General features: G+C 45.5%; 11 protein-coding genes and 1 long non-coding RNA gene across 26 annotated transcripts in view; 9 read left to right on the forward strand and 3 right to left on the reverse strand.

Moving 5' to 3' along the window:
- The first annotated feature begins 5,370 nt into the window (after window positions 1–5,370).
- LOC138827469 (carbonic anhydrase 14) lies at window positions 5,371–13,747 on the forward strand. Of its 2 annotated transcripts, none has more exons than XM_070022989.1 (12): window positions 5,371–6,049; window positions 8,892–8,912; window positions 9,521–9,542; window positions 9,782–9,961; window positions 10,496–10,638; window positions 10,850–10,945; window positions 11,126–11,192; window positions 11,311–11,468; window positions 11,558–11,678; window positions 11,896–11,916; window positions 12,034–12,118; window positions 13,132–13,747. In XM_070022989.1, the coding sequence occupies exons 1-12, from the start codon at window positions 6,044–6,046 to the stop codon at window positions 13,196–13,198; spliced, it is 987 nt and encodes a 328-aa protein (XP_069879090.1). In that variant the 5' UTR covers window positions 5,371–6,043; the 3' UTR covers window positions 13,199–13,747. The 2 variants fall into 2 exon arrangements, with proteins under 2 accessions (XP_069879090.1, XP_069879089.1); XM_070022988.1 differs by lacking the exon at window positions 9,521–9,542 and having other exon boundaries at window positions 5,372–5,642; window positions 5,934–6,049.
- Window positions 13,748–14,096: 349 nt separating this feature from the next.
- LOC138827470 (gamma-secretase subunit APH-1A) lies at window positions 14,097–17,913 on the reverse strand. The gene is made up of 7 exons (XM_070022990.1): window positions 17,574–17,913; window positions 16,824–16,994; window positions 16,612–16,685; window positions 16,261–16,383; window positions 15,980–16,107; window positions 15,232–15,355; window positions 14,097–14,893 (listed from the first exon to the last, which is right to left on the reverse strand). Exons 1-7 carry the CDS (start codon window positions 17,684–17,686, stop codon window positions 14,829–14,831), a joined length of 798 nt encoding a protein of 265 aa, XP_069879091.1. The 5' UTR covers window positions 17,687–17,913; the 3' UTR covers window positions 14,097–14,828.
- An 804-nt stretch (window positions 17,914–18,717) lies between these two features.
- Window positions 18,718–29,754, forward strand: LOC138827471 (uncharacterized protein C1orf54-like). 5 transcript variants are annotated; one of them, XM_070022993.1, is made up of 7 exons: window positions 18,719–18,741; window positions 20,045–20,109; window positions 21,314–21,397; window positions 24,134–24,192; window positions 24,750–24,863; window positions 28,662–28,763; window positions 29,471–29,754. In XM_070022993.1, the coding sequence occupies exons 2-6, from the start codon at window positions 20,064–20,066 to the stop codon at window positions 28,758–28,760; spliced, it is 402 nt and encodes a 133-aa protein (XP_069879094.1). In that variant the 5' UTR covers window positions 18,719–18,741; window positions 20,045–20,063; the 3' UTR covers window positions 28,761–28,763; window positions 29,471–29,754. The 5 variants fall into 5 exon arrangements, with proteins under 5 accessions (XP_069879097.1, XP_069879094.1, XP_069879096.1 ...); XM_070022995.1 differs by having other exon boundaries at window positions 28,665–28,763; window positions 29,460–29,754; XM_070022991.1 differs by having other exon boundaries at window positions 18,720–18,741; window positions 29,460–29,754.
- A 1,481-nt stretch (window positions 29,755–31,235) lies between these two features.
- Window positions 31,236–36,874, forward strand: LOC138827472 (circadian-associated transcriptional repressor-like). Its single transcript, XM_070022997.1, has 6 exons — window positions 31,236–31,753; window positions 32,284–32,703; window positions 32,840–32,915; window positions 33,331–33,409; window positions 33,528–33,642; window positions 36,230–36,874. The coding sequence occupies exons 2-6, from the start codon at window positions 32,341–32,343 to the stop codon at window positions 36,755–36,757; spliced, it is 1,161 nt and encodes a 386-aa protein (XP_069879098.1). The 5' UTR covers window positions 31,236–31,753; window positions 32,284–32,340; the 3' UTR covers window positions 36,758–36,874.
- A 6,235-nt stretch (window positions 36,875–43,109) lies between these two features.
- On the forward strand, window positions 43,110–62,760 carry LOC138827473 (small ribosomal subunit protein bS21m). Of its 2 annotated transcripts, none has more exons than XM_070022998.1 (3): window positions 43,110–43,202; window positions 44,043–44,157; window positions 62,008–62,760. In XM_070022998.1, exons 2-3 carry the CDS (start codon window positions 44,075–44,077, stop codon window positions 62,186–62,188), a joined length of 264 nt encoding a protein of 87 aa, XP_069879099.1. In that variant the 5' UTR covers window positions 43,110–43,202; window positions 44,043–44,074; the 3' UTR covers window positions 62,189–62,760. The 2 variants fall into 2 exon arrangements, with proteins under 2 accessions (XP_069879099.1, XP_069879100.1); XM_070022999.1 differs by having other exon boundaries at window positions 43,110–43,198.
- Window positions 62,761–69,003: 6,243 nt separating this feature from the next.
- LOC138827474 (U4/U6 small nuclear ribonucleoprotein Prp3) lies at window positions 69,004–103,094 on the forward strand. Of its 2 annotated transcripts, XM_070023000.1 has the most exons (16): window positions 69,004–69,091; window positions 73,081–73,281; window positions 74,038–74,168; window positions 76,432–76,578; window positions 79,335–79,418; window positions 79,578–79,798; window positions 81,911–82,217; window positions 82,781–82,947; window positions 84,159–84,238; window positions 88,981–89,124; window positions 91,170–91,269; window positions 91,442–91,555; window positions 92,809–92,927; window positions 93,142–93,225; window positions 96,340–96,401; window positions 102,734–103,094. In XM_070023000.1, exons 2-16 carry the CDS (start codon window positions 73,137–73,139, stop codon window positions 102,878–102,880), a joined length of 2,052 nt encoding a protein of 683 aa, XP_069879101.1. In that variant the 5' UTR covers window positions 69,004–69,091; window positions 73,081–73,136; the 3' UTR covers window positions 102,881–103,094. The 2 variants fall into 2 exon arrangements, with proteins under 2 accessions (XP_069879101.1, XP_069879102.1); XM_070023001.1 differs by lacking the exons at window positions 69,004–69,091; window positions 73,081–73,281 and adding an exon at window positions 75,392–75,487 and having other exon boundaries at window positions 74,084–74,168.
- Window positions 103,095–109,909: 6,815 nt separating this feature from the next.
- On the forward strand, window positions 109,910–181,313 carry LOC138827475 (regulation of nuclear pre-mRNA domain-containing protein 2). Of its 4 annotated transcripts, none has more exons than XM_070023002.1 (12): window positions 109,910–110,100; window positions 110,664–111,180; window positions 140,832–140,961; window positions 149,145–149,245; window positions 150,179–150,256; window positions 151,500–151,552; window positions 154,168–154,294; window positions 156,681–156,856; window positions 164,855–165,137; window positions 166,870–167,127; window positions 170,190–170,390; window positions 174,816–181,313. In XM_070023002.1, exons 2-12 carry the CDS (start codon window positions 110,976–110,978, stop codon window positions 177,578–177,580), a joined length of 4,377 nt encoding a protein of 1,458 aa, XP_069879103.1. In that variant the 5' UTR covers window positions 109,910–110,100; window positions 110,664–110,975; the 3' UTR covers window positions 177,581–181,313. The 4 variants fall into 4 exon arrangements, with proteins under 4 accessions (XP_069879103.1, XP_069879107.1, XP_069879108.1 ...); XM_070023006.1 differs by lacking the exon at window positions 109,910–110,100 and having other exon boundaries at window positions 110,322–111,180; window positions 174,816–175,997; window positions 176,138–176,328; XM_070023007.1 differs by lacking the exons at window positions 109,910–110,100; window positions 150,179–150,256 and having other exon boundaries at window positions 110,322–111,180; window positions 174,816–175,997; window positions 176,138–176,328.
- A 6,984-nt stretch (window positions 181,314–188,297) lies between these two features.
- On the forward strand, window positions 188,298–205,375 carry LOC138827476 (threonine--tRNA ligase, mitochondrial). 2 transcript variants are annotated; one of them, XM_070023009.1, is made up of 18 exons: window positions 188,298–188,405; window positions 188,682–188,878; window positions 189,227–189,350; window positions 191,050–191,174; window positions 193,256–193,373; window positions 193,480–193,544; window positions 193,761–193,839; window positions 196,015–196,161; window positions 196,339–196,437; window positions 196,842–197,059; window positions 197,955–198,117; window positions 198,351–198,488; window positions 198,620–198,697; window positions 202,381–202,481; window positions 202,675–202,776; window positions 202,949–203,021; window positions 203,479–203,593; window positions 204,944–205,375. In XM_070023009.1, the coding sequence occupies exons 1-18, from the start codon at window positions 188,334–188,336 to the stop codon at window positions 205,090–205,092; spliced, it is 2,163 nt and encodes a 720-aa protein (XP_069879110.1). In that variant the 5' UTR covers window positions 188,298–188,333; the 3' UTR covers window positions 205,093–205,375. The 2 variants fall into 2 exon arrangements, with proteins under 2 accessions (XP_069879110.1, XP_069879109.1); XM_070023008.1 differs by having other exon boundaries at window positions 188,299–188,414.
- LOC138827477 (uncharacterized) lies at window positions 193,368–196,116 on the reverse strand. The gene is made up of 3 exons (XR_011372101.1): window positions 195,978–196,116; window positions 193,674–193,872; window positions 193,368–193,552 (listed from the first exon to the last, which is right to left on the reverse strand). It is a non-coding gene; the product is annotated as an uncharacterized lncRNA (long non-coding RNA).
- An 879-nt stretch (window positions 205,376–206,254) lies between the features above and the next one.
- On the forward strand, window positions 206,255–212,143 carry LOC138827478 (extracellular matrix protein 1-like). Its single transcript, XM_070023010.1, has 10 exons — window positions 206,255–206,457; window positions 207,781–207,843; window positions 207,932–208,033; window positions 208,170–208,250; window positions 208,345–208,425; window positions 209,204–209,532; window positions 209,716–210,090; window positions 210,636–210,856; window positions 211,043–211,130; window positions 211,818–212,143. Exons 1-10 carry the CDS (start codon window positions 206,388–206,390, stop codon window positions 212,046–212,048), a joined length of 1,641 nt encoding a protein of 546 aa, XP_069879111.1. The 5' UTR covers window positions 206,255–206,387; the 3' UTR covers window positions 212,049–212,143.
- A 24,628-nt stretch (window positions 212,144–236,771) lies between these two features.
- LOC138827479 (ADAMTS-like protein 4) lies at window positions 236,772–261,545 on the forward strand. 3 transcript variants are annotated; one of them, XM_070023013.1, is made up of 20 exons: window positions 236,772–236,923; window positions 247,818–247,900; window positions 248,821–248,928; window positions 251,036–251,121; window positions 251,277–251,334; window positions 251,901–252,241; window positions 252,356–253,019; window positions 253,241–253,343; window positions 254,572–254,708; window positions 255,000–255,204; window positions 255,447–255,619; window positions 255,781–255,892; window positions 255,981–256,166; window positions 256,316–256,445; window positions 256,750–256,954; window positions 259,272–259,448; window positions 259,723–259,929; window positions 260,018–260,197; window positions 260,495–260,639; window positions 260,776–261,545. In XM_070023013.1, exons 4-20 carry the CDS (start codon window positions 251,105–251,107, stop codon window positions 260,910–260,912), a joined length of 3,177 nt encoding a protein of 1,058 aa, XP_069879114.1. In that variant the 5' UTR covers window positions 236,772–236,923; window positions 247,818–247,900; window positions 248,821–248,928; window positions 251,036–251,104; the 3' UTR covers window positions 260,913–261,545. The 3 variants fall into 3 exon arrangements, with proteins under 3 accessions (XP_069879114.1, XP_069879112.1, XP_069879115.1); XM_070023011.1 differs by lacking the exons at window positions 236,772–236,923; window positions 247,818–247,900 and adding an exon at window positions 248,305–248,389; XM_070023014.1 differs by lacking the exons at window positions 236,772–236,923; window positions 247,818–247,900 and adding an exon at window positions 248,515–248,722.
- A 5,450-nt stretch (window positions 261,546–266,995) lies between these two features.
- The window catches only part of LOC138827480 (induced myeloid leukemia cell differentiation protein Mcl-1 homolog), a 17,128-nt gene continuing 4,623 nt past the window's right edge, over window positions 266,996–279,500 (reverse strand). Inside the window, exon 3 of one of the 2 annotated variants that reach the window (XM_070023016.1) lies at window positions 266,996–268,863. In XM_070023016.1, the coding sequence (XP_069879117.1) occupies window positions 268,756–268,863 (108 nt within the window). In that variant the 3' untranslated portion in view covers window positions 266,996–268,755. Of the gene's footprint in view, window positions 268,864–278,521 lie in introns of those variants that run through there. The other variant, XM_070023015.1, reaches the window with a different exon arrangement.

The following is a 279,500-nucleotide window of genomic DNA, read 5'->3' on the forward strand; positions in this document are numbered from 1 at the left end:
TTGCTTAGTATGTTCATCCCAGGGTTCCATCCCAGCACACAGGAAAGAAAAGAGAGGGGGTGGGGGAGACATGGGAGAAGAAAAGAAAAGGAAGAAGGTTGAGACAGAAAGAGGATGAGAGAAAGAAGTTGTTTTAAGAAGGTGTAATAGGGATGGGAGTTTGGCTTAGTGGTAGAGTGCTTGGCTAGCATGCATGAAGCCCTGGGTTCTATTCCCCAGTACCACATACACAGAAAAAGCCAGAAGTGGTGCTGTGTCTCAAGTGGCAGAGTGCTAGCATTGAGCAAAAAGAAGCTCTGAGACAGTGCTCAGGCCCAGAGGTCAAGCCCTAGGACTAGCAAAAAAAAAAAAAAAGAAGGTGGAATAGGCAGAATGATAGAGGGATGAGTTTGATACATTGAATGCATGTACAGAAATAAAACCTCGTTCTTGTACAACTACTCTATGCTAAGCAAAAATTAAAAATGTTTCTCACATTGAAGGGAAGTGACAGGAATAATGTGTTTTTTTTTTTTTTCTGGGGTTGGTGGTATACAACCTTCATCTGAGTTAGACAAATGGTAGAAAAGAAAAATGAAGTAGAAAATACAGGTGGAATGAGGAGCAATCACAATTTCAGAACACCAAGATAACCTTTGCCCTCCCTTGACCAGAAAAAGTACTTCACAAAGGATATGAAGAAGGATCTTTTGGTGTCATTCTCAGAAACAATGAAATATGGGTCTGCCTTCCTTGAATTGACAACTGTTAGCTTTTGGTCTATGAAAGAACACAGTTAAATCGCCACGATTATGTTGCCAGCCTGTGAGAAAGATTGCTGATAGGTAATATAGGGCTCACCACTAGTAATTCCTCATTTCCACCTTGGTTCTCCTAACGCTGCTGCACCTCTTTTATATCTTGTCACCATTCTATTCTAGAATAGATTGCCTCCCTTAGAGATTTATTTCTAGGTCATGCCATGGGCAGCACCTGTCACTACGTAATATGTGTTTGTAAACTAGAGACTTCTCTTCAAAGTCACTTCCTACAGGGCGTAACGGCAAAGCCTGGGGGCCCTTATAGTCTAAAATTCTATGAAATACCAGAGGCAGAAGCAATGGTTTCAATGACTAGACACATTCACTTAATCTAAAAGTTTTTTGTTTTGTTTTGTTTTGTTTTGGTCTGGTCGTGGGGCCTGAACTCTGGGCCTGGGCGCTGTCCCTCAGCTCTTCAGCTCAAGATTAGCACTCTACCACTTGAGCCACAGTGCCACTTCTGGCTTTTTCTTTTTGCTTATGTGGTGCTGAGGAATCGAACCCAGGGCCTCGTGCATTCAAGGCAAACGCTCTACCACTGAGCCACCTTCCCAGTATTTATGCACTCACTGTTCAACACATGGAATAAATGACTGACACAGAACCACACCTTTTCTTTTCTTTTCTTTTTCTATTCCTTTCTTTCTTTCTTTCTTTCTTTTTTGCTAGCACTCTACCACAGTGCCACTTCCAATTTTAGAATGCAGAATCACTCCTTTTTAATTCAATAAGTTGCAATATTTCAAAACACAAACTTTGATTTGTGCATGTGTGCTGGCCCTGGGGCTTGAACTCGGGGCTTTGAGAATTGTCCCTTAGCTCTTCACTCAACAGTGGTGCTCTACCACTTGAGCTGCCCCACTTCCAGTTTTTTTGGTGGTTAATTGGAGATGAGTCTCTTGGACTTTTCTGCTTGAGCTGACTTTGAACCATGATCCTGAGATCTCAGCTTTCTGAGTTGCTAAGATTACAGGTGTGAGCCATCAGCACTCAGCTCAAACCACAGACCTGTACCTGTCTTCAATCTACAAGATTCTCATACTGCATCTACTGCACACTAGGAACTAAAAAGCTGAAGAAAAAAAAAGGGATTGGAAGTGCAATTCAGCTGAGAGAATACTAGCCAATGAGTGAAAGCAGAAGGTACTGATCCAAAGAAATCTGACCTACCTACTCCCCCAATGTCCCTCCCCCTAATTACTTTGAAATTCCTGCACACTTTTGTGATTAAGAGGTTTCAATACTAAAATGTTAGAAGAAAAACATGCCATATTGAATGTGATTATGAAGTGGCGCTGTAGCTCAAGTGGTAGAGCACTCGCCTTGAGTTGAAGAGCTGAGGGACAACGCCCAGGCCCAGAGTTCAAGCCCCACGACTGACAAAAAAAACAAAACAAAAACTATATTGAATGGGATTATGAAGTTAGAATATCTCTGGGTCTAGCTTAGCTCTGTTAATCAGGTTTTCTAGAAAGTCTAATTCTATCTAATTCTGTTTCCTCACTGATTATTTCTTCCCAGCAATTAGTCGCCAACCACCTGTACTGCTTGCATAGTAAGTTCCTCTATAACCATTCCTGCTTCTTTTTTTTTTTAACTATTGTTGTCATTTTATTTTGCCTTTCTCTTTTTTTTTTTTTTTTGGGGTCCGGTCGTGAGGCCTGAACTCTGGGCCTGGGCGCTGTCCCTCAGCTCTTCAGCTCAAGGCTAGCGCTCTACCACTTGAGCCACAGCACCACTTCCAGCTTTTTTCTTTTTGCTTATGTGGTGCTGAGGAATCGAACCTAGGGCCTCAGGCATGCAAGGCAAGCGTTCTACCACTGAGCCACCTTCCCAGCCCTTGCCTTTCTCTTTTACTGAACTGCCATATGTCCCACCACACAAACCCCAGAGAGGTAGTGGGTTTGTGTAATGCTTTAAACTTGTGAGCTTAAATATCTGTACTAATCAGGGCTGGGGATGTGGCTTAGTGGTAGAGTGCTTGCCTAGCATGCATGAAGCCCTGGGTTCTATTCCTCAGTATCACATAAACAGAAACGCTGGAAGTGGCACTGTGACTCGTAGTATCCTTGAGCACAGAGAGGCTCAGGGACAGTGCCCAGGCCTGAGTTTCAAGCTCCAAGATTGGCAAACAAAAAAATCTGAATCAATAGATATAATTTAAATATCTAGGTCTTTTAAGAAAAGTAAAGAACAACAACAAAAAGCCTCATCAACGATAGCACTCTGTGTTCTGACGTTCACCTTCCACTGTAAGTTGGAAGGACAGGAGATGGCGCCAGAGGCAGTGGAATGTGTTGATTCTTGTAGGTGAGGAAAGAGCAAAAGGGAGAAAGGCAAAACTAAACCAAAGATGCCAGAGTTTCAATAGAAATGGGAGAGGGAGGGCTGGGAAGGTGGCTCAGTGGTAGAGTGCTTGCCTTGCATGCATGAGGCCCTGGGTTCGATTCCCCAGCACCACATAAGCAAAAAAGGAAAAAAGCCGGAAGTGGCGCTGTGGCTCAAGTGGTAGAGCACTAGCCTTGAGCTGAAGAGCTGAGGGACAGCGCCCAGGCCCAGAGTTCAGGCCCACAACTGGACCCAAAAAAAAAGCCAAAAAAAAAAAGAAATGGGAGAGGGAAAGGTGGATGTGATCACTTACAAATAAACATATTAGGGCACCCTTGCCTCTACCCCAAATCAGCAAGACTGAAAAGCCAAAAGTGAAATGTGCACAGTAAAGCCAAAGATCAGAATAGAGTCAATCCTGCAGCACAATGCTAGCCTCTTCTCTCTCTCTTCTACAAACCCCTTTGTCCATTAGGGAGCTCGAGAACCCCCAGAGACTGCTCATCCCAGAGTGGGAAGTATTGCCTTTATGAAAGCAGTGTTCAACTGTGTAGGCAAAACCCAAGCCTACCAGCAGTGAGTATTTCCCAGGAGGAACCACACACACAAAATATTTTAAATTAAATTTTTAATTCACAGACAAGCCAGCAGGTGGCGCCTGGAATGACACACTAACCTGCCTTGGAAAGCTAAATCTCAGACACTCCAGGGGAACTCTGTCCTGACAGAGGTCATTCCGTCCAGATCTCTTCTTTCCTGCCATGGAAAGGGGGTCTCTGCTTGCCTTTTTTTTTGTTCTCCCCTTCCCTCTCTGTGTTAACCACTGTGATTCCAAAGATGTCTTGTTAGTTTACCCTATCTACCTTTCATTCTTCCTAGATGGGATGGATGGGGCTTTGGGAGGAGCCTCACAAACAGAAAACTTCTCTCTAGGTGAAAAATAATTTGGAGGGTGATAAGAGTAAAAAAGGAAATGGCGTCTGCCAAACAGGCTTGCTCTGCAGAACTATCACAGGGAACAGCAAGGCTGGGGGGGAGCTCCTGTCTCTGCAGGAGCTGATGACCCAGCACATGCATTATTCTGTTCATTTCGCTTTTAGCCCGCTCCCTTATTTAGCTTCTGCTCTTTGTTTAGGACTATTTATTGCTACCTGGGAGGAGCAAGGAGGTCAGAGGGAGAAAAGCAAATGGGCTCATCCTCCCTCCCAGCTGGTGATGGCACTGAAGGGTATGGAGGAGAAAAAGGTTTCAGGTTTCAATGTCCAGCTTGACATTATCTGTGTTTTTCACATTCTCTAATGAGGGATTTAGGATGTACATTCCAATCGGGATTTCCAGTCCCGTGGGAGAGAACACACATAAGCCCACATTCCTGAGACTCCAAGACTCTCTGCTCCACTGGCCCAGCTCCATGGTGGCAGGTTTCACGCAGTCTGGCTGGTCCTGCTTTGACCTTTTGTTGGGCAACAGGGAATGGCCTGAGCCCTTCTTCCACAAGGGATTCTCTCTAATCATTCTCTCTTTCTTTAGAGTCTACCTTTTTTTTTCTTTCCTTTTCTTTTTCTTTTTTTTCTGATTGAAGGTAGTGATTGTTTCCATAGTCTGCCCATCTTTCCTGCCGGGGCCTCTCTGCAAAGGGTCAGTGTCCTCTTCAGTGACAAAAGCCGCCCTAGATCTGAGCTCCCAAGGGAGGGAGGTGGCTGGATCTGGCAGTTAGAGCCGCTGTCTCTCCATGGTGCTGTGGGAGCCCCTCCCCCGCTGGGCATACAAATGGGCTTTATACAGCAAACAAAACCACCCCCCCACACACACTTCTTCCAGGCCACACAGGCACGTGGACTTGGTCTTCACCGTGGGAAGGGGGTGGCACAGGAGACAGACAGAGCTCAAGACAAGTTCTGCCCCTGCCTCATTTCTCTGACTCCACAACCCAAGTTTTACACCCTGATTTCCCAACTATTCCACTTGCACCCTGAGTCTCCAGCTCCTTCTGATCTTCTTATCTCTTCATTCTGGACTCTTCCAATTTCCAGGCAGCTCAGGGGCTGCCAGGGTGTGGAAACAGGTTCCCCACCAGCTGTCCACACCACCCAGGGAGGAGAAGCCAAGCAGGCAAATGAGAACACAGTGTCCTCGTGAAGAGGGGGGGGGGAATTGGGCCCCAAAGCCCCCCTTCCTTACCCCGGCCTGCTGCAGGAGACACCCATCTGAGCACTAGTGAATAACAGAAGGAAGAGCTCACCCCCAGCTGGGCTCCTGAGTCAGGGCCAGGGCTCCAGTGAGACTCGCGCGCTCAGGCTCTGCACGGGGGCCATCCTGCATGCCTAATCGGCTATTTAAGGAGCTGCACGCCAGCAATCCAGGCACCTTCCCCTCCCCACTTACATTCGGCCAGAGCCACCTTAAAAGCAGGAGGCAATTGCGAAGTCGCTGGCCAGCAAGTGGAGTGGAGACGGCAGAGGGAGATAAAGAGAGAGGCGGCAAGAGAGTTATCCTGGGACCCAGAAATCCTTGGTACCTAGAAATCCTTGGTACTCCATTGGGAACCAAGTCCCATTGGAAGTCTGCAGAAAGAAGAGATTAAAAAGACATACTTAACTCCAGGAAGCCCTCTCTCCCTCTCTCCCTCTCCCTCTCCCTCTCCCTCTCTCTCTCTCTCTCTCTCTCTCTCTCTCTCTCTCTCTCTCTCTCTCTCTCTCTCTCTCCCTCTCTCTCTCTCTCTCTCTCTCTCTCTCTCTCTCTCTCTCTCTCTCTCTCTCTCTCTCTCCCCCCCCCCCAATCATCACTCTCCTCCACTTTCCCTAGTCCTCTAGTCCCCAAAGTCCTGGAGCCCTGGTTCACCGCGCCCTAGCCTCTTGGATATACCATGTTGTTCTTCACCCTCCTGTTAGAGGTGATTTGGACCCTGGCTGCAGATGGGGGTAGGTACAACTGGATGTTTGTGTGTTGCTCTGAGCTAATGTCCACATGTCACCATTGTGCTGAGTTGGGGGAAAGGGGAGGAGTGGAAAGAAAGCCTAGCTCAAGTGTTGGGGGGGGCGGTGGGGAGTATAAATATCACTCCTTAATTTATCTTTCCAATCCAGCTGATATTGGGGATGGAAGAGAACTGTGGGAGAGGGCAGTGAATACACACCCAAGTTCAGGAATTTCTTTACAGGCTACAGATTCTCTCCTGAGCTCCTCTTTCTCCAACGTGCTAGTCCCAGGCAGCCTTCCTAGCCTTCTTTATTTGTGAACTCTGCTGTTGAGAGAGACAAAGAGAATTGGGGGAGGGGGGGAAAGCATGCCTACGTGACCTGCCCAACTCAGTCCCCCGGTCTCCAAATGATCATCTGATCACTTCACTGCTGGCTAGCTGGCTGTCCGCCGCTTGAGTTTGCAGTAGTAGGAATAATAGCCAATATTTGTTTGGTATTTTATAGTTTACAAAAGACTGTGAGGGTCTCCCAGGTGATACGGAGAGACTGGGGAGAGAGAATGGGCCAACTTGTGTGCCCTAGGAGTATCTCCAGGGACCTCATTTTTGTGTTTTTCATGCCTAGTACAGTATCCAGCACACAGTAGGTGTGTAATTAAGGTTTGTTGGAAGAATAAGGTGAGGAGGCTATCTAGAAAACAAAATGAGATCCAGGCACCAGTGGCTTATGCCTGTAATCTTAGCTACTTGGGAGGCTGGGATCTGAGGATCGTGGTTCAAAACCAACCCAGACAAGGAAGTCCATGAGACCCTTATTTCCAATTAACCACCAAAAAGCCAGTATCTAAAGTGGTAGAGTGCTAGCCTTGAGCATAAAAGCTCAGGGTCAGCATCCAGGGTTCAAGCCCCAGGACTGGCAAGATAAAAAGAAAACAAAATGAGAATGTAAGAGAAGAAAGAAAAAAAGTAGTAAGGAAAGAGGAGAAAAGGATATAGACTCAGCATGGCAGATTTGATGGCAGTAAAAGGACACCTTCAGAGAGCCAGGAAATTCTAGTTATTGGGGTGTCCTTCAGGCCATCTCCTGCCCTCCCTAGGGCTGCTTTACAGTTACCTGAATTAGGGAATGGATGGTGGAATAGTCTTAAGAATTAGATCCAAAACCGGGAGCCGGTGCCTCATGCCTGTAATCCTAGCTACTCAGAAGGCTAAGATCTGAGGGTCGCAGTTCAAAGCCAGCCAGGGCAAGAAAGTCCTTATCTCCAATAAACCACCAGAAAACTGGAAGTGGCACTGGGGCTCAAGTGGTACAGCAGTAGCCTTGAGCTGAAGAGCTAAGGGACAGTGCCCAGGCCCAGGCCCAAAGCTCAAGCCCTACAACCAACAACAACAATAACAACGAAAGAATGAGATCCAAGACATCTTGCAAGTCTGAAAAATTGAAGGGTAATTGTAAAGAGAGAAAAAAAGAAATTTGGAATTTTTCTCTCCAGTTTCTAGCAGTTTAATATTGCAACGAAAGACCTCCCTTTTAAGCTTAAAGCACTTTGGCCCTGGGTAGGGGCTGGACCAATAGACACCCCCCAGCCCCCACCCCCCAGCCTTTCCTCAGGAGACGGGACTGCACTGCGAGCCTGGCATGTGACCCAGCTGGCAGCTCTCCTTTCTACACACAATGCTTCACTTTCATCCTGTCCCTGCCAGTCTGGCTGCCTGAGCCCACCCACCACCCTGAACCTAGTGTAGACCCTGCCCTGACTCCCGCCCTTCCTTAGTCCTCTAGAATGTGGGTAGCAGAGGCTCCTGGTGGTAGGGAACTTCCTCTACACTGTGGAAACAGAAAGGAGGGATTTAATTTATAGTTCAGAGCCTTCATTCATGCAATGCTTCAAGGCGAAAGAATAATTCCTCCCTTTTTTTAGTCCCTGTCCTGGAAGTCCTCTTGTCCTCACCCCCGCCCCACCCCACTTCAATCTTTTAAGTGTTAGATTGATTTGGCCCAGGCTGTAGAAAAGTAAGGGCTGTATCAGTTGCACTGGACATTGACCAAAATGAACTAAGCAACTCAATGGCAGTGATGGGAGGGAGGGAACAAGTGGGAAAAAGGGAACAGCTGATGCTATGCAAAACAAGAGAAATGTACATACCACCCAATGTGGAATAACTATTGCAAAGCTCATAGAACTCATGTTTTTTTTTTGGGGGGGTCCAGTCGTGGGGCCTGAACTCTAGGTCTGGGCGCTGTCCCTCAGCTCTTTAGCTCAAGGCTAGAGCTTGAGTCACAGCACCACTTCCAGGTTTTTTCTTTTTTGCTTATGTGGTGCTGAGGAATCGAAACCAGTGCCTCATGCATGCAAGGCAAGCGCTCTACCACTGAGCCAACTTCCCAGCCCAGAACTCATGTTATAGACCATGATAGACAATTTGCCCCATGAAAGTTAGAATGTGTTTGTGACTTTAACTAAGCATCACTATCCCACAATACTGTGAAATTTGGGGAATTATATAACCGCTTAATCGCAATAAAAAAATTGCAAAAAAAAAAAAAAAGTAAGGGCTGGACTGACTGCACTCTTGGATCCAGGTTAATTTTAGTCTCCAAGCTTTATCTCTTTCATTCCTCCTCCCCTTTACTCAGCAAGCACAAGCACAGCCTAGCTGGTGATTTTTAAATGCACACACACACACACACCCCAACCTTTCCACTGGGGTATCCAGTTTCAGGGCTTCCTTTGGGAAGTATAGGAGCAGTGGGAGGAGGAATGAAGGGGGGAGGGGGAGAGTGGAGGCCAGGGCTCTGCCTTTAGGCTGTTGGCTATAACCCAAACCATTCTGCCTTGCAGGTCACCACTGGGCATATGAAGGTGAGAGCCGAACTCTGGCCACTCTGGGACCTCCTCACCTGCTAGGAAGACTTGTCCCTGAGGAAAGGAAAGAGATTTCCTTGAGCTTCACCACTAGCCCTTTTCTTCCCTTTCTCTCTGCACCCTGCCCTGGGTTTTACATAGATGACTCCCAGACCTTGTTCTAATCATTAAATCCCACCTCCTCCTGATTCAGCAGAAAGGCCAGTCGAGTCCCTAGTAAAGCGTGTGGGAGTTGGATTGGAAAGGACCTGAGCATAGCTGCTGTTTTGGCATTCTCTATCCTAGCCAGTCCTGTCCCCAACCTACCTCTGAAACTGGACTGAGCATAAAGTCAGGGGTGACGAGGCTGTAGTCTGTGAGCCTGGGGAAAGGAGATCTCAATGCCTTTGAACTTCTGCTTAATGACTTTGCTGAAATGCAGTCTACTTTGAGAGCAAGAACTGAATGCCAAAAAGTCAAGATCTTTGGACCACCTGATAGGGGGCCCCGAGGAGATTCCATCTCTCTAGGATCATTTATTTCCCCTCATTTTATTACTCCTCCTCTCTAATCCTACCTCTCTGGGTACTCAAGCTTTCTATCCATCTCCTCTTCCCCTCATTCAGCTTTCTTGTCCTCACACTGTAGGTAAGTAAAGAGCCATCCCTTCCTCGATGATCAGGGTAGTTGGGAAGCCATTCCTGCCTCTGGGAACTACAGCATGAAGTTTAAGCAGGGAGGGACTCCTGCCTCACTCAGCCTTTCCTAACTGGGTGAAGTGCATTTCTACCTTCACACATTAGTGGGTTGGGGGGGGCGGGGAGCAGGGTGTTGAAGGGAGGGCTAGGGCTGGAGGGCAGACAGATGTCTGTGGTGACCTCCACCAGGCCCACATGGTCAGGACCACTGGCCAGTCTCTTATCCGGAGTGTGGAAGCAACGCCCAGTCCCCCATTGACATCCAGACAGACAGTGTGACATTTGACCCCACGTTACCTGCTCTGCAACCCTATGGATATGACCAGCCTGGCACTGAGGCTTTGGACCTGCACAATAATGGCCACACAGGTAAAAGCCCTGGCACCAAGGAGGTGGAGGGTCCATTTGAAATCTTAGAGGAGTCATAGAAAACCTTCTCACAACTTGTGAATTCTCACAAAGTTCTACCCATTGGAGATAGAAGGATGGTGATCAAGTTCCCATAGCCAGGGTGGGAACGGAATGTTCTTTGCCATCACTGAAAAGAGGGGATTGATAGTAGAGAAACACTGGCCTATGGGAAGAACTGGGTGATTTTTGGGGGGGGGGGTCCGGTCATGGGGCGGAACTCTGGGCCTGGGCGCTGTCCCTCAGCTCTTCAGCTCAAGGCTGACACTCTACCACTTGAGCCACAGCGCCACTTCCGGCTTTTTTCTTTTTGCTTTATGTGGTGCTGAGGAATCGAACCCAGGGCCTCATGCATGCAAGGCAAGCGCTCTACCACTGAGCCACCTTCCCAGCCCTAGAACTGGGTGATTTTGAGGAAGATGGAAGTGGTGCTAACTTTACAGGTGGGAATGGCCCACATTCCTCCACCAATCAGGTTTTGTTCTTTCCTTGTAGTTCAGCTCTCTCTGCCCCCTACTTTGTATTTGGGTGGACTGCCCCGAAAATATGTAGCTGCCCAGCTCCACCTGCACTGGGGTCAGAAAGGATTGCCCGGGGGATCAGAACACCAGATCAACAGTGAAGCCACAGCTGCAGAGGTACCGGAAATGAACGTGAACTAGGAGACGTAGAAGACGCAGGGATGGCTGGTCCTGAGGGAAGGATACACACACTGGGGAAAGGCACCTTAGAGGATGAGGCTAAAATCTGGGGGACAGATTTAGGACATGCCACGGGTTGAGATGATGAATAGGGCCTTGGAGGAAGTGAGGAAACATTCAATGACTCAGTTCCTTCTCCCTCCCCCAGCTCCACATCGTGCATTACGACTCTGATTCCTTTGGCAGCTTGAGTGAGGCTGCCCAGAAGCCTCAAGGCCTGGCTGTCCTAGGTATCCTAATTGAGGTCAGTGGTCCCCAACCCCTTCCACGTCTTTCTGTCTGCTGCTTCTGCATCTCTTAGGTCTATTCTGTTGCTGGCCTCTCATTCAAGGCAGACAGCCAAACAACCCTAAGCATTTACACACAAATGTCTTACATGAAACATGGGCTCATTCCTCACTCCCTGCCTTTCCTTTTCTTCCAGATGGGTGAGACTGAGAATCCAGCTTATGAACACATTCTGAGTCACTTGCATGAAATTAGACATAAAGGTGAGCTCTAAAAATCTACACAAGGAAACTTCAAAACCTGACCCAAAAAGCTTTGGGAAGAAGCAATGAGCAAGGGTTTCACTTCAGAGGAAGATGAGTCCTAGTCTGTTCTCTCCAGATCAGAAGACGGCAGTGCCTCCCTTCAGGCTGGGAGAGCTGCTCCCCCCACAGCTAGAGCAGTTCTTCCGTTACAATGGCTCGCTCACAACTCCCCCCTGCTACCAGAGTGTCCTCTGGACAGTCTTCCATCGAAGGGCCCAGATCTCAGTGGAGCAGGTGAGTCGTAGAGAGGTAAAGGAAGAGACATTGTTGTAACTTCAGGGTCTTTGCCATGCCTCCAAAGTGACTTTTCTTGTCTTCCCCAGCTGGAAAGGCTTCAGGAGACATTATTCTCCACAGAGGAAGAGTCCTCTGAGCCCCTCGTGAAGAACTACCGAGCTCCTCAGCCTCTTAATCAACGAACAGTTTTTGCTTCTTTCACCCAAGGTGACCATGCAGGGCCCAGAAGGGATGGAAAACCAAAGAACTAAAAGCAGGGACTATGGGGGCCCTGGGAAGGTAAAAGCTAAGAGGGTAGGGGTTCTGGGAACCATACTCCAAGCCGTGGGTACCCAGCTGATTTTCCAAAAGTATAGAATCGGTGTGCTGCTCCCAAAGGGCCATGATCTGAAGCTTCACTGACCCAATTGCTTCACCCCTACAGTGGAATCCTTGTATACCACAGGTAAGAAAGCCCCACCCAGGAGCTGGGTGAGGAGCAGGGTTGATCCTCATCAAGTTGGGGAGGGCTCAGTTATCTATCAGTCTCAGGATGATACCATCCATCTTTGTATCCCTCCAGGTGAAATGGTGAGCCTAGGCGTAGGAATCTTGGTTGGCTGTCTCTGCCTTCTGCTGGCTGTTTATTTCATTGCTCGAAAGATTCGGTGAGATCCTACTTTCTATTCATGCAGTAATTGTCTATGAAAAAGCATTGTCTATGAAAAAGCATTCTCTATGTCAAAGAAGTTTGTTTGCATGTAAAAAAAGAACAATGAAATCTGCTGAAATTGTGGACAGGACAAAGGAGAGTAAAATTTTAAAGAACAGTACTCTGTAAATTAAAAAAAAAAAAAAGCCAGGTGCTGGTGTCTCAGCTGGTGGCCTAGCTACAAAGGAGGCTAAGAAGTGAGGATCATGGTTTGAATCCAACCCAGGCTGGAAAATCTGTGAAACTATCTCCAATAAACTATTCAGAAAAAGCCAGAAGTGGGGGCTGGGAAGGTGGCTTAGTGGTAGAGCGCTTGCCTTGCATGCGTGAGGCCCTGGGTTCGATTCCTCAGCACCACATAAGCAAAAAGAAAAAAAGCCAGAAGTGGCGCTGTGGCTCAAGTGGTAGAGTGCTAGCCTTGAGCTGAAGAGCCCAGGACAGTGCCCAGGCCCAGAGTTCAGGCCCCATGACCGAAAAAAAAAAAAAGAAAAAGCCCAGAAGTGGTACTGTGGCTCAAGTGCTTGAGTGCTAACCTTGAGCACAAAGAGGCTGTCACGCCCAGGTTCTGAGTTCAAGCCCAGAATCAGAAAAAAATAAAATAAAAGAGCTGGGCGCTGGTGGCTCACGCTTGTAATCCTAGCTACTAAGGAGGCTGAGATCTGAGGATCACGGTTCAAAGCCAGCCCAGGCAAGAATGTCCATGAAACTCTTTATCTCCAATAAACTACCAGAAAACCAGAAGTGGCGCTATGGCTCAAATGGTAGAGTGCTAGCCTAGAGCGGAAGAGCTGAGGGACAACGCCCCGGTCCAAAGTTCAAGCCCCACAAATGACAAAAAAAAATAGCTATCCTAATGGATATGAATGTTAAAAGACTTTTGAAATATTCGATTATTTTCCTAAAAAGGACAAATTCTCATATTCCACCTTTAATCTGTTTCTCTGAGGACACTAATCACTCTCATTTCAGGAAGAAGAGGTTAGGAAACAGGAAGAGTGTGGTCTTCACCTCGGCCCGTGCTGCCGCGGAAGCATAGACTCCCTCTCAGACACCGTGGATGCCTTCTCTGCACCACTATCAGGGAGCTTCTACAATGGGGTGCAGAGACTGGTCAGAAAACACTGCTAGGAGTAGTAGGCAGATACCCATCCCTCTTTTGGACATTGCCCCACAGTGAGGTAAGGACCTCAGTTCTTCAAGGAAGAAAAGCCAAGTCTTGAGCCTCTCAGTGCACAGGGGAGGAGGTCAAGAGATCCCTGTGTATTCATATAGAAGGCAAATTGTATTTAGTTATGAGAAGTGAGGATATGTCCCACAGGTCCTTTACCCCTCACTTTTATGCCCTTTCCCCAGTTAATATAGGATCTCTCTTTAGAGATAAGGCTGCTATTGGGATTTTGTGTGTGTGTGTGTGTGTGTGTGTGTGTGTGTGTGTGTGTGTGTGTGTGTGTGTGTGTGTGTGTGTGTGTGTGTGTGTGTGTGTGTGTGTGTGTGTGTGTGTGTGTGTGTGTGTGTGTGTGTGTGTGTGTGTGTGTGTGTGTGTGTGTGTGTGCTCAATATATCTGGATATTTGGAAATTAAAGTCTCTGACCTCAATTCTAGCTTAGCCTATCATTTGGGGTTTTAAAGGTGTAGGTGTTCCCACACAGAAAGATTACTTCATGGGATCGAGATGGACAAAGGATAGGAAAAGCAGCCTGAGTGATTAATTCCTTTTATGCCACCATTGGAAGGGAGGATTTACTTCTGGTTAAATACTTATCCCTAAGTTTCTACACATTAAACCACCAGCCCAGATTTCTGCTATTACACCACAACTGTGCTTAGAGACCCGTGGTTGCCATGTTAGGAAGGAGGCTGGACAAGTGATGTAGGAGGGCATAAATTTCCATTAGTATGTGATCCCCTGCCTTAAAAGCCAAGTTCCCCCACAATTATAAAGTCCTTTTTATTAGTCAAAATCACAATCACCTTGATTAAAAGGATGGGACACGCCACCCTCAGCAGAAAATGATACAGTTTATATAGAAAACCTCCCCATCCCTCCCATACCCCAATTTAAAAACTAGAAAAAAATCTGCCCCTCTGCCCTGCAATGGATGTCATGGTAGACTGACTCCTCCAGCGGTACTGCGGCTCTGGAGGGGGCCAGCTCCTCACAGCCCCCTCCACTTCACCTTGGGGAGAGGAGGGATGCTGGTGGTCAACGAGGTCAAAACCATTAGTTCCAGTAATACCAGTTCCCAAACATGCACTTCCTTCCTTTCCCTACCCCAGGCTGGGGACCAAGGGTGAAAAGGATAGAAATGAGCCCAGCCATGAGGAAGAATTTGCGGGAAAATAGAGCCCAAAGAGGTTAGAAGAGTTCCCTCCCCACACTTGAAAAGAAAAGAAAAGAAAAGGCAGTTTGGGGTCTTTATCACACTGAAAAAAATGGTTCCTTTCAGACCTGAGAAAATGACCAAGATATCTAGTCTGGGGAAAGAGTACTGGAAAACTCAGAGCTCATCTAACCCTTGAGCCTCCATTAATTTCAGCTCCAAGGCAATAGCTAAACTAGGTCCCTTTTCTTGGCAACCTGCACTGTCCAGAGCTAGAGATGAAGCAATACAGAGCGAGGAGATCAGGAGGGCACCCCAGGCCCAGGGGTCCCCCCCCAGGTTCCCTCAGTCCTCGGGTGGGATGCGCAGGGCAGAATACACCATCACCCGACTGTCCTCCTGCCGTCGGCCTGCAGAGGGGAAGGTGGGTGAGTCATGGGCAGGGTGAGAGTAGACCACTGACACATGGGGAGTCCTGGACAACAAAGGGGTTCCCAGGTGGTCGGGATAAGTCCAGACTCAAACCCACCAGTCACTGACTGGCTGAACCCAGACTGGTGTTGGTAAAGCTTAGAGACCGAAGGTCACAAATGGACAAAGCAAAACAAAACCCGGAAAGTGGTAGGACAGATCAACAAGGAGGTGGAGGAGATGGGAAATGGACCTGGGCTAGGGCTGGGTTCAGTCATGGGCAGTGGACAAGCAGGTGGGATCTGTCAGGCGATCAGTCCAGGTAGTCAGTCCTTACACGAAAGGCTGCGCTGAATACTTCGGAGGGACCCTCCAGCTGTGATGAAGGCCCAGAGCCCCATGGAAACAGTGACTGCATAGATGGGCAGCAGGCTAGCCTCATACCAAGGGTTCAGGAATGTCTGGGAATGAGGGTAGAAAACAGGTTAGATTCTCCCCCCACCTAATCCCCGTATTCTTTTTGTGCCTCTGATCCAAACCTGCCCCAGGTACCTCAAATTTCTATCCTTACCTTCAGAACACTAATGTCTTGAGGAAAAGGAGATTTTTTTTTTTTTTTTTTTTTGGTGGGGCCTGGGGCCTGAACTCGGGGCCTGGTTGCTGTCCCTCAGCTCTTCAGTTCAAGGATAGCATTCTACCACCTGAGCCACAGTGCCACTTCCGGCTTTTTCTGCTTATGTGATGCTGAGGAATGGAACCCAGGGCCTCATGCATGTGAGGCAAGCACTCTACCACTGAGCCACCTTCCCACACCAAGGGGATTTTTTTTTTTTAATTTTCAGTTCCCTCAGTGGTTTTTGTCACTTCCACTCACCTAAGGCCCTCTGGGTTACAGCCTGATTAGTCCATTCCAACTCCTCCCCAGAGGATCCCTAGAGCTGGCAGCATACCTGATGTAGAACTAACAAACTTTTAAAAGACTCACCTCCTGCCTCTACCCCAAGTTAAGAAGCGTGGACACACCACCACATCCCACTCACCATTAAATGTTTGTTCCCTAACGCAGGCCCTTATCTCCAACTCACCAGTCCTGATGTCAGTAGGTGACTCCCAACCACCAGGCCCAAAGCCCAGTACCGTCTCCTCTCACAGGCATCAAAGAACACAACTCCCCAAAACATATGGAGCAGGATAATGGCTGCTGTCAGAAAGGCTGCAAGGAAGGAGATGGGGATGAGATATATCCCTGATCTTCTCCCAGCCTCCTGAGATGTTGAGCCAAAGACATCTCCCAAGGAAAGTCAATAAATCAGATTAGGGCCAGGGATGGATAGGGCATGAAGGCAACATTGGAAGTGAGCCTTACCTGAAGTCAGGAAGTAATAGGGAGAATCTCCATGGATCCCAACCACACCTGGCCCAAGTGCATCAGCCAAAATATTGATAACAGAGAAGACACCACTGATGATACCGAAGGACAGACCAGAAACTGGGGGGGAGGGAGGGTCTCATCAATGTCAGAGATCAATACAAATTCATTACCAGCGACCCCTACCCCTCCCCAGCAAATTTTCTCCCACATCTACTCTCCCTCCAGACCACTTCTCCTTGGAAGAAAAAGCAGCCACTTAGAATACATGAATATTTTGAGATTTCCCAAAGGGAGGGTGAGGGTGACCAACTCCCTCCTCAGGTCCCTCTCCCTTCCTTGGCTTACCATAGGCCATTTGGCGGATGGAGATGGGTGATCTTCCATCCTCACTCAGCGAAGCTAACCCCTCATCTGCCTTCCTGAGGTGGGGTAGGGGAAACATAAGGGAGGTAGGGATGCTCCTGTCCCCCTAGAATCCTCCCTTGGTGTCTTTCTTTCCAAACCACCACCCTGGGGCTGCCCACTTCCCATAGTCCAAACCATCCCATGGTCCTTACTTAAGCAGCTTGTAGTAGGCAAAGCGGAACACCTCCTGTAGAAGAACAGACACAGCAGCACCAAAAATCAGGAGGCCATACTGGAGCCGAGCATCTGACCGGTCTGTCACATGGACCAAGATGAACCACACCACAGAGGCCAGGAGCAAGGAGACCAGCCAGAAAAATGCCCTGGGAAACAGACAAGGGCAATGAGACAGGCAAGGATGGTGCCAGCCAGAGTCATCAAAGGAGGAGTCGGGTCAAGACTGCAGCATCAAAAGTAGAAGTTAGATTTCCGGATTGTCAGAGAAACAAGGACCAGGACAGAGAGTATCTCTAACAAGGTTTTCATCTTTAGGAATCTGAATGCGGTGGGAAGGGAAGGGATAGGGATCTATCAGCGTGGACACGCAAAGGCGAGGGATCCATTCCTGAATCCTCCAGGGCTCCCGACTCGGGTGACCGAGGTCAGCCCAGCCCACTCACAAGGCCCTCGGCCTTGGGCCTCCACAGACGTCGCGGGGAGCACTAGGGGAGGAATCCGTGCGCTTCCTGGAAGGCGTAAACCAACTGCAGGAAAGGGCAAATCACTCGGCCCCGGATCCCGATCCTGGCCAGCCTTCACCGATTTATCTCCCCCGGCTCAGGCTCCCACGTTCGTCCCAGTGACTCCAGCCCTTTCCGTGTCTCTCGCTCGCTCGCTCGCTCGCTCGCTCGCTCGCTCTGTTCGTCGTCACTCCCCCACCTCGGCACGAACCTCCTACTCACCCCGCGACCAGGATGATTACACGAAGCGGATCCCCAGCCACAGTGATCAAGAAAAGCGCGAAAGCTGGGCCAAACGCGACGAAAGTGCACCCGAAAAACACCGCAGCCCCCATGGCTGGGCAGCTGGGGGCGGGATGGAGCCCCCGGCAGGAGAGACCAGTGGGAGGAGCGCGCCAGCTGGGGAGCCGCGTGGGGCGGAGACGCAGCCCCAGGAGGGGCGCGGCGCAATGTCACCCCCGGACCCCGGGGAAGGGGAAGGGGGGGCGCTGAAACCCCAGATGAAGGTCCGCCGGACCTCTACGGAAGCCGAGGAGGAGACAATTCCCGGCCGCAGCCCCATGGCCACCTCCCATCTAATCCCCACCCCCGGAAGGCCAATGGAGACTCCGTGGGGGCGGGGCTACACCGGAGGGGGCGGGGATACACGACCTGCCGGGAGTTGTAGTCTCCAGGTCTTCTGAGCCCTGGACTGGGTCGTGGGAGGGGCTCCAGCTCGTTAAAGGGAGTGGGCTGATACTGCGCCTAGTTAGACCACTGATTCCAGAGATGCTATCGTTATTATATGGGGAAGGGTGGCAGCAATCCTACCTCTCCTGGAAGGGCTACAGAAAGGGGAAGATCCTGTTGAATCTAAGGGACAAATAAAAAGAGATTACAGGATAGGGGGTGCAGGGAGATAGGGACGGGTATTGTTCTTACTTGAATAAGAGGAAATGAGCTAGAGCTGCTACCTAAGTATGAAAGTTAAAGAGACTTAAAAGAAGAAACTCTTTTTATAGGCTAGTATAGGAAACATGGAATACAAGAGTGTCTCCAGTGAAGCCTTTATCTGTACTCTGGAATAATTGAATTAGAGAGAAGCAACAGGAACCTGGAGAGAAATGTTAGGAAGATGTTTAGAAAAAATTCAGGAATTAAAAAGCAATTCGAGTGATGGGAAAATGACACATATTGTTCCCCTCCCCCCAGTTCTTTTTATGTCATACTTCCTTTATTTATTTTCTGAAAAATGAACTGCAGTAGTGTCTTTTCCTCTGGCGGAGCAGATTTTATATTAGAATAACAGGAAGTTAAAGTAGTAGAGGAGGGTATGGTTACTTCATTTGAATGTGGAGAAATTGGTCCATATCGAGATGCCTAGGACAGAAAAGTGAGAGAATCTGGAATAGTAAGTAAATCAAAATTAAAAAAAAAAAAAACAAGACAAACTAGAAATTGTTTGAATAGAACTAGACTTCCTGAAAGTGATTTATGATCCAATGAGTATATGTACATTCATATAGGTATTTTCTACCTTTTTACAGGAAATTCTGGAAAGGATCTGATAAATCAATTTTCACCAAGCAGATCTTTCCCCAGACAGTGCTGGCCAGTGCTCAAAACTCCAGTGTGATCTGCTTCTTAGCTCAGCAGGCAGAGTCAAGGGAAGTAGAGAAAAGACAACTCATGTTTCTCTCCTTTTAGCTGTTAGCAGAGAAGCTAACAGCTGCAGAGAGCAGGCTCTAAACTTTGTTCATGAGTGGCTCCGCAGAGACTTGCATAGTGCTTTGCTCACTGTACATGTTGAGCAGGCATTTATTTGTTCTACATATGTGTGTGTGTTCTTTTCATATTCTCTTGCCTGTGAGCTGAATGGCTTAGCTGACTGTTCCTAGCACACTGAGCCTAGCACGTATGTTACTATTTTTAAGTTGAGTTGAATTGAATGAAAAAAAAAAAAACTGTAAGCCTAAAGGAAAAGCTAAATCGTTGAAAATGGGAGATGGGGATTGGCACCTGTCAATGGGGAAGATACTATTAGCTTCCTCTTCTTTCCTGGGTCCAGGAAGTTGAGAAGGTGTGTTAAGGACAGCACTGACCACAAAGGAAGTAACTAGCCTTGGCAGATTTTTACCAGCAGCAACACAGTAGGTGCTTTGCAAGTCACACAGTGATGGGCCTCCTGTCTTGATCCTCTGCCAAGATGGGCAGAGAAGGGGGGCTTTTCGGTCAAGAACAAATGCTCACCCCTTCCTCTGTAGATTTCCATCAGGTTGAAAGAGACTATGTGTAAGCCTTAGAAAGCCAGGCAATCCTGGATAGTGATGGTAAGTTAAGGATAGTAAGAGGAAGAATGAGCTTTTTTGTATTTTTTTTTTTCCAGGACTGAGAAAGAACAAGAAAAGCTGGGGAAAGACTAGGCTTCTTGGTTGACTTCGGTAGCAGCTTTAGGAGCCCTGAATATATCTAATCTAGAGTTTGGAGAGCTGTCCAAGAACAAGTTTCCATCAGAACTGACTTTGCCTCTCTCAATCCAGGCAGTTCTGGCAAAGGAGAACCAGTAGTAACCAATGTTCTTGTCAGCAAGTAGGCGGAGAATTCTGGTCCCAAGAGAAAATAAGGGCTGAAGCTCCCTCCCAGATTTAGAGAGGCAGAAGAGGCGGGGTAAGTTTGGTGGGAAACTGTGTAATTTCCTCTTTTTACTTTCACAGCGATAATTCCAAGTCCAGAATGGATGTCCTCTTTGTAGCCATCCTTGCGGTGCCACTTATCTTGGGTAAGTCTACATCTTTCCCGGAGCTTTGGAGCCAGATTTCCTACCATAAGTGGGATGGCAAAGAACAAAATGTTAAGGAGACTCATTGGGAAGTGCATTCCAGTGTATGGAGTAGAAAGTAGAGCTTTCTCATCTGTGCCAGAGCTCAGATTGGGGGCAGAACAGAGATATCAAAGAGAAAGCCAGGAAACTGGAAGTAAAACAGAGTCCTCCTGTCAAAGAAGCGAAGACTCAGGGAAGATGGAGCCCCAAAGGGAAGACCTGGACTCAATTTTCCGTTACAGGAAAGTTGAAAAAGAGAGAGACCAGCATGAGAATGACAGAAAAGATGGACTTTTGGAAGTTGGGACAATCTGAAACTAGTGAGGGAAGACAGGGTATCTCCTGTCCCAGAGAGTTGGAGGGAAAAAATGTATTAGTAGAGACAGAGTTGTGGGTTGGACTATAACATAGTGGAAAAACTGGTTGTCTTCAGGGACAGGGTCCCAAGAGTAGCTTGGCTCCTTCCCTCCTTTGTTTTCCAGTCTGCCAGGTGTCTCCCATTGTTTTCCTTTCCTCTAGATTCTTATGTCATTAACTAGGGGTTGGAGGGAGAACATTCAAGAAGCTCAGAGAAGTGCTTAGCAGGAAACCTGAAATTTCAGATTCAATCGTCAAAGCTACAATATTTTTAGTTTTGGCAGGGAAGAAAAATTAATGGTGATGTTTCATGGAGTTCAGCTGACTCATTTTAAGAAAATGGATGTTAAGAGGCTTGTTCACTGCTGGTTACCCATGAAGCTAGGAGGACTAAATTCCAAATCTAAAAGCCTGAGAATGTGAGTTATTTATGAAAGACACTGATAAGAGAGGCTCCCTTACAAATATAATCAATTCTGAAGCACACTGAATAAAAAGTTCTTACTTTCCGTTTCTGTCTTCTTCCTACATTTTTTTTTAAGGTTCAGCTCTCCCTCTGGGTTTTTATTGTATATAAAGGGACTTGTTTTCTGTTCAAGGAGTTTCTGGATTGAAAGATCACAAAGTAGCTGGCCTAATTCTAAATAGGGAGCCCAGGATTTTGGGACCTACGGAGGCTGAGAGATAATATGACCCTTGGAGGCAAGACAGAAAGAAGGAAAACTAGTAGAGCTAGAATCAACTTCACATGTCCTTGTTTTCCAGCCTATCCCTTGATTTATAATCCTTGCTCCCTTCCCCATAGGACAAGAATATGAAGATGAAGAAGGACTGGAAGAGATTGAGTATTATCAGGTGATCTATTATTACACAGTCACTCCTAATTATGGTGAGTATGTGAAAAGCTCTGAGCTTTAGTGGGTGGAGACTTTGGAAATATTTAGTTCTGAGATTACCCTTCATTTTAAACTTTCAAGAGTCATGCGATAGTCACGCCTGTAATCCTAGCTACTGAGGAGGCTGAGATCTGAGGATCTCAGTTCAAAGCCAGCTCAGGCAAGAAAATCCATGAAACTCTTATCTCCAGTAAACCACTAGAAAATCGGAAGTGGTGCTGTGGCTCAAGTGGTAGAGAGCTAGCCTTGAGCTGAAGAGCTGAGAGACCATGCCCAGTCCCAGAGTTCAAGTCCAACAAAGAACAAAATAAAATTTTTTTTTAAAAGTCATGATATTATTACTCAAGCTAGTGATTTTTTTATTTTTAAGTTCTGGAGTTTGGGTCTGGGAAGGTGGTTCAGTGGTAGGGTGCTTGCTTTGCATGCATAATGCCCTGGGTTCAATTCCTCAGCACCACATAAGCAGGAAAAGCCGGAAGTGGCGCTGTGGCTCAAGTGGTAGAACACTAGCCTTGAGCTGAAGAGCTGAGGGACAGCATCCAGGCCCAGAGTTCAGGCCCCACAATCGACAAAAAAAATAAAAAATAAAAAAGGTCTGGAGTTTGAACCCAGGGCCTTGCATGTACTTAGCAAATGCTCTGTCACTTGTGCCATGTACCCAGACCTGTAATTTTTTTTTGAGGTACTAAGGAATAAACTCAGGGCTTCAAGCTTACTAGGCAGGTGCTGTACCACTTGAGCCACAGTTCCACTCACTTTTTGTCTTTGGTCCTGGGGCCTGAATTCAGGACCTAGAAGCTGTCCTTGAGCTTTTTTGCTCATGGCTAGCACTCTACTACTTGAGCCACAGCTCCAGTCCTAGCTTTTTAGGTGGTTAATTGAAGACAAGAATCTCATGGACTTTCTTCACCTGGGCTAGCTAGCTTCAAACTACAATCCTCCGAGTTCAGCCTCCCGAGTAGCTAAGATTATAGGCATGCGCCTCCAGTGCCTGGCTGCTTGGGTTATTTTTAAGATAGGGTCTTGCTTTTTCTTGGGGGGGTGGTCCGGTTGTGGGGCCTGAACTTTGGACCTGGGTGCTGTTCCTCAGCTCTTCAGCTCAAGGCTAGTGCTCTACCACTTGAGCCACAATGCTACTTCCAGCTTTTTTCTTTTTTGCTTATGTGGTGCTGAGGAATTGAACCCAGGGCCTCATGCATGCAAGACAAGCACTCTACCACTGAGCCACCTTCCCAGCCCCAGGGTCTTGCTTTATGCTTGTTTTCCTTGTATCATTGGGGATGACAGGTATGTGCCATTGTACCCAACTCTTGTTTGAGGTATGCCCTGACTGGCCTTAAACCCCCTATTTTCACTTCTCAAGTAGGTAGGATTCTAGGCTTGCCCCATTTAGACTCAAACTCAAGATCCGCCTGCCTCCACTTCCTGAATAGCTAGGATTACAGGTATATGCCACTATACTTGGCTAACCTAGTTTTTCTGTTTTCTTTGGTCAGTCATGAGGCTTGAACTCAGCCTGCGTGCTGTCCCTGAGCCTCTTTGTGCTCAAGGCTAGTGCTTTCCCACTTGAGCCACACCACCACTTCTGCTTTTTGAGTGGTTAATTGGAGATAAGAATCTCAAGGGGACTTTTCTGCTTGAGCTGGCTTTGAGCCGCAATCCTCAGCTCTCAGCCTTCTGAGTACCTAGGATTATAGGTGTGTGCCACCAGCACCCAGCAAACCTAGTGACTTTTTAATTCTATGTAAAATGGGCTGGGAATGTGGCTTATTAGTAGAGTGCTTGCCTAGCATGCATGAAGCCTTGGGTTCGATTCCTCAGTACTACATACACAGAAATAGCCAGAAGGGAACTGGGAAGGTGGCTCAGTGGTAGAGCGCTTGCCTTGCATGCCAGAGGCCCTGGGTTCGATTCCTCAGCACCACATAAGCAAAAAGAAAAAAGCCGGAAGTGGCACTGTGGCTCAAGTGGTAGCTCACTAACCTTGAGCTGAAGAGCTGAGGGACAGCGCCCAGGCCCAGAGTTCAGGCCCCACGACTGGACCCCCCCCCCCAAAAAAAAAGAAAGAAATAGCCAGAAGTAACACTTTGGCTCAAGTAGTACAGTGCTAGCCTTGAGCAAAAGAAGTTCAGGGACAGTGTCCAGACACAGGACAAGAAAGAAAGAAAGAAAGAAAGAAAGAAAGAAAGAAAGAAAGAAAGAAAGAAAGAAAGAAAGAAAGAAAGAAAGAAAGAAAGAAAGAAAGAAAGAAAGAAAGAAAGAAAGAAAGAGAGAAACTTAAAAAAATGGTTACTAATTTTGGAAAATTTCCGGTTTGTAAATTATTTTATGTACCAGGTTAAAAATATAAATATAATGGGCTGGGAAGGTGACTCAGTGGTAGAGCACTTGCCTTGCAAGCATGAGTCCCTCAGCACCACAAAAACAGAAGAGGCTGGAAGTGGCACTGTGGCTCAAGTGGTAGAACGTTAGCCTGGAGCTGAAGAGTACCCAGGCCCAGAGTTCACGCCCCACAACCAACAACAACAACAATATATATATATATATATATATATATATATATATATATATATATGATATGTTTTATATAAATACATACACATTCACAAAATTAATTAGAAGTGGATTATACCAATAAATTTTACACCTTAAGTAATTGGATCATTCTGAGCATTTTCTTCACATTCCCTTTATCTTTTGCTACAACTGATTATTTTTTCCCTCCCTAGATGACTTTGGTGCAAATTTTACCATTGACTACTCTATGTTTGAGTCGGAGGACAAGTTGGTGAGTGACCTCTAAATTTAAGAGGGGCAGAATAAGTAATATCAAAATAAAAGGAAGAAAGAAAGAAAGAAAGAAAGAAAGAAAGAAAGAAAGAAAGAAAGAAAGAAGGAAAGAAAGAAAGAAAGAAGGAAGAAAGGAAGGAAAGGAAAGGAAAGAAAGAAAGAAAGAAAGAAAGAAAGAAAGAAAGAAAGAAAGAAAGAGGACAATGTTGAACTGTAACTGATTAACAAAAAATAAAAGTGAGTAAGTGGGAAAATACCTAGGAAATGAGTCCCAAAATAGACTTGTTAGCCATGCCTGGGAAGCAGAAGGAAGCCAGAACCAATAGGTTCACTAATATACTAAGAAAGAGGGGCAGGCAAGGGTCTTGTCAGATGTAAGCACAAAGCAGGGCAAATCCCTAAGCTTGAGTCTTTGCAGGAATGAGTGGGGGAATAGGCTGTTAGTGCAGGCAGAGATAGTGAAGGGGAGAACTCTCAACAGAGAGTCTGTGGGAATGTTGGCATGTTGGATAGTGATGATAATTGTGTTGTTTCCCAATTCTCTTCTGAGGGCAGGATAGGTTGGATAAAGAGGTAACAACACAAACAGCAGAGACGACCATTAGTCTTGAAACAGAACAAGCCAACTACCAGAAGCCTGTCACCACAAAACCAATAACAACAGAACCAGTGAGTTGAATGGAGATGAGCATGGAACCCCCAAAAGATCCTAGGGCTGGTAACATAGAGTAGACAGAGAACTGAAATACCAGGCTTTGGTGGAGAGAAGAGCCAAAGTTAATATACCACAATGCAGGTGTTCATCTGAACTTGGCCTTCACATCTCTTACAGAACTCTCTTACTCTGTATATAAAACAATGGGAAGATTTGTAGTTAACTTTCAGTTCAGTAAAATTCAATGTGTATGTAATTTATGCTTAAGGCTTCTAAGGATGCTGATGCCGATGCAAAAGAAATCTAGGAGGTTGTTACTGCCAAGGAGTTTTAAAAAATATTTACATTTATGAAGTACTTAGAACAAAATGAAAAGGTATGTTACCATGTTAAACTACATATAAGTTTGGGTACATATGATACAGGCAAGTATCTTAGCCAGTGTTGGACAGACAGTGTAGAATAATCTCAAAGGTTTTAGGAAGTGAGCCATACCTTGAGCCATACTTCACTTAAGCCACACCTCTACTTCTAATTCTTTTTTTTTTTTTTGTCAGTCATGGGGCTTGAACTCTGGGCCTGGGCACTGTCCCTCAGCTCTGGCTCTTTTCTTTTCTTTCTTTCTTTTTGAGTAGTTAATTGGAGATGGGAGTCTCATGGACTTTTCCTGTCCAAGCTGGCTTTGAACTGTAATCCTCAGATCTCAGCCTCCTGAGTAGCTAGAATTACAGTCATGAACCACCACAGTCCAATGTGATTGTGGTTTAGATACTACTTGAAGAATAAGTCATCTTTTGGTTGGTAAAAAGCTATGAAAGCAATTAGGAGATAATTACAAATTAAAGATAGGTAGAAGGGAGTGAGTAGAACAAGAATAATGTGTTTAATGAATAGGGCAAGATTGAAGAAAAAAGTCTATAGAGGGGAGCAGTAGAAATTAAAATAGAACTTTTGACTATATCATGATTTCTAGGCCAACTAGAACTACCTAGTAAGAGCTGGGCACTGGTGGCTCACACCTGTAATCCTAGCTACTCAGCAGGCTGAGATCTGAGGATCATGGTTCAAAGCTAGCTCAGGCAGGAAAGGCCGTGAGACTCTTATCTCCAATTAACTACCAGAAAACAGGAAGTGGTGCTTAGGCTTAAGTGGTAGAGGGCTCACCTTGAGCTGAAGAGCTCAGGAATAGCACCCAGGCCCAGAGTTCAAGCCCCACAACAACAACAACAACAAAAAGTGTAAGACTCTATAAGCAAACTTAGTAATATCACATGTGGTAAGATGGGCTAAATTATAGTCTGAAATATCAGAGTAAAGTTTGGATTTATAAGCAATAGGGAACTTAATTACATCTTTCAGCATAGTAAAGCCACAATGAAGTGCATTTGAGGAAAACAAAAAACCTCTTTATCTGTTTGGATGTAAGATGCAATTTAGTAGCTGAATGCTGATGGTTCATGCCTATAATGTAGCTACTCTAGAGGCTCATGAGTTGAAACCAGACCAGGCAGAAATGTTCATGAGACTCTTATCTCCAATTAACCACTAAAAAACTGGAAGTGGTGCTGTGGTTCAAGTGGTAGAGTGCTGGCCTTGAGCTGAAGTGCTGAGGGACAGCACCCAGGCCCAGAGTTCAAGCCTCACAACTGACCCCCCAAAAAATCAGGAAGTTGTAGAGCCCTAGCCTTGAACAAAAAAGCTCAGCCCTGAATTCAAACCCCAGGATGGGCACAGACACACATAAAATGCAATGTAGTAGAGAGAGATTCACGAGACTTTTATTGTTCCAGGGATAATCTGTTAAAGTCTCAGACTAAGGAAATAACATTATGAATTGAGAGGAGTAAAATAAGAACTAATTTTTGCTTTGATTCAGTGACAATTCATATGAGGAATAGGAGAGAGTTAATATAACTTATAGGTTTTAAACATGTTTGGGAAGATGGCTGACAAACTATAGGAGACCAGAGTGGTTTAGAAGAGAAGTTATAAATTTGGCATTGACCAAGATGAATTTGTGTTGACAGCCCTATAAGGATATCCTAAAGTCAGCAGAACTAGGTCAGGTAGAGTTCCAAGTGCAAAGGCACAGTTACGAAAGAAATGAGCTCAACAGAAGCAGTACACACAGATCAAAAGGTCATTAAAACCTCAGCCTGTCATTCATAAGAGGAGGAAGGGTCAACCAAGGAAGTTAAGGAGGATTGATAGGAAAGGGAGGCAGTTTGTACTATAGGAACTAGAAGAGAAACTTGGGATAAAAAAATCAAAAGCTTGGGGCTGGGAAGGTGGCTCAGTGGTAGAGCGCTTGCCTTGCATGCATGAGGCCCTGGGTTCGATTCCTCAGCACCACATAAGAAAAAAGAAAAAAGCCGGAAGTGGCGCTGTGGCTCAAGTGGTAGAGCACTAGCCTTGAGCTGAAGAGCTGAGGGACAGTGCCCAGGCCAGAGTTCAGGCCCCACGACTGGACCAAAAAAAAAAAAAAAAATCAAAAGCTCCAAAGTGTCAAAGGATTAGTTTTAATAGAATGATTAGAGAAGGTTAGATTTTGTGGAATTAAAAAACAAACAAGCCAGTTGAGGTAGCACATGCCTATAATGCCAGGCACTTGAAAGGTGGAGACTAGAGTATTTCAAGTTCAAAATCTCATTATACTATTTCATAAAAACAGAGGCTAATATGTGGAAATTGCCCAATGAAATCCCCTTATATAACTAATATGTGCTAAAAGGGAGGTGGGAACTGGAAATTAGTTCAATGGTAAAGTGCTTACTTAGCATGTAGATGGCCCTGTGTTCCATTTGGTGCCACAAAACAAAACAAAATACGGAGAACATGAGTACACTGAGGGAATAGAGACAAGTGGAGACAAACCATCTGAAAAACGTAATATGAAAAAAGAATAGAGCCAGGCACCAGTGGCTCACACCTGTAATCCCAGCTACTCAAGAAGCTGAGATCTGAGGATCGTAGTTCCAAGCCAGCTTGGGCAGGAAAGTCCATGAGACTCTTTTTTTTTTTTGGGGGGGGGGGAATGATCCGGTTGTGGGGCCTGAACTCGGCCTGGGCGCTGTCCCTCAGCTCTTCAGTTCAAGGCTAACGCTCTACCACTTGAGGCACAGTGCCACTTCCAGCTTTTTTCATTTTCTTTTTGCTTATGTGGTGCTGAGGAGTCGAACCCAGGGCCTCATGCATGCAAGGCAAGCGCTCTACCACTGAGCCACCTTCCCAGCCCCCATGAGACTCTTATCTCCAATAAATCACCAGAAAACCAGAAGTGCTGCTCAAGGAGTAGAGCATTCACCTTGAGCTGAAGAGCTCAGGGATGGTGCCCAGGCCCAGAGTTTAAGCCCAATGACTGACAATAATAAAAAAGAATAGCAATGGCTGAACAACAGGACTAAAGAGCATCTGGCATATACTTGGAACACAGATGGGAGGAGCCAGCAGGAATGGAAAGCTTAAGTCTGCCAATAGGGACAGATTTATATTTTTATAGTATGTAGGTGGTTTCCGGTAGATTGTAGGGAACAGGAACTTGTGGATAGGAACCATGACTTGTTCTTACTCATATGCATCATATACCTAGCATATTGTCACACTCATTTTTTTAAAAAATTAGACATGATTGAATTTAGTTAAGGGTATTGAATTGACATCTCTATAGTGATGGGAAGGAGGGCTGGATCTTTCTTCTGGAACTAGAGTAAAGAAAGACAGGCTTAATGTAAAGAGGTGGCTATCCTTTTGGAGGGGGAGTGGGAACCGGTAGGATAACCCTGGATTATTTTGGGGGGATGTCTGTATTTTAGCAGAGTCCAGACTTGAATGATGCTGTATCTAGTCTGCAGAGTCCTGTTTCCTTTCTCCTGTCCTGGGCCCTCCTACAGGGGGGGATGTATTTCATGTAGAAGGTAAGATACAGCCACTAGCCTTGGGGGAGTCTGAAGTAATTCTTACCAGTTATCTTTGGCTAGCATTTCCAGCCTGGTTATTTCTCAGCTGCTTAATAAGAAGAATCACATTTAGGGAGAGAAAAACACCTCTTTATTATCTAGTCTTAAAGAAGTTTGGGAAATATGAGGAAACTCAGTAGTTTTTCTGAATTAAGAAGACTTCAGGACCTCCTAAAGCAGAGCAAGTGGAATAGAGGAGCTGCTCCAGGCTTCCAGTATGCCTTGAGAAATCAGAGGTGGTTCTATTCTGGCTGGGTTTGAAGGCATGGCGGGTGTCAGAAAGCAAAATAGGCAGGTCATGTAACATGGTGGAGTAAGGAGTCAAAGTTCAGAGTCAGGAGTGGGTGTAGGTTCCTTATCTCATGAGAGAGACTGTAGGGGAAAGGAGTCAAGAGGAAGCTGTAATATATGGAATGAAAGTTGGGAGTCTACTTAACTATAAAACAAAAGACATTTAGCTAGAGGAGAAAGGAGGAATGGAGGGGACAGATCTTTCTCAAGAATTAAAACATGGGAAGGTAGAATTAAAACATAATCTACAGAATATGAAATCTGTGAAGTATTTGCATAGAATTGGGAACCACAGAAGAGCTTCATGGATTCCTGATCTGTTTCCATTATTTCTCCCCTCCCCCCCTCCCCACTCTCTTTCAGTGCCCTTTTAGGTGAGAAAAAGCTGCTTTGACTCTTTGGATGAAGCTTTAGCAAGAAGTTGGAAATTTTTTTTTTTTTTTTTTGTCAGTCATGGGGCCTGAACTCTGGGCCTGGGTGCTGTCTCTCAGAATTTCAGCTCAAGACTAGTGCTCTACCACTAGAGCCACAGTGCTACTTCTGGATTTTTCTGCTTCTGTGGTGCTGAGGAATCAAACCCAGGGCCTCATGCATGCAAGGCAAAAACACTCTACCACTGAGCCACCTTCCCAGCCCCAGAAAATAAATTTTTAAAAAAATGAAATAACTTCATTACTATCTATTTCTTCATGAGTGTCTACGCTAAAGTCACAACACTAAAGAGATCTCCAGGACTTGGGGGCAGGAAGGGGAGATTAGAAAGGGAATTAGGCAATAATAGATGAGAGGAAATTATGGGCTGGGGATAAACCTAGAATTTTGTACCGATTTGTAGAACACCCACAGAAAACAAGCCTATTCTAGTCATTCAACTCTCTTTAATTCTATTTTATTTATTTCTTTATACGGTATTGAGATTATATGTTGGGGAAAACTAGAGATTTATAGACCTTTTTATAAAATAAATACATCACTAAACATGGAAAATGTTAGGTATTAGAAAATACTTAAAATGATTCACGCATATTCTCATTTACTACTCATATCCTCGTCCAACAACGCACCTTTTGTATACAGTCATTATGATAAGCACATACTTAAAAATTTTTTTAATTCTTTTTTTTTTTTTTTGTCGGTCGTGGGGCTTGAACTCTGGGCCTGGGCGCTGTCCCTCAGCTCTTCAGCTCAAGGCGAGCGCTCTACCACTTGAGCTACAGCGCCACTTCCGGTTTTCTGGTGGTTTATTGGAGATAGGAGTCTCACGGTCTCTCCTGCCCGGGCTGGCTTTGAACCGCGATCCTCAGATCTCAGCCTCCTGAGTAGCTAGGATGACAGGCGTGAGCCACCAGCGCCCGGCTAATTTTTTTAATTCTTAAGTATACGGTAGACCCTAATCAAAATTAGGCTGCCCTCTAGTGGCCTGTTCCGTGTCATCTGGTCAACCGGTCTACACTAGCCGAGGATCCTGCATTCTTTTCTCCCCGTCGTTCTCTTCAAACACTGCCACCGACAACGAACAGTTAACATCTCCGATATTGTTTGAGACTTCCCAAATTTTAGTCTCGCCTTCTTCCTTCAAACTCCTTGGAATCTTCTACAGGAGCAAATAAGGAACTGAAGCAGGACAAAGCCGTAACTTCGTTGATCAAGGGATCTTACCCTCCTCTGACTCCCTGTGCTCAGAGTCTGAGAATTCAGGGTCTGAAAAGCCCCGGCCGAAGGGTCAAGAACAACCGAGTTCGGCTTTGACCTCTAGCGTCTTGGCGGGCTGGCATCAGCGCTGGTAACGTGCGTGGCAGGTTATGTAAGACCAGGGCTGGAGGAGCCGCCCCAGCGGGAGCCCGGGAGAGGACGTGGTGTTCTCGGCCGCCGTCCCCACCCTTCTCACCCGGCAGGGCAAGAGGCACCCAACTTGGACGAGAGGAAGGGAGGGTGAAACAGAGACCGGGGGAGTCACGAGGGCTGGGCCGCCGAGAGCAGGAGCGGGACACACCGTGTCTCACGTCCATGCTCTCTCACACGTTGCAGACACAAGTCGCTGACGGTTTCCACGTGTGGCGCTCGTGAGCGGAGGCGCGCGGTGGCGGGGGGGGGGGGGGGGGGGAGGCAGAAACCCCGAGGGGTGGAACCGGAGATCCCACGTCCGGAGGCACGCGCCTCCAGTCGTGCGGCCTTTCTCTCCAGCCTGACGCCTCCCAAGCATCACCAGTCTATTTAAGGCCATGGGTTCCGCCTTGTTCCTCCTTTCTCTCCTTTTTTTTCCCCTTCACTCTTTTTGCAATCCTCCTCTCCCGCCCCCCCGCCCCCCCTTCCCCAACATCACCGGGTCCTCTCCCGGAGCCGCATGTAGGGGCGGAGCACGGAATGCTTTCCTTCCAGCCAATCACCACCTTGCTGCTTCTCTATTGGCCGAGCCCCTGTGCGCTACAGCAAATGGCTTGTGAATTTCTGTATGGAGAGTCAAGTGTTACCGGCTAAGCAACCAATGAAAGCGCGAGATCTGTATACGCAGGAGGAGGCACGTGCGGGACCGCACGTGTCTGGGAGGGGGTAGGGGCGGGACCCACGGAGAGTGAGGCGGAGGTGGGTAGACTAGACTGAAGAGTCTGACTGAGAAGCCGCCGGAGACAGAGCCTGACCTGAGCTGATCGATACAGGTAAGGAGACCCGGGGGACAAATAGACATTGGGGAGGGCTGCACCCAGAGAGAGTGGGTTTGGAAGAGTACACACAGATTTTAGTTTTAGGAGGGATTGCATCACCTGGCCGGGCGCGAATCGGAGGTACCAGAGCGGAGATCTTGATCCTGAGAGATTGGAAAAGGGGCAGCCAGGCCAGTAAGGGTAGGGGCGGTTCCCGTAGGAATACTAGGTAGGTGCCGGTGTAGAGGTTTGCCACTAGCTGGTGGTATGATCTGGGCAACAGCCGAGGGAAACTGGGCAAATGGGAAGGTGTCAATTCAGGTATTTACTCTGAACCAAAGGAAAAAACATCAGACGCTTTTTGTCATGCCAAGAGCTTCTCTGCAGAAGCTAGAGAGTCAGTACCAGGTGTGTGTGTGTGTGTGTGTGTGTGTGTGTGTGTGTGTGTGTGTTATGGGTAGAGGTGGGTGCAATATACCCTGTCTCCCAGTCCATTGTCAAATCCTAACACTTTGATTTCAACCTCCCCTCGCTTTGCTCTTCAGTTGCAGGTTCGGATCTTTGGGTACTACAGGAGCTGCTCTCCAGCCCCTTCTGGACCTATGGATTCCCCATCTAGCATTTCTTCTTATTCCTCCTCCTCTCTCTCTCCTTTTTCCACCTCCCCAGTGAACAGTGACTTTGGCTTCCCCTCCGATAGTGAGAGGGAGGACAAGGGAGTCCTGGGGCCCCGGCCAGACACTTTTGGGCAGAGGGGAGGGTCCCGGCCCAGTCCGGGACCTATCCGATTCAGGCATCGAACCAAGGTTTCCAGGAGCCAACATACAGCATCTCACCTGGAACAGCAAGGCTTGGCTTCTCCTATGTCAGGATCTGGGGTCAAAAGATCAAGACCTGGTGAATTGGAGACCAGTCAGAATACCCAAAGTTGTACCACAGAGGGAGACCTTCTCTTTGCTCAGAAGGTAAGACAAAGCAGTAAAAGGAGACCCTTGGCTGCAGTGCTTAAACACCTAATTGGGTGATCAAGACCTAAGAATCATTACTCCTGGAGTAGGCAATCCTTGCTGTTGTCAGAACCTTTGTGCTGTTTCTCTGCAGTGTAAAGAGCTCCAAGGATTCATTCGCCCTCTTACGGACCTACTGAATGGGCTGAAGATGGGCCGCTATGAAAGAGGTAATTATTTGATTAATTGTATTTTTCCGGGCTCCTACCCAAGGGCCTCTACCCTTGTCTCTGTATGTCTATTTTTGCCAGTTTTCCATCTTTGTAGATATATTTCTGTCTTTTTCAAATCTCTCTCTTCCTCTCCCCTCTCTCTCCTTCTCTCTTTCTGTCTCCTGAACTAAGGGTTTGAAGTCAAGGCCTTATACTTACTAAGCTAGCACCTTATCACTTGAATGCACCTTCAGCCTGCAAGAAGTAGCTGGGGGTAGGGGGAGATGATTTTAAGTCTTGAGAGCTAGGATTTTTCTTTTTGTTGCTTTGGTATCTTCTTTAGGTGAATCAGTTTCAGTACTCTCTGTCCTTCTTTAACTGACCATTTTGGATTGCAAACCTTACGCCTTTTTTTTTTCTCTTCCTCACCCAGGATTGAGCAGTTTCCAGCAGAGTGTGGCAATGGACAGGATCCAGCGTATTGTGGGTGTTTTGCAGAAGCCTCAGATGGGGTAAGTCTCCCTAGTTCTTTACTCAGTACCTCATTAAAAGGAAAGCTGTAAAATCTAGGGTTTGTTTCTTTTCTTTTCTTCCACACTGAATGACTTTCTTAAAATGTTCTTTTCATAGGGAGCGTTATCTTGGAACCCTGCTACAAGTAGAAGGGATGTTAAAGACTTGGTTTCCTCATATAGCTGTCCAGAAGTCATCACTGAGAAGCAGCAGGCACCAATTTGAAAAGCAGGTAACAATTTGAAAACTAGAGGCAGTGGTAAAAGAATAATCCAGTACTGGGATAGCATACAGAAAGGTGATTCTCCCTCCATTTTCTCTGGATGTTTTTCACAAGTTTCTTTGAGGAAAGGAAGGACATGCCCAAGTTTCCTGAATTGTCTTGATTTCTAGATTTGTTTTTGTTTTGTCTGCATGTTTGTTGTTGTTCTGTTTGGATGCCTGGGCACACATCCACAAAGTTTAATCCTATCCTTCATGTAGCTTATCTGCTTTCTGCCTAGAGAAAGCTTTTTATCTGTCCAAATGATTCCTGAAGGAAGATGCCTCAGCTTTTTTTCTGTTGCCCCTTTTCCTCTGTCCATCTTTTCACTCCTGTCCAAGTATCTCTACTGGGTTTCAAGGAATGGTCATAAGAGATAAATCACTAGGAGTGAGGGAGAAGACATCCATGAGACATGTACAGGGAGGAGCATCAGATAGATTCCTTTTTTTTGGGGGGGGGGGTCTGGTCGTGGGGCCTGAACTCTGGGCCTGGGTGCTGTCCCTCAGCTCTTCAGCTCAAGGCTAGCGCTCTACCACTTGAGCCACAGCGCCACTTCCAGCTTTTTTCTTTTTTTGTGTATGTGGTGCTGAGGAATCGAACCCAGGGCCTGAGGCATGCAAGGCAAGCGCTCTACCACTGAGCCACCTTCCTAGCCCTGGATAGATTCTTATACCTGATTTTTAGGTGACCTGTTTTCTGTGCCATCAAATAATAGGGTATTGACATAGAATTAAGTAAATGGGGAAAGGAGGGAGCTTCTGGAACATAATAACCTATCCTTTGGTCAACCACACTTATTAATGCTGTGAAAGTAACTGGTTAAAAAATAAGCAGCAATGGGCTGGGAAGGTAGCTCAGTGGTAGAGTGCTTGCCTTGCATGCATGAGGCCCTGGGTTTGATTCCTCAGTACCACATAAGCAGAAAAAGCTGGAAGTGGAGCTGTGGCTCAAGCGGTAGAGCACTAGCCTTGAGCTGAAGAGCTGAGGGACAGCGCCCAGGCCCAGAGTTCAGGCACCATGACTGGCAAAAAATAAAAAATAAAAATAAGCAGCAAGATCTTGCCTATGGGTTAGTTTATACTTGTGTTAGTTTATACTTGATACTAAAGGCTGGTAGAACACTTATATGAGACCCTGGGTTCATTCCCAGCATGGCCAGAAAAAAAAAATTAAAACCAGTATTTAAGAGGCCAAGGCAGTAGGATCACATTTTGAGGTTAGCCTGAATTGCATAGCACGTGCCAAGCCAGTTTGAAGTACATAGTGAGGCCCTAGCTTAAAAAAAAAAAAAAAAACATAGAAAATAAGAACTTAAACTATAGCCAGGCATCATGGTGGTATACTCCTGTAATCCATGCGCTCAGGAGGCTGAGGCAGGAGATTCTCAAATTTAAGGCTAGTTTGGGCTACATAATAAGACCCTGTCTCAAAAACAAATAATTTGTTTTAACTTTTCTTTGGTCTTTTCTTTTTTGGTACTGGGGATCAAGCCCAGGACATTATATTTGCTGGGCAAGCACTTTGCCACTGAGCTATAGCCCAGCCAGAAAACTAAGAATTTAAAATACAGAAATTGAGAAATGATTATTTCAATTCAAAATAGACTTCTCTGGGTAGGGTTGTTGCTCATTGTGAGAATATGTACCCAGTATATATAAGACTCCTGAGATTGATTCCTTAGCACCATTAATTTTTAAAAACTACAAAAAATGATTTTAAGGAAATTCAAAATTAATTACCTCATAAACAGAACCTATAGAGTTTTCTTTTCTTTTTTTCTGCTTCTTCTTCTCCCCCCATCCCCCCCCCCACCCCCGTCCTGGGGCTTGAACTCTGGGCCTGGGTTCTGTCTCTGAGCTTTTGTGCTCAAGGCTAGGACTCTACCACTTGAGCCACACCTCCACTTCTGAATTTTCTGGGTAGTTAGTGGAGATAAGAGTCTCACAGACTTAGCCGGGTGCCAGTGGCTCACACCTGTAATCCTAGCTACTTAGGAGGCTGAGATCTGAGGATTGCAGTTCAAAGCCAGCCCCGACAGGAAAATCCAAGAGACTCTTATCTCCAATAAATGACCAGAAAACCAGAAGTGCTCCTGTGGCTCAAATGGTAGAGCACTCCTCTTGAGCTGAAGAGCGCAGGGATGTACCCAGCCCAGGGTCCAAGCCCCATGACAAAAAAAAAAAAAAAATCTCATGGACTTCCTTGCCCTGGCTGGCTTTGAACTATGATTCTCAGATCTCAGCATCCTTAATAACCAGGATAACAAGCAGAACCCATCATCACCCAGCAGGGTTTTATTTCTTAATATTCAGTGCCTAATATGGTACATGGCACATAGTAGGCCCTCAACTGCTTGTTGAATATGTGATATTACTAGACTAAAAGTTTTTACTTAATTATACTCTGGTAAGAACATATCTGTTACACAAAACAAGGTATATTTGCATTGCAAACTGAATTCCCAAGGAAAGCAAGGGTTTGAGAAGTTAGGTGGAGCTAATATGAAAGTTTTTAAATGTTTTTATTTTCATTCCCCCCCCCCCCCCCGATCTAGCATTTTCCCAGCCATCACAGAGATTCAGCTGCTTCTTCTCCTGTACCTCCCGTGGAGAAGATGGGTCAGACACAGCTAGGACATTTCATTTTGAAACCAAAGCAGCCTTGGCAGGTTACGGAATGGCCAGCTATGAACCTCACCTGGATTCACACCACTCCAATTTGTAATCCCCCTCTTAGTTCCCCAGGTACCATCTCCTTTAGCCATGGTCCCTTAGACAGTGGAACCAGCATTGGTGTCATCCTTTTCCTCCAACATGGAATGCAGCCATTCACCTACTCGGCTCCAACCACACCAGTTCCATCTACTACAGTGCCTCCTGTTGTTCCTGGTGATCTTAAGAAACTATCTGGAGAGGGGCCTCGTTGTCACAGCTTGCCAGTAACTCTGTCATCAGATTGGAACTGCACCCTCTCACCTCCTGGTCCACCCACCATAGCCAGGGAGATGACTATGGGACACCTAGAGGAGCAGACGAGAAGCTCTCTGCCAATTGCTCCCAAGGCTCATCTCCTCAACCCCTAACCCAGGCTATATACCTGTCCCATGTGATTATGTAAATATGTATTTTTTACTTTTAATGTATTTGTGTTGAGGGAAGAGAAATTCTTTCTGATTAAAGAGCTGTATTTTTTTTTTTTTTACTCAACCACTTTGTGATTAGAAACTTTTTGTCTCAAATATCCATCTTTATTTCTCTGAGCTGCAGAAAAGATGGGGTGGGAGCTGGGAAGGTGGCTCAGTGGTAGAGCACTTGCCTTGCATGCATGAGGCCCTGGGTTCAATTCCTCAGCCCCACCTAAGCAGGAAAAAAAAAAGCAGGAAGCGGCACTGTGGCTCAAGTGGTAGAGCGCTAGCCTTGAGCTGAAGAGCTGAGGGACAGCACCCAGGCCCAGAGTTCATGCCCCAGGACTGGACCCCCCCCCCAAAAAAAAAAAAAGAAAAGAAAAGATGGAGTGGGAATGTTTGTGAACATGAGTTCCACCAAGTTATCAAGTTTTGATGGAACACCATGGGTCCTATGGGAGAAGTAAAGAGACTCTTGCTGTCGTTTTTTTCTAGTGAAGACCTTTGGGATGGTTACAAGATTGAATTGATTTTTTTTTTTTTCAGATTCAGGCTAGTACCTTCCCTTTTTCTTTTTTTGTCAATTGTGAGGCTTAAATTCTGGGCCTGGGCGCTGTCTCAGTGCTCTTCAGCTCAAGGCTAGCACTTTACCACTTGAGCCACAGCACTACTTCTGGTTTTCTGGTGGTCTATTGGAGATAAGAGTTTCACAGACTTTCCTGCCCAGGCTGGCTTTGAACTGCAATCCCCAAATCTCAGCCTCCTGAGTAGCTAGGATTACAGGCATGAGCCACCAGTGCCCGGCTTAGCACCTTTCCTTTTGTGTCTTTCCCATGTAATCTTCTAGCTGGCCCAGACTAACAGGTTCTTCTGCTCAGAGATAGCTCTTTGCTTTGATGAGTGCTGTTGATATTTATGGGTAAATGAGTGTGTAACTTGCTGCTGCTAGAGGAAGGGCACAAAAGCTGAAACAGCCGGTTTTGAAGAGGGTAGTGGGGTACTCTAACTAGAATTGTCAGTTGGGTGGATGGGGATCCTTTCAGACAATGGATCACATCTTTATTCAAAGGTGCATCAGCTAGATGGACACTAGACTAAGGAAAGCAGCCCAGCATTCTGAGGATGCAAAAATGAAGTCCATGAATGTATCTGTTTCTACCCTTCTCTGTGTATTACTCTCTTTTTTTATTTGTCCTAGTTTCTACCAAAACCATTTCCTCTCCCATCCTAAGCCTTTGCAGTGTTATCAGACTATTCTGTCATCTTAGTCATTGCTTACTGGCTCCTTAGTGTATTTCTCACAGCTCGTCAGACATCTTTCTCCCAGTTCTCACGTCCTCTGTTGTCAGTGAATAATTGCCTCCTTGTACTTCAGAAAATATGACCTCCTTTCTGAAGAAAACTTTTTATTTGTGCTTTTTTTGTATTGGGGCTTGAATTTAGAGCATCATCTCTTACTTACCTTTTTCTCACAGGCCTGGTGTTCTACCACTTGAGCAATAACTCCAGTCTAGCACTTTGCTGGGTATTTTAGAGTGAATTTTTCTTTCTGGGCTGGCTTTGAATGGTGATCCTCCAGGTCTCAGGCTTTTAAGTGAGCCACAGACACTGGGCCTCTCTCTATTTGTGCTTTTGATTGTTGTTCACTTGTGAAACTTGAACCATCTATCCCCATTTTATCTTACATTTTATTTTCTATTTGTTCTCTATAATAATTTCCTTTACAAGTGCAATCAGGAGCTGGGAATGTGGCTTAGTGATAGAATGCTTGCCTAGCATACATGAAGCCCTAGATTTGATTCCTCAGTACCACATAAGCAGAAAAAGCTGGAAGTGGTGCTGTGGCTCAAGTGGTAGAGTGCTAACCTTGAGCAAAAAAAGGCTCAGGGACAGTACCCAGGCCCGGAATCCAAGCCCCAGGACTGGGGGAGGGAGGGAACAGGTGCAATCAAATGTCACATTTTGGACAACATCTCCTGAACCTGATTATCTTTTCTCTTTGCTCCATAATTTTTTTTAATGCTCAGTAATGGGGATCAAACCCTATGTCTCATGTATGCTAGTCCAATGCTCTTCCACCTAGTGACATCCCCAGCCCGCCCCGCCCTATAATTCCTGACAGAGTAGTCTTTCTGGTTCCTTTCTACCACTTGGCCCTGAACCTCATTGCAGCCTAACTGCCATTGCTTTCACTTGGTTACACTTTCCAAAGTCATTAGTAGCCCTCAGAATCAGTATTACAATGTAGCTTTCTCCCTAATCAACACCTAACTCAGCTGTCCTTTACAAAGTCTATGAACTTCATGTTTTCTGTATCATTTGACACTTGATGCTGCTGACTGAAACTGTCCTCCCTTGGATCCCATGACAGCACTCTATCCTAATTCTCCTCTTACCTAACTGGCAACCATTTCTAGGCCTCTTAATGGTCTCACTCTGCCTACTCCAGAGTGTAGGTGTTCCCCCAGGCACAGGCCTTGGTCTTTCTCTATGATTGTATTCTTCCACATAAAGGTTTCATTTTCTACTGTGGCTTTAATTACACCCTCAACTTAGATGACTGCTAAACTTTCATCTCCTGTCTCACCTTTCACCTGAGAGGATACTGAATGGATACATCTCTGCTGGGAATATTTATTTATATATCGCTGACACAAGCTGACACAAAACTTTCTGAGCCAGGTGCTGGTGTCTCATGCCTGTAATCCTAGATACTCAGTAGGCTGAGATCTGAGGATTGCAGTTCAAAGCCAGCCCAGGCAGGAAAGTCTGTGAGGCTCTTATCTCTAATTAACCACTTAAAAAGCAGAAATGAAGCTGTAGCTCAAAGTGGTAGAGTGCTAGCCTTGAGCACAAAAGTTAGGGACAGCACCTAGGCACTGATTTCAAGCCCCACAACTGACAAAAAACATGTCAGTGAAAAGCAAGATACACTTTTTTGTATCTAAAACTCAAATCAACTCTTATTGGTAAGTGAGTAAACTTACATGATGTATATAGCATGTGGCCCACAACTCTTAGTTTCCAGTCTTGAGCTTTTTCCAGTGATAGCCAATACAATTTTCCTTTCTACTTATCTTCTATTTTCACAGTCTCTTTTTTTTTTTTGTCGGTCATGGATCTTTAATTCTGGGCCTGGGTGCGGTCCCTGAGCTCTTCAGCTCAAGGGGAGTACTCTACCACTTGAACCATAGGACCACTTTTGGTTTTCAGGTGGTTAATTGAAGATAAGTCTCATGGACTTTCCCGACTTTCCTGCCACGATCTTCAGGTCTCAACCTCCTGAGTAGCTAGAATTATAGGTGCAAGCCACCAGTGCCCGGCTGGAGTGTTTCTTTTTTTAAAAAAAATTGTTTTTTATTGTGAAAATACTGTACAGAGGGATTACAATCACATGAGCAAGGTAATGAGTACATTTCTTTTTTTTTTTTTTTTTTTTGGTCCAGTTGTGGGGCCTGAACTCTGGGCCTGGGCGTTGTCCCTCAGCTCCTCAGCTCAAGGCTAGTGCTCTACCACTTGAGTCATAGCGCCACTTCCAGCTTTTTTCTTTTTGCTTATGTGGTGCTGAGGAATCGAACCCAGGGCCTCATGCATGCAAGGCAAGCGCTCTACCACTGAGCCACCTTCCCAGCCCGGTAATGAGTACATTTCTTATCAAGCATTGTTGCTTCCTCCTTTGTTTTTCCCCTATGGAGTGTTTCTTAATATCCATCTCTTCCTATATATTCTGTGTGTGTGTAAGTTTAGACTATTGTTATAGCCATAGACTTTCTTATCTCCACATATTTCACACTGGTAAACAGATTAATTTTCATAAAACAGAGGTTTGCACATCACTCTCTATTCACAACCTTTCCAGCTTCCTAAGGCTATGAGAAGTCATCCAAAATCTTTAGTCTAGGACTCTATTCTCCCTCTCTTCCCTTGAGTGACCTTTCACTCCCTTACTACCAATACTGTAAGCCTTTGTGTTTCAAAACTTGGTTCATGAGGCTGGGAAGGTGGCTCAGTGGTAGAGTGCTTGCTTTGCATGCATGAGGCCCTGGGTTTGATTCCTCAACACCACATAAGCAGAAAAAGCTGGAAGTGGTGCTGTGGCTCAAGTGGTAGAGCCCTAGCCTTGAGCTGAAGAGCTGAGGGACAGCGCCCAGGCCCAGAGTTCAGGCACCATGACTGGCAAAAAGAAAAAAAAAAAAAATTGGTTCACATTGTTCAAATGCACAGCATTTTCTTCTATTATCTAACCCTACCCTTCATTCAGTAATTAATTCAGGTCCCTCCCCTCCTATTGTTTCTGTTAAACATACTATATAGACTTAGTCTTTGGCCTTTTACTATATCAAATAGTATTATATACATAAAACACATAAGCTGGGTGCTGGTGGCCCACACCTGTAATCCTAGCTACTCAGGAGGGTGAGATCTGAGGATTATGGTTCAAAGCCAGCCCGGGCAGGAAAATCTGTGAATCTCTTATCTCCAATAAACACCCAGAAAACCAGAAGTGGTGCCATGGCTCAAGTGGTAGAGCACTAGCCTTGAGCTGAAGAGTTAAGGGACAGCACCCAAGCCCAGAGTTCAAGCCCCATGACAGCCAAAAACAAGCAAGCAAAACCAAAAAAAGCCACATAATAAAGAGTTTGGTATAATATAGGCTCTCAAAGAAAGTACTGGGCCTATACTTTTCTAAGTATCTTTATATTCTATAGCATTTGGTTCCCATAACAAATTTTGCAAGATTGACCGGGCAAATACCAGTATCAATATGAGGAACAGAGTATAAACCTGGCAAGAGCTGGGCACCGGTGGTGGCTCATGCCTGTAATCCTAGCTACTCAGGAGGATGAGATCTGAGGATTGCGGTTCAAAGCCAGCCCGGGCAGGAAAGTCCTTGAGACTCTTATCTCCAATATCTCCAATAAACCACTAGAAAACCAGAAATGGCACTGTGGCTCAAGTGGTAGAGTGCTCACCTTGAGCTGAAGAATGCAGGGACAGCACCCAAGCCTAGAGCTCAAGCCCCACAACCGACCAAAAAAAAAAAAAAAAAGAAACCTGGCAAGGATCAGATAGTATATATTTTAGACTTTAACTGTCTATCTTTGTTTCCACTACACAATTCTGCTATTGTAGGCCAAAATATCCATATTTAATAAACTGAGCATGACCTTGTTCCAGTATTTTTATTTACAAAAACAGGGGAAAAAAAAAACAGGGATCGACCTGCAGGTAGTAGTTTTCAGACCCCAGTTTAAGTGCTTATTCAAGGTCATATAACTGATGACTATCAGAATTGGGTACACTTCCTGCTTCTAATCCAGTGCCTTTCCATCACATTAAGTTGCTGTCCATACAATTTCTTTTGCATTTATTACATGCTACCCTGTCTTACTATTTATATTTTATGTCTACATACTGTTTTCTAGTGGTGCAAGAGGCGGCAGATTAGTGCCAACAGTACCTGGCACAGAAGAGGCATTCAAATTTCTTGATAAGCATAATGATGTCACAGATAGCTCTATTTTTGGCTCTTTGGATCTGGTTTACAATGAGGCAACCTTAATTTTTTTTGTGTGTTCCTATTACCATAACTTGATGAGGATGCACCTGTGTATTCTAGAGGAGGTACATTTCCTGGTAGCTATGAGATCTGAACTTACCTGGAAGATAATGGTAAATAGATGTGTATAGGTCACATACCAATAAAGTTTGTCTAAACAGTGTGGAAGAATTTTTGTTGTTGTTGTTGTTGTTGTTAAAGATATGTCTATCAGTTCTTACTAGAAGGCAAATGGCCAAGCTGACATAAAAATCCTGCAGCTATTTCCCATGACTTTTAGTGATTTCACCCTATTTAGTGAAATGGCTAGGAAAATGATGTCATAGAGAATTCGCTCATTTCAAATGCTTAGTTTTTAGGCAGATGAGGGAGGTGGGCCTGTTTTTCACTTGTGGGGGTGGGGGGAAGGCAGACCTGTGACCTTCACTAAGAGAAAACAGGAAGTGTGCTGCGGAAGCCTGGCACGTTTCATTGTCCTTCCAGAAAAAGAAATTCAATCTGGATGGGGATTTAGGAGCTAATGGGATTTAGGGGTTATGGAACCAGACTAAGCTCCCAGGCGCGGGGGCTGCCACTCCAAAGGAAAATGGAGAACTTGAATGAACGGGCACGTCGCTTGTTCAGGGGACCAGCCGCCGACCTGAACCCGGCGAGAGCGTTGCCATGGTTACTACGCAGTTTGTGGCTGGTTGGGGTTTTGTGATAGCGCGGCGCGGGGGATTCCGTAGTTTCCGCTTCCGGTTGCGAGGCCGCTCGGGTCGGCTGCGTCCGCGGAGTCCTCAGGGTGCTGTCAGGCAGGGCCCGTGCTGGGGCTGGGAAGGCCAGGGCGCTGCGAGTGGGTGGGTAAGTTTGCGTGCTGTTGTCCCTCCACGCAAGACCGACAGATCCCTTTTCCGACTCGCAGCCCAAAGCTTCCTGGGGCGGAGAACGGTGTCTGGGGACACCCTGCTGCTCCAGCCTCCGGCCGGCCGCTCGAGTAGCGGTGACACCTGCCACCGCCTCGCTTCTTCCATACGTAGGGTTTGTGCTAACAGAGAACGAGAAAACCTTTCTTTCTTTCTTTTCTTTCTTTTCTTTTCGTTTCTTTCTTTTCTTTTCTTTCTTTTCTTTCTTTTCTTTTCTTTCTTTTCTTTTCTTTCTTTTCTTTCTTTCTTCTGTCATGGGGCTTGAACTCTGGGCCTGGGCGCTGTCCCTCAGCTCTTCAGCTCAAGGCGAGCGCTCTACCACTTGAGCTACAGCACCACTTCCCGTTTTCTGGTGGTTTAGTGGAGAAAGAGTTTCACAGCCTTTCCTGCCCGAGCTGGCTTTGAACCATAATCCTTAGATCTCAGCCTCCTGAGTAGCTAGGATTACAGGTGTGAGCCACCGGCGCTCTCTCTCTCTCTCTCTCTCTCTCTCTCTCTCTCTCTCTCTCTCTCTCTCTCTCTCTCTCTCTCTCTCTCTCTCTCCTTTTCTTTCCTTTTTTTTTTCGTGGCAGTACTGGGGCTTGCGTTCAAGGCCACGATCTTGCTAGGCCGGTGCTCCAGCATTGAGCCAGGTCTCCAGTCCCAAGGGAATCAGTAGATGCTTTGTGTGAACTTTCTAAAAGATGACAAAGCATACGTTTCATTTCCAGATGTCCAGTAAAATGAACAGTAGTTTGTGTTTCCTTACCCGTGCTTTGTTCTCTACATCATCACGTAGGTCTTGCAGCGTGAAGACTTAAATCCAAGGTGATGGCAAAACATCTGAAATTCATTGCCAGGACTGTGATGGTACAGGAAGGAAATGTGGAAGCTGCATACAGGACGCTTAACAGGTAACCAACTGGTAAAGAATCGGAAGCATGGGCTGGGAAGGTGGCTCAGTGGTAGAGTGCTTGCCTTGCATGCATGAGGCCCTGGGTTCCATTCCTCAGCACCACATAATCAGGGGAAAAAAGCCGGAAGTGGTACTATGGCTCAAGTGGTAGAGTGCTAGCCTTGATCTGAAGAGCTGAGGGACAGCGCCCAGGCCCAGAGTTCAGGCCCCATGACCGACAAAAAAAAAAAAAAAAGAATCAGAATCATGACCAGATCCAACTCTCAGATGTATCCTGGTTTATTTCCTTCTTTCCTTGGAATAGATTGGGCTCAAACCACTGTTAAGTCACTTGAATCTTATCAGCCCCTTAGTTTCTTTCTTTCTTTTTCTTTTTCTTGTGTTGGTCCTAGAGCTTGAACTAAGGGCCTAGGAACTGTCCCTGAGCTTCCTTCGGCTAAAGACTAGTGCTCTACCACTTGAGCCAGAGCTCCACTTCAGGCTTTTAAGAAGTTTATTGGAGGTAAGAGTCTTACAGACTTTCCTGCCTGAGCTGGCTTTGAATCCTGATCCTCAGATCTCAGCCTCCTGAGCAGCTAGGATTACAGGTGTGAGCCATCAGTGCTCAACTAACAAAGTTGTTTTTTAGATTAAAAACTACAGGCTTACACCTGTAATCCTAGCTACTCAGGAGGCTGAGATATAGTTTGAAGCCAGCCTCAGTAAGAAATACTGTGAGACTTTTATCTCCAATAAACTACCAAAAAGCCAGAAGTGGAACTCTGAGTCAAGTGGTAGAGTACTAGCATTGAATGAAAAAGCTCAGGGACAGTACCCAAGCCCTGAGTTCAAGCCCCAGGACCTGCACAAAGAAAAGAATATTTTCCCCCAAAACGTAGCTTTATAACACTTATGCAGGGAGCATTCATCATCCTTTTAATGAAAACCTTGACTTTTATTCAAGACTTACAATATAGCCCTTAGTGTAATCAAGATGTAAAGTCCTAGCGAAACAGAAACATAGTATATGGTAAGTGGTTGAGGAAGGGTTTGCTGTGGAACAAAAGCTGATGGAAAAAAATAAAAGCTGATGGGATTTTGGAGAAACAAGCAGATGGGAAGTAATTACAGATTACAGGGTACTTCCCTGCATAAGTGAAAATACATAAATGGAAACAAACTGGCTAATGTGGAGCTGCGGTATGGAAAGGTTTTTGAATGCCAGGCTATGAGGTATAGAGATAGCCCTAATTATGTCTTACCGCTCTTAATTTCTCAAGCTCCATATTCCTTAGCCTTCTTCCCTTACCAATAATAAGGATTCTAGCCAGGCGCCGGTGGCTCACATCTGTAATCCTAGCTACTCAGGAGGCTGAGATCTGAGGATCTTGGTTCAAAGCCAGCCTGGGCAGGAAAGACCATGAGACTCTTATCTCCAATAAACCGCTCAGAAAACCAGAAGTGGTACTGTGGTTCAGCTGAAGAGCTCAGGGACAGCGTCCAGGCCCAGAGTTCAAGCTCATGACCAACAAAAAATAAATAAATAAAATAAGGATTCTGATGCTTGGTTTTGGGCATGCCTCTTTCGTCAGTCATTGTCTCACTTTAGTGTGGAGCAGGAATTGAAGACACAAACTGTTGAGTTATCAAAGAATTGTATGTAGGAAGGAGATTATATGAGGGGCTAGGAAAGTGGCTCAGTGGTAGAGTGCTTGCCTGGCATACATGAGGCCCTGGGTTTAATTCCTCAGCACCACAAAAGCAGAAAAAGCCAGAAGTGGTGGGGCTGGGAAAGTGGCTCAGTGGTAGAGCGCTTGCCTTGCATGCCTGAGGCCCTGAGATCGATTCCTCAGCACCACATAAGCAAAAAGAAAAAAGCCGGAAGTGGCACTGTGGCTCAAGTGGTAGAGCGCTAGCCTTGAGCTGAAGAGCTGAGGGACAGCGCCCAGGCCCAGAGTTCAGGCCCACGACCGGACTCAAAAAAACAAAACAAAACAAAAAAAACAAAAAAAAAAGAAAAAGCCAGAAGTGGCACTGTGGCTCAAGTGGTAGAGAGCTCAAGGACAGCGCCCAGGCCCAGAATTTAGGCCTCATGACTGACCCCCTTCCCCCCCCAAAAAAAAAAAAGATTATGTGAGCTGGCCCTCAGGTCTTCAATGATGTTGTAACTATTTCACAAAAAAGGAAAGCCTACTAATTAAACTGTTTTGTGGGTCACACAAATTGAGTGATGTGGAGGAACACAAAACACACCTTTTTTGGGGGAGGGGTTGTAGTTTGCTGCATATTGAACCCAGGTCTTTTTTTTTTTTTTTTTGTCGGTCGTGGGGCTTGAACTCTGGGCCTGGGCGCTGTCCCTCAGCTCTTCAGCTCAAGGCGAGTGCTCTACCACTTGAGCTACAGCGCCACTTCCGGTTTTCTGGTGGTGTATTGGAGATAGGAGTCTCACGGTCTCTCCTGCCCGGGCTGGCTTTGAACCGCGATCCTCAGATCTCAGCCTCCTGAGTAGCTAGGATTACAGGCGTGAGCCACCAGCGCCCGGCTGAACCCAGGTCTTTACAAGTGCTGTATCACTAAACTACATCTCCAGCCTTTCAAAATACATCTTGTTTTATTTTGTTTTAAGACAGAGTCTTCTTTTTTTTTTTTTTTTTTTCAAATTTTTTATTGTGATTAAGTGGTTACATAATTTCCCAAATTTCACAGTATTGTGGGGTAGTGATGCTCAGTTAAAGTCCCAAACACATTCTAACTTTCCTGAAGCAAATTGTCTATCGCGATCTATAACATTTATGAGTTCTATGAGCTTTGTGATACAGTTATTTCTTCCACATTGGGTGGTATGTACATTTCTTCTGTTTTGTATAGCATCAGCTCTGTTCCCTCTTTCCATTTGTTCCCTCCCTCCCATCACTGCCATTGAGTTGCTTAGTTCATTTTGGTCAGTGTCCAGTACTGCTGATGGGTCCCGCTGTTATATGTAAAATTTTCCCTTTCCCTCTAGTTCTGTGAAGACAGAGTCTTCTTATATTGCCCAGATTGGCCTAGTAATCCACCAGCGCCCGGCTCCTGAATTTCTTTTGCTCAAGGTTAGCACTCTATCACTTGAGTCACAGTGTCACTTCTGGCTTTTTTGTTTGTTTGTTTGTTTATGTGGTACTGAGGAATCGAATCCAGGGTTTCAGGTAAGCACTCTACCACTAAGCCACATTCCCACACTAAGCCACATTCCCAGCCAAGCACACATCTTTTTTTTCTTTTTAATTTTATTTTTTTGTGAACATACTGTACAGAGGGGTTACAATTACATGGGCAGGATAATGCATACATTTCTTACCAAGGATTGCAGCCTCCTCCTTTGTTTACCCTTCACATCCCTTCCCAGCCTCTTCCCCCCCCCCCCCCCCCACAGCACACATCTTTTTATATTAGCAGCTTTTTTTTTTTTTTTTTTTTTTTTTTGGTAGGTCATCTGGCTTGAACTCTGGGCCTGGGTGCTGTCCCTGAATTCTTCAGCTCCAGGCTAGCACTCTACCACTTGAGCCACAGGGCTACTTCTGGTTTTTAGGTAGTTAATTAGAGATAAGAATCTCATAGGTTTACTGCCCACGCTGGCTTTGAACCATGATCCTTAGATCTGAGCCTCCTGAATAGCTAGGATACAGGCTTGCGCCACCAGGACCTGGCTCTAGATTTTTTTTTTTGGGGGGGGGGTGTTCAGTCGTGGGGCCTGAACTCTGGGCCTGGGCACTGTCCCTCAGCTCTTCAGCTCAAGGCTAGCACACTACCACTTGAGCCATAGCAACACTTCCGGCTTTTTTTTTCTGCTTATGTGGTGCTGAGGAATCAAACCCCAGGGCCTCATGCATGCAAGGTTAAGTGCTCTACCACTGAGCCACCTTCTCAGCCCTCTAGATTATTTCTTATTTGCTTGTTTTGTTGGAAATGGGGGGTGGGGGATAAAGAAACCTATTGCAGTTTTTTTCCAATTAGAATACTTGTTTGAATAATAGGTATGGTAGTGAATGCTTGTAATCCCAGCTACTCAGGAAGAAGAGATGGAAAGATGAGGATCCAGGCCAGTTTGGGCAAAAAGCTGAGACTTCATCCCAACAAACTAATCTATTGTTGTGGTGCACCCCTGACCTCCCAGCTGCTGGGGAACACATAGGTCAGAGGAAGATCACAGTCTAAGGGCAGCCTGAGCAAAAACATGAGAAACTACTTGAAAAATAAGTAAAGCAAAATGGGCTAGGTGCGTGGCTCAAGTGATAAAGAGCCTATTTAGGAAGTAAGAGCCCTGGAGTTCAAAACCCTAGTACTGCTAAAATAAATAAATAAATAAATAAAAATACCTAATTTCAGACTAGCTGTGCCACTTACTAGCCTCCTGATCTCTGGTAGGCAAATTGTGTCTCTCTGCCTCAGTTTCTTCATGTGTAAAATGGAGCTTATTAATAGTACCTACCTCATGATAGACCTAAAACAGTGTTTGGTTCATATTTAGTATTATATGTTAGCTCTTACCCCAATTAGGTTTTTTGTTTTTGTTTTTGTTTTTGTTTTATTTTTTGGGTCCGGTCGTGGGGCCTGAACTCTGGGCCTGGGCGCTGTCCCTCAGCTCTTCAGCTCAAGGCTAGTGCACTACCACTTGAGCCACAACGCCACTTCTGGCTTTTTTCTTTTTTTTGCTTATGTGGTGCTGAGGAATTGAACCCAGGGCCTCATGCATGCAAGGCAAGCACTCTTACCACTGAGCCACCTTCCCAGCCTTTTACTCCAATTTAGAAGTCATTGTAATGAAATTTTTACCTTCTTAGTATTTGTTTTATGGATTTTTTTTTTTGGTTGGTCGTAGGGCTTGAACTCTGGGCCTGGGTGCTGTCCCTCAGCTCTTCAGTTCAAGGCGAGCGCTCTACCACTTGAGCTACAGTGCCACTTCCATGTTTTATGGATTGTTAATTGGAGAGATTGAGATTTTAGCTATTTTTCTTGACTATCAGATTGTGCCTAAGATAGCTTAAGACAAAAACAATGATAAAATAATTAATAAACTTTATTCTGACATGCAAATCAGTTTACTATTCATATCAGAATTAATTTTCTTTTTTTTTTCTTTTAAAGTCTGCTGTAAGGTTTTGTGCATTTTTCAGCTCTGGAACCATCAGTGACATATCGTAAAGCAGGCAGACATCTGAAGGAAGTTAAAAGTCCAGAAGAATATTGTTGTTCAGTTGCTTTGTAGTTCAGAGGCAATAGGGCTCCAGTATCAGACAAACGATTCGGAATTCTGTGAAGACATGGGAAAATTCAGACACACCGGGCAGATCCCAGTTTGTGCAAGGAAGTGATCCTCACCCAGGAAAACCAGATTGTTGGAGTTCTCAGCATTACATTCCTCTACAGAGTCCTCTGAGCCGGGGCTAGGCGTTTTCACTCCTATGTGCACTATACACTCACATCCCTGGAGGTCAGCAGAGCCCAAGCTATAGCCTTTGCCTTCTCGTCCTGTTCTCTTCTGGGTCCTTTCTTCAGGTAACATTTTTTTTTAATTTTTTTTTTTTGGTCCGGTTGTGGGGCCTGAACTCTGGGCCTGGGCGCTGTCCCTCAGCTCTTCAGCTCAAGACTAGCACTCTACCACTTGAGCCACAGCGCCACTTCCGGCTTTTTTCTTTTTGCTTATGTGGTGCTGAGGAATCGAACCCAGGGCCTTAAGCATACAAGGCGAGTGCTCTACCACTGAGCCACCTTCCCAGCCCACTTCAGGTAACATATATGCAATTGGCCAGGTTGTAAAATTCTAGCTGCTCAAGCTGGGCGCTGGTGGCTCACGCCTGTAATCCTAGCTACTCAGGAGGCTGAGATCTGAGGATCGCGGTTCAAAGCCAGCCCGGGCAGGAGTGACCGTGAGACTCCTATCTCCAATAAACCACCAGAAAACCGGAAGTGGCGCTGTAGCTCAAGTGGTAGAGCGCTCGCCTTGAGCTGAAGAGCTGAAGGACAGCGCCCAGGCCCAGAGTTCAAGCCCCACAACCGACAAAAAAAAAATTCTAGCTGCTCAATCCACTTCTGGGTTTGCCTGGAATAAATTTTCATTCTTTTTTTTTTTTTTTCTGAGACTCAGACTCAAACTCAGTATCTGCTGTTTTTGCTCATTGACTGGCACTGTACCACCTGAGCCTCATCTCCAACCCTGAATTTTCTTACAGATTGTGATACTTTGCAGGCAAGTCCTCACTTGTTTAGCCTATTGCTGACCTCCTTTAAAATACTAGCATTCATAACTGGGCACAGGTGGATCATGCCTGTAATCCTAGCTACTCAGGAGGCTGAGAACTCTGCGGATCATGGTTCAAAGCCAACCTAACCAGGAAAGTCTGTGAAACTCTCCCACTTAAACCACCAAAAAGCCAGAAGTGGAACTGTGGCTCAAGTGGTAGAGCAAAAAAGTGGTCTTGAGCAAAAAAGCTTAGGGATAGTACCCTGCCCCTGAGTTCAAGCCCCAGGAACCACAAATAAATAACAGCATTCATTCCTTCTTTATGCATTTTGCATAATGGGATGAATCCACATTTCTGCTTTCAAGAATTAAAGAACCAAAGAAGTAAAGCATTTCTAATATCCTGTCTGAAGGAGTATATTGTCCCTTCATTGTCGCCATTTCTAAAGGAAGTGTAAGGCCAACTCTCCTGAGTGGCTTCTGTTTTTTGTTTTTTTTTTTTTGTTTGGGTTTTTTTTTTAACTGTATTTTTTTTGTCTTTTCTTTTTTGGTACTGGGGATCGAACCCAGGACGTTGCACTTGCTAGGCAAGCGCTTTGCAACTGAGCTACATCCCAGCCCTTGTTTTTTTTTTTGAGTCCGGTCATGGGGCCTGAACTCTGGACCTGGGTGCTGTCCCTCAGCTCTTCAGCTCAAGCCTAGCACTCTACCACTTGAGCCATGGCACCACTTCCAGCTTTTTTTTTCTTTTTGCTTATGTGGTGCTGAGGAATCGAACCCAGGGCCTCATGCATGCAAGGCAAGCGCTCTGCCACTGAGCCACCTTCCCAGCCCCTGAGTGGCTTCTTTTACTTGAGATTGTTCTGATTAATGTAGAGCCAGACCTATAACTCTGCCAGTTATAAGTTTCCTATTTAGCCACTATCTTTTTTGCTCAATTAATACTAGGTTCTTGGTTTTCTGGTATATTTTTTTTCCTTTATTATTTTTCATTTTTATCTAAAACCCTGATCCTTAGGTGCAAGTAGGTACTGGGTGAGGGACAGATAAATTAATGGCAAAAATTAGAAGCATATGTGAGTAACTTCTGCCACCTTGTACTATCTCAAACCTTCTTCTGAAGAATCTTTTCAAATCTACTTGTACTCTCCTCCCTCCTTTTTTTTCACTACTAGGGCTTAAACTCATGCTTGTTCTGTTTTCTTGCTTACAGCTTGCACTCTTACCACTTGAACCATGCCTCCAGCCTGGCATTTTGCTGATTGGTTTGGAGGTGGGATCTCACTGACTTTTTGCCCAGGCTGGCCTCAAATCTTGGTCCACCAGGTCTTAGCTTCCTGAGTAGCTAGGATTACAGGTGTCAGCCACAGGGCACCCAATCATGGCTCCTTTTTTTTTTAAACAGCTATTTCACACTTCTTTAAATTTTTTCTTTTTAGTAATGATTGGCAGTTTACACCTACTTTTATCCTGGGTGGAAGTGTTAATTTTAGTCAGAAGCTGCAGGAGTCTAGTTCATGTGATACCTTGCAGTTTCCAACCTGGCTACTTATTAGAACCACCTGGGCAAACTAGAAAAGAAAAATTGTTTGTTTTATGCTGGTCCTGAGCGTGAACTCAGGGCCTGGGCATTGTTGCTAAATTTTGAGCCACAGCTCAATTTCCAACTTTTTTTGGTGGTTGGCTGGAAATAAGAATATCACACACTTTCCTGCCCAGGTTAGTTTTGAACCACCATCCTCAGATGCTGCTCAGCCTACTGAGTAGCCAGGGTTGCAGGCATGAACCACTGCCACCCAGCTGCTGCTTTTTTTTTTTTTTTTTTTAACCGGTCTTGGGGCTTGAACTCAGGGCCTGGGCACTGTGCCTGATCTTTTGCTCACTTGAGCAACAGCACCTCTTCTGTTTTTTTTCCGTTTATATGGTACTGCAGAATCCAACCCAGGGCTTTGTGCATGCAAAGGAAGTACTCTACCAATAAGCCATATTTTCATTCATTGCCACTGCATTATGGGTCAGTAACCCCACCCTCATAAAATTGGTGCACTGGGAGAGAGTATGAACCTCAGTGATAGAAAGAATAGCTTGTGCCAAGGCCCAGGGCTTCATCCCTAGCACCACAAAAAAGAAGTGGACAGATGGAAATGGTGGGTTGTCCAGACGGATGTTTGAAATGTATCTAATGCTTGGTACCCTTTTCAGTACCCTAGTTAAGAAGTATAAAGTACGTTTTCTCACTTTAGGGATAAAACACCAGGGACCAGGGGAGTTGTAGGTTCTGGGGGAGAAAGGTTCCATTAAGAAAAGAAGCTGTGGGGGGTGGGAATGTGGCTTAGTGGTAGAGTGCTTGCCTAGCATGCATGAAGCCCTGGGTTCATTTCCTCAGTACCACATACACAGAAAAAGTACTCTTTTCCTGGCTTACGTAACTGTAACTCCTCTATCATTTGTAACGACAAAAAATTAATTTTTTTAAATGAAAAAGAGGGGCTGGGAAGGTGGCTCAGTGGTAGAGTGCTTGCCTTGCATGCATGAGGCCCTCGGTTCGATTCCTCAGCACCACATAAGCAGAAAGCCGGAAGTGGTGCTGAGGCTCAAGTGGTAGAGTGCTAGTCTACAGCTGAAGAGCTGAGGGACAGCAGGCAGGCCCAGAGTTCAGGCCCCATGACCGACAAAAAAAAAAAAAAAAAAAAAAAGGAAAAGAGGCTGGGCATTGATAGCTGTTCAAGAAGCTAAGATCTGAGAATTGAGGATCAGAGCCAGCTTGAACAAGGATCTTATTTCCAATTAACCAGCAAAAAACCAGACTAGAGGCTTGGCTCAAGTGGTATAGCACCAGCCTTGAGCAAAAAAGCTACATGTGCACAAAATCCTGAGTTCAAACCCCATTCCCAATGAGAGGAAGAAGATTAGAATGGAGAGGGAGAGGTGAATGAACTTTTATGAGATAGAAGAGGGATGATTAGAAAAATAAACTTAGGGGCTGGGAAGGTGGCTCAGTGGTAGAGTGACTGCCTTGCATGCATGAGGCACTGGGTTCGATTTCTCAGCACTACATAAACAGAAAAAGCCAGAAGAAAGAAAGATGGAAAAAGAAAGAAAGAGAGAGAAAGAGAAAAAAAGAACGAAAGAATGAAAGAAACTTAGAAATTTAGGTCCAGAGACTCAAAGCCTGAGGTTTAATCTCTTAGGCTTCCTTTATGAATTTGGAAAACTGGAACTTTGTTCCTGGGATTGCCTTGGAAACAAGTGCAAGAGTATATTGGATAAAAAAATAATAATAAATAAAAACTAGCTTACAGTGAGTGTTAATCTTTAGGAAGGATACTTTTGTTGTTGTTGTTGGTCATGGGGGCTGAACTCTGGGCCTGGGCGCTGTCCCTCAGCTCTTCAGCTCAAGGCTAGCACCCTACCACTTGAGCCACAGCACCACTTCCAGCTTTTTTCTGCTTATGGGTGCTGAGGAATTGAACCGAGGGCCTCATGCATGCAAGGCAAGCACTCTACCACTGAGCCAACTTCCCAGCCAGGATATTTATTTTTTTCATTTTGATTCACCCTTTAGACATTTGTATTTTTAGGATAAAAAGATTCTTTTTTATTTTTTCTTTTTCTTTTTTGGTCAGTCATGGGGCTTGAACTCTGGGCCTGGGCACTGTCCCTGAGCTCTTCAGCTCAAGGCTAGCACTCTACCACTTGAGACACAGCGCCACTTCCAGTTTTCTGGTGGTTTATTAGAGATAAAGAGTCTCAGGGACTTTCCTGCTGAGGCTGGCTTTGAACCGTGAAGCTCAGATCTCAGCCTCTTGAGTAGCTAGGATTACAGGCGTGAGCCACCAGTGCCCTGCTGATAAAAATATTTTTAAGAGAAGAGAAGAAGAAAGCTGCAATGTGTTCCTTTTTTAAATCCTGGAGTGTTGGGTAAATTGTACTTTAAATTGTATTTTAGCCTCAATGGGAAACAGTGAACAAACAATGCTCCTAGAATACTCTTCTAGGCAAAGACTTACAATATGCACATGTGAGTGACCAATTCTTTAGTGTCTTAGTCTTCTTTCTTCCTACCTGCTAAATAAATAGTATTTTCTGACCAATACACTTTACCACTTTAGTGTCATCTCTGGCCACCTTTCCTATGTACCCTGCTGGTATCCCAAGCTTCTCTTTACCTCTTTCAGCTTTCTAATAGTAATTTAAAAATAAATTGCTCGTTCTGTGCCCTAATTACAACAGGTTAGGAGAGTTAGTGAGAAGAGACAGGAGGTTAAACCTTTACCATGTTTGGCGCATAGAGGGAGTCTTATAAAGGAAACAGCCTGTGACTGCCCAGTGAGATGCCACAAAATGCCTGTTATATAACCAGGGGCCCTCATTGGTGCCCTGAGATGAGGAGATAGAGAGTGTGGGTTGTTAGGAAGTCCTGTGTTGATTGGCTGGCACCCAAACAAGGAAAGGCAGGCAAGTACCCTGGAAGCATGCCTGGTTGACCCCCTTTACTCCTGGTGGGCCAGCTTCTGGGCCCATTGAGTCCTTGTGCACACGTTGGTCCTGACGTAGGCTGGCTACAATGACATGTGAGTCTGCCACCCCCGGCTTTCCCCTCAGGCAGCTTGGCAACCTTTTACATAATCAGTTGAATTTCACTAAAACTGGCAGCTGGTTTCTCCTTCTTGTTAGGTTGCCAGGCACCAGAACTCCAGGCTGATCTGTTTACACTGTGTTCCTGGTCTGCTAGTCCTTGAACTACCTTTGGGTCCGGTCGTGAGGCCTGAACTCTGGGCCTGGGCGCTGTCCCTCAGCTCTTCAGCTCAAGGCTAGCGCTCTACCACTTGAGCCACAGAGCCACTTCCGGCTTTTTTTTTTTTCTTTTTGCTTATGTGGTGCTGAGAATCGAACCCAGGGCCTCAGGCATGTGAGGCAAGCGCTCAACCACTGAGCCACCTTCCCAGCCCCTTGAACTACCTTTGGAAGCAGAAGCATTGTTATAAACACCCTCACTGTTTACTTTTTCTCTTCCCCTCACAGGTGGGGATTGAACCCAGGACTTTGTACATACTGCACTAATGTTCTACCACTGAACTGTATAGTCCCCCAGTTCTTGAGTTCTACAAAAACTCTTCTGCATCCATTTTTGAAATGAAGTCAAATGGATAACTTTACTCCAGGGACTCATTTGAAGTTACTGTATGATTTTTAGGGTGACTAGATGGTCCAGGGAAATAGAATCCCTCATCTGGCATCTTGATATTTATCAGTCTGTATGTTTGGTAGTTAGAACCACCCAGGGACAGTATTTTCCGACCCTGTCATTTTGGTCTTTCCTACCTCTTCCTCTGTCCTTAAGTTCTTTTTATTTTATTTTTTTTTTTTTCTTGCCGTTTTTGTTTCACAGCATAGGAATTTACTTAGTAAAATGACCAACTCTGTTTTAAACACTCTTTCAAAACGAATAAAGTATTGTAGTATTTAAATTCAGTTGCTGTATTTTTAATTTTAGACTTTGCTCTTGTGATAGCTTTCATTTTAATTTTTTTTTTTTTTCAGTCATGGCTCTTGAACTCTGGGCCTGGGCAGTGTCCCTCAGCTATTCAGCTCAAGGCTAGCGCTCTACCACTTGAGCCACAGTACCACTTCTGGTTTTCTCAGTGGTTTATTGGAGATAAGAGTCTCACAGACTTTCCTTCCTAAGCTGGCTTTGAACCAGGATCCTCAGATCTTAGCCTGCAGAGTAGCTAGGATTATAGGCATGAGCCACTGGCGCCAGGTTTCCTTTCACTCTAATTTTAAATTATCATTCCAATAGGCTCTTCGTAGGTGATAAATTTATTTATTTATTTATTATTTTGGTGTCTGTCCTGGGCCTTGAACTTAGGGTCTGGGCACTGTCCTTGATCTTTTTTGCTCAAGACTAGTGCTCTATCACTTGAGCCACAGCTCTGCTTCCAGCTTGTTGGTGATTAATTGGAGACAAGAGTTTCACCAGCTTTGCAGCCTGGGCCAGCTGGAGCTTATACTGGTGGTGCTCAAATTTGTCTGCATATTGGAATAAGTTGGAAAAAGGGAGGGAAAGAAAGAAAGAAAAAAGAAAGAAAGAAAAGAAAGGAAGGAAGGGAGAGAAAAGAAAGGGAGAGAAAAGAAAGATAAAAGGAAGGAAAGAGAAACTTGCTATGTCCCTTTTTCTTCCTTTGTACCCTGTGATTTAAGGTCTATGGTGTGATCTAGAAATTTTCAAGATTCCCCAGGTGATTGTAATGTACAGATAAGTCTGGGAATCATAGGCTTATAGTGGTCTGTGTGATCTGATTTATGTTTTAGGACAATAATTGATGTAGAAAAAGAATAGAAATAGGGCAACCTACTTACTCTTCAGATTTCAAATAACGTGCATTAGGAAGCCTTCATGATACTCTCATTCTCAAATTCAAGTTAAATGCCTCAGCTGTGTGCTTTTATAGCAGTGTTTCTCTATATATCTCTCTTACAGTATTATAATTTTTGCAGAATAAATGTGGCAATGAAACATTGTTTTCTGTAGAGTTAGAGATGATTAGAAATAGTAGACTATAGTTAAAATTGGGACTACAGAGATAAGGGTATCAGCAGTGTCTGGGTCTCTTGTTCTCAATGTCTGGGTCTCTTGTTCTCAATGTCTGGGTCTCTTGTTCTCAATGTCTGGGTCTCTTGTTCTCAATCATGGCTCTACATTAGAGTCATCTGGAAAATTTAAAAACAGTACCAGTGCATGGCCTGACTCTAGACAAAGTCAAGAGCTAGGCCATCAGTACCTTATAAAAACTCTAGATGACTTCGTTGTACGTCAGGGTTTAAGTCCTCTGGCAAAGGTTAAAGGAATCCTGGAACCAGAATGGAGGAAGTTTACAGTTAGAATCAGGAAAGATAACATTAATGAGTCAGGTGAAGAGAAAAGGTTACCTTTCATGGCCTGAGATACTATATATGTTTTTTTTTTTTAAGTTGTGGGGCTTGAACTCTGGGCCTGGGCACTGCCCCTCAGCTCTTCAGCTCAAGGCTAGCGCTATACCACTTGAGCCACAGCACCACTTCCCGTTTTCTGATCATTTATTGGAGATAAGAGTCTCATGGACTTTCCTGCGCAGGCTGTCTTTGAACTTCGATTCTCAGATCTCAGCCTCCTGAGTAGCTAAGATTATAGGTGTGAGCCACCAGCACCCAGCTGATATTGCTATATTTCTAACAAAACTTGTACTGATTTGCTTCTCCTACTTTTGGGAATTGATAGCAATTCTCTTGTTTCCATCTCCTTGCCACTAAACAAATACAAATATAACTTCCTAGTATTGTACAAATTATTCTTTAGGTGGGCCTCAGGCATATCTGGTCATTTACAGGAGACTAGTACTACCACTTAAGCTATGCCTTTAGTTGGGGGGGAAGAAGGGGGAAAGCAGTTGGGGATTTAACCCATGACCTTGTATATGTTGGGCATTCTACAACTGAACTACAACCTCCAGCTCCAGCTTCTCTTTTTTTTTTTTTTTTGGGGGGGTCCAGTCATGGGGCCTGAACTCTGGGCCTGGGCGCTGTCCCTCAGCTCTTCAGCTCAAGGCTAGGGCTCTACCACTTGAGCTACAGTACCACTTCCAGCTTTTTTTTGTTTTTGCTTATGTGGTGCTGGAATCGAACCCAGGGCCTCAGGCATGCAAGGCAAGCGCTCTACCACTGAGCCACCTTCCCAGCCCCCAGCTTCTCATTTTTTTATATTAAACAGTAAGAGACTGGGAAAGGAGCTTACCGGACAGTGTTTCCCATGCCTATTCACACTTGTAATTTACCTAAAGCCCAGTTCTTTTCAAGTTCATGACCAATCTGTTGTTACCTTGGACTTTGTAGTACAACAAAGGCAGTGAATGGAGTTTCCCACTGTGCAGAAATAGCTGGTGGTTTTTCTTGTTTTTATTTCCTTCATCCATTTTCCTCCAATTATAATGACTAGGTCTCCAACTCCTTATCTCCAGTTGTGTTTGACTTACTTTTTGCATAGAAAGAAGAGATAGGGTAAGAGTGAACATGTAAACAGTGCCTAGAATAGAGGGCAACCTAGTAGGTACCTTGACTTCCTCAGGAACAAATGATAAGTAGTGAATCAGGACCAAAATAATGACAAATTGTAGATTGGAGTCAGAGCTCTCAGGAGCCTAGAGATTAGTTCGGTTATATAATAGGTACAATATACAATAGATACAATATCTTAGCTTAATTAGAACAAAGAGATGAGTTTGAATTGGGGAAGTTATTAATACAGTGTGAAAAGCTGCATTGCAAGGAATTGGATAGACAGGGAAGAAGCAGGTTCTAGATCTATTTCATAGACATTGAGGGTAATATTAATAGAACGTAGTGCCTGGTGCTGGTGGCTCAGCTGAGTGCTGGTGGCTCAAGCCTGGCTACGCAGGAAGCTGAGATCTGAGGATCTTGGTTCAAAGCCAGCCTGGGCAAGGAAAGTCCAAGAGACTTTTATCTCCAGTTAACCACAAGAAAACCGGAAGTGGCGCGTGGCTCAAGTAGTAGAGCACTCACCTTGACCTGAAGAGCTCAAGGACAGAGCCCAGGCCCAGAGTTTTTTTTTTTTTTTTTTTTTTTTTTTTTTTTTTTTTTTTGTCGGTCGTGGGGCTTGAACTCTGGGCCTGGGCGCTGTCCCTCAGCTCTTCAGCTCAAGGCGAGCACTCTACCACTTGAGCTACAGCGCCACTTCCGGTTTTCTGGTGATTTATTGGAGATAGGAGTCTCATGGTCTCTCCTGCCCGGGACGGCCCAGGCCCAGAGTTTAAGCCTCACAACTGAAAAAAAAAAAAAGAGCATAGCTTTTGGCTTAAGGGATTTTCAGCTTAATGAGGGACACATTTATTAAATAGCTAGTAGAATAACAATGAAATAATTGCTGAATAAGAGTATAATAAATTATTATTTTTAAGAGGAGAAGGGTAAGCTGGGTGCTATAGTTCATTCCTGTAATCCTAGCAATTCAGAAGGTTGAGATCTGAGGGTTGCAGTTTGAAGCCAAGCCAAGCAGGAAACTCTATGAGGCTCTTATCTCTAACCACCGGAAGTGGAGTGGTGACTTAGGAGATAGAGCACTAGCCTTGAGCAGAGAAGCTCAGGCACAGTGTTCAGACCCTGAGTTCAAGACTGGCACCAAAAGAGAAAAGAGAGAAGAGCTGAAGGGTGTGACTCAGTGGTAGAGTGCCTGCTTAGTATATGTGAAACCCTGCATTCAATTCCAAGCCCTTCCTTTACCCCTACCACAAATGAGAAGAAGAAAAACTTTTGAAGTAACTAGGCTTCCCATCAAAATTGAGAAAAATTCTAGTAGTGGGGAAGGTAGGAGTTGGGGTGGCATTTTTGCCTGAGGCTACCACATTAGTGTTAACATTTCAGAGTACCTAGGGGTAGTAGTTTACACCTGTAATCCTAACTACTCAGAAAGCTGAGATTTGAGGAACATGGTTCAAAGCCAGTCTGGGCAGTAAAGACCATGAGACTTTTTTTTTTTTTTTTTGGTCGGTCGTGGGGCTTAAACTCTGGGCTTAGGCGCTGTCCCTCAGCTCTTCAGCTCAAGGCGAATGCTCTACCACTTCAGCCACAGTGCCACTTCTGGTTTTCTAGTGGTTTATTGGAGATAAGAGTCTCACCTTGCCCAGGCTGGCTTTGAACTGTGATCCTCAGATCTCAGCCTCCTGAGTAGCTAGGATTACAGGCGTGAGCCACCGATGCCTGGCCCATGAGACTCTTTATGTCCAATAAACTACTCAGAAAAAGCTGGAAATGGTACTATAGCTCAAGTGGTAGAGCGCTAGTCTTTTTTTTTTTTTTTTTTTTGTCGGTCGTGAGGCTTGAACTCTGGGCCTGGGCGTTGTCCCTCAGCTCTTCAGCTCAAGGTGAGTGCTCTACCACTTGAGCTACAGCGCCACTTCCGGTTTTCTGGTGGTTTATTGGAGATAGGAGTCTCACGGTCTTTCTTGCCCGGGATGGCTTTGAACCGCGATCCTTAGATCTCAGCCTCCTGAGTAGCTAGGATTACAGGCGTGAGCCACCAGCGCCCGGCTAGAGCGCTAGTCTTGAGCACAAAGAGGCTCAGAGATAGCACATAGGCCCTGAGTTCAAACCTCAGGACCAGCACAGGGGAAAAAAACTGATAGTTAGATACATGCCTATAAGTCCTGATACTCTGTAAGGTGAAGCAAGAGGATCATAAGTTCAGGTCTAACCTGAGGAACTTAGTGGGACCCTGTCTTAAAATAAATTAAAAGGAGGGCTGGGAAAGTGGCTCAGTGGTAGAGCGCTTGCTTTGCATGCCTGAGGTCCTGGGTTCGATTCCTCAGCACCACATAAGCAAAAAGAAAAAAAGATGGAAGTAGCGCTGTGGCTCAAGTGGTAGAGCGCTCGCCTTGAGCTGAAGAGCTAAGCAGCTGAAGAGCTGAAGGACAGCACCCAGGCCCAGAGTTCAGGCCCCACGACCAGACCCTAAATAAATAAGTTAATTAATTAAATTAAAAGGGGACCAGGTGCCAGTGGCTTATGCCCCGTAATCCTAGCTACTGAGGAGACTGAGATCTGAGGATTGAGGTTCAGTACCAGCCCAGGTAGGAATGTCTATGAGACTTATCTCCAGTTAACCACCAAAAAGCCAGAAGTAGAGCTGTGGCTCAGGTGTGAGAGTACAGAGATTATAGGCAAGGCATGCAACATCACACCTGACTTGGAATCAGCTCTAATGAGTTTTTGGTGGTCATTCTTTTTTTTTTTTTTTAATCATTCATGGAGGTTGAACTCGTCTTGGGTGCTGTCCCTGCGTTCTTCAGCTCAAGGCACACACTCTACCATTTGAGCTACAGCACCACTTCCAGTTTTCTAGTGCTTTATTGGAGATGAGTCTCACAGACTTTCCTGCCATGCTGGCTTTGAACCGTGATCCTCAGAGCTCAGCCTCCTGAGTAGCTAGGATTACAGGCACGAGGTATCGGCGCCCAGCTGGTGGTTGTTATTGTTGGATTTTTGTTTTTTTGTCAGTAATGGGGCTTGAACTCAGGGCCTGGGTGCTATCCCTGAGTTTTTTTTACTCAAGTTTAGCACTCTGCTACTCTGAGCCACAGCTCCACTTCTGGTTTTCTCATAGTTTATTGGAGATTAGAGTCTCATAGACCTCCCTGCCCAGGCTGGCTTTGAACCACAGTCCTCAGATCTCAGTTTCCTGAGTGGCTAGGATTAAAGGTATGAGCCACCAAAGCCCAACACTTTTTTTTTTTTTTAATTACAAATGACTAATCCCATTAGATGTTTCTAAAATGCCTCCTTGATTGAATATTACTGCCATAGGAAGTTACTGTTTTTGTGAAACTGTGTCATATCCCTCAGGTTTGTTACAGTAGAGAAAGTTTGAGAATACAGGCTTGGCTGAAACCTCTTCAAGAGCAAGATCCATATAATTGCTTAATTTCTCCACAAATTCTTACTAAGACCCATATAAATAGGCAGTTAATATTGTATTGGCACCATTGTACACTGTGATTTTTTTACAAACACCAATTGTTTTGGACAATTGAGTTTCTGTTTGTGAAACTGAAATAGTAATGAGTCAAGCTTTTAACTTCATGGCCTGTCTTTACACAGAATCCTCACAATGGATGGGCTCATAGAGGACATCAAGCGAAGACGATATTATGAGAAGCCTTGTCGCCGCCGACAACGGGAAAGCTACGAGACCTGCCGGAGGATTTACAACATGGAAATGGCTCGGAAAATCAACTTCTTGATGCGAAAGAATAGGGCAGATCCATGGCAGGGTTGCTGAGCCTGTGGGTAGGAAGCCTACATCTACTTGGTGCCTCCATCCCTTTTCTTTCTCCAGCCTCACTTTTTGTTACCTTTCTCTACAATAAACTCAATCATGTGTATGCAAGAAGGCCTGGGTGTATAGAAACAATCCCATTAAGCAACAAAGGACCCTCATTTTTATTAAGAAAAATAGTCCAGAAGTAGTCCTCGAGTAGAAAGGGGGTTGCTAAGGGCTAGGGGAGTATGAAGGTGGAAGTTACTGTTCAGTGGATACAGAGCTTGAGTTGATGAAGATAAAAAAAGTCTGAAGATAAACCGGAAGTGGTGCTGTAGCTCAAGTGGTAAAGCGCTCGACTTGAGCTGAAGAGCTGAGGGACAGCGCTCAGGCCCAGAGTTCAGGCCCATGACAGACAGAAAAAAAAAAAAAAGTCTGAAGTGATGGCTACAGAAAAATGTGAATGTATGTAATGACACTTATCTGTACACTTACTTAAATCAGTAAATTTTATGACTATTACAACTTAAAAACATTTTAAGCCTAGAAGACAAGAGGAAAATTTCCAAAATATATGTAGCTATACAACTACATATGTGTGTAAGTGTGTTTCTATTTATTTCTCCTAAAATACCAAACCACCAGACTAGAGTGCCTGGATCCTTTTCAGAGGAATCTTTAAGATGCATCTAACACTGTTCACTCCTGCTTTTGGTCTTTCCTTTAATTCTCCTAACGGAGACAAAGGGAAAGCTAACAGAGAAGAAATAATAAGTAAATGGTTGTAAAGCAATAGATGCACGATAGGAGTTAAGATGAAGACCAGAAATACCCTGGAGACCTAGAGCTGTGGTTCTCAGGGTTCTCAGATCAGCATCAGTATCACAGAAGAAACTTACCTTAGGTCTTCTGAATTGGAAATTAGGATTGAGGTCCAGTGATCTGTTTTACCAAGCCTGCTAGAGTTTGAGAGCTGGTGCCGAGTATGTACAAAGAGCTAAGGGGAAACTGCCACCACATTACCCCTTTCCAGCAGACAGCATCTGAGTAAGTTGGTTCAAACACTGTGAGGAAACCAGGTGCTCTGCTTTCTCCCCTGATATCTGCTTCCACTGCTCTTGGTCCCCAGATAGCAGTGCTGCCAGGATTAGGAGAATTGGTACCATCTCAGCAGGACAACCCAGAGAGGAAGTGAGGATGACCAGCCCACCTGTCATTAAGGGTGCAGCCATCTCAGCATATTAATGGAAATAAACAGCAGTTGGCCAGACCTTGCATTTAAAGTTATGTTCAAGCTCACATCTCTAATCCTAGCTACTTAGGAGGTTGCGATCTGAGGACAGTGATCAAAGCCAACCTAAGCAGAAAAGTCTGTCTGTGAGATTCATTTCCAATTAACCACAAGAAAACTAGAAGTGGAACTGGGCACCAGTGGCTCACGCCTGTAATCCTAGCTATTCAGGAGGCTGAGGCATGAGGATCAAGGTTCAAAGCCAGGCTGGGCAGGAAAGTCTATGAGACCCTTATCTTCAATAAACTACTCAGAAAACCAGAAGTGGCTCAACTGGTAGAGTGCTAGCCTTGAGTAGAAAAGTTTAAGGACAGGGCCCAGGCCCTGAGTTCAAGGCCCACAACTAACAAAATAAAGTAGTGTTCAAACATTGCCCTCTTGTGGAGTAACAGTGGTTTCAGATTTTTAGCTTCCTTTTTTTTTTTTTTTCTTTAGATATTTTTGCTAGGTAATCATAGCCCAAGTTCCTTATTGGCCCTGAGACCCTCCTGCCTTAGCCTACTGAATTCTGCAATTACAGATGTTTACCACCACATCTGGCACCTTTTATTTATTTTTGTCGAGCATGGGGCTTGAACTCGGCCTGGGCATTGTTCCTCAGCTCTTCAGCTCAAGGGTAGCACTCTACCACTTGAGCCACAGCGCCACTTCCAGTTTTCTGAGTGGTTTATTGGAGATAAAGAGTCTCATGGGGGCTGGGAAGGTGGCTCAGTGGTAGAGCGCTTGCCTTGCTTGCATGAGGCCCTGGGTTCGATTCCTCAGCACCACATAAGCATAAAAGAAAAAAGCTGGAAGTGGCACTGTGGCTCAAGTGGTAGAGCGCTAGCCTTGAGCAGAGGAGCTGAGGGACAGCACCCAGGCCCAGAGTTCAGGCCCCATGACCCCCCCAAAAAAAAGTCTCATGGGTGGGGCGTCAGTTCAAAGCCAGCCCGAGCAGGAAAGTCCATGAGACTCTTTTCTCCAATAAACCACTGGAAAACTGGAAGTGGTGAACTCTTCAGCTCAAGGTGAGTGTTCTACCACTTGAGCTACTGCATCACTTCTGTTTTTTCTGGTGGTTGAGGTAAGAGTCTCATGGACTTCCCTGCCCAGGCTGGCTTTGAACTGTGATCCTCAGATCTCATCCTCCTGAGTAGCTAGGATTACAGCGTGAGCCACCACTTGGTTACATTTTTACAACCTAATATTAACTTCTGAATCACCTTTTAAGGTTGGAACTTAGCCCAGTGGAAGCATAATTGCTCCTTATGTGCACACCCCAATTGAAATCTCCAGCACTGCCCCACCCAAAAAAAATGTTTAAAAAGCAATAGAGGAGCTGGAAAATATAGTTCAAAGTTGGTAGAATAAACCAGGCAAAAAGAAGTTATAAACCAGTGGTGTGGCAGAGTGACATGTGACTCATCCCCAACAACACAGGGAAGGACAAGTAAGTTTGCAGCCCAGGCACTTGAGTATAAATGGAGACTAACTAAAAACAAAGGGGCTAGTAGTGTGGCTTAGGTGATACAGCTCTAGCTTATTAAGTTCCATGTCTTAGGTTCAAATCTAGTTTTCCCAGACCAAAAAACTACTGAATCACTTTTCAGTCTTTACTCTTTAGTGCCTCACTTTTGGATGATTTTCTATCAAGTGTCCTTTGCCGCAGTAGCATGTTTGTAGAAGCAGAACCAGGCCTCTTACTTGACAATATTTCCTGGGGCTGAAGTTGCTTCTGAGCTCTCTTAAAAATACTTAGCCAGGCGACAGTGGCTCACACTTATAATCCCAGCTGCTCGGGAGGCTGAGATCTGAGGATTGCAGTTCAAAGCCAGCCCAGTTAGGAAAGTCTGAGACTCATATCCAACTAATCACCAGAAAACCGGAAGTGGCACAGTGGCTCAAGTGGGAGAGCACTAGCCTTGATCTGCAGAGCTGAGGGACACCACCTGGGCCCAGAGTTCAAGTCTCATGGCTGGGAAAAAAAAAAACAAAACAAAACTTAAGGGTTACCCAGTTGGCAGTGGCCCATTCCTGTAATCCTAAATACTCAAGGTTGAGAGTTGATGATCATGGTTTGAAGCTTGCTGGGCAGGGAAGCATAAGACATCTCAAATTAACCACCAAAAAGCTGGAAATGGGGGCTGGGAAGATGGCTCAGTGGTAGAGTGCTTTCCTTGAGGCGTTGGGTTCGATTCCTCAACAGCACATAAGCAGAAAAAGCCGGAAGTGGCACTGTGGCTTAAGTAGTAGAGCACAAGCCATGAGCTGAAGAGCTGAGGGACAGCACCCAGGCCCAGAGTTCAGGCCCCACAACTGACTTAATTAATTAATTAATTTCTCCATCCTGATAATTGTTCATGCAGTGAACAAGGATGGGTCTTAGCAGATAGTTAAGATGCAGAAGACATGACATGGTGGTTTAATGAGGACGGGCTCCCTCCACTGGGTTCAGAGCAAGAGTGGCTTGCATTTGTTCAGTTACCAGGTGGGTAGATAAATACATCCTATTCTTATCCTGGGAACAAGTGAAATAGCTAGCAGTTCATTGATGTGCCTCTGATATCCCTGTTCCCATCATAATTTAAAGATCTTATACTTCTGTGAATAGATACCCTTTCAATACCAAGACTACATTTACTTTGACATCATACATTTCAAAAGTACAAGTATGAAATAAGAGTATATGTTAACTGAAAATACAAAGGACTAACGCTATATACTAAAAGTAAAGGAAATAGGGAACTATGTATTAAACATAGGTGATTGACAAGAAAGGAAAATGTTGGCACTTCTATGTCAGTTTACATATGTAATTTTTTGCTTTGTCAAAAAGATCTGGATTCAGCGCTGGGAAGGTAGCTCAGTGGTAGAGTGCTTGTTTTGCATGCATGAGGCCCTGGGTTCGATTCCTTAGCACCACATAAGCAGAAAAAGCCAGAAGTGGCCCTGTGGCTCAAGTGGTAGAGTGCTGGCCTTGAGCTGAAGAGCTCAGGGACAGCACCCAAGCCAAGAGTTCAAGCCCCACGACCAACAGGAAAAAAAAAATCTTGATTCAGTCATGATATTAGCAAGTTATTTAATGCTGCTTGTTACACAGAGAGAAATGAGGATAATGGTATCTACAGGTCTATGGTGATTGATAAATTATTAAATAATTGTGTCAAGCATTTAGCATTGAATCTGGCACACAGAACCAACATCAGTATTTAATAATTGCTAAATCAATCTTTGTGCATCAGCTTTACCAGTAGCTGGGACTACAGATGTGTATCACCCTGTATTCTCATTTTATAATGAGAAATTTTATAATGGGGAAACAATCAGTAAAATTAATTATTTGGGCAGTGGTGAGTCATATCTGTACCCTAGCTACTCAAGAGGTGAGATCCAGAGAATTAAGGTTTGAAACCAGCCCTGGCAGAAAAGTCCATCAGACTCCATCTCCAAAATAGCAAGCACTGCTAGGTGCCAATAGCTTACGCCTGTAATCCTAGGTACTCAAGGTGTTGAGATTTAAGGATCATAGTTTGAAGCCAGCCCCAGAAGAAAAGTCTGTGAGACTCGAATCTCCAATAAGTGGTACTGTAACATTAGTGGTGGAGCACTAGCCTTGAGCACAAAGAGGTTCAGGTACAGTGCCCAGGCCCTGAGTTCAAGCCCCAGGACTGGCAAAAAAAGGAAGGGGGTTGAAGGTGTGGCTAAAATGGTAGAGTACCAGTCAAGTAAGCAAACTACGCAAACTTATGACTGTGAATTCAAACTCCAGTACTGAAAAAAAAAATTTTTTTTGATGGAATCATGTGTAGGTAATAACTGGGAGAGTAAAAGATTAGTCCCTAGAGGAAAAAAAAAATTCCCTATAGGCAATTGAACCCTAGCTTTTAAAAGCACTGAATAGGCTGGGAAGGTGGCTCAGTGGTAGAGCACTTGCCTTGCATGCCAGAGGCCCTGGGTTCAATTCCTCAGTATCACATAAGAAAAAAGTCAGAAGTGGCGCTATGGGTCAAGTGGTAGAGCACTAGCCTTGAGCTGAAGAGCTGAGGGACAGCACCCAGGCCCAGAGTTCAGGCCCCATGACCAGACTCCCCCCGCCCCCCCCCCCCAAAAAAAAAAGCACTGAACAAAAAATATGTATAACATTCCTACAGATTTGGAACTCATTTACTTCTTCAACTGATTTTTTTTTTTTTTTTTTTTTTTTTGGTCTGTCATGGGGCTTGAACTCTGGGCATGGGCCAGAGTTTTTGGAAGTACTGGGGTTTAAACCTCTGGCCACCCTAGAATACAATTCTCCAATTTAGGCTTCCCACCATATCTGGGATGACAAGCGTGACCCACTGCCCTCAGCCATTGGTTGAAATGGGACCTCTCGAACTTTTTGCTTGGCCTCAAACTTTGCTTCTCCCAATGTCTGCCTGCCAGGTGGCTAAGATCCACTGGCACTCTGTTTAAAGGCTTTGTCTGAATATTTTCTAAAACGTTGATATTAAGTGCTATTGGTAGCAACCTGAGGCATGAATAAGTTGAGCAACATGTTATCAAGTTCTGCCAACTTGTTAACTCAAACCTTGTAGCTCTCCGAGTGAAGAGCAATACAATCAAAACGCTACAAGCTAAAAACCTTCAAGTGTTTGTCATATTAAATAAACAGTAGCAGTCAGTCAGGACTGCAAGACTTAATGCGCTAAAGGAAGAGTAGTAATCTGCGTGCTCACCAGAGGTAAAGGAATAGTATATACCTTGTGGTGCATGTTATTCTGGCAAATGCAAAGCCAACACATACTCTTCTATGTGTTTTGTCCTTTTTTTCTGGGTGATCTCTGGCACCATTGTTATGGAGAAAGGTGAAGGAGGGATGGCTAATGCTCGTGATCACTGCTAAGTTTATTTTCTACAGAAAGGCCGTGTTTGAGTACGAATGAGGAAGCTCAGTTTTTACTTGTAGCATAGTTTTAGCCCACTTCCTTTTGTGTGTGTGTCGGCTGTGGGACTTGAACTCAGGGCTTGAGCGCTGTTTTTTTGTTCTTTTGTTCAAAGCTAACCCTCGACCACTTTGAGCCACTGCGCCACTTCTGCTTTTTGAGTGACTAATTGGAAATAAAAGAGTCTCACGAGGACTTTTCTGCCCCGGCTCGCTTCGAACCCGGAAACTCAGATCTCAGCTTCCAGAGTAGCTAAGATTGAAGGCGTGGTGCCCAATTTACCCTCAGGCATCACTGGGGTTTGATCTCGGGGCCTCCAGCTTGCTAGGCAGGAGTTCTACCCCCTAAGCCCTACCTCTAGCCCTGCGCACTTTTTCTTGCCACAGCCCCATCTCTGCTGCAGGCGACCATGACTTTCAACTAACCTAGTTATTAGATTTGGATGGGAAAACCTCCAGCCCGCGAGCAGTGGGAAGGCGGACGGGGAGGGGAGGAGCGGGAGGGTGGGGGTGGAGGAATGATTTAGGCTATCATACGCATGCGCCAGGCCACAGGGAACGTGGTAACTGCGGCTGCGCGAATGGGCGGCCCGGCCTCCCCTGATCACGTGTTGGGGGACCGCGGCGTGGCGCGACGGTGGCGGTAGCGACGGCCGGCCGTAGGGCGGTCTGAAGGTTTCCGGTTCCGGTGTAACGTTCGGGCTCCGTCTCAGGGGCTGAAGTTTGTGAGGTGAGTAGTGTCCCCGGGCCCAGCAGGGTTATCCTTCGGTCCAAGCCACGGAGGCCCGGGCTCAATCCAAAGGGGGCACCCGGGCGGGAGCGTTCCGCGGGGAGGAGGCCGAGAGAAGTACGGGGTTCTGCGAGGGGAGTTAGAATGAGGCAAAGGGCGGGGGCGGGAAGGGGACAGGGTGGGGCATTTGGGGAAGGCTTAATGGGGTGGAAGGGGCAACTGGAAGGAGTCAGGAATCGGATGGGAGCTCCAGAGTAAGGAATTCCTGAGCGAAGCCTCCATCCTGCTACCTGCTCATTCAGAGGAGAGCTTTCTGCCCTTCGCACCCCAGCTCCCCACCGCCAGACAGTTACTGTCGAGAAATTGACAAGTGGCCAAGCTAGTTACTGTTTGCAACTTTTTTTGGTTCACTGACTGTTTAGTTTGCACAGCTTTTTGTAGAAGGTTGTGTCCAACGGAGTACATGTGGTGTGACAGTACTTAGGCACACTTTCCAGCTTGGACAATCATGGTACTTGTTGTATTGTTTTCCGTTTCAAAATGCTTCCACTTTTTCTAGCCTGTGATTCAGTTCTAGTGGAAATGAAGCCTCATTAGTAAGGCGAGGGTTCTTGTCTGTTTTGTTCTACTGCTGTGCAGCGCCTAGTAAGCACTCTTCTTGACACTTAAAAGTTACTTAAATATTGAATTACAATGTAGATAATAAGGCAGATGTCCTTATTTACTAAGATGAGTAAAGAGAGGCTCTGAGGAATTAAGTCACCTAAGGGGTTGTAAATGGTGTGGCTCATTGTCCTGATGAATGAGCTTATTTTTGTACATTCTAGTGCTGAGTGGTCTACAACTCCCATTGTGGTGCTTACATATGCATCTTTTTTTTTTTGGTCCAGTCGTGGGGCCTGAACTCTGGGCCTGGGCGCTGTCCCTCAGCTCTTCAAGCTCAAGGCTAGCGCTCTACCACTTGAGCCACAGCGCCACTTCCGGCTTTTTTCTTTTTGCTTATGTGGTGCTGAGGAATCGAACCCAGGGTCTCAGGCATGCAAGGCAAGCTCTCTACCACTGAGCCACCTTCCCAGCCCCCTACATATGCTTCTTTTTAACAATGTATATTATATTGAGTATGCAGTAATTGATAGACTTTACTGCCATTACATGATGGTATAACAGCCACCATAGATCATCCATATCACTTGTCACTAAGGCACAGAATCTTTCCATCATAATTTCATGACTTTAATCTGCCAGCTTTATTTACCAAATTATTAAATCAACTATTGGACAATAGATCTTCTAGGAAGTTACTTGCCAAGAAGGTAGATGTTAATCAGACTGTCTTTTAGAAGAAAAAAAATGTCTTAACACATTTTGAACAATTGATACCCAGATCTACTATGATGCCTGGCAATATTAAGAAGAGGTTAGCTGGGAAATTGAGGTCAGTATAGTTTATTGACTATCATAAAGCCATATGTAGAAAACAAAAAAAAAATGAGTTTTCTCAGCCCATAAAACGATTTAACATTTAGGGAGGAATGAAATGTAAATATGAATAATGTTGAAACTTTATAGTAATTTGAATTAAATGATAAAATGTTTTCTCTGCTGAGCTAAAAAAATAGAAGAATAAAAGAGAAAAAAAGGAAAGAGTGAGATCCAAAACATACAGTGTGTGTGTGAGACAGAGAGAGAGAGAGAGAGAGAGAGAGAGAGAGAGCACGCATGAGTGAGCATGGGTCCTGGTGTTTGAAATCAGAACCTGGGTGCTGTCCCTTAGCTTCTTTCAGTCAACATAGTGCTCAAGCCACAGCTCCACTTCTGGATTTTTTGTAGCTTCCTGTAGGTAAGAATCTCATAGACTTTCTTGCCTGGGCTGGCTTGAACCATGATCCTCAGATCTCAGTCTCCTGAATTTGCTAGGATTACAGGTGTGAGCCACTAGCAACTAGTTGTGGAGTTATTTTTTTGTTTGTTTGTTTGTTTTTGTTTTAGTTTAGTGTTTACTCTTGGTTGAGTCAGCTGAGAGACTCAGTAAAATATGTAGCATAACCTGTGTGTAGAATTCCCACTGCCATGAATAAATAGAGAATAAATAGAGAAATTTAACAGAACATTCTTGATTGTAAGATTTAGTACAGGATGACTGGTTCAGGTAAAGACTCCTTAATTTATGTCCCTTAGGAGAAGGGAAACCAACAGGTCAAGCCTGGATTAGTGTTAATACTTGCCTAGAAGAAAAAGGAATAGGCTGGGCACCAGTGGCTCACGCCTGTAATCCTAGCTACTAAGGAGGCTGAGATCTGAAGATCTCGGTCCAAAGCCAGCCCGGGCAAGAAAGTGCATGAGACTCTTATCTCCAATAAACCACCAGAAAACGTGAAGTGGCACTGTAGCTCAAGTGGTAAAGTGCTCGCCTTGAGCTGAAGAGCTGAGGGACAGTGCCCAGGCCCAGAGTTCAAGCCCCACAACTTGCGGGGGGGGGGGGGGGGGAGGAATAGAAAAACTGATCTCTGGGGCTGGGAAGGTGGCTCAGTGGTAAAGTGCTTGCCTTGCATGCATGAGGCCCTGGGTTCGATTCCCCAGCACCACATAAGGAAAAAGAAAAAAAGCCGGAAGTGGTGCTGTGGCTCAACTGGTAGAGCGCTAGCCTTGAGCTGAAGTGCTGAGGGACAGCGCCCAGGCCCAGAGTTCAGGCCCCATGACCGGAACCCCCCCCCCAAAAAAAAAAAAAAAAGAAAAACGGATCTCTGACAGGGCTTATTTAGTTAATTTATGTAGTGCTGGGGATGGAACCTTGGATCTTGTTCATACTAGGCAGACACACTACCATTGAGCTCATTACCCAGCCCTTAAGATCTATTTTAAACCTAGAACTCATTTCTCATACTAGGTTTTCCCAAGATTTTGGTTATTCCTCTGATGTCATTGATACTTACAGAGTTAGCATTAAAAGTCAGGTGGAGAACTAAAGCTTAGTCGTGGAGTGCTTGCCTAGCATGCATGAAGCCCTGGGTTCAATTCCTCAGTACCACATAAACAGAAAAAGCTAGAAGTGGGGCTGGGAAGGTGGCTCAGTGGTAGAGTACTTGCCTTGCATGCCTGAGGCCCTGGGTTCGATTCCTCAGCACCACATAAGCAAAAAGAAAAAAGCCGGAAGTGGCGCTGTGGCTCAAGTGGTAGAGCGCTAGCCTTGAGCTGAAGAGCTGAGGGACAGCGCCCAGGCCCAGAGTTCAGGCCCCACAACCGGACCCAAAAAAAAAGAAAAAGCCAGAAGTGGCTCTGTTGCTCAAGTGGTAGAGTGCTAGCCTTTAGCAAAAGAATCTCAGAGGCAGTTTCCAGACCCTGAGTTTAAGCCCCAGGGGTGGGGAGTGGGGTCAAATGAAGCTGGGCATGGTGGTGAATATCTGTAACTAACTATAAAAATCAGAGCATAGAAAAAAAAAAATCAGAGCATAGGCAGGAGGGACAAGAGTTGGCATACAAGCTGGGCGCTGGTGGCTCACACCTGTAACCTAGCTACTCAGGAGGCTGAGATCTGAGAATCCCACTTCAAAGCCAGCCTGGGGCAGGAAAGGCCGTGAAACTCTTATCTCCACTAAAACCACCAGAAAACTGGAAGTAGTGCTGTGGTTCAAGTGGTAGAGTTCTAGCCTTGAGCTGAAGAGCTGAGGGACAGTGCCCAGGCTCAGAGTTCAAGCCCCATGACTGACCAAAAAAGAAAAAAGAGTTGGAGTACATCCTGGGTTACATAGTGAGACCCTGTCTTAAAAAATAAATAAATAAAAGGACTTGTTTTCCTCTTCTTTGAAGCAGTTCTTAGGGAAAGTATTTTTCTTCAAATTAAGTAGAAAAAGTTGCCTTAGGATTGACATTTACAATAGAGTTGGGAAGGTATTCCTGAATTCCTGACATATTAACTATGGCCCTAGATCCCCTTAGTTCTTTTGTTTTTGGTTTTTTGTTTTCTGTTTTCTAACTTAACTCTTTCCTAGTTTCTTTTAAGGTGTGTTGAGTCCCATTTGAGTTACTGTTTGCCTTTTCCTGAAAAATGGCACTGTCTAAGAGGGAGCTGGATGAGCTGAAACCATGGATAGAAAAGACAGTGAAGAGAGTGCTGGGTTTCTCAGAGCCCACTGTGGTAACAGCAGCGTTGAACTGTGTGGGGAAGGGCATGGACAAGAAGAAGGCAGCTGGTATGTACCTCTCTGACTCTTTTGACGTAGTATATAGGATAACCCTTAAACATTACTTTGAACTTGTCCAAATCCTTCCTACTAGGAGCATCTAAAGAAAAGTCAAGACACACTTTATTTTGTATCTTTTATTATCATGAAAATAGATTAAATAACTAGATTTTTCTCTTACTTTGTATCATTCTACTTTTCTTATTCTTTGTCAAATTTGTAGCATATTTTGCATCTCAGACTGAGTCCCTTCTGCTATCATACTGAGTCACCTGAGTTAGATTTAATACTGAAGTCAAATGTGGATATTCAGATTCTGACTGATGTCTCATTATATGGAAGTCTTTATGAGATACATTAAAAAGGTCCTACAACTTGCTATTTGAGAAAGTCTGGAGTGATTATTTATCATAAATTTTTATGCCTATGTATACTTTTTGTTTGTTTTTGTGTGGTTTTGTTTGGTGCTGAGAATGGAACTTTATACCTTGCACATATTAGGCAAGTGCTTTACTACTGAGCTATACTCTAAGCCCGTATCTTAAAGTTAGATGCTCATATTACATAGCTTTCTATAGCAATAACACGTCCTACTCCATAGAAATTGTAATTCTGTTGTTACACATACCACATGGTCATTCAGTATAGCACATTTTAAGAACATTAACATTATTTCTGTCCTTCCTGTGTTGGTGACTTACATATCTAATATATATTATTACCTTTTCAGTTTTACCACCTCTTTTTTTTTTTTTCTTCTCTCAGACCATCTGAAACCTTTCCTTGATGATTCTACTCTCCGATTTGTGGACAAATTGTTTGAGGCTGTAGAGGAAGGCCGAAGTTCTAGGCATTCCAAGTCCAGCAGTGACAGGAGCAGAAAACGAGAGCTAAAGGTAGGTTACTGTTTACCATCTAATGAGCTCAGGAATATTTGATAAAATTGCTGACCTTCTTTGGCTCACACTTCAATATTCATTAGTAGCATACCTAATGTTAAAAAGAGGTCCTTAGATATTAAAGTAGAAAAGGTAGTTATATTATCACTGTTTTGTAACAATGAACTACCTGAGTTCATTTGAAATATTCCTAAGAAACAATTGACAGCTTTGTCATTTTTTTCATATATAGTTAGGAGTTTTGGTTCTCATGTTTTCCCAGGTCTCTCTTTATCTTCCATTACTACTATCTATAAATTCATTGCTCTAAAATTCGATACCTTTGATTTATTTTAAGCCTAATAAGGTGCTTCAGAATGTGACTCCACTGCTACTTGACTGTAGAGCTTATTGATGCTCCTTCATAGAGATTTTTCTGCAGTGTACTTATAGATAAGATATCTAAAACTAACTATATTTTTCATATGTTGAGAGCCTACCGTTTGTTATGTAGTATATTATGGGTCATCTGGTCCCATTAGTGGGGTACCTAAAAGAATCAGTATCCCCTTTACTACATTCTATGGTTGCTGATTGGTCATGGCCTTTTTAAATGTTAGTAGAGTAGCTTATCTTTCTGATCTCATTTCCCTAAATTAGCTAGTTTCTCTTAAAAATTTCTCTTCTCTCTTAAAAAAATGTTTCTGTACTCCTATCAAACCCTCCAAAAGTCTTTTCCTATGTTGGCTATCCCATTGCTTTTCCTAAGACACAAAGAGTGGATAATAAATGTCTGCTTGGTCCCCTGGCCTGGCTGTAGAACCAAGAACAATAGAAATTTCTATGCCTTCTGGTTTTAAGTGATAGTCCCTTACCTTAAGAGAATTTGCAGTATACAAAGTTAGGAATGCAATAAAATAGTCACAAATTACAAAAATAGCAGTTTTATGTAAGTTTTAGGGTTAATTATAGTTTCAGATTTATATTGAATTTTGTTATATTTAGTCCACAGTATATACAGACTGATACATACAGTGAGAATTATGTTACAATAGGGTATGCCACTGTGAAAGTGCTGATGCCATGCTCTAAATGAAGTGACTACATTGGGTGGGATAAATAAAAGTAGTTTCTTAAAGAAGGAATCTAGATAGCCATGGGATATGGGTCCCGTTTTTGGTCCATTCAAGTCCCCACTCCACACAATATATTATGGGAGAGTCCTTTTTCTTGAACTGTAGGAGTTCCAGGAAGCGCTCGCCCCTGGCCGAGGATATGTCCTTGCAAAACACGAGCCCTCCTAGTGAAGAGGGGATGTCACCCAAAGCCTACCACCGGTGTGTACATTTGCTTTTTCCCATTGTCCCTTCCAGTTGGCCACTCTTGGTCCTATTAAATTCATCTTGCAAATTAGTCAACATATTTGAGTTCCCATTATATGATAAGAACAAACTGTTATTGGGGAATACTAAAAAAGAAAGAGAAAGCCCCTGTCCTGGAAAAGTTTAGACTCAAGTTAGAGCTGGGCACCATGGCTCATGCCTGTAATCCTAGCCACTCAGGAGGCTGAGATCTGAGGATCACAGTTTGAAGCCAGCCCAAGCAGGAAAGCCCATGAGACTCTTATTTTCAGTTAACCAGCAGAATGCCAGTAATGGAGCTATGGCTCAAGTGGTAGAGTGCTAGCCTTGAGCAGAAAAGCTTAGGGACAGCACCCATGCCTTGAGTTCACGCCCCAGGACTAGCACTAAATAAATAAATAAAAATAAACTCTAGTTGGAATAACATTACTACCATTGAAAGACCTAACACTTAGCAAACAGAGTATCAACAGTGTAATTTAGCCTAATATGAACCAAGCTTTTAAGTGCTAAGAGGATATGAAGCAAAAGTTTGATCAGAGTGGGATGAGTTTATAATGAGGAAAAGTGCCTGGAGGAGGTGAGTTTTAGGCAGGATGGAACAGGGGTTGTGGAAAAGTTAAGAAAGAACATTACAAATGTGGGCAATAGCTTTGCAAAGAGGTTGAGATAGGATGTTCTTGTAGGAACACCTATAAGAACATGGGGTTTGCTTGACTGGAGTAGGAGGATGATGAAGTTGAGTGAAATGGTCCACTTGGTGGAGAGTCTAGAAAACCCTGCCTCCTACAAGTAGTTATTTGCAAGATTGCATCATATTCCCCTAGGAAAAGCCTTAAAGTGCTGGTAGGTGTTAGGATGATTCTTTCTTCTCCCCATGGGGAGGGATACAACTCTTCTTTCATCTTGGGCTCCCTTAGGAGGTGTTTGGTGATGACTCTGAGATCTCCAAGGAATCATCAGGAGTAAAGAAACGACGAATACCCCGTTTTGAGGAGGTAGAAGAAGAGCCAGAGGTGATTCCTGGGCCTCCATCAGAAAGCCCTGGCATGTTGACTAAACTCCAGGTTAGTTAATAGACATTGGAAGCAAAGTGCATTGAAGCAAAGGATTTTATGGGTCCATACTTCTGTGATCTGGACTTGAATTAGTGTTTATTTGGGGAGATTTTATTTCCTGCTTTATATTTTAAGCATTCTTTGATTTAACTAAGATTATTCTAGTTATGGATTATTGAAACTCCGTTTACTAAGCACCTACTATTAACTGTGTATATACATTGGTTACCCAGTTACCTACATCATTTGTCATTGGAAAAATTAAGTGATCAGCACTCATCTTGATAAGAGACATGAAGAATCTTCAAATGTGCAAAATAGGTTGAAGAATCTTCAAATGTGCAAAATAGGTGTAATCCACTTACAAGTAATTTCAAGTGGAGATGGGAAATTAGCTAAATAGTTAATATTAGCCTACCATGCCCTGGGTTTGAACCCAAACATAAAAAAAAAAAGTGAAGTGTATATTTTAACACTACATAAGTAATAAATCATGTATCTTTTAAAAATTGGAGAATAGGGCTGGGAAGGTGGCTCAGTGGTAGAGCGCTTGCCTTGCATGCATGAGGCCCTGGGTTCGATTCCTCAGCACCACATAAGCAAAAAGAAAAAAAGCCGGAAGTGGCGCTGTGGCTCAAGTGGTAGAGCGCTAGCCTTGAGCTGAAGAGCTGAGGGACAGCACCCAGGCCCAGAGTTCAGGCCCCACGACTGGACCAAAAAAAAGAACAACAAAAACTGGAGAATAGCCAAGTGCTGGTGGATCATGCCTGTAATCCTAGCTACTCAGGAGGCTGAGATCTGAAGATCATGCTTCAAAGCCTGCCCAGGCAGGAAACTGTAAGACTCTTTTTTTTTTTTTAGTCTGGCTTTGGGGCCTGAACTCTGGGCCTGGGCCCTGTCCCTCAGCTCTTCAAGTGAAAGCTAGCCCTCTACCACTTGAGCCACAGTGCCTCTTCCGGCTTTTTTTTTTGCTGCTTATGTGGTGCTGAGGAATGGAACCCAGGGCCTCATGCACGCAAGGCAAGCATTCTACCACTGAGCCACCTTCCCAGCCCCTCTGTAAGACTCTTATCTCCAATAAGCCACTCAGAAAACGAAGTAGCGCTTTGGCTCAAGTGGTAGAGTGCTCACCTTGAGCTGAAGAGCTGAAGGACAGCACCCAGGCCCAGAGTTCAAGCCCCATGACTGACAAAAAAAAAAAAAAAATTGGAGAATAGTTGGGCACTGCTGATGTGCATGTATAATCCTAGCTACTCAGGAGACTGGGACTGGGATCTGAGGATTGCAGTTTAACGCCATTCTAGGGGAAAAGGTCCTAGAGATTCTTGTCTCCGATTAACCACCAAAAACCAGCACAAAAAAGGAAAAGAAACTGATTTATTTTAGATGCCAGTCCTAGAGTTTGAACTTAAGGCCTGGGTGCTAGGTGCTGTCCCAGAGCTTTTTTTTTTTTTTTTTTTGCTTTTTAAAAAAAAAAAAATGCTGGTTCTGGAACTTGAATTCAGGGCCTGGGTACTATCCCTTTTCCCTGAGCATTTTTGCTCAAGGATAGTGCTTTCCCATTTAAGCCACAGGTCCACTTCTGGCCTTTTGTTAGTTAATTGGAAATAAAGGTTTCATGGGCTTTCCTTCCTGGCTGGCTTTGAACCATGATCTTCAGATCTCTGCCTTCTCAGTAGCTAGAATTACAGGTGTTACTCACCAGTGTGCTCAACATGATTTTTTTTTTTTTTTTTTTTGTCGGTTGTGGGGCTTGAACTCTGGGCTTGGGTGCCATCCCTCAGCTCTTTAGCTCAAGGTGAGCACTCTACCACCTGAGCCACAGCACCACTTCGGTTTTCTGGTGGTTTATTGGAGATACGAGTCTCATGGACATTCCTGCCCGTGCTGGCTTTGAACTGTGATCCTCAGATCTCAGCTTGCTGAGTAGCTAGGATTACATGCATGAGCCACCGGTGCCCAGCTCAACATGATTTTTTAAAATTTAATATAATTGAGGTGTTGTTAGGCTTATATGCACCACTTAAATGTTCACAATAGGAAGATAGATTAATGCAGGGAGTAAGTCTGCTTAAGGAACATTAGGTACACATAGAAACGTGTCAAAATGAACTCTTTTTGTATTGATGCTAATAAAAATAGAACCACGACACACACACAAGAAAACATACTTAAGGAGAAATTAGATGAATAAGTATGACTTCTCTATCAGGAAAACAAAAATGAATTTTCCTAGTAACCTTTTATATTCTTGTGAGTTTGAGATATTACACAGGTAGTAAGTAGCACAGATAAGAGGAATACTTAGGGGACTGGGAAGGTAGCTCAGTGGTACAGTGCTTGTCTCACATGCACACCCTGGGTTCAATTCCTCAGCACCACATAAACAGAAAAAGCCGGAAGTGGCGCTGTGGCTCAAGTGGAAGAGTACTAGCCTTGAGCTGAAGAGCTGAGGGACAGTGTCCAGACCCAGAGTTCAAGCCCCACCACCGACCAAAGGGGAAAAAAAAGAAAAAAAAGATGAATACTTAGGTTTATCTGAGTCATAATCTTGCTCTAGGAAGAAAGAGTTGTAATATTGCAGTTTGACAATGAAAACTTACCTTTACTCAATTTTCTAGCCTATGGTAGGTAGGTACAATATGGTAGGGACATTTGAGGAACATTTTTGGTTTCTAGACCCAAATGCATTTTGGTTATAGGAACCTGTATGGGAGAAATAATATGGAGAAATTTAACTTTCAATTTTTTCCTCTGGAGAGCAGATCAAACAGATGATGGAGGCTGCAACACGACAAATTGAGGAGAGGAAAAAACAGTTGAGCTTCATTAGCCCTCCGACACCTCAGGTATTATGTCCTTGTTACTCTGAAAATAATAGTCTTTAGCACAAAATTTTGTACCATCCATTCAACTGAGAGTTCAGAGGGTCATACCCCATAGTCATCTACCATATGAGAGTGTGCGTATCTCAGCCCCTCTGATTTCTTTTGTTCTCTGTCCCATAGCCAAAGACAACTTCTTCCTCCCAGCCAGAGCGACTTCCAATTGGCAATACTATTCAACCATCCCAGGCTGCCACTTTTATGAATGATGCTATTGAAAAGGCAAGGAAAGCTGCTGAACTACAAGCCCGAATCCAAGCTCAGCTGGCACTGAAGCCAGGACTAATCGGCAATGCCAACATGGTGGGCCTTGCTAATCTCCATGCCATGGGCATTGCTCCACCGTGAGTACTTCCTGGAATCCCTTGTCGCTTCTCAGGCTTGAGAAGCAGTAAATAGCCCTAAATACTATTGAACTTCATTTTCCATTGAACTTAAAATAATTTCTTAAGGTTTCATATTTTGTACATATGATCTGCAAATACCAATTGACTTTTTTGGCTTTGTTATAAGGTGTATTATCTTTTTGTAATTGGTAGAATTGAAATAAAAATTATTTATCTAGTATTGGGACTTGGAATAGAATCAGACTGTGAGTTTCTAACTCAGAGCTTTTGCCATTAAGCAACATTGAGTGAGACCAAATCTATGAGTTTTCTACAACTAGGCAAAGATATTAAGTTTGAGTTTTAGTATTTCATTGGTCTGTAATATAACCAATGAATTTTGTGTGGGCTAGAGATATAGTTCAGTAAGAGAGCACTTACCTATCTTGCATTAAGCCCTGGATTTGAGTCACATACATATACACACACAAAATTCAGAAGAAACATAAGATTACAAAGTCTTTTCAATATAATTTAAAAATTAATTTCATTTGGTGCGCTATATTCAAATGTCCTGTTTGTTTTCTTCTCCTTTTATTATTTTGAACTCAGGGCCTTACTGTACCACTTGAGCCATTCCTCAAACCCTGTTATTTTATTTTTTTTGTCAGTCATGGGGCCTGAACTCTGGGCCTGGGTGCTGTCCCTCAACTCTTCAGCTCAAGGCTAGCGCTCTACCACTTGAGCCACAGCACCACTTCTGGCCTTTTCTGCTTATGTGGTACTGAGGAATTGAACCCAGGGCCTTATGCATGCAAGACAAGCACTCTAACCACTTAGCCACCTTCCTAGCCCAAACCCTATTATTTTTTCAGACTGAATCTCACACTTTTTGCCTTAACTGGACTCAGACTAAGACTATGATCCTGTACCTGTGGCCTTCTTTGTGGCTACAACAGTAGGTGTTTGCCCAACTTATTTATCCATAGAGGACTTGATAAGTAGCCTGCGTTTTGTCTACTGAAATTAAACTACAGTCCTCTCCAGGCACTGGTGGCTTGCACCTGTAATCCTAGCTACTCAGGAGGCTGAGATCTGAGGATCACAGTTCAAAGCCAGCCTGGGCAGGAAAGTATGTGAGACTCTTATCTCCAATAAACCACCAGAAAACTGAAAGTGACACTGTGGCTCAAGTGGTAGAATGCCAGCCTTGAGCTGAAGAGCTGAGGGATGGTGCCCAAGCCCAGAATTCAAGTCCCACGACAGACAAAAAAAATTTAAAATAAGGTACAGTCAGTTCTTTTACCTCTGTTTCCCTTGTAGCCAGGATTGTGGGCATAAGCCCATGATTAAGTGGTTGATTTCTATTTAATTTTATTATTATTGCCAGTCCTAGGGCTTGAACTCAGGACCTGGGCCCTATCCCTGAGCTGCTTTTGCTCAAGGCTAGTTTTCTACCACTTGAGCCATAGCAGCACTTCTGACTTTTTCTTTTGATGTGGTACAGAGGAATAGAACCCGTAGCTTCATGCATGCTAGGCAAACATTCTACCATTAGGCCACATTCCCAGCCCAATTTTTTTTTTTTTTTTTTTTTTTTTTTTTTTTTTTTTTTTTTTGTCGGTCGTGGGGCTTGAACTCTGGGCCTGGGGGCTGTCCCTCAGCTCAAGGCAAGCGCTCTACCACTTGAGCTACAGCGCCACTTCCGGTTTTCTGGTGGTTTATTGGAGATAGGAGTCTCACGGTCTCTCCTGCCTGGGCTGGCTTTGAACCTCGATCCTCAGATCTGAGCCTCCTGAGTAGCTAGGATTACAGGCGTGAGCCACCAGCGCCCGGCTACCAGCCCAATTTTTTAAAATTCTTTGTGGATTTAGTTTTGTAGCGCTTAGGTCACACTCACTGCCTGGCACATGGTGGCAACTTTTCTATCACTATATCTCAAGCTTCAGTTTGATGTTTTTACCCTTAATCTTATATTAAAAAAAGAAATTATTATTTTAGTGTTTTTAATCAAGATTTTATACTTCACAGATGAGGTTTTACTACCTAAAATTATGTTTTGTTTTATATTCTGTTTGTTTTTGGCTTTAATATTCTATGGGATTTACTTTTTTGTTGGCTGTTTTTCAGGAAGGTAGAGTTAAAAGATCAAACTAAACCTACACCACTGATCCTAGATGAGCAAGGTCGAACTGTAGATGCCACAGGCAAGGAGATTGAACTAACTCATCGCATGCCTACTCTGAAAGCCAATATTCGTGCTGTGAAGAGGGAACAATTCAAGCAACAGCTAAAAGAAAAGCCATCAGAAGACATGGAGTCCAATACCTTTTTTGACCCCCGAGTCTCAATCGCCCCCTCACAGCGCCAGAGACGTACTTTTAAATTTCATGACAAGGGCAAATTTGAAAAGATTGCTCAACGATTACGAACAAAGGTATCTGACTTAGCATATATTTGAGAATTTTAAGTAGGAAGCTGACAGAAAAATATGGCTAATTCAAGGTTCCCTGTTTTGAGGAATTAATTTAAAGCAATGGCTAAATTTTTTAAACTATTTTTGTAATATGATTTTCAGCTATTTCTAATTACTGCCTACCTAGATGGAAATAAATGAAGTTTAAAATGTTCATGTAAAACTTACAGTGGAGAGAAACAATTCAGAGCCCTTGAGTGAGAGAGAAGCCTGTCTAGTGTTAAAATTCACTGCAGCCAATCCATCATCTGGAAAGTTCACTTGACTGTATTCTGTTAGTTTTGTCTGTAATTCCATTTCTGCATATCTAATCTAGGCACGCACTACAGGGTAAAGGAGAGGAGTGGGTTTGATATATGTGTATATACCAAGTAAGGGATAAAATAAAACAATGGCTCTTTTTCTAAACTTTGAGAAATTATGAATGCTACGTTAGCTAAGAAATTTCAACAAGGGCACTTCAAAGTTTAGGATTATACCACTTTTCTGTGGCAGCAACTTGTCTTGGTTTATCTTGCTTTTAGGCTCAACTGGAGAAGCTACAGGCAGAGATTTCACAGGCTGCTCGAAAAACAGGCATTCATACTTCAACTAGGCTTGCCCTCATTGCTCCTAAAAAGGAACTAAAGGAAGGAGATATCCCTGAAATTGAGTGGTGGGACTCTTACATAATCCCCAATGGCTTTGACCTGTGAGTTTGTTGTTATCTTTTTGTGTGTGTGCCAATCCTAGTGTTTGAACTCAGGGCCTGAGCTCTGCCCTGAGCTTTTGTGCTCAAGGCTATTACTTTACCACTTGAGCCATAGCCATTTGTAGTTTTTTTGTGGTTAATTGGAGCTAAGAATCTAAGACTTTTCCTGCCTGATCTGGCTTCCAACCAAGGTCCTCAGATTTTAGCCTCCTGAGTAGTTAGGATTTTAAGCATGCAGCACTGGCACCTGGCTCAATACTTTTCTGTGTGTGTGCTGGTCTTACAGCTTGAACTCAGGGCCTGGGCACTGTCCCTGAGCCTTTGTACTCAAAGCAAGCACTCTATCACTTGAACCACAGTTCTACTTCCAGCTTTTTGCTACTTAATTGGAGATAAGAGTCTGACAGACTGGGCTGGGACGGTGGCTCAGTGGTAGAGCGCTTGCCTTGCATGCCTGAGGCCCTGGGTTCGATTCCTCAGCACCACATAAGCAAAAAGAAAAAAAAAATCCGGAAGTGGTGCTGTGGCTCAAGTGGTAGAGCGCTAGCCTTAAGCTGAAGAGCTGAGGGACAGCACCCAGGCCCAGAGTTCAGGCCCCATGACCGGACCCCCCCCCCAAAAAAAGAGTCTGACAGACTTTCCAGCCCAGGCTGGCTTTGAACCTTGATCCTCAGATCTCAGCTTAAGTAACAGTCTGTGCCACCAATGCCTACCTTGCTAATAACTTTTTTTGTGTATGTGTGTGGGTCCTGCATCTCGAACTCAGGGCCTATGTGCTGTCCCTGAGCTAGCACTCTTTAACCACTTTAACCAAAGCTCCCCTTCTTAGTACTTTACTGACGATAAGGGTTTCACAGACTTTCCAGCCCAGGCTGGCTTAGAACTCTGACCCTCAGATCTCACTGAGCCTCCTGAGTAGCTAGGATTACAGGCATAAGCCACTTTTCCACGGATTTGTTGTTACTACTGAGAGACTATGGTATCTTTCAGGAGTGTTAGAATAGAAAAAAGATTGAAGATGACTTGTGTAGTGAATGGAGCTAGTCTTAATAGGACCTTATTTTCCTAAAAATTAAATAGCAGCTAAATACATGTTAGAGATAAGTACTAAAAGCTCTGTATAGAGAATGAATTTTCTCATGTCTCAAGGCTCCTTTCTCAGCATCATCTCTATCCATATATCTTGTTTTTTCTTCTTCCTCCAATTTTAGTACAGAGGAAAATCCCAAGAGAGAAGATTATTTTGGAATCACAAATCTTGTTGAACATCCCGCCCAACTCAATCCTCCAGGTAATACATAAATTGCTCAATGAAGACACTAGAGCAGAATTAGCAATAAATCTTCACACAGTAATGGACGTGTCTATCTGTGCTGTGCAGTGCTATGAGCATGATCCACGTGTGATCAAGCACTCAAAAACTGAATTGTACTAGTGAAGTTTAGACCTTGAGTTTTTCATTTTATTCAATCTTAATTAGTTTAAATGATACATTGACTAGTGACTATTGAATATGCAACATTGACAGTACTGAGGCTTCAATTAAAATACTAAGGCTTTTTAGACAGCTTCACTTATGTGTATTACGAGCTGGGCTTTTGCCAACTCCAACTCCAGTCTTGTACAGTACACTTAATTCCTGCCCAAATATAGGTTTTGTTTTTAGTATTTCTTTGTGGGTTTTTGTTTGTTTGTCTTGCTCAGCTTTGGGGCTTGAACTCTGGGCTTGGGGGCTGTCCCTCAGCTCTTCAGCTCAAGGCAAGTGCTCTAGACCACTTGAGCCATAGTTCCACTTCTGGTATTCTAGTGGTTTATGGGAAATAAGAGTCTCATGGACTTTCCTGCCCAGGTTGGCGTTGAACTGTGATCCTTAGATCTCAGCCTCCTGAGTAGCTAGGATTACAGGCTTGAGCCATCGGTGCCTGTCTTGTGGCTTAAAAAATTAGCTGTTTGTCTTGAGACATGATGCATTGAGAATTGAGAATACTTAAAACATTGAGAATTTTCCCTACATATATAGATAATAACTGATAACACTGTCTTTTAAGTGTTGTATGGATCATAGCCAGTTGCTAGTGAGTCATACCTAGCTACCCAGGAGGCTAAGATCCAGAAGATTAAGCTTCAAAGCCAACCTAGGCAGAAAAGTTTGTGAAGCTGTCTATAGAAATAACCGGAAAACAAAAACAAAAACTGGACTTTGCTTGTGCTGGCTTCAAACCATGATTCTCAGATCTCAGCCTCTTGAATAGCTAGGATTATAGACACAAGCTACCAGTGCCCAGCAACACTTGAGGTGTTTTTTTTTGGGGGGGGGGCGGGTTTCTTTTGGTTGTGGAGCTTGAACTCTTGGCCTGGGCACTGTCCTTCAGCTCTTCAGATCAAGGCCAGTGCTCTACTACTTGAGCCACAGCACCACTTCTGGCTTTTCCTGATTAAGTGGTGCTAAGGAATCAAACCCAGGGCTTCATGCATGCAAGGCAAGCATCCTACCACTGAGCCACCTTCTCAGCCCATACTTAAGGTGTTTTCGTTGTTGTTGTTGGGTTTTTTGTTTGTTTGTTTTTCTTTTTGTCAGTCGTGGGGCTTGAACTCTGGCCTGGGCACTGTCCCTCAGCTCTTCAGCTCAAGGCTAGCACTCTACCACTAGAGCTCCAGAGCCACTTCCTGTTTTCTGGTGGTTTATTGGAGATAAGAGTTTCACAGCCTTTCTTGCTCGGGCTGGCTTTGAACCGTGATCCTCAGATCTCAGCCTCCTGAGTAGCTAGGATTACAGGCATGAGCCACCAGCGCCCGGCTTGTTGTTTTTAGGGGGTGCCAGTCCCAGGGTTTGCACTCAGGACTTGGGCAATATCCTTGAGCTTTTTTTCTCCCCCTCAAGGTTAGCATTTTATCACTTGAGTCATAGCTACACTTCTACCTTTTTTGGTGATAAATTGGAGAGAAGAGTCTCACAGAAGCCCATGCAAATAGCTCATGTCTATAATCCTAGCTACTCAGGAAGCTGAGATCTGAGGATCATGGTTCAAAGCCAGTCCAGGCAAGAAAATTTATAAGACTCTTATTGCTAGTTAACCACCAGAAAACCATAAGTGGTACTGTGGCTCAAAGTGGTAGACTGTTAGCCTTGAGCAAAAAAGCTCTAGGACAGCCCCCAAGCCCTGAGTTCAAGTGAGACCTACCCCCCAAAAAAAAAAAATCTCACAGACTTTCTTACCCAAGTTGACTCTGAACTGCGATCATCAGATCTAAGTGACCTGAGTAACTAGGATTACAAGTGTGAGCCACTTGTGCCTAGCAACTTGAGCATTTTTAACCTAAAAACTTGAAATACATGCCAGGCACTGACATCATTGGTATGAATCATTAGAAGAATGTGGGGTTTGTCTGTTTTTAACTATTGATTGAACCTTCTTGAGAGTCTGGAGGATTTTTTTCATTTCCTATGACTAAATGTAGGCTAACAAAATGGCTCAAATGGTAAAGGGTTTTCTAACAAGTGCAAGGCCCTGAATTCAAACTCCAGTACCACCTAAGAAAAAAAAAAAATCAAGGGGCTGGGAAGGTGGCTCAGTGGTAGAGTGCTTGCCTTGCATGCATGAGGCCCTGGGTTCGATTCCACAGCACCACATAAGAAAAAAGAAAAAAGCCGGAAGTGGCGCTATGGCTCAAGTGGTAGAGCGCTAGCCTTGAGCTGAAGAGCTGAGGGACAGCGTCCAGGCCCAGAGTTCAGGTCCCATGACTGGACCCAAAAAAAAAAAAAAATCAAGTAGGCCAGTGCTTTTCAAAATCATATTCCATGGGAACATCAAAATATAAGGGATGACATAGTAGAACTTTAGATACCTTCACCTACCCCAATCCTTACCCAAAGTAACTAAAGCAGTAGTAATCATGTTTTTTATATTTGCGCATTGTTTTTGATGAGTTTTACTACTTAATCAACTGAGAAAAGTACTTACGAAAGATAAAAATATGCCTCTTTTAATGTTTAAGCAAGGACTTAGTATAACAAGTCAAAGTGGGGAGAAATGGAGAAGAGAGAAACATTTACTATTACCTATGCAGAAAGTGAGAGTTAAAGACTGGAGACTAGGGCTGGGAAGGTGGCTCAGTGGTAGAGCGCTTGCCTTGCATGCATGAGGCCCTGGGTTCGATTCCTCAGCACCACATAAACAAAAAGAAAAAAAGCCGGAGTGGCGCTATGGCTCAAGTGGTAGAGTGCTAGCCTTGAGCTGAAGACTCAAGACTAACCAGGTGCAAGTGACTGACACCTAGAATCCTAGCTACTCTAGAGGCTGAGATCTGGGAATCTTGCTCAAAGCCAAAGAAGCAGGAAAGTCATTGAGATTTTTTTTTTTTTTCCCTTGGTCATGGGGCCTCAACCCTGGGCCTGGGCACTGTCCCTCAGCTCTTTAGATCAAGGCTAGTGTTCTACCACTTGAGCCACAGCACCACTTCCAGCTTTTTGCTTTTTTCTGCTTATGTGGTGCTGAGGAATCAAACCCAGGGCCTCCTGCATGCAAGGCAAGCACTCTACCACTGAGCCACCTTCCTAGCCCCTATCAGTGAGAGTCTTATCTCCAATTAACCACCAAAAAAGCCAGAAGAGGAGTGTGGCTCTAGTGGTGGTGTGCTAGCCTTGAGCAAAAAAGCTCCAGGACAATACCTGGGTCCTGAGTTGAATCCCAGGACTGGCAATTTTTTTTTTTTGTTGGTCGTGGGGCTTGAACTCTGGGCCTGAGCGCTGTCCCTCAGCTCTTCAGCTCAAGTCGAGCGCTCTACCACTTGAGCTACAGCGCCACTTCTGGTTTTCTGGTGGTTTATTGGAGATAGGAGTCTCACGGTCTCTCCTGCCCGTGCTGGCTTTGAACCGCGATCCTCAGATCTCAGCCTCCTGAGTAGCTAGGATTACAGGCGTGAGCCACCAGCGCCCAGCTGGCAAATGTTTTTTTAAAAATCAATTTTATCTTTTTATTTTTTATTTTTATTTTTTTGGTTGTGGGACTTGAACTCTGGTCCTGGGCTCTGTCCTTCAGCTCTTCAACTCAGGGCAAGACTCTACCACTTGATTCACAGTGTCACTTAGGGTTTTCTGAGTGGTTTATTGGAGATAAGAGTCTCAGACTTTCCTGCCTGGGCTGGCTTTGAACCTTGATCCTCAGATCTCAGCCTCCTGAGGATTACAGGCATTAGCTTCCAATGCCTGGCTAATATTTTTTGTTTGTTTATTTTTTTGCCAGTGTTGGGGCTTATACTCTGGGCCTAGGCACTGTTCCTGAACTTCTTTTGCTAAAGGCTAGTGCTCTACCACTTGAACCACAGTACCACTTCCAGCTTTTTCTCCTTGAACCTCGGCACTACTTCCAGCTTTTTCTGAGTAGTTTATTGGAGATAACAGTCTCACAGACTTTTCCTGTCCTAGCTGGCTTCAAATTGATCCTCAGAACTCAGCCTCCAGAGTAACTAGAATTATAGGCATGAGCCACAGCTTTAAAACAACAGTTAAAAGGGCTGAGAAGGTGTTTTAGTGGTAGAGTATTTGCCGTGCATGCATGAGGCCCTGGGTTCAATTCCTCAGTACCACATAACCAGAAAAAGCCAGATGTGGGGCTGGGAAGGTGGCTCAGTGGTAGAGCACTTGCCTTGCATGCATGAGGCCCTGGGTTCGATTCCTCAGCACCACATAAGCAAAAAGAAAAAAGCCGGAAGTGGCGCTGTGGCTCAAGTGGTATAGCACTAGCTTTGAGCTGAAGAGCTGAGGGACAGCGCTTAGGCCCAGAGTTCAGGCCCTACGACCAGATCCAAAAAGAAAAAAGAAAAAGCCAGAAGTAGAGCTGTGGCTCAAGTGGTAGGGTCCTAGCCTTGAGCTGAAGAGCTGAGGGACAACACCTGGGCCCAGAGTACAGGCCCCAGGACCGACAAAAAAATAAAAATAAGTAACTAAAACAACAGTTATTTTTTTAATGCTGCTGATATCCACCTAAGCCCCTCTAATATTCTACTGGTTTGGTACACTCATTTCTCTGACAGTTGACAATGATACACCAGTTACTCTGGGAGTATATCTTACCAAGAAGGAACAGAAGAAACTTCGGAGACAAACAAGGAGGGAAGCACAGAAGGAACTACAGGAGAAAGTTAGGCTAGGCCTGATGCCTCCTCCAGAGCCCAAAGGTACACTTTTTTAGTTGGCACTGCTATTAAAAGTTTATCTGTCAAGTTTTATCTTTTTAGTTTTAGAAGGATTTTAACAGTCATCTGAGTGTTTTCTGTTTCTCAGTTATTTGCATGATTTATTGTGGATGTCACTTAAGGCTTATTTTTCAGAATTATTAGTTGTACAGTCTAGGAATGTGGCTTAGTGATAGAGTGCTTGCCTAGCATTCATGAAGCCCTGGGTTCAATTCCTCAGTACCATAAACAGAAAAAGCCAGAAGTGGTGCTGTGGCTCAAGTGGTAGAGTGCTAGCCTTGAGCAAAAGAAGCTCTCAGGACAGTGCCTGAGAGTTCAAGCCCTAGGACTGGGGGGAAAAAAAGAATTATCAGTTGTATAGTGCTCTGATTTTCCTGGAGTGGTGCTAGTCTTGAAATTCATGAAAATAGAAATTGCAATATTTGCGGAGTTATTATTCTTAACATTTCAAATTTTAAAATGAAAAATAGAGAGTTGGTATGGAAGCTCACACAAGAGGATATCAAGTTCAAGACCATCTGGGTTTTATAGCAAGAAGGCCTGGGAAGGTGGATCAGTGGTAGAGTGCTTGCCTTGCATTCAATGAAGCCTTGGATTCAATTCCTCAGCACCATTTAGCAGAAAAAGCCAGAAGTGGTGCTGTGGCTCAAGTGGTAGGGTGCTAGCCTTGAGCTGAAGAGCTGAGGGACAGTGCCCAGGCCCAGAGTTCAGGCCTCACGACCAGCAAACACACACACACAGACATACACACAGACACACGGGCTGGGAATATGGCTTTGTGCTAGAGTGCACACACACACAGACACACACATGCACATGGGCTGGGAATATGGCTGTGTGCTAGAGTGCTTGCCTAGCATGCATGAGCCCTGGGTTTGATTCCTCAGTAGCGTATAAACAGGAAAAGCTGGAAGTGGCGCTATGGCTCTCAGGTGGTAAGAGTGCTAACCTTGAGCAAAAGAAACTCAGGCAGTGCCCAGCCCTAGGACTGTAAAAAAAAAAGTAAAAATAAAAACGCAGAAAGAGCTAGGCACTGATGGCTCACACCTGTAATCCAGCTACTAAAGAGGCTTAGGTCTGAGAATCATGATTTGAAGCCAGCCTGGGCAAGAAAGTCAATGAAACTCTGATCTTGAGTTAACTTCCAAAAAGCCAGAAGTATGGCTGTGACTCAAGTGGTAGAGCACTAGCATTGAGCAGAAAAGTTCAGGGATAGCTCCCAAGCCTTGAGTTCAAGCCCCAGGACCAGTAATAATTAAAAAAACAACAACAACAAAACACCAAGAAACTTAAACTCAGGGCCTAGGCATTGTCCCTAGGCTTTTTTTGCACTTGCACACACACAAATAAAAATGAAACAACATACAGAGCTGCTATGATGAAACACCTATAATCCTAGCACTTGGTATACTAAGGCAGGAACATTGAAAATATGAGACCTAAGTTGGCTATATCAGAAGACCTTGTCTCACTAAAAGAAAAAAATAGTACATTAAAAACTTACCCTGGGGGGATGGGAAGATGGCTCAGTGGTAGAGCGCTTGCCTTACATGCATGAGGCCCTGGGTTCGATTCCTCAGCACCACCTAAGCAGAAAAAGCCGGAAGTGGGGCTGACGCTCAAGTGGTAGAGTGTTAGCTGGGTTCAATTCCTCAGCACCACATAAGCAGAAAAAGCCAGAAGTGGCACTGTGGCTTAAGTAGTAGAACGCTAGCCTTGATCTGAAGAGCTGAGGGACAGTGCTCAGGCCCAAAGTTCAGGCCCCACAACCGACCAAAAAAAAAAAAAATGTACTCACTACCTTATGAATGTAACTGTAGCCCCTCTGTACATCATCTTGACAATAAAATTAAATTTTTAAAAAATGAGTCCATTGGAGTGGTATTTGCAAGGTAGGAGTTATTAGAGGAAGTAAGTTTTCAGCAGAGCTTTTAAATACGTAAACAATAGCAAATGGTGGACAAAACAGGTCTTCCCAGCCAGAGGAATAACTTAGACGATTGATCTCTGTCCTCTCTCCACTGCAGTGAGAATTTCTAATTTGATGCGAGTATTAGGAACAGAAGCTGTTCAAGACCCTACGAAGGTAGAAGCCCATGTTAGAGCTCAGATGGCAAAAAGACAGAAGTAAGTGCCATGGGGTTGGGTGGAAAACCCGGGCAAGTGCATTTTCCAAAGTGTTTTGGGGGGTCCATATTTGGAGGGGGGGGAGAGTCCTCTGTTGCTCTCTCTTTCCCTTAGCCCTGCCTCTGATCTTCAATGCCTTTCTCACTTGTGGATGTCCTTCCTGTCACGACAGAGCGCATGAAGAGGCCAACGCTGCCCGGAAACTTACAGCAGAACAGAGAAAGGTCAAGAAAATTAAAAAGCTTAAAGAAGACATTTCACAGGGGGTACATATATCTGTATATAGGTAGGTGTCCACAGTAGGCCAACTTTCCCCTTAGAAAAACAAATACTTTCCAAGTGCTTGAGACAGATTCATTATAGCCTAAAAGCATAACCAACAGTAGTCCCTGTTGTCAAGAAATAACATTCCTTAATCAGTGGGGAGTAAGTCTATATTATAGTGGTGAGAGTTGGGTTTTTTTGTTCATTTGTGTTTTTTTTTTTTTTTTTTTTTGTCAGTCCTAGGGCTTGAACTCAGAGCCTGGGCACTGTCCCTAAGCTTCTTTTGCTCAAGGCTAGCACTCTACCACTTGAACCACAGTTCCACTTCTGGCTTGTTCTATTTATGTGATACTAGGTAATCAAACCCAGGGCTTCATGCATGCTAGACAAGCACTCTACCACTAAGCCACATTCCCAGCCCCTGTGGTGAGAGTTAAAGACTTCATTTTTATGACTATCCAGTTCTCTCTCAAGTCATCTTTGCTAACCAGTAAATAGTGTTTGTTCAGAAAAATAAACTAATGAATGTACTCACTCAAGTCACATTGTTAACAATTATCCTTTGTGAAGTAATTTATACAGAAAGCATTAAAAATGTTTTCACCAGTAATCATAGCCTTATCTGATGAATTGCAGTGTTCCTTTTATCCTCATTCCAAAATGCATTTTTACAGTGAAAATAGTTTTCTACTTTTGTACTGATTGAATATTTTTGTTTTATTCTTTTAGTTGAATTGATGTGTATCTTTTATGTTTTAAATGTGCTTATTTCTAATACTAGTTCATTATCATAGAAGTGGCACATTAGTCCAAAACTAATGAGTACTTATTAAGTCTTAAGTTTGTAACATGAGAGAAATCCACTTACTGAAAAAGTATCCTTCCTTTTCTCTGATCTCTTAGGACCACTCTGTAATTAATTACTGTTGATAGTTTTTCAGGTCTCCATCTAGAAAACTTTTATGCATACATGACATCTACATTACAGGTACCTAGAGGCCACAGGATTTATATTACACTGTCAGGAACAGTCTGAGGAACAATGAGTTTATAAATATTTTTGGATGATATAAATGCCTCTCCTTTATTCCTGCTATTTGTTGTAAAGTATATAGTTATACACTTTAAAGACAATAAGAAAGTGAAAATATTTGCTCCAGAAGCCTTTGCTTTTAGAGAAAGAATCATTTTGGATTCATCTTGTTAATTTGCTATTCCATTTAGGCAGCTACTGATGCTAAGACTGAAGACATAACTAAACTTTCCCTCCTCCAGAGTTCGAAATTTGAGCAACCCAGCCAAGAAGTTCAAGATTGAGGCCAATGCTGGGCAACTGTACCTGACAGGGGTGGTGGTACTGCACAAGGATGTCAACGTGGTAGTAGTGGAAGGGGGTGAGTCTGAAAAAAATTGAGAGAGTATTTTAAAGCCATACTTGGATGTAATATACTGGCCCTCTTATTTCTGTGTTTATTGGAGTGAAAGGCTACATGGTAGCTCCTGGGATGGCTCCAACTACCACATTAACGTCTGAGCATTAGATGAGCTCAGAGGTTCCTTCCACCTGATCATCTTAACAGCTCTGGCAAAATTCTTCTCTGTTTCCAGGCCCCAAGGCTCAGAAGAAATTTAAACGCCTCATGCTGCATCGGATAAAGTGGGATGAACAGACATCTAACACGAAGGGAGATGGTGAATGGGGGTTAGAGGGGATTAGGTGGCAGAGCTGTGGGAGGTTGAGGTGGAACATCTGCCTGCTCATTGTCTTCACTTCCTGTAACATTCTTGTTAATACTAAATAATGTTCAGTAACTTTTGAATGACACATTCAAATATAAACCTGCTAGACATTCATACACAATTTTGTGTTTCATGTGCGTATTTATTGAGCATATGCGTAAGTTCAAAAATTATTCTTCCTGTCCTTGAAGGCTTTTCTGACAGCTAGTTTCTCTGTCTTGGATGTGGATGCTGGTTATATGTGTTACTTTGCACAAATTTAGTAAGCTATGCATTTGTGTTTCCTTCTATTATTCTGATAAAAAAAAAGTTCTTTAAAGTATTAAGATATAAAAACATATTTTAGACAAAAACCTTTATTTGATTAGGAAAAGATACTGTGACAAAAGTACTTGCCTATTACACACAAAGTCCTGGTTCTAATCCCTAGTGCTGCAAAAAAGAAAATAAAGAGAGAATACTTCTTTTCATTATATTTCCGACCTTTATCTTTTTGTTATTGTTTTGGTTTACTTGCTTGTAGTGCTGGGAATTAATCCCAGGATTTCCTGCTTACTAGGCAAGTGCTCTACCACAGTTCCACTATCAGTTTTTGAGTGGTTAATCGGAGATAGTTTCTCACAGGACTTTTCTGCCTGGGTTGGCTTTGAATTATGATCCTCAGATCCTTAGCTCTCAGCCTCCTGGTTTGGTAGAATTAAAGGCATAACCACCAGTGCCAAACATCCTCCATGTTTTTATCTTTTTGTTTTGTTCTCTGGCTTGGGGTTTGAGCTTAGGATCTTAGATGTGCTCTCAGGTAATGCTGTGGCACTTGAATAATGCCTCCAGCCCTGTTTTTTTTTTCCCTTTCTTTGTGCTGGTCATGGTGCTTGAACTCATGGTGCACTGTCCCTTAGATTTTTTACTCAAGGCCAGTGATCTACCTACCACTTAAGCCATAGTTCAACTTCCAACTTTTTCCTGGTTAATTGGAGATAAGAGTCTCCTGGAGTTTCCTGCCTAGGTTGGTTTTGAGCTGTAATTCTCAGATCCCAGCCTACTGAGTAGCTGGGATTATAGATGTGAGCCATTAGTGCCCAGTATCCTTAATCTTATTTGTATGTGTATGTGTGTGTGTGGACACATACGTGTACTTATTTGTGCCTGTGTTTGATATTCTGTAGATCATCATATTTCCATCAATGTTCATTCTTCCCATCTTTTGTTGTTATTGTTTTCTGTTTTGTTTTGTTTTGGGGTTTTTTTTTAGTGGTGGGGCTTGAACTCTAGGCCTGGGTGCTGTCCCTCAGCTCTTCAGCTCAAGGCCAGCACTCTACCACTTGGGTCACAGCACCACTTAGGGTTTTCTGGTAGTTTATTGGAGATAGAGTTTCATGGGCTTTCCTGCCCGGGCTGGCTTTGAACTGTGAACCTCAGATCTCAGCCTCCTGAGTAGCTAAGATTATAGGTGTGAGCCACCAGCACCCGTCTCCATCTGTTTTTTTTGTTGTTGTTGTTGTTGATGTTGTTTGGTTGGTTTGTATTTTCTCAGTTCTGGGGAATTGAAAACAGGGTTTTGTACTTGGTAGGCAAGTGCTCTACCACATGAGCCTCATCTTTGGTCCTTTTGCTTTTAGGTTTTCAGTTAGGGTCTCATTTCTTGTCTTTTCTTGGACTTAGATTGTCCTATCTCCCAGTAACTGGGCTTGCCACTACAACTGGTCTGCATTTTCCCCATCTTTGACAGCATGAATTAGCTTTTTGTTGTTGGTGGTAGTGGTGGTCATAGGGCTTGAACTCTGGGCCTGGGTGCTGTCCCTCAGCTCTTCAGCTCAAGGCTAGCTCTCTAGCGCTTGGGCTACAGTTTTCTGGTTTTCTGGTGGTTTATTGAAGATAAGAGGCCTTTCCTGCCTGGGCTGGCTTTGAACTGTGATCTTCAGATCTCAGCCTTCTGAGTAGCTAGGATTACAGGCATGAGCCACTGGCACCTGGCTATAAATTAGCATTTAATATCCTCAGAGAAACTTATTGGAGATTTTTTTTTTCAAGATTACTTCTTGCTGTTTTTCCCAGGCTGGGTGTCAGCTCATTGATTCCAACAATCCTCTCACATTAGTTTGCCCTGGAGCTACGATTACAAACACATAGCACTATATTCCACTCAACCTTACATTTCTTTTTTTTTTTTTTTTTTCCTTTTGGTGGGTCATGGGGCTTGAACTCTGGGCCTGGGCGTTGTCCCTCAGCTCTTTAGCTCAAGAAGAACACTCTACCACTTGAGCCACAGCACCACTTAGGTTTTCTGAGTGGTTTATTGGAGATAAGAGTCTCAGTGACTTTTCTGCCCAGGCTGACTTTGAACGTAATCCTTAGATCTCAGGCTTCTGAGTAGCTAGGATTACAGGCGTGAGCCACCAGCACTGGCTTCAGCCTTACACTTCTTTCTTTTTTTTTAATGTTTTTTATTTTGAAAATACTGTACAGAGGGGTTACAATTACATGAGTAAGGTAAGGAGTACATTTCTTATCAAGCATTATAGCTTCCTCTGTTTTTCTCCTACCATCCCTTCCCTTCCACCTCCTCAACTATGTTCCCCCTTCCCCCCACTCCCAGCCTTACATTTCTTGACTTTACCTAACTGTGGCCCTCTTGTACTTACTGTCCTTAAAGTACTTAAGGTATACTTTTTTACTGTAACTGACACATACTTTTTTTGTTTGGCAAATGTTAAAGACATTTATACTTGGTTTATTCACCCTCCACCATTATCCTTGAGATTATTTTTATCATGTTAGCATCTGTAGCCTGGCTCACCAAATATCTCTCAAAAATTTTTTATTATTGACTGCTTGTCTTTAGTTCCTTATTCTAAGTATATAGCCCAGCTATACTGAACATAGTAGATAGACATAGTAGTAAATGTTGAATTAAAATCCTTCCCTATTTGGAGCTTCCAGTCTAATATAGAAAATAAAGATTAGCAGAAAAGAATATTTGTAATTCTAACATATGGGAAAAGGTGGCAATATGTGTAAGTATTTGAGTGGACTTGAATACTGATTTAGCTATATTGTCTTTTCCAGATGATGAAGAGTCTGATGAGGAAGCTGTGAAGAAAATTAACAAATGTGTATTAGTTTGGGAGGTAAGTGACAATCTTTAACTATTCACCACCTATAATCTTAACTACTTAAGAGGCTGAGATTGAGGATCTCAGTTTGAAGCCAACCCTAGACAGCCAGATTTGAGAGCTTTTATTTAACTAGCAAAAAGCCAGAAGTGGATGTGTGGCTCAAGTGGTAGAGTGCCGGCCCTGAAAGAGAAAGCTAAATGATAGTGAGAGGCTCAGTACTGGCACAGACAGACTGACAGAAAGACAGAAAAATAGAATATTGTGAAAGGGTAAGGCTAGGGATAGCTCAGTGGTAGAGTACATGCCTACCTGGGTTTGATCCTTAGTACCTGAAAGAAAAACAAGTAGGAAAGCCAGGTGCTAGTGTCTCAGGCCTGTGATCCTAGCTACTTAAGAGGCTGAGATCTGAAGATCATGGTACAAAGCTAGCCTGGGCAAGAAAGTCTGTGAGACACTTAACTCCAATAAACTACTGAGAAAAAGCAGAAGTAGAGCTATGGTTCACGTGGTAGAGCCCTACCCTTGAGGACAAAGAGGCTCAGGGACAGCACCAGGCCTTGAGTTCAAGCCCCAGGACCAGCAAAAAACAAAACAAAAAAAAAGTGAGAGGCTAGGAGACAGTCCTGCTTTTATTAGTTACAATCTGAGTAAAACACTTAGGTCAAATAGTGTTGTCATATCTGTAAGATATGGATATTATTTTCTTCCCTGTTGTCAGGTTTTTATTTTTTGAGAAATAATGATAGTGCTTATTAAAAAATGTGACTAAATTGATCTTCAGTAGATCTTTTTTGCACTTGTCCATTTCTTTCATCCTTGAGATCTTAGCATATCAATATTGTTTTTATTCATTTAGGTAGAATACATAAGTATCTTCTGGAGTTTTGTTTTGTTTTTTTGTGCTGGTCTTAGGGCTTGAACTCCTGAGGTTTTTTTTTTGTTTGTTTTGTTTTTGTCAGTTATGGGGCTTGAACGTGGAGTCTGGGCTATCCCTGGGCTCTTTTGCCCAAGACTAGGGCTCTACCATTTTTTGTTTATTTATTTATTTATTTATTTATTTTTGGGTCCGGTCGTGAGGTCTGAACTCTGGGCCTAGGTGCTGTCCCTTAGCTCTTCAGCTCGAGGCTAGCACTCTACCACTTGAGCCACAGCACCACTTCCAGCTTTTTTCTTTTTGCTTATGTGGTGCTGAGGAATCGAACCCAGGGCCTCATGCATGCAAGGCAAGCGCTCTACCACTAAGCCATCTTCCCAGCCCCCGGCTCTACCATTCTGAGCGATAGCTTCACTTAGAGCTTTTGGTGATTAATTGGAGAGATAAGAGTTTCATGAACTTTCCTGTTGGGACTGGCTTTATACTGCAATCCTCAGATCTCAGTAACTAGGTTAACAGGTATGAGCCACCAGCACTTGACTTCTCTGAACTTTTTTGCTCAAGGCTTGTAACTCTACCACTTGAGCCACAGTTCCACTTCTCTAGTGGTGATTAATTGGAGATAAGCGTCTCACAGACTTTCCTGTCTGGGTTGACTCCAGACCAAGATACTTGGGTCTCAGCCTCCTGAGTAGTTAGAATTACAGTTGTGAGTCCCCAGCACATAGCTTTTTCTGTATTTATTATTGTTATTATAAAGGTGATGTTCAGCTGGGCACCGGTGGCTCACACCTGTAATCCTAGCCATTCAGGAGGCTGAGATCTGAGCATCTCGGTTCAAAGCCAACCCCAGGCAGGAAAGTCCCTGAGACTTATCTCCAATAAACCACTAGAAAACTGGAAGTGGCGCTGTGGTTCAAGCGGTAGAGCACTTGTCTTGAGCTGAAGAGCACAGGGACAGCGCCCAAGCCCAGAGTTCAAGCCCCATGACCCACCAAAAAAAAAAAAAACACTCAAAAACCAGAAGTGGCACTGTGGCTCAAGTGGTAGAGCACCAGCCTTGAGCTGAAGAGCTCACAGACAGTGCCTAGGCACAGAGTTCAAGCCTCATAGCCAACAAAAAAAAAAAAGGTGATGTACAGATTGGTTACAGTTACATAAGGTAATCAGTACCTTTTTTAAAAATTCACTTTTAAAGGAGGCTTTTTTTTTTTCTATCTTTTCTTTTTTCTTTTTTTTTTTTGGCAGTCATGGACCTTGAACTCAGGGCCTGGCCACTCTCCCTGAGCCCTACCACTTTGAGCCACCTCCACTTCCAGTTTTCTGGTGGTTAATTAGAGATAAGAGTCTCACTGATTTTATTTCTTGGGCTGGCTTTGAATGGCGATCCTCAGATCTCAGCCTCCTGAGCCACCAATACCTGGCTACAAAGGTGGGATTTGTACATTTCTTTTTGGACAGTATTACCCCTTCACTGGATCTCTCCCAGTTTTTCTGTCCCATATCCACCCTCTTCTGTTTTGTAAATGTGTTTGTTACTATTGCTATTAACTCATTTATTTTGAATGTTGCTCTATTATTGCAAAAGCACTACAGGTTATAAAGATTAAGCAAAGCTTTATAAAACTGCAGGTAAGCCACACCAGTGGTTAATTGGAGATGAGTCTCAGACTTTCCTGCCCAGGCTGCCTTCCAACATCGATTCTCAGATCTCAGCCTCTTAGCTAGGATTAGAGGTGTAGCCACTGGCGCCTAGCCAGTTGCAAACTATTTTAACCTCTTACCCTCTTTGTTAATACAACCCTCTCTTACTCCATGACAGTCCGTTTCTCTTTACTTGTTCGCCATTTCATTTTTTTTCCTTCTTTTTTTGGCCAGGCTTGGGGTTTGAACTCAGAGTTTGGGCTCTGTCCCTGAGCCTTACTGTGCTTAGGGCTAGCACTTAAGCCACAGCACCACTTCCAGCTTTTTCTGTTTATGTGATACAGAGGAATCGAACCCATGACTTCATACATGCTAGGCAAGCACTCTACCATTAAGCCATATTCCCAGCCCTTTATTTTTTATAGGTAATTGGAGATAAGAGTCTTAGAGACTTTACTGCCTAAGCTAGCATCAACTGATCCTCAAGTCTCAGCCTCCTTCCTGAGTAGCTAGGATTGCAGGTGTGAGACCAGTGCCTAGCTTCCATTTCTCTATGGCTCAGTGTCTTTCACTAAGGTTCTTTATGATGTTTTCATCTATACTTTGTAGTACAGAATTATTTACTGTCTTTATCCTTTCCCTTCCTTCTCCAAAGTAGTCCCCTAATTAGATCTATGTTTTATATTTATCATATATATGAATGTACATGCTCATGGATATGAATATCTTTTAGGAAGATCTTTTTTTTTTTTTTTTGGTCCAGTCGTGGGGCCTGAACTCTGGGCCTGGGCGCTGTCCCTCAGCTCTTCAGCTCAAGGCTAGCGCTCTACCACTTGAGCCACAGCACCACTTCCGGCTTTTTTCTTTTTGCTTATGTGGTGCTGAGGAATCGAACCCAGGGCCTTATGCATGCAAGGCAAACGCTCTACCACTGAGCCACCTTCCCAGCCCCAAGATTTTTTTTTAGGAAATTGCTAACAATAATTTATCACATTCATGTTTTATCCCAGATCTTTTGATTTATACATATAAATTTCACATAATCCTACTTCTCCGTCTCATAAATCCCTACTTATGTATTATTTCTCATTTTCTGTTTTGAAAGCCCTCAATTATCTCATAGCCAAATGTTGATGGTTCATGCCTGTAATCCTAGCTACTCAGGGGGCTTAAGGATCACAGTTCAAAGCCAGCCTAGGTAGGAAATATTCTCAAGACTTTTATCTCTAGTTAACCACCAAAAATCAGGAAGGATAGCTATGGCTTAGTAGAATGCCACCCTTGAGTAAAAAACTTTTAGAGATAGCACCCAGGCTCTTGAGTTCAAATCCAGGACTAGCACCCTCCCCCCAAAAATTATCTCAGGAAACAAACCATTTTCTCCTCCTTTATAGAGTCTTCCTATTGAATGTTCATTAAGATAGTACTTCTCTTCTCTTTTTTTTTTTTTTTGGTCGGTCATGGGGCTTGAACTCTGGGCCTGGGCGCTGTCCTTCAGCTCTTCAGCTCAAGGTGAGCACTCTAACACTTGAACCACAGTGCCACTTCCTGCATAACTAGGATTACAGGCATGAGCCACTGGTGCCTGGTATTAGAAATATTTAGTAGGAAAGCAGAGATGAATTTGGGCAATGCACTGAGGGAATCAACAGGTTTCTCTCTTTCCTTCCTTTTCTTTCCTTCCTCCCTTCCTTTCTTTCTCTCTTTCTTTCTTTTCTTTTCTTTCTTTTCCTTCCTTCTTTCCTTCCTTCTTTCCTTCCTTCCTTCTCTCCCTCCTTCCTTCCTTGCTTTGCTTTCTTTACTTTTTTTTATTGGTCATGGGGCTTGAACTTTATGCGTAGGTGCTGTCCCTCAGCCCTCAACTCAAGGCAAATGCTCTACCACTTGAGCCACAGCACCACTTCTGGTTTTCTGGTGCTTAATTGGAGATAAGAATCTCACACCTTTCCTGCCCAGGCTGGCTTTGAACCGTGATCCTCAGATCTCAGCCTCCTGAGTAGCTAGGATTACAGGCATGAGCCACCAGCACCCAGAACTTTTTTTTTTTTTTTTTTTTTGGTCAGTTGTGGCCTGAATTCTGAGCCTGGGCACTGTCCTCAGCTCTTCAGCTGTAGATTAGTGCTCTACCACTTGAGCCTCAGCCCCACTTCCCATTTTTTCTGCTTATGTGGTGCTGAGGAATCGAACCAAAGGCCTCATGCATGCAAAGCAAGCACTCTACCACTGAGCCACCTTCCCTGCCCCCCCCCCTTTTTTTTTTTTGATTGGTTGTGGGGTTTAAACTCAGGGCCTGGACATTGTCCCTGAACTTATTTGTTCAAGGCTAGTACTCTACCACTTGGAGCCACACCTGGCTGGTTAAGTGGAGATAAGAATCTCAGATGTTCCTGCCCCTGCTGGCTTTGAACCACATTCCAAAGATCTCAGTCTCCCAAGTAACTAGGCAGTTGACTAGACATGAGCCACTAGTATCTGTCAAGGTAGTACTTTTTTTAAAGTCAGGGGCTTGAGCTCTGGGCCTGGGCGCTATCCTCAGCTCTTCAGCTCAAGGAGAATTCTCTACCACTTGGGCCACAACACCACTTCTGGTTTTCTGAGTGGTTTATTGGCAATAAGAGTCTCATGGATTTTCCTGACTGGTCTGGCTTTAAACCTCGCACCTCAGATCTCAGCTCCTAAGCAGCTAGGATTATATGCATAAGCTACCAGTGCCTAGCTGGGAAGCACTTTTCAAAGCACCTCACTACAATAACTAATGCTAAGAACTCAATGGTCTTCAAAATGTTAATAAATTTTGTAACTTTTTTTGGCTCCAAACTAGGACTTGCTCATTAAGGGACAGTCAACCACCTGAGCCATACCTCCAACCCCACATGTAACCTATTTTGTATTTGTGCCAGTCCTGGGGCTTGAACTCTGTCCCTGAACTTTTTTGCTAAATCTAGTGCTCCACCACTTGAGCTACAGCTCTGATTTCTGGCTTTTTGTGGTTCATTATAGATAAGAGCCTCACAGACTAAGACTGGCTTCCAGCTATGATCATCGTTAATCTCAACCTCCTGAGTAGCATGAGCCATTGGTGTCTCCCTACATGTAACCTTTTTTGGAAGGGGGAAAAAACGTGAAATTCTGTCTGGGTATAGTAGTGCACATCTGTAATCTTAGCACTCTGAGGCATTCTCTACCTGTTCTCAACAGAGACCAGCCTAGTTTACATAGCAAGATTTGGATTTTTGGGTTTTTTTTTTAAAGGACTGGGGAGCTGGGCGCTGGTGACTCACACCTATATCCTAGCTACGCAGGAGGCTGAGATCTGAAGATCGTGATTCAAAGCTAGCCCAGGCAAAAAAGTATTTTTTGGGGGGGTGGGGGGAGGGAAGGGTCGGTTGAGGGGCTTGAATTCTAGGACTGGGCACTGTCCCTGAGCTCTTCAGCTCAAGGCTAGTACTCTTATCACTTGAGCCACAGCGCCATTGCTGGGTTTTTCTTTTCATACCATACTGAGGAATCGAACTCAGGACTTCATGGCATGCTAGGCAAGCACCCTACCACTAAGCCTCATTCTTGGGCCCCTTAAGACTATTATCTCCAGTGAACCACTGAAAGCTGGAAGTGGCACTGTGGCTCAAAGTAATAGAGTGCTAGCCTTGAGCAGAAGAGCTCATGGACAGCGCCCAGGCCCTGAGTTCAAGCCCCATGATTGACAAAAAAAAATAAAAATAAAAAGGACTGGGGGCATAGCTCATGTGGTAGAGTGCTTGTCTAGGAAAGGGATCCTTAGTTCAGTCAGTCCTCAGTATTTTGAAAATACTTTTCTTTTTTCCAGGGTACAGCTAAAGACCGGAGCTTTGGAGAGATGAAGTTTAAACAGTGCCCCACAGAGAACATGGCTCGAGAGCATTTCAAAAAGCATGGGGCTGAACACTACTGGGACCTCGCACTTAGTGAATCTGTGTTGGAGTCCACTGATTGAGACCACTGCAAGCCCTGCCTCTCCCCCTTGCCTTTGTCTCTTCAGTCCTACCCCGTACGCTACTTCCCAACCTACCCCACTTGTGTGTGTGATTGCAGAACTGTGCCAAGCAGACATTGGGGCAAATGGAGAATACTTGGCTCCTTTTGCCCAGTCAGCCTGGTGTTACTCTTCATTCCCCATATGTGCATATGATTAAAGAGTTATTTTTAAATTTGGCATGACATTTTTCACACATTCACAGATATTAGACTTTAAGTTTCCAGATTATCTTTTTCTAGACTCCTAGAGGTTTTTGACGTCTAATGGACACGTGTGACATCTTCCTAAAGCAAGATGTTAAATAATCTGTGCAAGATTATAGCCAGTAAGTGGTGGTAATTAGGTTGGTTTGAAGCCTAAACTAAGCCACTAAGTATATACATTATTATTTGTAAAATGAGATGTAAGAAGCTCAGATGAACCAGGCAATGATGGTTCACACCTGTAATCCTAGCTACTCAGGAGGCTGAGATCTGAAGATTGTGGTTTGAAGTCTAGGCTAGGCAGTCTATGAGGTTCTTTTCCGATTAATCAACAAAAAGCCAGGAGTGGAACTGTTGTCTCAAGTGGTAGAGCAATAGTCTTGAGCACAAAAGCTCAGGGACAGTGCCTAGGCCTTGAGTTCAAGTCCTGGGACCAACACAAAAAAAGTTCAGATGTATTCTGTTTTATAAATGGACTGTTAACACTGGAATGCATTGTGAACTTTAGTAGTTTCTTCCATTATCTATTTCACATCTTTTAAATGTCTAGTTATTTCACTATAGAGAGTTTGGGAAAGAGTTTTTTTGTTTGTTTTTTTGTTGTTGATTTTTTGGGTCCAGTCGTGGGGCCTGAACTCTGGGCCTGGGCTCTGTCCCTAAACTCTTCAGCTCAAGGTTAGCGCTCTACCACTTGAGCCACAGTGCCACTTCCGGATTTTTTTCTTTTTGCTTATATGGTGCTAGGGAATCGAACCCAGGGCCTCATGCATGCAAGGCAAGCGCTCTACTACTGAGCCACCTTCCCAGCCCAAGAGTTATTTTTTTCTTGGAGTACTGTGATTAAACTCTGAGCCCTGATTGTGTTATGCTGGGCAAGTGCTATACTACTGAGCTACATCCCCAGCTGTTTTTTTTTTTTTCTGACAGTACTGGGGTTTGAACTCAAGGCTCAGCTTTATTCACTTGTGTGCTCAGCTAGTTCTCTATGTGGCTGTGTGTGTGTGAGAGAGAGAGAGAGAGAGAGATGGTATTGGGGCCTGGGTGTTATTCCTTAGCTTTTTCCCTCAAGGCTCACTACCATAAGCTGCAAGCCACACCTCCACTTCCAGCTTTTTGCTGGCTAACTGGAGATAAGTCTGGAATTTAGCTGCCTGCCTGGCTTCACACTGAGGTCTTCAGATCTCAGCTTGCTGAGTAGTTAGAGCCATTGCCACCAGACTCAAAACTTTTCTTTTTTTTGCTGGTATTAGAGTTTGAGCTTACCCGCTCACTTTTTATGTTCAGCTGTCCTGTATCACTTGAGCTATGCCGCTAGCCCCCCCCCCCCCTTTTTTTTTTTTGGCCAGTCCAGGGCTTGAAGTCAGGGCCTGGGCACTGTCCCTGAGCTTTTGCTCAAGGCTGGCATTCTACCACTTGAGCCACAGTGCCACTTCCAGCTTTTTCTGTATATGTGGTACTGAGGAGTCGAACCCAGGACTTTGGATTCGATTAGGCAAGCACGCTACCAATAAGCTGCATTTCCAGCCCCTATCACTGCTTTTTTTTTTCAGTTGGTCATGGGCCTGGGCATTGGAACTTGGCCTGGGCACTGTCCCTCAGCTCTTCAGCTCAAGGCAAGCGCTCTACCACTTGAGCCACAGCGCCACTTCCGCTTTTTCTGTTTATGTGGTGCTGAGGAATCGAACCCAGGGCCTCATTGTGTGCAAGGCAAGCACTCTACCACTGAGCCACCTTCCTAGCCCTTATCACTGTTTTTTATTGGTTATTTTGGAGATGGAGTATCTCAGACATTTCTACCTAGGCTGGCTAAAAACAAGATAGGTCTCAGCCCTTCTTGAGTAGATAGGATTAAAAGCTTCAACAACCAGCAACAGGCTGCCTAAAAACAGCTTTTGAAACTTTCCAAAGCCATGTTCCAGTAGCTCATGCTTATAATCCTAACTCAGGAGATTGAGATCTGAGAATTGTGGTTTGAAGCCAGCCTCAACAATAAAATTTGTGTCTCCAATTAACCACTAAAAAGTGGGAAGTAGAAGAGTGAAGTGGTAGCCAGTCTTCAGCAGAAAAGGCTTAAGGACAGCACCTAGGACCTGAGTTCAAGCCCCAGTGGGATCACACAAAAAATGAGAAAAATAAGGGCTGGGAATGTGATCACTCAAGTGGTAAGGTGTTAGCTTTGAGCAAAAGAAACTGGGTCAATGCCCAGGATCTAAGTTCAAGTCCCAGGACTGGCAAAACAAAAGTAAATTTACAAGGAAATTGGGCATCAGTGGCGCACCTGCAGACTTGGTGGATAGTAATAGTCCAGGCAGAAAAGTCTGAGGCTGGGACCCATGCTCATACATGAAATCTTAGCTACTCAGAAGGGTAAGATGTATGCATTGTGGTAAGAAGCCAGACCAGGCAGGAAAGTCTATGAGACTTTTGCATCCAATTAACCACCAGAACACTTGAAGTCACTGTGGCTTAAAGTAGTAGAGCACAGCCTTGAGTGATAAAGCTTAGGGACAGTGCCCAGGCCCTGAGTTCAAACCCCACAACCACTACCACCAACAGAAAAAGTCTCAGAGACTTAAGCTCCAAAATAATACTAAGGCCAGACTGCTGCAGGTGTGGCTCAGGTGGTCAAGCTTAGAGAACAAGCGGAGTTCAATCTTGGTAATGGCAAAAAGAAAAAAAACACATTCACACTCCAGAAATGAAATAGAGATTAAGTCTAGGAAAACATCTTAAGAGATTTGTGTGAAGACAATTACAAAACTGATGAGAAATTAAATGTCAAAACATTACATGTGGGGCTGAGAAGGTGGCTCAGTGGTAGAGTGCTTGCTTTGCATGCATGAGGCCCTGGGTTCAATTCCTCAGCACCACATAAGCAGAAAAAGCCGGAAGTGGCGCTGTGGCTCAAGTGGTAGAGTGCTAGCCTGGAGCTGGAGAGCTGAGGGACAGCCCCCAGGCAGGCCTTGAGTTCAGGCCACATGACCAGCAAAAAAAAAAGAAAAAAGCTGGAGGTGGTGCTGTGGTAGAGCGCTAGCCTTGAGCTGAAAGAGCTGAGGGACACCGCCTAAGCCCCGTGACCGGACCCGCCCCCCCCCAAAAAAAAAATTACACATTCCTTGAATGGAAAACTCAATTTTGGAAAGATAAAATTCTTCCCTACTTGATATCTAAATGTAGTGGCATTCCCAACTAAAACTGCACCAGGTTACTTTATGGAAATTGATGGGTTGAAGCCACATGCTGATGGCTCACGCCTGTAATCCTAGCTACTCAGGAGGCTGAGATCTGAGGATAGCGGTTCAAAGCCAGCCCGGGCAAGGAAAGTCTGTGAGATTCTTATATCCAATAAACCACTAGAAAACCGGAAGTGGCACTGTGGTTCAAGCAGTAGAGGCTCGCCTTGAGCTGAAGAGTGCAGGGACAGCATCCAAGCCCAGAGCTCAAGTCCCACGACCGACAAAAAATTTTTAAAAAGGGCTGGGAAGGTGGCTCAGTGGTAGAGTGCTTGCCTTGAACCCATGAGGCCCTGGAGTTTCTGCACAGCTAAGGACATAGTTACTAAACTAGAAAGACAGCCAACCACTTGGGAAAAGATCCTTACTAGCAATACATCAGACAAAGGCCTAATAGCTAATATATACAAGGAACTCAAGAAACTAATCCCTCCTAAATAATAGTCCAATTACCAAATGGGCAAGGGAGCTAAGAAGAGATTTCTCAGAAGAGGTAAGAATGGCAAAGAAACATGAGGAAATGCTCACCATCCCTGGCCATAAAAGAAATGCAAATCAAAACAACCCTGAGGTACCATCTTACCCCACTTACATTGACTAATATTTTGCTTTTTTTTGTTGTTTTTTTGTTTCTGGTCTGGTCGTGGGGCCTGAACTCTGGGCCTGGGCATTGTCCCTCAGCTCTTCAGCTTAAGGCTAGCGCTCTACCATTGAGCCACCTTCCCAGCCCCTAATATATTTCATCTTAACAACAAATGCTGGTGGGGATGTGGAGAAAAAGGAACCCTACTGCACTGCTGGTGGGAATGTAAACTAGTACAACCACTCTGGAAAGCAATCTGGAGGTTCCTTAGAAAACTAAACCAGACCTTCCCTATACCCCAGTCATACTACTCTTTGGCATCTACCTCAAGCATCATGAACCAGGATATGATAAAGACACCTGCACATCCATATTCATTGCCACAGTATTCACAATAGCCACGATATGGAAGCAACCAAGGTACCCCACAATAGATGAGTGAATCCAAAAACTGTGGTACCCATATACAATGTAAATTTATACAGTCATCAGAAAGAATAAAATAACATCATTTACAGAGGAACTCAACTGAATAATTCATGTTAAATAAGATAAGCCAAACTCAGAGAGACAAATGGTACATGTTCTCCCTGAAATGCAGAAGTTACATCTAAAATGCACTGGGATATGACAAAGTACACAGAATTCTAGGTACTCACATACAGTGAGACCCAAAGAGATAGGAGAGGATCACAAAGGTGCAATACCCAAGCTCCTCCTCATATGTATATAAAATAATATACATACTGAAACAAACTTCAAAGATATGGAAACAAAGGACTTTTTTCTTTCCTATGTCTCTGTATTCTTTACTTATTTATGGTGTACTTGTGCACATCTTGGAGCGGGGGTGGGGGGAAGGACACAGGAAAAAGGGTGAAAAGTGCAGTAGTGGAGTGCACTGGACATTGATGAAAATATACTATGCAACTCGTGGATGGAGATGAGAGGGAGAGGATGGGAGAGAATAAGGGAACTGATGACACTATGTAAAAGGAAATGTACTTATTACCTGACATATGTAAAGGTAACCCCACTGTATGTTACCTCTAAAAGAACAATTAAAAAAAAAGCTGGGTGCTGGTGGTTCACACCTGTAATCCTAACTACTATGGAGGATGAGATCTGAGGATCAAAGTTGGAAGCTAGTACCAGCAGAAAAGTCCACGAGGCTCTTACCTCCAATAACTACTCAGAAAAAGGTGAAAGTGGCACTGTGGCTCAAGTGTGGCTCAAGTAGAGCACTAGCCTTGAGCAAAAGAAGCTCAGGGACAGTGCCCAGGCTCAAAAAAACCTGCAGTAAAAGACTGAAAGAATGTATTATAAGTTGATGCAGCAGGAGAAGCCTGAAATAACTGAACATGGACCTAAAAAATATCTAGACCCAGCTATACCCTTAAAAATCAATTCAAGGAACCCAGCGTCACTGGCTCACACCTGCAATCCTAGCTATTCATGAGGCTTAGATCTGAGGACCACAATTCAAAGCCAGGCAGGGCAGGGAAGTTCACGAGACTCTTATTTCCAATAAACCACTCAACTGTAGGTGACATTGTGGCTCAAGTGGTAGAATGCCAGCTTTGAGCTGAAGAGCTGAGGGACAGCACCCAGGCCCAGTGTTCAAGCCCCACAACTGGAAAAAAAAAAAAAAATCAAGAGCCTGTGGCTCACACCTGTAATCCTAGCTACTCAGGAGGTTGAGACCTCAGGATCACTGTTCAAAGCCAGCCTGGGCAGGAAAGTCTGTGAGACTCTTATCTCCAATAAACCACTAGAAAACTGGAAGTGGTGCTGTGACTCAAGTGGTAGAGCGCTAGCCTTGAACTGAAGAGCGCAGGGACAGCACCTAGGCCGAGAGTTCAAACCTCACGACCACCACCACCAACAACAACAAAAAAATCAAGGGCTCAGAATGTACATTTAGTGGTAGAGTGCTTGCCCAGCATGCACAAAACCCTGGGTTCGATTCTTCATACCACCTACACAGAAAAAGCTGGAACTAGCGCTGCAGTTCATGTGGTAGAGTGCAGCCTTGAGCAAAATGAAGCTCAGGGACAGTGCCCAGGCCCTGAGTTCATGACCCAGGCTTTCCTGCCTGAGCTAGTTTCAAATGCTTAAACACAAATCAAAGGCTCCTAAATAGCTAGTATTACAGGTGTGCACTACAGGTACCTAGTGATCTCTGAGTAATCTCTAGTAATCTCTGAGGCTCAGAGATTAAGAGACAGAACCAAGGCTCAGGGAAGGCTCATAGCTAAACAGTAGGAACCAGAAATAAGTTGTCTAGAGTAAAGATGCTACTCATGATGGGAACATGTCCTAATATTTGGAAATATTGTAAATTGAAAATAAATTGAATACACTGCTATCCTCAGATCTGTCTCCTGAGTAGCTAGGATTACTGGCAGGAGAACCAGAGCCTGTCACATTTATTTTTTGGGGGGGGAGGGGGGGTAGTGTTGCTGAATGGAACACAGGGCCTTCTGCTCTTCAAGTATGGTATTTTTTTTTTTTCCTTTCCAGTTCTGGGGCCTGAACTCTGGGCCTGGGCGCTGTCCCTTAGCTCTTCAGCTCAAGGCTAGCGCTCTACTACTTGAGTCACAGCACCACTTCCGGCTTTTTTCCTTTTTGCTTATGCGGTGCTGAGGAATCGAACCTAGGGCCTCATGCATGCAAGGCAAGCGCTCTACCACGGAGCCACCTTCCCAGCCCCCCCTGAAGTCCAATCTTAAGTGGCAAAAATGGCCACATCCTACTATCCTTTCCTCGCTTGGAAAATTTCACAAGGAAGTTTTTCCGCTTCATTTCCTCATCTGCTTCCCCATCCTATCACCCAGATGGCCGAGTGGCTGGCCTGTGAATGCTATCCATCCCAGGATCCTGCGGTACCGCTTAGGGCTCGGCTTAGCGCATGCGCACTTTCTGCGACGCGGCAAGATGGCTGCCGACCATTTTGTACTCTGTCGGTACTCGAGTCGGCGTCGGCAGCGGATGCAGCCACTGGAACTAGCAGGACCCTCTGAGCCAGTGGACAACTGCTGGTGGTAATTTCTTGGCTCAGCTGTGTGAACTGGACCGCTCCCAGACCAGCGACACCCTTGGGAAGCAAAAAGCGGGCGAAACGCTGGAGCCCCACCCGCTAACTCTGCTAACCTGCCTGTACGCCCTCCCATTCCCTGTTGAGTGGTTTTTTTTTTTGGGGGGGGGGGGGAGGATCTGCTGCGCAGGCGCATAAATAAAACGCAGTGCCTCCTGGGCCCTCGGGGCTAGAGGACTGCTGCGCGCGCTTCCCAGATCCTCCCGATTGGTCGAACGGCCCGCAATCACGCCTCCTCGGCTCCCAAGGTTGAGGAGGAAGCGGAGGGGCAGGGCTGGTCCACGCGTGCGCAGAATCCTGCTGCTCCTCTTCTATTGCGTTGCAAAAAAATCTTGCTTAGGTCGCCTTGGGCCTGTTCTGTGTTGGGGAATCTAAAAAGGCGAGGGAACGATTCCTGCCACGGAAGGGGCAGTCGGGGGAGTGATAAAAACTTTTTAAGGATATTCACGCCCGCCTTGGCTCCCGCGAGTTGGAGGCTTCGCGGGGGTGAGGAAAGGGCCTTCAGCGTTGAGAGCCGTGTAGAGTATCAAACCCATTTGTTTCGGCGCCAGTAGGTTTTGCAGGTCCTGGGTTGTGTGTGTGTGTGTGTGGTTTTTTTTTTTTTTTAATTTTGTTTTCTGCGCAGATTCTCTCCTGATTACTGACTGGTTTAAACACGACCCCTTCACCATACCGATACACCTCGGGAGCCCGCGCGGCGCCCCTCTTAGGACGTCCGTGCGCCCGCCCGCCCGCGCGCGGAGCCGCCGCCAGCGTGCCGGGCAGCTCGTCTTCCCGAGCGTGCCTCCGGACGAGCCCGGCGCGCGCCCTGTCCCCACCCCCCTGGCCTCCCTCCCCACCGGCGGCTTTCACGCACTCGCACTGATTGTTTTGCCCGCTCCCGCCGCCGCGGCCGCGGCCGCCAGAGGAGCCAGCAGCGCTTGTGCAAACCGGGAAGATGGCGGCCGGCGGTGGCGGAGGCAGCAGTAAGGCCTCCTCCTCGTCGGCCTCTTCGGCTGGGGCTCTGGAGTCCTCGTTGGATCGAAAATTCCAGTCGGTAACCAACACTATGGAATCCATTCAAGGCCTGTCGTCTTGGTGTATCGAAAACAAGAAACACCACAGTACTATCGTCTACCATTGGATGAAGTGGCTCCGGAGATGTGAGTGTGTGTGTGGGGAGGGGGGGGGAGGGTCGGCGGCGGTGTGAGGACTAGAAAGGGGAAACTGAGGAAATGTGGCCCGAAACGTCTGGAGAGGGCCGGGGGCGGGGGGGTTCCCTGACGGATCTCTGTGTTCGGTTGGCGTTGTTCACGTTACCCGAGTGGACCCAAACCCAGGCTCCATTCCTAGCCAGGCTTATTCCCAACTGCAGGGAGCTCATTTCTTGGGTGTTTTTTTTTTTTAAGCCATTGACTTGGTGTGACCTTGGGCCGTTGGGCCCAGATCCATAGAGCTTTACGGATTTTTTTTTTTTTTCCCAGAGCTTTGTAAGGTTGTGTTGTTGATTTTAATGAATCTCCATGGAAATGGTCGCGTCCGTTTATTTCTTACAGGCCTTGACGTGTTAATGATGTCTGGTTTTTCTGATGGTAGATGAGCCGGAATATGTTGGGCCAGTCTGTGGTTTATTTTTTCCCTGATCTGAAACTTGTGATAATGTAATATAACGAGGGTTTATGTGACTGAATGTCCCTAAAAGTTGTGATGTGTTATTAAAGAGAGACTTAGCTGGATATGAGGTGTGCGTGGATCGGAGGTGACCACCTGCTTTCTCTTTACCTGTGTTTACTACAGTAAAATAGAGGTGTTGATACTAGACATGACTGCAGTAGTGTAGTCAGTATCATGATCAGTACCTTAAAGTGTAAAACGTATGGGACTACGTTTTAGTCCCCTGTAGACACATTTTACAGAACTGAGTTTGAGTTAATAGAGTTTCTTGTGTATCTATCTATCTATCTATCTATCTATCTATCTATCTATCTATCTATCTATCTATCTGTTTTTTGTCTTTATCCTGTGTTAGCCTCCTCCCTGTTAGCCTCCCCTCCCCTTTGCTGCTTTATATGTAGATAAGAAATTCGCTAAAGTATGGTAGTTTGCAAAAGATGTCAAATCGCCGGCCCGGGTGGCTCACACCTGTAATCCTAGCTACTCAGGAGGCTGGGATCTGAGGATGGAGGTTCAAAGTCAGCCTCAGCAGGAAAGTCTGTGAGACTGTTATCTCCAATAAACCACCAGAAAACCGGAAGTGGCGCTGTTATTCAAGTGGTAGAGTGCTAGCCTTGAGCTGTGAAGAGCTGAGGGACAGCGTCCAGGCCTAGAGTTCAAGCCCCATGACCGACAAAAGAAAACCAAAAAAGATGTGAAGTCTAGGAGGAAACATGGAGAAGTCACTGTTGATTCCTGCTGAGAAGATTCTCTGTGTATTCCCTAACTCCATATATATTATTTGTTTTAGTTTGCTTCCTGTCTGTGGCATGTCATTAGAAAGATCCATCAGCTAGTTATTTCTAGGAAACAGATGGATTAAACTTGCAAAATGATAGGCCCAAATCTTAAAACCATTTGTGTTTAAAGTTAACCTTTGGAGAGTAGTTCTTTGGATCGTTGATTCCTAATGCTAAGAAATACTAAAAAAGACAAGATCTGTATTTGTATTTGCCAGTAAGAGCTCTAATAGTTACTTTCTTATCAAGAGGTAAAATTAGAACTTGTAATATCAAATATGCTAACTAACGGTTATCATTAGACTCTTACATATCATATATCTGTGATGAGCCCAGCCATTACATTATCATAATCTACTAAAAAGTAGAGTTTTAAATCACTGATTAACATTTGGAAACTAGTGCTTAGAAATGACAAGTTGCTAAAGGTAACATAGTAAAATGGTGGGGGAGGGGGACTGTGGCCTGGCTGAAGTGATAGAGCAGCTACTTAGCCCTGAGTCAAAGAAATCCCAGTGTCAAAAAACAAGGTATAGGTAGGATTTGACTTCATCATTAATTTTGTAAGTAATATTGAATGTATACCAGTGGTAGTAAGTAGAGCTAATGCAAGTATAAAAACATATTCTTCATCCTGTTTAAAAAACATTTTTACCAAATTATGCAAGCAGTTTACAATCTCTACCTTTGCACTTGGGTGTTTTAACTCTGTCATTACATAATTTGCAAGAATAAGTTGGTCTCCATATCCTTGCCTACTCATAAGTAACAACCATATATTTTTTTCCACTCAGCCAGAATTTTTATGCCTCTCTTTAGTCAATATATGAAGGTGGTAATATTCCATTTGAAGCTCCTTTTTTTTTTTTTTAAGCGTTACTGGGGTATAAATATAAAATAAGGCCTTGCTTGCTAGTCTGCAATTCTACTACTGGGCCACACCCCCAAACCATTGAAATACATTCTATATAGTTTATATAGTTAAATGCTTTTGGCTTTGTAAAACCTGACACCATTTTCCTTGAGGGATGAAATTAAACTTTTGTCATCTAAGGGTAATTTCACTTACATTCAGTGAACACTTGGGGTAAAGTATTTTGAGAAATATCTAGCTGAATGGTGAAGATAGAATAATAGCTCATAGGGGCTGGGAAGATGGTTCAGTGGTAGAGCGCTGGCCTTGCATGCCTGAAGCCCTGGGTTCGATTCCTCAGCACCACATAAGCAAAAAGAAAAAAGCCAGAAGTGGCGCTGTGGCTCAAGTGGTAGAGTTCTAGCCTTGAGCTGAAGAACTGAGGGACAGCACGCAGGCCTAGAGTTCAGGCCCCATGACTGGACCCCCCCCCCCCAAAAAAAGAATAATAGCTCATATATTAGGCTCCTTTTAATTTTATATTTGTATATGATTAGACTTGGTTTGAATTCACTTGCTGAATCTGCTTTAGTTAAAACTGAAGCAGATGTCTTTGACATTACTAACTAGTCTTTCTGTCCATTTATTTTTCTGATTTTGCTTCTTACATTCATTTAGTAATATAGATCTCTATAAATTTAACTAACTGTAGTGGCTATTCTTTTTCTTTCTTTCTTTCTTTTTTTTTTTTGGTCGGTTGTGGGGCCTGAACTCCGTCTGGGCTCTGTCCCTCAGCTCTTCAGCTCAAAGCTAGCACTCTATCACTTGAGCCACAGTGCCACTTCTAGGTTTTTCTTTTTATACTGTACTGAGGAATCGAACCCAGGGCCTCATGCATACAAGGCAACAACTCTACCAGTAAGCTACCTTCATAGCCCTGTGTCTATTCTTTTATCATATGTTGTCTCGGTTGCTTTTTGTTTGTTTGTTTTCTTATTTATCTGTCTGCCCACATGCTTCCTAAGTATTCTCTACTGCTGAGCTGTATTCTTAGTCCTCAGATTTTTTTCATTTTATCATTCAATTTCATAATTGCAATAAAAGGCTCATTCATAGTAAATAATGGAAATGGGTTATAGTTAGTTTATTCAGACTTCTTTTAATTTGCTTGAGTATAGTATTCATTATATTTTGAATTTTTTATTAGCTTCTATTGTGCAAAGGGATTTCATTTTCACATATCCATATATGTGTACAACCTTGATCAAGTTCATTCTCTGTCACTCTCCCTCATCACTCTCCCCTTGATTACTATTGCTTTTTAAAATGATCTTCCTGTAATATAAGCATATCATTTCTTTGCTTTATATCTGATGATACAGTGTTGCAACAGGGTTAATTTGTGAACTTCTTTTACTATGGTTTAGAAAAGCATATGTCATCTGCTTTGCCTCTCTTAGACTTTTTAAAGATCCTGTTGCCTTCTCATCTTTTTTTTTTTGCCAGTCCTGAGGCTTGGACTCAGGGTCTGGGCGCTGTCCCTCAGTTTCTTTTGCTGAAGGCTAGTGCTCTACCACTTGAGCCACAGTGCCACTTCTGGCGTTTACTGTGTGTGGTATTGAGGAATCCCCCAGGGCTTCATGCATGGTAGGCAAGCACTCTACCACTAAGCACATTCCCAGTCCTCATCATTTATTTTTATTTATTTATTTTTTATTTTTATTTTTTTGCTGGTCCTGGGGCTTGAACTATCAGTGTGGGCACTGTCCCTGAGCCTCTTTGTGCTCAGGCTATCAGTCTACCACTTGAGCCACAGTGTTACTTCTGGCTTTTTCTGAGTAGTTTATTAGCGAAAAGAATGTCTCGTACGTTTCTGTCCAGGTTGGCTTTGAACCATGATCCTCAGCTCTGAACCTCCTCTATAGCTAGGATTATAGACATGAGCCACTGGTACCTGGCTCTTCTCATCATTTAGATGTAAGCTCAGATATTACTCCCTCAGAAGGGCTTCCCTCATCACCTTCCAGGCTGTATAATCTTTTTTTTTTTTTTGCTGGATGTGGGGCCTGAACTCTGGGCCTGGGCTCTGTCCCTCAGCTCTTCAGCTAGAGGCTAGCGCTCTACCACTTGAGCCACAGCGCCACTTCCAGCTTTTTCTGCTTATATGGTGCTGAGGAATCGAACCCAGGGCCTCATGCATGCAAAGCATGCACTCTGCCACTGAGCCACCTTCCCAGCCCAAGGCTGTATAATCTTATTTTCATTATGTAAAATTACTTTATTTATTTGCTACATCTTTATTTGATAACAGCAATGTTTTGTTTGCTGTTGTATCCCCAAGCAACTAGAACGGCACTTGCGATATAACAAGCTATTAGTAAATATTTGCCAACACAATGTTGTGAAATAGTTAATCAAAAACCTTAAAAGCCTAGCCCCGGTGGCTCACGCCTGTAATCCTAGCTACTCAGGAGGCTGAGATCTGAGGATCTCTGTTCAAAGCCAGCCTGGGCAGGAAAGTCTGAGAGACTCTTATCTCCAATAAACCACTAGAAAACCAGAAGTGGCACTGAAGCTCAAGCAGTAGAGCGTTCGATTTGAGCTGAAGAGCTGAGGCACAGCTCACAGGCCCAGAGTTCAAGCCCCACAACCAACAAAAACAAAAAACCTTGAGCCCAGTTTAGTCACACATGCCTGTAGCCCTATCACTTAGGAGGCTGAGGTAGGAAGATAGTGAGTTAGAAGCTGGCCTGGGCTACACAGTGAGACATTTTCAAGAAAGCAATGGGCTGGCCAGGCCCAGGTGGCTCATACCTTTAATCCTAGAAACTCAGCAGGCTGAGATCTGAGGATTGCAGTATAAAGCTAGCCCTGGCAGGAAAGCTGGTGAGACACTTATCTCTAATTATCCAGCAAAAAGGTGGAAGTGAAGGGTTAGAGCACTAGCCTTGAGCAAAAGAGCTCAGTGATAGGACCCAGGGATAAGCCCCATGATTGATTTAAAAAACAAAAGAAACCCTGAAGATAATGTTTATATTTTAGCACAGGACCTCAAACAAAACAAAACATTCAAATTATCTACTGTTCGTGTAAAAGATAGTCTTAAGATCCTGAATAGTAACACATAAACAAAAAGTTAATCAAAAATAATTACACCAAAATTTTGTTCCGAGTACAGTGGTGAAAATTACATTCTAGTAAGTGAAAGATGAACTAGACCTGCCTTTGTAGTGTAATTAACAGGTGCTCTATAGAAGGATAAAATAGAAAATGCTGGGGCTAGGAAGGTGGCTCAGTGGTAAAGTGCTTGCCTCGAGTGCATGAGGCCCTAGGTTCAGTTCCTCAGCACCACATAAGCAGAAAAGGCCAGAAGTGGCGCTGTGGCTCAAGTGGTAGAGCGCTCGCCTTGAGCTGAAGAGCTGAGGGACAGCGCCCAGGCCCAGAGTTCAGGTCCCACAACCAACCAAAAAAAAAAAAAATGCTGTGTGTTTGATGTTTCATTCTGGCTTCCTCCTTCCCTCTTTTCCCTCTTCTTTTCTCCCTCACTCTTTCGTTCTACTAGAACTAGAACCCAAGAGCCTTGTGCCTTTGCTTAGCTTTCTTGCTTATACATGGCATTCTACTACTTAAGTTATGCCTTCAATCTGCCACTTAAATTTCTTTAGGAAAGGTAGAAGGGTAACTGACAACCAATTGTAGAGCACAAAAATATATTCATATTTTCCTATTTTTGAAACTAATTTTGTGTTCAAAAATAGAAAAGTAAGGTTGGGTGCCAGTAGCTCACGCTTGTAATCCTAGCAACTCAGGAGGCTGAGATATGAGGATCTTGGTTCAAAGCCAGCCCAGGCAGGAAAGTCCACGAGACTCTTATCTCCAGTAAACCACCAGAAAATCGGAAGTGGCGCAGAGGCTCAAGTGGTAGAGTGTTAGCCTTGAGCTGAAAAGTTGAGACAGCGCCCAGGCCCAGAGTTCAAGCACCACGACCAACAAAAATAAATAAATAAATAAATAAAGTAGTGGGTAAGGAGGCACTTGCCTGTAATTCCAGCAATCAGGATCCTGAGGCAGGAGGATCTAGTTTAAGACTAGTAAGTTTGAGGCCAGCAAAAAACCCAAAACAGCCAGGCATTGGGAAAATAAAGTCCATGGACAGCACCCATATCCTGAGGTTCAAGCCCCAGGACACAAACATACACACATTCACACACACACAAAATGGGTGGGTGCTAGTGGTTTAAGCTTGTAATCCTAGCAACTTGGAAGTCTAAGATCTGTACAATTATAGTTTGAAACCAGACTGGGCTTACCAGACCCCATTTCAATCAATAGTTGGTTCTGATGGTGCACTTTTGTCATCCCAGCTACATGGGAAGCTGAGATTGAGGAAGATTATGGTTCCAGGCTAACTTGTATAGAAGAGCCTCTGGGACTCCATCCAACTCGATATAGAGTTTAATGGTGTGTATCTGTCATCTTGGTTATGATGTAAAATAGTTGGATCTCAGTACAGGCATGAGCCAGGGCAAAAAGTGAGACTACCTCAAAAATAACCTGGGGGTGGGGGCATGGCCTAACTAGCAGGAGAGCTTTTAGTTCAAACTCCCGGTATTGGGGGGCTGGGAATGTGGCTTAGTGGTAGAGTGCTTGCGTAGTATTCATGAAGCCCTGGGTTCAGTTCCTCATACCACATAAACAAAAAGCTGGAAGTGGTGCTGTGGATCAAGTGGTAGAGTGCTAGCCTTGAGCAAAAGAAGCTTAGATTCAGTGCCCAGGCCCAGAGTTCAAGCCCCAGGACTAGCAAAAGAAAGAAACAAACAAACAAAAACAGTACTGGGGGGGGGGATTATGTAAAAGTAAAAGTAATGATATTACCTTCTACTTTTCCTTTCTACTCATCACACTTTTTCTTCTCTCTCTCTCTCTTTTTTTTTGGTCGGTTGTGCGGACTTGAACTCTGGGCACTGTCCCTCAGCTCTTCAGCTCAAGACTAGCATTCTACCACTTGAGCCACAGCACCGCTTCTGGCTTTTTCTGTTTATGTGGTGCTGAGGAATTGAACCCAGGGCCTCATTCATGCTAGGCAAGCGCTCTACCACCGAGCCACCTTCTCAGCCCCTCTCTCCCTCCCCTCGCTTTTTCTTGGGTGCTAGTCCATCCTGGAGCTTGACTACAGGGTGTAGGCGCTGTCCCTGAGCTTCCTTTTTTCTGGGCTAATGTTCTGCCCCTTGGCTGGTGGTGGTGGTGGTGGTGGTGGTGGTGGTGGTGTGTGTGTGTGTGCACGCACATGCTTAATTGGAGATAAGAGTCTCACAGATTTTCTTCTCTGGCTGGCTTTGAACTGTGATCCTAGATTCAACTTCCTGAATAGCTAAAGTTACAAGAAAAGCCTCAGTGCTTGCCTACTCTTTCCTTTTTTTTTTTTTTTTGGTCAGTCGTGGGGCTTGCACCCTGGGTCTGGGCGCTGTCCCTGAGCTCTTCAGCTCAAGGCAAGCTCTCTACCACTTGAGCTACAGTACCACTTCTGGTTTTCTGGAGGTTTATTGGAGATAAGAGTCTCCTGGAGTTTCCTGCCCAGGCTGGCTTTGAGCGGTGATCCTCAGATCCCAGCCTCCTGAGTAGCCAGTATTATAGGTGTGAGCCACCAGCGCCCCGCTCTTTCCTTTTCTTTTTCATTCTTTTCTTTCTTTTTTGGTGCCAGTACTGGGGCTTGAACTTTGCACCTCATACTTTTACTTGGCTGCTTTGTTCAGGGCTGGTTCTTTGTCACTTTAGACACATCTCTACTTGCAGTTTTTTGCTGGTTAATTAAAGATGAGTCTCTCACAGACTTTACTCCTGGGACTGGCTTTGAACCATGATCTTCAGATCTCAGCGTCCTAAGTAACTAGGATTACAGGCTAAGTCACTAGCACCTGACTCCTCATCATTCTTCTTCAGCAGTTATCAACTCAGTTTTTCCATTTATCCTCCCTATTTCTTCTCTTATTAGTTTGAAGTTAAGTTGTACTTTTTTGATCAATAGTAATGGTTTTGCAGTTTGGATCTCAAGATCCTTAAGTAGATCATAAAATGTATATATATATTTTTTTAGTCGCTTGTGGGGCTTGAACTCTGGGCCTGGGCATTGCCCCTCTTGAGCCATAGCACCACTTCTAGTTTTCTGGTGGTTTATTGGATATAAGCGTCTCACGGACTTTCCTGCCCAGGTTGGCTTTGAACCTCGATCCTCGGATCTCAGCCTCTTTAGTAGCTAGGATTACAGGCATGAGCCACGGGTGCCCAGCAAAACAGTATTTTATAGCTAATTTATTTTCAGTGCTTACTTTGGGCCAAATACTATCCTAAGCAAATTTATACATATTAATTAAATCCTCAGAATGACTCTTTAAATCAGAATTATTGACTTCCATTTTACATATGAGAACATAGAAGCACCCAGAAGTTAAATAACTTATGGTTAAAAAAATAACATAGTTATAATGCCAACAAATAGTGTAGCCAGGATGCCAAGGTTTTTTTTTTTTGTTTTTTTTTTTTTCCAGTTGTGGGGCACTGTAACAGTTGAGCCACAGCTCCATTTGGTTTTTGGGTAGTTAATTGGAGATAAGAGTTTCACAGGGACTTTTCTGCCTGGGCTGGCTTCTAACCACAATCCTCAGATCTCAGCTTCCTGAGTAACTAGGTGTGAGGCACCTGGTTAGGATGCCAAGATTTAAACCCAGTTATTGCTTTTTTTTTTTTTTTTTGGTGCTAGACAGGGCCCGGGCACTGTCCCTGAGCTTCTTTTGCTCAAAGCTAGCACTCTACTGCTTGAGCCACAGGGCTACTTCCAGCGTTTTATGTATATGCAGTATGAAGAATCAAACCCAGGGCTTTGTGCATGCTGGGCAAGCACTCTACCACTAAGCCACATTCCCAGCCCATGGACTTTTTTTTTTTTTTTTTTTGGTCAAGGGGCTTGAACTCATAGCCTGGGTGTTGCCCTTGAGCTCTTTGGCTCAAGGTGGTTTAAGCCATAATGTCACTTCCCATTTTCTGGTGGTTAACTGAAGATAAGAATCTCCCAGACTTTCCTATCTGGGCCAGCTTTGAACTGGGATATTCAGATCTCAGCCTCCTGAGTAGCTAGGATTGATTACAGGTGTGAACCACCAGTACCTGGCTTACAATGCAGAAACTTTTAATAACTTGCATATTTAGTCATGCTAAAGCTACACAGAGGGCTGGGAAAGTGGCTCAATGGTAGAGTGCTTGCCTTGCATGCATGAGGCCCTGGGTTCAATTCCTCAGCACAAGCCAGAAGTGGCGCTGTGGCTCAAGTGGTAGAGAGCTAACCTTGAACTGAAGAGCTGAGGGACAGTGCTCAGGCCCAGAGTTCATGCCCACAACCGACAAAAAAAAAAAAAAAAAAAAAAAAGTTCATTTAAAAAACAAAAGCTACACAGAGTAACTAGAATGTTGTTTTAAATATTTCCAGTGTTTTTTTTTTGGGGGGGTCCGGTTGTGGGGCCTGAACTCTGGGCCTGGGTGCTGTCCCTCAGCTCTTCAGCTCAAGGCTAGCACTCTACCACTTGAGCCACAGTGCCACTTCCAGCTTTTTCCTTTTGGGTTATGTGGTGCTGAGGAATCGAACCCAGGGCCTCATGCATGCAAGGCAAGCGTTCTACCACTGAGCCACCTTCCCAGCCCTATTTCTAGTGTTTTAAATTGGCATATAAAATTATACATATTTATGGTATGTTGTGTGTGTGTGTATGTGTATACGTATGTGTGGTGGTGGGGTGCCCATGCACCAGTACTGGTACTTAATACTGGTACTTGCACTAAGGTTCGCACTTGGCTTTTTTGCTCAAAGTCTGTGCTCTTATAATTTCACCCACACCTCTGCATAGGCCTGAGCTTCCAGGCCCTCAGCCTATGCGATTTTTTTTTGTTGTTGTTGTTGATCAGTGGGGCCTGAACTCTGGGCCTGGGCGCTGTCCCTCAGCTCTTCAGCTCAAGGCTAGCGCTCTACCACTTGAGCCACAGCGCCACTTCTGGCCTTTTCTGCTTATGTGGTGTTGAGGAATCAAACCCAGGGTTTCATGCATGTAAGGCAAGCACTCTACCACTGAGCCATCTTCCCAGCCCCGTGTGATGTTTTGATACATACATACATTGTATAAAGTTTAAATCAAATATTTAACCTTTCTCTATAGGGAGTAATGAAATTTAAAATCTTTTGTGGCTTTTATATTTTTCCCCCAGTGTGCTAATTTGATATTCTGATAGGCATTTGTTTGGTTTTGCTTAATAAAAGAGAAAGCAATTTGAGAAAATTTAAGCTGACTACTAGAAGAAAACTCTAAATGTGAAGCTAACTTAGGCTAAAAATATACAATTTTGGCCGGGTGCTGGCATGAGCCACTAGCGCTCAGCTCTTTTAACGGTTTCTTTGTAATCTATCCTGTTTAGTAGATCTGTTGGGTTAGACTTGGAGTATATGAATACTACCATAGACACAAACTATTTGATGGAACTAGGATTTGAACCCATTCCAGTCTTGGTTGGCTTACTTGGCTCTAGCCCTACTTTTGGCTCTTTATTTTGGAGATGAAATGCATGGACTTTTCTACCCTAGCTGGCTTCAGACTGCAATCCTATGTACTTCAGCCTCCTGAATAGCTAGAATTATAGGAATGAACCACCAGGGCCTATCTTTTGGCATAAAGCTTTCCAACAAAGCTTTCATATAACATCTGTACAAATGAGCCACAGATATGCTAGAGTCAGATAATGACTTTTGAGTGTTGATGATTGTGCTGTAGTTTGGAGATGGGATTTTGCTATGCTGCCCATGCTGACTTTACACCACTCCTGAACTATATTTCGGCCTCTCCAGTAGCTGGGATTATGAGCATATACCATTGTGCTAATTCCCAAGATGAATTGCACTTTTAAGTACTTAGTTTGCGTTTAGTTGTTTCAGCAAATATTTGTTTTCAATTTTTAAGATGTTTATAAAGCTTATATTGGTAAAAGCAACACATAGTTTTTTTGTTTTTTTTTTTTTCCTGGTTATGGGTCTTGAACTCTGGGCCTGGGCATTGCCCCTCAGCTCCTCAGCTCGCATTCTACTACTTTGAGCTACAGCTCCACTTTCAATTTTCTGGTGGCTATTTGGAGATAAGAGTCTCACAGACTTTCCTGCCCAGGCTGATTTTGAACCACAATCCTCAGATCTCAGCCTCCTTAGGAGTAAAGATTATAGGTGTGAGCCACCAGCACTCAGCTTTAACTGCAGGCTTTTTTTTTTTTTTTTTTTATTTTAAACATTAGTTTTGTTGTTATTGTTGCTGTTGGTCATGGGGCTCGAACTCTGGGCTTGGGCGCTGTCCCTGCGCTCTTCAGCTCAAGGCGGAGTGCTCTACCGCTTGAGCCACAGTGCCACTTCTGGTTTTCTGGTGGTAGTTAATTGGAAATGAGAGTCGCATGGACTTTCCTGCCCGGGCTGGGTTTGATGATCCTCAGATCTCAGCCTCCTGAGTAGCTAGGATTATAGGTGTGAGCCACAGCGCCCGGCTTAACATTAGTTGTTTTTAAAATTTCAGGTATCTGCCAGGTGCTGGTGCTTCAAGACTATAATCCTAGCAGCTACTCAGGAGGTTGAGACCTGAGGATTGTGGTTTGAAGGTAGCCAGGACAGAAAAGTCTGTTAGACTTTAATCTCCAATTAATCACCAAAAAAAGCTTAAGTGGAACTTTAGCTCAAGTAATAGAGTGCTAGTCTTGACCAAAAAAGTACAGGGACAGGGCTGGGAAGGTAGCTCAGTGGTAGAGCACTTGCCTTGCATGCCAGAGGCCCTGGGTTCGATTCCTCAGCACCACATAAGCAAAAAGAAAAAAGCCGGAAGTCGTGCTGTGGCTCAAGTGGTAGAGTGCTAGCCTTGAGCTGAAGAGCTGAGGGACAGCGCCCAGGCCCAGAGTTCAGGCCCTGCAAGCGGACCCAAAAAAAAAAAAAAGTACAGGGACAGCACTGAGACCTTGAGTTCAAACTTGAAAAAAAAAAAAATCAAGTGTAAATCTGGCTCTAGCGGCTCACGCCTGTAATCCTAGCTGCTCAGGAAGCTGAGATCTGAGGATTGCAGTTCAAAGCCAGCCCAGGCAGGAAAGGCCATGAAACGCTTATCTCTAATAAACCACGAGAAAACAGGAAGTGGTGCTGTGACTCAAGTGGTAAGGGCTAGCCTTGAGCTGAAGAGCTGAGGTTAGTGCCCAAGCCCAGAGTTCAAGCCCTGCAACCGACCAAAAAAAAAAAAAATCATGTCTCAGAACTAAGGGTATATGAAATTTTTAATTCATAGGAGCTCAAAGACCCTAGTAGCCCAAGAACTTAATACTGTGCGCAAACTAGCTGCACTTTCACATCTCTTAAGGAAACAAAAAGTGGTTGTTTGGAATAATGTTTTCACCCTACAGATTTTAATGATAGTGCAGTTAGGAAATGCACATCTTGTACAGAACGTAGTAGAATTTAGCTATTCCTTTTGTGAGAAAGGCAACAGTTCCATCTTTTGTTTTAAACATTAAAGCTTTTCTAGATAAGATAAACACAGGTTTTAAAAATATCTCATTTTGCTGAGTGCTGGGTTTATGCCTGTAATCCAAGCTGTTCAGAAGATTGATATCTGGGGTTCTGACTCAAATGTTAAAGTACCATCCTTGAGTGAAAAAGCTAAGGGATATTGCCCAGGCCCCTGTATTGGCACAAAACAAACAATGTTCTGTTTTTTGGAGAAGGTTTAATTCTGGGGTGTAAACTCGGGATGTCATACTTGCTAGACTGGAATTATACCACTGAGCTTCTTCTGGCTTGAACTCAGGGCTTCATGCTCTTGCTTGGCTTTTTTCTGCTCCTTCCTTCCTTCCTTTTTTTTTGCAAGGTCTCCTAGATGGCTTTGCTTTTTTTTTTTGTCATGGGGCTTGAACTCAGGGCCTGGGTGCTGTTTCAGACTCTTCAGCTCAAGGCAAGCATTCTACCACTTGAGCCTCAGTGCCACTTCTGGTTTTCTGGTGGTTTATTGGAGATAAGAGTCTCACAGACTTGCCGGGTGCTGGTGGCTCACACCTGTAATCCTAGCTACTCAGGAGGCTGAAATCTGAGGATCGCGGTTCAAAGCCAGCCCGGGCAGGAGAGACCGTGAGACTTCTATCTCCAATAAACCACCAGAAAACCGGAAGTGGCGCTGTAGCTCAAGTGGTAGAGCACTCGCTTTGAGCTGAAGAGCTGAGGGACAGCGCCCAGGCCCAGAGTTCAAGCCCCACGACCGACCAAAAAAAAAAAAAAAAGAGTCTCACAGACTTTCCTACCTGGGCTGGCTTTGAATCGTGATCTCAGCCTCTTGAGTAGCTAGGATTACAAGTGTGAGCCACCAGCCCCTGGTACCTTTGCTTGATAATATAGAATTATTAAGTTTCTATCCTGCACATATCCAGTTGTTACTTAACAGTGCATATTGTTCAGAGGTTTCTGTGCAATTTTTTTTTTTTTGGCTAGCCCTGAGGCTTGACCTCAGGGCCTGAGCACCATCCCTGAGCTTCTTTTTGCTCAAGACTAGCACTCTACCACTTGAGCCACAGGGCCACTTTCAGCTTTTTCTGTTTATGTGGAGCTGAGGAATTGAGCCCAGGGCTTTGTATATGCTAGGCAAGCACTCTACAACTAAGCCATATTCCCAGCTTCCATGCAATTTTATTAACCAATCTTGACTATGTAGACCAGGCTGAGCTTGAACTCATAATCTTCCTGCCTTAACTGCTTGAGTGCTGTGCTATGATTGTAGGTGTGAACCACCATACGCAATATAACCATTAGATGTTTCTTATTTGTGAAGTCATAAGCCTACAAGTTGTGTTTTTTCAAAATACTGCCGTTAATATAATCACAATCATTTTATAAACTACATGTTATAAAGCTTAGATTTTGTTAAGATAGTATCTCAATGAAGATGAACCTTCAAACTATATGAATCTAGTTATGTGAAAACTTTCCCTGATATCTCTCTCTTTAACATCTTGTCATCTCCTAAAATGCTGTTCCCCTCTCTGATAATCCTTACTAAGAATCAACTCTTCCCCCCCCCCTTCCCATATCATTCTTTTTTTTTTTTTTTTTTTTTTTTCTTTTGGTCTGGGCTGGAACTGGGGCTTGAACTTGGCTTGGGCCCTGTCCCTGAGCTCTTCAGCTCAAGGCGAGCACTCTGCCACTTGAGCCACAGCGCCACTTCTGGTTTTCTGGTAGCTTATTGGAGATAAGAGTCTCATGGACTTTCCTGCCTAACTGGCTTTGAACCATGATCCTCAGATCTCAGCCTCCTCCTCCTCCTCCTCTTCCTCTTCTTCCTTTTCTTCCTCTTCTTCCTCTTCTTCCTCTTCTTCCTCCTCCTCTTTCTCCTCCTCCTCCTCCTCCTCCAAGCCTCCTAGGATTGCAGGCGTGAGCCACTGGGACCTGGCTCATTCTTTTATTATATACCCTATTCTATTCTATTCTATCTTATTTTGTTTATTTTATTTTATTTATTTATTTTTATTTTTTGCCAGTCCTGGGGTTTGAACTCAGGGCCTGGGCACTGTCCTTGAGCCTCTTTGTGCTCAAGGCTAGCATTCTACCACTTGAGCCGCAGCGCCACTTCTGGCCTTTTCTGATTATGTGGTACTGGGGAATCGAACCCAGAGATTCATGCATGCTAGCCAAGCACTAGTGCTACCACTAAGCCACATTCCCAGCCCCTATTTTGTTTATTTTAATTTAATTTTATGTATACTAGGATTTGAACTCAGGGCTTAATGTTTGCTAGGCAGAAGTTCTACTACTTGAGCCATGCCTCAGCCCTTTTTTGTTTTAATTATTTTTCTGGATAGGAATTCTTGCATTTCACCTGAGATGAGGCCTAACTCTGTGCCTCTGACTGCACCTTATCTATGCTTTCTGTGTGGCTGGGATTCAGGCATGGGTAACCACACTTGGTTACTGTTATATCATTTTAAATGCAACGTCAATATAAATTTTATACTATTTCATGTAGGTCTGTTTGCTTAAACTTTAAATTCTTCTGATTAGTCCTGCATATCCTCCATAAAAAGCACAAGTGGTTCACACTTGTAATTCTAGCTGAGATCTGAGGATCACAGTTTGAAGCTAGCCCAGGCAAGAAAGTCCATGACAGCTCGGTGACACTCTTATCTCCAGTTAACCACCAACAAAAAAGCTGGAAGTGGAGCTGTGGAAGTGACAGAGCTCTTATCTTAGCAAAAAAGTTCAGAGACAGGACCCAGGCCCCTGAGTTGAAGCCCCAGGACGGCCCCCCCAAAAAAAAGGTTAATTCAAAACAGTGAATATGAATTTCGTTTAGCCTTATTAAACAGAGACCATAATTTGGAAACTATTTTGACATTTCCAGTACCTGTTGATATAGCAACATCTTATGGTTTCAGAAATTCTGAAATTTAAAAATCTCTTATGGTGAGGCTGGGAAGGTGGCTCAGTGGTAGAGTGCTTGCCTTATATGCATGAGGCCCTGGGTTTGATTCCTTTGTACTACATAAGCAGAAAAAGTCGGAAGTAGTGCTGTGGCACAAGTGGTAGAGCACTAGGCTTGAGCTGAAGAGCTGAGGGACAGCGCCCAGGCCCAGAGTTCAAGCCCCACAACTGACACAACAAACAAACAAACAAACCTCTTATGGTTGGGTTATTGTGCTAATATGAAAATGCATCTCAAGGGATTTAAAAGAGATAGCAATATCTGTGTTACTGTATTAAAAAAAAAAAGGAAACAAATTTTTGAAATTTGAAATTGTAAGTTCTGCACGGGGACACCTCCTCCCTTTTGCCTAAGTTTCCACCGGTATCTGTTACCTAGGTAACTCGCTGCCCTGGAAGCAGTCACCTTCCCCTCCTACTAGGTCACTCCCTGGGCCACCTCTGGTCACATGCCTCCCATCTGACCTTAGGAGGGTCCCTGACCCTGAGGTCACATCCAGATCTAGTGTGGCCACACCTTTCCCCCCCACCTGCCCACACCTCTTCCTGTCCCTGGCCTAGAGAAGTTCTGGCCCAGAGGTGGGTCACCCCTCTTCCTCCCCCCCCGCCTTTCCTTTTTCAGCCATGCTTCTCCACCATGCATGGCAGGGGCAGCAGTTCGGTAAATTAACTTCTTTTCCTGCCTGAATAGCTGGTGGTGTTCTCTTCATCGGCTACCTAATGAAACAGACCTACCAATTTAATATACCTTACAGAAATTGGATCAATACCAAATTATCTTGTTGGGGGGAGGGGAGGAGAAAATTGTGAGTTTGAGAACATCCTAGGTTACATAGTGAGACTTATGTCTCCAAAGAAAACAGTTTTATTTAAATTCCTAATAACTTGTTTCAGTCTTTTTTGTATATGTGTGTGTGTGTGTGTGTGTGTAGGCGTGTGCTCGCGCACACGAGTGCACACATACATGTGCATTTGGGTACTGGGCCTTGAACTCAGGGCCTAGGGGTTGTCCCTGAGTATTTTATTTTTTATTGTGAAAATACTGTACTGAGGGGTTACAATTACATGGGTAAGATAATGAGTATATTTTTATCAAGCATTGTAGCCTCTTCCTTTGTTTCCCCTACCCATCCCTTCCCATCCTCTTCCCCCCCCTCCCCCACCCTGAGTATTTTTGCTTAAGGCTAGTACTCTACCTCTGAACCACAGCTTCATTTCTGGGTTAATTGGAGATAAGAAGCTAACAGACTTTACTGCTGAAGCTGCCTTTGAATGTGGATTCTCAGATTAGCCACCTGATGAGATAGTTTTGTGCTGGTTCTGGGGCTTGAACTCAGAGCCTCTGTTCTTGCTTGGCTTTTTGCCTTATGGCTGGTATTCTACCACTTGAGCCATATCTTTCCTTTTGGCTTTATGCTGATTTAATTGGAGATAAGAGTCTTCATAACTTTTCTGCCCAGGTTGACTTACAACCTCCATTCTCAGACCTTTGGTTCCCAAGTAGCTAAGATTACAGGCCTGAGCCACCAGCAAAATTTAAAGAAATTTTTTGTATTTCATATTGGAAGATCATTTTCAATGTTTAAAAATATTCAAAGGGATGGGAATGTGGCTTAGTGTTAGAGTGCTTGCCTCGCATGCATGAAGCCCTGGGTTTGATTCCTTTGTAACACATACACAGAAAAAGCCAAAAGTGATGCTGTGGCTTAAGTGGTAGAGTGCTAACCTTGTGCAAAAACAAGCTCAGGGACAGTGCCTGGGCCCAGAGTTCAAGCCGAGAACTGGAAAACAAACAAACAAACAAACAAACTTGATAATAAATGAACAGCTACTTGGGAGGTTGAAATGGAAAGATCATTTGAGCCCAGGAGTTTGAATGCAATCTAGCAATATGCTGAGATCTTACAAAAAAACTAAACTGTGCATGGTAGCACACATATCTCTAATTCTAGCACTTGGAAGCTGAGGCAGGAGAATTTCAAGTTTGAGGCCAACTTGAACTGCAAAAGGAGTTCCAGGCCAGGAACTGAGTGCATCATAGCTCAAGTGGTAGATCAAAAAAGTAAAGTGATTTAACAAAATGAATAATAGGATGCTGAAATATGTTGGGGCTGGGGGGGAGGGGGATGGGCAGTGAGAAAAGGAGCACACAAATGGAAGGAAGAAACCAAATATATGATATTCAATGTACATTATATTCAGGGTACATTATAAAAATAGAGCTATGTAACTTGAGGGTAAGGATGGGATGGGGAAAGAACGGGGAGAAAGATGGAAGGGGTGACATTGACCAAGAAGCATTGCATCAAATAAAAACAAATACTACACATAAATATTATTTCAGTATAAATCATTAGCTGCCACTGGCTTGGCTGCTTCTTTGGCTTTGGTCCTTATGCACCAGACATCCTTACAGTTGTGTGTAATGTAGCTAGTTGGGTTGGATTTGGATTTAATATCTTTTTGCTGTTTTTAACCATCTCAAGGGCTGGGAAGGTGGCTTTGTGGTAGAGTGTTTGCTTTACATGCATGAGACCCTGGGCTCAATTGCTTAGTACCACATAAACAGAAAAGGCTGGGAGTGGTACTGTGGCTCAAGTGGTAGAGCACTAGTCTTGAGCTGATGAGTCAGGGACAGCGCCCAGGCCCAGAGTTCAAGCCTCATGACCTACCAAAAAAAATTTTTTTTTCAAGTGCTTTTTTTTTTTTTTTTCCTCCAAGACTGGGACTCAAACTCAGTATCTGACACTTTTGCTCATTGCTGGTTCTCTACCACTTGAGCCACACCTCCAACCCCTTCAAATGCTTTTCTGTTCAATTCAAGATTGTATTCTTTTCTTGGCTAATTTAGGAAAGATGTTCCTAATTGGAGGCTTAGTCTTCTGTTTCCCCCAGGGGTTCTAAAATGTTTGTTCCTGGAGTGCATATTCTTGTCATTTTTTTTCCTTTTTCCCTTTTTCTTTCTCCTCTTTTCCCTTTTTTGTAAGCATGGGGTGGGAGGGCAGTGTATCTTTGAACACCAGGCTTTGTAAGCTATGTCTCCCAGCCCTCTCAGTCTTTTAGCTAAGAGGTGACAGTAGCTTACCTGTAATCCTAGCTGCTCAGGAGGCTGAGACCTGCAAGATTGTACTTTGAAGCCAGCCTGAGCAGAAGAAAGCCTTGCTGGAGGCGTGGCTCAAGTGGTAGAACACAGTGGTCCAAAATAGAAGTAAGTGCCAGACCCCTGAGTTCAAGCCACAGTAGAAACATAAGAAAGGAGAAGTTGGGCTGGGAAGTTGGCTCAGTGGTAGAGCGCTTGCCTTGCATGCATGAGGCCCTGGGTTCGATTCCTCAGCACCACATAAGCAGAAAAAAAAAAAAAAGCTGGAAGTGGTGCTGTGGCTCAAGTAGTAGAGTACTAGCCTTGAGCTGAGGAAAGTGCCCAGGCCCAGAGTTCAGGCCCCACGACCGGACAAAAAAATAAAAAAAAGAAAGGAGAGGTTATAAAGTGGCACCTGGCATGTGGTAGACACTCATTATCACAGAATGGAATGAAAGACTCATCATTTTAGACTAAATACAGTGTCCACCCCCCCCCCAAAAAAAAAGAAACAAAAAAGGGAAGAAAGAAAGGAGAGAGGAAAGAATGGGAGGTGTTCCCTGATCTGAGAAACATGTAGAGTAGGAATTTGTATTGAGAAAGTCAGAAATGGTTCAACTAGACTTGAGCATTGAAACTCAGGGACAGCACCCAGGCCCAGGCCTGACAAAAAAAAGAAAAAAAAGAGTTGAGGGTGGGGGAATGCATTAAGATAATCAAGAAAGAAATGTACACACACTTTTAAGAATCCAAACCAGCTGTAGCTACATAGTGAATCGAATTGGTCGTGTGGTCGTTGTGTGGCTTGAACTCTGGGCCTGGGTGCTGTCCCTCAGCTCTTCAGCTCAAGGCAAGCGCTCTACCGCTTGAGCCACAGCACCACTTCCAGTTTTCTAGTGGTTTACTGGAGATAAGAGTCTCAGGAACTTTTCCTGCCTGGGCTGGCTTTGAACTGCAATCCTCAGATCTTAGCCTCCTGAGTAGCTAGGATTACAGGTGTGAGCCACCAGTACCCAGCTTGAATTGCTTTAAAAAGAAATAGAGCTGCTTTTGTATTATACCATCAAGAATACTATGTTTTATTATTTAAAACAACACTGAAAACTGAAGTATCTGAAACTGGTATTGCAAATGCTAGAAACAATAGCAAGTTCAAGCTCAACCTGGGCTACATAGTAATTTCTTATCACTATATAAATAGAGAAACTATAAAGTGTCTGGGGGAAATGTTATAACAGATGGCAAAAGTTTGAAATTTTATTTTTGAAGGTCAAACTGCAGGTACATATGTTCACAGTTGCTTGGTTGATTATCTTTTTGGTCAGTCGTGGGGCTTGAACTCTGGGCTTGGGTGCTGTCCCTGCACTCTTTTTTTTTTTGGGGGGGGGTCCATTCATGGGGTCTAAACTCTGGGCCTGGGCACTGTCCCTCAGCTCTTCAGCTAAAGGCTAGCGCTCTACCACTTGAGCCACAGCGCCACTTTCGGCTTCTTTCTTTTTGCTTATGTGGTGCTGAGAAATCGAACCCAGGCCCTCTGGCATGCAAGGCAAGTGCTCTACCACTGACCCACCTTCCCAGCCCCAAGGTTGATTATCTTTTATCTTTATCTTTTTTTTTTCTTTTTCTTTTTTTGCCCTAGGCCTCATGCTCTCAACCTTTTTACTCAAAGCTGCTGCTCTATCACTTGGGTCATATTTCTGCTTCTAGCTTTCTGCTAGTTAGAGATGAGAGTTACACAGACTGGTCAGCTCTGCCTGGCTTTGGATCTCAATCTTTAGAACTCAAGACTCCTGAGTAGCTAGGGTTACAAGCATGAGCCAACCAGTATCTGGCTGGGTGTCCACTTTAAAATGTTGTGTTAAATGAGAAGAGAGGGCTCAGAAGGTGGCTCAGTGGTAGAGCGCTTGCCTTGCATGCATGAGGCCCTGGGTTCAATTCCTCAGCACCACATAAACAGAAAAGGCTGAAAGTGGCACTGTGGCCAAATGGTAGAGCGCTAGCCTTGAGCTGAAGAGCTGAGGGACAGCACCCAGGCCCAGAGTTCAGGCCCCACAACTGACAAAAATGAATGAATGGATGAATGAATGAATGAATGAATGAATGAATGAGAAGAGAATGAGCCCAATGAAAGAACTCTGGAAACATCAGAGTTTGGAAGGTTGGTAACAAGGAAAGATGTTTTAGGGAAAAGAGAAGATAAAAGAACCAGGTGGCTTCTCAGAAGCTAAGTAAAGTCAAAGCTTGCTATAGGGAAAGGAATTTGATAGTATAGTGCTGAATGGAAGAACTTCTAGTGAAGAAATAGACTGAGTACTTTGCAGCATCTTTCCCCTGAAAATACAACTAAATTCTGCCCAACAAGAATAATTATAAAATAGACCTTTTATGTTAGTATAGATTTAGACATAGAAAAGTTACAAAGATAGTTTAAAGAGTTCCTGTATACTCTGTACCAGTTCTCCTTAGTAGTTTTTGCCTAATTACTTTTTTTCTCCCAGAATCCCATTTGGAATTACACTCTCTATATAACTGTCTTGTATCTTTAGGCGCTTGTAGACTCTGTTGACAGGTTTTTCTTTTGTTTTGCTTTGTGCCGATCTTGGGGCTTGAACCCAGGGCCTGGCCACTGTCCCCGAGCTTTGGTGCTCAAAGCTAGTGCTCTACCACTTGAGCCACAGCTCAACTTCCAGCTTTTTGCCTGGCAAAAAGGTTTTTGAAATGACAAAAATTCAGAAAAAATTTTCAGACTGGGGACATGGCTCAAGTAGTGGAACATTTGTCTAACAATTACAAGATCCTGAGATCAATCCCCAGTTTCAAAAAAATAAAACATGAAATGTTGAATAATTCATGGTTTATTGTAATAGAAACAAAAACATAAATATAGCACTGAACAGTAATAAGACTGCTGTCTGCCAAAACTAATATGACTTATTGAATGCCTTTTATGTGCCACTTAAGATCCATCATCCTTAAGAGTTTTTATCTAATGAGGCTAATGTTTGATAGAGAAATGATAGACAATTTAAAAAATGAAAAAGTAAGTATTGTATGAAAAGGTGATACAATGAATGGAAAAAACAAGTAAAAATAGGCCAGGTGCCAGTGGCTCATGCCTGTAATCATAGCTACTCAGGAGGCTGAGATCTGAGGATTGTGGTTTGAAGCCAGCCTGGGCAGGAAAGTCTATGAGACTCTTATTTCCAATTAAACACCAGCAAAAGTGGGGGGGGGCGCGGAAGGGGGGGAGATAGCAGAGAGATTGTTGGATAAGTTGATCACCTCATCTGAAAATTCAAAATATAAAATGGTTCTGAAAGTAAAAGCACTCTGGTCTCAAGCAGTCTCAAGGAAGCAGTCAAGATAGACTTTGAGAGAATGAAAATTGAATATAGCTCTGAGTTAATTGGGTAGATATAGAGATATGGAAAGTATCGTTAGAATTAAAATCCTAAGGTATAAACATGTCTTGTATGTTCAAGGAGCAGTGTAGCTAGAATAGAATGAGATGAAAATTAGATGATGGTAGATGAGATGGCAGAACATGCAGAGCAAGGTCTTTGTCTTTTATTTATTTTTATTTTTTTGGATGGTCCTGGTGTTTGAAGTCAGGGCATGGGTAGTGCTCTACCACTTGAGCCACAGTGCCACTTCCAGCTTTCTAGTGGTTTATTGGAGGTAAGAGTCTCATGGACTTTATTGTCTGGGCTGGCTTTGAACTTCGATCCTCAGATCTCAGCCTCCTAAGTATCTAGGATTATAGGCATGAGCCACCAATGTCGGGCCATTTGGTAGTAATTGAAAGGAAAAAGCAGATTTGGACATTTGGGTGGGTTACGTTAGAAGAGTGTCTTTGGTTAGTATTAATTTATCCAATAGAATTAGTAATTATAGACCTGCAAAATACTTGTTTAATGTTAACTGTGAAGTTACTGTGCTCATGGAGTTCATGGTGTGGTGGGAAGATGTTTAACAATAATAGATATTTTCAGCTGCAAGTGAAAAGTGTGGTATCTAGCTGTGTATGAATTGAATGGTTTTTGTTTTGTTTCCTGTCTTTTGGTTTTGAGGATCCAACCGAGGGTCTTGTACTTCCTAGTAGGACTCTACTATAGAGCCACATTCTAGTTCTCTATACAGTGTCCATTAAACTACTGATGAAGAGCATAGAATGTAATAATATGAGGATATAAGAATGTAATAATATGAGGATATATATAATTAAATTTTTTTTGGGGGGGGGGTCTGATTGTAGGGCCTGAACTCTGGGCCTGGGCGCTGTCTCTCAGCTCTTCAGCTCAAGGCTAGCACTCTACCACTTGAGCCATAGCGCCACTTCCGGCTTTTTTCTTTTTGCGTATGTGATGCTGAGGAATTGAACCCAGGGCCTCATGTATTCAAGGCAAACGCTCTACCATTGAGCCACCTTCCCAGCCCCTAAAAAAAATTTTTTGATTGTGTTGAGGTCTGAAGGCCCTGTACCACTTGAACTACGCTATCAACTTTTTTTTTTTTTTGCGAGTCCTGGGGCTTGAACTCAGGGCCTGGGCACTGTCCCTGAGTTTCTTTTGCTCAAGGCTAGCACTATACCATTTGAGTCACAGTGCCTCTTCTGGCTTTTTCTGTTATGTGGTACGGAGAAATCGAACCCATGGCTTCATACATGCTAGGCAAGCATTCTACCACTAAGCCACATTCTCAGCCCTCAGCTTTTTTCTTTTGTTGGTCATGGGGCTTGAACTTAGGGCCTGGGCCCTGTCCTTCAGCTCTTCAGCTAGCACTCTACCATTTGAACCACAATGCCACTTCCAGTTTTCTGTTGGTTAATTGGAGATATAAGAGTCTCAAGGACTTTCCTGCCCAGGTTGGCTTTGAACCTCAATCTTCAAATCTCAGCCTCTTGAGTACCTAGGATTACAGGCATGAGCCATGGGCTTTCAACAGCTTTTAAAAAAAATTATTATTATTATTTTTTTTGGGTCTGGTTGTGGGGCCTGAACTCTGGGCCTGAGCGCTGTCCCTCAGCTCTTCAGCTCAAGGCTAGCACTCTACCACTTGAGCCACAGCGCCACTTCCGGCTTTTTTTTCTGCTTATGTGGTGCTGAGGAATTGAATCCAGGGCCTCATGCATGCAAGGCAAGTGTTCTACCACTGAGCCACCTTCCCAGCCCCTATAATTAATTTTTTTTTTGTTGGAAAAATGTTGTACAGAGGGCTTACAGTTACATGAGTAGGGTAAGGAGTACATTTCATAGTGAGCATTGTTACCTCCTCCTTTATCCCCCCCCCTTTTTTTTTTTAACTCAGCCTGACTGGCTTTTTGCACAAAGCTCTATCACTTGAGCCACAGCTTCACTTAGGCTTTTGTGGCTGTTAATTGGAGATAATAGTCTCATGGACTTTCCTGCCCAGGCTGGCTTCAAATGGTGATCCTGAGATCTCAGCCTCCAGAATAGCTGGCATCACAGGTGTGCACCAGTGGTTCTGGCTTATCAGCTCTTTTTGTATTGGTTATTTTCCAGAGAGCCTTACTTCAAATCCAGCCCTTTTCCTGGTTAGAGATAAAGGTCTTAGGTGGTCTTTAGGCTTTTTCTGCTCAGATTTTTCTTCAGATCATCCTTACTAGGTATGCTTCACAGGCACTCAGCTCTGTTGGGTTTCAGTTTCTGATGAAAATTCAGGGCTTATTCCCTGGTTTATAAACAGATGGTGTGGCTATGTCTTCACTTTGCAAGTGTTGGGGAGGCATTAGTGCTTCTGTCTAAGGCCCTACATTATGACCTCTGACATCTTTTAATGATCAACTTTCTAAGTCCTGTCTCCAAATAAAGTCACTTGGAGAGTTGGGGCATTAATATATTAATTGGTAAAGGGTATATACATACTAGCAGCAAATTTGTAACTTCAATCAAACTCTCAACATCAGGAAATGAACTGTTATCTAATATAATGTCTAAATAATGGTACTGATTGATTGTTGATACTGGTGCTTGAACTCAGGGTCTGGGCATGTTCTTTTTGTTGTGTTGTTGGTTGTAGAGCTTGAACTCAGGGCCTGAGTATGGTCCCTGAGCTCTTTTGCTCAAGGCTGACACTCTACCACTTTGAGCCACAGCACTGCTCCCTGGCCTGGCTCAAACTATGATCCTCAGATTTTGCCTCCTGAGTAGCCAGGATTACAGGTGTGAGCTACCGGCACCCCGACCTCTCTTAACTTTTTTGCTCCACTTCTAGCTTTTTGGTAGTTAATTGGAGGTAATAGGTCTGAGAACCTTGATCCTCAGATCTCTGCTCCCTGAGTAGCTAGGATTACAGGCTTGAGCCATCAGTTCTATCTGTGTTTATCAGTGTTTGATCTCTCAGTTTCACATGCTGAAAGTTTCAACTTAGTGATATTAAGAAATGGTAGAGGCTGGGAAGGTGGATCAGTGGAAGAGTGCTTGCCTTGTATACATGAAGCCTTGGTTTCGATTCCTCAGCACTACATAAGCAGAAAAATGCCAGAAGTGGCACAGTGGCTCAAGTGGTAGAGGGCTAGCCTTGAGCTGAAGAGCTGAGGGACAGTGCCCAGGCCCTGAGTTCAAGCCCCATGACCCGACAAAAAAAAAAAAAGAAAGAAAAAGAAAAGAAATGAAATGACAGGTCCTTTTAAAAGGTAGGACCTCCTAGAATAGTTATTAGGTTATTGAGGTGGTCCCACTTAGGAGTATTATTTGTCTCATGGAGTGAGTTTTCTTTTCCTTTTTTTTTTGTGGGTCCTGGGGCTTGAACTCTGGGCCTGGGCACTGTCCTTGTGCTCTTTAGCTCAAGGCAAGTGCTCTATCACTTGAGCCACATGGCCACTTCTAGTTTTCTAGTGGCTTATTGGAGATAAGTGTCTCATGGACTTTCCTGCGTGGGCTGGCTTTGAACAGAGATCCTCATATCTCTGAGTAGCTAGGATTACAGGCATGAGCCACAGGTTCCCAGCTGTTTTTGTTTTTGGTTTTGTTTTTTGGTTTGTTTTTAAATTGGTCCTGTAGATTTTATGCCATTTACTTGTTGATGTAACTGGGCCAGTTATCCTGTAATATATCTCTTTTTCTAGATTTGTCTAGTTGGTTCCTTATGATGTAACTACTTTTTATTATTTCTACTACTGAAATTATTTACCACCTTTTCTAAAACTCTCCTGGAGAGAAGCTTTTTATGACAAGCACTAAAACTTTTTATATAGTAGGCCTGGAACTCATTATGTAGATCAAGCTGGCCTCAAGCTTGTGATCTATCTTTCTTTTCCTTCTTTTCTTCTTTCTTTCCTTCCCTCCCTCTCTCTCTCTCTCTCTCTCTCTCTCTCTCTCTCTCTCTCTCTCTCTCTCTCTCTCTCTTTCTTTTTTTTTGGGGGGGGTCTGGTTGTGGGGCCTGAACTCTGGGCCTGGGCGCTGTCCCTCAGTTCTTCAGCTCAAGGCTAGCGCTCTACCACTTGAGCCACAGTGCCACTCCGGCTTTTTTCTTTTTGCTTATGTGGTGCTGAGGAATCGAACCCAGGACCTCATGCATGCAAAGCAAGCGCTCTACCACTGAGCCACCTTCCCAGCCTCTCTCTCTCTCTCTCTCTCTCTCTCTCTCTCTCTCTCTCTCTCTCTCTCTCTCTCTCTCTCTCTCTCTCTCTCTCTCTCTCTCTCTCTCTCTCTCTCTCTCTCTCTCTCTCTCTCTCTTTCTTTCTTTCTTTCTTTTCTTTCCTCATGGGGCTTGGCCTCTGGGCCTGGGCACTGTCCCTCAGATTTTCAGCTCAAGGCTAGTACTTTACCATTTGAGCCACAGTGCCACTTCTGGTTTTCTGAGTACTTTATTGGAGATAAAAGTCTCTTGGACTTTCCTGCCTGGGCTGGCTTTGAACCGTGATCCTCAGATCTCAGTCTCCTGATTAGCTAGGATTACAGCCGTGAGCCACTGGTGCCAGGCCTGGTGATCTTCTTTCTTAAGCCTTTGGAATGCTCTGATTATAGGCCCATACCTGGCTGAATTTTGAATTTCCATCTCTTTTTGGGCCAGCACTCTTTTCTGTGTGGTGTTCTTATAATAGATGGCAGCCATGAGCCACAGTTCTCAAAGGGTCATGTACTCATGAGAGTAAACACTACTCTTGGGAAGCCATGATATTCATCCAATAACATTGGTATATTGAATTCATTTTCACCTTAGAATAATGATTTGATCTGGGTGTAACCCAACTGTAAGCTCAAAGAGCCCCTTTATATAGGAGTTTTTACTATCAGTGGTTTCAGGCCCCCACTGGGGGTCCTGGAACTCCTGCACATAATTGAAGACTACAACACTTCTGTGTGGAGGTGGAGTTGGGGGTATTGGTACCCATCTTGAGCTTGAATTCAAGGCCTGAGCACTGTCCCTGAGCCCTTTTGCTCAAATCTAGCACTCTACCATTTGAGTACTCTACTTCTGGCTTTTTTTGTTGATTAATTGTAGAGAAGAGTTTCTCAGACTTTCCTGCCTTGGCTGCCCCAAACCATGATCCTTATATCTCTCAGCCTCCTGAGTAGCCAGGATTACAGGGGTGAGCCACTGGCACCCAGCTCTACTTTACTTGGTTGTTTGGTTTTTGTTTTTGTTTTTGTTTTTTTTGCTTGTTTTTGTTTTTAGAGAAGATAATTTCCATCCAAGTATTTCTGCTTTTTCTGCAAACATAGCTATTCACTTATCTTCTGACAGTAAGAGAGAATGTGGATAGAAGGCTTAAGAATAGAATTATAGGGCTGGGAAGGTGGCTCAGTGGTAGAGTGCTTGCCTCACATGCATGAGGCCCTGGGTTCCATTCCTCAGCACCACATAAGCAGAAGAAGTTGGAAATGGTTCTGTGGCTCAATTGGTAGAGGGCTAGCCTTGAATTGAAGAGATGAGGGACAGTGCCCAGGCCCAGAGTTCAGGCCCCACAACCACCACCACCACCAACAACAAAAACTATAAAAAAAAAAGAGTGGAATATGTTGGGCTGGGAAGGTGGCTCAGTGGTAGAGTGCTTGCCTTGCATGCATGAGCCCCTGGGTTCAATTCCTCAGTACCACATAAGCAGAAAAAGCCAGAAGTGGCACTGTGGCTCAAGTGGTAGAGTGCTAGCCTTGAGCTGAAGAGTTGAGGGACAGCGCCCAGGCCCTGAGTTCCAGCCCTACAACAACAACAACAACAACAACAACAACAACAACAACAACACACACACACACACACACACACACACACAAAAGAATGCGCACACACACACACACACACACACACAAAAGAATGGAATGTATTTGAAATACCTTTACGATAATTGAGAAGATGTTAATTAAGAACATATGGAAAGGGCCGGGAAAGTGGCTCAGTGGTAGAGTGCTTGCCTTGCATGCCTGAGGCCCTGGGTTCAATTCCTCAGCACCACATAAGCAAAAAGAAAAAAGCCGGAAGTGGCGCTGTGGCTCAAGTGGTAAAGTGCTAGCCTTGAGCTGAAGAGCTGAGGGACAGCGCCCAGACCCAGAGTTCATGCCCCACGACCGGACCAAAAAAAAAAAAAAAGAACATATGGGACTGTAACAATTAGGTTCCAGTTCAAGAGGGAAACCAAGTTTATTCCGTCTCTAGCAGACTCCAGCAGCAGAAACAAAGATATAATAAAGGCGTTTAGATCAGTCCAAATTTAGAATGTGAATGAGTACACCTGATCAAAGGCTAAATTAGGGGAAGAAAGAAAAGAGAATGAGAGTTTTGAAAAGAGTGATTTAAATAATGTGTCAAATACTATGGAATTGATAGACAAATAATTGAATACTAGAAGAGACTGATGAGAGAAAATAAAGATCTGAGATTGTGCTAGGCATTATGGCTCATGACTATAACTCTGGCTACTTGGTAGGCAGAAATTGGCAGGATTGGTATTTTGAGGCTGGCCCAGGTAAAGAGTTTGTAAGACCCCCCTCCTTGGACCAATGAAAACCTGGACTGGTGATAGGCACTTGTCACCCCATCTGAAGGCAACCTAAGAAGGAGGATCACAGATCCTGCCAAATAACACATAAATACAAGATCCTATCTTAAATAGCTAAAGTAAAATGAGCTAAGAGCATGACCCAAGTAGTAGAGCACTTGCCTAGCAGGCAGAAGACCCTGAGTTCAAACCCCAGTACTGCCACCACAGTGAGATCTTAACGAAATTGATGAACAAATATAATGAAAATCTGAGTGCGTATGCGGTCTAGTGAAGGGGTTAAGGAGTGATTCTTACCAAATTTGAGATCAGGGAACTTGACTGACTTAGCAAAACATGATGGATCATCCATTGGATATTAAGAGTTCTCCAGCACAATAATGAAACTTGGGAACTCAGATTCTAGATAATAAAGGTATAGTTGTGGGCCTTTGGAAAGTTTAGCCTAGGTATGTATACAGATCAAATTATTTGCAGAACACTCAACCTAGCAAATGAAAGTAGCCACAGAATCAGTAAATAGGTCTGAGTAATATCTAGATTAGCTAATGAAAAGGTCTGATTAGAATCTTTCTACCAATCTTGGTCTGTTTCTGCCTCCATTGGAGTTTATTCAACTCAGTTTTCTTTGACTTCCCAAATAATTGAGAGAACAGTTGTGTTTTATTTTAGCTTCTCTGGAATTAATGGTTTTTGTTTGTTTGATTGTTTTTCTTAGTATCTAAGTGATCTACTTAACGAAACAGAAACTTTGAACAGAAATCAATTTCTAATAGTTTTTGTAAACTGATCCATTTTTTTAGTCATTCTTCCATCCATGTAATTACATTTATCCTTTTTATATCCATATAATAAAAGGAGTTAACAGCTTGAAAACAATTTATTTGTAATAAGTTGAACTAATTTCAAAATGACCCATTTTGTTCCCTTTGTTTTTTGTCACCTCTAGCTGCATACCCCCATCGTTTGAATCTCTTTTACCTTGCCAATGATGTCATACAGAATTGTAAAAGGAAAAATGCAATCATATTCCGTGAATCGTTTGCTGATGTACTTCCTGAAGCAGCTGCTCTAGTGAAGTAAGTAAATTATTGCTCTTTGGGATCTAAGATTTAGAGTTTTAGTTTGCCCACTCACCTGTTAGCAGAACAGTAATTGCACATAGTTGAAAATAAAAGGAAATTTTGCCTAAGTTAGCAAGAACAGTAATTGCACATAGTTGAAAATAAAAAGGAAATTTTGCCTAAGTTGTTCAGGATAACTTTCATGCTTATTCACAGTTACCTTTGTTCTGTTTTTTTTTTTTTGTTTGTTTGTTTTTTTTGGGTCCGGTCATGGGGCCTGAACTCTGGGCCTGGGCGCTGTCCCTCAGCTCTTCAGCTCAAGGCTAGCACTCTACCACTTGAGCCACAGCACCATTTCCGGCTTTTTTCTTTTTGCTTATGTGGTGCTGAGGAATCGAACCCAGGGCCTTGGGCATGCAAGGCAAGCGCTCTACCACTGAGCCACCTTCCCAGCCCTGAGGGTTTTTTTTTTGTTTCTGTTTTGTTTTTTCTTTGCTGCTGGTTATTGAACCCAAGGCCAGGTATATACGAGGCTAAAGCTTTACTTTGAGCTATGCCCTCCAGTTTCCACTTTTTTATTTATTTTTATTTTGTTTTTGTTTTTTTGTTGGTCATAGGGCTTGAACTCTGGGCATGGGCACTGTCCTTGCGCTCTTCAGCTCAAGGTGAGCACTCTACCCTTGAGCCACAGCACCACTTCCAGTTTTCTAGTGGTTTATTGGAGATAAGAGTCGCACCGACTTTCCTGCCCAGGCTGGCTTTGAACCGTGATAATCAGATCTCAGCCTCCTGAGTAGCTAGGATTACAGGTGTGAGCCACTGGTGCCTGGCTCCACTTTTTTTTTTAGTGTGCGTGCGTGCGTGCGTGCGTGCGTGCGTGCGTGCGTGTGCGTGCGTGTGTGTGTGTGTGTGTGTGTGTGTGTGTGTGTGTGTGTGTGTTGGGGGATGGTGTCCTGTGGCTTGAACTCATGGCCTGGGTTCTATCCTTGAGATTTTTTTTTTTTTTTTTGGTCATTATGTGGAGCTTGAACTCTGGGCCTGGGCACTGTCCCTGAGCTCTTTAGCTTAAGATAAGCACTCTACCACTTGAGCCACAGCACTACTTCTGTTTTTTTGGTGGTTAATTGGAAATAAGAGTCTCATTTCCAGACTTTCCTGCCTGGGCAGGCTTTGAACTGCGATCCTCAGATCTCAGCCTCCTAAGTAGCTAGGATGACAGGCATGAGCCACCAGTACTGGCTTCCTTGAGAGTTTTTGCTCAAGGCTACAATCTACCACTTGAGCCAAAGCTCCGCTTCTGGTTTTTTAGTGGTTAATTGGGAATAAGAGTCACATGGATTTTCCTACTTGGGCTGGCTTCAATCTATCATCCTCTAATCTCAGTCTCCTGAGTAGCTAGGATTAAAGATATGAGCCACAAGCACCCAGTTCACTTTTTCTTTATCATTTATCATCCCAGCTGTGGTCAGAAGCATAAATGGAAGAATCATGGTCTAGGCCACCCCAGGCAAGAAAGTAAGACACTACCTCAAAATAATCAGCGATGAGTGCCAGTGGCTCACGCCTGTCATCCTAGCTACTCAGAAGTCTGAGATCTGAGGATTGCGGTTCAAAGCCAGCCCAGGCAGGAAAGTCCATGAGACTCTTATCTCCAATAAACCACTAGAAAACCAGAAGTGGCACTGTGGCTCAAGTGGTAGAACAGTAGCCTTGAGCACAAAGAGGCTCAGGGACAATGCCCAGGCCAACAAAAATGAAGAAGAAAAAAATAATCAGGGGGCTGGGAAGGTGGCTCAGTGATAGAGTGTTTGCCTTGCATGCATGAGGCCCTGGGTTCGATTCCTCAGCACCACACAAATAGAAAAAGCCAGAAGTTGCACTGTGGCTCAAGTTGTAGAGTGCTAGCCTTGAGCAAAAGAAGCTCAGTGACAGTGCCCAGGCCTTGAGTTCAAGCCTCAGGATTGGCCAAAAAAAAAAAAAAAAGATTAAAAAGAAAAATAATCAGAACTGGGTGCCTGTGGCTCACGCCTGTAATCCCAACTACTCAGGAAGCTGAGATCTGAGGATTCAAAGCCAGCCCAGGCAGGAAAGTCCGTGAGACTCTTATCTCCAATAAACCACCAGAAAACTGGAAGTGGCACTGTGGCTTACATGGTAGACCACTAGCCTTGAGCTGAAGAGCTGAGGCACAGCGTCCAGGCCCAGAGTTTAAGCCCTACAACTGACAAAAAAATAAATGAATAAATAAAAATAGAAATACTCTGCCACTAGCCATGACTTCAATAAGTTACAGATTACAATTTTTTTTAATTTTTATTTTTTTGGTGGGGCTTGAACTCTGAGCCTGGGGGCTATCCTTCAGCTCTTCAGTTCAAGGCCAGCACTCTACCACTTGAGCCACAGCACCACTTGCAGTTTTTTAGTGGTTTATTGAAGATGAGTCTCACAGACTTTCTTGCCTGGGCTGGCTTTGAACCACGATCCTCAGATCTCAGCCTCCTGAGTAGCTAGGATTACAGGCGTGAGCCACTGACACCCAGCACAAAATAATAATTATTATTATTTTGCCAGTCTTGGGTCTGAACTCAGGGCCTAGGCACTGTCCCTGAGCTTCTTTTTGCTTGAGGCTAGCAGTGTACTACTTGAGCCACAGCACCACTTCCAGCTTTTTCTATGTATGTGGTACTGAGGAATCAAACCCAAAGCTTAATGAATGCTAGGAAAGCAATCTACCACTAAGCCACATCCTAGCCCTTATTTTTTTAATTTTTGAGATAGGGTGTCCTTATAGGTCCTATCTTAACCTCCAACTAGCAAGCCTCCTGGCCTCAGCTCCCCTAATTCTGGAACTACAGACATGTACCACCAAACCTAGCTAAGAAGAATACCTTTAGGGAATGGAAAGTTTGTTTGATGTGTGTATGTGTATGTGTGTGTGTTAGAGATATAACTTAGGGCCTAGGTGCTCTCTTAGCTTTTTCATACAGAACTGGGGCTCTGCCACTTGAATTACCCCTCTACTTCTGGCTTTTTGGATTTATTGGAGATAAGAGTTGCATAGACTTTCCTGCTAGGTTGGCTTCAAACCATGATCCACAGATCTTGAGTAGCTAGAACTATAAGCATAAGCTACTGGCCACCCAGTTTAAGAACTAAAAATTTACTGAAGAGGGCTGGGAAGGTGGCTCAATGGTAGAGCACTTGCCTTGCATGCATGAGGCCCTGGGTTTGATTCCTCAGCACCACATAAGCAGAAAAAGCTGGAAGTGGTGCTGTGGCTCAAATGGTAGAATGTGGTAGAATGTGGCTCAGGTGGTAGAAGTGGCAGAGTTCAAGTCTCATGACCGACCAACAACAACAACAACAAAAAGAAATGAAAAACAAATATATATACATTTGATTATAACAAGATTAAATTTCTGGGCTGGATAAGTGGCTTGCTGATAAGACTGCTTGCCTAGCTTACCCAAGGTACTGTGTTCAGTCCTCAGCCCTGAGAGTAGTGGGGGAAGGAGGAAGATGTTTAAGGGATGTTGGCAATTGAATCAAATCAGAATATGGAGAAGTTAATGTCAGCTACAGGGTGGGTAGCACAAGAACCATACCTAATAGGGATTAAACTGGCAAGGAGTGGTAGGTTTTATATGTTTGTGGCTCACTGAAAACATGAGGATTTCCTTTATATCCCTGGTCACAAGTTTAGTAACCTTACTTGCTTATATAATGTAACCATTTGGGGGATCTGCTTTTAATTTGAACTAGGGTTACTAATTCATTAAATAAATTAAAAAGAACCATGAGAAAAATAGAGGGCAGGGATGGGGTGTGTGTAACTCATGTTCTAGAGCCCTTACTTACCTAGGAAGTCTTAGGTTGAATCCTCATTACTAGAGATGGAGAGAGGGATATTTGTATACCCATTATTCACAGTAGCTAACCACAATAGATGAAAGAAAGAAAGCAGTCCAAATGTGTATTTAATGACTAAAATGTGATACATATATATGATAGAATTTTACTGGATCTTAAAAGAAAGGAAATTCTGATACATGTTAAACAAGTATTGTAAGATTCCACTTACATGACTTAACTTAAATAGTTAAATCCAGAGACAGAATATAGAGTGGTTATTGTTAGAGGAAAAGGAGAATGGGGGCTGGGAATGTGGCTCAGTAGTAGAGTACTTGCCTCATATGCATGGGGCCCTGGGTTTAATTCCTCAGTATCACATGAACAGAAAAAGCAAGCCAGAAGCGGTGCTGTGGCTCAAGTGGTAGAGTGCTAGCCTTGAACACACAGAGGCTCAGGGACAGAGCCTAGGCACTGAGTTCAAGCTCCAGGACCGGCCAAAAAAGGGAGAATGGGAGTTATTGGTAAATAGGTATAGTTTGTTTTGCAATGAGAAAAGAGTTTGGCTGCCTAGCACATTAATGTACTTTACTGAACTATATATTAAAAATGGTTAAGATGAGCTGAGTGCTGGTGGCTGAATTGCAGAGGATCTAGGATTGAGACCAGTTTGGGCAGAAAAGTTTGTGAAACTTCATCTCCAAAATAACCAACAAAAAGCCTGGCTGGAGTATGGCTGAAGTGGAACTCGCTAGGCAGATGAACAAGCTGACAAGCTTGAAGCCTTGAGTTCAAACCCTGGTACAGGCAAAATGGAATAAGATAAAGGTGGTAAAGATGGTAAATTTATGTGTGTGCTTTTACCATTACTTTTTAAAAAACAACAAAATTTGGAAACATGCTACAAAATGACATGAGCTTTGAAAACATCATGCTGAAATAAACCAAGAATAGCACAAATACTGTAGAATTGCATTTGTATCTAGCCCAGCAGCTGTGGCTCATGCCTATAATCTTAGCTACTCAGAGATCTGAAGGTTGTCATTCTAAGCCGCCCTGGTAGGAAAGGCCATGAGACTCTTAGCTCCAATTAACTCAGAAAAAGTTGGGCCTGTAGCTCATATAGTAGAACATCAGCCCTGAGTAAAAAAAAAAAAAAAATTAAGGAAGCTGGGTGCCTGTGGCTCACGCCTGTAATCCTAGCTACTCAGGAGGCTGAGATCTGAGGATAGCTTGTTCAAAGCCAGCCCGGGGAGGAAAGTCCGTGAGACTCTTATCTTCAATATCTTCGAAAACTGGAAGTGGCGCTGTGGCTCAAGTGGTAGAGCGCTCGCCTTGAGCTGAGCGCAGGTACAGCGCCCAAGCCCAGAGTTCAAGCCCCATGACTGACCCAAAAAAAAAAAAAAAAAAAGCAAAAAAAAACCCCTAAGGAACAGCACCCAGGCCCTGAATTCAAGCTTCAGTACTAGCATACTAAAAAATAATAATAATAAATAAGCAAAATATCTAGCCAGTGGCACACAGTTATAATCGTAGCTTCTCAGGAATCTGAGGATTGAGGTTTGAGGCCAGGTTGGGCAGAAAGTATGCATGAGATTCTTACCTCTAATTAAATTCACCAGCAAAAAAATGTGGGATGGAGGCATGGCCTCCTGTAGAGCTCTAGCAGTGAGGGGGGAAAACAAAGCAAAAACCCCCCAGCAAGAGCATGAAGCCTTGAATTCATGCCCATCCCTCCTCCCCAGCAAAATGTAGAATAGGTAAATCCATAAACATAGAAAGTAGATCAAGGCTACCAGGAGCTGGTCAGAGAGAGGAAGGGCAATGAGAAGTTAGTGCTCTAGCAGTGAGGGGGAAAAACAAAGCAAAAAACCCCCAGCAAGAGCATGAAGCCTTGAATTCATGCCCACCCCTCCTCCCCAGCAAAATGTAGAATAGGTAAATCCATAAAGATAGAAAGTAGATCAGAGGCTACCAGGAGCTGGTCAGAGAGAGGAAGGGCAATGAGAAGTTAGTGTTCAATGGACAGAGTGATATGCCTAAATGTGGCTCTTCTTTTCCCTACATAATATTGAAACCTTACTACCCCATTTTGGTACTATTAAGAGTAGAGCTGTTGAGGGGTGATTAGGTCATGATGGCTCTACCCCCACGTTTGGAATTAGTGTTTGTTTGTTTTTAAAGGGGTCTGAGAAAGTTAATGAAAAGTTTTGGCAACATTGGCAGTGGTGATTACATACATTGTGAGTATAATTGGTGCCACTGAATTACGCATTTAAGAGATGTAGCTCTGTGACAGAGTGCTCACCTAAGTGGTCATCCAAGTTCATTTATAGGGGAAAACAGAGGAAGGAGGAAGGAAGAAAAGTGTGTGTGTGTGTGTGTGTGTGTGTCTGTATCTGTGTGTGTGTCTGTGTGTGTGTCTGTGTGTGTGTGTGTTGTAAGATATATATGATAATTCTACCTAGTTTTTATTTTTTTCCCTGTCATGAGCCTGAACTCAGGGCCTGGGTACTGTCTTTTGCTCAAGGCAAAAAAAAAAAAAAAAAATGGAGCCAGAGCTCCATTTCTGGCTTTTTTGGTAGTTTTAGTCTGACAATCTTGTCTTGCCTACCCCAGCTGGCTTTGAACCTTGATCCTCAGACCTCAGCCTGCTGAGTAGGTAGGATTACAGGCTTGAGCCACTGGTGCCTGGCAAATTATGGCAGATTTTATGCTACATATATTTACTTAAAGTTTTATAAAAGGAAAAGGCCAGGTATGTGGCTACTCAGCAGGTAGAGGTACTAGAGGGTTGCAGTAGGAGGCAAAAACGTAAGACCCACTCTGGGAGAATGGGGGAGGCAAAAGGACTGAGGTGGGTTTCAGGTGGTAGCGTGCTTGCTTAGCAAGCTGGGGGTTCTGAATCAAATCAAAGCAGCTAATGATTTAAAAAAGAAAAAAAAAAGCCGGTGCCAGTGGGCTCATGCTGTGATCCTAGCTACTCAGGGGCTGATATCTGAGGATCACTGTTCAAAACCAGCCTTGGCAGGAAAGTCAGTGAGACTCTTACTGCCAATTAGCCAATAAACCACCAGAAAACCAGAAGTGACACTGTGGCTCAAGTGGTAGCCATGAGCTGAGGGACAGCGCTCAGGCTCAAAGTTTAAGCCCCATGACTAACCCCCCCCCCAAAAAAAAAAGTGGTACTTAAACTGACAGACTTGTCAACAGCAACAGTGAAAGATAGAAAATGTTTTGTGTCATTGATAGTAGCTTATATGAAACCAAATCAAGCCCATTTTTGCCATTCTCTCTTCTAACATGTGAGAATGCTACAAGAAGGCCTTTACTAGACACTGAGGCTGCCTAGTATCTTGATCCTAGACTTTTCAGCCTCTGTAAGAAATAGTTTTTTTGATGCCAGGTGTTGGTGGCTCACGCCTGTAATCCTAGCTAATCAGGAGGCTGAGATCTAAGGATCACGGTTCAAAGCCAGCCCAGCTGGAAAGTCCATGAGACTCTTATCTCCAATAAACCACTCAGAAAACCAGAAGTGGTGCTGTGGATCTAGTGGTAGAGCTGAAGAGCTCAGAGACAATGCCCAGAGTTCAACCCCCACAATGACAAAAAGATAGACAGACAGAGAGACAGAGAATGGAAAAGGAAAGAAAGAAATCATTCTTTTGGTTTTTTGGTTTTTTGGTTTGTTTTGTTTTTTGGTTGGTCCTGGGGCTTGAGCTCTGGGCTTGGGCGCTGTCCCTCAGCTCTTCAGCTCAAGGCGAGTGCTCTACTGCTTGAGCCACAGCGCCACTTCTGGTTTGCTAGTGGTTTATTGGAGACTAGAGTCTTACAGACTTTCCTGCCTAGGCTGGCTTTGAACCGTGATCCTCAGATCTCAGCCTCCTGAGTAGCCCGGCCATTCTTTTTGTTTTTTTGTGCAGAAGCTGGGTGCTGTCTCTGAGATCCCACACCCACCGTCCTCCCCAAGGCTAGTGCTCTGTTTGAGCCACAGCTCCACTTCTTGGAGATACGAGTCTCATGGACTTTTTTCTTTTCTTTTTTTCTTCTTTTTTCTTTTGTTGGCCGTGGGGCCTGAACTCTGGGCCTGGGCCCTATCCCTCAGCTCTTCAGCTCAAAGCTGGCGCTAGTCTACTACTTGTGCCACAGCACCACTTCTGGCATGCAAGGCAAGCACTCTGCCACTGAGCCACCTTCTCAGCCTTTTTTTTTTTTTTTTTAAGAGTCCTAGAGAACATTATCAACTACCTCTTTGCTTCCCTTTTTGCTCATTATTTTGGCAAATTACTGAAAGATGATGGTTCCAATGAAAAGGACTAAGTCAATATTTTTATACTGTTTTTCTTTAGGGATCCATCTGTCTCTAAATCTATAGAACGAATCTTTAAAATCTGGGAAGATAGAAATGTATACCCAGAAGAAATGATTGTGGCACTTAGAGAAGCTTTGAGTAAGTATCTTTTTTTCCTCCTTAAAAATTTTTTTCATCAGTGTCTACAATTCTGTATACATAGGAGATAGAGGATTCTATTATGTAATAAAAATTTTAATCTGGCTTTAAAACTAAATTCTTGTGAAAATCTAGATCTGTTTGAATGAAAAATTTAAGTAGAATTAGTTTTGGGCTGAGAGATTGGATTTTATTTCTATTGACTGAAAACATCAAGCACATTGATAATGGCTATCTGATTATTTTCATGCATTTGCTTTAATTGAACATTTTAAAACTGTTCCTTAATCGTATTTAATAAACATTACTCTTGTCTTCGTGTTTGGAAAGTTTTGGACAGTTTTTGTACTCACCAAGCTATTTGGTAGTAAGTATATATGAAGTCTTTTTTTTTTTTTTAAAGCATACATTAGCTATGCAAGGGGAAGGATTTTACCGTGACATTTCCATGCATGTATATAATATATTCTAAGTAATTCCCCCATCATTTATCCCCCTTCCCTTCCTAATAAAATTTCAGTCAGTGTTTTCTTTTTCTAAAGTTAATCTAGTTCTTAGATATTTGACGCATATAATTAATCAAATAGAAGTTGGTGATAATCTACTACCATGACCATTGTTTGACTAGAAATTTGTTTTTAAAATAACCATTTTCTAAGAAGCTGTTAAATTCTTACTTGAGTGTGTTAACTGGAATCTTTAAGCCTCCTACCCTATTCTTTGCACAATGAGGAATTTCATTGATTATAAACATTGTTTGACAGCTTCTTAGATCTAGTGGGTGTTTCTATTTTTTTATAAAAATGAAAGAAAAGGAAAGAGAAAAACTACAGTCTCGGATTGCCTTTTTTCATGCTGCAACTTTGGCACTGAAGTGGACAAACAGAACAGCTTCCCATAATGCCAGATTGCAAAAACTGAAATGTTTTCCAGGTACCTCTTTCAAAACTCAGAAGCAGCTGAAAGAAAATCTGAACAAACAACCGAATAAGCAGTGGAAGAAATCACAAAGTAAGGAACAAAATCTCAACTAATATAAAATTATCTCCTCTTTTGGAGCAGAAGAAAATGTAGACCATTTGACATCGTACCTGGCATAAACCATGGGCAAGCCTGTGTTTTCCAGGCCTGGGAGGCTCCCAGTTACTTACATTAAACAAGCCATGATGAAGTTACTTCCTAAAAATTCTCTTACACAAAGGAAAAGCAGAAAAAGGGTTTTACTGAGTGAAGATTCACAAGTAGTTGGGGGATTAAAAGAAGAAGAAAATACTTGATAGTGCCCAGGCAAATTCTTAGGTTCAAAGATATATGAAGTTAGAGGCAGCTGACATTAAACAACAGAGCTGAAGAGGAGACTAGGCATTAAGAAGCATGTCTGTGGTAGCCATGAAATCCTTCTGATTTGGGGATACGCTCTGCCCAGTTAGACTTGAGCCTCATATCTCATATCCTGGCAAGAAGCTCATTTTCTCACAGGAGCTCCTATTATATTGACCGTATTTACCCAGCATGTGATCAAGGGAGTGAAATACTGCATGTGATAGGCTGCTATGGGAAAACTGAGGAATACTGAGAGACTTGAAGGTGTGGAGGGAACAAGGTAGAAGACAGAATTGGGAGGTGAAACAAGACAGTTGGGAAGGTTTTGTTCCATCAAGCATATGATGTTCATCGTGATTAAGAGTGTTGTCTGACTTTTTTTTTGTTCATGAGTTGCATGCTTAGAAACAACGAGTCATCATTTCAGCCAAAGTTCAACCACAGTGATACTTTACTTAAGATGTCCCTTGCCTTTTTGTTGTGGTTGTTGTTATGAATTGAGTCAGCAGAAAAATCCAAAACTAAATATGTGGGAATAGAGTTGGTATTTTTTTCAGCCAGTGGTCAGGATTAATTGGATATCCTGTTCCTAAACACTTACTTTGAGGTATTCAGATCTTCTTATACTCAGTGAGATTAGGAAAAGAAGGTACTTTATGTATCTCACGTCTCCAAATCAGCAATTCTAGGACTCCCAAGAGTCTGCTGGAGGTAAGTTGGTTAGACTTAATCTAAATAGTGTATTTTTTTATTACCATACTTAAGAGTATTTAAATTTCATAGTCCATTACTCTAGGAATTATGATTTAACTGTGCATGTTTGCTATGTACTTGAAGAATATTCCCTTAACCTAATATATCTAAATTTTTCCTGGATTTAGTAAATTCTATGCATTGGTATTCTCAGTTACCTTTTCTTTAATTCCAACAGCATCCGCGAATCCAAAAGCTGCTCTCAAGTCTAAAATAGTCGCTGAATTCCGAGTAAGTTACAAAATGTTTAACTACAAGAAAGTATTATTTACCCATTTTTAGTTACAATTTCATCTATAGGCCAATAGTACTTAGATTTACTCTGTTGTACTATTACATTCTAAACAAGCTTAAACTGTTCTAAAGAAGCCATATTGGGATTATTAGATAGTTTTATCTGTTTCCCTAATGGGAGAAATAACCTTCCAAATACTTGTTATGAGCTGAGTTCTGTGTTTCATGCCAGAAGGAAGCTCATCTTTCTTTCTTTCTTTCTTTCTTTTTTTTTTTTTTTTTTTTAACTTACCTGGGACTTGAACTCAGGGCCTGAGCACTGTCCCTGAGTTTCTTTTGCTCAAAGCTAACCCTTTACCACTTGAGCCATAGTGCCACTTCTGGCTTTTTCTGTTTATGTGGTACTGAGGAATCAAACCCAGTGTTTCATGCACGCTAGGCAAACACTCTACCACTAAGTCACATTCCCAGCGCGCTCATCTTTCTTTGAAGCTCAGTTAAATTAGCAATCTCAAATAACAAAGATTGTGTTTACCTAATTGGAATTGTTTTTTCTGTCTGTTCTGGGGCTTTGAATTTGGCCTGGGTACTGTCCCCAAGCTTTTTCCTCTCAAAGCTAGCATTCCATCACTTTGAGCCATATATTACCATTTCCCGTTTTTTTTGGTGGTTAATTGGAGAGAAGTCTCACAGACTTTCCTGTCTGAGCTAGCTTCAAACTGTAATCCTTAGATCTCAGCCTCCTAAGTAGCTATAATTATAGGCATGAGCCACTAGCACCTGGCTAATTGGATTTTTTTTTTTTTTTGGCCGGTCATGGGGCTTGAACTCTGGGCCTGGGCATTGTTACTCAGCTCTTCAGCTCAAGCTCTACCACCTAAGCCACAGCACCACCTCTGCCTTTTTCTGTTTATGTGGTGCTGAGGAATCGAACCCAGGGCCTCATGCATTCAAGGCAAGCACTCTATCACTGAGCCACCTTCCCAGCCCCCTAATTGGAAATTTTAAAGCATGTTAGTGGGCCTTTGTCTCTCTCTACATCCCATCCTCTCCTCCTCTCTCTTCTCTCTTTCTTCTCTCTTCTGCCCTGCCTCTTTTTTTTTTTTGCCTTTGTCTTGCGTTTCTCTCTTGAGCCTGCCTGCCCTCCCTCCCCCTTCCCCTTTTCTCCCCCTCCGTCCCTTCCTCCTTTCCCTCCCTCCCTCGTTCGTTTCTTCCTTCCTTCCTTCCTTCTCCCTCCCCTCCCCTCTCCTCCCCTCTCTTTTCACTTCCCTGGTTGGTCATGGGGCTTGAACTCTGGGCCTGGGCGTTGTCCCTCAGCTCTTCAGCTCTACCATTTGAGGCACAGCACCACTTCCAGGTTTCTGGTGGTTTATTGGAGTCTTGTGTCATGGACTTTCCTGCCTGGGCTGGCTTTGAACAGTGATCTTCAGAGCTCAGCCTCCTGAGTAGTTAAGATTACAGGCATGAGCCACCAGCGCCCAGCTCTCTTCCTTTTCCTCTTGGTCTTCTTTTGCCAGTCCTGGGACTTGAACTCAGGGCCTGGGTGCTCTCCCTGAGCTTCTTTTGCTCAAGGCTAGCACTCTACCACTCTAGCAGCTATGCCACTTCCAGCCTTTTCTGTGTATGTGGTACTGAGGAATCGAACCCAGGGCTTCATGCATGCTAGGCAAGCACTCTACCACTAAGCTACCTTCCCAGCCCCTTGCCTGCCTTTCTTGCCTATCCTGGGGCTTAAACTCAGATCATGGACACTGTCCTTTAGCTTTGTTTGCTCAAGGCTCGCACTCTGCCACTTAAGACACAGCACAACTTCCTTTTTTTTTTTTTTTTTTAAAGTGCTTTATTGAAGATAGAGTCTCATGGGCTTTCCTGTCCAGGCTGGCTTTGAACCATGATCCTTGCTCACTTCGGCAGCACATATACTAAAATTGAACCATGATCCTTAGACCTCAGGCTCCTGAGTAGCTGGGATCACAAGCATGAGCTACTGGCACCTGGCCACCTTTGTCCATTTCATTCCTGATTCTGTATTCATAAATTAGCTATAAGTAACTAAGGAAATAGAACTTATGTAAAATAGTTTTTTTTTGGGGGGGGGGTTGTTTATGATGGTACTGCGTTGAACATAGGACCTCCTGCTTCCTAGCAGAGTTTCTCCACATCTTCAGACTTTTATTTCACTGATTATTTTTTAGATAAGGTTTCAGTTTTACTATAGGTCCACACTTGTACCATGATCCACCTCCTTTATACTCCCATTTTAGCTAAGATGATGGGTGTATGTCACTGTGCTCAGTTATTGGTGAGAAAGGTTTTATGCCCAGACTGGCTGTGAATCTTGATTCTTCCAATCTCACCTTTCAAATAGCTTGTATTGTAGGCATGAGCTACTGCGGTGCTCAGCAAAAAAATATGATTTGACATGAGAATTGATCATGACATCCTTGACTTTAAGAAAAAGTAGGTGTTGTGGGGTTTTTTTGTTTCGTTTGTTTCCTCTTGGAATTTCATTAGGCTTTAGTGGTGTTTTGTTTGTTTTTTATTTATGGGAGAAGTAAAATAAAAACAATTAAATGATCTGTAAGTGAAATATGACTCTGGTCTGCATTCAGTCTCAGGCCCTCATTGAAGAGCTATTGCTGTATAAGCGCTCAGAAGATCAGATAGAATTGAAAGAGAAACAGTTATCAACAATGAGGGTGGATGTATGCAGCACAGAAACTCTAAAGTGCTTAAAAGGTAAGATATCCTTTTAAATAGAATATTTCTGGCTTTGCTTTCCAGATCTGCCATTTTTAGGCACTCAAACTGGTTGACCCCAATAAAGTTTAATCCCCAGCAAAGAGAGGGAGAGAGAGTCATAAGTAAAATCATAGGTAAACTCTTTTTTTTTTTTTTTCTGCCAGCTCCGGGACTTGAACTCAGGACCTGGGCACTATCCCTGAGCTTCTTTTTGCTCACGGCTAGTACTCTACCACTTGGGCCACAGTTCCACTTCTATCTTTTTGGTAGTTATATATATGGGCTTTGAACTAGGATTCTCAGATCTCAGTCACTTCTTCTGAGTCACTAGAATTATAATTGTAAGCCATTAACATCTGGCTTGCTGGCTTTTTTTTTTTTTTTTTTGCTGGTTGTGGGGCTTGAACTCTGGTTCTGGGCGCTGTCCCTGAGCTCTTCAGCTCAAGGCTAGCGCTCTACTACTTGTACCACAGTGCTACTTCTGGCTTTTTCTGCTTATGTGCTGAGGAATCGAACCCAGGGCCTCATGCATGCAAGGCAAGCATTCTACCACTGAGCCACCTTCCCAGCCCCTTGCTGGCTTTTTTTAGATAGGGGATCTCTTGGACTTTTCTACTAAAACTGGCTTTTGAACTATAATCCTCCAGACCTCAGCTTTCTGAGTAGCTAGGATTTTAAGCATGAGCCGCTGGCACCCAACTAAAATAATTATATTTCGTAACTGGTTAACTGGTTTGTGTTTGCACTTATATAAGGTCACTGTAATATCTTGTCATATCCATATTCTCTGGAAAGTATGTCAAGTTATTAAGGCTGAGTGCTGGTGGCTTATGTCTGTAATCTTAGCTACTCAGGAGGCTGAGATCAGAGGATCACAGTTCAAAGCCAACCTGGGCAGGAAAGTTCGTGAGACTCTTATTGCCAGTTAGCCACCCAAAAAGCCAGAAGTAGAAGAAGCATGGCTCAAGTGGTAGAGTGCTAGCTTTAAGCAGATAAAGGTCAGGGACAGCGCCAGGCCCTGAGTTTTAAGTCCCACAACAGGCAAACTGACACTCCCCCCTCCCCAACCCCTACTCCCCCAAGTCTTTTTCAGATAGGAGTCAGGATTTGTTGTTGTTGGTGGTGGTCGTGGGACTTGAACTCTGGGCTTGGGCACTGTCCCTGAGCTCTTTAGCTCAAGACTAGTGTTCTACCACTTGAGCCACAGTACCACTTCCAGTTTGTCAGGTGGTTAATTGGAGATAAGAGTCTCAAGGATTTTCCTGTCTAGACTGGCCATCAACCACAGTCCTCAGATCTCAGTCTCCTGAGTAGCTGGGATTGCAGGTGTGAGCCAACAGCACCGGGCTTCAAGAATATTTAGTGTGTGGGGCTGCAAAAGTGGCTCAGTGGTAAAGTGCTTGCCGTCCATGCATGAGGCCCTGTGTTCCATTCCTCAGCACCACATAAGCAGAAAAAGCTGGATGTGGCGCTGTGGCTCAAGTGGTATGCTAGCCTTGAGCTGAAGAGCTGAGGGACAGAGCCCAGGCCCAGAGTTCAGGCCCTGTGACTGGCAAAAAAAAAAAAAAAAGAATAGTACGATAAACACAGAGATCACTTCTTTTTTTTTTTTTTTATTGTGAAAATACTGTACAGAGGAGTTATAATTACATGAGCAGATCACTTCTGTTTTTACTTTTTGTGAACCTTCATTTTCTCATCTAAGAAATATATCTTACCAGCTTTGACACAGACAGTATAATGTAGGTAAACAGAATTGTGCCTCATTATTATTCCTCAATAAGAGATTTATGAAGAAAAGATATAATCAACAAACTGTTTTAGTTGGACTTTGTTTTCTTTGTTTTAATCACAAGTACTTTCACTATTACTTTATCAGGTTTAAATTAATCTGTGTCAAGCTTTATTAATCTTTTTGTGACTGTGATTTATAGGTACTTCTTTAAGGTAAAACTATATCTAGAAATATTTTTTGTACGTTTTTTATTTTAAAAATGTTGTACAGAGGGGTTACAGTTACATTAGCGAGGTAATGAGTACATTTCCTATTGAGCATTGTTGTCTCCTCCTTTGTTTTCCCCCTACCATCCCTTCCCTCCCACCTCCACAACTATCCCCCACCCCCAGTCTAGAAATATTATACACCTAAGAACCTAGTTTGATGGTAGATGCCTGTAAACCTAACACTTGGTAGGAAAAACAGGATCATCACAAGTTTGAGGGAAACATGGGCTACATAGCTACACCCTGTCTCTTAAAAAAAAAAAAAAAAACAAGTTACATACTGAGGTAACAAGGTTCATAGAGAGGAGTTTTCTTCAAAAGTTAAATTTTTTACTTTTTTTAAAAAAATCTAGAAATAAATACTTTTTCATTACTTTAGATAAAACAGGAGGAAAGAAGTTCTCTAAAGAATTTGAGGAAGCAAGCTCGAAACTGGAGGAATTTGTGAATGGATTAGATAAGCAGGTGAAAAATGGACCCTCACTCACAGAAGCACTGGAAAATGCTGGAATTTTCTATGAAGCACAATACAAAGAAGTAAAAGTGGTAGCAAATGTAAGTAATTATAACACTCTTACATTGAATGCTATATGTCAAAGCATTATATATTATATGTGGTAACTATGAGAATAAGCATTATCTTTATTTTACAGATGAAGAAATGACTTTATAAGAGAGTCAGTGATCTTGTACACAGATTAAGATGTAGGAGGTTTTTATATTTTTTTAAAATATAATTTTGTTATTAACATATTATACAAAGGGGTTACCATTTCATAAGTCAGGTAATGTGTACTTTTTTCTTTTCCTTTTTTTTTTTTTTGTCAGTTATGGGGCTTGAACTCAGAGCCTTTTTTTGCTCAAGGCTAGCCCTATACTATACTTTGAGCCATAGCACCACTTATGATTTTCTGGTAATAAACTGGAAATAAGAGTCTCATGGAAGCCAGGTGCTGGTGGCTTACACCTATAATCCTAGCTACTCAGGAGGCTGAGATCTGAAGATCACGGTTCAAAGCCAGCCCAGGCAGGAAAGTCCTTGACGCTTATCTCTAATAAACCACTAGAAAACTGAAAGTGACACTGTGGCTTAAATGGTAGAGCCCTCGCCTTGAGCTGAAGGAAGCAGGGACAGCATCCAAGCCCAGAGTTCAAGCCCCACAACTGACCAAAAAAAAAAAAAAAAAAAAAAAAAAAGCCTAGCCTGGGCAAGAAAATCAGTTAACCACCTGAAAACCAGAAGTGGTGCTGTGGTTCAAGTGGTAGAGAGCTTAACCTTGAGCTAAAGAGCTGAAGGACAGTGCCCAGGCCCAGAATTCAAGACCCACGACTGACCCCCCCCCCAAAAAAAAAAAAAAGTACATTTCCCCACTCCTCACATAATTATTAGGTAATTGTTTTAGGCCTTTTAATTAGCTAGATGTGATGGCATACACATCTAATCCCACCCAATACTGATGAGGCCCAGGCAGGAGCATCCTGGGTTTGAGGCCAACTATACAAAAGTACTATGCTTACTAATTTTTTACTTCTTCATAGATTTTGGATATTCACATCCACATTCTTTCTGTCAGTTTCCCAACGTTACGTGTATGGGTATGAATAGGTTAGTATGGTCATGGTGTTATAGATTGAGCCAAGGGCCTTACACATGCTGATATACACACTGCATTACCACCAAGGTGAAAAATAAATGGAAGGATGGATGGTGAACCAAAGGATCAAATTATTGGGTTAATCCTTATCTGATGTAACTGGTTTATGGATTGATTGATTGGTTGATTGATTGATTGTGCCAGTTCTGAGGCTTGAACTTAGGGCTTGGGCTTTGTGCTCAAAGCTAACACTCTACCATTTAAGTCAGAGCCTCAGTTCCAGCTTTTTTGTGTGGTTAATTGGAGATAAGAGTCTCACGAACTTAACTGCCTGGTCTGGCTTCAAACCATGATTCTCAGATCTCAGCCTCCTAAGTACCTAGGATTATAGGCATGAACCCTTGGTACCAGGCTTGGTGCCCTGGAAAATTGGATAAAGGTAATAGTGATACTTCAGTAAGCCAAGGAACATCAAGTACTAATACAGCTAGTACTAATACACCAGAAACAAGGAAAAAGCAAGCATGAATTCTGCCCAATCTCAAAGGGTGCATATATCTATTGGCTAGAATCTTTTTTTTTTTGGGGGGGGGGAGGGTCCAGTCGTGGGGCCTGAACTCTGGGCCTGGGCACTGTCCCTCAGCTCTTCAGCTCAAGGCTAACACTCTACCACTTGTGGCTAGAATCTTGATATTTGAACTTCTACCCTCCAAACTTATGAGATAATAAGCTTTTCTTTGTTTTGTTTTTGTTATATACATATGTGAGAGTGCATGTGAGCTCATGCACATGCGCCAACAGTGGAGCTTGAACTTAGAACCATGTACTTTCATTTGACTTTTTCACTCAAAACCAGTGCTCTATCACTTAAACCATGCCTCCAGTTCCAACTTTTCATTGGTTAATGGAAGATAAGAATTTCACAGATTTGTATTCCTAGACTGGCTTTGAAACATGGTCCTCAGTTTCACCTACCTCCTCCTCCTTTCCTAAAACTATTTTAACAGCTTTCATTGTTCTGTTTCCTATATATGCAAGCAAACTACTTCAATCATATTTGTCCTCATTCACTCTCCTCATCGGCCTAAAACCCTACCAATACTACCCACCTGCCAACAGAGCCTATTTTCTGTTAACAGCTTTGTTGTTGTTGTTTCATTTTGTTTTTGTGCTAGTCCTGGGGCTTGAACATGGGACCTGGGTTCTGTCCCTGTGAGGGCCCCCCCCGCCCCCCCCCCCCCCGGCTTTTAGGTAGTTTATTGAAGGTAAGAGTCTTCATGGCCTTTATTTCCTGGTTTGGCTTTGAACTGCGATCTTCAAATCTCAGCCTCCAGAGTAGCTAGGATTACAGGCATGAGCCACTGGAACCTGGCTTTTTACTAATACGTTTTAGAATTATTCACCCTCTATCTTTTTCCCTTCTCACTTCCCCTTTTCCTCCTATTTAGTCCCATAAGTCCCATAGCTAAATTCATTCTCTGTGTATGTGTGTTTCTGTCTGCGAATATGTATGCCTTGGGTCAGACTTCCACATATGAGCAAAAACATACAATATTTGGCTTTTGGGTTTTTTTTGTGTGTGTATGTTTGTTTCTGGTCAGTCTTGGGGCTTGAACTCAGGGTCTGGGCACTATCCCTGAGCATCTATTGCTCAAAGGCTAGTCCTTTACCACTTTGAGCACTTTACTTCCGGTTTTCTGGTAGTTACTTAGAGATAAGAGTCTCACAGACTTTCCTGCTCCTGTGGGCTTCAAGTCATGATCCTTAGATCTCAGTTTCCTGAGTAGCTAGGATTACAGGCATGAGCCACCAGCACCCAGCTGATACTTGACTTTTTTTTTGGTCAGGTTGTGGGCCTGAACTCTAGGCCTGGGTGCTGTCCCTGAGCTCTTCAGCTCAAGGCTAGCGCTCTAGCACTTGAGCCACAGCACCACTTCCGGGTTTTTTCTTTTTGATTATGTGGTACTGAGGAATCAAACCCAGGGCCTCATGCATGCAAGGCAAGCGCTCTACCACTGAGCCACCTTCCCAGCCCCGATACTTGACTTTTTGAGCTTGGTTTATCTCACTCAAGATTATGTCCTCCAGTTTTATTTTCCTGCAGATAACATGATTCTTTTTTTTTTTTTTTGGTCAGTTGTGGGGCTTGAACTCTGAGCCTGGGCACTGTCCCTGAGCTCTTCAGCTCAAGGTGAGCACTCTACCACTTGAGCTACAGCACCATTTCCGATTTTCTTTTTTTTTTTTTTTTTTGTCAGTCATGGGGCTTGAACTCTGGGCCTGGGCACTGTCCCTCAGCTCTTCAGCTCAAGGCGAGCGCTCTACCACTTGAGCTACAGCGCCACTTCCGGTTTTCTAGTGGTTTATTGGAGATAGGAGTCTCACGGTCTTTCCTGCCCAGGCTGGCTTTGAACCTCACTCCTCAGATCTCAGCCTCCTGAGTAGCTAGGATTACAGGCATGAGCCACTGACGCTTGGCTAAAAATGTGTTTGTTTTTGTCAGTTGTGGGGCTTGAACTCTGGGCCTAGGTGCTGTCCCTGAGCTCTTGACATCAAAGTGAGCGCTCTACCACTTGAGCCACAGTGCCACTTCATTTTTCCTATGATTGTAATATTCTGTGTAAATGTGTGTGTGTGTGTGTGTGTGTGTGTGTGTGTGTGTGTGTGTGTGTGTACACATCTCACATCTTTATTCATTCATCTGTTGGGTACCTCAACTGATTGTACCATTTAACTTGAGACAGTAAGTTTTTGTTGATGTTGTTTTTTAATTGTCTTTAGGTAGTTGTACAAAGGAGTTGCCATTTAAGAAAGTAGTTTATTTATTTGGTTGGTCGTGGGACTTAACTTTGGGCCTAAGCCCTGTCCCTGAGCTCTTCACCTCAAAGCGAGGGCTCTACCACTTGAGCCACAGCACCACTTCTGATTTTCTGGTGGCTAATTGGAGGTAAGAGTCTCATAGACTTTCCTGCCTGAACTGGCTTTGAATCGCCATCCTCAGATCTCAGCTCCTGAGTAGCTAGGATCCAGGCATGAGCCACTAGTACCTGACCAAAAAAAAAAAAGGTTAAAATTTATTAATAAAATATATCTTGATAAATTTTTATTGTTTTAAGCCTTGTATGTTATAGTAGTTTATTATCACAGACTGAGAAAACTAGCGATGTAATTATTATGTTTTTTGGGGGTATTTGGAAACTGTATAAATATCCTGTTTCTCGTCAGAATTTGTTTGCTCATATATATCCATATAAATTAATGGTTTGGGGTTGTTTGTGGTACTAGGAATTGAACCCTGAATCTTGTTTAGGCTAGGCCATTTTCTGGAATCTTTTATTTCTTCTTCCGCATCCCTATTCCCACTTAATATCTCCCCTTCTCTCTTCATTTTTTTGGGGGGGCGGGGAAGGGGGTAAGGTTCATGAAGCTTGAATTCTGGGTCTGGGCACTGTCCCTGAGCCTCTTTTGCTCAAGGCTAGTGCTTTGCTACTTGTGCCACGGCGCCACTTCTGGCTTTTTATGAGTAGTTTATTTGAGATAAGAGTCTCATGGACTTTGCAGCCTGGGCTGGCTTTGAACCTCAATCTTCAGATCTCAGCCTCTTGAGGAATTAGGATTACAGCCTGGCTTCTTCATTTGTTTTTGAGACAAGGTCTGACTACTACCTTTGCCCAGGCTAGCCTTGAACTGTCCATTTTCCTGCTTCTACCTTCTGCCAGGATTCATTATGACAAGTATTTTGATGCTCAAATTGACCAAATTTTGTCCAATGGACCTTCTTTACAAATCCCTTTTTGTGCTCTTTTGACCTGACCCTATCTTTCATTAGATGATCTTGCTGTAAGCCCAGACTGGCCTCAAAATTCTCCTCTACTGCCTCAGCCTTCCAAATGTTGGACTTACAAGCATATATATACCACAATACCTACCTACCTTCCTGTCTCCCTCCCTCCCTCCCCTCCCTCCCTCTCCCTCTCTGTCTCTCTCCCTCTCTGTCTCTCTCTTTGTGCTAGTTTTGGGACTTGAACTCACAGTCTGGGTACTGTCCCACTTGAGGCACAGCTCTACTTAAGTTTTTTTTGGTGGCTAACTGGAGATAAGAGGCTTATAGACTTTCCTGTCCAGGTCCCCATCATTTTTTTTTTTTTAACCAGTCCTGGGGCTTAGACTCTGGGCCTGGGCACTGTCCCTGGCTTCTTTTGCTCAAGGCTAGCATTCTACCACTTGAGCCACAGCACCACTTCTGACTTTGTCTGTGTCTGTGGTACTGAGGAATCGAGCCCAGGGCTTTATGCATGCTAGGCAAGCACTTCACCACTAATTCGTATTCCTAGCCCTCCCCATCATTTTTTTTTTTTTTTTTTTTTTTTTTTTTTTTGGGTCCGGTTGTGGGGCCTGAACTCTGGGCCTGGGCGCTGTCCCTCAGCTCTTCAGCTCAAGGCTAGCGCTCTACCACTTGAGCCGCAGCGCCACTTCCGGCTTTTTTCTTTTTGCTTATGTGGTGCTAGGGAATCGAACCCAGGGCCTCATGCATTGCAAGGCAAGCGCTCTACCACTGAGCCACCTTCCCAGCCCCCTCCCCATCATTTTTAAACACTTCCTCACTTTCAGAACAAGATGTTCCAGGCTCACCTCTTTACCTAGCCCTGGAATCAGTTATTTCTCTAAATGACATAGTACATTTTGCTGAAACAATGTTTAGAAACCAAGATCTAAGCAATAAATGTCCTCATTAGATATCACTGCAGCTAGGTGGTACCATTTAGAAAGCCAGAAAATATGTGTCTATATATACATATTTAACCTCTGTACACATTTATGTGTATATATGTGTGTGTGTGTGTGTATATATATATATATATATACTTGTGTATACATACATGTTTCAAACAATGAGGTCACAGTGTTATTTCAGTCCAGCAAAACAAATTTTGTTTCTAGTTTTCTCCCTTACTTGTGATTCTGAATGTTCTAACACTTTAACAAAATCTTGATCAGACTTGTATCCCTGTCAACCACCTCTGTGAGCTTTCTCATCTTTAGACTCTGAAATCCCTTGAAATGCCTCTCACCTGTGCAGACTTCCTTTCAGCTCCAACTGATGGGTTTGGGATTTAATAATTGAAGAAAGAAGGGGAAAAGGTTTTCCTAGGCTGTGAACATATTAACTATAGCTATTTGGGTTTTGTCAGATAATTCCAATATTAGCTTTATTTGTTGTCGGTGTATTGTGAATGTATTTTTTTTCTTTTTTAATTATTTGGACCTATTAACTTGCTAATTTGTTTTTGAATGCTGAACATCGTATGTGAAAGATCGTATGGTGTCTAGATGTATATATGGTCCACGCACATACGATAGGTGCTAGGGATCTGTCTTATTGCCTTCTAGGCAAATATTTTACCATTGATGTACAATATTAGAATTTCTATTTGTTCTTGATAGGAGCATTGATCCTTTGGAGTGAGGCACTCACTGTTGGTTTACACCTGTAATCCTAACTACTCAGGAGGCTGAGATCTGAGGATGTCAACTTAAACCCAGCACAGGCAGGAAAGTCCAGGAGACTCTTTTTTTTGGGGGTCCGGTTGTAGGGCCTGAACTCTGGGCCTGGGCACTGTCCCTCAGCTCTTCAGCTCAAGGCTTGCGCTCTACCACTTGAGCCACAGTGCCACTTCCAGCTTTTTGCTTATGTGGTGCTGAGGGCCTCAGGCATGCAAGGCAAGCTCTCTACCACTGAGCCACCTTCCTAGCCCCAAGACTTTTTTTTTTTTTTTTTCTTTTTTTGTTTGTCATGGGGCTTGAACTCTGGGCCTGGGCGCTGTCCCTGAGCTCTTCTGCTCAAGGCTAGCTCCCTACCACTTGAGCCAACAGCACCACTTCCAGTTTTCTGAGTGGCTTATTGGAGATAAGAGTCTCATGGACTTTACTGCCCAGACTGGCTTTGAACCACGATCCTCAGGTCTCAGCCTCCTGAGTAGCTAGGATTACCAGGGAGACTCTTATCTCCCAAATTAACCACCAGAAAACCAGAAGTGGAGGAGTGGCTCAAAAGTGAAAGAGCTCAGGACGTCACCCAGGCCGGTGACTGACAGTAAAATGGGAAAGGAAAAGAAAAATAGCACACAGACTTAAGATACTGACAGTTAAGATAATCGGAGATGAATAGAATTTAATCATATAAAATACTAATATTCAATTTTGATGCTAATATTGAAAAGTGATCAAATGCAGGTCATTGTGTTTGTGTTAAGTACCTCCAATTCAATGTGTTGACTATAGCACTTAAATCATATCTCCCCAAACTGATAAATCCCAGCCAGACTTGAGGAAATTATCAGACAGATCTCAATCAACAGACAGACCTTCAAAATTGTCGAGGTCTTTAAAAACAAACAATTACAGGAAATTGGACCTTAAGAAAGTATAACTACTGGGCTGGGAAGGTGGCTCAGTGGTAGAGCGCTTGCCTTGCATGCATGAGGCCCTGGGTTTGATTCTTCAACACCACATAAGCAGAAAAAAAGCCAGAAGTGGTGCTGTGGCTCAAGTGGTAGAGCGCTAGCCTTGAGCTGAAGAGCTGAGGGACAGTGCCTAGACCCAGAGTTCAGACCACACTGATGATCAAAAAACAAACAACAACAACAAAAATCCCAAGCCAGGTGCTGATGGCTCACACCTATAATCCTAGCTACTCAGGGGTCTGAGATCTGAGCATCTTGGTTCAAAGCCAACCCAGGCAGGAAAGTCCATGAGACTCATTATCTCCAATTAATGGAAGTGATGCTGTGGTTCAAGTGGCAGAGCACTCACCTTGAGCTGAAGACCTCAGGGACAGTGCCCAGGCCCAGAGTTCAAGCCCCACGATCGACAAAAAAAAAAAAGCAGAACATTGCTTAATGTATCATCCTCGTTTGGCTCTTATGCCAGAGAAATAAGATATCTTTTTCTCTTTTAGGCATATAAAACATTTGCTAATCGGGTAAACAATTTAAAGAAGAAGTTAGATCAATTGAAGTCAACTCTTCCTGATCCTGAAGAATCACCAGTCCCTTCTCCAAGCATGGATGCTCCCTCTCCAACTGGTTCTGAGTCTCCATTTCAGGGAATGGGAGGTGAAGAATCACAGTCACCAACCATGGAGAGTGAGAAATCTGCCACCCCAGAACCTGTGACTGATAATCGTGATGTGGAAGACATGGAGCTCTCAGATGTGGAAGATGATGGGTCAAAAATTATTGGTATGTCCTTATGTGCTTAATAGATAGCTTATTTCTATATTATTAATATTCTGTATTTCTAATTTCTATAAGTATTCTAAATATTTCAAATTCTATATTAATTCTATATTCTAGCAATTAATCAACCACAGATAGACACATAGTTTAATATATATATAATTAGTACATCAACTTAAAACTCCCCAAAAGGAGTTGGGCACCATGGCTTATCTTCTAATCCTAGCTACTTATGGTAGGCAGAGATCTGAGGTTTGCAGTTCAAAGCCAGCTGAGCAGAAAAGTCTGTGAGATTCTTAACCTCTAATAAATTACTCAGAAAAAGTTGGAATTTTTTTTGTCAATCATGGGGCCTGAACTCGGCCTGGGAGCTGTCCCTCAGCTTTATAGCTCAAGGTTAGCACTTTACCACTTGAGCCACATCGCCGCTTTTGGCTTTTTCTGCTTATGTGGTGCTGAGGAATCGAACCCAGGGCCTAATGCATGCAAGGCAAGCACTCTACCATTAAGCCACCTTCCCAGCCCTGTTCCAGAAAATTCTTTTAAAATTTTAAATTAAACCGGGCGCTGCTGGCTCACGCCTGTAATCCTACTTAGAAGGCTGAGACCTGAGGATCACAGTTCAAAGCCTGCAGGGGCAAGAATGTCTTTGAGACTCTTATCTCCAATTAACCACCAGAAAACCGGAAGTGGCCCTTGGCTCAAGTGACAGCCTTGAGCTGAAGAGCTGAAGGACAGCACCAAGGCCCTGAGTCCAAGCCCCATGACCAACAAAAAATAAACAAATACACTAATACTGAAAGTATGTAAAGGGTCATTAAAGGTAGCCGCTGGTGGCTCATGCCTGTAATCCTAGCTACTTAGAAGACTGAGATCTGAGAATTGTGGTTCGGAGCCAACCTGGGCAGAAAAGTCTCCATGAGACTCTTACTTACAATTAACCAGTGAAAAACCAGAAGGAGAACTGTGACTCAGAGTGGTAGAGTGCTAGCCTTGAACTAAAAGAGCTCAGGGAGAGTGCCCAGGCCCTGAGTTCAAGCTTTACAACTTAAAAAAAAAAATCATTAACAAGATGTAAAGTGATTGGGAAATTTTTTAAAGCACATATCGATGGTGTAAATGATCATAAATTGTAAAGAATGTGACTTTAAGAAGTAAAAAGAGCTCATGTTACTCAGGAGACTAGGGTTACGGTTCAAACAGAGCCAGGGAGGGGCTGGGAAGGTGGCTCAGTGGTAGAGCGCTTGCCTTGCATGCTGGAGGCCCTGAGTTCGATTCCTCAGCACCACATAAGCAAAAAGTAAAAAGCTGGAAATGGTGCTGTGGCTCAAGTGGTAGAGCGCTAGCCTTGAGCTGAAGAGCTGAGGGACAACGCCCAGGCCCAGAGTTCAGGCCCCATGACTGGACGCAAAAAAAAAAAAAAAAAAAAAAACAGAGCCAGGGCTGGAAAGTCCATGAGACTCTTTAATCACCAAAGACAAAAGTGGAGCTTTGGCTCAAGTGTAGAGCATTACCCTTGAGCAAAAAAGGCTCACAGACAGTGCCCAGGCCCTGAGATGAAGCCCCAGGACCAGCACCAAAAAAACAAAAACAAAACAAACTATATATATATATATATATATATATAGTGGTTTTTTTATTCTCTGGTCAGAAAATATTAGGACATACTACTTAATGTTAGAAGTAAAGTCTAGAAAAGAGTGAATATAATATTGTCTCTTGTTGATTGAAACAGTGGAGGACAGGAAGGAAAAACCTATGGAGAAGTCAGTCTCTACTTCTGTACCTACAAAGCCAACAGAAAGTACCTCAAAGGCCTCTTCGTGTGCCCCTGTTCCTGTGACCATGACAGCAACTCCACCTCTTGCAAAGCCTGTGAATACTACTCTTCTGCCCTCTTCCCCAGCTTTGGCTTTGCCAAACCTGGCTAATGTGGATCTGGCAAAGATCAGTTCCATCCTTAGCAGCCTGACATCAGTCATGAAAAATACTGGTAAGTAACCCAGTGAAGAGGATACAAAAACTGATGGCCATCATTTTTTTTTTTTTGCCATTATTTGTTTTTTTGTTGGTGGTAAATATTGAAATTTTTTGTTAAAAATACAATAAAACCAAATGCTTTAGAAAATAAACAGATGCCTACAATTCTATGCTAAAGGAAGCCACTTATATTTACCCATAAAATTATATCTATGTTAGTGTTTGAGGATTAAATCTTTGTAATAATTTTTCTTTAATAATAGAAACATATTGTCTATATTGTCTTAAAAATAGCTACCTAAAAGTGAAGTACATAGGAACATTTTATGTCATTGAATATTAAATACATTTTAATAGCTATCTAGTGTTTGATAATTTATCTTTCATTATTAGACGTTTATGTTTTTATCTTTCCACTGTTAAAAAGGCATACTGTAATAAACAATCTGGATGATAAAATGTTATGAAGTCTTCCTAGATGAGTTGATGAATAGGGCCAGGTTTGATGGTATGGGTCTGTAATCCACTCAGAAGACTGTGGCAGAAGGATTGAGTTCAAGGCCAGTATGGACTACATAATGAGACCTTGCCTCTAAAAGAAACTAAAGAATTGATCAGTAGATACATATTTTGGGAAAGTTTTTGGTTGGTTTTATTAAAACTAAATGAAAATACACAAGAGTAGCTGGACATAGGTGGCTCACACCTGTAAGCCCACTCAGGAAGCTAAGATCTGAGGATTGTGGTGCAAGGCCAGCCCAGGCAGGAAGGTCCATGAGACTCTTACCAAAAAGCTGGAAGTAGCATTGTGGCTTAAGTAGTAGAGTGCTAGCTTGAGCACAAAAGCTCAGGAACAGTGTCCAGGCCCCAAGATCAAGCCCCAATACCAGCACAAAAAAAGAAAATACAAAACTGGGCACCTGTGGCTCACACTTGTAATCCTAGCTACTCAGGAGGCTGACATCTGAGGATCAGGGTTCAAAGCCAGCCTGGGCAGGAAAGTTGGTGAGACTCACCTCCAATTAACCACCAGAAAACTGGAAGTGGCGCTGTGGCTCAACTGGTAGAGGGCATGCCTTGAGCTGAAGAGCTCAGAGACAACACCCAGGCCCAGAGTTCAAGCCCTACAACTGACCCCCCTCCCCCCAAAAAGACAAAATACACACGAGTATGTCACTCTCATGTACTCGCCACTTCGCTACAATGTGCTAACCACACCAAATCTTAGTTTATCTGTTCCTTACCCAGTCTGGATTCTTTTGAAAGGAAATCACAATCATTTAATCAAATCATAAATACTTAGATATATTCCTAAAAGATAGAGACACTCAAAGACGGTCATGTAGTGCTGGTACCAGTGGCTTACAGCTATAATCCTAGCTACTCCAGAGGCTGAGATCTCATGATTGTGGTTCAAAGCCAGCCTGAGTAGGAAAGTCTCTCCAGTTAACTCTAGTTAACTACCAAAAAGCCAGAAACAGAGCCAGGGTTCAAGTGGTAGAGAACTAACCTTGAGCATAAGAGCTCAAGGACAGTACCTAGCCCAAGTTCAAGCTCCCAGGAATGTCACCCAATAAAGGGGGAGGGAGTATGTAGATTTTTGGGTTTTTTTAAATGTTATAACTAAATTGGTATCTAAGAGCGTACTAATTTATGGACCTAATGTATGGACATTTCCATTGTTCCTCACATTCTCAGTTTCATTTTAATTGATGTCCTATTCAAACCTTTTAAAGTTGTTTGTTTTAAGACATTCTTTGGATTAAAAATGTTAACTTTTTTCATTTTATTTCTTGTAAAATCTTTGCTCATAGTTTCATCATTTTTAACAAATCAAATGTTTGTTTTTGTTATCTTTATATACCTTTTTTACTATGTTAATAATCTACCCAATATTTTAAAATGTAAACATATAGAGGTTGCTTATATAAATCCTGTTTTAAAGGCCATTTCAGAAGCAAATTACTAACCTAGCACATGCAAGAGTTCTGCAGTTGGAGTGACTGATCATTTAGCCATCTGTTTGGGGGATTTTTTTGGTTTTTTTTTTTTGATCGGTCATGGGCTTGACCTCTGGGCCTGGGCTCTTCAGCCCAAGGCTAGCACTCTACCACTTGAGCCACAGCGCCACTTCTAGATTCCTGGTGGTTTATTGGAAATAAGAGTCTCATGGACTTTGCTGCCCTGGCTGGCTTTGAACCGTGATCCTCAGATCTTAGCCTCCTGAGTAGGATTACAGGCATTAGCCACCAGTGCCCAGAGCCATCTGTCTTTACTGGGCACCAGCAGGGCTCTGAGGCAGGATTCTCAAATATCTGATAGAGGAAAAAGACCCAGTATTGATGGCTCACGCCTGTAATCCTCGCTACTCCGGAGGCTGAGATTTGAGGATCAAGGTTTGAAGCCAGCCTTGGCAGGAAAAGTCTGTAAGACTCTTAACTCCAGATAACCATCAAACCCAGAAGTGGAGCTGTGGTTTAAGTGGTAGAATGACAGCCTTGAATGAAAAAGCAGAAAGAGACAGTGCCAAGGCCTTCCCTAAGTAAAAGCCTCAATACTGGCACACACACAAAACAATGTTAAGCCAGGTGCTGGTGGCTCACACCTGTAATCCTAGCTACTCAGGAAGCTGAGGATCACAGTTCAAAGCCAGCCTGGGCAGAAAAGTCCATGAGACTCTATCTCCAATAAACCACCAGAAAATTGGAAGTGGTGATGTGGCTCAAATGGTAGAGAGATAGGCTTGAGCTAAAGAGCTGAGGGACAGCGCCCAGGCCCAGAGTTCAAGCCCCACAACTGACCAAAAAAAAGAAAAAAAATGTTAAGTATATTTCCCTAGTTTATTTTTATTTGGGTTCTGAAAACTAATAGGTATTTATGAAAATAGCCGAATACTTGTTTGTTTTAAGGATGTTCCAAGTAAAAGGAGCAAATCTTGAATTTAATCTTCAGATTTTTTTTCTTTGTATATGTTATAATAAGGAATCTTTTGTGGATCATTGGCGGATTAGACAAGTGTCGAATTAAAAGTGCAGTTTGAATTGCATTTTCTTGAGTTCATCTTTCTGCCACCAGGGGTCAGTCCTGCATCGAGACCTTCTCCAGCAACTCCCACCAGTCCCAGCAACATCACCAGTGGCCCGAAACCACCTGCACCTGCCACAACAACTTCTCACAACCCTCTGGCAAATATCCTCTCGAAGGTGGAGATCACCCCAGAGAGTATTCTATCTGCTCTTTCCAAAACCCAGACTCAGTCAGCCCCTGCACTACAAGGTAAACTGGCATGTGCCAGAGGGACTTGAATTTTGAATGTTACATCTCTGGCCTAATACTGAATTCCAGTTCTAGGAATACAAAGCCAAGAAATGTATACCATTAGTCCATTATTACCTTATATTTATCATTTATGATCTAGCATTTATAGAATGTGAGCACTGAAAGAGACTTTAAATACTCTCTAGTCTGATACCATCCCTTTCATTTAAGGGGCAATATGACCTGATTAAAGTCACATATGTATTTATCCAATTAGGATTAGTGCCCAGTATTCTTTTACCTACTCCATGACATCTCTAGGGACTACATTAATTCCAGGTGTTAGTACAGGTTAGTAAATGTTGAGCTTCATATACTTTTTTTTTTTTTTTTTTTTGGTCCAGTTGTAAGGCCTGAGCTCTGGGCCTGGGCGCTGTCCCTCAGCTTTTCAGCTCAAGGCTAGCACTCTACCACTTGAGCCACAGCGCCACTTCCAGCTTTTTTCTTTTTGCTTATGTGGTACTGAGGAATCGAACCCAGGGCCTCATGCATTCAAGGCAAGCGCTCTACCACTGAGCCACCTTCCCAGCCCTATCTATCAGTTCTTTATTGAACTATTCTGTAAATACTGGATCAGCCAATTACTGTTTTTTGTTTTTTTTTTGTCGGTCATGGGGCCTGAACTCTGGACCTTGGCTCTTCAGCTCAAGACTAGCGCTCTACCATTTGAGCCACAGCGCCACTTCTGGCTTTTTCTGCTTATGTGGTGCTGAGGAATTGAACCCAGGGCCTATGTATGCAAGGCAAGCACTCTACCACTGAGCCACCTTCCTAGTCCCTGTTTATTTTATCTTAAAAGATATAGATGAACTTTATTATACAGAACAGTTTCCATTTTGGGATACCAAAGAATTGATGATACAGTAACTTCAACACTTAGAGTGTAAGTCAAGAGAATCTTGAGTTTGAGAACAGCCTGGGCTACATAGCAAGACTCTGTCTAGAAAAACTAAAAGGGGCTGGGAAGGTGGCTCAGTGGTAGAGCGCTTACCTTGTATGCCAGTTTCTTAAGTACCTTGTATGCCCTGGGTTCGATTCCTCAGCACCACATAAGCAAAAAAAAAAAAAGAAAAAAACCGGAAGTGGTGCTGTGGCTCAAGTGGTGGAGCGCTAGCCTTGAGCTGAAGAGCTGAGGGACAGCGCCCAGGCCCAGAGTTCAGGCCTCACGACCCAAAAAAAAAAAAAAGAAAAGAAAAACTAAAAGGAAAAACGAAGGACATACTACAGCATATCTAGTACTACTAGTTCTTGGGCCAGTTCATTTAAGAAATTAACAGCCAGGGCTGGGAATATGGCTTAATGGTAGACTACTTGCCTAGCATGCATGAAGCCCTGGGTTTGAATCCTCAGTACCACATAAACAGAAAAGACCAGAAGTGGTATTGTGGCGTAAGTGCTAGAGCACTAGTCTTGAGGAAATAAGAAGCTCAAGGACAGTGGCCAGGCCCTGAATTCAAGCCCCACGACTGAGGGGGGGGATTTTTTTTTAACGTTCTCCTCACTCTTATCCCCCTTTTCTTTCCTCAGTCTGGGGTTTGAGTTTGTTTGGCAAGTGCTCTACCACTTGAGCCACACATCTAGTTCTGATTCTTTTAGTTCTTCTTAATTTTTTAAAAATTATCTTTAAGCAGTTGTACAAAGGGGTTTCAATGCCACAAATCAGTTTCTTAAGTATAGTGCATCTTTATCAATGCAGTTCCTCTTTTACTATCATTCCAAAGTTAAAAAAATCTTAAACTCGTTTTGTGTTTAAGCTATTCCTATAGATACAATTCTTTTTTTTTTTTTTTTTTTTTTTTGGGTCCAGTAGTGGGGCCTGAACTCTGGGCCTGGGCGCTGTCCCTCAGCTCTTCAGCTCAAGGCTAGCACTCTACCACTTGAGCCATAGGGCCACTTCCGGCTTTTTTTCCTTTTGCTTATGTGGTGCTGAGGAATCGAACCCAGGGCCTCAGGCATGCAAGGCAAGCGCTCTACCACTGAGCCACCTTCCCAGCCCCTAGATACAATTCTTAAAGAGAGGTTTTTCAGCCAGACACCAGTAGCTTATGCCACTACTCAAGAAATTTAAGATCTGAAGATTGCAATTCAAAGCCAGCTCAGGTAGACAAATTTGTGAGACTCTTCAGTTAGTTAGCAAATAGAGGTACAGTTGTGTTGGGCTGGGTCCAGTGGCTCATGCCTGTATCCTAGCTACTCAGTGGGTTCTAAGCCCAGCCCAAGCATGAAGTATGTGAGACTCTTAGCCCTAATAAACTCCTCAAAAAAAAAAAAAAAAAAAAAGCCAGAAGTGACACTGTGGCTTAAGTGGTACAGCACCATCCTTTAGCACAAAGAGGCTCAAACACAGCACCCAGGCCCTGAGTTCAAGCCCCAGGTCTGGCAAAAAAAAAAAAAAAGTAGAGGTGTGGTTCAAGTGGTAAATCTCTAGCCTTGTCCAAGAAAGTCGAGTGAGAGGCAAAACAAGCCCCAGTACCAGCACTAAAGAGGAAGAAGGAAGAGTCTGCTGTGCTCCAGTAGACAAAGCCTATCATCCTAGCTACTCAAGAAGCTGAGATCTGAGACTCAAAGGCAGCCAGGCAGGTCTGAGAGATTCGTATTGCCCATTAGTCAGCAAAAAGCTAGAAGTGAGAGCCGGGCGCTGGTGGCTCACGCCTGTAATCCTAGCTACTCAGGAGGCTGAGATCTGAGGATCGCGGTTCAAAGCCAGCCCGGGCAGGAGAGACCGTGAGACTCCTATCTCCAATAAACCACCAGAAAACCGGAAGTGGCGTTGTAGCTCAAGTGGTAGAGCGCTCGCCTTGAGCTGAAGAGCTGAGGGACAGAGCTCAGGCCCAGAGTTCAAGCCCCACGACCGACAAAAAAAAAAAAAAAAAAAAAAAAAAAAAAAAAAAAGCTAGAAGTGAAGGTATAGCTCAAGTGATAGAGGGCTAGACTTGTGAGAGAAAGTCCTGTTAGAACACATGGCCCCAGGGGCTGGGAAGGTGGCTCAGTGGTAGAGCGCTTGCCTTGCATGCTCGAGGCCCTGGGTTCGATTCCTCAGCACCACATAAGCAAAAAGAAAAAAGCCGGAAGTGGCACTGTGGCTCAAGTGGTAGAGTGCTAGCCTTGAGCTGAAGAGCTGAGGGACAGCGCCCAGGCCCAGAGTTCAGGCCCCACGACTGGACCCAAAAAAAAAAAAAAGAACACATGGCCCCAGAGTTCAAGCCTTAGTACAGGTACCTACCCCTCCACACACAAAACCAAAAAAAAAAAAAACCCTTTTCAGATTACTACAACAGTATCATAGCATGATATGAACTCATCAGGCAAAATCTTGAATAGAACTAAATGTATTCTGACAAAATGAGAACTCTAGAACATAACCTTTGTGGATAGTAATACGGTTGTTTGTTAACAGGAAGTAGATTTCTCCTTAACTTTTAAGAGAATTATATCTAGCAATGTAAAGAAATATATTTACTCAAAACCTGTAAAGCAAATCTCTTATAATTTTGTTCTTATTTTGTCATCCACAGCTCTATTTGATAAGATTTTTCTACAGCTTGTTAGTGGTGAAAGATAGTTTTACCTAGGTAGCGAGATCTGAAAATCACAGTTCAAAGCCAGCCCATAAAGTCCATGAGACTCTTCTTCAATTAATCACCAGAAAACCAGAAGTGGCACTAAGCTCAGAGTAGTAGCTAGTCTTGAGCAGAAGAGCTCAGAGACAGCACCCAGGCCCCAAGTTCAAGCTCCATGACCAACCACAAAAAAAGAAAAGAAAGAAAATCTGAGTAGGATCCAGGCACCAAAAGCTGGAAATGGAGCTGAGGCTCAAGTGGTAGAGTGCTAGCCTTGAGCATAAAAGCTCAGACAGTACTTAGGCCCGGAGTTCAAGCCCCAGGACTAGCACCAAAAAATAAAATAATGAAAAATAAAATACTGGCTTAAAGCTGGAAGCATGGCTCAGTGGCACCTGTCTAACAAGCAAGAAACCCTGAGTTCACATCCCTGCACTTTGAGAAATGAAAGAAAAAAGAAATACTGGCTTAAAGTGTTGTTTTAAGAATAATTTTGCTTCCATTCTCTTCCTACACAGCTTTATTTAATCTGTGAATGATTCTGACATTAAAATCCTCCCCTTCCTGTTGCCTTTTATTGTTGGCCTTGTTCTGGACTGTAGTGGAAACATTTCAATGATTTGCTATCTTAGATTGATAAATAGGACCCATTTCTGTGACATTTTGGCATTGCTTGCTTGATGTGAATTCCCTTTCGCTTCATATTTTGAAGTCTTATCTGGTTCCCACCAGAATGAAAAGATAATATCTAAAAAACTGACATTGTTTTTATTATACAGTAGAGGGGTGTTTTCTTTAATTCCTCTAATCTTTGTTTCTACAGGCCTGTCATCTTTACTTCAGAGTGTTACTGGGAATCCAGTTCCAGCTACCGAAGCTGCATCCCAGAACATTTCATCCTCCCCAGCCAACACAACAGTGTCTACCATAAAGGGAAGAAATCTGCCCTCCAATGCCCAGTCATTTATTCCCAAAAGCTTCAGCTATTCTCCTAATTCATCAACTTCTGAAGTCTCTTCAACTTCTGCCAATAAGGCATCAATTGGGCACAACCCAGGGCTCCCAAGCACTACTTTTAAACTACCTGCTAATTCTCTAGGGTTTACAGGTACCCATAACAGTAGCCCTGCTGCCCCACCTACTGAAGTTGCCATATGCCAATCTTCAGAGGTTTCCAAGCCAAAGCTAGAGTCAGAGTCCACCTCCCCAAGCCTGGAAATGAAGATCCACAACTTCTTAAAAGGTAATCCTGGTTTCAGTGGCTTAAACCTAAACATCCCAATCCTGAGCAGTTTGGGGTCCAGTGCCTCAACAGAGAGTCATCCATCAGACTTGCAGCGTGGCCCTACTAGCACCTCAATGGACAACATCGATGGAACCCCGGTAAGGGATGAGCGGAGTGGAACACCTACCCAGGATGAGATGATGGACAAGCCCACGTCCAGCAGTGTAGATACTATGTCCTTGCTTTCTAAGATCATTAGCCCTGGTTCCTCAACACCGAGCAGTACAAGGTCACCACCCCCTGGGAGAGAGGAAAGCTACTCCCGGGAGCTCTCCAATTCTTCGTCTACATATCGACCCTTTGGCCTGGGCAGCGAGTCTCCCTATAAGCAGTCTTCTGATGGAATGGAGAGACCATCTTCCCTGATGGACTCTTCCCAGGAAAAGTTCTTTCCAGATACTTCTTTCCAAGAAGATGAGGATTACCGAGATTTTGAGTATTCAGGGCCTCCACCTTCTGCTATGATGAACCTAGAGAAGAAACCAGCCAAATCGATCCTGAAGTCAAGCAAGCTTGCTGATGCCACCGAGTACCAGCCAATCCTGTCCAGTTACAGCCACAGGGCTCAAGAATTTGGGGTAAAGTCTGCCTTCCCTCCATCTGTGAGAGCTCTCCTGGATGCTAGTGAGAACTGTGACCCTCTCTCGTCTTCCCCTGGTCTGTTTGGTGCCTTCAACATGAGAGGGAATGAACCTGGGTCTGACCGGTCGCCATCGCCGAGTAAGAATGATTCATTTTTCACCCCTGACTCCAACCACAATAGCTTGTCTCAGCCTACCACTGGGCATCTCACTTTGCCACAGAAGCAGTACCCAGACTCTCCTCACCCAGTTCCACATCGTTCCCTTTTCTCTCCGCAGAGTACCCTTGCGGCTCCCACGGGCCACCCACCCGCATCAGGCATGGAGAAAGTCCTGGCCTCCACCATTTCTACCACCTCGACGATTGAGTTTAAGAATATGCTTAAAAATGCCTCGCGCAAGCCCTCCGATGATAAGCATTTTGGCCAGACCCCCAACAAGGGCACTTCCAGTGATGGTGTCAGCCTGTCCAACCTCACCCAGCCCAGTTTGACAGCCACTGAGCAGCAACAAGAAGAGCACTATCGCATAGAAACCCGTGTCTCCTCCTCCTGCTTAGACTTGCCTGATAGCACAGAAGAAAAGGGGGCCCCTATAGAAACTCTGGGTTACCATAATGCAGCCAATAGGAGGATGTCAGGGGAGCCAATACAGACGGTAGAGTCCATCCGAGTTCCTGGGAAGGGAAATAGAGGACATGGGCGTGAGGCTTCAAGGGTGGGTTGGTTTGATCTGAGCACATCAGGCAGCTCTTTTGACAATGGTCCCTCAAGTGCCTCTGAGCTGGCGTCCCTTGGGGGTGGGGGCAGCGGAGGCCTCACTGGTTTTAAAACAACACCATACAAGGAACGGGCACCCCAATTTCAGGAGAGTGTCGGCAGCTTTCGTTCCAACAGTTTCAACTCAACATTTGAGCATCATCTCCCCCCATCCCCCCTGGAACATGGGGCACCCTTCCAGAGAGAGCCAGTGGGGCCGTCACCTGCCCCGCCCGCCCCGTCTAAGGATCATGGTGGTATCTTCTCTCGAGATGCGCCCACTCATCTGCCCTCTGTGGATCTTTCGAACCCCTTCACAAAAGAGGCGGCCCTGGCTCACGCGGCCCCACCGCCGCCTCCTGGCGAGCACAGCGGAGTTTCTTTCCCAACCCCACCCCCTCCACCCCCTGGGGAACACAGCAGTGGCGCCAGTGCTGTCCCCTTTGCTACTCCACCCCCTCCGCCCCCGGTTGACCACTCCGGGGTTATTCCCTTCCCAACCCCACCACTGGCAGAACACGGAGTGGCAGGGGCTGTGGCAGTATTTCCCAAGGACCATAGTTCTCTCCTTCAAGGGGCCCTGGCTGAGCATTTTGGGGTGCTCACAGGACCCAGGGACCATGTGGGCCCCACCCAACGGGACCTCAACGGCCCTGGCCTTAGCCGTGTACGCGAGAGCCTGAGCCTGCCCTCCCATTCTCTGGAGCACCTGGGTCCAGCCCATGGAGGAGGAGGAGGTGGGGGACTCGGCAACAGCAGCAGTGGCCCCCTCCTGGGTCCCTCACACAGAGACACCATCAGCCGGAGTGGTATGATTTTACGGAGTCCCAGGCCAGATTTTAGGCCCCGGGAACCTTTTCTTGGCAGAGACCCATTCCACAGTTTAAAAAGACCCAGGCCACCTTTTGCTAGGGGCCCTCCGTTCTTTGCACCAAAACGCCCATTCTTCCCTCCCAGGTACTGATTTGGAACCATGGGAAAGACAATTTGAACAGTTCAGAGAGCATTGGAAGTAGGAGTTTGGTTAATTGTTGTTTTTATTTGTTTTCCCTCCCTTGATTTACTTTTTTTTTTTTTTAAATGAAGGGCCTCTTTTCAAAATTAAAAAGCTCCACATATTTTACTATTCCATCTATCCTCTCTCCCACTGCACTTACTACCTTCCTTCCCCAAGTTGTTTGTATTTTTAAAAAGAAGAAATAAACACAACCAAAGCCACTGCATTTGGCCAGGGTTCTGGGGAGTGGAGAGGAAAACTAAGTTCTGTCCCATCAAATATTACTACATTGAAATAAAACTTCCCTCAGTACAGGTGATGACGTGCAATGTTGGGGTGTTACTTTGGGCTTGACCTGTTTAGTACTCCAGGGTTCCTGTCCCCTTCCTTTCTTGTACTTGCTGTCCTGCTGATAGCCAAGAGCTGATACTTTTGAGGAAGGAAATATGGGAGACCTTGGGCCTGTCCAGTTTTGTTTTGTTTTTAAAGGTACTGAAATTGAGTTCTTTGCCCTGCTAAAAAATTAATTTTTTAATCACTTCTTCCTTTAAAGTACTATCAGGCTGTCATGTTACTTTGAGGTACTCTAAATCTCACTGTTCAAGTGGAAAGTTTTCCTTTTGTCCGTTGAATGGAATTCAGGAAGCTGAATAGAATTTCAAAGTTGAAAGTGTGACTACAGTATAAAAAGCTAAGAAAGGAACCGTGTTTTGTTTTTGTTTTTTTCGTGTGATGTGATCTGATCTTTGTAAAAGAAAGATTAGCAAATGTTCCAGTAGTTCCCACACATCTTGTATAAGCCCTTGCCTACTGCTTCTTTCTTTTTCTTACTCAGTTACCATTTCTGTTTTGGCTACAAAGTTCCCATGGTTGACAGTTGACACAAAGGTGCAATTGAAATATCCCTGCATTTTTAAACAATAAGTAGACCTTAATTTTACCATTGGTCTCCCTAATGTGATGCTCAGCGGTGGTTTTCAGTAAACTTTACCTGTTAGAGAAAGGAAAATATTTTGTCTTTGTATTCCTTTTCCCTTTCCCCAGTCCTCAATTCACCCTTGTTCTTGGTATTTCAAAGGCGATTTGGTAGTATCTTTGTATTATACCTCTTCAAGTGTGTCTTAGAAACAGGTGGGCATTACTCTACAGGTTTTCACAGAGAAATAGAAGGACTTGATAAGTCCAGATTGACACCTCTCTGCAGCTAGCAGCTTGATATATTTCAAGGCTCAAGCTTAGCTAAGTCTCCACCTCCCTCCCCCCAATAAGAAGTAAAGAACATTTGTGCCCTTAGTCATTTTACATGAGAAGTGTTTCCTTCTCCCTGATTTAAAAGATTTGTTTGTATTCCACAACCAATACTTGGGAAAAGAGACAATCACTGTACTTTGAGCGTTTATATCTTTGTATGTAGGGACACTAAAAGGCAAATACTGCTTATTACAATTTTTTAATTTAGTATTTTACACCAAGATATACACTGATAATCTCCAGCTAACAGTACTAACAGTTTTTAAATGAATCCTAGCAAGATTCATGTATTCTCTCTGAAGTTAGTATAGAACTAACCCATAGGGTACTACAGGAATTTTTTGGATTTCTCTGTGAAATAAAAGATGGAAGAAAGTGAGCAATGTAGTAGAAGACCATTCTTTATCTCAAATCTGCTTTTAAAAGAAGGAGCAGCCTAAACCAGGTGTGCATTATAGCTTGGGAGTTTGTGTTATGTATTTCATGTTATTTATTTTAGTTCACCTTGTGTTCTATGGTTAGGATGTGGCAGATCATTCATCTCCTTAATGCCTATCTGGTCTTAAGCCAGCTGTTCTTAACTTTAACCCTCTCAAGCCTCTGCCCTGTCTGTAGCTCTCCCCACAAAAATGCATGATATCATGACCTTGTGTGTGGGATGGGGTACATAGTATAGCAAAGCAAAAGAAGTAGAGTTATATTGAGTATTAAGACATTTGTATAGCAAAAAAAAAAAAGCATAAAAGAAAGTGGGGGTGGGAGTAAGGTATTCTATTTTACTTGCAAAGTTGACTTTTTTTGTAGAAATTAAGTGGGATGATTTTCATTCTAGAATAAAAGAATGTGAATTCTTTCTGCTGCTCTTGTTTAAGCTAAATGTAGTGTTTACTTGAAAAGGCTCACTGACCGTTTGATTTTATCAGAAAATGTGGGGATATCAGGAAAGTAGCTTCCTGGATGTTGGGACAGGGTAATTGTCCTCAAAAGTGTGATGGCTGATACATGAAAGGAAGACACTGTACAGGTCAAAGATGGACTTTTAAGAGGTGTGTGTTTGTTTTGTGTGTGTGATAATTCAGTTTTACCACAAGATCCTCAGTACATTTGTTTCAGGATGGAAGTGAGGATTTGTATGAGACTGCTGGCTATTAAGGAAGTCTGTCTACAACAGTAAAAGAAGACGACAATGTATATATGTGATATAGTGAAACAAAAAGAATTCTGGTATTCATAAAACATGAAACAAAAGGGTTTTATTCTTTCTGTGTCTGTGATTTAAACTCTGTGACCATGCTCTGACTTTTGTATTTCATCCAACTTAAAAAAAAATAAACATATTTTTTAAAGAATGTATTAATATAGCGTGTCTTAGCAAGGACATGATTCCATATGAAAGCATATGTGAAGTTGCCTAAGGTCCTTGGTGCTCACTATAAAATCACAGACAAAGAATTCTAGTGAAAATACTAGTACTGCTTAAAATTTAGTGATACGGTATCAGAAATAAGGTCCCTGAAGTATTTTGTAAGAGATTTCTCTTAGATTAAGTAAGAGAGAGCTTTCTCCCTGCTCCCTTATGTTCTCCCTAGAGTCCAGGTAAATCATAAGTTGGTTTAATTAGAGAGGGTAAAATGAACAGAATAGGACTCATCCTCCTATCACCAGGAATATAATGTGATACATAGTACAGCAAACCTTTCTCTGTCTAGACCTTGTGAATATGCTAAATTTCCACAATTGCAGAATAATCACTATCAGTCCTGAAGTTACCTGTTCATGCAGAATTAAGCTTCAGCTGTTACAATTTTGAAGCTGCTGTAAATTACTGCTTCCTCCCTTTTTTTAAAAAATTGGTGGAGTGCCTGTTAATAAATTAGATAAGTTGGATTGATATTTCTCACGTGTTTAGTTTGGAAAACAAAAACAACTACATGCTTTAGAGGCAACAACAAGATCCTTTTGAAATGTGTATTAATATCATTTAATAAAATAACTAGTTCTAAAGGTTTGACATTTTTCTTTGAGGTTGGGGCTTTGACCAAGGGCCCCTGGCTGCTCTACCGAATCAAATAGGAGACAGCTCTCCAGGAGTGGAAACTGCTGCTTTGTGGTTCAGACCTGTGGTTGGAAAGTCTAAAATTTCTCCAACGAAGATCCAACATGACTGCCCAGGGCTGAGAGTGAAATCAAGAAAAGCCCGGATATGTCTCTGGAGATGCAATTGTATTGGCTTTTGGTGTAAGGGTATGTGGGGAAGGGAAGTGAGAATAGTGTGTACTGAGCAATTATCGGGCACACAGAAAGATGTCATAGAGCACTCATCCCCTTCCTCATGACCGCTTGCACTTACTTCTTGCCATTCCTTTTTTTAAAAAAAACTCTTTGTCCTCAATGTTTTGTTTTCCAGATTAATAAAGTATAGTTTTCTTTGTTGTGTGGTTGACTTTCACCTCTGACCTTGATCTTATCCAGCTGCCCCTTTGACTTTTAATGGCATTGAAGGCCATCTGAGCCAGTAAGATCTTCAGGACTTGTGGGTTTTGTTTGATCTTTTGTATAATTGTGTAGTGGGTGGGGTTGAGGCCAAGATGCTCAGGGAGTGGTTGGTAATGGGATATATTGTATGAATAATTATTTCTGTGTCTTCCAAAAGTTGTATAATTGTGAGCCAAGTAGTATTATAAAAACAGAATTGAAGCATAGGATTGAAGAAGGGTGTGGTGTGGTAAGGGTCCTACCCCCACATCTAACCTTCTCACTGCACTTTGGCAATCAGGAGTGACACTTTACCCTTCTTTCTCACCCCATTGTGTGTATGTGTGTGTGTGTGCACGCGCGCGCGCGCACGTGCACGCATGCACGTGGGCACCAGTACTGGGACTTGAAATTAAGGCCTGGGTATTCTACCTTAACTTTTGCTCAAGGTAGGCATTCTACCAGTTGAACCACAGCTACACTTCTGGCTTTTTGGTGGTAATTGGACATGAGAGTCTCATGGACTTTGCTGCCCAGGCTGGCTTTGAACCATGATACTCAGATCTCAGCATCCTGAATGGCTAAGATTAAAGTCATGAGTCACCAGTGCCTGGCTCCCTTTTTTCATAATCCAGTGAGGCTTAATATATGGAATGTTGGCATTAAGGGTTAAAAGATATTCACAACATAGCGCAGGCCAGGTCACTGGCAGGGTAGAAGGCTCAAAATAGCATTCTTGATTACGTGAATATGTGTGTCACAGGACACTTTAGAAATAGCAGCCTAGGGACACACCCAGCAGGTGAGGGCGCACAGGAACTGGCTGCCTTTGGAATCTGGCTCACCCTTGTCCCTTGGGACTTTAGTTTTGTCACCTGGTTCCTATTTCTACTAAGGAAGCAACAGCTTCAGACTTCCTCTTTGGCCTTTGTGGATGTGTTATTGAAAATGGCTAACTTCCTCCTCCTAAATTGTTTAAGCTAATGTCTAACTGGTATGAGTTAGCTCCTCCTGTGTGTAGACCTAGTAACACCATGAGAATGAGTTCGGGGTATTGGGGCATTTCTAATTCTTATGAGTAACTATAGACAAGTCTGGTCAGTGGCTGTTCACAATTGCTGAGTAGTAAGTCATGAAGGCTGCATAGAAAAAGATACTAAAGGCCACCACGTAAGAGAGAGCTCTTAATAACCTGTTCTCCCATGTAGAAGCACATGTGCATTATAGGAAGAAACAAATGGAACATAGAACCAGATATCCAAATTACCTCTCATGCAAACAGCTTTGCTTAACTGCAAGTTTAAGAAGGGGATATAATGCTGGGATGTATTCAGACACATATTCTATGATTGGGAGAGGGGGTGCTAGGAATTGAACTGAGTTTGCTCTACCACTGAACCTCATGAGAACCCTTTTTTTGTTTTTTGTTTTTTTTGTTTTTTTTTAAAGATGATTGGGTCTTCCCTTTGTTCTCACCTAGGCAACAGTCAAAAGTAAAAAGTACAAAGTGGGTGGAGAGGTTAGTGAGCCCTGCAGGACCAACAGAAACAAATAGAGACTGTACCTGTTTTTACTCAAAAGGGTGTTGGCTAAACCAGTCTACCCTGTACCTGTTCAGGTTTGTAGCAAAGGTTCCAGCAAATTTACTACTTTATCCCCATTGTATCCCCTTGTGGTTTTGTTTTGTTTTTTGGTCTGTTTTGGGGCCTTAACTCTGGGCCTGGGCGCTGTCCCTCAGCTCTTCAGCTTAAGGTTAGTGCTCTTACTACTTGAGTCACAGCGCCACTTCCAGCCTTTTCTGCTTATGTGGTCCTGAGGAATCAAACCCAGGGCCTCATGCATGCAAGGCAAGCACTCTACCACTGAGCCTCCTTCCCAACCCCATCTGCTTGTTTTTTAATCCTTTGCTGATTATGGTAAAGAGAGGACTTCCAACTTCCTACATTTGGTTGGGTGCATGTGGCATTTCAGTTGAAAAGAGATTGTCAGCATCCAGTATCCCCCTCTAGATTACAACTGGAGTAGTCAGCCATTGCTGAGCACTGTAGAAGTTAATTAAAAGCTGGGTCCCATCCAACAAACTTCCACTGACACTATGAAGCCCAACTTCTATACTCTCCCCTGTGCCTTTAGCAAGTGACCACTACTTTGGGCCTGAAAAGCACTTGCTAGAGGTACAGTTCATTGATAAAACACTTGCCTACACCCTAGGTATTATGTCTAGCACTACACACAAAAAAGATAATAAAAGCATGAATCTTTTTATATTGTACCTCACCCATTAGTTTCTTAATATCATTTTGGTACAGAAAAATGGTATTTGCTTCTAAGAGTTAATATAGGTTTGGGGGTATGTGCTGATTCCACTAAGTAGAAAATTTATCTTCAACAAAAAAAGTATTCTTAACAAATATTTTATTTATTTTTTATTTTTTGGGTCCAGTCGTGGGGCCTGAACTCTGGGCCTGGGTGCTGTCCCTCAGCTCTTCAGCTCAATGCTAGCGCTCTACCACTTGAGCCACAGCGCCACTTCTGGCTTTTTCTTTTTGCTTATGTGGTGCTGAGGAATCGAACCCAGGGCCTCATGCATGCAAGGCAAGCGCTCTACCACTGAGCCACCTTCCCAGCCTCCTTAACAAATATTTTAATACTACAAAGACTCACCAGGTACTGTAGCCCAGTACTTAAGAGGCTGAGACAGAAGGATCTTGAGTTCCAAGCCAAAACTTGTCTCAAAAAAAAAAAAAAAGTTCTTTAACCAAACTTTTTAATCCTTTATAAACTAACTTGGAATATCTCTGCTAAGAATGAAGTAAAGCTGAGAAGTTACTAAAATTTGACTTATGCTTGTAGGACAGCCTTTACTGAGGATTCCTCTGTCCTGAACTTCTGTGGAAATCTTTTGGTGTTTTTCCTTCATACCTTTCTTTGATCTGGTAGAAAAAAGTTGGAAGACACCTTTTTTTTCTTGGCTTTGTATAGGAAACACCTCTTCACTCTATATATTAAAGTCCTCTTTGGCAGCAAGAATCTGAGTTGCTACTCAAGAGGAAAAGGAAGCCACATTGCCAAATGTGATACATTATGACTAATCTGGTTCCAGAGAAGCAACAAGGCATAACAAAAACAACTCAGATAGACCAGGCATGACTTTCAGGATCATTTCTCTGTTTAGCAGGGAGCTTAAGCCAGTGGCTCACATCCCTAATCCTAGCTATTTAGGAAGCTGAAACCTGAGGGTCATAGTTCAAAGCCAGCTTGAGCAGGAAAGCCCATGAGACTTTTATTTGCAATTAACAGCAAAAAGCTGTGGAGCTGTGGGGTAGAGCACTAGCTTTGAGGGGGCAAAAATAGCAGTACAGTGCCTAGGCCCTGAGTTCAAGCCCCAAGACTGGCAGAAAGGAAGAAAGAAAAGGAGGGAAGGAAATAGAGTATAAGAGTTGACAGTTCTAGGAACTAGAGAGTCAAACATCACATAGTAGGTATAATGTTTTCTGGAAGGGGTGAAGTGGAATGAGCAAGAAGAAAACTTACAGGAAGACTTAATTGTTGAAATTCCCTGAGGTCAAAGCATATACTAGTCAAAAGTTGTAGAAGAAGAATAAACCATTAATTAAAGCCATTGGATTTAATTGGTTGACTTGTTATAAGAGGTGGCATGAATACCTCTTGGCATTGCTTCCTTCCTCCACTGCAACACAGTATACAGAGGGGATGATGTAGTAACTGATCGACATCACTCCATCATCCAACTCAGACACTGTATACAGTAAGCAGTAAATGTTCCAGGGGGTGAATAAAGGGAGCTGCCATCTAAGGGCAGCTACTTATTTATTCTGCCATCTCTACAGTCTGGATAAAAGAGGGCCAGTGGAATGATTAGCATCAGTGTCTGTATTCTGTAAAGCTTCACCTAATAATTATTGAGCACCTACCATTTTATTGTCTACAGTGTAACATTCCCCAGCCCCTTTTGGTACAGACCACAAGAAAAATTTGGCCTGCCATTATGACCCTTCTGAATGCTATTTTAAAATTCTGCTACTTTCAATTGTATATACAGCTAACTTTTCTCTCTCACAGTCTTGTCTCTTTCTCTTTGTATTTCAGGATGTCTAACATACCAGAAGATGGAGCCAAGACTCATAGTGAAGCTTATGACTCACATCAACTACCCTCCCCAGAGAGAACTTCCTACCTCTCTGCAAACATAATTAAAGAGCTTTCTCTGACAACTCTGCTACCACAACCCTTGATTCCATCACCAGTGAAACTTAAGAACCAACTCCAACCATCCCTAGCCCCAGGTGAGGGGACTAATTGGGTATTACTGTGGGCCTCATAGCTGCCCTCAAGTTCATTTCCCTTCCTTACTGTAAATCTAGACATTTCTGTGTTTACTGTGTAAAATTAGTTAAATAGAACTAGTCCTGTATCCTAGATAGAACAAGATGGGAGAGAGAATAAAGGAAGTTGAAAGCTGGGATAAGAATGAAAGAAGGGAGGCTGGGAAGGTGGCTCAGTGGTAGAGCGCTTGCCTTGCATGCATGAGTCCCTGGGTTCGATTCCTCAGCACCACATAAACAGAAAAAGCCAGATGTGGTGCTGTGGCTCAAGTGATAGAGCGCTAGCCTTGAGCTGAAGAGCTGAGGGACAGTGCCCAGGCCCGGAGTTCAAGCCCCATGACTGACCAAAAAAAAAAAGAAAGATGGCTCATGTACAGGAGTAGCAAATTTGTTGTGAACCTCTCACAGGTGACTGTGGAGTAAGTGAGGAGCAAACTCAATGACTAGAGGTAGTATGGTGTGCTGGAAGAGTGAATGCCTAGGACTCAGAAGCCAGAATTGGCACTTACTGGTTGGCTTTATTTTATTATACCAGTACCGGGGCTTGAATTCAGGGTCTGGATATTGTCCCTTAGCTTTGTTCCTCAAAGTTGGTGCTCTCCTACTTGAACCACATCTCCACTTACAGCTTTTTGGTGGATAATTGGAGATAAGAATTGCATGGATGGGGCTGGGAAGGTGGCTCAGTGGTAGAGCACTTGCCTTGCATGCTCGAGGCCCTGGGTTCGATTCCTCAGCACCACATAAGAAAAAAGGCAGAAGTGGCACTGTGGCTCAAGTGGTAGAGTGCTAGCCTTGAGCTTAAGAGCTGAGGGACAGCGCCCAGGCCCAGAGTTCAGGCCCACGACCGGACCCCCCCCCCCAAAAAAAAAAAAAAAAAAAAGAATTGCATGGACTTTTCCTGCTGGGTTGATATTGAACTGTGATTGTCAGATCTCAGTCTCCTTAGTAGGATTACAGGCATGAGTCAACAGTGCCCTGTGCTGGTAAGCTTTAAGTCATTTGTCATCTCTGACCTTAAATTCCACATCGGTAAGATTAAGAGGTCTTGGGGCTGGAAAGGTGACTCAGTGGTAGATTGCTTGCCTTGCATGCATGAGGCCCTGGGTTTTATTCCTCAGCACCACATAAACAGAAAAGACCAGAAGTGGCACTGTGGCCCAAGTGGTAGAGTGCTGCCTTGAGCTGAAGATCTGAAGGACAGCACCCAGGCCCAGAGTTCAAGCCCCACCATGGACAAAAAAAAAAAAAAGAGATTAATAGGTCTGCAGGACTATGACTCAAGCCTGTAATCCTAGCTATCTCATCCCCAACAGAAAAAGGCGGAAGTGGCTCTGTGACTCAAGTGGTAGAATGCTAGCCTTGAGCAAAAGGAGCTCAGAGACAGAGCCCAGGTTCAGAGTTTAAGCCTCAGAACTGGCAAAAAAAAAAAAAAATCTTTAAGCACCAAGAGTAGGAAGGGATTCTAAGAAATGACCTGTTCACCCCCAGGCTGGTGGATCACACTTGTAATCCTTGCTGCTGGGTAGGCTGAGATCTGAAGATTGAAGCCAGCCCAGGCAGGAAGTGAGACTCTTATCTCCAATTCCTCATTAACACCAGAACACCGGAAATGGTACTGTGGCTCAAAGTGGTAGAGCACCTCCACTCTTAAGAAGAAGAGTTCAGGGGCAGGCCCTGAGGTCAAGCCGCACACAACGGACAAAACAGACAAAAAAAACCCAAAACAGTTTAGGTTCTTTGTTCCAGCCTTAAAATTGTTATATCCATTTATTACAATGGCTTCTTGTTGATGATGTCTATTATCTTATACCAAGCACTATGCTAGACGATTTACATAAATTTTACTTAGACAATTGAATTACTTTATTTATTTATTTATTTTATTTATTGCCAGTCCTGGGGCTTGAACTCAGGGCCTGGGCACTGTCCCTGAGTTTTTTGTTGTTGTTGTTGTTGTTTAATTCAAGGCTAGTACTCCTCCTCTTGAACCACAGCACCACTTCCAGCTTTTTCTGTTTATGTGGTACTGAGGATTCTAACCCAGGGTTTCATGCATGCTAAGCAAGCACTCTATCACTAAACCACATTCCAAGCATCCATTTATACTTGTTTTGTAGATGGGAAAACAAAATTCAGGTAAATTAAATTATTTACAAAAATTACTTCTTGACAGGTTCAGGGTTTGTTTATATTTGTTTATAAGTCTGGTTCAAAAATCTCTGCTCTTGTTGCCTGCCTGCCCCTGCCTGTCTGCCTGCTTGTCCTAAGGATCATATATTAAAAACATTACGACTAAAGGGAAATTACTATCATTTCTGGTCTGTTTCCTCTCCCTTTATTAAGAATTCTACTTACTCAGCGGCAGGACATCTTACTGCTACTTGGAGCTGTCAGCTGAAATGTGGCGGGTTGGGGGAATTGCAGGTGTGTGTAACAATTTCCATCTTCCGGGCAGCCGGAACTATTCTCGAGGCTGCTTGTGTTGTGTAGGGTGTGCCTTTTGGAGTTCCTCGGAGGGCGTGCCAGACTCGAGTGGCATCTCTGTGGCCAATAGGCGGGGATGTTGTTGGTGTGGGAGCCAATTAGGAATCTAGCTGAGGAGAAGCCCCGCTAATCTAAGGGCGCCGGCACCGGTTTGAAGGAACATGGGGTTGTATCGGAGGTGGCGGCCTATCTGGCTCCGGCTCCCGCGATCGCAAGCCTGCGAGTTACACACGGTGCGTGAGGTACCTGAAAGTTCCAAATCGAACCCAACCAAAGCCCAGCGTGTAGGCCCTGGTCCCAATGTCATACTCCTCGCGCCTGCGGTCTCAGATCACGGGAGGAGGCCACCCTAGCCCTCTCCTAGGGCCCTCCCAGGCCTAAGACCCTGTATCACCCAGTCCTCCTAAAAGTCCTGGGATTAGTGGCTCAGGGCACTTAACCATAAATCCACCCCCAATCCGGAGGAGCCGTAGGATGTGTTAAACTTCCTAACGTGTCTTTCCCTTCAGGCATCTGTGCCTTCCCCTCCACATTGGTTGAGCGAGCGATTTGGCCTTTTTGAGGAGCTATGGGCTGCTCAAGTAAAGAGGTTGGCAAATATGGCACAGAACGAGCCCCGGACGATTAAGATTTCACTTCCTGGAGGCCAGAAAGTGGATGCTGTGGCCTGGAATACAACCCCGTATCAACTAGCCCAGCAGATCAGGTATCGGGCCCCCTGTCCCTTGAGTTCCACTGCACCTGACTAGGGAAAGAAAATTTGGTCTGCTTGATTGTATTTTGTCCCCATCAAGGCGTGTATGTGTTGTGTGTGTTTCCCCCTTGAGATATGTATGTATATTAAATTATTTAAATTTTCAGCTTCAGAGTAGTATTGTACATTAAGGGAAAAAATAAGTTTTAATACTCTACCACTGAGCCACCTTCCCAGCCCAAGTTTTAATACTCTAGAAACTCATTTTCCTTTTGAAGATTTAGACTCGCTGGGATACTGGCCTCTCCCCTGTGGGTTGTAACCTTGACTTTTCTTCATTTCCACCCCCTGCTGCGGAAGTTCAACACTGGCTGATACTGCAGTGGCTGCTCAAGTGAACGGTGAACCTTATGATCTGGAGCGGCCCTTGGAGACAGATTCTGATCTCAGATTTCTGACATTTGACTCCCCAGAAGGGAAAGCGGTAAGCTTCTCTGTACAGAGAGTACAAGGGCTAGAAACTAAGATATTTAATCAGGAAATTCTAACATTTATTACTTCCTCCATTTGCAGACTGTATTGACCATCTGACTCTTCCTGGCTAAGCTGTAAACATGATAAAAGTTTCTACTTAGCCTTAGTCTATTAAGCAAACATTATTTGTACTAGTGAAATGGAGTGATACGAAGTTGAAAAAAGTAGAATAATATACCAATTCATCCTTTTCAATTCTTGAACACATACAATATAAGTCATCCATGGCTTATTTATATTCAGTTTTAACATAGTTTCCACACCTGAGCACACAGTGTGCTCTCTACTCTTTGTCCTTTTCTTATTAGCTTGAGTAACTTATTCCTTGTCTGTTAGCATCTTAGAAAAATAGAGTTCTTTTGTCATCTATTGGTAGTAGCCAATCTTAGAAGATTAGCTCTGTCACACTAGATTCCTCCGCTATGAAAAAAGTTCAAACATGGGCTGGGAAGGTGGCTCAGTGGTAGAATGCTTGCCTCGTATGCATAAGACCCTGGGTTCGATTCCTCAGCACCACATAAACAGAAAAAGCCAGAAGTGATGCTGTGGCTCAAGTGGTAGAGTGCTAGCCTTGAGCTAAAGAGCTGAGGAACAGCGCCCAGGCCCAGAGTTCAAGCCTCATGACTGACCAGAAAAAAAAAAAAGTTCAAACAACACTAGAGGATAGCTCATTGTTAAGAGTGCTTGTCTGCCATGTGCAAGGCCTTGGGTTCAGTCCCTAGCACCATAAAAAGAACAAATAAAGCTGACCATTAATGGCTCTCTTCTGTAATCCTGGATTCCCAGGAGGTTGAGATCCAGAGAATCACATTTCAAAGCTAGTCTGGGCAGAGAGGTCCACTAGGCTCCACCTCCAGAAATAGCCAACAGAAAGCAGAGCTGGAGGCATAATTTATTTGGTAGAGCACCAGTTGAGCAAGTAAACCAAGCATGTTTAGGCCCTGACTTTAAACCCCAGTACAAAAAGGGACCAAACATATTTCTAAAGATCTGTTGTTTGAGACAGCATCTCACTATGTAGCCCAAGCTGCCCTCAAACTCAAAATCCTTCTGCTCAGGTACATACCACCATGCCTTGGCTAGGAACCACTAGTAGTATCCTAAGAAACCCTAAAATGTTATAGGAGAACCAAAGAAGACTAGCTAGTCCCCTGCTTCTGTGCTCAAAAGTAGGAAGCAACAAGGACTGATACTAGTGTTCTCCTTCCTTGCTTTTGTTGTTGTTCGTGGGGCTTGAACTCATGGCCTGGCACTGTCCCTGATCTTTTTCACTCAAGGCTAGCACTCAATACATTGAGTTATAGTGCCACTTCCAGTTTTCTGGTGGTTAATAGGAGATAAGAGTTTCACAAGGACTTTTCTGCCCAGGCTGGCTTTGAACTACAATCCTCAGATCTCAGCCTCCTGAGTAGCTAGGATTCTAGGCATAAGCCACTGGTATCTGGCTTCTGTTTGCTTTTCTATCCTCTTCCCTCTGCCTAAGATAAACAAACAAACAAAAAACTTAGTGGTCACCCTTGAAATCTAGGCTTTCCATTTAATCTTAGAACTGGCTCATTAGATTCTTGTGGTTTCCTCAGATTCTCTGAGTGGAGATTCAGGGCTTAAAGGAGAAGTTCCTGAACTCACAAACTCTTCTGTGAACCCAGGTGTTCTGGCACTCTAGCAGCCATGTTCTGGGAGCAGCAGCTGAGCAGTTCCTGGGTGCTATTCTCTGCCGAGGTCCAAGTACAGAGTATGGTTTTTACCATGATTTCTTCCTAGGAAAAGATCGGTGAGTAGTACAGGGAAGAAGGAGAGTGATCCTGGGGTGTCTTCAGAAGCCCTTTTCTGGGCCTTGGGCATATTCAGTTTGGAGGAGAAAGCTACAGAGGGTTTTTCTCTGTGTGTGTGTGTGTGTGTGTGTGTGCGCGCGCGCGCGTGCGCGTATGTGTGTGCATGGTGGGCCTAGGACTTGAACTCAGGGCCTGGGTTCTATCCCTGAGCTTTTACTGTTCAAGGCTAGCACTCTATCACTTGAGCCACATCTCTACTTCTGGATCTTTTTTTTTTTTTTTTGGTCAGTCATGGGGCTTGAACTCTGGGCCTGGGCGCTGTCCCTTAGCTCTTCAGCTCAAGGCAAGTGCTCTGCCCCTTGAGCCACAGCACCACTTCCAGTTTTCTGGTGCTTTTTTGGAGATAAGAGTCTCACGGACTTTTTTGCCTGGGCTGGCTTTGAACCGTGATCCTCAGATCTCAGCCTCCTGAGTAGCTAGGATTACAGCTGTGAGCCACGGGCGCCCAGCTCTACTTCTGGCTTTTTTGGTGGCTAATTGGAGATAAAAGGCTCGTGGACTTTCTTGCCCAAACTAGCTTTGAACTGCAACCCTTTAATCTCTGTCTCTTGATTAGGATTACAGGCATGAGCCATTGGTACCCAGTAAGACCTCTTTAAGGCCCAACTGTAACATTGGTACCAATTTCTTTACTAGGTCATGTTCCTCTTCTAACTCTGCTTGAAATTTATTTAGTCATCATGCATTCTTCTAATATTATTTATTTATTTATTTTTGGTCAGTCATGGGGCTTGAACTCTAGGCCTGGGTACTGTCCCTGAGCTCTTCAGCTCAAGGCTAGCACACTACCACTTGAGCCATAGTGCCACTTCCGGCCTTTTTTTCTGTTTATGTGGTGCTGAGGAATCGAATCCAGGGCCTCATGCATGGGAGGCAAGCACTCTCCTACTCAGCCCTAGATGGCTTCAAACTTTTAATTCTCTCACCTTAAGTCCCAAGTGCAAAATACTGGAATGAAAGGTGTGGGCCATGCACTCAGTTTATGTTGTGTGTGTGTGTTGGTCCTGGGGCTTGAAATCAGGGCCAGGGCTGAACTTTGAGTGCACGTGTGTGTCTATGTGAGTTCTGACACTTGAACTTAGGGCCTGGACACTGTACCTGAGCTTTTTCACTCAAGGCAGTGTTCTACAATTTGAGTCACAGCTTTACTTTTGGCCTTTTGGTCATTAATTGTAGACGAGCATCTGATAGACTTCCCTACCCAATTGGGCTTCAAACCATAATCTTTAGATCTCAGCCTCCTGAGTAGTCAGTATAACAGGCATGAGCCATTAGTCCCAGATCCTGAAATTTTTTTTTTTTTTTGGTCTGGTCGTAGGGCCTGAACTCTGGACCTGGGCGCTGTCCCTCAGCTCTTCAGCTCAAGGCTAGCGCTCTACCACTTGAGCCACAGTGCCACTTCCGGCTTTTTTCTTTTTGCTTATGGGGTGCTGAGGAATTGAACCCAGGGCCTCAGGCATGCAAGGCAAGTGCTCTACCACTGAGCCACTTTCCCAGCCCAGATCCTGAAATTTTTTGCTAAAGGTTAGCACTCTAAGATTAGCACTTATGGCGGTTAAGTGGAGACAAGAATCCCATGGATGAGGCTAGGAAGGTGGCTCAGTGGTAGAGCGCTTGCCTTGCATGCATGAGGCCCTGGGTTCGATTCCTCAGCACTACATAAGAAAAAAGCCGGAAGTGGTGCTGTGGCTCAAGTAGTAGAGTGCTAGTCTTGAGCTGAAGAGCTGAGGGACAGCGCCCAGGCCCAGAGTTCAGGCTCCATGACCGGACCCAAAAAAAAATTAAAAAAAAAAAAAATATATATATATATATATATATACCCTGTGTTTCATCTCCAGCACTATACCAAAAAGAGAGAGAGAAAGGAAAGGAAGGAAAAACTAAAACTGATTGCCAATTTATCTTTTTTCTCTGGGTTTGTCTGTCTTTACCAGTAGTTCTAGTCTTTTTTTCTTGGAGGGCAGGACTTTACTCTTGTGTTGCCTCTTAGCAGAAATCAAGCACATTCTCCCTTTTCCAGGACAGTCCAGGGCTCAGAGTTGTCTGTTCTGGAGCAGATTTGCCGGGAGATTGCAGCTGCTTCGCAACCCTTCCGGAGGCTGGAGGTATCTCGGGATCAGCTTCAGCAGCTCTTCAAGGTGTGCTGACAGTATCAATTTAGGAGGAAGATGGAGGTGTTAGGGAAAGGATAACTTTCTCTAGAACATCTTTGTAGCTTCACTCTTCTGTTCTGTTTTCTTCCAGGATAACCCCTTTAAGCTCCGCCTGATCCAGGAGAAAGTAGCAGGTCCGACAGCAACAGTGTATGGGTGAGCAACTGTCAAGATTAAGGAAAACAGAATCAGAGACACAGAGAAAAAAAAGCCAGGGAAAAAAAAGGAATTGATTTTGATTAGCTATTTCTCCCTCTGCCTGTAGGACAGTTTCTTCATCTTTACCTGTTTCTGTTAGTTAAATACCCGTGAAGGGGAAAGCTAGACAGTCAAGAATCTGGACATCGCTGACTGACTTCCTCTTTCTCCCAGGTGTGGCATGTTGGTTGATCTTTGCCGGGGCCCCCACCTTCGGCACACTGGACAGATCGGAGGGCTGAAGCTTCTAACGGTCAGTTGTGAGAGTGAAGTTAGATGGATGCTGCTGTTTTCATAGGAGAAAGCAAGAGAGTATGAAGCTGATTCTTTCTCCTAGCTCTTCTCTGCTCTCATGGCTAAGGAGAGAATCCAGAAGGATAGAGACTTATCCCCACATTCTAAAGTCTCCTAGTATGATAGCAGATAATGGACACCCTGCCAAAGCCCTGAAGTCATTTTTTTTTTTGTTGTTGGTCATGGGACTTGAACTCTGGGCATGGGCACTGTCCTTCAGCTCTTCAGCTCAAGGCTAGCACTCTACCACTTGAGCCACAGCACCACTTCAGGCCTTCTCTGCTTATGTGGTGCTAAGGAATCGAACCCAGGGCCTCATGCATATGAGGCAAGCACTCTACCACTGAGCCTCCTTCCCAGCCCCCCTGAAGTCCATTTGAATTCCCTAGTCTTACATCTTTATTAAGGGAGATGATCAGAGTAGATAGAGTCTTGGAAGAAAGATGGAGCAGACTAATTAGGATCATACAGGAAATGACATAGAACAGGCTAGATAGGATCATATAGGGACGGCATCTGTAGAGAGGGAATATGGTCCAAGAAGATAGATAAATACCATCTTGACCAGCACCAGAAGAATACTCTAAAACACAGTCATGCCTTCAGTGAAAATACATCATGAAAACAAAGGAGGAGGCTGCAATGCTTGGTAAGAAATGTATGCATTATCCTGCCCATGTAATTGTAGCCCCTCTGTACAGTATGTTCTCAAATAAAATAAAATAATATTAAAATATAAAAAAAAAAAAAGAAAATACATCATGAAGCTGTGTGCTGCTGGCTCAGGCCTGTAATCCTAGCTACTCAGGAGGCTGACATCTGAGGATTGTGGTCCGAAGCTAGCCAGGGCAAAAAAGTCCATGAGATGTCTCCAATTAACCACCAGAAGACCAGAAATGGCACTGTAGCTCGAAGTGGTAGAGTGCTAGCTGTGAGTGAAAAAGCTCAAGGACAATGTCCAGGCCCTGAGTTCAAGCTACACATGGACAAAAAGAAAAGAAAAGAAGGAAGGAAGGAACAGAAGAAGGAAGAAAGAGACTAGGAATGTGGCTTAGTGGGAGAGTGCTTGCCTAGCATGCATGAAGTCCTGGCTTCAATTCCTCACCACCACCTAAACAGAAAAGGCTGGGAATGGTGCTGTGGCTCAAGTGGTAGAGTGCTAGCCTTGAGCAAGAAGAATCTCAGGGACAATGCCCAGGCCCTGAGTTCAAGCCCCAGGACTAGCAAAAAAAAATAGCAGTAGACAATGGCTTATGTACAGCATAAAGCCCTCCATGGAAAACCTGGCCATCTACTTAACCCACTCTGCCACTAATGTGCTACATGGCTTTGGGTAAATCTTGACTATTTTTCTTTTTCTTTCTTTTTTTTTTTTTTGGTCGGTTGTGGGGCTTGAACTCTGGGCCTGGGCGCTGTCCCTCAGCTCTTCAGCTCAAGGCGAGCGCTCTACCACTTGAGCTATAGCGCCACTTCCGGTTTTCTGGTGGTTTATTGGAGATAGGAGTCTCACAGCCTTTCCTGCCCGGGCTGGCTTTGAACTGTGATCCTCAGATCTCAGCCTCCTGAGTAGCTAGGATTATAGGTGTGAGCCACCAGCGCCCGGCTTTGACTATTTTTCCACCTATAAAGTGAAACCAACTAATGTAGTAGCAATATTTAAGGAATAGGACTAAAAAATACAGTACTAGTATTGTTGTTTTAAAAAAGCATAACAGCTTTTGTGTTTCATGTGGCTATGAACAGAATGTGGTGTGGAAAGGTGTCCTTACTGAAGTTCTATGGGACCTTGGTAAGGGATAGATATATAGACTGCCATTTGACCAGAATTGAGTTACCCCTCTAAGCAGTCATTGATTAGACAGTAATAGAAGAAAGTATAGGGATGCTGATACGACAGTGAGACTGGGGAGAAAAAAAGATCACTGGTTAAGATTAGGCCTGAGTCAGATAAAACTAAGGCTAAATGTGGCCAGGACAATCCAGAAGACGCAGCTGCCAGCCTCGGGTAGGCGATAGGATGGGATTGTCATCAAGGAACATTCTTGTGATGGCTTCCATCAAGAAAGACCTACAAGGCTAGAGAGAAAGGTCACCTACTTTCAGTCCTCCTCATGTTCCCTCTGTCCTGTCACAGAACTCAGCCTCCTTGTGGAGATCCTCAGGGGCTTCTGAGATACTGCAGAGAGTGTCAGGCATTTCCTTTCCCACAGCAGAGCTGCTAAGGGACTGGGAAACACAAAAGGAAGAAGCATTGTTGCGGGACCACAGGCGCATTAGCAAGGTACAGAACTTGGGAACCATGGCGGGTATGGAGAAAAGAGAGGTGGTGGAGGGAGGAAGGAATCTGATTGTGAAGTTAGAGCCAATCTAGTCAAACAGATTGAACAACCCTGTCATTCATTTCTTCTGCTTTTAAAGCCTTTTCCTCCTTGAGTGATAGTTGGCATTCTGTTCCCAGGAGCAGGAGCTCTTCTTCTTCCATGAACTGAGCCCTGGGAGCTGCTTCTTCCTGCCAAGAGGAACAAGGGTGTATAATGCTCTAGTGGCTTTTATTAGGGTAAGAGGCACCTAAGTCCGTGGGGGAAGACTAGGGGTACGCTAAACCAAGGAGTTTGAGGTAAAAAGAGGATTGAGCCAGACATAGTGATTCATGCCTGCAATCCTAGCCTTGTGTGAGCTAGGGCAGGAAGAGTGTGAATTTGAGGCCAGCCTGAGCTACAACAATGAAACCCTGTTTTAGTATTAAGAGTATAACCATAAACATTGTAAAATGCTGTTGACTTTGGTAAGGCAGTACAGTTGTGTGTTCTGTAGTTAGGGGAGACTATAGAGAATGGGACTTGCTACATAATAGCTTGTTGGTTATCAGTATAGTCTGAGACCCCAGGAAAATTACCCAGCTGCTTCCCTGCTTCATCTCCTTGCGTTTCACTGACCTCCCTTCTATATCCTCCTCACCAGGCTGAATATGCCCGCCGTGGGTTCTCAGAAGTGAGAACTCCTACACTGTTCTCTACAAAACTCTGGCAACTATCAGGCCACTGGGAGCATTACAAGGAAGACATGTTCACCCTGCAGCCCCCAAGCACAAACAAGGCTGCCAGTGCCCAGAGTGGCCACTCTGCCAGGCCTCCCATAGACACACTTGCACTCAAGCCCATGAACTGCCCTGCACACTGGTGAGCTGGGAGCGAAGAGGCCTGGATGAGTCTTCCTGGGACTTGGGTTGCTAAACGTAAAATAACAGAAAGAGGGCTGGGAAGGTGGCTCAGTGGTAGAGCACTTGCCTTGCATGCTCGAGGCCCTGGGTTCTATTCCTCAGCACCACATAAGCAAAAAGAAAAACTGGAAGTGGCGCTGTGGCTCAAGTGGTATAGCGCTAGCCTTGAGCTGAAGAGCTGAGGGACAGCGCCCAGGCCCAGAGTTCAGGCCCCACGACCGGATTAAAAATAAATAAATAAATAACAGAAAGAATAGGACATCTAATGTGAGCCTTGAATCTGCCTTGACGCTAACGTTGGTAAAATCATGCCACCTCTTGGCTCTCTGTCCCCTTTTAAGTAACATCAAGGCTCAGTGTCCATCATAAAACAGAGGCCAGTAAATGATAATTAGTTTTTTTTGTTTTTTTGTTTTTTTTTATCGATTATGGGGCTTGAACTCTGGGCCTAGGGGCTGTCCCTCAGCTCTTCAGCTCATGGTGAGCACTCTACCCCTTGAACCACAGCACTTCCAGTTTTCTGGTGGTTATTTGGAGATAAGACTCTCAAGGACTTTCTGTCTGAGCTGGCTTTGAACCGGGATCCGCAGATCTCAGCCTCCTGAGTAGCTAGGATTACAGGTGTGAGCCACTGGCACCCTGCAGTGATAATTATTTCTGGATAACTAAGAGATTGACTTTTGGACCAGACACCAATCAGTCTGTGATGGGTGAGCATGACAAGACGTATATGTGTATGTTAAGATGGAAAGGGTGCTAGCTGACAGTGCAGAGAAATAGCCAGACTTGGGGGAGAAGCATTTTTTAGGGCTAGTTCTCCCTGTAGCCCTAACCCTTCCCCACCCCAACCTCAGCCTGATGTTCGCCCACCGGCCCAGATCTTGGCGGGAGCTGCCCATTCGCCTGGCTGACTTTGGAGTCCTGCATCGAGCAGAAGCCTCTGGCAGCCTGGGAGGGCTGACCCGGCTGTGGCGCTTCCAGCAGGATGATGCGCATATCTTCTGTGCACCAGATCAGGTTGCCCTTCCCCAGCTCCCCCAAAACATGTCTTGAACACTTGTCATGCTCTCTGCGTACCTTGGACTACCCTGATACTCATTTTCTTTCTGTCTACTACCAAATGTGTCCACTCTCTGCTCCCAACTTTCTTCTGCTTCCTCTCTAATTTTGCCCTGTCTTGCTCAAACTACCATTACCTCAGGTGTCTGGCTAGCTCATAACCTACCTCTACCCCTATTTCCTGCCTCTAGCTGGAAGCAGAAATCCAAGGCTGCCTTGATTTCCTCCGTTCTGTGTATCAAGTCCTTGGCTTCTCCTTCCGCCTGGCGTTATCCACCCGGCCATCTGGCTTCCTAGGGGAGCCCAGCCTTTGGGAGCAGGCTGAACAGGTGAGCAGGAGTCAGGAAGCAGAGGCACATAAACTACTCTCCAGTGGAAGGTGAGGGGGGGCTGGCCTATGGGATTGGAGGGGTGTCTTACTGGTGAATTTTCGGGTGCTGAGAGTTCATTTCCTCTACAGATCCTTCAGCGGGCCTTGGAGGAATTTGGAGAACCCTGGGACCTGAACCCTGGAGATGGTGCCTTCTATGGGCCTAAGGTAAACTTCTAGGGATCTTGCTTAGAGGGTTTTTAGTTGTTGTTGTTTTGTTGTTGTTTTTTTTTGTCGGTTGTGGGGCTTGAACTTTGGGCCTGGGCACTGTCCCTCAGCTCTTCAGTTCAAGGTTAGCGCTCTACTACTTGAGCCACAAGGCCACTTCTGGCTTTTTCTGTTTATGTGGTGCTGAGGAATCAAACCCAGGGCCTCATGCATGTGAGGCAAGCACTCTACCACTGAGCTACCTTCCCAGCCCCTTGCTTAGAGTTGTATTTTGTTTTGCCAGTCCAGGGGTGTGGGTACTGTCCCTGGGCTTCTTTTGCTCAAGGCTAGCAGTCTACCACTTGAGCCACAGTGTCACTTCCAGCTTTTTCTGTTATGTGGTACTGAGAAATTGAACCCAGGCCTTCATGTATGCTAGGTAGGCACTCTACCCCTAAGCCACATTCCCAGCCTCTTTGCTTAGAGTTTTGTTGATACAGATTTTGTTTTGTTTTCTTAAACATTTAGTGACATCAAGAAATTTTCATGCCAGGAGCCAATGGCTCATGCCTGTAATCTTGGATACTCAGGAAGCTGATTTCTGAGGATCGCAATTCAAAGGCAGCTAGGGTAGGAAAAATATAACACTCTTGTTTCCAGTTAACCAGCAAAAACCTAGAAGTAGAAGCTGTGACAGTGCCCAGGCCAGGCACAAACAAAGGAGGACTTGGGACAGAGCTTAGTGATAGAGTGTATGATAGCATGTGCAAGGCCCTAGGTGTGAGCCCCAGCCTGAGTGTATATACTGGGATGTAGCCCAGGGGTAGAGCACTTGCTTAGCATAATTAGGGCCTTGGGCTTAATACCCTAATAACAAGATGGTAGAGGGGGAAAGTAAGGAAAATGTATCTTATTGACTTCATCAATAGTACAAGGCAAATATTTTTATGTTACTAAGACAAAAAAATTCAGAAAGGCTAAACAATGTGTTCAAGTCAGTGTTCAAGTATGTATTACATTAAATCAATCTTAGGGGCTGGAAAGGTGGCTCAGTGGTAGAATGCTTGCCTTGCATGCATGAGGCCCTCGGTTCGATTCCTCAGCACCACATAAGCAGAAAAAGCCGGAAGTGGCACTGTGGCTCAAGTGGTAGAGTGCTAGCCTTGCTTGAGATGAAGAGCTTAGGAACAGTGCCCAGGCCCAGAGTTCAAGCCCATGACCCACAAAAAAACAAACAAACAAAAAAAACAAATCAATCTAATAAATAGTTTGCTGATAGCACTAATGGCTAATGGCTCACACCTACAATTCTAGCTACTTAGGAGTCTGAGATCTAAGGCTTGCAACTCAAAGCCAGTTTGGGCAGACAAATCTGAGACTCTTATTTCCAAATATCCAGCAAATGAACCTACTGTAGAGGTGGTAGAACATAAGTCATTAAGCAGAAATAACGTTGAGTGAGAACATGAGGCCCAGAGTTCAAGCCCCAGTATCTACTACCATACAAATACAAAAAAAAAAAAAAGTTTACTAAGATACCGTGTTTTTGTTTGTGTTTTTTTTTTTTTTTTGCCAGTCCTGGGGCTTGAACTCAGGGCCTGGGCACTGTCCCTGAGCTTCTTTTGCCCAGGGCTAACACTCTACCACTTGAGCCACAGCACCACTCTGGCCTTTTCTGTTTATGTGGTGCTGAAGAATCAAACTCAGGGTTTCATGGATGTTAAGCAGGCACTCCTAACCCTAAGCTACATTCCCAGCCCTGAGGTATGGTTTTTTAGAAAGCAAAATAGAATCAGGTGCCAGTGTCTGACACCTGTAATCCTGGCTACTCAGGAGGCTGAGATCTGAGGATCATGATTTGAAGCCAGCCCAGGTAGGAAAGTCTATGAGACTTTTATCTCCAGTTAACTGCCAAAATACCAGAAGTGGAGATGTGGCCCTGGTAGTAGTGAGATAACTGTGAGCAAAAAAAAACTCAGTGATGCCGGGCGCTGGTGGCTCACGCCTGTAATCCTAGCTACTTAGGAGGCTGAGATCTGAGGATCATGGTTCAAAGCCAGCCCGGGCAGGAGAGACCGTGAGACTCCTATCTCCAATAAAACCACCAGAAAACCGGAAGTGGCGCTGTAGCTCAAGTGGTAGAGCGCTCGCCTTGAGCTGAAGAGCTGAGGGACAGCGCCCAGGCCCAGAGTTCAAGCCCCACGACCGACAAAAAAAAACAAAAAAAACAAAAAAAAAACTCAGTGATGACACTCAGTTCAAGCCCTAGGACCAGAAAAAAAAAAAGCAAGATAGAGGGAAAAGCTTGGAAATTCTTGAGGAGTATGTCAGAGAGCTGACTAGGACAAAGGATGGCTGGCAGCAGCAAAGGATCAATTGAATCTTGAAACCGTGACTTCCATGGTGACATCAGTCTCTGATTTTGCATCCATGTGGTATGTGACATGTTGGGCAGCTCTGAGCAGTTCTTCTACAGGGCAAGGAGATAGTAGGATGTGGTACCTACAGGGTGGGGCTAAGCCTTAAGACAGTGACAGACAAACAATAGAAAATGTTACAACTGAGTAGGAAAGATACAAGGCAAAGGTTCCTATGGGTCACAAGGAAAAAGAAGGAAACTGAGTTGAAGAACCAGTAATAGGAGTCAGTCACTGGGGCTTGAACTGGCTTGAACTCAGGGTCTGGGTGCTGTCCCTGAGCTCTTTTGCTCAAGGCTAGAACTCTACCACTTTGAGCCACAGTTCTACTTCTGCTTTTTTGTTTTTGTTTTTTGCTGGTTGTGGGGCCTGAACTCTGGGCCTGGGCACTGTCCCTCAGCTCTTCAGCTCAAGGCTACCGCTCTACCTCTTGAGCCATAGCGCTACTTCCAGTTTTCTGAGTGGTTTATTGGAGATAAGAATCTCATGGACTTTGCTGCCCTGGTTGGCTTTGAATGGTGATCCTCAGATCTTAGCTTCCTGAGTAGCCAGGATTACAGGCATGAGTCTTGGTGCCCAGCTTTTAGTGTTTTATTGGAGATATGAGTCTCATGGACTTTTCTGCCCAAGCTATCTTCAAACCATGATACTCATATCTCAGCCTCCTGAGTAGCTAGGATTACAGGCATGAGCCATCAGTGCCTAGCAGGAGTCATTGTCAGCTGGAAGAACAAGAGACAACAATCACATTAGGTGTTTGATGACTGTGTCAGAGGTGGAACTGATGGATAAGATGACAGTACAAGGGGCTGGGAAGGTGGCTCAGTGGTAGAGCGCTTGCCTTGCATGCATGAGGCCCTGGGTTCAATTCCTCAGCACCACATAAGCAGAAGAAGCTGGAAGTGGCACTGTGGCTCAAGTGGTAGAGCGCTAGCCTAGAGCTGAAGAGCTGAGCGACAGTGCCCAGGCCCAGCGTTTAGGCCCCACGACTGACCAAAAAAAAAGAAAAAAAGATATGGCCATATTGTGAGTAGGAGTGAAGATATCTGAGATGAGGAGCTCAGGGAATTGAGGCAAGGATGCCATCCCCTAACATCCTGATCTAACATGGTTGTTAGGTGGAGAGAGCCACTGAGACCCCGTGCCAGAGTGAATGAATCAGATTGGAGTAGAAAGGTGAATGACTGCACGTAGCGTGGCGCACACGTGGGTAGAAGCGTTTGCTGAGGGAGCTGATGGAACTGCTGGTTCTTGGTTTCTCTCATTGCCCCCATCTCTACCCTCCAGATTGATGTGCGCCTCCACGATGCCCTCGGTCGCCCCCATCAGTGTGGGACCATCCAGCTCGACTTCCAACTACCCCTGAGATTCGGCCTCCAGTACAAGGGGTACCAAACCATGCCCTACGCTGGCCCCCTTTCCCTTGACAGCCCATGAATAGGAGGACTCCCCTTCCTTTGATCCTAAAACCAGAGCCACATCCTCCACACGCATACCCTGCTTACAATGAGTATTTCCTCAAAACTGGAAGATGATTTGGGTTTGTGACGCTTCCATTCCATCCACCTGTTTCCTCCCAAGGCAGGCAGGGGCCCCAGAGCGTCCAGTCCTCATCCACCGGGCAGTGCTTGGTTCTGTGGAAAGGCTGTTGGGAGTGCTGGCAGAAAGCTGTGGGGGGAGATGGTGAGTCCTCTTACACTGGATTTCTGTTCTGGCCCTGGAACTAAGTAGTTCACGCTCCAGGTCCAGTCCCTCTTCATATCCCAGCTTGTTTTCTTCCCAGTTCTGCTTCCTCTAGGCACATATCTGGCGAGAGCCAGCACGAATAATTTGCCACACTGTTCACTCTCACCAGGCCACTGTGGCTGTCCCCGTTCCAAGTGGTGGTCATCCCTGTGGGGCCAGAGCAAGAGGCGTATGCCAGACAGGTGAGGAGCTGGGGACAGATGGGCTTCCTGTTGTTCCACAGTGGGAAGTGTGGAGCCCAGCTCTGCGTAGGAAGAGGCTGTACAGGGCAGTGGGAAGAGCATTGCCCTTGGAGCCTCAAGACTGAGCTTGAGCTTAAAAATCTGCGACTGCTCTCTGCCTGATAGAGCTGTGTGACACGGTGAATACTGCCAACAGAGCCCTTGGTAAAAAGTGGGCTTGACTGAATGTTAGTTTATTTTTCTGGAGCAGCTGGTTGGGTGGAGTTGTGCAGGCAATGTCCAGCGAAAGAAGAATGGAGGCAGGCAAAGTCGATGTGGTGTGGAGGTGGCCGCAGTGTATAGATGAGGAGGAGAGTGTGTGAGAGCCTGAGAGCACTGGGGGGGGGCGCTGAGGATGAGTGCTATTGATCCCGATTCCTCCATGAGTCACTTCCTAGTCACCCAACCCGTGTCCCAGGTACAGCAGAGTCTTCAGGCCGCAGGACTAGCCGGTGATCTGGACGCAGACTGTGGAATGACCCTTAGCCGGCGGGTCCGCCGGGCCCAGCTTACTCACTACAATTTTCAGTTTGGTAAGAGAGTGGGTTAACTCAGGACTTCAGAGCCCTGGGATCTAGTGTTTTTGTTTGTTTGGGTTTTTTTTTTCTTTCTATTAAGTTTATTAAGTTTGCTTATGTGTTTATGTAGATTAATTGGGGCTCATTTCCTGAGCTGGGTAGGAGCCTGACTTAGTTGCCCTCTTAAGTTCCTTTAAACTGCTCCTCACACAACCACTAGGTCCCTCAGAACAGTTTTATTCTAATTAACCCCACTCTAAGGGGGTTCTGATAGGGTGATTACCCAAGCAAGCATTGGAGAGAAAGGGACAAGAAGGGTTAACAGGCATTAACCGAACTCAGGTAGCTCCTGTAGCTCATATCTCTAATCCTAGCACTCAGGAGGTAGAAGCAGGAGAAGCACAGGTTCTAAGCCAGCCTGAGCTTTATAGTGCAGCCCTGTCTCAGAAAACTAAGGGCTAGGGATGTGTATAGCTCAGTAGTAGATGCTCGACTAGTGTGTGCAAGGCCCTGGGTTAGCCTATAGCTCCAAACAAAACAAAAGTGGAAAAAATAACAAGGCCTTCCTAATTTTAGCCTTGTTTATTTCATCCCTAGAGATGAGGAGAAAGACCACAAGGAAAATAGTCTAGCACTGCCTTTTTTTTGTCGGTCTTGGGGCTTGAACTTGGCCTGGGCGCTATTCCTCAGCTAGTGCTCTACCACTTGAGCCACAGCACCACTTCCGGTTTTCTGCTAGTTTATTGGAGAGAAGAGTCTCACAGACATTCCTGCCCAGGCTGGCTTTGGACCGTGATCCTTAGATCTCAGCCTCCTGAGTAGCTAGGATTACAGGCACTAGCACTGCCTTTCTTCTGCTTTTTTCACCCTCCAGAGTTGAGTGTTCTTGAAGGCTAGGAGCAGAAACACCCCAAGCAAATTACCTGCTTCTGTAGTAGTGCATATCCCCATACTGCCAGGATTCTAGCAAGCTACCCCTCGGTGCCATGGCTGGCACTACTTTCTTCCCTTTCCTCCAACATCCCACCCACCCCTCCACCCCATTCATGTGTACAAGTTATCGTTGTGTCTTCCAAATGTGTTTGTTTTTCTCCAAATGACCCTAGTGTCTGACCCCTGGGCTTGTGACCAGAAGTGATAAGGCCGGAGATGGGAGCCTGGGCCAATTCCTTATCTCCTCAGGATGGGCAGTGAACTGAACTGCAAAGCAGGCACAGCTAAATATATACTTCGTTAAACCATATCATGTTCTCTCCCACCCTTCCTAGGGATTTAAGTCCCCTAAGGTCCTGCAAAGCAAAAGAAATATCCCCAGTGGATGAACTTGTCTTGACATTCCCAAACCTTCCTTCCTCTTTCTTGCAGTAGTTGGCCAGAAAGAGCAGAGTAAAAGAACAGTGAACATACGGACTCGCGATAATAGGCGACTCGGGGAGCGGGACTTGACTGAGGCTGTGCAGAGGTTGCTGGAGCTGCAGAACACAAGGGTCCCTAATGCTGAAGACCTTTTTTGAGCCTTTGTATGCAGATGAAGCAGAAACCCATTAGCTTCCCTCCCACAGGAGATCCTGATTCCTTACAACTGCCAATCTCTGCTCCCTTGAATAATGGACTTGGTTAGGGGCTCCACAGAGGGAGGGAAGCCATACTACTTGGATGTGGGGAGAATGAAATGAAGGCAAAAAATAAACTTGAAGTTGGAGTTGTGTCTCAGAGTAGATCACCTGCTTAACAAGTGTGAAGTCCTGAGTTCAAACCCCAGTACTGCTGTAAATAAACACAACTCGAGCTCCTGGATATGAGTCTTCATTTCTGACTTCTAGAGAAGGGTAAAAGAGGGGCTGGGAAGGTGGCTCAGTGGTAGAGCGCTTGCCTTGCATGCATGAGGCCCTGGGTTCAATTCCTCAGCACCACATAAGCAAAAAGAAAAAAGCCGGAAGTGGCGCTGTGGCTCCAGTGGTAAAGCGCTAGCCTGGAGCTGAAGAGCTGAGGGATAGTGCCCAGGCCCAGAGATCAGGCCCCACAATCAGACCCAAAAAAAAAAAAAAAAAAAGGGTAAAAGAAAGTTCCACTTTGTCTTCCTCTTTTTTTTTTTTTTTTTTTGCCGGCCATGGGGCCTGAACTCTGGGTCTGGGCGCTGTCCCTCAGCTCTTCAGCTCAAGGCTAGCGCTCTACCACTGGAGCCACAGAGCCACTTCCAGCTTTTTCTGTTTATGTGGTGCTGAGGAATCAAACCCAGGGCCTCATGCTTGCAAGGCGTGCACTCTACCGCTGAGCCACCTTCCCAGCCCCTTGTCTTCCTCTTTTGTCCCAGAGTTGGGGGAAAGGGACAGCAGTCCTTTTACTAGTTGGGGGGGGCACTTCAGGCAGCTGTCCTTTTTCTCCACCCCCAATTCAGTTGCTTCTAAGATCCCTTCTCCACAAAGGCAGCATGTAAGTCGAGAAACTAAGGCCAAACTTAGGGCTCAAGTGTCCCATGCTCCATGAATCTCTGAATCAGTTTCCCCTGGGTTATGTGAGTGCTCCCCTCCCATCACCTCCATTCTTCTCAAGCCTCTGAGCAGGCTTCAGGATGAGTTTGGGAGGAGTGGCTGCCAGAGGAGGAGCAGCTGGGACTGAGTCACGGCAGGAAGCTGAGGAGGGCGGGAGATAACACCAGACAGCTTATAAAGGGAGACAGCTGCCCAGAAAATTCCAACAGCAGTAGCAGTAACCAGAGGAACAGGCTTCCAGCAGCCCAGACCTTCAAATCCAGATCTGCCTGAGACAACCCGGCTTCTGGGTGGCGGCGACCAGTTCCTACCCCAGGATGGGGACCATATCCAGAGCAGCCTTGGTTTTTGCCTGCTTGGCTCTTTCTTCTGCCACCTCTGAAGGAGGTGAGTAGGGGTGGGGTCGGCCCTGGGGAAGGGACCTGGCTCTGGACAGCTCATCCGCAGCAGGGTGGTTTGCCCTTCCTTTTCTGAGCAGTCCATGGTATGCTTGGGGCACTGCTGCCTTTAACCAGGGAGGCAGAAGCAGGAGAGGGGCTCCTGGAGATTGCTAGTAAAGGAACACAACGTCAGAGTCAGGTAGACAACAGAGGGTAGGTGAAATCAGAGTAAGGGTCAGTGCCTGAGCAAATCTATATGGCGGGGGCTATGAAGCAGGTAAGAAGGGAGAAAGGATCTACACAGGACACTAAACTGAGCTGCTGACCCAGGGATCCGTAACTGACTCCTTGGTTAGAGGAAGAGTCAGGGTAAATCCACCCGCAGACTTTTCTACCTGGCACTTACATACTACCTGCTTTGATCCCTAACCAAATGGAATTCCAGCAGAGAGGATTGTTAAAAGATGTAAATAGATCAAATCCATTTCTGGTGGAATTCTGTCGTTGTCCCTCCCAGTTCTTAGTCTTGGGCCTGTGGATCAGCTGTAATTGATTCCTGTCTGACTCAGTCCCTCAAGTCCTAAGTTGAGACCCAAACCAAGGAAGAGCTAAGACTACAGGGAAGTGCTTAAGCTGCCTGGGCCCCTCCCCAGAAGATCTAATGATGTATAAAGGCCTAGAAGGCTAGGTAGGGAAGAGGATGTGCATAGGTGAGCTCCCCACTACCTGTTCCAAGTCAGACTTCCTCCAAAAGATAGACAAGCACCAAAGTGAGCCCTAGGTGGAGCACAGCCATAAGCCCTGAGGGGGAGACACTGAAAGAGAAAATTAGGGACTCCCTTCTCAAGTCTTACTTGTCATATTCCTTTTAGGCTCAACCTCTGAGCCAGGTAGAGGTGAGGCCATCAAATATCACAGATTTTCTCAGGACCCAGTCAGTGTAGGTGTGTTTGTGGAGGAGATTATTGGATGCAGGGAAGGTGCCATACTTAAGTGGCTTGCATGTCTTAATCTTCTTTCCACACTTAGTCCCTTGTTCAAAATTGCCCCTGACAGCTAGGAGTATAGGCTCAAGCCTGTAATCCTAGCTATACAGGAAGCTGAGATCTGAGGATCCCAGTTCAAAGTCAGCCTGGGCAGGAAAGTCTATGAAACTCATCTCCAATTAACCATCAAAAAGCTGGAAGTGGAACTGTGGCTCAAGACCACTTGAATGCCAACCTTGAGTGAAACACCTAAAGGACACCACCCAGGCCCTGAGTTCAAGTCCTAGAACTGGGACCAAACCACAACAAAAACCCTGCCTCTCACCTGCGTGTCTTCCCTCCAGGCCTTAGGACTCCAGAAAAGCAGGAGGTGAGACCAGAGCGCCTCACTCACAACCTTCAAGAAGGTAAGAGTTTGGGGGAGCAATCAAGGAATAGGGAGTCAAGGAGGAGGAGCTGTGGGCTCTGACTCTACCCCCCCCCACTTGCTTCTAGTTGGCTATGCAGCACCCCCTTCCCCACCCCGGACCCGAAGCTTCTCTGTGTATCAACCTGACACCATTGAGTATGACCTTCCCTTTGAGGAACAGCATGAAGGTAAGGCCCCCACCAGCCCTGCTCAGCCCCCCCTCCAGGTCTCTAACCACTCTGCTTCCTGCTCTTCTCCTAGAGAGGAGAGAGGAAGCCTCACCTCTCCTATAGCCTGGCTGCTCACACTCTCCTCCTTCTATAGTACAGCCCCTTCTCTCGCCAAAAGCCATCCCTGTGCAGAAGGAAGTGCTGGCCCCGCCCCAAATCCCTGTTGAAAAGAAAGGTGAGCTTGAGCCACTCCCAGCCTCCATCCCTCGGGGCCGTGTTGATGCCGGTCTTGATCTTCACTCCTGTGTGTGCTCACGTCTGTCTTGCAGCAGGCTCCCGTTTCTCTCAGGAAGCAATTTCCCCCCAAGAAGAGCTGCCCCCTCCCCAAAGCTCTACTGAACAGAAGGAAAGTAAGTAACTACCCCCCTATCCCCGGCCCCTTACTCCACAGACTCACCCCAGAGCTGGCTTTGGAAGCAAACAAGATGGTAGGTTCGGTCACTTAGTCGTGTAAGAGTAAAGGAGTTGTTTACTCTCTTCATGCATACAACTGAGAAAACAGAGCCTGCTGGATAAATGATGTGATTGAATGACATATAATAACCCCCTGCTGAGTTCCTCTTTGTGGATGGCAACCAGTCAGGTTCCTGTTTCCTTTGTCTTGTTTTGCTTTGTTTTTGACACCAGACGTAGCCCAGGCTGCTCTCAAACTTTTGATCCTCCTGCCTCAGCCTCCCTGGGGCTGAGATCATAGGCTTGCACAACCACGCCTGGCTGATTCCTATTTTCTAGAGATGCCAATCCTAAAGTGAGTTTTGCTCACACATTTCTACCCCAGTAGACCCACCTCCCCCACCTCAGGAGATCTCCCAATCCAAACAGAGACACGGTGAGTGGCACATTGATGTCCCTCCCCCTGCATGAGCATCTAGGACCCTGAAGGCAGGAGCCTTGGGACGTAGCTCAGGGAGCAAAGATTTGAGAGGAAGGATGGTTGTAGGGGTAAAACCTTTCAGGCTTCCATTTTCTTCCTTTTAGTCAGTTATTCCAAAAATAAGCACAGATTCCTTTCTTCCCCAATTCCCTGATGTCCTCCCAATCCTTTCGCCTCAAATTCTTCCAATCATGCCCGCTCTCTTGGCTAGCCTTTGTCTGTCCCTCCCTCCCATTCTGTGTTCCTCATTCTAGAAAGGCCAGCTCCCCTCATGAGCCAGAGCCCTCCGGAAGAATCTCCATCCTGGAATCCGGCGGAGCACTGCCCGCCGCCGGCTCGCTCTCGGGGCGGCTGGGCCCACCGGCTGGACGGCTTCCCGCCGGGGCGGCCTTCCTCCGACAATCTGAAGCAGATCTGCCTTCCCGAGCGCCAGCACGTGGTGTACGGGCCTTGGAACCTGCCGCAGACCGGCTTCTCCCACCTCAGTCGCCAGGGCCAGGCCCTCAACCTGCTGGAGACCGGCTATGCCCGCTGCTGCCGCTGCCGCAGCCGCGGAAACCGCCTGGACTGTGCGCAGCTCGTGGTAAGGGTTAGGCGTGAGGCCGGCGGGGCCTTGAACCCCGGGCCTACCGCCAGCCTCCCCAGGCTGCCCAAAGCGTAGAGAACAGCACTGGCGTTTGCTCCCTGCCATCCAAGCGACCCTGGGGGGTGGGGGGAGCGGGGACCCCGGGGCTTGCTGGCTGACCCGCACCCCCTCTCGCTCTAGTGGGAGGACACAATGACCCGATTCTGTGAGGCCGAGTTCTCGGTCAAGACGCGACCCCACGGGTGCTGCAAAAAGCAGGGGGAGGCGCGCTTCTCCTGCTTCCAGGAGGAGGCGCCTCGGCCGCACTACCAGCCCCGGGCCTGCCCCAGCCAGCAGCCCGGCATGGCCTCGGGCCCCGAGGTGCCGTTCCCCCCTGCGATGCCCACCCTGGATAACCTCAAGAACATCTGCCACCTGAGACGCTTCCGCGCCCTGCCCCGCCACCTGCCGGCCACCGACCGCCTCCACAGACAGCTGCAGGCGCTGCTGCGGCTCGAGGGCGACTTCCAGCGCTGCTGCCGCCGGGGCAGCAACCACACCTGTGTGTGGAAGGCTGTAAGTGGCCACGCCGCCCACCCCACCGGCCCGCCCGCCTGCTGCCCGGCTCCAGCCCACCGTGCCAGCCCGGCCACCCGTGCGCTTCCCACCCGGAGCATGTTCGTCTGCTTGTGATTGTCCGTCCACCCGTTGTGTCCATCTGTCATCCGAATCTGTTCCGTCTCGAGCCTTCATGCTACAGTCCTGGCTTCATCCACCTGTGACCCCCACACGCGCACCCCCGGCTACCAGCCAGCCAGCTCTGGCCCCTCATCTCCGCCTCTCCTCCTGCTGGGCCAGCTCCTCTCCCATGAGCGACAGGGCGCCTCCTCTGTGCTCCCTCCCCTGAGGCTTCCCACGTGTCCATTGCTGCCTCCCTGCCCTCTAGGTCTTCTTCCTCCCATATGAGCCCCTGGGGCTTAAGACCCTCATTTCATAGCTGGGGGTGATAAGAAAGTAGATGGTGAGGAGAGAAGGAGACAAGTAGCTAGGTTTCTGACTCTCTCTCTCTCTCTCTCTCTCCCTCTGTCTGTCTGTCTGTCTGTCTCCCTGCTCCCCCACAGTGGGAAGACACTCTGGATAAGTACTGTGACCAGGAGCAGGCTATAAAGACCCATCCCCACTCGTGTTGCCACTACCCTCCTAGCCCTGCCCGTGATGAGTGTTTTGCCCGTCGGGCTCCCTACCCCAACTATGACCGGGACATCTTGACCCTTGACCTTAGCCGAGTTACCCCCAACCTCATGGGCCATCTCTGTGGAAACCAAAGAGCTATCAGCAAACAGTGAGTCTTGCCCCGATCTTCCCGCCCTCTTCTCCTCCCAAAAGTGTCCCTCCTGCTCCTCCCAAAAGTGTCCCTCCTGGGTGCCTTTGGACAGAGCGCATACAGACCATAAGTGGGTCTTGCAGTACCAGTTTAATGCCATGGCTGTAAAGACCCTGACCTCTACCTTTCTCTCATCAACCATAGCAAACAGATTCCTGGGCTGATCCAGAACATGACTGCCCGCTGCTGTGACCTGCCGTTTCCAGAACAGGCCTGCTGTGCTGAGGAAGAGGTGTGTGGGGAAGGGGGATGCAAGGAAGCAGAGAGAGAAAGCTAGAAGTGAAGGCTATCAGTGTGTGTGTGTGTGTGTGTGTGTGTGTGTGTGAGAGAGAGAGAGAGAGAGAGAGAGAGAGAGAGAGAGAGTCCTGGAGCTTGAACCCAGGGTGCTGTCCCTGAACTTTTTTGCTCAAGGCTAACACTCTACCTTTTGACCATTTGAGCCAGAGCTCTACTTCCAGCAGTTGGATGGTTAATTGGAGATAAGAGTCTCACAGACTTTCCTGCCTGGGTTTGCTTTGAACTGCGATCCTCAGCTCTCAGCCTCAAGTAGCTAGGATTACAGACATGCGCTGCCAATACCCAGCCTGCCTCTTCTCTTTACTATCTCAAAGCAGCCCACTAGTAAGGAGGACTAGTGGGAGAGATCTTCTTCTTGGTTCCTGAAGTCTTGCTTCTTGACCTGGCCTGTTCCCCATTCCTAAGCTCCTATTATAGCTTCTCTAGGCCTCAGACATCTGGCATCTCCAGATGTACACATCTGTCAGTCACAAGGAATCTAGCTATGTGAAGCAGCCTTGCACTATCTCTGGGCCCCAGGAAGAGATCCCAGAGGAGAGCAGTAGCTGACAGAAGAATGACTCTGAGCATCCCACCTCCCCTGTACCTTATCATCATTCCTGATCCTTACTCTTCTCTTCAGAAATTTGCCTTTGTCGATGATCTGTGTGGTCCCCGACGGAACTTCTGGAAAGATACTGCCCTTTGCTGTGACCTGACTCCTGGGGATGAACAGACCAACTGCTTCAACATCAATTATCTGAGGAATGTGGCTCTAGTGGCTGGGGACAGTGGGGATGCCGCACACCAGGGGGAGCAGAGCCCAACTCGGGGAACAAATAGCAGCCCCACCCCTGGGTCCAAGGAAGAATGAGTCAGCTCAGAGCCTTGGAGGATCAGATGGGGGGGAACCCCACCCCGCTCCACCCTCCCTGAACACTCATTACAATAAACACCTCTTGGATTTGGCGTCTTCATTGTCTGTAACATACAAACACACCCTCCTAAGCCTGCTTGGATTTCCTTCAATGACTGATCCACTACCTTGCCCCTACTGACTGAGCAGAAGACGTTCCACAGGCTGGGGTAGGACCAATGCTAACTGGCTTATCTTTACCACTTGTCATCTTGACCTTATGTATTTGAAAAGGATACCACTTTGTTAACCAGCTGTCAAAGATATAGTTCATGTCCCTGATAATTCCCAGTGCCACATCCCAACATGATATTTTTATTTTATTTTTTATGTTCTTTTGTTCCAGCACTGGGGCTAGAACTCAGACTCTAGCACTCACTTAGCCCTTTTTTTTTTCTCTTCTCAATGGTAGTGCTTTATACCTTGAGCTCTAGCTCCACCTCTGGCTTTTTATACTAGCTAATTGGATAAGAGTCTCACAGAGGAGGGGGAGGGTAGTTGTGGAGGTGGGAGGGAAGGGATGGTAGGGGGAAAACAAAACAGGAGGCAACAATGCTCAATAGGAAATGTACTCATTACCTTGCTCATGTAACTGTAACCCCTCTGTACAACATTTTTACAATAAAAAAAAAATACAAAAAAAAAAAGAGTCTCACAGACTTTTCTGCCCAGGCTGGCTTTAAACTGTGATCCTCAGATCTCAGCCTCCTGAATAGCTGGGATTTCAGGTATGAGCCATTGGCACCTGGCCCAGCCTGGTATTTTCTTTTGCAATGCTGGGGTTCAAATCTGGGGCTTTGGGAATGATAAGTACATGCCCCTACCACTGAATAACATCCCAGCCCAGCCTAACATTTTAAAATCTTCACTTTGACCCTTGGAGGATCATGTGTTGACTCTAGTATTCATTTTATAGGTGTGTGTGTGTGCGTGCGTGCGTGCGTGCGTGCGTGTGTGTGTGTGTGTGTACTGGGGCTTTAATTAAGAGCCTCAAAGTTCCCCCTTAGCTTTTTTACTCAAGACAGCATTCTACCACATAAGCCACAGCTCTACTTGTATAGCATTTTACTGGTTAGTTGGAGATAGGTATCTCATGGACTTTTCTGACCAAACCAGCTTCAAACTGCAACCCTCAGATCTCAGTTTCCTCAGACAAACAATGTACAACTGTTTTTTCTATTTTTTTTGGGGGGGGGGGTCCAGTCATGGGGCCTGAACTCTGGGCCTGGGCGCTGTCCCTCAGCTCTTCAGCTCAAGGCTAGCATTCTACCACTTGAGCCACAGCGCCACTTCCGGCTTTTTTCTTTTTGCTTATGTGGTGCTGAGGAATCGAACCCAGGGCCTCGGGCATGCAAGGCAAGCGCTCTACCACTGAGCCACCTTCCCAGCCCATCTATTTTTTTGAGGTCTCACTATCTATTCCAGGTTTAGACAATGTTCCTACCACAGCTTTCTAGTATTCATAGATTGAACTCAATATGTACTGTACAAGATTGGAGAATACATTTTTTAAAAATTCACAGCCAAGGCTGGGAATGTGGCTCAGTGGTAGAGTGCTTACATAGCATGCATGAAGCCCTGGGTTTGATTCCTCAGTACCACATAAGCAGAAAAAGCCAGAAGTGGCACTGTGGCTCAAGTGGTAGAACACTAGCCTTGAGCAGTGATAGGCTTATGGACAGTGCCCAGACCCTGAGTTCAAGCCCCAAGACTGGCAAAACAAAAACAAAAAACCCACAGCCAGCCAGGCACTGGTGGCTCATGCCTGTAATCTTACCTATTCAGGAGGCCGTGATCTGAGGATCATGGTTTGAAGTCAGCCCAGGCAGGAAAATCCCTAAGATACTTATCTCCAATTAACCACCAAAAAGCTGGAAGTGGAGCTGTGGCTCAAGTGGTAGAATGCCAACCTTGAGTGAAACACCTAAAGGACAGCACCCAGGCTGAGTTCAAGTACCAGTACCAGTAAACACACACACACAGCCCCTACCCAGAAGTTATTCAGTCCATGTGATATAAGGCTGTTGAGGATACCAGTGTGCTCTTTTGGGAGCAGCTTCAGTGCATTGAGGATGGCCTTTCTAGGTAGCAAGGTTGGAGGAATAGAAAGTTCCAGGGGCAGTGGCAATAACAGGCAGAAAAGTGGCTTTATAGACCAGCACCAAGGCTGAAAGGACTTTACAGTTGGTGGTCTTCTCAGATGTGTCTGACACAAGTTGTTTCAAGAAGAGAGAAGGATTGATTCCTGCCTCATTCACCCAGATCAAGCAAGACGCCAGGTGCGCATGCATAGGCGTGGCCGTATGTCTGTGCACATGCAGGTTGTTTTCAACCTAGGCTTGGCTGAAAGTCCCCATCATTCCAGGTGGGACATTCCATTCTGGACCTTAACAAAAGTGCCCAGCCCTAGCCCATCCTCCTACCCCCCCCCCTCACCCCTTCCCACCCCCCCACCCCCTCACACCCGCCTAGGAATTACAGCCTGATTTTTACTTCTTTGTTTCCTTGTTAAGACCCATATAAACCCGGCTCCAAAATCCAGTCCTATGCACCACCTCCAAACCCGCAGGAAGGTCTGTGCCCCTCACTGGCAATACACAGTCCTAGCCTGTTGACAATTGAGTCTGGCCTTCTCTTTTCTATTCTCCTCCTAACACATGTTGCCAAAGATCTGGGAGAGGAGTAACTGGGCCCCCTCCACCTGCCTCCTGGACTCCTCTCACCAGCCTTCTACCTTCTCTTTCTGAGGACTTTCTCCATCAGAGCGCAGAGCCCTCTGAGCTTACTTTGGGCTAAACAGCCACCTGAAAGACCACGTGGCCTTTGCCTACCTAAGCTGAGCATGCCTCGTGGATGGCCACCCCGCATGGCCTGAGGTATTATTGGCCCCCTATGTAAACCCAGAGAAGTCCTGATCTCTCCCTATCTTCTCTCTCCCCTTACCCTATCCTGGGACTCTTGATTTCCAGGTGGGAGGCTCTTTGCCACTTGGTGACCGATTCCACTCACCAGCTAAAGGTCTTCAGGACAAGGTAACCAGCCATGGTCCGTGGTGCAGGCGCCCCAACCCAGACTCTGAATTCAGAACCTTGGATTTTACTTTTACTGATTTAAACCATTCTCCAACAACACGATGAGGAGTCCAAGGTCCCTTACACACAAATCCTCATCCACCTCCACTCCAAGGCCATCCCCTGCTCTACCAAGGCCTTCTCTGTCATAAGCCCCCCCCCCCCCCCCCCGCCATCTCCTCTAGAAAGGTAACTTTCCTTGTCTTTTTTTTTTTTTTGCGGGGGGGGTGGGCAGTCATGGGGCCTGAAGTCTGGGCCTAGGCGCTGTCCCTCAGCTCTTCAGCTCAAGGCTAGCACTCTACCACTTGAGCCACAGTGCCACTTCCGGCTTTTTTCTTTTTGCTTATGTGGTGCTGAGGAATCGAACCCAGGGCCTCATGCATGCAAGGCAAGCACTCTACCACTCTACCACCTTCCCAGCCCCAACTTTCCTTGTCTTGTAGCAAGCTCTGTTCCCCTCCTTTCTCTCTGTCTCTGTCTTTCTGTCTCTCTCTCTATCTGTCTGTCTGTCTCTCTCTCTTGGTCTCTTTTTCTCTCTTACAACTTCAGACTAGAGATCATTTGCATTGCCTCCATTCCCACTGACAGTACTTTGACATGTGCCCTTGAACGTGAGATGCAGGCAGGGTCCCAGGCCCCCCTTCTAGGTTTCCTCTTAAAGGCTAGCTGTCCTGGATCAGTGGTTCCATAAGTGTAAGTCTTTTCCCCATCCTTGCCATTATAACTACATTCTTCCTCTCTGCAGCTGGTCTAGATCCTCTACGTGAAAATTGTCTGCTCCAAGCATGGAAGTGGTTAGACAGATAACATATCCACAACAAACCTGATCTTTTTCCCTTCAGGACTCAGGACACTAATCCATTACTTTTCTCTTTCCTGAGTCTACTCACTTCAAAATCTAGATTCTTAATTTCTTCCTTAAGGCAAAACACCTCTGTGACGTTGCTGTCGGCCCCTGGAAGAACCCCTCCTTCCCCAGTTCTCAGCAGGCTCTGGAGATGGACCCCACCTAGGAAGAGATTTCCTGTGATCTCCACTCTCCTTCCAAGGTTTACCAAAATTGTCTTAAAGGCTTTTCTATTCTGGTTATTTTATTTGGTGTTTCTAGCATTGACCATGTGGTTCTAAACTTATAGCCGGATTTTCATTTTTTTAAAAACCTAAGCATGCCTGAAAACTTTTATGCACAAGTGCGTATGTGTGAACATGTTCAAAGTAATCTCATTATAATACATAAAAATTGTCACCATGGTGTAAACATTATTTGCTGGGGCTGGGAATGTTTCTTGGTGGTAGAGTGCTTGCCTCATGTACATGAAGCCCTGGGTTCAACTCCTCAGTACCATAAACACTCAGTACCATAAAAAGCTGGAAGTGGTACTGTCTCAAGTGGTAGAGTCCTAGCCTTGTGCAAAAGAAGCTCAGGGACAGTGCCTAGGCCCAGAATTGAAGCCTCAGGCCTGGCAAAACATAAAATAAAATTATTTACTTTTTTTTTTTTTTTTTTGTCGGTTGTGGGCCTGAACTCTGGGCACTGTCCCTCAGCTCTTCAGCTCAAGGCTAGCCTTCTACCACTTGAGCCACAGCGCCACTTCCAGCTTTTTCTGCTTATCTGATGCTGAAGAATCGAACCCAGGGCCTCATGCATGCAAGGCAAGCACTATACCACTGAGCCACCTTCCCAGCCCAAATTATTTACTTTCTTACTGCAATTGTAACTAATGTAACCCTTGTGTTAAAGAAGTTAACTATCAACTATGCTACTTGTTAAAAGGAAAGATCTTTAAGTAGGGCAAAGAAGTTCATTAGATTTGGGTGCAAATAAATGTGTCTAAGAATATTGACATTATACTAAAAATGTTATTTAACTTCAAAAGTTTTGTTTAAGAGTTAATCCAAGCTGGGTACCAGTGGCTCACACCTGGAATCCTAGCTACTCAAGAGGCTGAGATCTGGGGATCACGGTTTAAAACCAGCCCAGGCAGGAAAGGCGATGAGACTCTTTTTCTTTTCTTTTCTTTTCTTTTTTTTTGTCGGTTGTGGGGCTTGAACTCTGAGCCTGGCTGCTCTTCAGCTCAAGGCTAGCACTCTACCACTAAGCCACCTTCCCAGCCCAAGGCCATGAGGCTCTTATCTCCAATTAACCACCAGAAAACCAGAAGTGGTGCTGTGGCTCAAGTGGTAGAGTGCTAGTTTCTTCTTAACAAGATAAGAGCCCTCACTCAGAATACCACCTGGGAGCATGTCAAGGCCATGCTATTACTGCAGGCTTTGCTTACACCACACTGCCCTGCCCAGTGACTCTTCAACAGCCTCATGCCAGGAAGAAGTAGCCAGAAAAGACCACAATGTTCCTCCACCTTTCATACTTCAAGAGTTCAAATGATGGGAATCTGCTTTGTTCTCATAACTCAATGTTGCTCCCCTCTCAGCCCAATCTTTTTGTGTGTCTAAAGATGGAATATGGGCTGGGCACTAGTAGCTACTCAGGAGGCTGAGATCTGAGGATTGCAGTTCGAAGCCAGCCCGGGCAGGAAAGTCTGTGAGACTCTTACCTCCAATTAACCACCAGAAAACTAGAAGTAGTACTGTGGCTCAAGTGGTAGAGCACTCGCTTTGAGCTAAACTGCTGAGGGACAGCACCCAGGCCCAGAGTTCAAACCCCATAACCAAAAAAAAAAAAAAAAAAAGATGGAATATGGGCTGGGGATGGAGCTAAGTAGTGGAGCGCTTGCCTTGCATGCATGAGGCCCTGGGTTTGATTCCTCAGCACCACATAAGCAGAAAAGACACTGTAGCTCAAGTGGTAGAGTGCTAGCCTTGAGCAAAAGAAGCTCAGGGACAGCGCCCAATCCCTGAGTTCAAGCACCAGGACTGTCAAGAAAAGATGGAATATGAAGGGTTGATTCCTGCCTTATTCCCCCAGGTCAAGCAAGACACCAGGCGCAGGAACAGGCTTGGCCACTCCTGTCTGCAGGCAGGTTATTGCAACCTAGGCCTGACTGAAAGTCCCCGTCATCCCAAGCGGGACATTCCATTCTTGACCTAACTGCAAGTGCCCATCCCTGACCCCCCAGTAATTACAGCCTGATATTTTTTATTTTTGGATAGGTTGTGGGGCCTGAACTCTGGGCCTGGGCGCTGTCCCTCAGCTCTTCAGCTCAAGGCTAGCGCTCTACCACTAGAGCCACAGTGCCACGTCTGGCCTTTTCTGTTTATGTGGTGCTGAGGAATTGAACCCAGAGTTCACCTTCCCAGCCCCTACAGCCTGATTTTTCTTCTTTGTTAACATGTTAAGACCTATGTAAACCTGGTCCCCAAATCCAATCCCTTGTACAACCTTCAAACCCATGGGAAGGTCCGTGCCCCTTGCTGGCAATAAACAGTCCTAGCCTGTTGGCGAGAGCCAGGCCTAGTCCTTTTTCATTCTCCATTTTCCTAACAGGCTCAAAATAAACGAATTAGTTAAGTTTAGGAGCGGTAGATATGAGACTCTAAACTCCTACTTGGAAGTCAAGCTTGAGTTAAAATTTTTGTTGGAAAGGAAAGGATATACAAAGCATTAGATACATGCAAAGTTTAACCAACGTACACAAACAGCCCTTTTTGTTCACGTGCTAAGTATTCTGGAAATAAAGAAGCCTAAGCCAGGCACCAGTAGCTCACACTTGTAATCCTAGCTACTCAGGAGGTTAAGATACAAGGGTTATGGCTTGAAGCCAGGTGGGCTAGGAAAGCCCAGGAGACTCTTTATCTCCAATGCACCAGCATTAAGTACAGAAGTGGAGCTCTGGCTAGTGCCGTGGTAGAGCACTAGGCTTGTGCAAAAAAAGCTTAGGGACAGTGTCCAAGCCCTGAGTTCAAGCTCCTGAACTAGCAAAAACAAAAAACAAAAAAACAAAAAAACCCACAAGCATTAAAACAACATCTCAAGGATATTAGCAGCAGTGGAGACTTGAATGTTCATTGATTGAAGAAAAATTTTCTGGAGGAGGTAATAATACAGAAGGTGTGATATGTCTGAAAAACATAGCACAGGGTCTGGGAAGGTGGCTCAGTGGTAGAGCACTTGCCTTGCATGCTCCAGGCCCTGGGTTCGATTCCTCAGCACCACATAAGCAAAAAGCTGGAAGTGGCGCTGTGGCTCAAGTGGTAGAGCACTAGCCTTGAGCTGAAGAGCTGAGGGACAGCGCCCAGACCCAGAGTTCAGGCCCCACGACCGGACCCCCAAAAAAACAAAAACAAAAACATAGCACAGCTGTAATCCTAGCTACTTAGAAGGCTGAAATCTAGAGGCTTTCCATTCAAGGCCAACTAGGGCAGAAAAGTTCAATAGACTCCATCTCCAGAAAAACCAGCAAAATGCTGGGCTAGAGGTGTGGCCTAAGTGGTAGTGCACCAGCTTAGCGGGGATAAACGTAGGTGATTGCTTCATTTCTGAAGCAATACCTGAAGATACCTGAATGTCAAATACCTCCACACATGGGCCAGAAAATATTTATGCCTGTTTCATTGTGCACAGTTCTTTGGGAATTTCTGTAGGTTCCCTTCATATAATTCTGTCTGTCAGAGGTGATAGTGTGTACTCAGGAAGTGACCTGTGTACACAGGTCTAGTGACCATTAACCAATGCTGATGACCTCCAGAGCCCCCCTGGAGAACTTATACCAAGACCTCTGTGTGCACTGAAGAAGTCAGCTAACATATTCTCCATTTGCCTGTGCTCAGGAAAACTCCACAGCAGTGGTTCAGGGCTGCCATTCTCTGCTGCTTCATTGCTGAAGCACTGATGTACTTACAACTCTTATTTGTCTGCCTTGGCCCGCCATACTGCTTCAGACCTGAGAAAACAGGTGTGAGACATCAAATTTATAGTCAACCATTTTCCCTGATGTTTTTTTCTCATAATGTGGCAGAGTCCAAAGGTTCCTGAGGCACAGATTTCTGGCATCATGAAAATCCTGCCCTATGAAAAAGCATAACAGGGCTGGGAATGTGGCTTAGTGATAGAGTGTTTCCTAGAAGGCATGAAGCCCTGGGTTTGGTTCCTCAGTACCATACAAATATAAACAGAAAAAGCTGCACGTGGCCCTGTGGCTCAGGTGGTAGAGTACTAGTGTTGAGCAAAAGAAGCTCAGAGACAGAGTGCAGGCCCTGAGTTCAAGCCCCAGGACTGGCAAAAAAAAAGAAAAAGAAAAGAAAGAAAAGTGCAGCAATGGAGCTTACTGGACATTGATCAAAGTGAACTATGCAGGGGCTGGGAAGGTGGCTCAGTGGTAGAGCACTTGCCTTGCATGCATGAGGCCCTGGGTTCGATTCCCCAGCACCACATAAGCAAAAAAGAAAAAAAGCCAGAAGTGGCATTGTGGCTCAAGTGGTAGAGTGTTAGCCTTGAGCTGAAGAGCTGAGGGACAGCGCCCAGGCCCAGAGTTCAGGCCCCACAACCGGACCCAAAAAAAAAAAAAAAAAAAAAGTGAACTATACAACTCCTGAGGGGAGACAGGAAGGAGGGACTGAGAGAGAATGAGGGAACAGAAGACGCTGTAAGAAAGGAAATGTAGGGCTGGGAAGGTGGCTCAGTGGTAGAGCACTTGCCTTGCATGCCTGAGGTCTGGGTTCGATTCCTTAGCACCACATAAGCAAAAAAAAAAAAAAAAAAAGCCAGAAGTGGCACTGTGGCTCAAGTGGTAGTGTGCTAGCCTTGAGCTGAAGAGCTGAGGGACAGCACCCAGGCCCAGAGGTCAGGCCCCATGCAGACAAAAAAAAAAGGAAATCCCTCTGTACATCACCTCTATAACAACAATACAGTTTTAAAATCCTGCCCTCGTTCTAATCTTGGCCTTATTCTTTCAATATAATAGTTATAATTATTTAGTAATCCCTGCTGATCACTTCAATATCTGGAGACCTTGTAAGTATTTCTATGGTCTTTCATACTTGCCATTTTTCCTTTCTTCCTTTTTTTTTCATTTTTTTAAATTGTGAAAATACTGTACAGAGGGGTTACAATTACATGGGCAAGATAATTAGTACATTTCTCATCAAGCATTGTTGCCTCCTCCTTTGTTTCCCCTTCGCATCCCTTCCCATCTCCCACGCCCTTCCTTTCTCCTTTATTTTTATTTTTAGCATGTATTAGTCATACGAAAGGGTTTTTTCTTTTTCTTGGGCTTGAATTCGGGTCCTTTTACTCTCTCTTGGCTTTTTCTGCTCAAGACTGGCACTCTGCTAGCTTGAACCAGCTCCATGTTCAGCTTTTTGGTGGTTAATTGGAGATAAGAGTATCATGGACTTTTCCTGGGCTGGTTTCAAACCGTGATTCTCAGATCTCAGTCTCCTGAGTAGCTAGGATTACAGGCAGGAGCCACCAGAACCAGCAAAAGAGTTTTCATTGTAACCTTTCCACACATCTATCCCATCAAAGTCACCCCTCACCCCCTCCCTCATCCCAACCCCCCTTCTGAAAGAATTTCAACTGCTGTTATTGTTCTAGTTTTATACATGTAAACAGAGTAGACCATGTTGAGCCTCATCCAAGCTCCTCCTTAACCCTGCATCCTCCCACTCATACCTCCCCAACCGTCTAGCTCTAAAAGTTTATGTCATTTATTCTCTTTCCCTGACCTTCCAAGCCCCTGTTGAGCCACAGCTTTTATTATGATTCCTTATGCCATCTTCTTACATAATTGTCATATATTTCACAACTACTTGTCCTCCATCTTTCTTTTTCCTCTTCTCTCTGCCCCCTCATCTTCCTACTAGTTCCATAATTAGAATTGTTATATGTATGTGTGTAAATTTATGGGTAGATATGGGTATACGTATATGTGTATATTCACATATGTACATGTTCATGATTCTTTGAGACAGAGATATTGCTAAATAGCTCAGGTTGCTATCCTCCAGTCTCAACCCTCCAAGTGTTGAGATTATAGTCTGGCTTTCCTCTGCTGCCTTTTTTTCCCCCCTGCTCCTGGAGCTTGAACTCAGAACTTGGGTGCTGTCCCTGAGTTCCCTTTGCTCAAGGCTAGCACTCTAACACTTAAGCCATAGCACCACTTCTGGCTTTTTCTGTGTTTAATTGGAGATAAGAGTCTCATGGATTTTCCTGCTTGGGCTGTCTTTGAACTGCAATCCTCAGATCTTATCCTCCTGAGCAGCTAGAATTACAGGCATGAGCCACCAACTCCCAGCTCTCTGCTGCTTTTAAGGTCAGTTTGCAAGTTGTTGGGGTTTTTTTGGGGGGGGTAGTTGGTGGTAGTAGGGTTAGAACTCAGGGTCTTGTACTTGCTAAGCAGGTACTCTACACTTGAGCCATGCCTTCAGATTCTTAGAAAGTGTTTATGCCAGGTGCTGGTGGCTCACTCCTGTAATCCTAGCTACTCAGGAGGCTGAGATCTGAGGATCCATGTTTGAAGCCAGCCTGGACACCAAAGTTCATGAGACTCTTATCTCCAATTAACCCACTAAAAGAACAGAAAGTGAAGCTGTAGCTCTAGTGGTAGAATGCTAGCCTGAGCAAAAGAAGAAATTTTTTTAAAAAAGCTCAGGGACAGTGCTTAGGCCTTCTTTTTTTTGGCCTGTTTTGGGACTTGAATTCAGGCCTGGGCACTATCCCTAAGCCTCTTTGTGCTCAAGGTTAGCTCTCTACTACTTAAGTCACAGGGACACTTGCAGCTTTTTCTGAGTAGTTTATTAAAGATAAGAGTCTCATGGACTTTTCTGCCCAGGCTGGCTTTGAACTATAATCCTTAGATCTCAGCCTCCTGAGTAGGATTGCACATGTGAGCCACTGGTGCCCAGCTGAAGTCACACTTTTAATAGAAAAAGCTAAGAATATTATATTTGTCAGACTGTAGCACTGCGTGTTGTTGAACCATTTGAAGACCTTGGAACCCTTTGCTTCTTGGCTTTGAGAGGAACAATGAGCAATCATTTTTTGTGTATGTGCCAGTCCTGGGGCTTGAACTAAAGGCCTGGACATTGTCCCTGAGCTTTTTTTGCACAAGGCTAGCACTCTACCACTTAAGCCACAGCTCCACTTCTGTTTTTTTTTGTCTTTTGGTAGTTGATTTGAATCTCACAGACTTTCCTGCTTGGGCTAGACAGAACCTCCATCCTTATATCTCAGCCTTTTGAATAGCTAGGATTACAGATGTGCGTCATTAGAGATGCCCAGCTCTAAATAACATGTTTTTTGTTTTGTTTTGGTTCTTTTGGTGTTTGTTTGTTTGTTTTTTGCCAGTCCTGGGGCTTGAACTCAGGGCCTTGGCACTGTCCCTGAGCTTCTTTTGCTCAAGGCTAGCGCTCTACCACTTGAACCAGAGTGCCACTTCCAGCTTTTTCTGTTCATGTGGTACTAAGGAATCGAAACCAAAATTTCATGCATGCTAAGCAAGCATTCTACCGCTAAGACACATAAATAATCCTTTTATTATCACTGTAACTTGGGTTTTTTGTTGGGTTTTTTTTTTGGGGGGGGTCCGGTCGTGGGGCCTGAACTCTGGGCCTGGGCGCTGTCCCTCAGCTCTTCAGCTCAAGGTTAGCGCTCTACCACTTGAGCCACAGTGCCACTTCCGGCTTTTTTCTTTTTGCTTATATGTGCTGAGGAATCGAACCCAGGGCCTCATGCATGCAAGGCAAGCGCTCTACCACTGAGCTACCTTCCCAGTGGGTTTTTTGTTATGTGTAGCTCAAAATATTTCTAAGTGACATATTGTCCCTCAAATGTCATTTCCTCTGGAAGACATTCTTGAAACCCCAGATCAATACATTCTATAACTCTCTCTACCTTCCCTTAGGTGCCCCTCATCATAAGGGTAATTATTTATTGAATAATTATAATTTTTATGAGAGAGAAGACAGTATCAAATCCTAGAGTTTAGCCAACCCAGTACCAGGTATGGTAACTTCTAAATAAATATTCAAAAGAGATGGAAGACGGATGTGGTGGTGCATGCCTGTAATCCAGGATTCAGGAGGCTGAGGCAGGTTGATCTCCAGGTTGAGGGTGATATGGAATAAAAATCATGGAAGCTGCTGGGCACTAGTGGCTCAGGCCTGTAATCGTAGCTACTAGGGAGGCTGAGATCTGAGGATTGCGGTTCAAAGCCAGCCCGGGCAAAGTCTGTGAGACTCTTATCTCCAATTAACGACCGGAAGTGGTGCTGTGGCTCAAGTGGTAGAGCGCTCACATTGAGCTGAAGATCTGAGGGACAGTGCCCAGGCCCAGAGTTTAAGCCCACAACCAAAAAAAAAAAAAAAATCATGGAAGGTAGGAATTAAAATTCATGTAATTGTGTTCCTTCTATCACATGAAAACTGTTCAAACTTAATGAATCATTAAAGAAGGATTTGGAGTGGCCACTGTGGGAACTGGGTGTGCGCATTTATGTAGCTCAAGTCCGATTGCCAAGTAGTGTTAAAGACCCTGCTGGGATTAGAAACCATAAATGTGCATTGGCATAAGTCGGCAGAATTACGAGATTTTTCTCTACAATACTCACTTGTCTGGGTGTGGGAGAGAACTTGGATAATAAGATTAATCCAAAGATGGGGGCTTGCTGGACAGGCTGCTTTTTGTTCTTTCTCAGATAAAGTAAATGTGGAATTTTGTTTCCATTGCCTCAAGAAAAGAAACCTTTTAGAACTGCTAGCCTGTGGGATCCAGACTGGAGAATACAGTAGGCCGAGGTACGCACCTTAAGGTCTTCCCAAGTGGAATGCAAGGAAAGGCCCGAGGGAATGAGGGTGGGTGTACACACGTGTACTTGTGCACAAACCACAAACTCTAACCACTCTCTCAGATCTGCTACTTACTGTGTGATTGTGGACAAGTTCCTTAATCACTCTGAAACCCAGCACCAGTGGTCCAACCCATAATCTTAGCTACTCTGGAGGCTAAGATCTGAGGATCTTGGTTTGAAGGCAGCCCAGTAAAACAAATCCTATCTCCAATTAACCAGCAGAGTCAGAAGTGGTAGTGTGTATGGTTCAAGTGGTAGAGCACCAAGCTTGAATGAAACAGCTAAGCAAGACGGTTAAGTCTTGAGTTTAAGTCCAGTACACACACACAAACACACACGCACACACTGTGTGTGTACATGCGTGTGCACACATGTGTACATTCTCTGGGTGAGTGTCTGTGGCTTCCATCAGTTCTCACAGGGAAGTTGACATCCAGAAAGGAGGCTGGTGCCTAGTCAGCAGCCACTTCATGGTTCCACTTCTGTGGATCAGGTCTGATCCCTGCTTGCTTTCTGGTCACATCCCTGCTTGCTTACTGACCAGGTATGTGACACAGAAGGGAGATGCAAACTCAGACACAAAGGCCATCTTGCAGAAGTTACTTAGTTCCTCAGTTTTTCTTTCGTAAAATGGGAATGATCATCAATTATTTCAGGAGCTGCTGGAAATCTCTGTGGATGCTTAGGCCAGTTCTAAGCATATTATTATGATTAATAGGAATGTATCAGGACACATATTCAAGGACAAAGACACTTACTTTAGAAGAGACAGGGTCTCACTATGTGGTCCAGCTGGCTCCAAGCTCTAAATTCAAGTGAGTTCCGAGCCCGAGCCTCCTGGAGCTAGAACTACAGATGTGCCCAGCTAAGTCTCAGTCAGTGGACCCTGGCACGTGGTTAGACAGTGCTCAACCACTTAGCTGCCACTCAGCCCAGGGCAAAGACTCTGAATGGGGAGACAGCATTGGGGAGGACAGCAACAGCTAATTTGGGGCAAACAAAAATCTAACCATTCTCTCCTCTCTAATACTTACTATAGGATCCTTCATCAGTCTCTGCCCCAGTTTCCTCCTTTTAAAATACAGAGTCATAGCCACCGCGTTATGGGATTGTCGTGGGGGTCTGTCAGGCTCAGGCAGTGACTCATGTACACTAAATGCTGCTGTGTTTCTGTCACTGCCTGTGGCTGATATTCAGGCTCATCTTAATGAACTGGCCTGTTCTTTTGGGTTCCCACGGCCTCCCTAGCCTCGGAAGCTTCCCAATGCACAAAGCCCCTTCACTTCCTGTCTGTTTCACAGCAGCTTCGACAAAGACCTGAGACCCAGGGCAGATGTGACTAACCCAGGATCCCGCCGGCATCCTCTGCCTAGTATTTATTCCTCAGAAATATGCTCTCATCCTCCAGGTTCACACGGATCCTCCAAATGAGAATTCCCATTGCAGCACCAGGACTGTGGCTCTGTGAACCAATTAGCGCAGCCCAAGGGCCAGCTCTTCACCATTCCAAATTTTAGCACAAGTGCTTTTGAAGAGAGCATGCAGAGAATGCCTTTGACAGAGCTGCTGGAGGAAGGAAAGGAAATACTCAGTGAATCTGCTATTCCAAGGCCTTCAATGTAGAAGGGAAGAAGAATACCTATAGGGCTGAGGATGCGGCTCAGAAATACAACACTGGCCTAGCAGTTGTGAGACCCTGGGTTCAATCCTCAGCACTAAAAAGAAAAAGAGGGGCTGGGAAGGTGGCTCAGTGGTAGAGTGCTTGCCTTGCATGCATGAAGCCCTGGGTTCAATTCCTCAGCACCACATAAGCAGAAAAAGCTGGAAGTGGTGCTGTAGCTCAGGTGGTAGAGTGCTATGCTTGAGCTGAAGAGCTGAGGGACAGCGCCCAGGCCCAGAGTTCAGGCCCATGACTGACAAAAAAAGAAAGAAAGAAAGAAAGAAAGAAAGAAAGAAAGAAAGAAAGAAAGAAAGAAAGAAAGAAAGAAAGAAAGAAAGAAAGAAAGAAAGTTGGGTACCAGTGACTCACACTCGTAGTCATAGATACTCAAGAGGCTGAGATCTGAAGATTCTAGCTGAAAGTCTGGGCAGGAAAGTCCATGAGTCTCTTACGATAACTAACCATGAAATAGCCAGAAGTGGAGCTATGACTCAACTAGAGTACTAGCTTTGAGTAAAAGTAAGCTCAAGGACAAGCCCCAGGCCCTAAGTTTTTGTGCAGGAGCAGCACACACGTGCACACCTATGTGCACGCACGTACACACACACACACATACACACACACACGGAAAAAAGAAGGAGGCAGGACTGGTGGCTCATACCTATAACCTTAACAACTCAGTAGGTTGAGATCTAAGTTCTGAAATTCAAAGCCAGTCTAGGCAGGAAAATCCATGAGACTTGTATCTCTCCTAGAGACATTTACCTCTAATAAACTACGAAAGAGCCAGAAGTTGAGCTGTGACTCAAGTGATAGAGTATTAGCTTTTGGTAATAAAGTTAAGGGACAATGCCCAGACTCTCGAAGTTTAAGGCCCCAGTATGGGGTTGGGGAGGGGAGAAAGAGAGAGAGAGAGAAAAAAAAAAAGAACAAATGGACAATGGCTAGATCATATATAAAAATCAAAGTCTCAGGCCTGATGACTCACATTATAATTCTAGCCACGCAGATGAAGGAGAGCAGGAGGATCTCACTTTAAGTTGCTCTGAACAAAATACATGAGACACTGTCTGAAAAATAACTAAAGCAAAAAGAGCTGAAGACAAGGCTCCGGTGGTAGAGGTAGAGCATCTGCCTAACAAGGGCAAGACTCTGAATTCAAACTCCAGTACTGCCATTAACAAGGCACTGCAGGCTCACACCCATCATCCTGGCTATTCAGCAGGCTGAGAATCATGGTTCAGAGCTGGTTTGGGCAGACAAATCCTTATCTCCAGCTCACCACTGAAAAGCTAGGACTAGAGGCATACCTCAAGTGATAGAGTGCCAGTTGTGAGGAAAAAAATACCTAAAACTAAGTGAGAGCACAAGGCACTGAGTTCAAGTACTAGTACAACCCCCCCCCAACACACACACAGAGTAGGGTGTAGCTCAGTACTACACCACCAAAACTATGTCCAGCACCCAAAACAATGAAACATGACACCGAACTCCCAACCTGTCGCATCTCTTGGGACAAGCCAGGATCATAAACAATAACTCCTAGAGCAATGGGCTCCAAATAGCCGGAACTCGGTCACTGATGGACAGCCTCTCTTAACTTGGCTCCTTAGTTGCAATATTGAGCCCACCAGAGAAAGACAGATGTGCAATCCTTAGCTAATCAGACAAGATGCCCAGCTTTAGGCGGGTCACCTACAATCCTAGCAGGGGGCAGCCTTGGGGCTTGAACTCAGGGCTTGGGCACTGTCCCTGAACTTCTTTTGCTCAACTAGTGCTCTACCACTTGAGCCACAACACCACTTCCAGCCTTTTCTGTTTATGTGGCACTGAGGAATCGAACCTGGGGCTTCATGCACTGTATTACTAAGCCATATACCCAGCCTGACCACTTTTGCTTTTCTCTTTCGTTTGTCTCCCTTTATTTGCAGCTGGAACCGGCTGGAGCAGAAGCTGGAGGCCTTGGTCAGTACCCTCACTTCCCCTGGGTGGAGCTCTGAGCCCTCAGACCACAGGAGTGTTGGCTGTGGGACTGGAAACGCTGAGCAGACCTTTGGACTCAGCCAGGCTGGAGCTGCAAAAGCCAGTTGACTCAGATGAAATCCCCCAGGCATAAAATCACAAAAGAGTTTTTGTTAGATGCTGATTGGGAGGGAGTGACTCCAGAAGATGAGGGAAAAAGGCTGCCAGGCGGCCATCCTGAAATGAGGACAAGGCCAGACCTCTGCCTAACTGCAGCCTAGAACTGCTGCGTGTGCCTGGAGGGTGGAAGAATTGGGATTGTGGGTAACCATCTCTTGCGTCCTGTATCTGTGCAACCGGGCCGTGGGTCTCTGCTGGTCATCCTGTGCACCACACCAGCTTCAGGTGTTAAGAGGTACCAAAGGCAAGGTCTCTGGCTGCACACAAGCCTAACAATAACTGACTAAAACAAAACAGAAAGAAAGAAAAAGAGATGATTTTAGAAGTAAGTACCCTGAGAGAGAAAGGGGAAACAGCACATTTAAATGAGAAGCTATGCGGGAAGCTTGGAGTGCTGGGGTGGACACCAGCCTTACAGAGGGTGGGTGGGGACTGCTCCCAGAGGAATGGTCAGGAGATTGCACGTGACTGACTCTGGAGGAAACTGCTTCTCCTGTAATCCTGGCTACTCATCAGGCTGAGATCTGAGAATGGAGGTTTGAAGGCAGCCCAGGCAGGAAAGTCTGTGAGACTCTTATCTCCAATTAACCACCCAAAAGCAGAATTAGAGATGTGGCTCAAGTGGTAGAGTCAAAAAACTAAAGAACAGTGTCCAGGCTCTGAGTTGGCAATAGTATTGTGTAGTTGTTGGTAGTAGTATTGTGCCCCAATATTAGCTCACACACACACACACACACACACACACACACACACACACACACACACACACACACACACACACACACACACACACACACACCCTTCAGTGTAAAAGACTGGCTGGGGAAGGGTGTATGGGTGGAAGAGGGTGCTAGAGTCCTGGCATGGAAGGTTTTGGGGATGGGGAATCCTTGCCTAATTTGAACCCTCCTTTTTTTTTCTTGTCAGTTGTGGGGCTTGAACTCAGGGCCTGGGTGCTGTCCTTGAGCTCTTTTGCTCAAGGCTAGTGTTCTATCACTTTGAACCATAGCTCAATTTCCCATTTTCTGATGGTTAATTGGAAATAAGACTCTTACACAGACTTTCCTGCCCGGGCTGGCTTGGAACCGAAGTCCTCAGATCTCAGCCTCCTGAGTAGCTAGGATTACAGACATGATACACCAGAGCGTGCTTACCCAACTTTCTTTTTCTTTCTCTCTCTCTTTCTGTCTTTCCTTCCTTCCTTCTTTCTTTCTTTCTTTCCTTCCTTCTTTCTTTCTTTCTTTTTTTTTTTTTTTGGGTCCGGTCGTGGGGCCTGAACTGTGGGCCTGGGCGCTGTCCCTCAGCTCTTCAGCTCAAGGCTAGCGCTCTACCACTTGAGCCACAGCGCCACTTCCGGCTTTTTTCTTTTTGCTTATGTGGTGCTGAGGAATGGAACCCAGGGCCTCATGCATGCAAGGCAAGCGCTCTACCACTGAGCCACCTTCCCAGCCCCCCTACCTACCTTCTTTCTTTCTTTCTTTCTTTCTTTCTTTCTTTCTTTCTTTCTTTCTTTCTTTCTTTCTTTCTTTCTTTCTTTCTTTCTTCCTTTCTTGCCAGTCATGGGGCCTGAACTCTGGGCCTGGGTGCTGTCCCTCAGCTCTTCAGCTCAAGGCTAGCACTCTACCACTTGAGCCACAGAAGCACTTCCAGCTTTTTCTGCTTATGTGGTGCTGAGGAATCGAACCCAGGGCCTCATGCATGCAAGACAAGCACTCTACCACTGAGCCACCTTCCCAGCACCTAGGCCCATTCTTTCTATGTATCCAAAGATGGAATGTTTACAGCTCAGATCGATGCCCTGCTGGAGTCGGGCAGTCTGCCCTCATTTTGGGTGGGCTGCCTGGTACCTTTTCACATCTGGGCAAACACGGAGGGTGTCAATCCTTCATATTCCATCTTTGGATACATAGAAAGAATGGGCCTAGAGGCAAGTCCTTCAATAAGAGTCTCACGGACTTCCTGTCCGGGCTGGCTTTGAACCACGATCCTCAGATCTCAGCCTCCTGAGTAGGTAGGTTTACATTGAGCCACTGGCACCCGGCCTTCCTTACTTTGTTGATCAGGGAAGGGACAGTGGTACACCCCCCCCCAGGTCCTAACTTGGGTGACCCCTCCTCTAGTCTGTGCTCCTTCACTTCAACTCCAAGGCACTTGCAGAACTCCGCACTTCAGCCTCAGCTTCCAGAGAACCTGGCTGCCCACGCCCAGGTGCGCATTGCCCGCTGATTGCTCAGGTCACTGCAGCCACCGTCCTCCTCTGCCCCGCCCCTCCTCTGAGGCCAGCACCTTCATGGAGAGAAGTGCGGCCTCCCCAGCCCAGCTTCCTATGGGCCCTGCCAGCAACTCTTGGCTCCGATCTGCACACATCTCAGCTGCTTTTCTGAAGGGTCACATCGCACTTTGTTTTCAGCAAAGGCTCTGCCTGGTATCCACACCCAGCCCTCTCCAGCAGATGGAGGCTGGGATGGAACCTTCTCCCTAATCTCTCCAGAATCTTGGCATGGATTTGCTTGGCCTCCTCACAAATACGCTCTGGTCCAGCCCAAGGACCCACCTGTTCTCAGCCATCAGCCAGACAGCAACCCCCCCCCCGCACCCCTATCCCCCGCCCCGTGTACAGATCCCTAATAATCTGGGCTGCAATCCAGGGAATAGAGTCAGCCACTCTATGACAGGTCTCTGGCAAGACGCAAAGCAGATGATGGTTTGGCCCCATATTTGGGAACTAGACCAAGGTGGTTCAAGGTCAATTAAACCAAAGAGCTGCTTTCTCTGGCTTCTACCTGAGGTCTTCAGAGTGGCCTCCTGCAAGGGCTGGCACATAGCCCCTCATATTTGTGTAGACAATGTTGGGTGTTTTGTTTTGCTTTGCTTTGGTGTTTTTTGGTTTGTTTTTGGTGGTACGGGGGTTCAAACTCAAGGTTCTAGGCTTGCTTGGCAGGGTCTCTACCATTTGAGCCACACTCTCAGCTAAACAACAAATTTTGAGGGTTTTCCTTGATTTTGGGTTTTTCTTTATTTGTGGTTGCTTGTTTGTTTTTCTTTTTTGAGCTGAAAGTGACCTTCCAACTTTGCTTAGCTTTTTCCTACTCCAGGCTGATGTTCTACCACTTGAGCCACAACTCCACTTCTGGCCTTTTGCTTTTATTGAAGAATCATGGTTTGAAGCCAGCCCAGGCAGAAAAGTCTCTGTGAGACTCTTAACTCCAATTAACCACTCAAAAACCAGACGTGGTGCTATGGCTCAAGTGGTAGAGCACTAGCCTTAAACAAAAGTGCTCAGGGACAGCACCTAGGCCCTGAGTTCAAGCCCTATGACCAACAAAAAGAAAAAAAAAGAATCTCTCAGATTTGTCTGCCCAGGTTGGCTTTGAACCAATATCCTCAGATCTCAGCCTTTGGGTAGCTCAGATTACTGGTGTGAGCCACTGTCACCTGTCCAATACATTTTAATGCCAAACATTTAAACTCTGAGTTAAATAACATCAGCCACTATTTGTTGGGAAGTGGCTGTTGATGTGAGAGCATCAGGGTGTCCTCTCATTTAAGCCCCATAGAACTCTGGTACCTCTCCCTTCGCACAGTTGACTGGGAGCTGAGCAGTGTGTAAGCCGTGCCTGAGGCTGCTCACAAATAAAGACAAAGTGGCTCACACCAGGTCCCAGCCTTGCTGAATGGATCCAATCTGTGCCTAGCAACTGAAGCACAAAGACCTCCACGCTGACCATTTGTTCTGCACACAGACAACAGAGAAGTAGAAGCCAGAAGGCTTGGGTCCTCCTCATGATCACTCACTGCTCCTGTGGGCCGGGGCAGCTCCAGGCCCCCTGGGCGTGGCCTGCACTCCCCCCTTCCCTCACTGGCAATCTGCAGATCATAAACAACCAAAAGTGAACTCTCTCCTGCTGGCATCCCAGGCTGAGCCTCTAGGCCTCTCCCACTTCAGCCAGGTACACTGCTGGAGAGTCCAGGCACTCAGGCTCTGGATCCAGTTCTGCTTCCCAAAGTTCAAGCATTGACCTTTCCAGCCCCAATTTCCCTTGGTTTCCCACACACACCACACACACACACACACACACACACACACACACACACACACACACACACACACACACACACACACACACACACACACACACACACTCATTTCATAGAGCTTTCGGGATAATCAAATGACATGAGGAATCTAAAAAGCCTTTCTTTGGAGGTCTTGGCGGGACAAATGCAAGGCCCTTATTTCCATCCAAACAACAAAACCAAAAAGAAAAGGGCATGAGGTGCTGTGCTCCTAAGAGATTCGGGTTATGGCCTTTCTTGGACTCTCCACTGACAGGAGTTTCATATAGCTGGTCCTGAAGTGAGGGTCTAAGTGTTCCTCAAGCTTCCAAGACAATAATCAATTTCTGTCCACACCCCCTGTTCTGTGGAATTGGTGCTGATTCTCCCAGAAGTGGGAGGGGAGAGGCCTGAAACCCTGGGGGGAAGGTGGGTGGGGGGAGAGGAAGGGGAAGGGCTGGGTTGGAACATGCAGACAGGGAGGGCAGGAGGGCAGAAGAAGGGCTTTATCTTCCCACAGTGGCCAGAGCTGGCTCATCCGGACATCAAAGAAACCAAAGAAGCCTTGGGAACAGGCATGGTTGAACACAGACTGAGAACCTGCTATATGCCCGATGCGGGGCCCAGGCGGCAGAGCTGCGGTTCCCTGGAGCAAGGCAGAGCCGTCAGGCCCCTGGGAACTGTGGCTTCGAAGAAAATCAAATGCACAAGGTGGCTAGGCTGGAAAGGCAAGCTGGAGAGAGAGCCCGGCGGAAGCCAGCCCGAGCCTGAGGTGACCGGGGCCAGCAAAGGAAGCTGGGCAGGGACCACTTCTCAGCCCCAGAAAAGCAGGGGCGACCTTATCATTCTGTTTAAGGGCAATGTCAGCAGCCACCGCCCAGCTGCCCACGAACAGAAGAGCCCAGGCGGCTCCCCTCTGGTATCACCCCGCTCCTTTCTGACCTCAGGGCCTTGCATCTTCCCTCTTGTTCTGGACTTGCTCGGCACCAGCTCTTTCTCTTACCTTTGGCTCCTCCAGGAACTTCCTTGCACTTTGGGATTTTTTTTGGGGGGGGTATCTTTCTTTCTTTCCTTTTTTTTTTTTTTGTCCGTCATGGGGTTTGAACTCTGGGCCTGGCGCTGTCCCTCATCTCTTCAGCTCAAAGCAAGCGCTCTACCACTTGAGCCACAGCACCACTTCCAGTTTTCTGGCCATTCATTGAAGATAAGAGTCTCACAGATTTTCCTTGTCCAGGCTGGCTTTGAATCGCTATCCTCAGATCTCAGCCTCCTGAGTAGCTAGGATTACAGGCGTGAGCCACTGTCACCCAGCCCCTTTTGTGTTTTCCTTGTTGTTTGTTTGTTTGTGCTGGCACTTTTGAACAGCCTGGATGCTGTCCCTTAGCTTTTTCCACTCAATGCTACCACCCTACCCCTTGTGTCACACCTCCACTTCTGGCATTTTGGTGGTTAAGAGGAGACGAGAGTCTCATGAACTTTCCTGTTGGGTCTGGCTTTGAACCTCGATCCTCAGATCTCAGCCTCCTGAGTCACTAGGATTGCAGGCGTGAACCACCAGCACTCAACCTTCCTGACCTTTTAAATTAGATGTTTTGGTTTCAGCTGATGTCCAGTATCCCTGAGGATGTTTCTGATCATTTTTCGAAGATTTCTTAGCATTGCCTCATAAACAGTGACTCAGATTTGATCACTTTCTCTTGAATGTCAGGCCCTGCCAGGGAAAACCAAGACACGTGAAGCAAGGCCCTTACTCTTTGGAATTTATAATCCAGCTATTGGAAAGCTGAGAAGATGAGGCTCGTCTGTCTGCAGTCACACCACGGCCCACGCAGTGTGGATTCGCGCAGCCGCAGACACCGGAGAGGAGAGCTCATTCCTGGCCAGCGATGGCTTCTCCGAAAAAGTGGCAACAAAGAATGAGCAGGCTGGGCACAGCTGCTCACGCCTGTAATCCTAGCTGCTCAGGAGGCTGAGATCTGAGGATCCCAGTTGAAAGTCAGCCTGGGTAGACCATGGCCAATTAACCACCAAAAACCTGGAAGTGGAGCTGTGGCGCTGTGGCTCAAGTGGTAGAATACTAGCCTTGTACACAAAAGCTCAGGGACAATCTCCAGGCCCTGAGTTCAAGCCCTGGGAGAGGAACACACACACACACACACACACACACACACACACACACACACACACACACACACACACACACACACACACACACACAGAGCAGGAAGTAAGGGAATTGGAAGGGCAGGGTATCCATTGCTGTCACAGCAACCTGTTGCTTTTGCAAGATTGCTGCTGTCACCGTCGTTCACGCTGTCACCGTCGTTCACACAGGAAGTAAGGAGAGCTCAGCCAGGTGGAGCCACAAGATGGGGGGAACACATAAACATATGGGAGAAAGTGGGGGTCAAGAGCCAGGCCTTCACATCCATGGTGGTCTAGAGTCTATGTTTACCTTTCAACCCGCGGTGAGCCCCAGTCCTTCCTGAGCCTCGATTCCTTGCTGTAAAGTGAAGGGACTGGTCAAGAGGACATCTAAAGTTCCTTATGCTCAAGAAAAATCCTGGGAAGGAGCAAAGATGATTTGAGGATTTGAGAAACACTCCTGACCAAGCAAAATGAGAAGCCCAGAAATGATAGCAGGTTTGAGGAGACTGGTTTTAGTATGGCGCTGGTGGCTCATTCCTGTAATCCTAGCTACTCAGGAGGCTGAGATCTGAGGACCGCTGTTCAAAGTCAGCCCGGGGAAGAAAAGTCCATGAGACTCTCACCTCTAATAAACTACTTAGAAAAAGCCAGAAGTGGTATTGTGGCTCAACTGGTAGAGCACTAGCCTTAAATACAAAAAAAAAAAAAAAAGTCGGGCTGGGAAGGTGGCTCAGTGGTAGAGCGCTTGCCTTGCATGCATGAGGCCCTGGGTTTGATTACCAGGACCACATAAGCAGAAAGAAAAAAAGCCAGAAGTGGCACTGTGGCTCAAGTGGTAGAGCGCTAGCCTTGAGCTGAGGAGCTGAGGGACAGCGCCCAGGCCCAGAGTTCAGGCCCCATGACTGGACCCCCCCCCCCAAAAAAAAAGTCAGGGACCACGCCCAGGCCCTGAGTTCAAGTCTCAGGACCAGCAAAAAAAGAAAGGAGGGAGGCGGGGAGACTTTGGTTTTAGATGAACCACATGGACCTCTCCATGCCCTTCCCTACCTGCGTTCTGGTTGCCACCATCACACACAGATGCATCTAGGCGCTCTCCTGAGCCTTTCCACTCCGAGCTAGTGCTCTACCACTCCCAGTTTTCTGGTGGCTAATTGGAGACAGATTTTCTTGCCCAGGCTGGCTTCCAACTGAGATCCTCAGATCTTAATCTCCTGACTAGCCAGGATTACAGGTGTGAGCTACTGGTGCCTGGCTCATACAGATACATTCTTAGCCCAGGGCCCCTTGCTGTTTCTAGTATCCCCAAGATCTTCACCTTGCCTATGTCAAGGTTGAAGTAATGGAGCCCCTTCTGCAGCTGGAGGGTTGTATGCTTTTCCCTCCCAAGGAACCCCCCCCCTTCCCCGCCTCTGCCAGGGCACTGAGTGCGGCAGGGGCTTGCAGGGAATTTAGGTTACTGAGAAGCTGAATTTCTTGGTCACAGCAAACTTGGTCAGAGTAGGGAGACTCCCTGTTGGAGGCGTGAAGGGCACCGGTGGTGCTCATGGGCAAGAAGACCTGGAGGTGAGGGCTGGCCCCTTTACTTGGCAATCACTTGGCAGGCTAGTCGAGGTGAAGGACTCCGTGGGATGGTGGCCATCCCAGGAGGCCACTGCTCCCTCCAAAACTGCCTCCAGCACCCCGCCCTGCATGAGGGGGCGAGGAGACACCCAGGTCCTGGCTGGGGGTGGGCAGCTTGTTTGGGGGTGGCAAGAGCTGGAGATACAGGCGGGAGGCCAGAGGGCAGAGTCTGCATGCTGAGCTAAGCGCTGGGCTGGGTCCAGAGGGCGTGAGGGTGAAGAAGCTGCATGAAGGAGGATCTTTGGAGCACTAGGAACAGACATGTCCACCCTTCGTCCACCGGGACGGGCCTGGGCCTGTGGTCAGAGGCTGAGCGCATTCCCTCCTGCCTCGACTTGTGTTTCCCTCACAGCGGGCCCTGACTCTCCTGCTGCTGACTTCAAGAGCTTGGTATGTGTGAAATCCCTGCCTCTCCTCCGGCCGCCCTGCCCGCCTCTCCGGCTTCAGTCTCCAGCTCTGTACCCTCGTTCCTACCCTTTTATGTCTGCCTTTCTCAGGCCTTCAGCACAATGTGTCGAGATGAATTTGACACCAAACTGGCTTGCTCTGCAAATGCGAGGAAGCACTTGGCATGTGGGCAAAATCACCAGTGGCCACGCCAGCCAGGAGAGGCCCTGAGCATGTTTTCAGCTCAGGTGGTGGGGGAAATCTTGCTTACTTTTTTTCCCCTCCGGATCTCTCTGCTCTGCTCCCTAGCTCAGAAAGAGATGTCCACAAGCTAGGGCCGTGTCTCCTCCGCAGGGAACTGGGAACTCCCCAGTCACTTCTAGAATGAGCTCCCAGGCGGGACGTCAGTTATCACAGAATTCATTCTAATCATTTCGGGGAGGGAAGATGAGCGTCTGTTACCTTTTTCCCTGAAGACAAAATGCACTCTTTCTTGCCCTGAGCACAGCATCTGCAACTGATCTGGGAATTGGTCACAGTGCTGTGTCGTGGCCAGTATATGAAGTGTAATTCCAAGTTGGAGAAGCAAACAAAAGGTTTGCTGGGTTTTCTCAACATGTGTGGCGATCTCAGGCCTGGCTTACTCTTCTCTGTGATCGCCCCTCAGGGAAGCGGCCACTGTAGCCCTCCCGAAGAGCCTGCCACATGATGAAGAGATCACAGAGCTCAGCCCCCCGTGCCACATCTGCTGCCAGGCTTCTTAGCAAAGAGGATGGCTCTGCCCAGATCGCCAGCCAGCCACATCAGTTTCCCCCCAGTCTCTGGCACAGAGGCTTGGCCAGGATCACTACCTTCTGTGAAAGCATGTGAAGAGTATGGCTGTCTCTGGCATCTCTTGCTCAAAGTCCTGCTGGACTCAGAGTATCCTCATCAAGGAAGTCTGGGCAGTGGAATAGACAGTGTTAAGTTTTCACTAAATCCAGAGTCTTGATCTGTGCAGCACATCAACTAAAATAAACTCTGTGTGTGTGTGTTGGGGGGGGGGGCTAGCACTCTACCAGTTTGAACCATAGCTCCACTTCTGGTTTTTGAGTGGTACTTTGGAGAGTCTCACAAGGACTTTTCTGCCCAAGCTGACTTTGAACCATGATCCTCAGATCTCAGCCTTCTGAGTAGCTAGTATTACAGGTGTGAGCCACTGGCACCTGGCTAAAATAAACTTTTTTTTTTTTGTCAGTTATGGGTCTTGAACTCTGGGCCTGGGCGCTGTCCTAAAGGACAAAGCTAGTGCTTTAACACTTGAGCCACAGCATCACTTTCAGTTTTTGGTGGTCAATTGAAGAGTCTCACTGAGTTTCCTGCCTGGGCTGGCTTTGAACTGCTGTCCTCAGATCTCAGCCTCCTGAGTAGCTAGGATTACAGGTGTGAGCCACCGGTGCCCGGCTGCTAAAATAAACTTTATCATCATCATTAAACATCATCAACAACACTGTTGCTAAGTAAGTGGAGGGGAGGGGAGACATGCCTATAGTCCCAGTTTCTCAGGAAGTGTAGGCAGGAGGATGAAGATCTGAGGCCAGCCCAGACAAAAGTTCAGCTTAGTCAGAAAAGTTCACTAGACTTTATTTCTAAAATAACTAGCCAGGGCTGGGATGTAGCTCAGTGGCAAAGCGCTTGCCTAGCAAGTGCAACGTCCTGGGTTCGATCCCCAGTACCAAAAAAGAAAAGACAAAAAAAAAAATACAGTTAAAAAAAAAAAACCCAAACAATAAAATAACTAGCCAAACCAAACGTAGAGGTGGGGGAGGGTTCAAGTGGTAGAGTGCCAGTCTAGCAAACACAAAGCCCTGAGTTCAATCCCCAGCACTGCCAAAAATAGAACTATTATTTTTGTACATGACTACAGCTTTATACACAGTCTGTTCCTTTTATTTTGTTTTACATAGCTATGAAGTAGATAAGCTGGGAACCACTATTAGTCCAACTTTACTGATGGAAAAGCCGAAGCTTAGTGTGCTCCAGAGCACATAGCTCCCAGAAGGCACTGGGGTCTGCAAATGGCTCAGCGCTGTTCTCCCTCACTGTCTGTTCAGGCCCAGCACTAAGTGTGGCAATCTGTGTGTGTGTGTGTGTGTGCATGCGAGCGTGCACCAGTCCTAGGATTTGAACTGAGAAGCTGGGTGCTGTCCCTGAGCTTTTGTGCTCAAGGCTAGTGCTCTCCTCCTTGAGCCACAACTCCATTTCCAGCTTTTTGGGGCAGTTAATTGGAGATAAGAGTCTCAGGAACTTTCCTGCCTGGGCTGGCTTTGAACTGTGATCTTCAGATCTCAGCCTCCTGAGTAGCTACAGATTATAGACCTGAGCCACCAGAGCCCAGCTAGTATAGCCATCTTAATAGGGCTGAGTGGTGGTTTATGTGAGAGGGAGGGATCCTGGTTAACTGTTCCCAGGTTCCATTTTATCAAATCTATAAAACAAGCTGGGCACTGGTGGCACACGCCTGTAATCCTAGCTACTCAGGAGACTGAGATCTGAGGACTGTGGATGAAAGCCAGCCTTGGCAGGAAAGCCTGTGAGACTTTTATCTCCAATAAACCACCAGAAAACCCTGAGTGGTCTGTGGCTCAAAGTGGTAGAGCACTAGCCTTGAGCAAAAGAGCTCCAGGACAGCACCCAGGCCCTGAGTTCAAGCCCCACAACTGACGAAAGAAAGAAATCTATAAAACAGTTATGGGAAGACGATATCCAACCAAAGCTGTCATCTGAGAAACCTTCCCAATCAGCAGGTGAGCAATATTTTCCAAATATTTGGAGGCCGGAGGCCTAATCCAGGAACTCTACTTTGTGTCCCAAGCACAAACAGAGGACAGGGGCTCCAAGCACTTACCATGGCTGTTGAAGTACTGATCGTTTTGTAAGCCTAATGACCGGCAAGGTCACGTCCAGTCAATTCATTCAATTCCGTAAACATTTACCCAGCACTTCCCGTTCTGAGAACACCTATCCACAGGCAGACACACAGCTCGGGGTGGCACAGAGGCCAAGTGTATCTCAGGGACCCTGGGCCTGTCTGAGAGGTACTAGTTAGCTGAACTATAGTAAGCAAAGCAAGGAGAATTCTAGCTCTGAGATTTCCCGACGGGATTCCCAGTCTGCAGAGCAGTGACTAGAGGACCGGAGTGCGCAGCCATGTCGCAGGCGTCAGACCCAATGGGCCACATCCTGTTTCTTCGTTGTTTCATCACCTAAATGCCAGCTCAGCCATGACGGGGTGAGACAGCACGCAGCAAGGGCTGGAACGCGGCCAGCACTAAGGCAGGGCTCACCAACTCACTCCTGTGCTCACGCCACAGGCACTTATTAAATACCTACTGTATACAAGGGGAGGTGACGGATGAGAAGGTAAATATGGGGGGGGGGTCCTCGCCCTCAGATTCCTGAAGAAAATGGTGGTGACAGGTCAAGTCGCTCCTGTGACAGCTGTGGGGAAAGACAACCCTTTCATGTCCGTTTCTGGGCCCATCTGTGTATATTGGCACAAACAGTGACCTAGGGGTGGGGTGAGTGTTTCACAGGAATATTTAATTTACCATGTTGCTTACTTCAACACAAGTAGCATTGTGTGTGTGTGTGTGTGTGTGTGTGTGTGTGTGTGTGTGTGTACTGGCGCTTGAACTCAGGGTCGTTGGTTCTCTCCCTTAGCTTTTTCTCTCAAGACTAGTACTCCACTGCTTGAGGCCCAGCTCTGCGTCTATGTCTGGGCCTGGGCGCTGTCCCTCAGCTCTTCAGCTCAAGGCTAGCGCTCTACCACTTGAGCCAGGCATTGACCAACAGTCATCAAGTACATTCTGATGACCTTTCCCCTAAATTTGTACTTTACACAACTTATTCAATTAATAGTGCCTGATTAGCAAACTGGCCCTTCCCTTTCTGGCCATGAAGCTTAGGGTAAATGGTCAGGGTTTTGGGGTTTGTTTTTTAGGCTAGAGGTGTGTCTCAAGGGGCAGACTGCCTGCTCAGCATACGCCTCTGACTTAAAGCCTCCCCCACCCCACCCGCACCAAAAAAACAACAACTGATTTTTCTGGTCTGTCTCTTGTTGTGTTTTTGTTGTTGTTGTTTTTGGGTTTTTTTGGGTCCAGTCATAGGGCCTGAACTCTGAGCCTGGGCACTGTCCCTCAGCTCTTCAGCTCAAGGCTAGCACTCTACCACTTGAGCTATAGCGCCACTTCCGGCTTTTTTTTTTCTGCTTATGTGGTGCTGAGGAATCAAACCCAGGGCCTCAGGCATGCAAGACAAGCGCTCTACCACTGAGCCACCTTCCCAGCTTGTGAAAAGTTCTTATACACATCTTATATGTATTCCGTGCACAGAGTAAGTGCTATGTAAATGCTATATTATATTAATATTAGCCATATTGTTGTTGTTGTTATAGTACTATTATTATTTTGTTGCTGAGGATAAACCTAGGACTTCATAAAGGCTAAGCACATACTCTTCCACTGAGGAATACCTCCAAGTAGCTATGTTATTATTATTTTTTATTTTTTAAGTTTTTTGCCCGTCTTGAGGCCTGAGCTCAGGGCCTGGGCACTGCCCTTAAGCCTCTTTGTACTCAAGGCTAGCGAGCTACTACTTGAGTCACAGTGCCACTTCTGGCTTTTTCTAAGTAGTTTGAGATAAGAATCTCATGGATTTTCTTGCTGGGCTGGCCTCAAATTGAGATCCTCAGATCTCAGCCTCCAGAATTGCTAGGATTATAAACATGAGTCACCAGCACCTACCTTGGATGCTTCTACTTTAAGAAATAGATGTGGATAGGAAGTGTACTCATTACCTTACTCATGTAACTGTAACCCTCTGTATAGTATCTTTACAATTAAAAAAAAATAGATGTGGGCTGGGAATGTAACTTAGTGGTAGAATGCTTATCTCACATGCAAGAAGTCCTGGGTTCGGCTCCTCAGTACCACATACACAGAAAAAGCCAGAAGTAGAGCTGTGGCTCAAGTACTAGAGTGCTAGCCTTGAGCAAAAGAAGTTCAGGGACAGTGCCAAGGCCCTGAGTTCCAGAAGTAGATATTTAGTAACTTATGTAAGCTAATTAAAACAATAAACAAACAAACAGAAGTAGATGCTTTCAAAAACGTCTTAGCCAGGTGCTGGTGGCTTACATCTGTAATCCTAGCTACTGAGGAGGCTGAGATCTGAGGATCTTGGTTCAAAGCCAGCCCAGGCAGGAAAGTCCATGAGACTCTTATCTTCAATAAAACACTCAGAAAACCAGAAGTAGTGCTGTGACTCAAGTGGTAGAGCACTTGCCTTGAGCTGAAGAGCTCAGGGATAGCACCCAGGCCCAGAGTTCAAGCCCCATGACCAACAAAACAACAACAACAACAACAACAACAAAAAAAAAACATTGAGCTAGGAAGGTGGCTCAGTGGTAGAGTGCTTGCCTAACATGCATGATGGTCCTGGGTTCGATTCCTCAGCACCACATAAGCAGAAAAAGCCAGAAGTGGTGCTGTGGCTCAAGAGGTAGAATGCCAGTCTTGAGCTGAAGAGCTGAGGGACAGCGCCCAGGCCCAGAATTCAGGCCCCATGATCAACCAAAAAAACAAAAAACAAAAAACTTCTTGTTATACTTGAGATAGGGGTCACAAGTTTAACTTGGTATTTTACAAGTAGCTGAGACACAGAAAGTTGTTGGTGTTTTGTTTCGTTGTGTGTTTTTTTTAGTCTTTAACTTGGACTTATTTTTAATTTTGTTTCTAGGTGAAATTTATTTATTTTTTAATGCAACATGTTCAGACCACACAAAGCCAGGGGAGGTAGCAGCTGTGGTGAATCTCCTGAGCTCTTTGGTCCATAGCCATTTCTTAATGGAAAGGACTATTTTTGACCTTCAGTTCTCTGCAATTACAAACTTCCAGAGACTCTTTCCCTCCTCCCGGACTCCCTTCCCTGTCTCGGGTCTGTCTTCCTGTCCTGCATCAGCTTGTCTCCTGGTGGATAAGTGGATGCTGACGGGGTGTGAGTTACCTGGCCCAAAATATCTTGCCGGCCCTTCCTCCACCCGCCCTTCCTCCTGTGCACTGTGCTCTAGGGCTGAGCAAAGGCCCTTCCCTCCAGTCCAGCACTATAAATATGCTTGTAGTTAGGAGAGTGTCGCCAACCATCTCCAGATAAACCAGCTCTCCTGAGAGGGGGCATGGACCTATGGCTTTCCAAGCTCTGTAGGCACTCGGGATCCAGGGTTACCAGATAAATCTGACCCTCAGCTGTGTTTTGTGCTCTGTTCTTCTTTTTTCTTCTTTTCTTTCTGTGGCAGTCCTAGGACTTGATCTCTGGGCCTGGGTGTTGTCCCTGAAGTTTTGGGGTTTTTGTTGTTGTTGTTGTTGTTTGGTTTGGTTTGGTTTTTTGGTCGTGGGGCTTGAACTCTGGGCCTGGGCGTTGTCCCTTAGCTCTTTAGCTCAAGGCTAGTGCTTTATCCCTTGAGCCACAGCACCACTTCCTGGTCTTTTTTTTTTTTTTTTTGTCAGTTGTGGGGCCTGAACTCTGGGCCTGGGCGCTGTCCCTCAGCTCTTCAGCTCAAGGCTAGCGCTCTACCACTTGAGCCACAGTGCCACTTCCAGCTTTTTCTGCTTATGTGGTGCTGAGGAATCGAACCCAGGGCCTCATGCATGCAAGGCAAGCACTCTACCCCTGAGCCACCTTCCCAGACCTACTTCTGATTTTCTGATGGTTGATTGGAGACGAGTCTCACCATCTTTCGTGCCAGGGCTGACCTCAAACTACAATACTCAGATTTCAGCCTCCCATCCTGGGGAGCCTGGGACACCCAGCTCTGATTTTCTTTTTCTACTGACTTGTTAATATGTTAAAATTAGCTTTAATAATTGTGACATCAGGGTATTTCCCAACTTTTCTTGAGAAAGAAAACCACAGAAGCCTCTCAGTAAAAAAGCAACGAGAAGGCCTGGGCACCTGGGGCTCATTTGCCTGTTTATTTTTTGTTGTTGTTGTTTATTTGTTGTTTGTTGTCATCATGGGGTTGAACTCCAGGCCTGGGCACTGTTCCTGAGCTTTCAGCTCAAGGTGAGTGCTCTAACACTTAAGCCAGAGCACCACTTCCGGTTTTTCTGGTGGTTAATTGGAGATAAGAGTCTCAAGGACTTTCCATGCCCAGGCTGGCTTTGAATGGCAATCCTCAGATCTTTGCCTCCTAAGTAGCTAGGGCCACAGGTGTAAGCAACCAGCACCTGGCCATTTACCTGTTTTATAACGTCACAATTCAAACCTCCCTCCCTACCTCCCTCCTCTTCCCTCCCTTCCCCCACTTCCCATCTTAAAAAAAAAAAAAAAGAAGAAGAAGAAGAAAGAAAAAAGAAGGAAAAAGAAAAACACTGTGTAGCTCGGCTTGGCCTAACCCATCAGCTGCTTCAATCTCCTGAATACTAGGATTCCACTGTGAAGCACCATGCCCACTTCTAACTCAAATACTTCCTGCAACCCTACGAATACAAAAACCAAAGCACAACTACGCCATGAAAAGAAAACCAATATACAAAGAAGTATATGGGGTGCGGTGGGGGGGAGGCTGGGAATGTGGCTTAGTGTAGAGTGCTTGCCTAGCATACACGAAGCCCTAGGTTCGATTCCTTAGTACCACATAAACAGAAAAAACCGGAAGTGGCCCTGTGATTCAAAGTGGTAGAGCGCTAGCCTTGAACTGAAGAGCTCAGGGACAGTGCCCAGGCCCAGAGTTCAGGTCCCACGACTGGACCCCCCCCAAAAAAAAAGGGGGGACTGGGAAGAGGAAAGGAAGAGGAGGAGAAGAAGAACCACTAAAAGGGGAAGGAAACAAATTTCTTCTCCCTCCCCTCCCCTTCCCTTCCAGAACCAAACCTAGGGCAAAAGCTCTAGTTCTACCACTAAGCATCATCTCCAGCTCGAAAACTTTATAGTCTCGTATTCATCATCTTAGTGGTATCACCTGCTTCTCTGAACCCAGTATTAATGAACCTTCCAATGCCTTTATTCCTGGGGAAATATTTCAGCTAAGCTGGGTGTTGGTGTTTCACACCTGTAATCCTAGCTACTCAGGAGGCTGAGCTCTGAGGAACATAGTTCAAAGCCAGCCTGAGAGACTCTTATCTCTAATTAATCACCAGAAAACAGGAAGTGGTGCTGTGGTGCAGAGTGCTAGCCTTGAATGGAAAAGCTGAGAGACAGCATCTAGGCCCTGAGTTCAAGTCCCAAGACCAACAAAACAAACAAAAAAATGTATGGGGGGCTGGGAAGGTGGCTCAGTGGTAGAGCGCATGAGGCCCTGGGTTTGATTCCTCAGCACCACATAAGCAAAAAGAAAAAAGCCAGAGGTGGCGCTGTGGCTCAAGTGGTAGAGCGCTAGCCTTGAGCTGAAGAGCTGAGGGACAGCGCCCAGGCTGAGTTCAGGCCCCACGACCGGACCTCCCCCCACCCCCAAAAAAATGTATAGGGCACCAAGGACCTTTGTTATTTTTTAGAGCTGTACAATAAATATACCTAGAGCTTCTATTTTTTATTTTTGTTTGTTAATAGGAGTTATAGCAGAGCACCAGTGGCTCATACCTGTAATCCTAGCAACTCAGGAGGCTGAGGCATGGAGGATTATGGTTCAATGCTAACTTAAGCAGGAAAGGCTACAATATTCCATCGCAAAACAACCAGTATAAAGAACAGGACTAGAGTGTGACTCAAGTGGTAGAGTACTAGCTGAAAGCTGTACAGGGCCAAGTTCATACCCAAGTACCAAGAAAGAAAAATAAATTTTTTAAAAGCTGGGTGCTGGTGGCTCACCCCTGTAATCCTACCTACTCAGGAGGCAGTGATTTGAGGATTGTGGTTTGCAGCCAGCCTGGGCAAACAAATCTGAGAGACTGTTATCTCCAATTATCCAGCAAAAAGCCAGAAACAAAGGTGTAGTTCAAGTGGCAGAGCACCAAACTTAGGGTAAAAAAAGCTAAGTAAGAACACGAGGCTGTGAATTCAAGTCCTAAAACAAGCACAAGAAAAGGAAAGAAAGCTGGGTGCCGGTGGCTCATGCCTGTAATCCTACCTACTCAGGAGGCTGAGATCTAGGATCACAGTTCAAAGCCAGCCTGGGCAAGGAAGTCTCCAATAAACCACCAGAAAACGGGAAATGACCCTGTAGCTCAAGTGGTAGAGCACTAGCCTTGAACTGAAGAGCTCAAGGACTGTGCCCAGTCCCAGAGTTCAAGCCCCAAGACCCGACCAAAAAGAAAGAAAGAGAGGAGGGTGGGAATCAAAGACCCTAAACCAAAAGTCAGTTAAAACACTAATTATGGTCTGGAAATGTGGCTTAGTGGTAGAGTGCTTGCTAGCATTCCTGAAGCCCTGGGTTCGATTTCTCAGTATCACATACACCGAAAAAGCCAGAAGTGGCGCTGTAGCTCAAGTGATAGAGTGCTAGCCTTGAGCAAAGGAAGCTCAGGAATAGTGTCTAGGTCCTGAGTTCAAGCCCCAGAACTGGCAAAAAAAACAAACAACAACAACAACAAAACACTAATTATATGCCAGATGCCACAAGCTCATGCTTGTAATCCTAGCTACTTAGGAAGCTAAGATCATGGTTAAAGCCAGCCGGGGCAGGAAAGCAAGTGAGACTCTTATCTCCAACTAACCACCAGAAAATCAGAAATGGCACTGTGGCTCAAAGTGGTAGAGTGCTAGCCTTGAACAAAAAGAGCTCAGGAACAGTGCCCACAAGCAACAAAACAAAAAACGCTAATTACACCCAACAGTGGTCACTATCGTGACCATTTATTGTCTCCTCTATGCCAGCCATATATTATTATATTTTATCATGTATCAGTTATACAAAGGGTTTATTTTGAACATACAATACATGAATTTAATGCACTTTGGTCAAATTCACCTCATGTATTTATTTTTAACATAGCTAGTACACTGATCATGCTTTGTGGTTTAAAAATTCAAACAACAGGTACTGGGGGCATGGTTCAAGTGGTAGAGCACCTTTGAGGCCCTGAGTTCAATTCTCTAAATAATAACAATCATAACTCTACAACAGCTGAAGCTGAGGCTGTGGGGATGATCCCTTGGATCCTGTGGTTATGGAGTAGCAGACAACCCCAGTCAGACAAGTCAAAAATGTATAAACATAACAAATGAAAAGAAAAAAAAGTTTAAAATCCTTCTTTCAGCCTTCACTACAGAGTATGGGGGTGTATTCTTCCAAATATAAATGGCTAGACATAGCTAACTGTGTCATCCACATAAGATTACATCCCACCTCTTTGGGTTTTTTGGTGCTGTTTTTGTTTTTGTTTTGGCCAGTCCTGGCGCTTGAACTCAGGGCCTGGGCACTGTCCCTGAGCTTCTTTTTACTCAAGGCTAGCACTCTACCAGGCGAGCCACAGCACCACTTCCAGCTTTTTCTGTGTCTGTGGTACAAGCAATCTAACCCAGAGCTTCATGCCTGCGAGGCAAGCACTCTACCACTAAGCCACCTTCCCAGCCACCTTGCAAGTAGGGTCTTGCTTTATTCCTGGCCGGACTGGGCTGTGGTCCTCCTATTCTTGCTTCCTGTAGTCGCTTAGAACGACAGGGCTCCCCACTGCGCGCAGCCATGGGCAGTGATGGAGTGGCTAGTATTACAGGCGGGAGCCACGGCGCCCAGCTCTCACTTCACCCCCAGGGGCAACTGCAGCCCACAGAGATGGAGGGGATCCTACTGCAAGACCACAGAGCCGAGCCACTGCTGGAGCTGAAATTCAGATCGGCGCGCGTTCCTTCCGCCACCTCACATTACCTTATATTTACGAATTTTACACCATTTACATTCCTCATCCGCCGCGCGCTCGGTCCACAGCCTTCCGAGAGTGCCGCCGTACGATGCACAGCCCGAGGCGCACGGAGGTCCGCGGCTCGCCGCCCGACCTAGGAGAAGCAGAGGTGAACCGGGGAGCAGGGGAGGCTGCGTGGAGGACCGGGATCTGCGGTCACCTGGGGTCAACTCCATCCAGAGAGGCGAACCCCGCTCTGGGGTCCAGGGATCGCCCAGGTCCCTCAGGCGCAGGCGCCGCCAGCTTCAATCCGGAGTCCCAGGCGGCCCAGCCTGGGCGCAGGGACAGTGCCTGGCGCACGACGACTGTCCCAGGCGGTCGGGGCCCGTAGCTGTCGGTTGGGGGGGGGAGGGGATGTCCGCCTCCCGCAGCCCCGGGATGGGTGGCCTGGTGGGCGGGGGCTGTGGAGTCCGGGCCCCGGGGCGCGTGGCGGGCGGCGGGCGGGGCTGGAGGCGGGCGCCGGGGCGGAGCCGCGGCCGGAGGTGGCCGCGTCCCGAGCGGGGCTCCGGGCCCCGAGTGGCCGCCGCCGAGCCAGCCTGCCTGGAGAGAGCGCCCGGGCGCAGACCGGTCCGCGGGCCGCCGGGGGCGCGCACTGCAGGTAGACGACCCCCGCCCCGACCCCCGCCCGCCGCCCCTGCCCGCCCCTGGTCCGCGCGCCCCGCCCGCGCCCCGGATTCGACCCCGGCCCCTGCGCTGATGATCTCCTAAGAACATCCAGCCCCGGGGTTTGAATTCCTGGGAAAGGGGGGGGGGTCGGATCCCCTGGAACTCTGGTCCCCTCACCCGGGCGGGGAATGAGCCAGGAATTCCTGCTAAGTCACATAATAAAGTTGGGTAACATAACCAAGACCACCCCGCACGCGCCGGCGCCTCCCGCCCTCCGGCCCCGGCCCCCCTGGAACTGAGAGCGGGGTGGCCGGCAGGGATGCGGGTGAGTGTCCTCGCTACAGCTCGGCCCGATGGCCGGGGGGGGGGGTGATGGGGGGGTAGATTAACGAAAAAGAGAGACACCTGTTAGATGTCCTCCAGGACCCTGAAGCGGAGAGCTCCGTGAACACCAACGAGTCTCCCAGGACGGGGACTCCACCCCCAGCCCTCCCTCCCCTCCCCTGCCCTGCAGCGACCCATTTCCTAGAGGTGAGTCCCTGGGGAAGGGACAGGGCGGGGGGGGGGGGACTGTGCCCAGGTCCCTCTGGTGATCGGTGATCGCTCTCCGGGCTGGGGAGGTGTGGCCGGGTGCAGCCGATAACGGAGCGATCCTTTCTGACCTCTCTTTTCCTCACCCTGGGCACCAAAAGACACCAGATGAGGGGTACAGGACGGGAGAGAGTACAGATCTGTGTCTGTCTCCACAGAGAGGGGTATCGGCCCCCTGCCCAGCTGTGCAGGGGAGGATAGGGTGGGACTTTTCCAGAGAGGGCGCCAGGCCTGGCCGGGGCCCCGGGAGCTCACGTCACCCCCACCCCTCACTTCTCCAGGGATCTGCCAAAGCCAAACCCAGCTCAGGACAGGATTAGATGTACTGGGTAGACCCCGGGCAGGCCGCAGGACTCGACCTGGGGTGGCAGAGAGAAGCAAGGGGTAGAGACAGAGCCCAATCCGAGAAAGAACAAGCTCTCCTTCCCTCCAGCCTCCAGTCGGGCAGAGGGCTGAAGGCTGGGGTAGAATGTGGGTCCTCCCCTCAGCTTCACCCCCTTCTATCAGGGTGGGGTTGCTGACCTCAATGACCCCTGGAAAGGAGAGGCCATCCGTAACTCCCTTCCCAACCCCAAGCAGCTGAGATGATACTACCCAATTGCTTTGATCCCTCTCTCAAATTCCAAAGTCCTGGGGTCCTGGGGCGCGGGGTGGGCAGTGAGTTGCCACTCGCGTTCCTAGCCTTCCCTCTGCTGCTTCCTGCCCTAGAGCCGCCACCTAGCCAGCACTCCCTGGATTCCTCTCCTGGCCGCGGTACCACTCAGATCCAACAGAAACAGGGCTTTTTTTTTTTTTTCCTGGAAAGCAGAACTAAGCCTGGATGAGGAGTGGGGGTGGGGAGGGCTCAAAGAGAAGGATGAAAGAACTAAGAAGGAGGGGCTGGAGAAGAGGGGCTGCTGAGAGTCAGATGGTGAGCCTGGGTGAGGGTTCCAAGTCCCACCTCCCTAGTGTTCAAAGCTAGACTCCAGGATGGACTTCCCATTATGCTCCAGCACGGGACAAGACAAGGAATGGCCCCAGAAGCTAGGAGTTGCTCTCCTCCTGAGGTTTCTCCAATCAGGGGGAAAGAAAGAAGAGGAAAGAACAGAAGGAAGGAGAGAGAGAAAGAGGGAGGAAAGGAAGAAGGAAAGAAGGAAGGAAGGGAGGGAAGATGGAAGGGAGAAAGGAAAAGAATGAAGCGAAAAAATAGCTGTAAATAGTTGTGCATGAAATAGGCACCCATTGAGCCAGTTCTTGATGGGTGCTGGCACCCAGGGGGACAGTGAATCACCCTTGTCTTTTTTTCCTTGTTGTCGGTCAGGGGGCTTGAACTCTAGGCCTGGGTGCTGTCCCTCAGCTCTTCAGTTCAAGGCTAGCACTCTACCACTTGAGCCACTGAGTGCCACTTATGCCTTTTCTGTTTATGTGGTGCTGAGGAATCGAACCCAGGGCCTCATGCATGTGAGGCAAGCACTCTACCTCTGAGCCACTTTCCCAGCCCCCATCACTCTTGTCCTCTGAGAGATGGAGCCTTCAACTTACTCAGTTTATCTCTAGGCCAAAAAGCATCCAAGGCCATGTCAGGCCAAGATGTGCCGGCTTGCTGGTTCCCAAGGAGCATACCTAAGAAGGGAGAAAGGGTCAGGAGGGAAGGAGGAAATGGTGGATGGGGAAACAGCCTACTTCAAAAAAGCCCCAGGGCTTCTTGTTGGCTCCCCAGAGAGGGTGTTTGGCATCTCCTCACTCCTCTCCAGCTTTTCAGGGTGTTCTGAGAGGGTAGGAATCGGAACCAGATGAAAACCTCAAGAAAGCACCTGCTTGCATTCCTGACCTGGCCTGCAAACAGCCCCTCCTTGAGACTGAGCAAGTTGCTATGAAGTCCCTAGCAGGCCAAGGGGAGGGGACCGAGCTGTGCATTGGGAGGCTGAGGTCAGACCCCCACCCTCCAGCCTCAGCAGATGACAAAAGCAGCATTCCTCCCCGCCCCTGGCAGAGCTGTTTTTGTGAGGAAGCCTCTCTCAGTCACCCCATTTTCCCCGAAGGTAACCACCAGGCTCTGTCCCTGCAGGAGCAGCCTTCTCATCCAGATGCTTGATTAGTGCCTTGCTGGCCAGGGGAGGCAATCGAGGGCAGAGCGATGGAGGTGGGGGGCAGGTAAGACGGGGGCTGCAAGGGTAGAGGGATGGTTCTGTCTCTGGTGGGCGGGGCCTGGCAAGGAACTTCTGCTTTCTGAGAAGTTGGCAGCCAGGATGTGGGGAGCAGCTGGGGGCGGGGCAGGGTGTCCACTCACTTCTGGCTTTGGTTTGCAGCCCCAGGCTGTGTGTGATGCTGCTTCTGTGCCTCCCTCAGCTCTGCCTGGATCAGGAGGTGAGCACAGGCCAAGGGAGCAGCTGCCGACCTGCTGGCATCCTCGGCCCCCTCCCCCAACCTCCAGTTGGCATCCTCAGATCCCCCCTCCCCCATTTCTCACAGCTGCAGAGCTGTGGCCCCCATCTACTCACATTGGGCTCACCCAGCCTCTGCCAGCTCACCAAGAAGGCTTTGCCAGGTGCTGGTGGCTCATGCCTGTAATCCTAGCTATTCAGGAGGCTGAGATCAGAGGATCTCAGTTCAAAGCCAGCCTGGGCAGGAAAGTCTATGAGACTCTTATCTCTAATAAATCACCAAAAAAGCTAGGAGTAGAGCTGTGGTTCAAAGTGGTAGAGTGCTAGCCCTGAGCACAAAAAACTCAGAGACAGCACCCAGACCCTGAGTTCAAGCCCCAGGACTGGTACCAAACAAGAAAAGAGACCAAGTTCTGAGTCCTCCCTCTGCTACCAAATGTGACCTTGAGCCAGGAAAAACTCTGAGCCATGGACTAGACAGAGCCTCTGTATGGTGCCCCACCCCGGCCCCCATATCACTGTAATTCTCTGGCCTTTGTCTCTCGGTAGGTGTTGTCTGGACACTCTGTTCAGACTCCTCCAGAGGAGGGCCGGGTCCCTGAAGGGGTCTGGGGGCCCTGGGACCAGTGGGCCTCTTGCTCCCAGCCCTGTGGGTTAGGGGTACAACGCAGAAGCCGGACATGTCAACTTCGCCCAGGCCTGCCTTTACCTCCCCGACCTCCAAGACATCCAGAAGCCCTCCGCCCACGGGGTCAGAGTCCCGGAGCCCAGGCTTTCAGAGAAAGCCACCCCCTTTATAGGCCACAGCCCCGGGGAAGGGGTGGCCCACTTCGAGGTCCTGCTTCCCAGCCAGGGAGAGAGGAGACCCAGGAGATGCAAGGAAGCCGGAGGTGAGGCTGGGAGGGGAGGGTGATGATCTTTGGTGCCCGGAAGTTGACTGGAGAGACAGGGTCAGAGGTGGCCAGAACCGTGACCCCTTCCCCATGTCTGCCACACCTTCTCAGGTCCCGAGTTCGAGATCCCATCAAGCCAGGAATGTTTGGTTATGGGAAAGTGCCCTTTGCCTTGCCACTGCATCGAAGCCGCAGGCACCCTCAGAGGCCCCCCCGGCTTGCGCCCCCCGAGTCCTCCTCCAGAGGCCCAGGGACCCTACCATCCCGGACTCCAGGAGAACACCTGTCCTCTACAAGCCCCCACCCCCAAACCCAGCTCCCTCCTACATACCCCCCAGCAGAGCCCCCACAGCCTGAAATGATTGTCACCCAGGTGCCGCCCAGGTCCAGCCCTGTCCCCACACAGCCCCAGCCCAAAGCCCAGGCCTTCAGCACGGGCCTGCCCTTGCCTAACTCTTCCTCTGGAGAAAGTAGCTCCCTTCAGCCAAGAGTGCCAAGTTCCCGGGGCAGGGCCAGTCCGCAGGTAGTAAGGACACGCACTGACCCTTTTCGCTCTGTCCCTCGGAGCCAAGGCCAGCAGGGCCAAGGGCCCTGGAGACCAGGTGGTCATCCTCGGGGGTCTGTGGTGGAGCCTGCCCCTCGCCACCCACATGGGTGGTTGCCTCTGCTGAGTTCTGGCCCCGACTCCAGCTCCCTCTGGAGCCTCTTTGCTCCCAGTAGCCCTGTCCCGAGATGCTCTGGGGAGAGCGAGCAGCTGAGAGCCTGCAGCCAAGCGGTGAGTTCTTCCCTGGGCCTCCTCTCCCAAGCCTACACTTCAGCCCTGCTCCCTGCCCCAGCTGCATTTTTATCTGACCAGGACCTGAGGGAGCAGGGTCCTGGCATCAGAGGATCTCAGAGCTCTTCTGTGGAGCTAACTCTCCCCTTAACCTAATCCTGGCCTATACTCTAACTTTCCTCCCTCGCTCTGACTCCTCTGTTGTCTATCCCCTTCTTCAGCTCTGCCCGCCTGACCAGCCAGACCCCCGGGCTCTACAGTGTGCAGCCTTTGACTCCCAGGAATTCATGGGCCAGCTGTACCAATGGGAGCCCTTCACTGAAGGTGAGGTTTCTAGCCCCTCGCTCTTCCCTGCAGGGGTGGCTCGGGATTGGGCACCATGGAGAAGTGAGGAAGACACTTGCTCATTCTCAGTCCTGGAAGTTTCCAGTTTTTTCCCATTATACCCCTTCTATTTCTCTTTTTTCCCTTCCTTCCTTCCTTCCTTCCTTCCTTCCTTCCTTCCCCCCCCCTTTTTTCTTTCTTCCTTTCTTTCTCTTTTTGCCAGTACTGAGGATGGAACTCAAGGCTGGCACTTACAATTTGAACCACACTTCCAGTTCCAGCTTTTTGCAGATTAATTAGAGATAAGAGTCTCCTGGACTTTCCTGCCCAGGCTGGCTTTGAACCTCAATTCTCAAATCTCAGCCTCCTGAGTAGAGAGGATTACAGGAGTGAGCAAGTAGTGCCTGGCTCATACTTTGTTTCTTATTCCCTAGTCTGGGCCAGAATTAGCACAGGCCTGAAAAGGGGGGTAGAGGTCTCCGCCTGGGCCTTTGAGCTGTCAGATAGTGATAGACAAGTCAGCACAGAGGTCATGTTGGGGAGGAGCTGTCCAGAGATGCTTTCTGGTAGAATTCCTCTGGGAAGATGTCTAGGAAGCACTGGCCTGAGCTATATAGTCAGTCTGTGTCTCAAAACAGTAACAACAAGCCCAACAGAAAAAAAAAAAAAAATCTTGGTCAGTGCATGGGTGGCTCACGCCTATAATTCTAGCTACTCAGGAAGCTAAGATCTGAGGATTGTGGTTTGAAGCCAGTCTGCACATGAAATCCATGAGACTCTTTTTTTGTCAGTCGTGGGGCCTGACCTCTGGGCCTGGGCGCTGTCCCTCAGCTCTTCAGCTCAAGGCTAGTGCTCTACCACTTGAGCCACAGTGCCACTTCGGCCTTTTCTGCTTATGTGGTGCTGAGGAATCGAACCCAGGGCCTCATGCATGCAAAGCAAGCATTCTACCACTGAGCTACCTTCCCAGCCCCATGAGACTCTTATCTCCAGTTAACTACCAGAACACCAGAAGTGACATTGTGGCTCAAGTGGTAGAGCACTAGCCTTGAGCTGAAGAGCTAAGGGACAGCTCCCAGGCCCAGAGTTCAAGCCCCACGACCAACAACAACAAATAAAACAGGCAGAGCTGCTGTCAATCCCTGGGGCTTTTCCTAGAGTCGTAGACCCCCCACACACACACACACTGCAGGAGCCCCAGATAACCACCTTCTCCTTTGCCCCTCAGTTCAAGGTTCCCAACGCTGTGAGCTGAACTGCCGCCCCCGTGGCTTCCGCTTCTACGTGCGTCACACCGAAAAGGTCCAGGATGGGACCCTGTGTCAGCCGGGAGCCCCTGACATCTGTGTGGGCGGACGCTGTCTGGTGAGGGAGGACGGGGAGTTCATGCACACACACACACACAGTCTAACTCATCATTCCAACAACGAAACACCCAACAGACTGAGCTAGCCAAGGGGAAGCCAAGCCAAGCTGGGCAGATGGGAGAGTGGCCTGCAATGGAGTCCTGCCAAGTGCATGTATGCTTCCTTGAGCCTGGCTGGGAATGGCGCGGCTCTCGTAGCACACAGGGCAAGATGGGCGGTGAGCTCCTCAGCTCCAGAGTGGATGGGGGGGGGGGGTGAGGTGGTATTTAGCCTCACTCCCTCTCCCCAGCGCCCTGGCTGTGATGGGATCCTCGGCTCTGGCAGGCGTCCGGATAGCTGTGGAGTCTGTGGGGGTGACGATTCTACTTGCCGCCTCATTTCGGGGAACCTCACTGACCGGGGAGGCCCACTGGGCTATCAGAAGATCCTGTGGATTCCAGCTGGAGCCTCCCAACTCCAAATCGCCCAGCTCCGGCCCAGCTCCAACTACCTTGGTGAGTCGTGCATTCCCCAGCCCTCGCTATGGCTCCTCGCTGGGTCTCTTGGTTCTGTCTTCCTCACTCCTTATTCCGCATATCCAAAAACTCAGACAGGGCAAAGTAGATGGCCTTCTCCCTGGCTTGTGGAGAGGGTGAGGAAAATGAGGTGGCTTAGGGTTATCTTAGGTTCTGTTCAGGAGGTGATGGGAAGGAAGACAGAATGGCTAACACTGGATCTCTGGATGTCTTCCTCCCAGCACTTCGCGGCCCTGGGGGCCGCTCCATCATCAATGGGAACTGGGCTGTGGATCCCCCAGGGTCCTACTCGGCTGGAGGGACTGTGTTCCACTATAACCGGCCTCCTCGGGAGGAGGGCAAGGCGGAGAGTCTGTCAGCTGAAGGCCCCACCACCCAGCCCGTGGATGTCTATGTACGCCTGCTCCCCACCCCCCGCCCCTTGCAGGAAGCTGGCTGCTCAGGGGACTTCTCCCACTCAAAGCGAAGCTTGGGGGTCAATGGGAGAGAGTGCAGGTGTTAGGATCGTTCTCTCCCCCTCCCCCTCCCCCACTCCTTCCCGTCTCTTCTCTCCAGATGATCTTTCAGGAGGACAATCCAGGTGTTTCTTATCAGTATGTCATTTCTGCACCTCCTCCAGTCCTCCAGAGCCCCACCACAGAGCCCCCCATCCCCCACCTTCAGCTTGGTAAGGCTGATCCCAGGAAAGGGAGGCGGAAGCTGGCTCCAAGGTGGTGGAACGGTGTCTGAGCTGCCCCCTCCATGCCCCTGCCCAGAGATGCTAAGGGAAGAGCCCCCCCCCGCATCAGCACCCCGCCCAGCCCGGAGCCCAGGTACCCTTCAGCGGCAGGTGCGGATTCCCCAGATGCCCGCCCCGCCTGATCTCAGGACAGCCCTGGGGTCTCCAGCCGGGTACTGGAAACGAGTAGGACGCTCTGAGTGCTCTGTGTCCTGTGGCAAAGGTGAGATCTCACACCCATGCATTCAGCTTGACTCTGCACAGTCCACATCCTGGATCGGGGATGACACCTTGTCGCTGTATCTAGGACCCCACAGAAACTCGATTCTGAGCCGCCCTGCCTTTCCCTGGATTCTCTCTCATTCTCTTCAGGTGTCTGGCGCGCCATTTACCTCTGCGTTTCCCGTGAGTCAGGACAAGAACTGGATGAACACAGCTGTGCTGTGGGTGCCAGGCCCCCCGCCTCATTTGAACCCTGCCATGGCCCCCCATGCCCTCCATAGTGAGTATAGCTCACAGAGAGGGTTAGAAAACTAAGAACATAAAATTGTCGCTGGACTTGCTCCCTGACCACAGGCTCTTACCTGGACTCGGCATCCAGCCCCACGTCTCTGGGCTGCAGAGAGACAACATTAGATTGGAAAGGTTGATGTGCATGGCATAGACAGGAAGGAAATCTTGTTCCCCACAAATGCTAAAAGATCCTCAGCCCAGTGTACTTTCCTTTCACCCTATGTAGCAGCCCCGCACTTTGAGACATGCCCTCTCCCTCTTCTCCCTTTCCCCTGCTTTTCCCACACCCACAGCTGGGAGGCTGGCGAGTGGACCTCCTGTAGCCGCTCCTGTGGCCCCGGCACCCAGCACCGCCAGCTGCACTGCCGGCAGGAGTTTGGGGGCGGTGGCTCCTCGGTGCCTCCTGAGCGCTGTGCACATCTCCCCCGGCCCAACATCACCCAGGCTTGCCAGCTACGCCTTTGTGGCCACTGGGAGGTTGGCTCCCCCTGGAGCCAGGTGAGTAGCATGCTGGTGAGGAAGACCCTTAATATGGGCAGTGCCCGGCACTGGTGGCTAACACCTGTCATCCTATCTACCCAGGAGGATGAAATCTGAGGATTGTGGCTCAAAGCTAGTCTGGACTGGAAAAGCCTGTGAGAGTCCAATTAACCACCAAAACAAAACAAAAACCCTGGAAGTAAAGCTATGGCTCAAATTTGTAGTGTATTAGCCTTAAGCAAAAAAGCTCAAGGACTGGGAAGGTGGCTCAGCGGTAGAGTGATTGCCTTGCATGCATGAGGCCCTGAGTTTGATTCCTCAGCACCACATAAGCAGAAAAAGCCGGAAGCAGTGGTGTGGCTCAAGTGGTAGAACGCTAGCCTTGAGCTGAAGAGCTGAGGGACAGCACCCAGGCCCAGAGTTCAGGCTCTGGCAAAAAAAAAAAAAAAGCTCAAGCCAGGTGCTGGTGGCTCACACCTATAATCCTAGTTACTCAGGAGGCTAAGGATCACGGTTCAAAGCCAGCTCAAACAAGAAAGTCCATGAGACTCTTATCTCCAGTTAACCACCAAAACCCAGAAGTGACACTGTGGCTTAAGTGGTAGAGTATTCCACTTGAGCTGAAGGGCTGAGGGACAGCGTCCAGGCCCACAGTTTAAGCCCCATGACCGACAAAAAATAAATAAATAAAGCTCAGTGCTCAGGCCCTGAGGTCAAGTCCTAGGACTAGCACACACAGACACACACACACACACACACACACACACACACACACACGTGCACACAAAGAAGTGAGCAGCAGCAAAGCCTGGCACCAGTGATTCAGACTTATAATCCTAGCTACTCAGGCAGGAGGCTGAGATCTGAGAAGTAAGGTTTTAGGCTGGTCTGGCAGGAAAGCCTATGAGTCTTTTTGTTATTGGTTGTGGGACTTGAACTCAGGGCCTAGGTACTGTCCCTGAGCTCTTTTGATTAGGCTACTGTCAGTTTTCTGGTAAATTGGAGGTAAGAGTTTCATAGAGGGCTGAGGATATGGCTTGATGGTAGAGTGCTTGCCTAGCATGCATGAAACCCTGAGTTCAATTCCTCAGTACCACATAAACAGAAAAAGCCAGGGGTAGCACTGTGGCTCAAGTGGTAGAGTGCTAGGCTTGAGCAAAAGAAGCTCAGTGCCCAGGCCCTGAGTCCAAGCTCCAGGACTGGCCAAAAAAAAAAAAAAGTCTCATGGACTTTGCTGCCAAGGCTGGCTTTAAAGCATGATCCTCAGATCTCAGGCTCCTGAGTAGCTAGGATTACAGATGTGAACCACCAGCGCCCAGCTTGTGAAACTCTTATCTCCAGCAAACAAACAAACAAACAAAAACAGAAGTGGAGGTATGGTTCAAATGGTAAAGTGCTAGCCTTGAGTGCAAAAGCTAAGGGGCTTAGGGTGTCCAGACCCTAAGTTGAAGCCCCAGTACCAGTAGGAGGAAAGAACAGCAAAGAGCAGTGGTTTTCCACCTTCCAGATTACTTTTTTTTTTTTTTTTTTTTTTTTTTTGTCGGTCGTGGGGCTTGAACTCTGGGCCTGGGCGCTGTCCCTCAGCTCTTCAGCTCAAGACTAGCGCTCTACCACTTGAGCCACATTACCACGTCCGGTTTTCTGGTGGTTTATTGGAGATAGGAGTTTCACAGCCTTTCCTGCTGGGCTGGCTTTGAACTGAGATCCTCAGATCTCAACCTCCTGGGTAGCTAGGATTACAGGCGTGAGCCACCAGTGGAAACTTTTTTTTTTTTTTTTGCAAGTCCTGGGCCTTGAGCTCAGATCCTGGGTACTGTCAGTGAGCTTCTTTTGCTCAAGGCTAGCACTCTACCACTTGAGTCACAGTGCCTCTTCTGGCTTTTTCTGTTTATGTGGTACTGAGGAATCGAACCCAGGGCTTCATGTATGCTAAGCAAGCACTCTACCACTGAGCCACCTTTCCAGCCCTGAAACTTTTTTTTTTTTTTTGTCAGTTGTGGGGCTTGAACTCTGGGCCTAGATGCTGTCCCTGAGCTCTTTTACTCAAGGCTAGTACTCTACCACTTGAGCCACAGCACCACTTCTGACTTTTTCTGCTTATGTGGTGCTGAGGAATCAAACCCAGGGCCTCATGCATGCAAGGCAAGCACTCTACCACTGAGCCACCTTCCCAGCCCCCCCTTTTTTTTTAAACAACATCTCATATGGCACCCCATACATGTCAGATAAAAGACTGAACCAGGGACTGGGGGGCTGGAGTTTTGTGCTCAGCTGCTTCTTCATAAAGCCACTGGGACCAAAGGCTCGATGGAGACAGGTCCCCCTTTCCCCTCAGTGCTCTGTTCGATGTGGTCGAGGCCAGAGGAGCCGGCAGGTCCGCTGTGTTGGAAACAACGGGGATGAAGTGAGCGAGCAGGAGTGTGCGTCAGGCCCGCCCCAGCCCCCCAGCAGAGAGGCCTGCGACATGGGGCCCTGCGCCACAGCGTGGTTCCACAGCGACTGGAGCGCCAAGGTGGGTCCCACACACCCTTAGCCGAGTCTCACACCCAAGGTGCCCTGTTACAGGCTTTTGGCCACAGCTCAATCAACGTGTATAAGTGAGTACCCATAATGTGCTTGACACTGGGAACTCCAGGATACCTTCCTGGGCCTGGACACCAAGCTGTGTTTCCCCTGGGGGCATTCCTCCACTCCTTCTGGGACCTGGGACCCTGCAGCCCCTCGCCTGCCATCCTGTCTGGTCACCAGCAGCTTCCCTTCTCACAGGCAGCTCTACTTTTCAACAGTGCTCAGCCGAGTGTGGAACGGGGATCCAGCGCCGGTCTGTGGTCTGCCTCGGGAGTGGAGACAGCGTGAAGGAGGGCCAGGGTGAAGCCGGAGTGGGAGCCAGCGAGCAGAGCTGTCCTCCAGGAAGCCGCCCCCCTGACATGCGCGCCTGCAGCTTAGGCCCGTGTGAAATGACCCGGCGCTGGTACACTGGGCCCTGGGGTGAGGTGAGCTAAGGATCTGGGAGGGGGATGGGAGGGGGATTCCACATCAGTGATTGGGGGTGTGATTGCTCTTCTCCCCTTCCCTACATAGTGCTCCTCAGAATGTGGCTCTGGCACTCAGCGTCGAGATGTCATCTGTGTGTCCAAACTGGGGGCTGAGTTCAATGTGACTTCTCCTAGCAACTGTTCCCACCTTCCCAGGCCCCCTGCCCTGCAGTCCTGTCAAGGCCAGGCCTGCCAAGACCGATGGTTTTCTACACCCTGGAGTCCAGTGAGTGCCTGACTTGCCTGCTCTGCTCAGCCTGGGCCTCCAGGAAGCGGGGAAGGGGGTGGGGTAGAGAGCTTCTCTCACTGCACTCCTCCAAGCCTTTGTGAACCCCAGGACAAGCCGACCTGAGGGATCATTGTCCCACTTCCTGTGGACTTGGGAGCACTGGTGGACTCTCTCCTTTGGGAGGCTCACATCGTTCCTGGATAATAGCCTACAACTACTTTTCAGAGAGGGAAGTGGTGGCCTGGAAAGGAGCCCCAGGTCCATCAAAGGCTGATATGATCAATGTCTCCACAGTGCTCTCGCTCCTGCCAGGGAGGTGTGCAGACAAGGGAGGTCCAGTGCTTGAGCACAAACCAGACTCTCAGTGTCCGATGCCCTCTTCACTTACGACCTGCCAAGAAACGACCCTGTAATAGCCAACCCTGCAGCCAACGCCCTGGTAAAGAGTCCCTCTCCCCAACCCCAAATAGCTGAAGTATGGGCAGAAACGTGTAAGGATCTGTGGGAGCGGGCAGCAGCACCTGCAGAGGGAGGCTTGTAATTGTCTTGCGCTCACTGGTTTCCTCTGTCCCCAGATGATCAATGCAAGGACAGTTCTCCACACTGCCCCCTGGTGGTACAGGCTCGGCTCTGCGTCTACCCCTACTACACAGCCACCTGCTGCCGTTCTTGTGCCCATGTCCTGGAGAGGTCTTCCTTGGAGCCTGCCTGAAATGGGACATGGGGCCCTCTCCTTGTGGTTTCTCATGCCAGCATTGGTCAACCATCCATCAGCCCACTCTGTACCCCCTGGCTCTCTGGCCTGTCCCAGTCTCACCGGGGATGTCCTCCAAGGTGACTTGAGAGTAGCCTGGAGGCCACAGCATGGTTGACAGCGTGGTTATGGTGCGGTGATGTGTGTGCACATATGCCCTCCAAGTGACTGGCCTGCATGGGTGTATGCCCCCATTTATGTGTATCACTTTCCCTAAAGTAGGGAAATGAGTCTGCAAAGCTGTTCGTGAAGCAAGGTTGTAGCTCCTTTCCAATCCAAGATCCTTCGAGTGTGTTCTCCCCATCCTTTCCAATTTTGTGCCCTAAACCTCATTTCTTGTCTCCAGGCCCTACGTCTTTGAAGCTGACCTTTTGTCTCTTATCCCCATATCCCCCTCCCTAGTTTCTCTAGGGAATATTAGCCAGGGATGGGAGCTGGCCACTTCCAGTCCTACCTTACTTAGAGCAGGGACCAGCTGGGCAGAGGTTGCATAGACACCCTCGCTCAACCCTGCTCCTCCCACTTCCTAAAATGGTTCCCAACCCAGAAGTAATTTATTTTTTATTAAAGTTGATTGTGACAAATGAGAAACATGCTCATTGTCTTCATGAGAACCCAGACATCCAAACTACCTAAGCAATGTGGGATCAGCATGTAGGGTGGAGGGGGATCATCTAGGCCTGGGAGGAGTGTGGGGGAGAAGGGCAGTGAGTCCAGGCTACCTGAGGTAGCCGGCACCAAGCACAGGATCCAGGCCAGCCCCAGCCCTGCAGGTTGCTCGTTGACCACGAGGGGTCACTGCTTCTCCCAATTCAAGGTATGGAGTTGGAAGCTTGGGGAAGCTTCCAGTTGGGGAAGTGGCCGGTGGTGGGTTTCTGGGGGGTTTTCTGTCAAGTGTTTGAATCTAGTAGTACTTTCCAATTCCAGACTGAGTTGCTAGCAGCTGGCTTTTTGAGGAGTCCCTTTTCCTATTCTCCTTCTTTGGCTCTGAGCTTCAGCCTCTCCTCTGTTTTGTGCTATTACCCATTTCCCTGTTAACCTTTTCCTGGGGGGGGGGGGAGGGGAAGTCACTTCTCCTCCTCCCCCCTACCCCCCTTGCTTCAAGGAAAAGGCTTGGGGAAGGAGGAGCCAGGCCTGGCTGTACGGGACTTGGGACCGGGTAAGGGCGGGGCCAACACAGTACTGGATGTTCTGCCAAAGATACATTCTTCTGGGATGTCTCACCCCTAGTCTCCTCCTTCCTCTCCCTCCCCCATCGCTTCTTCACTTAAGGTAAATAACTTGCTAGAGAGGCGGTTTAAGAGGGAACAGCTTCTCCCTGACCCCTACAGCTCTGAGGGCTGAGTCTCTCAGTTCAGGATGGACAACAGGGCAACAGAAGCAGACACCCCACCCCCACCCCAACACACAGAAGACAGCCGCGCCCCGTGGCTCCCTCTCCTCTAGGCTAGATGGGCTGGGCCATTAATAATGACCAGCAGAAACAGTTTAGCTCGCGTACTATTTTCTGAGCATACTTGGACCTTGTGAAGGACTCAGGGTCTCTCTGGCTGGAAGTGGCTGAGAATGGACAGACTTCTGGGAGGCGGTAAAAGGAAACACGGGGAGAAGAAAATGAAACTGATGGGGGACGAAGGAGCTATCAGAGAAGTTCCCCTCTCTAATGACCTGGTAAAGAGAGTGGTGGGGAAATGAGAGAAATGGGGCCTGAGCCAGGAAGTAGAAACAGGAGGCTGAAGGCAGGCCTAGGTAGGAGGAGGAGGGGCTGTGGGCCGAGGCCCTCCCAGTGATTCCTGGAAGCTGGGCTGGGCTGGGCTGGGCTGGGCGGAGGCCCCACTCAGCTGACTTTCCTGGCCCTTCCCCTTCTTCTTCTGGCCTCTTAGTGCTCAAGGCTGTTGCTGGGCAGGTTTGGAGTTTGCCTGAGCCTGCGAGCCAATCACAGGTGAAGAATGCAGCCATATGGGGGGTGGGGGTCTCCAGCCTCCCATCTCTGAGCACCCCTGAGCTCCCTCTCGGCCTCCAACTTCTAACTGCTCATGTGGGCTGTCAGCTGGTGGGAAGGGGGTGAGGGGGCACCCTCTCTTTCCTCTTTTTGAAACCCTCATTTCATTGCCTTTCATAATTCAGTCTTCTGGTTACTGAGGTCCCTACAGTGTTCTTGTAAAGTATTCAGGAAGGCTGGGAAAGTGGCTTATGGTTGCCTGGCATGCATGAAGCCTTGGGTTATTGCTCAGCACCACATAAACAGAAAAGGCCGGAAGTGGCACTGTGGCTTAAGTAGTAGAGTGCTAGCCTTGTGCAAAAGAAGCTCTGAGTTCAAGCCCCAGAACTGGCACAAAAAAAAAAAAAAGAAGAAAAAGAAAAATAGCTGTGTGCCAGTGGCTCACACTTGTAATCTAGCTACTCAGGAGGCTGAGATCTGAGGATAACGGTTCAAAGCCAGCCTGGGCAGCAAAGTCCATGAGACTCTTATCTCCAATAAACCACTAGAAAGCCGGAAGTGGTGCTGTGGCTCTAGCAGCAGCGAGCTCTCCTTGAGCTGAAGAGCTGAGGGATAGTGCTCAGGCCCAGAGTTCAAGCCCCACAACCGACAAATAAAATTCCTTATATTTTTATAATGCTTTAAAAAATTATGTCTAGGGCTGGGAAGGTGGCTCAGTGGTAGAGCGCTTGCCTTGCATGCCTGAGGCCCTGGGTTCAATTCCTCAGCACCACATAAGCAAAAAGAAAAAAAGCCGGAAGTGGCACTGTGGCTCAGGTGGTAGAGTGCTAGCCTTGAGCTGAAGAGCTGAGGGATAGTGCCCAGGCCCAGAGTTCAGGCCCCACGACCGACAAAAAAAATTAATTAATTAATTAAAAAAAATAAAAAAATAAAAAATTATGTCTATATTCTTTCTTAAAAACCACAAAAAAAAACCCGACAAAAAAATAGGAAAGAGAACCTGACCCCAAAGCACCCCTACTTCCTGGTCCCCTAGAGGGTGTGACCAGATACTCATTGCTGACCTCTGGAGGGGCTAGGAGAGGAAGCTGCAACTTAAAGGTCTGAGAGATGTGGTGGCGGAGCCCCTAGATTGGACGCACTTGGGAGAAACTTAGGGAAGGACTCAGAGGAACTGGACCCCTGAGAATAGATGGGAGTGGGGGGAAAGAGTACACAAGAAAGATCAAACTTTGCAGGAGGCCGGCACATCTGGTTGCCAAGAACTCTTCATGTGTGAGTGTTTGCTGGGGTAGGTTTGTAGTTCTATGTGTAAGTACACTTAGGAGTGAACTGTGAGGTCTCACTGTGAGTTCACCAGGGACTGGGCTATAGATCACTTAGCTTGCTTGACACTACAGGTTCAGTCCCCAGAAACTTTTTTTTTTTTTAAATGTTCAACTGGGTGGAATCCTTCCCCACCCCTCCCTGGGGGTAAATCCCCACCCAATTTAAGCTGCAGTCTTTGGACTAAATTTAGCTCCAAGACTTCCCCAACCCCTAGGCCACCATGTCAGCAGGTGTTCACAGCTGCAGGGGTGGGCCTTCCCTTCCACTCCTCCAGATTCAAATACGGGGAACTAGGCCAAGGGCATCTAGGTGTCTCAACTTTAAGCCACTTTCTCTGGGGAACCTTGACATGAAGGAGGGTGGGATCGGACCAAAGTGCTTGGAGCTACTGTCCTCCAGATCCTTTGACTTCATGCTCTCCTCTTCTGCTTTACAGACTTCATTCTGACTTCACATCCACCCCGGCTGGAGCAGTAGCCAGGCTCTCCTCTCTTGTAGGATCACACAGCATCTTGCTAGGATAGATTATGGTTAGGGAAAGGTAAGGGTAGGGTTCTCATCCTCTCCTTTTAGCATTCCTCAAGTTCACCATCTACAGTACTGGAAGGCAGTTGGGGGAGGGGGGGAATGTTCACAGCAGAGGAGATTTATCTGTCACTGGCAGGTGATAAAGAGTCAAAAGAGGTACCTTCTTTATACAGGAAGTAGAATGTCTCAGAAAAGTACCTAAGCCTAAATCTGTCAACAACAGAAATAAACAGGTTGGGTTAACCTCAACGTAGCTAACATCAATCACCAATCTGATTTGGGGGGAAACGTTGTGAGGAGGGTGTCTCAGGGCTGTGATCTGAATGGGTAAGATTTAGTACGAGTATGTCTGAGGCCAGTCCAAAACATGAGACTTGGCCATCAGCTCTTAGGAACTGAAGGAGAGGTCCAGGGAAGGCAGAAATAAGACAGACCACTGCATTTCCTCTGTGAGCCCCAGAGAACTTTCCTGAGGAAGAACCCAATAGTTAGAAGAGCAAGGTCCCAGGTTGTATTCTCCTGAACCCTGAACGAATCTTTGAAGAGGCCAGTAGGTGACTCATAAAAGGGAGATTAAATATCCCTAGGTAAAGGGCAAATAGCATAGACTGGTCCCGTGAGGGGAGGTGCAAAGTCCATCTGCAAAGTCAGCCTTTCTCTTCTATCCCTGCCTCCCCTCCTCTCCCTACAGTTGACCATTGGTTTCAACCTCTTTCATCACACTCTTAACATTAGTGCAGGGTTGAGCAACCAAACTCTACAGAAGTAGATGGTAAATATCTCAGCAGGTTGGATTTGTTACAATACTCACCTCTGTACATTGCAAGCACAAAAGCACCACAGGTGGACAATAAGTAAACAGAAGGCCCTGGCTATGTTCCAAACAAACTTTATTTATGACACTGAAATTTTTATTTTCTATCATATCAACATGTCACAAAATATTTAGATTTTTATCAGTTAGTTGAAAAATGAAAACAAACCACAAAACCCACCACCACTACCACCAAACAAACAACATGCTTAGCTTTGCAAGTTATACAAAAATAGGGGGCAGGGCAGACTTGGCAGGTAGGTAGCTCCTGACCTCTGGGAGTTTTCCCATCTGACTGCGCTCCTACTCAACTCAAGGAGAAGGTGGTGTTTGTGTTCCCTGCAAGCCTCTAAGTGCAGCTGGAGAACCTTAGACGTCAACATACTCTATTGATAATTCCTTGTTTTGTGATTTTCTTTGGGGGGATCAAGTCCAGGATTTTGTGCATATGCTAAGGTATTATATCATTGAATTACATCCCCAACTCCAGAGGCCAATTCCTACTTGCTTTTCCCAGGGAATTTAGTATCTTATATATAATCAACAGGGTAAACTCTAATGGGATCTTTCTAAAATTTCTTATATTGCCGGGCCCTGGTGGCTCATACCTATAATCCTAGCTACTCAGGAGGCTGAGATCTGAGGATCTCGGTTCAAAGCCAGCCTGGGCAGGAAAGTCTGTGAAACTCTTATCTCCAATAAACCACCAGAAAACCAGAAGTGGCTCTGTAGCTCAAGTGGTAGAGTGCGAGCCTTGAGCTGAAGAGCTGAGGGACAGCGCTCAGGCACAGAGTTCAAGCCCCACGACTGACAAAAAAAATAAAAATATAAATAAAATAAGATTCAGTTCAAGCCCCACGACTGACAAAAAAAAATAAAAATATAAATAAAATAAGATTCCTTATATTTTTATAATGCTTAAAAAAAATTGTGTCGAGGGGCTGGGAAGGTGGCTCAGTGGTAGAGCGCTTGCCTTGCATGCATGAGGCCCTGGGTTCGATTCCTCAGTACCACATAAGCAAAAAGAAAAAAAGCCGGAAGTGGCTCTGTGGCTCAAGTGGTAGAGTGCTAGCCTTGAGCTGAAGAGCTGAGGAACAGCGCCCAGGCCCAGAGTTCAGGCCCCACGACCGGACCCCCCCCCAAAAAAAAAATTGTGTCTATATTCTTTCTTAAAAACCACAATAAAGGCAGCCAGATGCCAGTAGCTTATGCCTGTCTACAATCCTACTTAAGAGGCTGAAATCTGAGGATCACAATTTGAAACCAATTTGACCAGGGAATTCCATGAGACTCTTAACTCTAATTAACCTCCAAAAAGCTGGAAATAGAGCTGTGGTTCAATTGTAGAACACCAGCCTTGAGTGAAAAATCTAAGGGACAATTCACAGGCCCTGAGTTCAAACCCAGTATACACCCCCCCACCCCCCCCACCCCACACATAATAAAATAAAATAAAATAAAATTTTCAAACTGGGACTTTTTTTCCTAGGGTCTGAACTCAAGACCTGGGCATTGTCCCTACGCTTCTTTTTGCTCAAGGCTGGCACTCTACCACTTGAGCCACAGTGCCACTTCTAGCTTTTTTGAGTAGTTTATTGGAGTCTCACAGCCTTTCCTGGCCCAGCTAGCTTCCAACCCCAGATTTCAGGAGGCTGAGATCTGAGGCTCAAAGCCTGCCTAGGAAAGTCCTTGAGACTCTTTATCTCCAAATAACCACAAGAAAACTGGTGGGCTGGGAATGTGGCTTAGTGGTAGAGTGCTTGTCTAGCATGAATAAAGCCCTGGGTTTGATTCCTCAGTACCACATACAGAGAAAAAGCCGGAAGTGGCCCTGTGGCTCAAGTGGTAGAGTGCTAGCCTTGAGCTGAAGAGCTGAGGGACAGCGCCCAGGCCTAGAGTTCAGGCCCCAAGACCTACCAAAAAAAAAAAAAAGAAAAGAAAAGAAAAAAAGAAAGAAAAGAAAAAGCAGCAGCAGTTCAGGGACAGTGTCCTGGCCCTGAGTTAAAGCTCTAGGACTGGCAGCAGGCGCCAGTGGTTCACACCTGTAATCCTAGCTACTCAGGAGGCTGAGATCTGAGGATCGAGGTTCAAAGCCAGCCTGGGCAGGAAAGTCCGTGAGACTCTTTTTTTTTTTTTTTTTTTATTTGGGTCCGGTCGTGGGGCCTGAACTCTGGGCCTAGGCACTGTCCTTCAGCTCTTCAGCTCAAGGCTAGCACTCCACCACTTGAGTCACAGAGCCACTTCCGGGTTTTTTCTTTTTGCTTATGTGGTGCTGAGGAATCGAACCCAGGGCCTCATGCATGCAAGGCAAGCACTCTACCACTGAGCCAACTTCCCAGCCCTCCGTGAGACTCTTATCTCCAATAAACCACTAGAAAACCGCAAGTGGCGCAAGTGGTGCTGTGGCTCAAGCAGTAGGTAGAGTGCTCACCTTGAGCTGAAGAGCACAGGGACAGCGCCCAGGCCCAGAGTTCAAGCCCCAAAACTGACCAAAAAGAAAAAAAAAGCTCTAGGACTAGCAACCCCCTCCAATGCCCCCTCTCCCCTCCAAAAAAAGTGGTCCTGTGGCTCAAAGTGATAGAGCACTAGCAAAAAAGTTCAGGGACAGCACCCAGGCCCTGATTTCAAGCCCCAGGACTGACAAAAAAAGAAAAAGAAAGAAATTAGAACTCTTTTCAATTACATTAAATATTTGGGTTCAGTGAATAATTTTAGTATGCATGGTCTTTGTTTAAGGCACACCATCAAGCAAACATAGGCTTATATATATAGAATTAGAAGCAATAAGAATTACTAATTGAGTGGCAGATTTTTTTCTTTTTTTTTGTCGGTTGTGGGGCCTGAACTCTGGGCCTGGGTGCTGTCCCTCAGCTCTTCAGCTCAAGGCTAGCGCTCTACCACTGGAGCCACAGCACCACTTCTGCTGTTTTTCTTTTTGTTTATGTGGTGCTGGGGAATCGAACCCAGGGCCTCATGCATGCAAGGCAAGCGCTCTACCACTGAACCACCTTCCCAGCCCTCAGATTCCCCTCCCCGGCCCCCCCTAGGGCAAAGTTGTGTGTTATGATCTGTAAGCCATGTGACTGCATTTTTTCCCTTGAAAACAATCTGTGACTTCTTACCAAATCCTTTTTATTTTGATGGTTCCAGGGCTTGAATTCACTCATGTTCTTGTTGGGCTTGCTTGTTCACAGCTGGTTCTCTACCACTTGTGCAACAACTTCAGGCTGACTTTTTCTGGTTAAGTGGAAAGTCTCTGCAGACTTTTCTGCCCAGGCTGGCTTTGAACCATAACCCTAGGATTACAGGCACGAGTCATCAGCTGTAGGCCCAAATCTATCTTCCATCCAATAACACTGATACATATCCATCATAGCTATATACTCCTTTCAAAGGGAAAAAGAAAACAGAGCCTTTCATCCTGTCTCTGCCCAGATCCCAAGTACCAAAATTTAAACTTGAATGTCAAAGAGGCAGCCAAAGGCTCCTTGGTAGCTGTTGTTCTTTAAAATTGAAAACAAGGCCTTGTCGTATAGCTCAGTGGGAAAACTTATGTTTAGCATGTACCAGACCCTGGGTTTGATCCCTAATACAAAAAAAAAAAAAAAAAAAAAAAAAACCCCAACAGCAACAAAAAAAAAAAAAAACTGAAAATAAAAGCCACGTCATTTCAAAACAGTCTCTTTCCCCCACCCCCACACAACACATACAAAACCTCATTTCAACACAAGGTTGTTTCCCTGCTCATGAGGGATTTCTGAGAAATGAGCCTGTCTACAGTGTCTTGTTTTTTTTTTTAAGATGCAAAGGAGGGGGGAGCCGAAAGAAGCATCTTGCTGAAGCAGACAGTATTACTCTAAAGCTTTGAAAGTTGACAGAATCACGATTTCCATAGCCCTTTACCTAAGGTCTGCACTTTTCCTTAAATTTGGGCTCCCAGGGTCAAAAGGAAATAAAGACATCTTCCCTTCAGGAAATCTTGGTAACAAACAGTAACAGAGCAGGAAATCTAACAGCTGTTTTCTTAGCAGTAGCTATCCCCCATTTATACCAAGGATACAAATGGGTGGAAATTGCTCTTGGCACCCTAAGGAGTGGAGGTGTGATCTGAAGAAGGAATGCATGATAGAGATTCAGGAATAAGATGCATAGGAAGTCAGGATTTTCCAGGGAATGCCCTTTTCTGTCCCTACATCTGAACATTTAAGCTTATTAGTGGAGATTACAAAATTCTTGACAAAATCTTCCTACTAAACAGGAAAAAACTACAGGGCATTTTCCCCCCTGGTACTGGGATTTGAATTTGGGGCCTGGCACCTTACTACTTGAGCAATGTCCCCATCCTGGTTTTTGCTATCTATTTTGGAGACAAATCTTTTTTTTTTTTTTTTTTTGGTTGGTAGTGGGGCTTGAACTCTGGGCCTGAGCCCTGTCCCTCAGCTCTTCAGCTCAAGGCGAGTGCTCTACCACTTGAGCCACAGCACCGCTTCGGGTTTTCTAGTAGTTTATTGGAGATAAGAGTTTCACAGACTTTCCTTTCTTTCTTTTCTTTTTTTCTTTTTGTTGGTCGTGGGGCCTGAACTCTGGGCCTGGGTGCTATCCCTCAGCTCTTCAGCTCAAAATTAGCATTCTACCACTTGAGCCAGACACCACTTCTGGCTTTTTCTGCTTATGTGGTGCTAAGGAATTAAACGCAGGGCATCATGCATGCAAGACAAGCAAGCACTCTATCACTGAGCCACATTCCCAGCCCCTCACGGACTTTCCTGCATGTGCTGGCTTTGTTGAACAGCAATCCTCAGATCTCAGCCTCCTAAGTAGCTAGTGAGCCACTGGCACCTGGTGAGACAAATCTTTGGACTTTTTTTTTTCCTGTCTGGGCTGGCTTTGAACCTTGATCCTCTGGATCTCAACCTCCTGAGTATTAAAAGGCATACACTACAGATGCCTGGCCTTTGATGGTTTTGATAATACTGAACTTTGAACTGAGGATCTGCTTGAACCACATCTTGAATCCCGTGTTTTCTTTCTTTTTTTTTTTTTGAGGGGGGTGGTGGTCAGTTCTGGTGCCTGAACTCTGGGCCTGGGCGCTGTCCCTCAGCTCTTCAGCTCAAGGCTAGTGCTCTACCACTTCAGCCACAGAGCCACTTCTGGCTTTTTCTGCTTATGTGGTGCTGAGGAATCAAACCCAGGGCCTCATGCATACAAGGCAAGCACTCTACCACTGAGCCACATTCCCAGCCCTCCAATCCCTTTTTGGATTGGTTATTTTCAAGACAGGGTCTTACTTTATGCTCAAGCTAGCCTGGAGTGCAGTCCTGTTTGTGCTTCAGTTTTTCACTGGGATGGTATGCATGACACCATACCCTGCCATTGGTTGAGATGGAGTCTCTTGAACTTTTATGCCCAGACTTGCCTCAAACCAGAATCCCCTAATCTTTACCTTCCAATTTGCTAGGATTACAGACTTAAACCGCTACACCCGGCTTTTTAGGGCATTTCTTAATTAAAATAAAGTGGGGCAAAAACCAGGTACAACAGTTGTAAGCCTATAGTCACAGATACTATTTGGAACAACTGAGGTAAGAGGATCACTTGAGCTCAGTTTGAGGCCAGCTTGGGCAACAGTGACACCCAGTTACCAAACTAACTAAACGTCGGTATATAAATGGGGAAGTTAAGATTAATCTCTTCCAAACTGCAAGACTCCACTGCAGTGGTGTGCATTGCTGTGATCACCTGCCCCCAGAATGTATAAAGTTCAACCTAACAAATATTTTTTTTCCTTGCCAGCTTCAGTGGTTCTTTCCCAGCTCACCTTGTCCCAGACTCACTAGAATAAACACACACACACACATGTGACCACAGGAGGGCGGGAAGAACACCAAGTGGGGGTGGTGAAATTCTGAATGGAATGCAGTCCCAGCCAGTTAGGGGGCTGAGCTGAGACCTCTGGCACAGGCTTTGGATTTATACCAGCAAACAAGCCAAAACAATGAGCTCATGGGTAAGAATGCAGCCTGTGGGGAAGTCTGGCCAGCCAGAGCAAACTGGTTTGTTTTTTTTTTTTTTTGAATCAGGATGTGAATAGCAGTAATTGAGACTCCCACGGGAATAAGATTAGGGACAGCGGGAGACACCATTCAGCATTTTGGGGTCCAGCTAAGTAACTCTCAGGCTATAAATAAATGAAATTCTGTTCTGCAGAAAACACACTGTTCTCGGCCCTATACCTAAAATTTATTTCCTTTGCTTGGTTCTATGATCAGAAGGTAAAGAATCAGAAAATTAGTGAGGCATAAGTGAGCTAGCCTAACAGGTGCTGCTCTAACACCAACAAGGGCAACTTCAAGCTGGGCGCTGTGGCTCACGCCTGTAATCCTAGCTACTCAGGAGACTGAGATCTGAGAATCATGATTCAAAGCCAGCCAGGGCAGGAAAGTGCATGAGACTCTTATTTCCAATTAACCACCAAAAAGCCAGAAGTGGAGCTACAGCTCAAAGTTGTATAGTGCTAGCCTTGAGCACAAAAGCTCAGGGACAGGCCTTAAGTTCAAACCTCAAGGCTGGCACAAATAAAAAGCAAGGGCTTGGGCTGGGAAGGTGGCTCAGTGGTAGAGCGCTTGCCTTGCATGCCTGAGGCCCTTGGGTTCTATTCCTCAGCACCACATAAGAAAAAAGAAAAAAGCCGGAAGTGGCACTGTGGCTCTAGTGGTAGAGCGCTAGCCTTGAGCTGAAGAGCTGAGGGACAGCGCCCAGGCCCAGAGTTCAGGCCCCACAACTGGACCCTCCCCCCCCCCAAAAAAAGCAAGGGTAACCTCAAATCAGTTTGCAGCACCAACTCCTCCAGCCTAGCTGCGAAGATGGTTATGGTGCTGATTGTGTTTAGGCTCACCACTTTACACAGTAGAAGAAACCATATTTTACTTACTAAATGTAGTCTATTCAATCCTATGTCATTTATACCCTATTTAAAGTTCTATTTAGACCAGAGATACTTTTCCCTACCAGTGTTTCCTTTATCATATATAATGCCCCCAAATGAGAGTTTGAAGATACACCACAATCACCAAGTATAGCCAGGAGAAATGCAGGGATGACATTAAACTACCAACACCCTCCCCCCACCCCAACCCCCACCAAAATACTCCAAGGTTCTTTCACTAACTATGCCTCATTGCATGCCATTTCCTCTAGGGTCCAGACTCCAAATGTGTGTGTGTGTGCGTGTGTGTGTGTGTGTGTGTATGTGTGTGTGTGTGTGCACTATAACTTAGATTTTTTTCTCTAACCATTTGAGCCACAGGTCTACTCCCAGCTTTTTTTGTAATTTATTGGAGAAAAGTGTCTCACAAACTTCTGCCCAGGGTAGCTTTGAACTAGGATTCTCAGCCTCCTGAATAGCTAGGATTCTAGGTGTGACAGACTGGAGCACAGTTTTGGTTGTTTTTTTTTTGGGTCGGTCATGGGGCTTTAACTCTGGGCCTGGGCACTGTCCCTCAGCTCTTCAGCTCAAGACTAGCGCTTTACCACTTGAGCTACAGCGCCACTTCCGGTTTTCTGGTGGTTTCTACTGGAGGCAAGAGTTTCACAGACTTTCCTGCTCAAGCTGGCTTTGAACCGTGATCCTCAGATCTCAGCCTCCTGAGTAGCTAGGATTACAGGCGTGAGCCACCAGCACCCAGCTTTTTTTTTTTTTTTTTGAGACAAGGTCTCTGTCATGTATCCCAACTGACTTCAATCTCACAATGCTTCCTTAGCTTCCTGAGTAGCTGTGTTTATAAGGAGTGTACTATTATACCTGTCAGTTCTCTACTTTGGAAGTTCATGCCTTGATTTGTTCTATTCCTTTTTTTTTTTTTTTTGGTCAGTCATGGGGCTTGAACTCTGGACTTGGGCACTGTCCTTCAGCTCTTCAGCTCAAGGCAAGTGCTCTACCACTTGAGCTACAGCTCCACTTCCGGTTTTCTGAGTGGTTTATTGGAGATAAGTGTGTCATGGACTTCCCTGCCGGGGCTGGCTTTGAACCATGATCCTCTGATCTTAGCCTCCTGAGTAGCTAGGATTACAGGCGTGAGCCACCAGCACCCAGCTTATTCCTTCTTTTTTTCTTGAGGTTTCTTCGGTGGGGTTGGGGAAAGAGAGGCTATTCTAAGAAAAACACAACATATGTGTATCTAAAATATGGTAAAACTTGATGCAATTTTTCTTTGCGCCAGAACTGGAGCTAGAAATCAGGGCTTCTAGCTCTTCTTCAGCCTTTTCCTCTCCCAGCTGGTTCTCTACCACTTGAGCTTCCCATTGTTTGAATAGTTAAATTGGAGATAAAGAACCTCTCAGATTTGTCTATATGACAAAGGCTGGATCTCAGCCTCTACAGAGTAGCTAGGATTGTATGACGGAGGCCATGGGTGCCCATATTCCTTTTTATAAACAGCATAAAAATTACCAGTAAGTAATTCTCTGGGCTGGAGGTGAGAGTCAAGTGATAAGACTATCTACCTAGTATGTGCAACACCCTGAATACTACCCTGGTACTTCTCTTCCAAATAAAAAAAGAATTCTAGACTAGCACTGTAAGACATGCCTGCAGTCTCAGCTAGAGTACAGGAATTGGAATCTGGGCAACACAATGAAACAAAATGGAGAAGGTGTGGGGGGTGGAATGCTGGGTACAGTGGCTCACAGTGGTATTCAGGAAGACACATGGCTGAGGACAGACCAAGCAAAAAGGTCTTTAGACCCAATCTCAACCAATAGGCTGAGTGTGACGGCACATCTGCCATCCCAGTTGTGAAGAAGGCAGGAAGGTTAACTAGGATCTCTGTCCAAGGCCAGCGCAAAACATGAGGCTCTACCTGAGAAGTAACTAAAGCAAAAAGGAATGTGGTCTTAGCTCAAAGGGTAGAGCACCTATCTGGCAAACTCCAGTAGTAGCCATCATCTTGCCAAGAAAAATATCCTGAATTCTAAGGTGTTCGCTAAATCTGCCAGGAGACAAATTCCTAGCCCTCAGCTTTTAAAAGTCATGCTTCCGGGGCTGGGAAGGTGACTCAGTGGTAGAGTGCTTGCTTTGCATGCCACAGGTCCTGGGTTCGATTCCTCAGTACCACATAAGGAAAAAAGAAAAAAGCTGGAAGTGGCGCTGTGGCTCAAGCGGTAGAGCGCTAGCCTTGAGCTGAAGAGCTGAGGGACAGCGCCCAGGCCCAGAGTTCAGGCCCCACGACCAGACACCCTCCCCCCCAAAAAAAGTCATGCTTCCCTTAACCAAGATAACACAGTAACGACTTTGAAACTAAGGAAGAGGAACAGAATTAAGTTCTTAAATCTGGATACTAAGAAGCCTTTCTTTGAAGTATGCTTGGAAGGTTGGTGAAGACAAAAGTTCTGATATGTTTGAACAAGTAAAGATGATCACTAGATTAGTAGGTAATGACCTTGAGCTACAGGAATTAAAGGCCTGTGCTATGGACATCTGGCTGTAGCCATGATATGCACCAGTTGTAGTTACTTCACGTTATTTTATAGAAAAAAAATTGGGAAGGTGCTAGGATCTTGACATTGAGTCTTGAAAATACTAAACACTACCTACAACTAACACCTTCCCTCCTGATATATTTTTTTTTCCCCAAACAGTATGAAGAGCTGGCTCTAAAATCACAAACAGGTAGGTCTGGAGTACACAGGTAGGTAAGTATAGAGCTTGCACTTGGTAGGTGTAAGGCCCTGAGTTTAAACCCAGCATCCCCCACCCCTGAAAAATATAGTCACTTTTAAGAAAATAAAAAGTGGTTTTAGAATGCAGCTCAGTAGAAGTGTTTGCCTAGCACCCACAGGCCCTGGGCTCCATCCCTAGCAGTCAGCTTGGAAGTGGGAGGTTTGTGTGTTGGGGGTGGTGAGGATGTTGAGACAGTCTCAAAGAAAAAAAAAAAGAACTGAAAGTCTGGTGTCCAGTTAAGGGAAGTGTTGATCATCAGGTGATTCACGTTACCTAGTTACTATTTGACCCTTCTATTTTGTTTTGTTTTTTGCCAGTCCTGGGACCTGAACTCGGGGGGTCTTTTCCTCAAGGCTAGCACTCTATCACTTGAGCCACAGCACCACTTCCACCTTTTTCTGTTTTTGTTTTTTTTTTTTTAATTTCATTTTTATTTTATTTTTTGGGTCCGGTCGTGGGGCCTGAACTCTGGGCCTGGGCGCTGTCCCTCAGCTCTTCAGCTCAAGGCTAGAGCTCTACCACTTGAGCCACAGTGCCACTTCCGGCTTTTTTCTTTTTGCTTATGTAGTGCTGAGGAATCAAACTCAGGGCCTCAGGCATGCAAGGCAAGCGCTCTACCACTGAGCCACCTTCCCAGCACCCCAGCCTTTTCTGTTTATATGGTATTGAGGAATCCAACCAAGGTCTTCTCGCATGCTAGGTGAGCACTCTACTCTACTACTAAGCCACATCCCCTGGGTTTTTTTTTGCCAGTCCTGCAACTTGAACTCTGGGCTTAGGTGCAATCCCTGAGGTTTTGTGCTCAATGCTGGAGCTCTACCAGTTGAGCCACAGTTCCACTTTCAACTTTTTGTAGTTAACCAGCCTTGGCTTTGAACTGTGATCCTCAAAGTTGAGTTACCTCCATTTTCAGCTTTTTGCTGGCTAACTGGGAGATAGAGGGTTTCACAAACCTGCTCAGATCTGAGCTTGGGTAGCTAGGATTTCAGAACAGCTTTTTTTTAGGGGGAGGACGGGGGAGGGGGGGGGTCAGTTATGGGGCTTGAACTTCTTCTGTCCCTCAGCTCTTCAGCTCAAGGCTAGTGCTCTACCACTTGAGCCACAATGTCATTGCTGGCTTTTTGTGTTTATGTGGTGCTGAGAAATCAAACCCAGGGCCTTATGCATGCAAGGCAAGCGCTCTACCACTGAGCCACCTTCCCAGCACCTCAGAACAGCTTTTTAATCTTTTTCTTTCTTTCTTTTGGTACTAGGGCTTCATAAGCCATACTCCCAGTCTTTGCTTTAGTTTTTTGGGGTGGGGGGTCCATCACTACAATCCTATGCCTCGCACTTAATATATTACAGGAACAGGTCACCATGCCTTTTTTTTGGGGGGTGGGGGGTCCGGTCGTGGGGCCCGAACTCTGGACCTGGGTGCTGTCCCTCAGCTCTTCAGCTCAAGGCTAGCACTCTACCACTTGAGCCATAGCACCACTTCCAGCTTTTTTCTTATGTGGTGCTAAGGAATCGAACCCAGAGCCTCAGGCATGCAAGGCAAGCGCTCTACCACTGAGCCACCTTCCTAGCCTTTTTTTTTTTTTTTTTTTAATATTGTGGGTCTTGGGCACTGTCCCTGAGTTGTTTTGCTCAAGGCTAGTGCTCTACCACTTGAGCCACAGCTCCACTTTCCAAAAAAGCTCCACTTTTTAAGTTGGAAATGAATGTCCTGGACTTTCCTTCCCTGGCTGACTTGAACAATCCACCTGTGCCTGGTTCATGCCTATGTTGAGATAAGAGCTGGGGCTGTTTTTGACTGGTGCTTATTTTTCCTTTTTTTGGGGGGGTCCAGTCATGGGGCCTAAGTCTGGGCCTGGGCACTGTCCCTCAGCTCTTCAGCTCAAGGCTAGAACTCTACCACTTGAGCCACAGTGTCACTTCCAGCTTTTTGTTTATGTGGTGCTGAGGAATGGAACCCAGTACCTGTGACATTCAAGGCAAGCGCTCTACCACTGAGCCACCTTCCCAGCCCCTCCTTTGTATGTAGAACCCAGGACATCACACACACTGGGCAAACACCAAGCCACATTCCCTGTCCCCCGGTGCTGTTTTAGATCTATACAGGAACCTGTTTTCAAGCTGTTGATGGAATGTTTAAAAAGAGGCTTCATATCACAGCCCAATTTTGTATGCTGGTAATGGGGCTTAAGGGATAGGCCAGGTTCTATCCCTTAGCTCTTTTTTGTTATTTTTTCTTGTGGGTTGCAGGGCTTGAATTCTGGGCCTAGCCACTGTCCTTGAGCAGTTCAGCTCAAGGGGAGCGCTCTACCACTTGAGCCACAGTGCCATTTCTGGTCTTCTAGTGGTTAATTGGAGTTAAGTCTCACAGACTTTCCTTGCCCAGGCTGACTTTGAACCATAATCCTCAGATCTCAGCTTCTTGTGTAGGTTAAGATTAAAGGCATGAGACACTGGCTAGATTTGGGGCCTTCTGTCTTCCATCGATGTTATTCTCCACCACCATCACCACACTTGCACTTACTTGGTAATGATAAAAGCTGCTGCCTTCTGGTGGTGAGGATCTAGAAAGGGGGATATGTTTACAGGCAAAATTGAGTGGGAAAGGTAGAAACTTGTTTGCAAGCTGTTTGGAGCTCAAGGCTAAACATCAATATGCAAACTGCATTATTTGCACATTTCCATGGTGATTCAGCTCCTTTCAAGATAACAGGGTAAGATTTTTGAAATTAGCCTGCTCATTCTTACTTCCTTTTTGGTAGTGGAAAGGGGGGGGGAGTGAGTGTAAAGACAAACAGTATCAAAAGCTTCATCAAAACTCTTGTAAGGTTATCAAAACTCTTGTAAGGTTATTTTCACCTCAAAAGATATAGGATGAGAGATGGAGAAAGTGGTAAAGTCTTTACCTTAAAGAAAAATTAGGACAAGGATTGCATGCCTGTAACATTATGTAAGCACTAAGAAAGATGAGGTAGATCATGAGACCAAACAGTCTAGTCTACAGAGCAATATCTGCCTTGAAATAAATAAAAGCACAGGAAAAAAAAATCAGGAATTACTCCAAAGTGAATCAGTATTTAATCACAAACTTTTAAACAAAAGGTCCTTTGTTCTAAGGTAAAGCAGCTTTGTTTGACTTTGTTTTTAATTCACCTACCCATATTTGCTCAACTAAATTCCTAAAAGGCTATTAAAAGAGGGAAGGATGAAGGGTAATTAGAAAAGACCCATACCACACCTCACATTTGAAAAAAAAACAGATTTATTTGTTTTTTAGGAAGAACAGGAAGTTAGGGAAACATACTAGTTTACAACCCACATTAATTTGCAGTTGGTCCTAACCCTTCCTGGAACAGCTGTCAAAAACACTAGCTGTTTAACCAGAACCAAGGTGTTTACCCCCCAAATAGAACGTACACAAACAATACTAGAAGACTGCATGTTTTTCCCTGAGAGAAGTATAAGACAAGTTGCTGAGAGAGCCATTTTTCCAAGCAGCCCCTCCCTTTCCATTCTGGAGGATGTGCCTGAACTATGCACCTAGTCAGCACTTAGACCACATTCCTCTTCTCCCTAACAATCTGCTCCTTCCTTCCCAAACCACCTGGGCTCTCCTAAAAAGAGCTCTCACTGCTCTGGACCTAAAACATCAACTAAGATCCTGTCTATATTTCAGCAGTCATACCTAGTGAGTTGGGGAAGTAGGGCTCCTAAACACCAATTTGCATTTCTGTACAATTTGCATTTCCACAACTGGATATGGGGGAGGGGGGCATAGGCCTTCTAGTCACCTTAACAAGATCTTCTGTCCATTTAAAAACTAAATAAAGTGCTTTAGGTCCTTAGAGATAGACATGATATAAATAAATGGTTATGATCAAGAATGATAAATACATGGGTAAAAAGAGCTCTAACAAGATGACCTTAATAGCTCCAAGACAGACAGGCAGGCAGGGCAATTCTTACCAATTACATTCTTAGTCATTTTATTCATGCCTATTTTTATCTGGAGTCCACAGACTAAAGGTCATATTCTGAAGCTTTCAAATGTCCCTAGTTGCAACATAGAGCTTTCTTCAGTTTTAAAAGTAGCTTTTATATATTACTCTTTGAGGTTTAACTGAGCCCATCTTTATATAAAATTTAAGTGAGCACATTCAAGCAAAGGAAACTTTAGAGAAAGCATACAAAATGATGTTCTCCCTTCTGAAAATTCCT

The sequence above is a fragment of the Dipodomys merriami genome, unplaced genomic scaffold (genome assembly GCF_024711535.1).
Source record: "Dipodomys merriami isolate MVZ:Mamm:240054 unplaced genomic scaffold, mDipMer1.0.p SCAF_156, whole genome shotgun sequence".
Classification (NCBI taxonomy): domain Eukaryota; kingdom Metazoa; phylum Chordata; class Mammalia; order Rodentia; family Heteromyidae; genus Dipodomys; species Dipodomys merriami.

Bases quoted from the DNA above. Each gene is read 5' to 3' on its own strand.
- LOC138827469 (XM_070022988.1), top strand. From the start codon at position 5,995: ATGTTGTTCTTCACCCTCCTGTTAGAGGTGATTTGGACCCTGGCTGCA. The intron at 9,962-10,495 runs GTAAAAGCCCTG...CTTTCCTTGTAG, and splicing joins GCACAATAATGGCCACACAG to TTCAGCTCTCTCTGCCCCCT. The intron at 11,917-12,033 runs GTAAGAAAGCCC...GTATCCCTCCAG, and splicing joins GGAATCCTTGTATACCACAG to GTGAAATGGTGAGCCTAGGC.
- LOC138827470 (XM_070022990.1), bottom strand. From the start codon at position 17,686: ATGGGGGCTGCGGTGTTTTTCGGGTGCACTTTCGTCGCGTTTGGCCCA. The intron at 16,995-17,573 runs GTGAGTAGGAGG...TCTGTTTCCCAG, and splicing joins GTAATCATCCTGGTCGCGGG to GGCATTTTTCTGGCTGGTCT. The intron at 14,894-15,231 runs GTAAGGACTGAC...TCCCCTCTGCAG, and splicing joins TATTCAGCGCAGCCTTTCGT to GCCGACGGCAGGAGGACAGT.
- LOC138827471 (XM_070022993.1), top strand. From the start codon at position 20,064: ATGGATGTCCTCTTTGTAGCCATCCTTGCGGTGCCACTTATCTTGG. The intron at 20,110-21,313 runs GTAAGTCTACAT...CCTTCCCCATAG, and splicing joins TGCGGTGCCACTTATCTTGG to GACAAGAATATGAAGATGAA. The intron at 21,398-24,133 runs GTGAGTATGTGA...TTCCCTCCCTAG, and splicing joins CACAGTCACTCCTAATTATG to ATGACTTTGGTGCAAATTTT.
- LOC138827472 (XM_070022997.1), top strand. From the start codon at position 32,341: ATGGATTCCCCATCTAGCATTTCTTCTTATTCCTCCTCCTCTCTCTCT. The intron at 32,704-32,839 runs GTAAGACAAAGC...GTTTCTCTGCAG, and splicing joins ACCTTCTCTTTGCTCAGAAG to TGTAAAGAGCTCCAAGGATT. The intron at 33,410-33,527 runs GTAAGTCTCCCT...TTCTTTTCATAG, and splicing joins TTGCAGAAGCCTCAGATGGG to GGAGCGTTATCTTGGAACCC.
- LOC138827473 (XM_070022998.1), top strand. From the start codon at position 44,075: ATGGCAAAACATCTGAAATTCATTGCCAGGACTGTGATGGTACAGGAA. The intron at 44,158-62,007 runs GTAACCAACTGG...GTCTTTACACAG, and splicing joins GCATACAGGACGCTTAACAG to AATCCTCACAATGGATGGGC.
- LOC138827474 (XM_070023000.1), top strand. From the start codon at position 73,137: ATGGCACTGTCTAAGAGGGAGCTGGATGAGCTGAAACCATGGATAGAA. The intron at 89,125-91,169 runs GTACACTTTTTT...TCTCCACTGCAG, and splicing joins GCCTCCTCCAGAGCCCAAAG to TGAGAATTTCTAATTTGATG. The intron at 93,226-96,339 runs GTGAATGGGGGT...TGTCTTTTCCAG, and splicing joins ATCTAACACGAAGGGAGATG to ATGATGAAGAGTCTGATGAG.
- LOC138827475 (XM_070023002.1), top strand. From the start codon at position 110,976: ATGGCGGCCGGCGGTGGCGGAGGCAGCAGTAAGGCCTCCTCCTCGTCG. The intron at 154,295-156,680 runs GTAAGATATCCT...TCATTACTTTAG, and splicing joins AACTCTAAAGTGCTTAAAAG to ATAAAACAGGAGGAAAGAAG. The intron at 170,391-174,815 runs GTAAACTGGCAT...TTGTTTCTACAG, and splicing joins GTCAGCCCCTGCACTACAAG to GCCTGTCATCTTTACTTCAG.
- LOC138827476 (XM_070023008.1), top strand. From the start codon at position 188,334: ATGGGGTTGTATCGGAGGTGGCGGCCTATCTGGCTCCGGCTCCCGCGA. The intron at 191,175-193,255 runs GTGAGTAGTACA...TCCCTTTTCCAG, and splicing joins TTCTTCCTAGGAAAAGATCG to GACAGTCCAGGGCTCAGAGT. The intron at 203,594-204,943 runs GTAAGAGAGTGG...TCTTTCTTGCAG, and splicing joins TCACTACAATTTTCAGTTTG to TAGTTGGCCAGAAAGAGCAG.
- LOC138827478 (XM_070023010.1), top strand. From the start codon at position 206,388: ATGGGGACCATATCCAGAGCAGCCTTGGTTTTTGCCTGCTTGGCTCTT. The intron at 206,458-207,780 runs GTGAGTAGGGGT...TCTTCCCTCCAG, and splicing joins TTCTGCCACCTCTGAAGGAG to GCCTTAGGACTCCAGAAAAG. The intron at 208,034-208,169 runs GTAAGGCCCCCA...CTCCTTCTATAG, and splicing joins CTTTGAGGAACAGCATGAAG to TACAGCCCCTTCTCTCGCCA.
- LOC138827479 (XM_070023013.1), top strand. The intron at 256,446-256,749 runs GTGAGTATAGCT...CCACACCCACAG, and splicing joins GGCCCCCCATGCCCTCCATA to CTGGGAGGCTGGCGAGTGGA. The intron at 260,640-260,775 runs GTAAAGAGTCCC...CTCTGTCCCCAG, and splicing joins ACCCTGCAGCCAACGCCCTG to ATGATCAATGCAAGGACAGT.